Here is a 288,358-nt window from a genome sequence, read left to right on the forward strand (position 1 = left end):
ATGATCGGCCCTTGCCATGCGCCACAAACACCACACCCCGCAAGCACCATGCCCCCCAAACACCGCGCCCGCAGGTGCCACATCCCACAAACACAGCGCCCCGCAAAACGCTGTACCACACGCTAACCCTAATAACCCTAAGCTTAAACCTAACCCTGAGTGTTTTAATAGAGGCCATGTCACAAATGTGGGTACCAAATTTTGTTTATCTATGACAAATAAAACATTAGTTTTCCATACAAATTTTCTAGGGGGCGCTTTTGCACCCATTTTTCTTAGATCAATCTGTTCAGGGTCGGGGTGTGAACCCACAATTAAAATTTGAGTGAAATTGGCCAAAGTTTGTGCGACTGGGTGATTTTACCATTGGAATAACATGGAGATTTTATGTCATCGCTATGGCAACACCGTAAAAAATATGGCATGGGTGTCATTGACTTTTTGGATTAGGATGCCAAAACAAAATTTTGTCAAAAATTTCAGAAATTTTTGAAAAACTAAATTTTTTTCTCTCATATTAAATTTAGTTTCAATCTATAGGGGGCGCTAATGTACCAAATTCATTTTTTTTACATTAAGTAGCTTTAGGGCAGAGAGTTTAACAATTGTTTAAAATTTCATTGAAATCGGAGTTCGTTTGAGCAAATGGGAGCAATTTGTAAATCTCCAAAAATCTCCAATATTTTGTGCATTTTTTGTCAAATTTCATGATTGTATGTGCAATTTTTTTGTGTGTGTGTCATTCGTATTCCCTAATGCATTTTTGAGTTGTTTGGGGGCACTGACGAGCCATTTTATTTATTTTTGGAAAATGGAAATAGCCAAAATTTAGAGAAGTGCAAGTTTTAACAGATTGCAAAATTTCAAGACTTTCCGTCATTGTTCAGTGGGTGAAAAATGGGTGAGTTGGTTGGGAAAAAAAATAATAAGAAGAAGAAGGAGAAGAAGAAGAAGAAGAAAGAATAATATTCTGATATGAGAACAATGCTTTTTTTTTGGCCGACAAACTATACATTTTCGGAAACCTCTGGCACATTGCTATGTCATGGCGAGGGTCCCTGGTCACTACGGGCGAGTCACGTCACGCCATTTCATTTTCCGGCCACTAGGAGCATCGCTTTGTGATACTAATAGGCACTTCGCCAGCCTCTGGTGCTCGGGCCTAAAAATAAAATAAGAGCAAAATCATAGAATAGCAATAAATAAATAAAGCCAATAAAATACATTAAAACCAGGGACCACACAACTCAAGAGAATAAAAGTTGCTCTTAAAATGAGACTTAAAACACTCCACTGTGGGGGCTGTTCAGATGTGGGGGGGCAGAGCGTTCCAGAGCTTAGGGCTGACCACAGAGGTGCCCTGTCCCTCCTGGTTTTAAGTCTCTTTAAGTCTTTTATCATTGTGGTATCAGTATCTATATTTCCATATTTTAAAACTACTTAGAGTAATATTGTAGTTTAAACACATATCCTGAATCCTGTGGTGGTGTTTTGAAAGTCCAGGCGCTCTCAAAGTACGCTTCTATAAATACTGAAGATCATGTAGCAGAGTTTATAAGCAGAACATGTCTCCGCCGAGTTGGGACTGACGTCAGAGAATGCAACCGGTTTCTTCCATGTGCTCCAAATGATACGCTTAAACCGCAAAGGACAAAAACATCAATTACAAGTATGATGAATGAGGCCTGTCTGTTTGTATGTGCTTGTTGTCTTAACACAACTCAACACAGCTCACTTCAAATGCAAATGAGTGAAACATGTTGTGGTAAAAGTAGATGGGTTTAGAGTTTGACTGACAGGGCAGGACAGACTGTATATGACCACAAATGTAAGTCTATTCGTTTGATAGTTGTTGAAATCTAAGCTGTGTTGTCATTGGATTTGAGCGCCGCTGCTGCCCCCATCTGACGTAAAAGGGGTATGGCAACAAGAGTCCAGGAATATTTGGCAAATCCACTTTCCAGATTCCAAATGAAACCTTTAAAATATTTCATAGCACTGCGATCTAAAGAGTGTATAAGACAAGGTTATAGGTTTTCCATAGAAGACAATAATGGCAATAATACAATTTAGCTGTTTTTACATCACAGGGAAAATAGGATTACATTTTTTGCCTGTTCATTTTTAAAACAAATTAAAGGGATAGTCTGGAATTTTGGACATAGGACCTCATTTCCTATTTAGCCAGAGTTTTGGAGACATGGGGGACACTTTTTTTTTTTTTCCATCCAGTCTATCTCTTTAAATCTAAATATTATAATAAATTAATGTGCGGTGATGCTCATTTCACTCACACACATTAAAGATACACTGTGTAACTTTTCTGCTGCGGGTTCTATGCTATCAAAACAGTATGGCATTAAAGAAACTGTATATAGCCTGTGCTCTAAATGTTTTCAACTTCATTTAACAGGAATAGTGTAAAATGTAAACTATTTACAGTATATACATTATTATTCATCAATGTTCAGTGTTCAGAGCCTTAACCTGGTGATGCACTCCAAAAAAACAAAATCTAGTCAAGTTAAGGTGACTTGAATTAAGAAAATTTCGATTTGAGTAAATTTCACTTGTCAAGTAAAATTATCTGCCAATGGAACAAGAGTTTTTGTACTTAAAATATGAAAATACATCTTGCTACACTTAAAATATGAAAACTAAATCTAATGTTGCTTAAATTAATAAAAACACACTTATTCCTTTGGTAGAACATTTGACTTGTCAAGTTGAATCGACTCAAATAAAGTAAAATGTTCTTAATTTAAGTAATTTTAACTTACCTAGATACTGTTTTTTTTTTTTTTTTTTTTTTTGTTTTTTTTTGTCTCATTCTCACTTTATGGACAGACTCATGTGAAAGATTAGAACCTTCAGAATTCACTCACTGAGCTGCAGAGGCTGCACTAGCACTGACTCACTGTAGGTTCTGGGGTTTATGTAGTGACTATTCAGATCAGAGAGAAGTATTTTAGGTTTAAACCAACAGGATTTCAGCTTTGAAACTGGAAACGCAAATGAGAGACTCATGTGAGGCTCATTCTGCTTTCTGACTGGAGAATCGCTGTGAACCAAAACACAAAATTATATCCTGTTGGTGCATCACTCGTGGTCAAACTTGGTGTCTTATTTATTTATGTTCTGTGGTGGATGTTTGTGTGGTGCTTTTGTTGTTGTGTTGTCCTGTCTTTGCGATAAAGCATGTGGTCCCCTAGTCTGTTTCATCAGCTGGTTTCACTTCGTAGAAACCGTCTGACCTCGCAGCATAAGGATTCATTCGCTCGACGGTAGGCAAGTACTTTTTTATTTAACCAATCGCTGCTATTTGGTCGTGACGTCTATAATGCATCGCTAACGGGATAAATTGGTATATAAAGCTTTTCCCAAATCCCGTAGAAAGAAGGGCAATAACGTCTTTCCCCTTGATAAAATTTCTTTTACCTTTTCTTTGTTCCGGCTTTAAATCCTCGATCTCGAACTCGCACTTCCGGGGTTTTTACAAACCCTCTGGTGTATTCCGATTCCTGACCTAGTCGCTGGAGAGAATGGGAGACAATAAAGGATTATGTCTTATCTAAAACTAGAAAAGCACTCAGAGAGCGCAGACCTCCGCCAAAGACTACAGTCCCCCTCATATTAATTGTGTTTTCCATAAATATTTGTCTCGTATCTTTCAATTTGGAATATGAAAGAGGATCCCATTGTCCATCCCTGAGTCAAATTTCATGGGGTTTGGTCAATAATTAACCGAGATATTGAGAAACAAAATTTTTGGCCCCATTTACCACAATGTTAACTAAAATACATTCAAAGTGATCCAGAATCCAGGATTTCTTCCGGATCACCCCCAAAATGAAATCAGTTCTTCCTTTTCACATTTCCAACAAATCCTGAAAATTTCATCAAAATCGGTCCATAACTTTTTGAGTTATGTTGCTAACAGACAAACAGACAAACAAACAAACAAACAGACAAACGCCGGCAAAAACATAACCTCCTTGGTGGAGGTAATAAGTAGTAAAAAAGAGCAAGAGACAAGTGTCAAATAAGGCATAACTACGTAAATGTATATGTACAAGTCGAAATAAAATAGAAAAATAAGTAATAAAATATAAAATCTCAGATATATACAAGAGGTTATAGGAAGAAAGTGCCACTAAATTACATTCTTTTTATTCCAAGTGTTTAAAAAAATAAAAAATAAAAACACCTCTTGTCTCCAAGGACATAAACAAGTTGATTACCACTGTAGAAAAGTTATATAGTGCACCAAAACATAAACTATTAGATCATAGTTGAATGCGGGACTGTCACTAACACTCAGAACACATCATTATTCCATACTATTTCCATATATTTCAACTATATCTAATGGTATTGTAGTTTAAATGTTTATCTTGAATACTGTGGTGGTGTTTTGATGGCCCAGGGGCTCAAAGTACGCAGCTATAAATACTGGAGATCATGTAGCAGAGTATAAGCAGCCCATGTCTCCGCTGAGTTGGGACTGACGTCAAAGAATGCCGTCGCTTCCTTCCTTGTGATCCAAATTATATGTTTAAACTGCAAACGTCACATATAATTACAAGTATATCTGATGAATGGGGCATGTATGTGTTATATAGAAGGGTACATGTTGTCTTTGTACCTAATATGCAAATGATTCAAACTGTTGGGCAGTAAAGGTATGTGAGTTTATAGTTTGAGTGACAGGGGTATATGAACACAAATATACGTGTGTGTGTGTGTGTGTTCACCTCACAGTTATGGAAATGTTGAGCACTGCTGCTGCCCCCATCTGACACGTTTGGGGTATGACAGTCCAGAAATATTTGACAACACGACTTCAAAACGAGTTCTTTATTTGAGCTGATTTGAAAGAATAAAAAATCTAACTTGATTTTTAAAATAAATATCATAGTATTGCGGTCGTGTTAACAGTGTACAAGACTTTTAAAATCCTACATCGTCAGGGTGTTCAAAATTCTGAAATAGACGCAAAGTGAAGCTGACAACAGATAACAGATATAAATGCTAATGGTTTTACATTATTAGAAAAAAAATAAACAATTATTTTGACTTTCCAAGGTACATATTATTAGTTAATTTGCTTCTCTATTAAGAAGGATGGAAAAAATAAATTTTTCTAACCTCGAAATTCAGTTTAAGCTTCACAAAAGTACAATTTATGATGAAATGTGTAATATTTCTGTAGACCAGATATGTCAAACTCAGGTACAGTATAATTATATTTGACCCGCGAGATTATATCAAATATGTCTTTGAGCTGGCCCGCCGATTACAGATTACAGATATAGAGACTTTATTTATTTAAAAATTTTGTTATTATTTTATATTATGCTTGTTCTGGGTTCAATGTTTAAGCAAAACTATTATTAAACATGTATTTTAATAAGAAAAGGTTTAACATTACATATCTCGAAAGAAGAGAAAACATGCAAATGTTGATGAAATTTTTCAATAAATATTTAGCTTGGCCCATGACTTAGTCCCAGTTTTAAATTTCGGCCCTCTGTGAATTTGAGTTTGACACCCCTGCTGTAGATGAAGTGAGAAACTGTAGTGGGTTCAACTTTTCAGTAAGAATTTGTTCAGTAAAACCTCAAAATCTTTGTCAAAAATGCTTGGTGTTTATCGTAATCGCTTCTTAATTTAACAAATAACATAAAAGACAATTGTAAATGTTTTTAAAAGTAGTCTCTAATGTCACTCACATGTACCCGGGTGATTTTCATTTGCGAAATTTCCCTTGATTTTTCTGATTTTGTGATTTTAGTCTGAAGTGAATTCCAGTTTTCCCATTGAAATCACATTATGTTAAATTTTTCCTCCAGTTGCCTCCATCATTGCATAATATTTTTGAACTATAAAAGCACCTGTGATTGAATAAATGTAAAGTCGAGCTGTTTAATGTCACACTGTGTCAGCTCTATGGTTCTGACAATGCTTGAGTGACACATGATTAAACCGATTATAGTTATGGTTCAGATGATAGATGCATGTTTCCGCAGGTGCAGGTGTGTTATGTAAGAGCGATGAGATAATTCAGGCATCAAGAACAATTACTTGTACTTGTCTGTCCACAGCAGAGGAGAACACAAAGTACTTCTGTCAGTAACTATTCACGGCCTATTGGGTTGTATAACAAGACACTGGCCCTATCCCGCAATGTGTGCAGGTCAACACTTGGAACGTGCAAGATGATAGTGGTGGAGGTAGTAGTGGTAGTGGTAGTAATAGTAGTGGTAGTAATGATGGTAGTGGTTAGAGTGGTAGTGGTAGTAGTAGTAGTAGTAGTGGTGGAGGAGATATTAGTAGTGGTAGTAATGGTGGTATTAATAACGGTCGTACTAGTAGTGATAGTAGTAGTAGTAATGGTGGTAGTAGTAGTAGTACTAGTAGTAGTAATGGTGGTAGTAGTAGTAGTAGTACTAGTAGTAGTAATGGTGGTAGTAGTAGTAGTAATGGTAGTGGTAGTAGTGGTAATGGTGGTGGTAGTAGTAGTGATAATAGTAGTAGGAATAGTAATGGTAGTAGTAGTAATGCTGGTAGTAGTAGTAGTAGTAGTAAGTAGTAGTAGTAGTAGTAGTAGTAGTAAGTAGTAAGTAGTAGTAGTAGTAGTAGTAGTAGTAGTAGTAGTAGTAGTAGTAGTAGTAGTAGTAGTAATAATAGTAGTAGTAATGGTAGTAATAGTAGTAGTAGTAGTAGTAGTAGTAGTAGTAGTAGTAGTAGTAGTAGTAGTAGTAGTAGTAGTAGTAGTAAGTAGTAGTAGTAGTAGTAGTAGTAGTAGTAGTAGTAGTAGTAGTAGTAGTAGTGTAGTAGTAGTAGTAGTAGTAGTAGTAGTAGTAGTAGTAGTAGTAGTGGTAGTGGTAGTAGTAGTAATGGTAGTAGTGGTAGTAGTAGTAGTAGTAGTAGTAGTAGTAGTAGTAGTAGTAGTAGTAGTGGTAGTAGTAGTGGTAGTAGTGGTAGTAGTAGTAGTAATAGTGGTAGTATGTAGTAGAAGTAGTAATGGTAGTAGCAGTAGTAGTAGTAGTAGTAGTAGTAGTAGTGGTGGTGGTAGTATGTAGTAGAAGTTGTAATGGTAGTAGTAGTAGTAGTAGTACTGGTAGTGGTAGTAGTGGTAATGGTGGTAGTAGTCGTAGTAGTAGTAAAGGTAATAGTAGTAGTAATGGTAGTAGTAATAGTAGTAGTAGTAGTAATGGTAGTAGTAGTAGTAGTGGTAGTAACAGTAGTAGTAGTAGTAGTAGTGGTGGTGGTGGTGGTAGTAGTAGTAATGGTAGTAATGGTAGTCTTAGTAGTAGTAATAGCAATAGTAGTAGTAGTAGTAGTAGTAGTAGTAGTAGTAGTAGTAGTAGTAGTAGTAGTAGTAGTAGTAGTAGTAATGGTAGTAATGGTAGTCTTAGTAGTAGTAATAGTAGTAATAGCAGTAGTAGTAGTAGTAGTAGTAGTAGTAGTAGTAGTGATAGTGATAGTAGTAGTATAGTAGTAGTAGTAGTAGTAGTAGTAGTAGTAGTAGTAGTAGTAGTAGTAGTAGTAGTAGTAGTAGTAGTAGTAGTAGTAGTAGTAGTAGTAGTAGTAGTAGTAGTAGTAGTAGTAGTAGTAGTAGTAGTAGTAGTAGTAGTAGTAGTAGTAGTAGTAGTAGTAATAAATAGTAGTAGCTCAATCCCTCCTGTTATCATTCTAAATGTTATACTCAGTCTCTTTGTGTTTATACTGACATCATGTGGCAGATGTTTATATGTTTTGTCCAAGCATGGTGAAGTTTATTTAAAATATACAGACCTGCCCTAAAAATATCAAAACTATACACAACCAAACCAAACCAAAGTATACTTTTACTTCCACGGTATAAAATAATTTTATAGACTATTGTGTAGAAGTACACTATGGACCAATGAAAAACAGTTCATTATAAACAGTGTGTAAAATGTAAATAAACCTATATAATAATGATAACAATACATTTTATTTATATAGCACTTTTCAGGAGCACATATCAATATATTCAACAGAGCAATAAACAAATAATACAAGATATAAACAGTGAATCATGTGTTGTGTTTCCCGCAGGAGCCCGAGCGAGGGCCTCCAGAGCCAATGGGTCAAACGGCGTGTCCCGGAGCCCACCCAGGCGAGCGGACCCCAACGCGGCCCCCACCCTGCGCTCGCGGGTCCTCGGGCTGCTGCAGACCCTGCGCCTCTCTGTGGAGCTCGTGGTGGCCCTGGCTGCCCTGCTCTGCTGGATCACTGTGGGAGTGGTCATGTTCGACTTTGTAGAATACAAAACTGTACCTGGTGAGTACGACTGAAATACAAACAAATACTTCTGTTTATTAAGGACAGGATACTAATCAGCTCCAGTACTGATATGCGCCGATGTATATACATATTTTAAATCATTATTCACAGAGATGAGTTAATAAGCGCGTTTCACAACTTTCAGAGACTAGAGTGTAGTTTTGCCATAACGGTAATGCTAACAACAACTAGCATTCTAACCCTGCACTTTCTGATTTTCTGATGATAAAATATTTTAAAATTAGATGAAGAGAGCACACAGCTTGTTATGTCATTTTAACCTTAAGAGCTGCTTGTACAATATATATCTATTTATACTGGGACAAAACACATGGGAAATATTTGATACATTCATCCATCTGGGGGATGGGGGCGGCAGTCCCAGACTTCCTTCACCCCGGACACTTCCTCCAGCTCCACCGGGGGGACCCCAAAACATTCCCAGGCCAGCCCAGAGACATAGTCCCTCCAGAGTCTTCTGGGTTTTCCCTGAAGAAAGGGCCTGGGCGCCTCTCTTGGTTTTCCCAAGAGAGGCACCCAGGAGGCATCCGGAACAGATGCCCAAGCCACCTCAGCTGCTTCTCTCGACGTGGAGGAGCAGCGGCTCTACTCCAAGCTCATACCGTGTGACTGAGCTCCTCACCCTATCTCTAAGGGAGCGCCCAGCCACCCTGTGGAGGAAACTCATTCCGCTTGTATCCACGATCTTGTCCTTTCGGTCATTACCCAGAGCTCATGACCATCGGTGATAAATATGAGATGGTGAATGCAGCAAACGCCAGAATAATGTTTTCACTGATTTAATTGTTTATTTCACTCTTTTTTTTAGACATTCAGCAAATTGTCAGTGACCCTGTCCAAGCAGTAACCGACGCTGTGGACGAAGTAACAAGTCTAATTAATAAATTCCAAGGTAAGTTCCTGTTATGGTTTTATATGATTACACACAAAAAACATTGCAGTGAATATTTAAATAACTGAATGTTTGTATTTGTGTTTAGAATGTGCGCCTGACTTAAGTGACCCGATGGCAGCGGCCACTTATGCAGCCGAGGAAATAGCACACGCCAAAGATGGATTTGTACAATATTTCTCAGATGAGGAGGGTAAGATCAGGATTTTGTCTGTCTCTCTGTCCATCCATCAATAATATGTGGGCTGAAGATGTAAAGGGTGAATTATATAAACTTAATCAACGGAAATTCATAAAAAAAAAAAAACAGTCATTTCAAATTCAAAATCTGGTGAAGCAATGAGATGATCTTTCATTTTCAGGACTCTTTATGACAAACTTACACATCTGCGAACATTTTGACAAGCTCTAGTGTAATTTCAAGGCATTTAAGAAGAAAAAAAAATTCTTAGAGAGGGGATGTTACACGAAATCCATCTGTTCGTAAATTTTTGCTCACTAATAATATCATATTTATAAAAAGCTACTACCTAATTTTAGTTCTCTAATTGTTCTAAACTACTTCAAGATACACTATGACACTTTCCTGGTAGACGGTCCGTAACTTGCTTGTCTCCATGGAGAAGATATTGCTTTGCCTGAAATGTTCCACAGTATGGCGTTAAACTTACCTCAATAGACACAAGAGTAGGGTGACCAGACGTCCCTTTTTACCCGGGACAGTCCCGGTTTTCAGCCCTGTGTCACCTGTCCCAGCAGATTTCATCCAAAGCCACTGATATGTCCCAATTTTATACAAAAAATGTCCCAAGTGTCCCTATTTTTGACAAATTTGATCCCTGCCAACAGAAAAGAGAACCAGACATTGTCATTTGTTGAGGTAAAATACAGAAAAGCTGCTTAAAAACGACCAAAACACAAAGAAAATGTGACAATATACTGACTCACATTAGTGCCGACTGCGTAACAATTTTCCTTAATTACCACTCGTTTCACAATTTTATTATTATTTTTGAAAATCTGGTCACCCTAGACAAGCAGGAGATACTCAGAGAACAATATAAATTTCCTTCTAACTTAAAATTTGTGGCTGTTTTATCAGTTAAGTGGCTGGTGAAAGAACAAAGTATAAGTGGTAGTAGAATAGTAGTAGTAGTAGTATGAATATTCTTGTTTATATTTCCTGTTTTACCCTCAGGAGTCTTCTATCTGAGTTACGTGGACCCTGTGGTGATTGGGCGTCGAGCGTTCCACACCGCAGATGAGTTCATGAGTGAGGTGGGGGACACTGTCCAGGAGAGACTGTGTGCTGTGGCGGACTACGTAGCGGACACAGTACTGGACATACACAAAGGTCAGTCTCAAGAACCGTCTGCGGTCTTTAAAAGGGAAGGGTCCGCTCGCCGTAAATTGAGAGCGAGCCATAAATACTTGGACACTGATACTTTGCGGCTGGTGGCATCAACATTTCCAGAGGTGGGGTGAAGCTAACTAAAGCTGTCTGAAGTTCTGTGACTGAATTTAGACGTTATTTTAGCTTTGTAAACACAATCTTACCAGAAAGTACAGACTTAAATAGAACTATAACAGGTGAGCTGATTTGTGCTTCTAAATAATGAACGTTCGTATTGATCACACTGCAAATTTCTCTGATTTGACCAAGATTTTAAAACTTATATCATCAATATATTCATCTTGTTTTCAGATTTATTATCTACTTACTAGACCAGAGACTGATTAATTCTAGTCTAGAAGTCATTTATTTTAAGATAACTTGTCAAGTAAAATTATCTTGCGGCATGGACAGATCATTTCAATACTTTCAAGTCATTTTCTGATAGATTTAAGAGTTTATATCTTCAGTTCTGGTGCTGTTAACATCCAATTTGTATTTTTCCATGAGTTTTCAGGTCATTTAGAAAAATATTAGACTTTACACTGTGTCACCATGGTAATGCTGCTGAACATTCTTCTATAGAACTACATGCTATATCTTCCCCCCAGCAAAATGTCACTGAAAAGTATCAATGATATAATATATTGTACCATGATGTGGTTGTTACAATAAATAGGCTACCGTAGCACTAAACCCCATAGGCCTACTGCTGTAACTGTAAAAAATAAATTACATTATAGTGCAGTTTTTCTGAAGTTAAATGTTTAAAATGTCATCCCTCTTGTAGGAAAACTGGACATAAGTTATTTAGACCCGGTGGTGATAGGCCGAGGAGCCTTCACTGCGACTAATGACTTCATATCTGGTGTCATGGCCAACATCCAGGGGGCGCTCTGTTCCATCGTAGACTCTCTTCTGGACGTGGTCAAAGGTACAACTGGATTTCAATTTCTTTTGTACTTGATTAGGGGGACCAGACGTTCTTATTTGCCCGGGACAGTCCCAGTGTGGAGTCCTGTGTCCTCGTCCCAGCAGATTTGTCCCAGTTTTATACAAGAAATGTCCCAAATGTCCCTATTTTTGACCAATTTGATCCAAACCAGGACTAAACTAAGACTAAACCAGGACTACATCAAGTCTAAACCAGGACTATAACAATTTTTGACTGATCTGATCCCTGCCAACAGTAAAGATGAGCATACATTGTCATTTGTTTTGCCAAAATCCACGTTTGCAAGACCATAAACAAAAAAACACAACGTCAGAAGTCTCTCAAATTATGACTGACGTGAGAATGCGCAATGTTACACACTTTTTTCACCCTATACTTGCTGGGGTTACTATATAAATAAGTGTTTTATTTGTTTTTGCAGGAACTACAGACGTTAGTTTTATAGACCCTGTGGTGATCGGGCGGAGTGCATTCACCGTTACCAATGACGCTGTGGATGGAGTGGTGGGTTACATTCAGGATAAGCTGTGTTTCATAGTAGACTGCATTCTGGACATCACTAAAGGTTGGTCTCAAATATATAATATAGCCTAAATAGCCCTTTCAAGTTTATTTATAAGAAAGAGTAAACCTCAGGTAAAAGCTCAGAACCTCCAGTACGATTGGCTGCAGGCGCTGGGTAAAAGTAAAAGTGACATTTTGAACATGTTTACCTTGTATTTTAGTCAAGTTTATCAAATTTAAAACCTTGCATACTGTTTCAGTTGTATCTTAAGCTACATGCCACGGTAAATGAAATGACTGAAATGTGTTTTTATTCACAGGAACCATCGACCTGAGCTTTATGGACCCTGTGGTCATTGGAAGAAGCGCCTTCACCGTCACCAATGAGTTTGTGAGCGGAATCACATCAAACATCCAGCGAGTCCTCTGCTCTGTCCTGGACATTATTCTGGACACTGTTGGAGGTGAGTGATGCTTTTGACATAGTTGTAGTACTTTTAGTGGTAGCAGAGGTAGTAATGGTAGTCATGGTAGTGGTAGTCTAATTAAGTAGTAGTCGCAGTAGTAGTGGTGGTTGATATAGTAAATTAAAAATAAGTTTCTTCTTTGGTGTCCAGGTGTGATGGAAGCTGTGGGATTCAGTCCCTTGTCAGTTCTGAGGACGACAGCCGACGTCACCAAAGAACAAATGAGCTCGCTCGGTGACTACATCTCCACGACCTTCATGGGTGAACAAGGTACAGTATGTTCAACTTCAATGATTTGGTTAATTATAACGCAAACTTGAAGCAAGATAAATAAACTTCAGTTCTAAAGTCAATGGAGAATGCCAGACATGTGACTAAAAAGTTACCTGTGGTCATGTTGTCCCTAATGTAAACAAAGGTTAGTCTCCAAAGGAAATATGCATAAACTGCCCAGATCTGCTGTGCTGTTGGGATTTTTAGAACAACATATGACATAATACAAGAACTGCTGCATTTGAAAACAAAAAAATGGCTTACTGTGTTTTTCTGACTATAAGTCACACTAGCCAAAAAATGCATAAAGAAGAAGAAAAAACATACATAAGTTGCACATTTTGAGAGAAATTTATTTGATAAAATCAGAGACCAGGAACTGACATTTTATCTTGAAAGGCAAGTTATAGTAATAATAATAGAACAGAGAACAACAGACTGTTAACATCACATATGAACAGTTCTTCAGATAAATATAACATAAACAACAGAACAAATTAAGTTGACCAAACCCTCCATCTCACTCCAAATCACTAAATCCACTGAATTCTTCATCCTCGCTGTCACTTCTGAGCCACTCCGTGACCTCTGGAGGTAAACGGAGTGCCACTTCCCCAGACTCAGCATCAGTTCCAGTTAGAATTATTCCGGCCTTTCTGAATCCTGACAGGATGGTTTTGGTTGTCACTGAAGTCCAGGCTTTGTCGATCCATCCAATGACTTCCAGGAAAGTTGCATGGCACAAACTCCCGGTTACCGTGAAGCTGTGTTCTCCATCCCCACTTTCTGCCAGTCACTCACAAGTTTCTCGCTCACTCCAAACTTTCTTTCTGCTGCTCAATTACTGTTATCGGCTGAATATTTCCTTACTTGCAGCAGGACACATGCAGGAGACATGTGTTGTAGGGCCCCAAGTGACAGTGGTACAGGAGTAATAGGAGCAGCAGATACTGACATACAAGTCTAGAGCCTCTCGCGGCTGTCAGTGTAAAGATTTTAATATATAAGTTGCACCAGAGTATAAGTCGGAGGAAACACCCAAACAATGAAAAAACTGTGTGAAAAATACGGTAATTGAAAAATAATTTATGCTTAAAATGCTCATCAATTATTTGCATTTGTGATTAGTATGCAAATATATAATGCGCTGACTGGCCTTGTCGAGTGCTTGCATTCATGTATTTGTGATTTCAGGGATCCTGCCTGACGTCTCTCTGGAGCCCATGAAGGTGGTGGAAGAGGCTGTGTTGGAAGCTTCAGAAACCAAAAACGCTTTCGTGGCTTATCTGTCCAGCATGTGTTGGCGAACAAGGTATTCACATTTATGCAAAGTCCAAAGGTTGAAACAGATTCCGTGAAATCCTTTTTCCAAAACTAAAATGATTCTTTTTGTTACACAGTGGAGGAAAAGAAGGAAGAACTGCCAGCAGACATAGTGGAAGCGCCTCAAGAAAAGCAAGAAGAAGTAACAACAACTGAAGAAGAAATAACTACCAAAGAGGAGGAGGAGGAGGAGGAGGAAGAGGAAATAACTACTAAAGAGGAGGAGGAGGAGAAGGAAGAGGAGGAAGAGGAGAAAATAACATCTGAGGAGGAGAAGGAAATTGAACCTGCCATCACTCCTGAAGAAATTGAGGAGGATGAAGCTGTTGTGAAAGCTGATACAGTAGAAACATCACCTGTGGAGGAAGAGGAGGAGGAAGAGGAGGCTGTAGCTGTAGAGGAGGAGGAAGAGGAGGTGGAGGCAGAGGCAGTAAAGGTTGACATTGTTGAACCATCACCAGTGGAAGAGGAGGAGGAAGAGGAAGAAGAGGCCGTGAAGGTTGAAACTGCAGAGCCACCAGCTGCTGAGGAGGAAGAGGAGGAGGAAGAGGGCGAGGAAGCAGAGCCATCACCTGTGGAAGTGGAGGAAAAGGAACTGGAGGAGGAGGCAGTGAGGGTTGAGGCAATGGAACCATTACTTGCTGAGGAGGAGGAGGAAGAGGAGGAGGCAGAAGCAGAGAAGCCTTTAGCTGTTGAAGAAGAGGAAGAGGAGGAGGAAGAAGAACCATCACTTGCAGAGGAGGAGGAGGAAGAAGATGAAGAGGCAGTTAAGGTTGACACTGTGACGCCACCACCTGCAGAAGAGGAGGAGAAAGAGGATGAGGAAGAGGGTGAAGAAGAGGCAGTAAAGGTTGACGCTGTGGAACCACCCTCTGCTGAGGAGGAGGAGGAACCATCTGCTGAACCTGCAGTGGAACATGTTTTAGCTGTAAAGCCCCAGAACATCAGCGAGGAAGCAGAGGAAGAGAAGGAGGAAGAGGCAGCTCCAGTCCTGGCAGCCGTGGAGCAGGAGGACTTCTCAGACACCGTGGACGACCACGACGAAAACAACAACAACAGCGAGAAGCTTAAGACCGAACCAGGGAGGAAAAGGAGGCTGCACATCCTCTCCCACAGGCGACGAAGAGACGCTCGCAAAGAAAGACCTGTGGAGGGGAAACCTGACAAAGGTACAGAGAATACTGACATCATTCTTAAGGCCCCATTTACACATACACGGGTATTTTTAAAAACGAGACATTTCCTTCATTTGTACACATCTTTTACATGCAAACAGCAAATTCGCCTCTAAAAACAAATCTTTCTAAAAACTCCGGCTAGAGTGGAGATTCTGGAAAACTACAGTTCGACGTTTACATTTAAAATTAGATAAACAGAGTTGACATACTAAAAGTGAGACCAGTGTTTCCCTTTTACTTTGATGATAATGGAGCATTCAGAGCAGCAGTCGCACACTTTTCATGTGTTTGCATTTGCACACACAGCTGATGTTTCATATCCACGACCAGAGAGAAATGAGGCTCGGAGATCAGCAACTTTGCCACTTCTTTAATAGATCTGTGGAGAGGCGAGCCCACTCACTAATGCACATTTTTCAAGATATTTTTGAGTGATCCTTACAACTGTAATGAAATGAATGCTGCCGGTTTGAATCTAATCCAGGTGCCCCCCAGAGGTTTGGTGTAGTTACGATGGAGCTCGATGGAGTATTTATGCGGGTTGATGTAAATTAAAACTTTTTTGAAAACAATGCTATGTGCATGATGTTATTTTGGAGAATGGAGGGAGGGAAATATTTGTTTCTCAACATACCCGGCTATGTCTTAACGAAGCCTAAGAAAGGTATAGGTTTGTTTTGGGACATGCAGATGACCCATGAACCTTTATATGCCGTTTTGTTTACATTCTATAATTGTACTGTTTTGTTCCAATTTATGATCCACAAACCTTATCATGACTTGTTTGGCTCCACAAACTTGCCATACTCATTTCATGGCTGAAAGTCCTTTCACCTTACTGAATAATGGCACCACTTTCTAAAACTATTGGGTTAAAATTATTTCATTTTTGTTGTTTGTGCTATGAGATAAGACTGTGAACTTTGTGCCATTTTTTGTTGCATGTGGATATGCCTAGTAATCACAGAAACATTATCCATAAACCACAAAAGAAAGCTGCAATCTGACAGTTAAATTTAGTTAAATTAAATTAAATTAAATCATGAAATTGACCATATTACAATGTTTCCCATTCTGTTTCAGATGAAGAGGTTTCCGAAAAAGAACCCGAATCTAAGAAATCTTTGAGGAAGAAAGAAGCTAAAGAAAAAGAGGCCATATCCCTTAAATTAGAAAAAGAAAAGAAACCATCCAAAAGGAAACTAGCCAAAAAGGAGAAGGAACATCTGAAGGAGACTCCCCCAACTCCTGAGGAACCCAAAGAAGAACCTACAAATAAAACCATAATTGAGAAAGCCCCAAAAGAAAAGCCAGTAAAGGAGGACAAGAGGCGTTCTAGAAAGATCAGCCTAATAAGGAAACTTTTGAAACATAAGGAACAGCCCAAAGAAGAGAAAGAAAAGAAGCCTTCAAAAACAAAGGAGGTGGAGAAAGAAGACCTCAAACTTCATAAAGAGGAAAAGCCAGAGAAAAGGGAACCAGCTGAAACAAAAGCAATTAAGAAAGAAGAGGCAGAAAAGGAAGAACCATCTCCACCCAAAACACCGGTAAAGGAACCCTCAAAGGACAAAAAGGAGAAGAAGAGGGATCTAAAAGAAGACAAATTAGTTACCAAAGAGAAAAAAGAAAAGGCTGACAAGATAAAATCCAAAGAAGAGGCGGAAGACAAAGTCAAGCTCAAAGAACCAAAAGAACCCAAGAGACTTCCAAAAGAAGACAAGAAAAAAGAAAAGGAACCTCCCAAAGATAAGAAACAACTCAAAGAAAGGAAGGCCAAAGCAGAGCCTCTCGTCAAAGAAAAGGAGGAGAAGAAACCTATTAAAAAAGAACCAAAAGAGGTTAAGAAATCCAAAGAGCCCAAACAAGAAGAAAAGGAACCAAAGAAGATTCCCAAAGAGTTCAAAAACATAACCACTCCTGCAGCAGAAGTGGTGGAAAAGAAAGCACCAGAAGTGAAGGAGGAAAAAATACCAAAGGAATCTCTCAAAGTGCCAAAGATGGAAAAGATGAAACCTAAAGAAAAGAAAGAAGCAAAGGAGCCTCTCAAGGTCAAGGAAAAGAAAGAGAAGGACATCAAACTCTCCAAAAAGAAGGTTGACGACAAGCTTCCTAAAACAAAAGAGCCTTCAATAGATGAGAAGAAGGTAACACCTGTCAAAGAGAAGAAAGAATCCAAGGAGCCTCCAAAAGAAATCCATCCTCCAACAAAAGAGATGAAGAAACCCAAAGAAAAGAAGGAAAAGGATATCAAAGTATCCAAAGAGGAAAAACCCAAAAAGAAGCCTGAAAAAGAGGCTACTGAAGAAGTAACGCCTCCTAAAGAGAAGGCCCCAAAAGAGAAGAAACCTTCTGTAGAAGAGGTGACACCATCCAAAGAAGAAGAAAAGAAACTCAAAGAAAAGAAAGACGTGAAGGAAGCTCCTAAGGTCAAAGAGGCCAAGAAGGAGAAAGCTTTTAAAGACATCAAGCCTCAGAAAATGAAACCTAAAGAGAAGAAAGAAACCAAAGAGCCCACAAAGAAACCCATGAGAGAGGTTGTGGTGGAACTTCCGAAAGACCTCAAACTAGACAAGAAGGTACCTGAAGAAAAGATCAAAGCAAAGGAAGAGGCTCCTAAAGATGTTTCCAAAGAACCAAAAGAAAAGAAACACGAAAAGGAGATACCCAAGGAGAAGAAAAAGGCAGAAGAACCTTCTAAAATTGAGAAAGAAGAAGTTCCAAAACCCAAAGAAAAAGGACTTCGCAGACATAAGAAGATAGCTGAGGAGAAACCCAAAGAGAAGAAAATTGAGGAACCTTCCAAAGTTCAAAAGGAACAGCCTCCTAAAAATGTCACAGAGGAAACAAAGAAGCCCCAAGAAAAGAAAGTCCTTATAAAAGAGAAGAAACTGGAAAAAGAGAAACCTAAGGAGGAGAAAAAAGTTGAGGAACCTTCTAAAGTTGTGAAAGAAGAAGTTCCAAAACCCAAAGAAAAGGGACTTCGCAGACACAAGAAGATAGCTGAGGAGAAACCCAAAGAGAAAAAAGTTGAAGAACTTCCTAAAGCTGAAAAGAAACAAACTCTTAAAAATGTTACAGAGGAAACAAAGAAACCCCAAGAAAAGAAAGTCCTTCTAAAAGAGAAGAAACTGGAAAAAGAGAAACCCAAGGAGGAGAAAAAAGTTGAGGAACCTCCTAAAATTGTGAAAGAAGAAGTTCCAAAACCCAAAGAAAAGGGACTTCGCAGACACAAGAAGATAGCTGAGGAGAAACCCAAAGAGAAAAAAGTTGAAGAACTTCCTAAAGCTGAAAAGAAACAACCTCTTAAAAATGTTACAGAGGAAACAAAGAAACCCCAAGAAAAGAAAGTCCTTATAAAAGAGAAGAAACTGGAAAAAGAGAAACCCAAGGAGGAGAAAAAAGTTGAGGAACCTCCTAAAATTGTGAAAGAAGAAGTTCCAAAACCCAAAGAAAAGGGACTTCGCAGACACAAGAAGATAGTTGAGGAGAAACCCAAAGAGAAAAAAGTTGAGGAACTTCCTAAAGCTGAGAAGAAACAACCTCTTAAAAATGTTACAGAGGAAACAACGAAACCTAAAGAAAAGAAAGTCCTTCTAAAAGAGAAGGAAAAGAAGATACCCAAAGAGGAGAGGGCAGCAAAGGAAGAGCCTCCAAAAGAAACCAAGGAGAAGAAGGAAAAACCTCTAAAAGTTGCAAAAGCAGAACCCTCTAAAGATGTCAAAGAAGAAATCAAGAAACCCAAAGAAAAGAAGGATAAAAAGGAGGAAAAGCCACTTCCAAAAGAGGACAAACCTGAGAAGAAACCAGTGGCAGATAAGGAGGTGAAGGTTTCTGAAGACAAAAAAGCCAAGGAGCCTTCCAAAGATATTAAAGAAGTTCCAAAACCCAAAGAAAAGGGACTTCGCAGACATAAGAAGATAGTTGATGAGAAACCCAAAGAGAAGAAAGCTGAGGAACCTTCCAAAGTTCAAAAAGAACAGCCTCTTAAAAATGTCACTGAGGAAATAAAGAAACCTCAAGAAAAGAAAGAGAAGAAATTGGAAAAAGAAAAACCCAAGGAAGAGAAAAAGAAAAAAGTGGAAGAACCTACAAAAGCTGATAAGAAACCTGTCAAAGAAGAGAAAGAAAAGAAACCAAAAGATGACAAAGAAGTAAAGAAGGTTCCAAAAGAAATTCCCAAAGACAAAAAAGTGGGAAAGAAGGAACCTACTAAAGAAAAGAAAGAGGACAAGAAACACAAAGAGAAAGAAGTCCCCAAAGAACCTTCCAAAGAGGAGAAGAAAAAAGTCAAGGAAATTGCACCTCCTAAAGATGAACCGAAGGAGGAAAAGGTGAAGAAATCCCCAAAAGAAAAGAAAGAAAAGGAACCAACCAAGGACAAAAAGGAAATCCCAGCAGAAATCAAAGAGGTGCCCAAAGAAAAGAAAGAGAAAAAAGAAATGAAGATCATCCCATCTGTGGAGCTAAAAGAGAAGAAGGTCTCCAAAGAAAAGGTAAAAGAACCAAAAGAAGAGAAACCACCCAAAGAAGAGAAAGAAGTGAAGAAACCTACCAAGGAAAAGGCGAAGGAAGACGAGAAGGAGCCCAAAAAGACTAAAGGTGGGCTGTAGGTTGAGATGTAGGCTAGTTTTGAAAGTACTCTTTAAAGTATTTTGGTTTCGTTTGTAGATGTTCCACGGCATAGGACAGTTCGTAGAATCCAGGTAGTCAAGAAGGAAGTTGCGTCCGTGGTGAAGAAGGAACATCTGAACGTCACAAAAACAGGTAAGTGCACAGTAATGGAATATTTAGAGTTTTTCTTAGCTTTTCAATTGTTTCAGACATAAAACTTGAATTTTCTTATCTTTAATAATTTCACTCTTTAGCTTCCAAAATGCCATATTTCTTATCACTCCTATCACTGTTGTTATCTCAGCTCCTCTGTGTTTTGAAAGTTCATGCACCATCAACTTTTTGTGCATTTCTTTCCTGATTTTAAATCTTCTAAATAAATACCTATTGTAAAGTCACGGTATGAAACTTTTCTGGTACAAGGGGCCCATCAGGTATACACGCCTGATCTGTGGAGAAGCAACATAAAATCTTAGCATAAATACAAGATATTTTTAAAGCCATACTGTGGAACATCATGATACGGAAGCCCCGAGCGGCAAGCAAAAAAAAAAAAAAAAAAGGCGTGTCATTTGGGCTCAATTTTCAAATTAATTTTTTATTTTTATTTTTTTCTTAAAAAAATAAATAAATAAATAAATAAATAAATCTAAATTTTTCATTTTTTTTTTCTTGCACCAACAACTTAAAAATGTTTTTCTCATCTTTTTTTTTCTTTGCAGCAACAGCATTTTTTTCCCCACCTATTGACGTGGCTGATAAAAAAAAAAAAAAAAAAAGCTAATGCTCCCTAAATTTTCTTGCATTAAAAATATTTGAGGGGGGCTCCTCATTCTACCTCAACTTACCTGAACTGTACAACTGTTTTCTGTTTCGTTGCAGAGGTCAAAGCTCCCAAAGACAAAGTAAAAGCCGCCCCTGTGAAGCCTGGTATGTTTTTAGGAATTCACAATTTTCCAAAACATTTCCTTCAATAATAATGTATTTTTAATGTGAAAATAATTGTTTTCAGAACCTGTTTCCAAAAAGACCAAAGTAGCCCCAGTAGTTAAAGGTGAGTTACACTAACAGCAATATGAACACAGCTGTATCATGATTAAAGCCACAGTACGCCACTTTTTAGCTCGAATTCAATTGATACCTTTTTTTTTTTTGCAGAAGCTGAAGCTCCTGCCAAAAACGAGTCTCTATTCAAAGAAAAAGTGAAGATACAGCCGATAAAGAAAGGTAAGTCTGACTGTTTTTTTTTTTTTGTTTTTTTTTAAGGTAATTAAACAACCAAAAAAACTGTTATTGTTACTTAGTGCTGGTGAGACCAAAAGAGAAAATCAGAGCGGTACTCAGACACAAAGGTAATTACTTAATAAATACTGCAATCTGGCAAGTATTGTGTAACGCTGCATAGGTTGTTAGTTAAAGGTGTTCTGTATCTCTTATCGTAGCACCTGTTTCCAAAGTCAAACGGCCATTAGCTGTTCACAAGAAAGGTACACAGTTCTCTGCAGTAGCCTATGCAGTACAGAACAATATGCAGAGAGCTCGCATATTGTTTAAAGGCCCATATGACGCTATTTTCTGATCTATGTTATAATGTTTCCTCATCACAAACAGACCTGGAGTTGTGTTTTGTTTCATTCATGTTTAAATCCTGCATATTTAGTCTGAGTTCTTTTCTCAAAACAATCTGAAGCCTCCAATGTGTTTTTAAACTCCGTACACCTTCACTAGAATCATTTGGATCATTTCGAACCTGGAATTGCCAAACTCTATTGAACCAAAGGTCAAAAAGTCGCTGTTAATTTGAAAATTAACTTCATTTTGAGCTATGGAGATATAGTCAGACTCACAATAACGGATTATTTAGACATATGTGAATGAAACAAAACACAACTTCTGGGGTGTTTTTGATGAGGTAGCAGCATTATAACAGGATTAAAGCTCACGATAATCCTTTTTGTGTAACGTAGGACATGTGTAGCATGTGAGAAACGTGTAATAGATAGTTTTTCCAATTCATCAACCATTCACAACCAGACATTGCCAGCTTTGCACTAATAAGAACTTTAGCTAATTCCAGACTGGCAGCTTACTGGACCTTGTAACCGTTCAACATATTCTCATATTTTCTGAATGTTATTTCTTCCTCAAAAACATACCATTTTATTTAGGCTAAATTCTTTTCTCAAACTGTTCCACACTCTGTTCCATATCATCACTAGAATCATTTGGATAATTTCAGATGTGGAATTGTCAGTCTCTTCTGAACTAAAGGTAAAATGTAGTTACTAACTGGAAAACTACAGCTTCATGACATCACAAGGTGGAACAGATCATTTTGGTGCTTTGGAAATGTAGATAGACTAATAAAGGGTTACTTAAACATGCGTGAATGAAACAAAATGCAAGTCTAGATATGTTTTTGAGGCAATAACAACATAAAAATATGGCTTAAAGCTCACAAGAGTCAATATTGTGTAATATACAGTACCAGTGAAAAGTTTTAGAACATCCTACTTTTTCTAGTTATTTATTGCAATTCAAGTCGTGCAAGTCCAATGAAGAGCTTGAAATGGTAAAAAGGTAAAAACTGAACAGTCAGAGGTTAAAAAAAGATTAAAAAATAAATAAATAAATAACAAAACACAAGTCCAAGCTCTGCCAAAACTACCTCAGGAAAAAAGAACAAGATGTTAAAATTGAAAACATGGAGTGTCCAGCAGCACAGTGTCCAGACTTAAACCCCATCGAGCTGGTTTGGGATGAACTGGACAGAAGAGTGAAGCAACCTACAAGTGCCACACATTTATGGAAACTTCTGCAACAGACTTGGGAAGAACTTTCTGAAGAATATTTGATTTCTATCGTAAAAAGAACAAGCCACGAGTGTGTTCAGCTGTTCTATCTGCCAAAGCTGGACACTTTCATGAATCAAAAGTTTAGAATATGTTTCGGTCAACAGTAAAAAGTTAAAAACTGGAAAACATGTGGTGTTCTAAAACTTTTGACCTGTAGCGTAGAACCTTTAAGACGTGTTTATGGCCCAAACACTAAAACATGAGCAGGTAAGTGTGTAATCAAGTCCATACTTTTAACATGTGGTTTTCTTTTACTATAGAAGCTGAAATCAAACCTTTGTCCATCAGAGAAGGTAAAGCATTGCACATACACACATACACTTGAATGTCCATATTTTGTGTATTATCGTGAGAAAAACTGATTAGATATAGTCAGTGTTGGGGAGTAACAGATTACATGTACCAGAGTTACGTAATCAGAGTACAAATTATAAGTAACTGTATTCGGTTACAGTTACTGTTTCCATGAGTGGTAATTGGATTACAGTTTCTCACATTTTGGGCTATATCCCTTTTTTTTTTTTGGTAATTCCACTCATTGCCGGACACTAAACCAGGACTAAAACCAAGTCTAAACCAGGACTAAATCAGGATTGAACCAGGACTGAACCCAGGTCTAAACCAGGACTAAAACCAGGTCTAAACTAGATCTAAACCAGGTCTAAACTAGATCTAAACCAGGTCTAAACCAGGACTAAATCAGGATTGAACCAGGACTGAACCCAGGTCTAAACCAGGACTAAAACCAGGTCTAAACTAGATCTAAACCAGGTCTAATCTAGATCTAAACCAGGGCTAAAACCAGGTGTAAACCAGGATTAAAACCAGGTCAAAACCAGAGCTAAAACCAGGTCTAAACCAGGACTAAAACCAGGTTCAAACCAGGACTAAACCAGGTCTAAACTAAATCTAAACTGGGGCCAAAACCAGGTCTAAACTAGATCTAAACCAGGTCTAAACTAGATCTAAACTGGGGCTAAAATCAGGTCTAAACTAGGTCTAAACCAGGTCCATTTTTAATATGTAAGTAAGTAAAGTAAAAAGTAAAGACTGGGCTTTTAATTGTCTTTTAGCAAACAAAACATCTTGTGTGAAGATTTCCTGATCTTTGCTTCTCTATAGAAAATCAAGTAATCCAAAGTATTCAGATTACGTTACTCACTTTAAGTAATTTAATGGATTATGTTACAAACTACATTTTGGGGTATGTAATCTGTAATCTGTAGGGGAATACATTTTAAAAGTAACCTTCCCAACACTGAATATAGTCCATATTTTCTTCTTATATTAACATTATAAACATGATCAAATGCCTTTCTCCCTGGTCACTGAACAGCGTTAAAGGGAGAGCCCAGGCCTGTCCGCATGAGGAAAGGTACCAAACTGTAAACCTAAACTTGTGTGCAGACGTACAGTAGATGAGCTTAAAGCTGCTTTTGGAATGGCTTTGACCACACCGCCAGCTCAGACCATCCACACTGTTTGAAAGAGAATACCATCTGGATAGAGTTTGCTCAGATAACTTTCATTTAAAGACCTGATTTTTCCCCATATTTGATCAAACTTTGTCCTGCTCTACAGTAGTACAGATGTATTGGCAAAGCAGCTCAAAATAAGTCCGCTGTGTGCTCTCTGCATTTAATTATGAAGCGCTTTTTTGTAGTAATTAGCATGCTAGTTGTTTTAACGCCACTCTGGTCCCTGAGAGTTTTGAAAAGTGCTTATAAACTCTTAAACTTATAAATAATTAGGATGCTCAGAATCCACAAGGTAAGTGAGGAATAATTTTGAACCACTGCGAACTGTAGTGTAGTGAACTAGTTTTGTTTTTCATGTTTTCAGTAAAAATCATATACAGCGCTTTTAAACTGTCACCTTCACTAACATCTTGCAGCTCATGTAACACGCCTGATGCAGCATAAATAAGTGAATATAATTTTTGTACTATGTCTGACTCTGTGTTTCTCTTACAGAAGTGGAGGATCTTAAAGAGAAGGAGAAAGCTCCAGTAAAGAAAGGTAGCCTACTCTAACTATCTCATATCAAATTTGAGCATTACAATAACTTAAAATAATTGTACTTAGCATTTGAAACATTGCAGTAACATCACATTGGGGGTGTTCTACCTGTGTCTCTAGGTTGCACAGAGTTCCTTTAAATAGCTGGTCAATCATTTATAAGGTACCATGTTTTATTAGCCTACAAGTCCTTATTGGAATACTGGTGAAGTATTATAAAAATATTTGTGTAAAAAAATATAAAGTAATTGAGGGTAGTAAACATTTATAACCTGTGTATCATTTGTTCATTCGTTTTTCAAAATAAAACCAAAAATAAGAAAATGAAAAAAAAATATATATATATACAGTATATATATTTTCTTCATTGTTTATCTCCAAAACCAAAATGAAAAAACGGATAACGGCCGTTTCCGAGACTTAAACTGCGATGCCGGACTAAACCAGCACTGAACCAGGACAAAACCAGGACTAAGACAGGACTAAGACATGACTAAGCCAGGACTAAAGCCAGGACTAAACCAGGACTACGCCAGGACTAAACCGGTCTTAGTCCCGATCTCAGGTTTGGTCTGGTCTCTGTCCCAGTCTCATTCCTGGTCCTGGTTCCTGTCTGGTCCCTGTCTCTATCCTGGTCTCAGTCCTTATCACCCAACAGTCTAAGCGGCCGCTGACAGTCAGTACTGGTTCAGTCCTGGTTTAGTCTTGGTTTAGATCTGGTTTAGTGCTCTTTTAGTCCTGTTTTAGTCCTGGTTCAGTCTGGTATCGCAGTTTATGTCATAGAAACGGGAAATGACGGTTATTTGTTTTTTTTCCATTACAGTATTTATTTAAACACAAAATCGAAAACTGAAAAAACGAATCGTTATCTATTTTTTTATTTTGGTTTTGGAGACAAATAAAGAGAAAACTGCTGTTTTTTCAATTTCTTATTTTTGGTTTTATATTGAAAAATGAATGATACATGGAATATTTATACTGACTCAGGTGACTGGACAGTCCCAGTTTTGAGCCCTGTGTCCCCTGTCTCAGTGGATTTATCCAGAACCTCTGATTTGTCCCAGTTTTATACAAGAAATGTCCCAGGTGTCCCTATTTTTGACCAATCTGATCCCTGCCAACAATAAAGAGAGGCATAAATTGTCACTTGTTGCTTAAAAATGCCCAAAACACAAAGTAAATGTGACTATACTGACTCACGTTAGTGCCGAGTGCAGAACAGTTTTCCTTAATTACACAATCGTTTCACAATTTTATTATTACCAACTACCTCAGACTGGGGGTGTCTCAGTTTTTGATTTTGAAAAGCTGATCACCCTGAAACTTTTCAGTGACACCGAGCTGGTGGTGTCCTACATGTATCTGTATGGTAGAATGTTCAACAGGAGACACAATGCACACTGTCATTAGCAAACACTCTTGAAAAAGTTTTAAGACAGTCAGAAAACTCAAGAAAAAATACAAAATGGATTTAATCAGCGCATTTTCAGGCGCCTGTGATCAAAACCAATCTCTATGGTCCTGTTTAAGTTTGATTTTCAGCAAAAAGGTGAGAGTGACTGACTGAAAAACTGTTTAGATTTTGTTAACACAAAGCTCAGATTAAGCAAATTAATTAATGTACCACACCACCAAGCTGTAAAGTATCAGTACCCCTCTATGTATTATTCAGGCTGCACCACATATCCAGATGGAGACAGAATAATCCAAACGTATCCACATGTAACCTACTTCTGTTTTGTTTGCACTGATCCTGTGAACAGCAGCTGCCGTGACTATTGTTCATTAATTAGGTCAGCTTTGTCACTCCGATGTCACTCCGAGGAAGAATGAACATTTGTGATTTGTGTCGTCCTTAATTGTTTTATTGTTCTATGGTTACATTATTTAGATCACGTGAAGCGTCTATTAGCTGATCTGAGAAGAGGTACAGCTTTCAATAACAGTAGGAGTGCACTGTAGCGCTTCCTAATGGCTAATGGTGGTACTGCAGTTACATGCTTCGTGCTAAATTTGCTTTAACCAAAAATGTCATGGCATTTTGTCTAGTAAAAAATCACAGAGCTTTGTGAGTAGTGGACGTGTTATGAATTACAATTCTGGCTGATAAATGTCTAATATGATTTGTTTTTTCTCCTTTTTCAGAAAAACTAATAGAGAAAAAGAAGTCCAAGGAGGAGAAAGGTAAGTTCAGTTAGTTATATGACTCTGAGGAAGGATCGCTTTTGTAGTAGTAGTTGTAGTACTTTTCCTCTACTCCTTGTCCGTCACGGCGATGTTATTGCTTTGCCTGGAATGTGCCATACAGGTGTTTTTATTTCTAAAAATACACTCTGACCTGTATCGTGTCCTTCGTGGGGACAAGCGCCACCGCACAGTTATGCAGTGCACCCGCCCATGGGTGAGTGACAGGGTGACACTGGGTCAAGTGGGAGAGTTGTCATCTAATAACCCAGATTCCCCTCTCGTCAGTTCATCCTGTCTTTCACTCTCCTGTGTGAATGTGCTGTGAGGGATCATCATCATTATTAGCGGGTCCCTGTCAGTCCCAGAGACGCTGTAATCTTCCACCACAGTCCAACACAGATAGATAGATAGATAGATAGATAGATAGATAGATAGATAGATAGATAGACGGAGAGATAGACGGAGAGATAGATGAATAGATGGATAGATAGATGAATAGATAGATAGATAGATAGATAGATAGATAGATAGATAGATAGATAGATAGATAGATAGATAGATAGATAGATAGATAGATAGATAGATAGATAGATAGATAGATAGACGGAGAGATAGATGAACATAGATGGATAGATAGATAGATAGATAGATAGATAGATAGATAGATAGATAGATAGATAGATAGATAGATAGATAGATAGATAGATAGATAGATAGATAGATAGATAGATAGATGGATGGATAGATGGATAGATGGATAGATAGATGGAAGAATGGATGATAGATGGATAGATGAATGGATGATGGATGGATGGATGGATAAAAAGAAGGATAGATGGATAGATGAATGGATGATAGATGGATAGATGGATGGATAAATAGAAGGATGGATAAATAGAAGGATGGGTGGATAGATGGATGTATGGATGTATGATAGATGGATGGATAAATAGAAGGATGGATAAATAGAAGGATGGATGGATAGATGGATGGATGGATGATAGATGGATAGATGGATGGATAAATAGAAGGATGGATAAATAGAAGGATGGATGGATAGATGGATGGATGGATGATAGATGGATAGATGGATGGATAAATAGAAGGATGGATGGATAGATGGATGGATGATAGATGGATGGATAAATAGAAGGATGGATGGATGGATGGATGGATGGATGGATGATAGATGGATAGATGGATGAATAAATAGAAGGATGGATGGATAGATGGATGGATAAATAGAAAGATGGATGGATAGATGGATGGATAAATAAAAGGATGGATAAATAGAAGGATGGATGGATAGATGGATGGATGATAGATGGATGGATAAATAGAAGGATGGATGGATGGATGGATGGATGATAGATGGATAGATGGATGAATAAATAGAAGGATGGATGGATAGATGGATGGATAAATAGAAAGATGGATGGATAGATGGATGGATAAATAAAAGGATGGATAAATAGAAGGATGGATGGATAGATGGATGGATGATAGATGGATGGATAAATAGAAGGATGGATGGATGGATGGATGGATGGATGGATGGATGATAGATGGATAGATGGATGAATAAATAGAAGGATGGATGGATAGATGGATGGATAAATAGAAAGATGAATGGATAGATGGATGGATACATAAAAGGATGGATAAATAGAAGGATGGATGGATAGATGGATGGATGAATGATAGATGGATAGATGGATGGATAAATAGAAGGATGGATGGATAGATGGATGGATGATAGATGGATAGATAAATGGATGATAGATGGATGGATGAATGATAGATGGATAGATGGATGGATAAATAGAAGGATGGATGGATAGATGGATGATGGATGGATAGATGGATGGATAAATAGAAGGATGGATGGATAGATGGATGGATGATAGATGGATAGATGGATGGATGATAGATGGATAGATGGATGGATGATAGATGGATGGATGATAAATGGATAGATGGATGGATAAATAGAAGGATGGATGGATAGGTGGATGATGGATGGATAGATGGATGGACAGATGGATAGATAGAAGGATGGGTAGATGCCTTCCATACTGTGGGACATTCTTTGCAATGCAATAACATCTCCATGGAGACAAGCAGGCGGACCTCCCATCAGAAAAGATACAAAGTGCAGCATTTGATGAAGACTTGTGCTTGATCCACAAGTGAAATTATTTGGACGCAGTAACTCACACATCACATTATATTACAATAACACAGAATAAAAAAAAAATGTTTAAAAATTTGAATAAACTTCTAAATAAGTAGCAATAAAAAATAGCAAGAGATTGGAATCAATAAAACACAAATTGAACAAATGTATGTACAGTAAGTAAAAAACAAATATTGTAATATAAATACAATATACACAGCAGTAGCAGTAGCTCCTTATAAAACTTTCTCTAAGAATAGGTAATTAAAGTACTTCCTGCATGTTTTGTTTCCTGATACTGATACTTGACTTAAATAATTTATCTTTGCAGAAGAGAAGGTTCTCAAAGAAAAAGCTGAGCCCGTAAAGAAAGCTCCTAAAGAAGAACCTAAAGGTACTGCAGAGTCCTACAGTACACACTCACTCTAACTCTGACATGTACTGCAGTATTACAGTACACACTCACTCTAACTCTGACATGTACTGCAGTATTACAGTACACACTCACACCAACTCTGACATGTACTGCAGTATTACAGTACACACTCACACCAACTCTGACATGTACTGCAGTATTACAGTACACACTCACTCTAACTCTGACATGTACTGCAGTATTACAGTACACACTCACACCAACTCTGACATGTACTGCAGTATTACAGTACACACTACACCTGACATGATGGAATACATGTTTTATTGTTTTTGTTTTGTGTCTCACAGCTTCAGCACCAGAGAGCATCACAGTGGAAGGTAAGTGCACATTCTCCCCTCCCTCTGTTGGTGGGTGGGGCTGTGGGGGTTGTGGGTGTCCGTGGGTGGAGCTGTGGGTGCCGGTGGAGGGTGTGTCTGATGTTTTGTGCTGTTTCCCCTGTGTCTCCAGAGGATCTGCCCTACTTCCAGTGCTTCTTTGTGGACGAGGACGAGGCCCAGTTCCCGTTCTACTCCTTCTCCCCGCTGGTGTTCTGAGCGACCCAGGGGACTTCCTGTCATGTGACTGGGGCAGAGGAGGGTCTGAGGGGCTAAGAGGCTGGAGCTCTGAGCTGCCTCACCTCTCCTGTTTGGTGGAGCTCTCTCACACATACAGATAGTGTTGTTCTCTCTGTTTAACTGTCTGTCTCAAATGAGGTGCTCTTATCTATATGGAACCAGTGCACTTTGTCACATTACAACATTATTGAAACAAGTGCTAGTGTGATGCACAGGACAGACTTGAGTATCTGATTACTACTTGAAAAGTACGTGTATACCACGTTTGTCTATTTCCATATCAGGGTTTTATTTTTTTTGTTGTTTTCAGCACTCATTTGTACCTGTTTGTTTCGAAGGGAACAGCCATGCCTTGTATTTGAGAGCTCCCAAACATACCTGACGAGTCTTATGCGTGTGCACCCTGTGGCCTCTGGGGCAGGCACAGAGCTGTGCTGTGGTGCTGTGGAGCTCAGCTCAAGCATTCACTACATGATGTTTTATTGAGTCACTTAGAAACATGTGGCAAACAGCCACTCTGCTCTGCATTCTAATGTGGCCCTTTGTGCAGCCGGACACTGACACAATGTGAGTCTGAGCTGTTACAAACAGTGAAAGCATAGAGCTGGATCACAGCACTATTGTTTATGAGAGTGCAAAAAGACATTTAGGAAATGATGAAACTATATGGACCAATATGAGCAGTATGAGCTAGCCCTCTGCTCGTCCAATAGTACAGAAGAAAACATGTAAACAAACTCTATAACTATTTATGAAACAAACTCAAACGCACTGTTCTCGTGCACTGGCCACTGTTGTGTTCACACAAACACATGATTGATTTAACAGTGCACTCATAGTGCATACTGTACATTTGATTTAATTTTTTTGTATTTGAAATGATTTGTATTTTCTCCATGAGTGTTGTGTTTAATATTTATTGAGGACCTATGTGCAATAGTCTGCTGCACACTTTATTTAAGCAGTTATTGCCAGTTCCATTTGTAAACATGAGTTTGTTGGAGATTGATCATCAAATACATAGGCCCTCCCTCCCATTGTCAGGAGCAGGAGTGACAGTATAGGGGTCTGGTATTTCACAGGACAGGACCAGTCTGAGACAGAGGCTCTGCTGCAGGTCAGAGCAGCACAGAGCCAGTACATCCCATAATACTCTCTATGGACCCTGACCTGAGGAAACCAGACTGCTATACTTTAGTCTATTAGATGATCTCTGCTGTTTCAGCAGCACAGTTTGGGGTGTGGTAGTAGTTAATTTTAGATTTATATTAGTATTAATGTGTAATTGGCCTCACATCTCGTATTTATAAGTGATTCAAGTGAACTCCTGATAACAGGAGTCAAACCAGGTCAAAGAGATCTCAATGTTAAATCCACAGTCTAACAGGGTATGTGCAGTCTATTGTATCAGAGCAGAGCACAGTATGTTTGAGTGCATGCATGAGTCTTTAAATATGTCACACAGTTCTGTCAGTATCAGACGCCTGCTCTAAATTGGCTCTTCTGTTCCATTCTAATCATTGATATCATGTTCAAATTCGATTAAAATCAGAAATGTGCATGTTTCATAAGTCTCTGCTGTTTCCTTTAATGCTCACATTAAGACACTTAATGATTTACTCTAATAACTGTAAATGTGTTTGGAGGAAAGCAAACACAGATAGGAGAGGTTACATGGAGTCATTCCCCTGACGCAGTCGGCTCTGCCTCTGCTCCTCAGACACAGAAGATACAGTGTAGTTACAGCCACGGTCAGCTTTCCTCCTCCTCGACATTTCAGCTGCACACACCAGCCTTTGAACGCAACTTTTCTATTGTGCAAAGTTGTGAGAAAACCAGACATTTTGGGCCCCGTCTAAAGAAGCCCAGATTTGATTAAAATGAATAGACTGGCCCGGATCCAGAGGGGTTGAGTCCAGTTAGCAGGGAGCTTTTGTTACTACGCTCATTCAGAGGTGCAAACTCTTGGCAGCGGCGAGCATAGCAGACAGAGCACTCCCAGACCGCTCACACTGACGCTCACACTGCCCAGATTCATGCTGCGCTGTGGGAATGATGAAGGCTGGACAAAGGAGCCAGAGAATTCCCAAAGAGCTAGGCAGGGCACATACACGCACACAAGTGGGTAGAGTAGCCGAAAATTGTTCTAAAGTACGGGAATTGTTACTTAATATTACTCAAATAGAAGAGCAAAGTTGTGGTTCAAGAATTGACTCAAGTAAGTGTGAAAAAGTATTTGGGAATAGTACTATCCAAGTAAGAGTGAAAACATCTGCTTTAAAATTTGTTGTGAAAGGTCAAAATATAAAATAATGCACAAAATCTGGTGTCAAGAGTACTGTTTCTTTAAACCAAATATCGCTAAAGTAGAAGTACAAGGGAGTGGACAAAGACAATACTCAAAGTATTTGGTAACTTAAATCATATCAGAAAGAGTTGTGCAAGAAACACAAATGTTCATATTGTCAACAACTTTTGTCACTTGTAGACTTACTTTTTAATACATAGAGAAAGATTTCCATAAGTAATAATAGAAAAAAACATAACTTTTGCTCAAGTAAGAGGACTGTTACTTCAAACTAAATATTACTCAAGTAGCTAGTAATAGTAGCTGTAGTTTTGGTAGCCCAAGTAATGATTCAAGTAAAAAGGCACTTGGGAAAAGTACTACACAAGAAATTGAAAGAGAAACTGTCAGGATGAAACATCTGGTTTAAAGTTTGCTGTGAATGTAATTGGAAGGACAAAATATTAAATAATGCACAAAATCTGGTACTTTAAACTAAATATTGCTAAAGTGGAAGTACAAGGTAGTGGTCCAAGAAATTACTCAAAGTATTTGGAAATTGCAGTACTCAACTAAGGATAACTTCATATCTGAAGGAGAAGTGCAAGAAACACAAATGTCCATACTGTCAATGTCCTTTTGTCATTTGTAGACTAACTTTTTTACATATAGCCAGAGATTTTAATACGTAATAATACAAAAAACACAACTTTTACTCAAGTAAGAAGACTGTTACTTCAAACTAAATATTACTGAAGTAACTAGTAGTAGTAGTAGTTGTAGTAGTCCAAGAAATTACTCAAGTAAAAAGGCACTTGGGAAAAGTATTACTCAAGTAATTGAAAGAGAAACTGTAAGGACTAAACATCTGATTTATAATTTACTGAAACACAGAGTGGGAAGAGTAACCCAAACTTTTACTCAAGTAAGAGTACTGTTACCTTAAACTAAATATTGCTGAAGTTGAAGTACAAGGTAGTGGCCCAAGAAATTATTCAAAGTATTTATAAATAGTATTACTCCAGTAAAGGTAACTTAAGTCATATCTGAAGGAGCAGTGCAAGAAACACAACAACTCTGGTCAATAGTAGACTTACTTTTTATAAGTATATAGAGAGATTTTAAGTATGTAATAAGTAATAATACAAAAACACAGTTTTTACTGAAGTAGGCACATGAGAAAAGTACTACTCAAAAAATTAAAAAAGAAACTGATTTATAATTTACTGAAACACACAGTGGGAAGAGTAATCCAAACATTTACTCAAGTAAGAGCATTATTACTTCAAACTAAATATTACTCAAGTAGGAGTAAAAGTATGGTTAAAAAGGTTATTCAAGTAAATGTAACTGAGTACTATACACCACTACACACACAGGGAGGGGTACTTTTCTGGCCCACATACAAAGCTTTATTGACACACTATTTATAGTGCGGTGTACTACGGCACCGAGGGTGAGATAGTGACCTGTTTTTGCGCCCGGGGACTCACTCACGGTTGGTTGGTTCACACAATCGAATGATGCCTCTACGTAATGACACCACAAGTTAAAGCGGATTAGCCAGAGTGATGTCAGCGAAGACGAAGAAGAGGAGGAGGAGGACGGCGAGGAGGAGGAGGAGGGGGAGAAGGACGAGGGGTCACTACAGGTCATCCCTGGAGCTGCCCCGACCCGAGCCTGCAGCTGTCACCTGGGCCGGAGCGTACAGCCAGGCTCTGTTCCCACACTCGCCGTCACATAGACTAAAGAAATTCTGGGTTCACTAAAGACACGTCCTGCAGATCGGTCAGTCAAATAAAAAAGGAGGCGTGGCAAAAGCTCTCAAAACTTTTACATGTCTGTGTATCTACCCCCAAACAAGTATTTATGCAGAGAAAAGTACCAGAACTTTATATAAAGAATGATTTAACTTGTAAATCATGAGTTCAATCTGCCTAAATTCCAAAAATTAGGGATGCAACAATCAATTTTTTCAGTTCCGATAACAATACTTTGATTTTAAGTACCTGCTGATACTTGAAAAAAAACTGTGATTTACTATACATTATTATTATTACTAGGGATGTAAAAATAACCGAAATATTGTGACATCGTATTGTCAAAAGTCTCACAATAATATCGAATTACAAGTTCCTTTGCTTAAATACATGGTTTAATAGTAGCAACAACTAGTAGACATCAGGAACTACAAATCCCATGATTCATTTCAATGCAGACAACATGAAGAAATATGTTTTTAACTTGAATTTTTAGGATTCTGCCAGTAATAATTCACACCAGAATCTTGTCAATGTATTTCAAAAGCAAAAAAGTGTCCTATCTACAATAATATTAGTCTCTCCAAAGTATCGCAATAAATATCGTACCATGAAAATATTGTATCGAGAGATTTGGATATCATTACATCCCTAATTATTCCTGCTACAAGATATAATTGTGTTATGTAACAGCGATTTATCCTTAAAATAACTTCAGAACAGCTTTGTATGAATAAATGTTCAAACATTATGAGACGTTCTAGGCCAAAATTTGCCTGTAAATAGCTTTATTACATCCAATTAATGAATCGTTATCATGGAACTGATACCAAATCTAGCAATTTTTTCAGTATTGGCGCCGATATTTTATACCAGTATCGGTATCAGTGCATCCCTATAAAGAGAAAACTCTGCAAAGTCATTTGCTTCTCCTTTCTACTGTTGTCCACATAAATCCTTAATAGTAACAATCGAAAATAAAACAATTAGTTGACTAAGACTCCATCGACTACAGCCCTGACAGACTCAAAAGAGAGCAGAGAGTAAAAGTTTGGAAAAATGTGACTTTTATTAGCTGTTCTTTTGAGACAACAATGCGAACATTCAAACTGTTTAATTGGGAATGGGTTAAAAAAAATTGTTTGCAAAAAGGTGTTCCAAAACGGTTTTAGATCAGACCTTACATTCCAAATCGGATGCAGGTGCAGATGGTTATGCTTTCTCGTACGTGCGCACCGCCTGGACCCCCTCGAAAGATACAGTCTGGAAAACAAGCACAGGAAATCACATTTACACATTAAATTTTAGTTTTGTGATTACATGCCTGAAGGGCTGCAACTATCAATTATTTTCATAGTGGACGAGCCAGCAAATCATTTTTACAATATTATATAATACGATATTATCAATTTCAAACTGGATTTCGATGATACTGATACTCGACACCAATTTTGACAACACAATGAGGCAAAAAAAAAAGTTAGACAATAGAATTTTGTCATTTTCAACACAAAATAATAGTGCTTTGTTTAAGTTATCATGTGGTTCTCTACTGGTGTTGATAAAGTTAATATAGATTCGCATTTTTTCAGTATCGATACGTGTTAAATTGAGTCGATACTGGCTTTAGCATCGATTAGTGTCTGATTTTTATGAATAAAATGTATTATTGATGAAATTATGAACTTTTGATTTCATAATAGTACTGTCTTTGTTATAAAAAAGTATTTCTTGTATATGTTTTAGTGTCTGTCTGGCTCTGTTTGAATTGAATAAACATAACTCACCATAACCATCTTGCCATCTTTGATTTCTCTGACAAATCTGGTCTCTTTGTTGTCCCACTTCTGGACCTGCACGAACTTGTCTCCTTCCAACGTGAAAGTAGACTAAAAAGATTCAAATAAAAAGTTGTTAAAACGTTATAAAAGTCTCGATATCTGTCTGAGGTCTTGTTGATGGACTGACTTTGACGTGGCGGTCGTCGGGGGTGGTCTCATCGAACTCCTCTCCCAGTTTGGCCGACAGCTCCGTGTTCCTGAAGGTGCTCAGGGTCTTCACCACCACCTTGTCTCCGTCCTGGCTGATCACCACCGTGGGCTTGGTCACATTGCCCACCTGCCTGGTCGCGAAGCCCACCCCTGCAGCAAAATCATTACAACAGTCTTCATTTGGCAAAAACATGTGATCAAACTTAAAAAGAGTTAAACCTCTGAAAGGATCTGAATTATTTTTTTAGTTTTTTTTTTACCTAAAACCTCTGCATAGATTTGAATTATTTATGTTTTTCTTTTTATAATTTTTTTATATTGAAAATCTCTACAGAGATATGATTTTTTTCTATTCTATTTGGATTTTTAAAATTTTAATATTTATGTAGATTGTGTTTTTATTTTTATTTATTTATTTATTTTTTAACAAATATGCAGTAAAATGCAGAAATAAGGCCAGGGATGGGTATACACTTCTATTTTAGACACATTTACACAGTGAATCGGTAAAAAAAGAAGTGTTGTTGGTGTTTAGTGACTCTTTAACACCTCGACATGGAATTTGAATTATTCTTTTAATATTCTATGCATTTATTTTTTTTATTTTAAACCTCTGCCTAGATGTTAATTGTTTATTTATTCATGTATTTTCTCTATTTATTTAATTTTTACATGAGAAATTTGTATTACATTTGATGAATTTAGCACTGAAGACGAAATAATGTATGCTAGTGTGCACATGCATGATAACAAGCAATGAATGGACAGTCTTGGGCTAATAGTTAAGATAATAAAAACAGTGTTATAAAGTTAAATCAAACTTACCCAGTGCCTTCATATATTCGTCAAAGTTTTGGCTGTCGATGAGTTTCCAGGTGGCGCAGAAAGCCTCCATTTTTGTGCGGGGAGAAGTGTTAGATTTGCGGGGTTTAGATGTGAGAGGTCGCGGTGCAGACGGAGCCGAGCAGAGCCGCGTCCAGCAGGATTATAATGACCAGGGGGCGGGATTACGGGCCCCACGCTGCACGCTCATTGGACAGTTCAGTCTCATGTCCGGCGCTGATTGGCTACTGAAAAATCAGACGCTCCGCTTTTGTGTATTTGTCAGGTTTTGTGAGGGAATTTATTTAGGCGAGTTAGTTAAGGACAGGGGTCTGCAGGTTCGAGCTCTGTCAGCTTTTTAAAGGCCTGTAGCAACCGATAAATAATGTTATAACGGCCAATAACGTAATCATTTGGCCAAGCTTAAATGCAATAAGCCTGTAATGTAATAACAGGCCAATAAAGTAAAAACTACTAACACGTTGCCATCAATTACTACATTATTGGACACAGTTATTACATTATCAGAGAAAATTTTCCTTGTCAGGCCAAATATGTCACCAGCCAATAATGTAATCACTTATTAGAGTGTGACAGTGTTTCTCAACTTGTGCCACTGGTGGTACACAGGCTCCTTGTGGTGAGTTTGCCTAATTTAGAGTTCATTTTATCCACTTTCTTGTCCTCCTTTGCAGAGGCGGTTAGCCTGATTCACCAGCCGGTTTCACTTCGTAGAAACCGTCTGACCTCGCAGCATTAGGATTCGTTCGCTCGAGGGTAGGAGGGTAATTTTTATCATTTAACCAATCGTTGCTATTTGGTCGTGATGTATGTAATGCACCACTAATGGGGCTAACTGTTGTATTAAGCTTTTCCATTAACTCGTAGGAAGAAGGGCAATAACATCTTTCTCCTGGATCAAATTCACCAAACACTCTCTTTGTTTCAGCTTTAAATCCTCAATCTTGGGAATCATTGACAACACAGAATATATGGCTTTTCGCTGATTGCCTGGTGCCTGAACTCGCACTTTTTGCAAACCGTCTAATGTATTCTGATTCCTGACCTAGTCGCTGGAGAGAAATTAAATTGAGTGGAGGCACTAGGTGGCACCAGCCTGGCTAAGAGGTGGTGGTACCATTAAGCAATAGTCGGGCAGCTGAACTTAGGGGCTCCCGATTAATTGCCTTTTAGGGCCACTAATGGTTTCAGACTCATTACATATTCATAATCATAATAAATTTGAGTACTTTACTTTTAAATAAGAAAACACTCTCACATTAACATCGTATTGTCAGAGCTGTAGCTATCCATCCAGACTCTGTGCCGGCAAAATTGAGGACCAGGACACGACTATCGTACAGCAAGCACTTATTGTTTATTGTCAAATCCATTCAGGTTAGAATGGATTAGTCCATGACAGTGCACTGAGTGGGAGGGGCCCTGCGTCCTTCCTTCCTTGCATCCTTGCTTCCCTGTGTCCTTCCCTCCTTCCCTCCATGCCTTGCTGTCCTTTTAATGCTGCCAGAATGAAATATGTGAAAGAGCTACATAGATAAATACTAAATACTAATAATATCCATCACCTCCCTTCTAACACCAGACACAGAGAATCTGGTGAACAAAGGATTTCTGGTAGATGAACTGGTGTGTGGGAAAGTCCATCATCCATCCTTCTTGTCCAGGCAGGCACAGATGCTCGAGGTGGATGTCCTTAGGTTCATTGCTCGGCCAAGGGTCCATGTGGAGAGGCTCAGGAGAACAAACTTTTTGTTTCCGTCATCCCTCTTTCCTTTTCCTGGAGTATAAATCAAACTTTTGCCGTTGTATGTCTCCTCACAAACTACCAGTATGAGCCACTGGTCAAAAAATTGGTGTTTTCCTAAAGGTTTGTAGGTTGGAATGTGTTAAAAGTCAACTGAAGTGTGTTTGAAGAGCAAAGCTGCAGGATTCAGGATATTTAGTTTAAACATTGGGGAGAGCAGGATGTAACAGCGCTGGTTTCAAGCTGTTACATGTTGCTCTCCCACAGGTTTAAACTAAATATCCTAAATTGCAAAATCTTCTTAGTTCCCAGATCTTCATCTCTTCAAATGCACTTTAATTGATTTTTAACACATTTTCTTACAATATTTCAGAGAAAACAAAGAAATGGTAATTTAATTGACTGTGTACTGTAAATCTCATGTTGTGAAATATATTTGATTAAAAGTATAAATGTAGTAGTTCATATTTTTGTCTTCTCTCAGATGTTTATGGCTGGTTGTGTGTTAATCAGATAAATCTTAACTATAATCAGCTAATAAGTTTTTTTTTAATATATATATATATATATATATATTTTAACTGTTTATAGTCCAATCACTTTATGAGGCAGTACTCCCAAACAGCATCTGCCTCCAGCTCCAAGCCTCTCTTCATCTCTTCTTCGTCTGGTGTGTATCCTTTAGGATGCATCCAGCAAGAAACTCTTCAGAGGCCTCTCCCACGTAACACACTTCTCTAAAATGTGAAGCTGTTACCCATGGTCTTTGAAGGTTGTGCCATTAAGGTTCCTGAGTTTGCCATTTCCAGGGTTGTCTCCAGACTGTGTAGATGAAGCTGCTGTTTCCTAGAGCGCACAAACGTGTAATCTGACTGTTGAGGTCTGTAGTTCTGGAGGAGAAGAAGCACCATGGAAAGTTTGAGCTTTCCTGTTTGCTGGCTACTGATAGGAGAGCAGACTTCCTAATTGCACCTTGCCAAAAACTGAGTCCATCTGGGGCACATCACCATTGATTTCCATGCTGCAAATCATGGGACGGTCAACAGTAGAGAGGTTTTTGTACATTTCTGCGACGTCAGGGAGGTCCCCACAAACACCTTTGTACAATGTGCTCCTGGAGGTAATGAAAAAAAATTATACAAATTTAAATCAACAAGTAGTGAAAGCTTTATGTAGTGACTTAATTATTGTGACAACAGGACAAAATATTTCAGTCCATGAAAGAAAACCTTTGAGATGTTTCATAGAGATTATTTAAATCTGACGGATGCTGATATTAATGTTGCTTGTATCTTAAATTTACAGTCACTAACTACGTGACATCAGCTGCCCAGCCTGCTTTCTTTCTCCAAAATCCTGCCCTATCAGCATTTTTTAATCAAGATTGCAAGCACTTACCCTCTGTGGTCTTTCTGGTCGTAGGTTTTACAGAAGGCACTGCCATTTTATCCACAGGACCAGGCCTTACTCCTTATTATAATATGGTAACGAAGGATTGTTTAAAGGTTTTGCCATGAGGTAACAACACTCGGACATGACTAAAAACTCACAAAACAGAAATCATAGTGGTACTGCTCTTTAATATAATTGTATTTAAATTGATAAAATATTGTATGGATAACATGTATTACTTTTTACAGTCTGCAAACAGGAACATTTCTTGGCAGCATGTTACTGTCCATTATCCTTGTAGGCGCTTTTCACAACGTTTCAAACTCAAAATTCTTGGCACAGACTAAGGCCAGATCAAAATTTAACAAAATCTGCAATTAAAAAAGAAAAAAAAACAAAATGCAACTCTCAAACAAAATACACAACACATTACCGTTTAGGTTTACACAACGGATTAACAGTCACCTTTCGGATCATTTAAAGATGCAATACGTCACTTTTCAGGAGGGGAGTTTGCCAGGTGCGAAATGCTTTTGCTTTGTCTGGAATGTTCCAAAGTACGGCATTAAACAGATACACTTAAAACTTTATAATTGAATACTTTGTTATGTTGCTAAAAATAAATACTTGCATTCTTACTCCACAGATCTGACCTTGTCTCTGTGGAGTTTAATGTCAAACTGTGGAACATTAGAGACAAAGCAGCAACATCTCCACGGAGACAAGCAAGTGGTGGGCCTTCCTCCAGAAAAGTGACCCAGTGCGGCTTTAGAAGAAAAGAAAAGAGAGGGAGAAAGAGAGAGGTAGTGAGGACAGAGCTGCTCTCAGACTGCTCTGGTTAAGGCCATGTTCTCCCTTTAGTGCAGTGCTTCTCAATTAGTGGGGCGCGCCCCCCTGGGGGGGCGCGAGGCTCCGTCAAGGGGGGCGCGTTTGACCTCGGGGAGCATGCTTTTTTATTTTTTTATTTTGATTTTTTTTACTGTCTTAAGGGCCGTTCACACCAACGCGTCAAAAAACGCCTTGACGCCTCTATTTGGAGCATTTGCATTTGAGTTTAGACGCCCCCCGACGCGCATCTTTGACGCCGTGGACGAACGGGACAAAAATACTTGACGCGCGTCCGTTGCCCTGGAAACAAGAGCCCGGTCCCGCTCTTTTCCCGAAACAATGTCAGACCAGACTGAGAGAGTGTTTTTATGACATAAAACATCAACGGAGGAGATCGGGTCGACGACTGGGGCGTATATATATTTCTACTCCGCTAATGACACTGGATCAGTCCCGGTCTAGTCCTGGTCTAATACCGGTCTGGTCCCGGTCTAGTCCTGGTCTAATCACGGTCTAGTCCCGGTCTAGTCCTGGTCTAATCACGGTCTAGTCCCGGTCTGGTCCTGGTCTAATCACGGTCTAGTCCCGGTCTAGTCCTTGTTTAGTCTCGGTCTAGTCTCGGTCTAGTCCTGGTTTGGTCCTGGTCCGGTCCTGGTGTAGTCCTCGCGATCGGCTCGGTGATTGTGGCGTATATATTTATTCTCCGTTCATGTTTGTGGTTCTCGTTCTGGTTCTCGGGTCTTTCTTCCTGATAATAACGTCGCTGCGTCACTGGATACTCGTCCCTGATTGATTGACGCGGCTCGTCTGACGCGAAAAGTTCAGCATTTTCAACTTCTTGACGCTGACGCCTTGGACGCGCGTCTTGGCCGCTGACGCCAAAACGCTGAAGACGCGCCGCGCTGACGCCAGATTCGCGCCGCGCTGACGCCGTAAACGCGCTGGAAAAAACGCAGGACGCTCTAGTCGCGCGTCCACATAGACTTTACATAGAAAGTGGACGATTTGACGCTTTGGTCTGAACAGGCCTTTAGAATAAAGTGCAATTGCACTTCCACTACATTAGGGGCAGAGCGCTCTCATTGGCAGAGTGTGCGCAGGGAGCATTCGCTCGGTGGTGTAGGAGTTTTGTTTGCACTGAGCATGCGCGCTTTGCACACAGCACAGAGTTTGAGTATGAAGTATAGACACGAAGTGTAGCAGACCCTCAAGTGACACCATGAAAAAATATTTAACAGGGATGAGAAGACAGGCGGAGAGAGTCGGAGATAAAGAGACAAACTTTGTGACTGCTACTTCAGTAAACCAGCGAGCGTTGTTGGCGTCATATAAGGTGGCAGTGTTACGCACAGGTGTACTTATAACAATTTTATAGACAAATTATACTATCTATAGTCACGCGGGGTTGGGGGGGGGGGGGGGCGCGAGATGTTTTATTCGTCCTAGGGGGGGCATGACAGAAAATAATTGAGAAGCACTGCTTTAGTGGAACAATTAAACATATACTTTTTTAATCAAAGTGCACATGACAGGTAAGACTAATCAATTCAGTTAGTTAACGCAATATTTTTTAATGTTTTGGGTCATAACCTTACTTCCTGGTAGGACACAGGCAGCAAATATGGTAAAACAAAGGCCAAAACTTATGATTAGACCTGTATAAATAAATTACAACACCTTTATTTTGGTAAAAGAAGGTTTAAGGTTTCTTGTGCTTATACTGTCCCTGCATTTTGTTGATTTTGTTTTAGAAATCAGCCCTGCTTCGTGTATTTTTGTACTTTTCTTCTTAGTTAAGTGGCAGTTTCTGGGAGAAAAAAAAACACAAAACTGATGTAAAACTATAAATATTGACCACAGGTATTACCCCACCAAACTAAATCAAAATGAGAAAAACATGAAAACCTGTCATATGCGCTTTAAAAGATCTTATAATGGCCATCCTCATTTTCATTTATTATACTTATACTAAAAACAACAAAAACATGACATTAAAAAGCCATTAAACACCATCCTGAAGCTTTACTCCGTCCCTAAGCAAAATCTGAAAAATCCTCCAAAGTGGGTGATCGTGCTGGAGGACTGACAACTGACAACACGGCGTAGACCGGTGTGTTTCATACTTTGAAACAGAGCGAACATTTGTGCTTGGATCATGCCGTTTCCCTTTTGTCCCGACACGGCAGGACATCGCGGGGCTGAGAGGAGCTCCCCACGTCCCGCCCGTAGACACCGGTGGCAGTCCTTGTCACGCAATAACCTGCATCTGACTCACTGGCGCCCGTTAGTCCAAGGGGTGTGCAAAAAGATCAAAATATCAATATATCATATCGTTTAATGTGATGATACAGTATCAACATCATGGGCTGCTGTATCGATATATCGTATTTTTTGGCTTATTTTACCAATTATTTGTTACAGCGCTACAGTTTTGTTGCGGAAAGGAAACTCGTTTATGCGACACATTTAACATTTTCACTGTTTTCATGATTAAAATCGGTGAGTTTCATATTCACATTGCACAAGAAGTAGTTTAACAAAGACATTTAGTATCACAGCCATGATTTAGGTTTTATTTTGACTGAACCGTATCGAATCGATTTGAAATATATTCATATATATATATATATATATATATATATATATATATATATATATATATATATATATAATATATATATATATATATATATATATAATATATATATATATATATATATATATATATATATATATATATATATAATATATACGAACTGAAAGTGCGCTGTATCAAGATGCGTATCGTATCGTGGCTTATGAATCGAGGTATGTATTGTATCGGCAACTTCTTAATGATACTCAGTCCTAGTTAGTCCGACCCAAAAATTCAAATGTACTGGCCGTAGTTGATCCTAAAGAGACCGTTTACAGACACGACTTTGACCCAAAAGTCAGATTTTTTACAAATATGCACTAAAAATCCCAAAAAAGGCCAGGGGTAGGTGTACATTTCTATTTTAGACCCATTTACACAGATAATCATTAGGAAAAAAAAGTGACTTTGGTGTTTAGTGGCCCTTTAAAGTCTGATAATGGCAGCAGGTACAGGTACAAATTTGCCCCACCTGGCAACTTTTACAGTATTTGAATGAAAAAAAAAATTACCCCAAAATCTGAAGAACAAAAACCATAACAAAATTAAATCACAGTGTTTGGTAGAAACTTGTGTCTATAAATGTGTTCTTATAGTATACAAGGTTTTTGCAAAAGCCAAGATGTTACAAATAGAAATATTGCATAGAGGAGCCCATTATATACAAAATCGAGTTGGGGCTTCCCTCTCTTGTGACAGTATTGACTTCATATTGATGCTGTGTGGGTGCACTGGAGGCAGACTGCTATCTGAACTCCCCCACGCTGATCGACAGTCCCACTTCTGGCTTCCTGGCCTTGGGTGGTCCACCTTTCTTCTTTTGCTCAGTGCAGTTGAAGCCTGCAGCCTGGTCTCTGTAAGGACAAAAAAATACTATTTGATAGAGTCTATTGAAATTATTATTAAAGTGTCTGTATTATGTTTAACTGACTTTTTGATCTTTAAACGGTGGTGTACACTTGTTGTTTTTAGCAACAAGCATGAGTGAAACAAAACGTGTATGGTTAGTGATGCTGGAGCATTGTTTGTGTGGATCAATGCATCCCTATAAAACTCTTCATAACGAGTCTGCTCTGCGTACACAGGACACCATGTGCCTTTTTCTCGTCTCTCGCTGTTTCCTTTTGGTGTTAATAAGGTAAAGACTACAGGTCTTTGTGCAGGTAACACATGCAACTATCACTACGATGTGTGTCAGAAAGAACATGTTAATTATTACTGTCATACTCGTCCATGCCTAACTTAGGACCTCTATTTAGATTCAGTGGGGACATTCAAGGTACGTACAGTGAGTACAGGCATACTCCTGATATAACCTGCACTCTCACTGTTACTGTAATCACAAATGAGCCTGTGTTGCTAGAGCCTTAAACTGCAGATACAGGACACAACTAAGTTTGTCTCATTGCCAGTTTATGGACAGACCAGGCCTCATGTGAAAGGCCAGAACCTGCAGAATTCACTCACTGAGATGCTTTTTTTGTCTTATCTGGCAACCCAAATGAGAGATTTAATTGTGGTTCATTTTGCTTTTTGATTGGACAATCATTTTGAGAATGGAAACACCAAAAGGGGGCATCAAATCCCAATTATTTTGTAAATAAAGAATAAAGCAGCTGTACAATAGTTACAAGTATAATCGTATAAACTGTAACAAATAACCCTATGTCCTGTAAATCCTCATAATTTTTGCGCTGTCTTCCTTATGACCTCTTGTTTATATGTGAGATTTTTTTATTACCTATTTTTCTATTTTATTTTGATTTGTACATATATATTTATATAATTATGCCTTATTGGACACTTGTCTCTTACTATTTTTACTCTTTGTTATTATATTATATTGTGATTTGTGAGCTACTGTGTCCAAATAATTTCCCTTGTGGATCAATAAAGTTTGTCAAAGTCTTGGTCTAAGTTATAACTCTATTTTGGTAATTCGGTAACATTTGTGAAATTTTATGTACAAATTGTAAATACATTCCCTTTAACCCATTTAATAAAACTAATGTTAAGGTAAAGTGTCCAAAATGAAACACTTTTAAAACAATAGTTAATCTAAAGAAAGGAGGACTGACCCTTTGTTCATCTGTGCTTGTTCTCGGAGCCTCTGCTGACACAGTCTGTCCTCCACGGTGCAGAAGTCCCGGTTGTTGTCAATCAGCAGATTCTAGGAGGAAGAAGGTAGCACGGTTACATGGCCACATTATAGATCCAGTGTAAAAGTCCTATATCTCTGCAAATGGACACGTGGACCAGGAGTCGCTCTTTGGAATACCTTGACGCCGATGGTGTCTCCGTCCATCAGATGAAAAGGCCCTCCCAGTAAGGATTCAGTCCGCTTTTTCTTCTTCTTTTTGGAAACCTGCTGATTCTAAAACAAAGATCACAACGATTGAAATAAAAAGGACATAACAAATATTAACAACATAAGCAACTAATCAGATTAATCTCAACAAAACTATCATTGAAATAACAGGAATTACATCAAAATTAAACAAAAAACATTCTGTCAATTGATAAACTTAATCCAAATGACATTACTTAAAGCTTCCATCTGTAATTACAGTAGATTGGCCGGCCGCCCCTGTTGCATTCTCACACTTCACCACTAGATGCTCTCGATGGTATGGTATGTTTATTTGTACAGGGACAGTGCGCAATGATTTGGGATGTAACGATAACCGAAATATTGTGATATCGTATCATCAGAAGTCTCACAATAATATCGAGAGCTGCCACAATATATCAGTTTAAATGTTCCTTTGCTTAAATGCATTGTTCTTTAGTAGGAGCCGCTAATAATCATATGGAACTACATATCCCATGATTCATTTCAGCACAGACAGCATGAAGAAATATGTTTTTTACTTCAATTCTTGAGATTAACAAATAATAAGACCATAATAATTCACACCAAAATATTTTCAAGGTATTTTAAAAGCAGAAAAGTGTCCTATCTAGAAATATATTAGCCTCTCCAAAATATCGCAGTAAATATCGTACCGTGAGATTTGGATATTGTTACATCTCTAACAACAATACTTTTACCAAGACAGAAGTCAAAGGAAAGATGCTGGTGTCAGGTCATAGCACAGATGCTCATTTACACCTGTAGTCGCTGAGCAGGTTGAAGAAGAAAACACACACTTCAGCTGCTACCAGATTTGTGTCATCTCGGTTTGTCGTTACGCCACGGACACAAACATGATACACATTTTTTCACGTTTGTTCTATCGATAACTAAGCAGCAGCTGGAGAATTCTATCATCGCGCTTTATGTCTGTTGGCTGAGGAGGGGAAGGGAAGAGTATTGGAGAAGGGAGGAAGACAAACTGAGTCAACGGCCCACTCCCACATCCCGCTCGAAAATCCAAAGAGCAGTGGATGAAAGTCCGAAGCCAGGACTGGTGGAGCCAGATTGTCCGGATCGCATCAGAAGGGATTATTTTTAAGAAGAATAAACGTTTACATGATAGAGGAATAAATTAATTTGGCTTTAAAATTGGAATAAACCACCCACTTACTTCTGAAATAAGTTTAGTAAAATTTCATTAAGAATTAAGTGTTTACATGGTCTTTTTAAAGCTGAATAAATTTTTATTTAGAGTTAAATAATTTTTATTCAGAATTAAAGTTTTCATGTAAACGTGGCAAATATCTATCCGCATGAAACTGGCACAAAGTTCAATGTCTTTTTTGTCAGTATGAATAAACAAAAGTGAAATAATGGTTTCACAATAGTTTTAGAAAACTGAGCCATTTAAAATGACAACTCTGTGAAGCCAGTCCCAAACAAATAATGATACGGTTCAACATTTGTGAATCATTAGTTTGGATATTTCTTGCAGAAGCAGTGAATCGTTCATAGAGTTACTGTATATAACCACCTTATACAATTCTACAGCATGAACGCAACCAACATTTTATGATTTTGCAGAACAATGTGTCCAACTGACCCATGAAGAGATCTCCTCCCAGGTGTGTTTGTCGGGGTGAAACTTGGCGAGGAGCAGAGAGTCTGGGGACAGTCCGTAGTGCGAGGCCAGGCAGGAGCGCAGGGAGCGAGGGGACGGGTCTTTAGAAGCATCCCAGAGCAGCTCCTCTGAGGGGTAGTACCGGCCTTCACCAGGAACGCCCATCTTCACACTCAGGACCACCTCTTTGGGCCTATATCAACACCAACAATCACACATGAGCATGAGTTTTCAAAAGATAATTCTAACTTTATGATTTATGTGAGATCTTACCCAAGGTTTTCCTCTTTAAAGAGCTGTTGAATGCAGAGACTGGTCCCACCGGTTATCTTCAGCTTCCTAAAATAAAACCAAAAAAGAAAGCCATGTAGATTTTAAAAGGTAAAAGCTGGTTTAAACTTTTGGAGTTGGGTCCTTATCTCCATGAATATGTTGCTGCTTTGCCTGAATGTTTCACAATATGGCATTAAACTTCATTGCTCAGAGACTTTCAGAAACATGTGATTGTTGTTGCTTCTCCACAGATCTGACTCGCCCTATGGTGTCACTTGCTTGTCTCCATGGAAATAGATATTACACTGCGGAACAGGACTAACTACATAAGACTAATTAGTTCATTATTATATCGAAGAACTCACTGGGAACATTTGTTATGCGTACGAAAACTCCTACATTTCTAGACCTGCACCAGTCTAGCTTTTTCAAATCCAATACCAATTTTGACCATTTGACTTTAATTATCTGCAAAGACCCGTTAAACAGATACCACTGCAGATACTAACAATTATATTTATTTCCTTAAAGTGACAGTAGGAAACTATCTGGCAGTTTAAAGTCAGCTCCAAGCCAGCTCCTTCCAAGGAGATAGGAAGTTGAAACCAGACTTCAGAACATTCTTCAAGGAGATAAATAAGTGTTACGCCAGACTGTGGAATGTTAAAGCCAAAGGAACAATATTTCCAAAGAAACAGAAGTACATTATTGTGAAAACATCTAACATTGCTCAGAATGTAACACTCCTCATTTTTGTGCAAAAATGTAACATACTGTGGTAGGGTGGTTCAAAAATGTTTTTTTTTTTTACATTCCTCTAGACTACAACTCTGCATTTGGTTCCATATCTGGCTAAAATACTTGGGTCCAAATTTAATGCAAATTTGTTGATATTTAGAGGTTGCTTAAGACTTGAAAACTGCCCTATAGAGCCTGTACATAGAACCAAATAAATAAGGCTTATTTAAATAAGATGGCATTTTATTCTGCAAACACAAACTGAAACTTGCATAAAAGTTACTTAGACAGTCCAGCTCCACTGTGGCTTTGTTGGCGTCACAAAAGCTGTGTCTGCATTCTTTGACAACCTGCAGTAGATATTGTTTCTAATCTTCATTCTTTGTTCGGCTACAGTTAAAATCTTGAACAAGCTTCACTCCCTTTCAGCAACATCATGGACAACGTTCCTGGAATGCACAATTTTAGCTCCTTCTGAAAGTCTGCATCATCAACGCAGTGATGAGGGAATTGTTAAAAACTATTTTAGCAGATCAAGAGCATCGAAGAAACGCATTGTGCTGGTGGTGACAAAATCACTGATGTGCTTCTCTTCATAATCTGCTTGATTAAGGGCATCGTACTGCTTTGGTGGAACCTCTGAACCTTCCTTTTCCATAATATTGTGAACAGTCAGCTTCTTCTGTTCTTCTGTCACTCTGGAATCAAAGAATGCCAGGCCAAGCATTTCTTCACTCAAGTGTCGGCCTGAAGATGTAATGACTGCTTTCTTGACAACTGAATTTTCATACTGTGACAACTTCATGCAACTTGAGCAACCTCTAAAACATCCCATTTTTCTTCAAAATTTCTTCCTAAATCATCTTTTGGATGTTAAAACCTAATGCAGGGTTCTTATCAAGGTTATCTGACACTTTACTTTTTACCATGCTTCTGATAGACCACCCTAATACTGGGACTTAAAAACTAAAATAACACATGACAAAACTGATGCATAAATGTGTTGAGTAAAATTGAAATAGATTGAACAGAGCCGTATGGCATGTTAGAATAAAAATGTATGTGGTTGTTTAGATCTGGAGGTGCACCTGAGTGTGAGCTGTGGTCCCCTGAGTACCCGTGCCAGCTTCCTGCCCTCCAGCTGCCACACTCTGAGGAAGGCACAGGTGGGCACGCACAGGTCTGAGAGGGCGGGGAGGGTCAGAGCCTGGACAGAGGGCGGGGTTATAACAAAGGCATTGTGGTTAACGTGGAAAAGGAGGGATGGGTCACAGAAAGCACCTGTGTTTTGAGGTCGTCCAGCGAGGCCTCGTCTGAGATCTCCACCTGCCCCACGTCCCTGAGCTCTGGGGAACTACAGCTGCACAGAGGGACGTGGTCTCCTCCGTTCACTGTCGCCTCTGTAAAGCCATTGGCAGTGCAAGGTCTGCTCTCACCCACAAACAACCACACACACAGCTTCAGGAAACCCTACAAAAGACACACAAGTACAAAAAGTTAATCACAGAGGTGGAAAGTAGCCAATTACTTGAGTACTTGAGCAGCTTTGGGTAATTGTACCTTTTTGGGTATATTTATAAACCTGTAATTGTAATTAACTATAGTTCAAGTCTAATTTGCCCTAATGCATGCTTGTTTCTTTCTTTACCCACTAACACACATAACAGCATCGCCTGCTTTGATTGGCCAAAGCTCAGAGACAGTTCAAGTGGTGAAGTTTTAAAAGAATGATCCAAAATGCCTCTAAAATTATGCAAAAGTGACCTGTAGCTAATACTTTGAGTAGGATTTTTCTTGCGTACATTTTACTGAGTACATTTTGGCTGCAGTACTTGTATTTAAGTAAATTATTAGTCAAGTAAAGGTATTTTTACATGAACAAAATAATATACATTTTAATTTAGAGCACGAGTGTCAAACTCAAATTCACAGAAGGCCAAAATTTTAAACTCAGACAGTCATGGACCAAACTAAATATTTACTGAAAAATTGCAACAACATCTGCATGTTTTCTCTTCTTTCGAGATATGTAATGTTAAACCTTTTCTTATTAAAATAAATGTTTGATAATAGTTTGTTTAAACATTGAATCTAGAACAAACATAATATAAAATAATAACAATATTTTAAATAAATAATGTCTCTATATCTGTAATCTGTAGCCGGGGGGCAGCTCTAATACATATTTGATATGATCTTGTGGGCCAAATATAATTACATCGTGGGTCAAATTTGGCCCCCGGGCCTGAGTTTGACATATCTGGTTTAGAGTATGTGTTTTTCGAGGAGGACCTTTGGAGGCAGCTGTCCTTCTGCAATGATCAGAGTCTCTCCGTTGCTTATCTTCAGATCAGGCAGTGGTGCATCCTGGGAAAAAAATGCATTTATTATGATCATGATCATTTATTCAAAGCTATTTCCAAATCAAGCACAAATAATTATTACTTATTGTGGTTGGATTTTTACCTGATTTTATTTTCTTGAAGAAGACACACTATGTTTTATTGTTACTTTGTTTTACTACACATGGTGATGATCATCTAACATGTTGTACATTGTAAACAACACTAAACTGATGTAAAACTGTTTAAGAATAGAAGTGGGACATCCGGTTTAAAACTGTAGAACTGACAGGATGTTCCGCTTGGGCAATGACATGAGATGAATTATTTTCAACCCAGTGTTCATGATTTGGAACTTAATTGAAAAAAACACACAACTAAGTACAGAATTGTGGACGCCTTGACAACAGGACAATACAGAAAACTCAAGCATGCATGAATAACTCGAAATACAACTCTAAGTTAAAAACAAAATCTAAAATAAATTCATAATTCTTTATAAATCAGTATTTGAAATGTGATTTGACACTTCAGTTAGTAAAACACCAAACATGTCATAAATAGAAAAGGCCTCACTTCATCCATGAGTGGTTCTCCGACCTCCTCACACCAGTCGAGGCGTCTCAGGTGCCAGCCCGTGCCTGCGACAGACAAAGTTAAGCTTAGAAACAAACTCTTCAAAACAAATTCAAATCAGAAGGAAATCAGAAGCTTTACCCTCCAGACCAACAGTATCCAGCATTTGCTTCAAACACTGTCAAGAAAAATGATAGTTTGAAATGTCATTCCTTTTAGCAAATAAATCTTCTTTGTTTTTGTCCTTAATTACACACCTCCTTGACAGTGCAAGTCTTTTCCACAATGATGTCCATTTCCAAACCAGCAGAGGGCGCCGCACCCACAGAAAAGTTCAAGAAGAGCTGCAGAGAGGATCAGAACATCAATCACTTACTTAATGCTTACTTAATGGTTTAAACCTACAAAAAACTTTCTGATGTGATCTAAATGGTCACCATTTAAACCCCAGCATCTGAAAGCCAATCATGAATCAGTGCTCGTGCTCAGGGAGTAAATTCTGGAGGTTCTGAGCTTTCACATGAGGCCTGGTCTGTCCATACTGAGAATGATATATCCTCTAGCTGCAGGTTAAGGCTCTTGTTAACATAGGTTCAGTTGTGATTGTACAGGTGCACCATTTTCTAAAGTGCACAGGCCACGTACAGTTCCTTTAATGTCAGTTTCATAGTAGTTTTCCCTCTTAGCGTGTGTGTCTAAACGTTGTGTGGTGTGACTGTGCAGCTGTGAGTACAAAGGCTTGTTGAGGACATAAATCCCGAGCACCTGTGAGGCCTTGGGGGCCCGTCCGCGGCACAGAGTCAGTGTGGTCATGAGCCGGACGCCCGCTTCACGCACACTCAGCTCCTCACACACTGCAACACACAGGGACAGAGAGAGAGAGAAAAAGAGAGCGTCATAAAATTTGAGAGGAGGATCAGAGCCAGGGGAAGTACCAGAACGAGAGAAGAGGGGAGGAGGAAAAGAGGAGGGGAGGGAGGTTTGACATGGAACAAACGACATGATACCTGGAGGCAGGAGTTTCCCCGTGCAGTCCACCTGTCTGAGGCAGTACTCTGCACCTGCTCACAAAAACACACGCAGGTTAGTGACATTTAGATTTCCTGCCATAAACGGGTATTTTTTTTTTTTCCCCCAAGTAGTCATGGGTTTGAACTTTTGAATACTTTATTCCCCAGAGAAATATACTTCTTTTAAATAGGTTGCATAATAAGTTGGGCACAAGCCTCTGTAAGTTTATGGGAGATTCACCATTTAAGATTCACTGCCTCAAAAACCAGATTTGATCGAAAAATACGGTCATTGCACAGCCTTAGATTTTACTGGTAATTTCTGACTATAAGTCGCGCTTATACTCCGGTGCGACTTATATATTAAAATGTTCAGACTGACAGTCGTGAGAGGGCGCTCTAGGCTTGTGTGTCAGTATCTGCTACTCTTGTACCACTGTCACTTCGAACTCTACTGCGAATGCCTCCTGCAGAAAAAGCCGCTGTCCTGCTGCAAATAGTGAAATATTCAGCCAAAAACGTTAATCGAGCAGCAGAAAGAAAGTTTGGAGTGAATGAGAAACTTGTGAGGGACTGGCAGAAAGTAGGGATGGAGAACCCAGCTTCACAGCAACCGGGCGAGTGCACCGTGCAACTTTGCTGGAAGTCACTGGATGAATCGACAAAGCCTGAACTTCAATGACAACCGAAACCATCCTGTTGGGATTCAGAACGGTGGGAATAATTCTAATAGGAACTGATGCCGAGTCTGACGACAGCTACGCAGAAGAGGAAGCGGTGCGCTGTTTACATCATGGATCTATGATTTATCTCCGGAGGTTTTGCAGAAGTGAAACCGAGGACGAAGAACTCAATTTAGTGATTTGGAGTGAGATCGTGAGTTTGGTAATGTGGTAATGCTTATATTCTGTTGTTTATGCTATAATTATCTGAATAACTGTTAATATGTTACATTAACATATTAATGCCTATTAAGCCTGTTGTTATTCCTATATATGTTTTTTTCTTTTTCATTGCGCATTTTTTGGCTGGTGCGACTTATACTCCGGAGCGACCTATAGTCCGGAAAATACAGTAATCAAATTTTGATCGCGATTTCAATTTATGTGTCAAACGATCTCCAAATTCATATAATCGAGTTGAAATTATTTAAAACTTAACAAAGTTTATTTGGGGATTTTTAAAAATATAAATAAGTATATTTATTTTATTTTTTAAACATAACTATTGTAGAACAGCTGGATATATATTTTATTTTGGATACATTTATGTTTTTCTATGCCTTATTTCATGTTCAAAATATATTTTATTAATTTTATGTTTTATACATCGCAAAACTGCTCTAAGGAAAGGTCTAATTTGAAGCCTATATTTATTCTCAGTTTGAAAGTTTTGTGTAAATTCTCAATAACAAAGAGAGAGAAATGCTGAATAAACGCATCGTGTAACCAAAAAATAATCGTGATTTCAGTATTGACCAAAATAATCGTGATGATGATTTTTTCCATAATCAAGCAGCCCTAGTCAAATCTAAGGCGTCATTATCAGAAACAGAACTGGATGGAGGCACTGGCCAGTGGCATCCTTTTGAACTTGTTTCACTCTTTTGAAAGCACTGTGATTTGTTTGTCTTTACTTCAGATGCCTTCACGGAACAAGTGATTTTTGACTTGCCAATTTTGTTTGATGGATGACTCTACTGCCACAAAGCTGTCTGGTATTTCTAGCTGACAAAGTTCAAAGGCCTGTACGTGATTTTAATGCATTTTTGTTAATATAAATGCTCTTTACATCGTCCAAAAACATTGAGACTATAAAATATAATCTGTTCATTTTACACAACAGCTTCTGCATTCTTACCTGAGAAAATGTAACTATCAGGTGCGTTTTCAAGAGTGAGCAAAATATAAATAGTAGCTTGAGACTGAAGAATTATAAGGAAACAATTACATGATGGCACGATTCCAGGCAGCTGTTCCTGTGTCATGGTGCAATCTGATACGGGCAGGGTTAAAAGTTCAAACTAAAACATGACTCATGGTTTGAAATTATGTTAACAGCCATTTAAATAGCGGTGAATAGGCCCACTGTGCAACAATATCTGACTAATGCACTATATGTACAGTGCTACCTTCCAGTGGCTTCTGCTCCAGCTCTTGTATTTTCTCCAGCGCCCTCTGCTTGACCTCCATCAGCAGCTGTAAACAAAGACATGTGCATTTCTGTTTTGCTTCAGCTTTGTGATAGCTTCAAAGTTTCAAAGCTCACAGTATTTCCTGTAGCCAGCACTTTGACTCTGTTAGGCTCCTCCTCTTTCTGACCGTGCCGTATGTTGGGCTGATGATCGACCTGAAGCCAGCGGCAGTCAGACGGCGTCGTCACGGTTACCACGTCTCCATTTAGAGTGAAAACGCTGCAAAAAGAAAAGAAAATGTGATGAAACATACAGCTATATTTTATGGCAGGTGTGAGCAATTATTTTTTCCATGGGGGCCACATGAGAAACAGAAAATATTGTGGAGGGCCGGGTCAAAATTCTTAACTCAATTCTGTATAATATTAATTGTATTTCTTTATAAAAAGCAGTAAGCAGCATTGTTCTGACGAGCTGGTAAGACTGGTAAGAGTAAATGTTATGACTTACAAAAACATGTAATTTAAAAAACACTTCTAAAATAAGAGCAATGCAGCTTTAGTCCATGCATGAGGTAAAATGATAAAATATGTTTTTTGTAATTCCAAATTAGGTTAAAAGAGCCGGTCAACTAAAGGGATGTATGTGGCCCAGGAGCTGTACAACGCCCAGGTCTGTTCTATCGTGTCTCGACAGCGGGACAGGGGCATTTCAGGTTAAACAAATGAAATCTGTTATCATTTCTCACAAAGATTAAAGAAATACGATGAGACATTAATGCCAGGTTAAAGGGCTGATATTATGCCATTTTCTGATTGCTGTTATAAAAAACAGACCCGGAGTTGTGTTTTGTTTCATTCACACATGTTTCACACTCTTGAGTTCTTCTCTCAAAATGAAAACACAATGTTTCACCTTGTGATGTCACGTACACAGCATGTGCTCCACTGTGTTTTAAACCTTCACTAGGTTGAATTATTTCAGCCCTGGAATGGCCAATCTCTGTTGAACTAAAGGTAGCAGTAGCTGTTAAAAAGAAAAGTACCACTACACAAGCTCCTGAAATGCATTTGTTTGTTTTGTTTAAATCCATTTTGTATTTTTTTTCTTGAGCTGTCAGATGATTTTAAAACTCAATCGGCCGTGTTTGCTAATGTGTGCACTCTCCATGGTAACTGGTGAGTAGGGCTGGGTATCATTAAGAAGTTGCCGAAACAATACATACCTTTCGATTTGGTACGATATATTTCAAATATGGTTCAATAAAAAATAAAAGGCTAAATCATGGCTGTGATCTTTGTTAAGCCACTTCTTATGCAACGATAATATGAAACACATATTTTAATCATCAAAACAGTGAAAATGTCAAATGTGTCGCATAAACAAGTTTACTTCCTCTGAACAAGCAACAAAACTGTAGTGCTGTAACTGCGCTGTAAAATAATTTAGTACAATATATCAAAAAATACTCTTGGTGATATATTGATACAGCAGCCTGCGATATTGATACTGTATCATCACTTTAAACAATACGATATATTGATATTTCAACATTTTTGCACACTCCTGCTGGTGAACATTCTGCCAATGCACATACATGTAAAACACTCCCGTGGAATCATTGATAGGACCTACCTGCTGTCAAAGGACTGTGGCTCCAGCACCAGCAGAGCGTCCCCGTCCTTCAGAGACAGCTCCTTCAGGGTGCGCAGCATGTCGTCCGGGGGGAACACCCTCCAGCCGCTCGCCCCTCCGCCCTCGCCCGCTCCAGCCTCCACCTTGCCCCAAGCCTCCTGACACAGCACACTGTCCTTAGGCTCGCCCAGGGCCGCCCTCACCTCGCCCAGGGTCGCTCCGCCCGCGAACCCCCTGGCCTCCCTCCTGAGCCCGGGCGCCTGGCTCTCACTCAGGGTGTGGTCTTCGTCGCCACCGTCCTCCATGTTGTTTTCAGGGTCGAGGAAAGGGCGGACGACGGTGAGCAGCACGGGCTCCCACTCTGCTCCGGTCAGGACGGCAGCGCCACAAACCTGACAGGAAGTACAATGAGCACATTAACTGGGATAATTAAACACATTTTTATCAGTGAAATGTGTTTTCTTTACCTCTTTGCCGTTCCAAACAAACAGATCAGTGTTATTTGTAATTCCAGCGCTGTACAGGGACACACCATCATCTGTAAGAAAAGAGAAGATGAACCTTTATTTGACCCACTATGGGTAAATTACTTTTGTTTCCTATTTGTTAGACACGAGTTTAAATGTACACTGTTGCCATTTTGAAACTAGAGTACACAATCAAATATTCACAGACGAAATTCAGTACTGAGCATGGAAGGACTCTACGTTATGAATTTATTTATTTATTATTTATTTATTTATTTATTTGAGACAGGGACAGCGCACAATTTTCACATTAACCTTGACAGGAGAGATGCATTGTACATCAGGTTGTAGCATCAGTGCTAATTTCCACCTGTCGTCCCTGGACAGGTTCACTGATTGATTGTATTTAACTGACCTTGACTATCAACTGTTCTGGAGACCTGTAGCATGTTTTGGGTTGATGGGGGAAACCCATCCAGACACGGGGAGAAACATGCAAACTCCAAACAGAAAGGCCTCTGGGCGACCCGGGGGATCGAACCCAGAACCTTCTTGCTGTGAGGCGTGAGTGCTAGCCACTCAGCCACCATGCCGTGGTCACGATAACACATTTTTAAGTATGATATATTGCTTAAAAATTAATACAGGTGATAAACGATAATATTGAAACTAATCTATGCCACTGACACAACCCAAGAGCAGATTTAAACCACAGAAAATTCTAAATGTTGTTAAAAAAGCATGAGCTGCGATAAATAAATAGCAAAATTAAGCACCTCAGTACTTAGTTTGCATTTGTAATGAGTCATAAAACTTATTAATTCTACCTTTTGCTAATTAAATCTCATTATTTAGCCAGAAAATAACATAAAATTTCCCAGTACTGCAAAGAACAAAAACACAACAACAGAACCCCAAAATATATTGTTCCAGCTTTCATGTATCGTGACAGGCCTAATTATGAATCTGAGCTGTTCTTACCTGTGAGAGTGTTGTATAAGTGGAGCCCCGCTGGAAGACTCTTAGCCACGGTCAGAGCCATGTCTCCATCCCAAGGGTCTTGCATCTTTTTTAAAAACACAGAACATAAAAAAAGAGTCCGGATTATGCCATTTTCTGATCTATGTTGTAGTTGTTATCATGAGTCGCGTCTGCGTAATCGAGCATATTTGATTAAAGCCGATGTGAAGCCAAAAGTATTTAAAAGTTAATATCTTTGTCATTCCTGGATCTATCAACGTGAAATAAAAAGTGAAAGATAAAACCTTCCCCTTTTAGAATATTTCAGCTGGACGTCCCTATAGAGCCGCTTTCTTGCATCTGAGGGGGACGCTGCGATAACTGTTTTCCTTTTGGACCAAAATAAATGACAACACAGCACGCCTGGAAGGACAACTGCACATTGACCGAACACGTGCACTAAATCGTTACACCAGTATCGAATGATTTGGTACTATATCAAATATCGTCACATCCCTAGTAGTAAGACAGGAAGGGCTCAAATATGTTTTTTTAAATCCATACACATTTACTAACATCATTTGGGTACAGTCACTCCTTGAATTTCCAATCTCTACTAAACAAAAGGTGAAAGAAGCTGTTAAATTGAAAACTTTCACCTCATAACATCACAAGCTGGAACAGAGCATTTTAAGCTTTGGAGATGTACACAGACGAATAGCAAAGAGTTAATCAAACATGTGTGAATGAAATAAAACACAACCCCAGGTCTGTTTTTGATGACGTAATTATATTTTAACATGGCTTGAAGCTCACAAGAGTCAATTTTGAGTAACATAGCACATTTAAATACGTTCCCATTATTTATCCTTTTAGTGTTGAGATTTGAGTCTGTACCTGATAGATGCTTAGGCGCAGGTCTCCCACAGTTTTCCTGCGGTCAAAGCTCAGAGTGGTGGTCCCGGGCTGTTGCTCGCAGATCGGTTGCAAGGCTCCGTTTTCTAGTTTATACAACGGGGCTAAGTGCAGGTGCAGATCTATAGTGTTGTTAGTGGCTTCGAACTCCTCACTGCAATGATAAGTATGAAAATGAATAAAGTTTAAAGATGAAATATTAAAGAAGAACACTGGAAATACATACCGGAGCTGCTGTAGTTTAGTGTTCTCCTCCTGAGCCATCTTGATGAGTTGAAGAGGTACTTTGTATTGAGGATTGTTCAGTGCTGTAATGAGAAAAATGTGTGGATTCTTGTGAGCTTTAAGCCTTGTTATAATGTTGTTACCCTGAGTTATGTTTGTTTCATTCACACATGTTTTAGTAATCCTGGTTTATTAATGATGAAGTGGTAGTTTTTCCAAGTTTTTTTTCAATTTTAAAGTTAACAGCTACTTTTATCTTAAAGTAAAGATCGGCAATTCCAGGGCTGAAGTTATCCAATGAGTCTAGCGAAGGTGCATGGAGTTTAAAAACACAATGGAGAACTTCTTGTATTGCCACATGACATCGCAAGGTGGACCATAGTGTTTTCCGTTTGAGAGAAGAACTCAGCCTAAATATGCAGGGTCTGTCTGTTAAACATGTGTGAATGAAACAAAACACAACTCCAGGTCTGTTTGTGATGAGGAAACAACAACACAGATCAGAAAATAGTGTGATATGGGCCCTTTAAATTCTAGATATAGTCTGAGTTATGTGTGTACCTTGTGGGGGCCGCTGCAGCTGTGTTTTCCTGTAGAACAGCATGTAGGCGCTCTCTTTGCCTTGGAACTGCTTCTCGATATCTGCCTCTCTGATGGAGGTCACCGTGGAGTCGTTCAGGTCGAACCAGTGGCTGCCCTGCAAACACCAAACACACAGTTTCCCAGGACATCAATAGTGAGGATAAAGCAACTTCTATGACTGGATTAAGATACATAAAGCCCATAGGAATTAAGAAGTTCTGATAATCGTCAAATTTCTTATATGTATTGTGTGCATTTTAGTTTAATTAATTTTTTATTTATTCAAAAATACATAACATTTCGTAATTTCATTTTTTTTTTTTTAAAGGGGCTGTAGCTTTTATTTTCATGTAATAAATGAAAATGTACACATATGTTGTCAAATTTAACTCTCTAGAGCATTTCATTTTTACTGCGAAACTGGAAGTGTGCCATTAGCATGCTATTGTTCATTAGTTTTACCACGATGGTAAACTTCACTGGCCTTTGAAAGTTGTGAAAAGCACGCTGAAAAAAGCAGCTCACTCCTTGTGCGCTGATGCGATCAGTTTCTGTCGAATTTACTCCGCGAGGCTCCTGACTACGATAGCTGTAATGCTCCGACAATCCATCAAATGGTGCGGCTTAGTACTTTACCAAAGTCATGTAAAAACATTTTGACAGATTTTTGAGCGCCGTGTACCACATAAAATGAGTTTGAGGTCAGTAACCACGACCAGAATTAATACATATACATACGGATTATAAGGCACACTGACGATTTTTGAGAAAATTAAAGGATTTTAATTGCGCCTTATAGTATGAGAAATACGGTATTAAGAAGATGCTGTACCTCTGGCTCATCCTCCACCTCCTGGTCTCCTCCAGCCTGTGCGTCAGTGGTTGTTTCTCCAGAGTCGGTGCTCTGCTGTGGGCCTGGGACCTCTGTCAGGGGACTGGGGGGGTTGGCCTTCAGCGTTACTCGAGAACCATTAGACACCAGCATGAAGATGTCACTGTGGGACTGCAGGAACTACACAAAAAAAGAACACAGGATTTAAAAATGTTATGTCAGTGAAATGTTCAAAAGTACATGGCAGAGGTGACTAGAGGATCTAAATATTAATGGTTTTAAGGGTTTCTAACAAAAAATGAGCAACAATTTAAGATTTCCAGGGTATAAGTGTCAGTTTTTTCACACATTTATAGCCAGAACACAAAAATATACTCATTTGAGATGTTACTGATATTAAAAAAAAACCATTCATAGGACAGAAATTAACCCTTGGACTACTATGGAGAGTGTATTTTATTATATAGTGGTATCGGAAATTGGTATCTATTTCCAGTAAATCACATTATGCTCCACTTCACTTCCATTCTTGAATTTTTAAAGGCTCAACTATAGACAACTGTTAAGTATAAAAGCTCAATAAATACAGATAAACGTACCTTTCCTATGGCTCCATATTGCTTTTTAAATTTTTTATTCCATGAGAAACAGAACTTATCCAGGAGTTTTTGGCCAAGTTGGTCCACTAAAACAGTCTTGGAAGGCTCCTGGTAAAATAGGAAATCCAAATAGCATTGAGCGTAGATTACAAAACCATTCTGTAACATATGAACACATACTTAATTCATTAATAATACCTGTGCGATGATGGCAGTGAGGATGGACAGTGGATCGTCCTCCTGTGGCTTTGGTGCACACACTTTACTCTCACTAGATTTCTTCTTTGTCTTGGGTTTAGAGTCCTCTTCCTGGTAAAAAAAAAATAAAAAAAGACAGAATTGTGCCAAGTTATAGACGGTGAAATTGGTTCTGTAATGTGCTCATATGTAGATTACTCACTGGAGGCTCCCATCGGCCAAGCTGGTCAATGTCCTTAATGTAAACGTGGTAATGGCCGCCATAGCAGCCGCCCTTGTGGATGATGACTGAGAACAGCTCGTAGGAATAATCCGAGTCATCTCCCTTTGTCTGTAAAGTACAGAAGCATTACTATTATGTAATAGTGTACAAAGTGTAGTTAGAATGAGAGTGGAGCACAGACAGACCTGTTCACAGAAGGGCCGCAGGTTGATGCGGAGAGGAAAGCTGTAGCGGCCGGTCTCTTTGTATCGCTCACATTTGGTGAAGTCAAAACTGAATCTCAGCAGAGACATGGTCATGAAGGGAGGGAGCTTCCTCATCTTTGCCGACTACACACGGTGCACAACATGTGTCATCTACATGTTTATACAAGTACAAGTGCACATTCACATAAACTGACCTTGACCGCTGTCACAAGCTTGTTGCACTGAGCACAGCGATACAGATTATTGCCCTCAAAGACTTCCTCTTCCACAAACATGCTCCATAGCGCCTCCTCCAGGCTGGACACTCCAGATACACACGCCGTCAGGTCCAGGAAGTCCTCCTGAAATAAAAAACTGAGATGTTTCTCTGGAGCTGAAGACGTTACATAGAACAAATGTGTTATGGACGCACCTGTCTCTGGCTCACATTGCCACACTCTTTACACACAATGATGCTGTTGACTATGGTGCCGTGGTACAAGCTGTTTATAAAGGAGCTTCCACTGGTGCCCACCAGGGAGTGCTCAAGAGCACTGAACAGAATCCTGTTGAGCTCCTGCACATCGTGCTGGTTTGTCCCCTGCACATAGAACCAGTGTGAGGATTTACACTTGGAATATGAACAAAAAGTCTCCTCCACAGAGGTTCATTCCAATGTAACACCGCACCCCATCATAAAAGAAGGCAGATAAAGACAGACCTCAGTGGTGTTCCAGCCGAAGCTGTCAGTGAGCTCGGCTGTGGACGCGCTTTGCTGGTCCACCAACAGGAGGCGAGCAAACAGCCTCTGCAGCTGCAGGGGAATCACCCTCACCTGTACACAGACAGCACACTGATATTACACTCATGAGAGACACACTCCTCACTATATGTTTGTGTGACACTTTCTTTGGCTCCAGGTGTGTCTTTGTCTTCCAGACATCCCAGCTCCTCTGGGCCCAGGTTGAACAGCTCCTCTGGAACAGAAACACAGTGTGAGGGCAGAATATTTCACATGTGTACAATGGTTTTATGGTCTCTATAGATCAGGGGCTTATTCTTCTAAACTGCAGAGCTGCTCCCCTGACCTCTCACCTCTGAACTCCGGGGTGAAGAGCAGGGTCTGCAGCAGAGAGTTGAGGTAGCAGGTGCCTCCCTGGTTCTTGATGCCGCACAGATTGCTTCTTCCTCGGGGTGGAGGGGGCTCCTCGGGCCCCTTCAGGACTCTGCCCTTGGAGGACATGGAAGAGGAGCCCTCTTCGTCGTCCTCCTCAAACAGATTTCCAAACATGGTGTGTGTGTGTGTTTGCCGTCCGCGCTGCCCTCTCGCTATCTCATCTTGGTCTTCCCCAGTTCTGTGTTAATAATGGCAGGACTGACTCTGAAGAAAGAAGACTTGATGGGGCTGAACATAGCGGATCTTCCAGTGTGAGAGATGGGACAGCTCTATGCTCTATGCTAGCAAAGGGCTGGACAAAGGCAAACTCGAAACTGATACCAGCGTTGACAGCTCAGCGAAATGAAGCAGCCGAGTGAGAGGAAAGAGACGAAAGAGACATACGGAGGCGCAGATTTGCGTAACGTCGCTCACGTTCTCCACAGACACCGATATTAAACTGTAATGTTTCTTCAGAGAGACGCGTTTGTCCCGTGTCTCTTTAGAAAGCTCAAAAATGACACCACATGAAACGTAAATAAAAATGCCGTCGGTGAACAGTAGGCAGCCATGTTGGTTTCTGCAGAGGATGCAGCGTTGCATTATGGTACTTGTAGTATGTTCTATGAAACGCTCAACAACTCAACGATTTTATTATCTAATTTTTAAGAATTATTATTATATAACATCAAGTGTTTGCAACAAATTGAAAAAAACACTGTTTTAAAAAATAATATTACAACAATTTGTCCATCTCATGTCTTGAGGAATTAGTTATACTGTTGTGTGATGGCTTTTATTGACTTTTAAGTTGCCAACCTCACAACAGTATCTTCCTAAAATAATCACACATACTACTACTACAACAACTACTACTAGTACTACTACTACTACTACTACTACTATTACTATTACTTTTACTACTACTGCTACTACTATTACTATTACTATTACTATTACTACTACTACTACTATTACTACTAGTACTACTATTACTACTACTACTACTACTACTACTACTACTACTATTACTACTACTAATAATAATAATATTAATAATAATAATAATAATAATAATAATAATAATAATAATAATAATAATAATAATAATAATAATAATCACACATTTGTTATTATTTTATTTATTTGTACATTTATACATTTTTAAAGACAGTGACTATAGATCAAATGAGCCTGCAGCAGTGCCCAACATGAACACCTGTCAGTCCAGCGCAATGCTGATGTTTGAATAAATCTATGGCAAGTTCGGGCAAATCTATTAATTAGTTTTGGACGGACTTAAAAAAAATAAAAATAAAACAAAATAAAGAAAGGCAACCACAAACATACACCCATTCAATTTCAAATATTGCACTTCAAGTCTCAAACAAGGTAACAGTGTTCTTATGATCAGTAGAGTGTCTCTTAATACGTCTTGAGCTTAAAAACCTTGGATAGAGGAGCTTTCGCACTGGAGTACATCAGATAGGACTCGCCCTTCCAGGTGAAAAACTCCCAGTCACTGCACCCAATAGTGGGGAGGAAGTGGACAGGAACAAAGCCTTCATAACCCTGCCACCTACAGCAGAAGAAAACAGATCATGAGATGCACTGAGATTTTAACATTTCTTTATATCAAGAGAAGAATGCTGCAGATTATCAGGTTTTAAAGGGGGAATGCTATGTGTAATTCTGGCTTTTTGGGAGGGGGTAGATGTTTTTGCAGCAGTTGTTCTTTGACATTCCATCTGAATGCTTAAACTGCAGGTAACAATGAGAGCTATGCATTTTGAAAAGACAAAATAGAAGCATAGGTACTGTCAAAAGGAAGTTAACAGACAGATAGTGAAGGCAATTTAAGCATTAAAACTCATATTATTCATTCTAACATCTTTAATTCTCTTTAAAACCTGCTTTTGTTCACCTTAGAATTAGTATTTCACATTTTCTAACTTAAAATAATGTCTGAATTTGGACAAAAAACTTTTCCATTGAGGCATTGAGGCATTAGAGCTCCCTCTGCTGTCAGCAATGAGAATGAACAATGGGAAAATAAATAATGCTCTTATGTAATGCAGTTTATTATGCCAATAGAGTCATTTGACTGCAGAATGAGTCTGATCATGACTAATGGCCAGTGGGCTTAAAAACTGCGTAGGAGAAGTCTTGATTTTTGAGTGTGACGTAACAATCCTGACAAAAATGAAAACAGAACAATTTTTAGTGCTAAGAGAAGACAACTTGTATTGATGAAACAAGAGTGAATTAAGCAAAAATACAACTCTAAGCATGTTTTTGATGAGAGGATAACAGTGTAACATGATTAAAAGCTCTTAAACAGGGGTGTCAAACTCAAACATTCACAAAGGGCCGAAAATAAAAACTGGGATTAAGTGGTGGGCGAAACAAAATATTTACTGAAAAATTTCAACAGCGTCTGCATGTTTTCTCTTCTTTCGAGATATGCAATGTTAAACCTTTTCTTATTAAAATAAATGTTTAATAATAGTTTTGCTTAAACATTGAATCCAGAACAAGCATAATATAAAATAATAACAACATTTTAAATAAATAATGTCTATATAGCCTGTATCTGTAGCAGGCGGGCCAGATCTAATACATATTTGATATGATCGTGGGCCAAATTTAGCTCCCGGGTCTGAGTTTGACATGTCTGCTCTAAAAAGTCAGTTTCATTCTTTGCATGTCAGGTCTGTTGAAATAAATCCTGCCTACATTGCACTGCCAGTCAAAAATGCCATTAAAGGACCCATGTTACACTATTTTCTGATCTATTATAATGTTGTTTCCTTATCACAAACAGACCTGGGGTTGTGTTTTGTTTCATTCACACATGTTTAACACACAAACCCTGCAGATTTGGGTTGAGTTCTTCTCCCAAACAGAAAAATGTTCCACCTTGTGCTACTACAGGAAGTGCCCCACTGTGTTTTTAAACTGCATACACCTTCACAAGAATCATTTTGATAATTTCAGCCCTGGAATAGCCAATCTGTACTAAACTAAACACTACACACTTTTTGAGCTTTGGATATGCAGACAGACTAATCATGCAGGATTACTTAAACATGTGCAAATGAAACAAAACACAACTCCAGGTATGTTTTTGTTGACATAACAACATTCTAACACAACTAAAAGCTCACCAGAGTCAATTTGGCGTTATATGGGTCCTTTAATCAACATTACAAGCAGTCATATAATGCTCACGTACAAAGACAGAGCACCCTTCCCTCCAGCTGTGATTGATTTTACAAGCTGACACCGATGAGTACCTGTACAGAACGCTGTTGAGAGAGTAGGTTTCTCCGCTGAAAGAATTGGCCACAACCAAAAAGTATTGTTCCCCCAGGCTGAAGAACTCCCAGTCCACCGCGCTGTAGACAGAAGAAGAGTTATGTGGTGAGTGACGATAACTGGGTACACCTAGTATCTGTTCCTCTTGTACCTGTAGGTGGTAATATCTTGGAAGCGAACAAACATGCGTGCGTGGAGGTCCAGTTCGTAGATAGTGGAGTTGATGGCATAGCGGCCCTGTCCACTCCCAACCAGTCTGTGCCCGTTGGCTACGACGAGGAAGACTCTCCCTCCGATTTGGAACATTTCCCAGTCTGTAGCGCAGTATGTCTGAGAAAAAAATAAGGTCATATACAATTTGATGATGTACTAATTTGAGACGGAAAGCAGTAGTCATTGTAACTTTCTTTCATTCTTCACTGAGATATCCAACTTTGATCTACAAATGCTGGCCTTTATCGTTATAGACCCCACAAACTCTAGCCTGATTCATCAGATGGTTTCACTTCATAGAAACCGTCTGACCTCACAGTGTTAGAATTCATTTGCTCGATGATAGTTGGGTACTTTCTTCTTTAACCAATTGCTGCTATTTGGTCATGATGTATGCACCACTAATGGGGCTAACTGGTATATTAAGCTTTTCCCAGATCCCGTAGGAAGAAGGGCAATAACATCTTTCCCCTTGATAAAATTCACCAAACATTGTCTTTTCTGGTTTTAAATACTTGATCTCAGGGATTGTTGCCAACACAGAATATAACTCACATTCCGTGGTTCTTGCAAACTGTCTAGTGTATTCCTATTCCTGATCTAGTCGCTGGAGAGAAATTTAATTGAGCAGAGACACTAGGTGGCACCAGCTTGGCTACACAAACCTGACAACAGCGAAATAATAATATCACTCACAAATAGTGCAATAAAATATCAGTCCAATATGTGGAGACACTGGTAAGACTGGTCTTTTAAAACTTTTTTTTTTTAAACTGACCATGAGTCCAGAATAAAGATGAATTGAACTGAACTGAACAATTTCTTGAATAGGAATGCACTGATTCAGCTTTTTCAGATCCCATCCTGATTCCCATATCCACAACACAACAGACTCCAGGCACTCCAGAGAAGTAAAAATCGTACCAAATTCGCACCAGTTCCCACACTACTGCTTTAAATATCTGCCGATCTCCAATATCATCTGATACCAATGAACAGACTGAAAATGGTATTTATTTCCTTAAAATTAAAATAACATAAGACAAAACTGATCCAAATCTGTTATATAGCTGTTATTTATCTCTCCAGTAACTACAGAACAGTTTTGTACAAATAAAAATTCTGAGAAAATTCTGAGACTATGACCAGTAAAGTCTTAATAGGATAACAGCTGAACCAATATCTGGAAGCTTATATCTGAAAATATTTCAGGATCGGCACAGATATCCAATACCAGTATTGGATCTATGCATCCCTGGTTTTTAGGTTTGAATATGGCACCACCTTCTAAATCTATTGTTTATTTACCTGCACCCATAATGTGGACTGCGGAGTGTCTGGAGAGAGTCTGTTGTTCTGGAGTGAATGAATTGAATGATGATTTTGATAAAGGATGATGATTTTAAGATGCTGAGAGAACTGGATGTGAATGAGGATACAGAGTTGTTATGATGCTCTGGACATTATAAAGACATTCTGTTTGTATGTTTGATTTTAGGAACTATAACATCAACCTGCCCAGGAACTACAGGTGGAAATTAGCTCTAGTGCTACGACCTGGCACAGTGCAGCTCTCCTGTTAAGGTTAATGTAAATTGTGCACTGTTCCTGTCTCATTAAATAAATAAACTAAATTAATTTATACTGACAGGGAAGACACTGAACCTTGTGAATGTTGTGCCAGTTTTGGTTTCATGTGGATAAGCCCAGTAATTACAGAGATATTCATCACAAAAACAGATCAACAAATCTACAATCTGACCGTAAACAGCAATTTACACCACAGAATTACGACCTGTCCTTCAGATCAGTTTTTATAATAAACCTTTAATTTTTGGTTAGGAATTAGATTAAAAAATTTACCATATTAATTTTGCAATTTTGAGTTTTTTTCAATTGAATAGCACTTTTTAAAGCTATAAAAATATTTAACCTTCACTCATTTGTGCAAACAGAACAGAGGCAGCGCTACCATTAGGCAAAAGTAGGCAGCTGCCGAGGGTCCCCAAACCTGGAGGGGCCCCCAACCAATTGCCCTCAGTGCCACTAATCTCCGAGGCCTCAGAGCAATTTGATTTTCTCTCAATGACATTACATGAGAATAGTTTACTTTTAAACAATAATCATAAGAAAAATAATAATAATCATATGTAATGGATGTAAACAAAAATGTATGCATGTATAAATGTATGCAAAAAAAATAATACTACTTCTAGTTCTGGTTATCTAGGCGACTGAACTAAGACTACATTTACACTGAAATGAATCACCGTATCACTGTGTCACCGTATCTGCATCCAGACACGTAATTTCTGTGTCCACAAGCCTTCCCTATCCACACAGCTTTGAGCATATGTGTTTATGTCATACAGAAACAAAACTTAAAACCACATGGCTAATTTGCATAAACGAAGCAATCAAAAGACAGCTCCCTATTGTGCGCTGATGCAGTTCAGCTTCTGTCGGACTAAAGGACACGACTCAGTGGAATATATGTATTCTTTCTGCGACAGAGGGATGTTTTGCTGATGGTGAGTCTATTCTGTGTATTATATTAAACTTTTCAGAGATTATACGTCTGCAGGTCGTACACATAGGCCGTATATGTGAATGAACATATATTCTAGCCTCTTAGCGTTTTGGCGGTGAATTACTTTGTGGAGCATAGACCTACATCTGCATATCAGTGTTTTCAGGCGTCCACACAGTGCCAGATCAGATCCGTAGTCAGATGAATTCATGGAAGCTGGCGGCACCAGCTCGTTCCTTCTCTGGAGTTGTTTTCCATCGGATTAGTGTGGACGAACACTGCATCCACAACAAAAATGACTCGAATAGGTATTAGTGTGGATGGGGCCTAATAAGGCAAGTTTCCAGTCCACCCTAATTCAAATAAAAAGAGATGTGCATGTCTCAAGAACAATGGGGAAAAATGACAATAAATAGATTAAAAAAAACAAAAAAACGGTGCATAATAGTGAGGGCCCCAAACTCAAATTCGCCTAGGGCCCTCCAAACTGCTAACTCCACCACTGAAACAGAATATATATTATTAGTCTATACAGTATTATTATATTATGGGTTTCAGTTTCATGTAAATAGGCCAAGAAATTGGAGTTCATTTGAGGTTAAATAGCAGCTGCTAACCTTAAACTACCACTAAATTACATCACAAGGTGGAACAGAGCCTTTTGAGCTTTGGGGATGCAGACAGACTAATCCAGGATTACTCAAACAGGTGTGAATGAAACAAAACACAATTCCAGGTATGTTGTTGATGAGGCGTTCTAAAATGGCTTAAAGGTGCATTGTGTAACATTTCTTGCTTTGTTTGGGATGTTTCACAGTGTGTTTTTATTTTCATGGAGACCAAACCAGACCAAGTTACCAGTCAGATCTTACTCACAGTCAGAATACATGTTTGTTTTTCTGGGTATTTCTGAGCTCTTAAATCACCTGTAATTGAATAAATGTAAAATAAAGCTGTTTAAAGCTGTGATACTGTAGAACATCTCCATAGAAACAGGCAACCAAAACGTTACGTAGTGCACGTTCAAAGCTCACGTGAGTCAGAGTTTTGCGTAATACAGGCCCTGTAAACTATCAGCTCTTGTTTAGATGTGCAAAGTCAACCCATCACAACCCGTCATGTCTCGACTCGACCTGTGATAAAACCTAAACACCTAAATGAGCCCAAAGTGTAAACAAAGCCAGACTAACTATGTGTTTTAATGCTTGTGTTGGATAAATTAGCAGCGGCCTGGAGCTACACTTGTAAGATTCATGTCTGGTGGAGTTCCCCTAAAATCATACAGCGTCTTATGGTTTGTGCACAACCATCAATGCGTCACCACTTGTGCTTTAAATGTGGCCAGCGTGCTCATTATCCACTATGTCAAAGCGCGGCTGTATATCAAATACTGTTTAGAAGCTGGGCTATCAAACGCACGTACTCTTTTGCTGTCTTTTAGGTGGGCAGTACTCAAATACACATACTCAGATACACTTACTTTAGGTGGGTAGTACTCGAATACACTTACTTTGGGTGGGTAGCACTCAAATACTTTAGTTGGGTAATACTCAAATACACTTATTCAAATACACTTTCTTGAGGTGGACAGTACTCAAATACACTTACTTTAGGTGGATAATACTAGTACTCAAATAGATTTACTTTAGGTGGGTAGTACTCAAATACACGTACTTTAGGTGGGTAGTATTCAAATACTTTAGGTGGGAAATACTCAAATATACTTTCTTTAGGTGAGCAGTACTCAAATACATGTATTCAAATATGCATACATTAGGTGGGTAGTACTCAAATACTTTAAGTTGGTAGTACTCTAATACTTTAGGTGGGTAGTACTCTAATACACTTACTTTAGATGGGCAGTACTCAAATACTTTAGGTGGGTAGTACTTATATACTTTAATGGGTAGTACTCAAATAAAGGTATTTCAGGTAGGTAGTACTCAAATACAGTTACTTTAGGTGAGTACTAGTACTCAAATGCACTTACTTTTGATGGGTAGTACTCAAATACAGTTACTTTACATGGGTAGTACTCAAATACATTTATTTTAGGTGGGTAGTACTGGAATACTTTAGGTAGGAAGTACACAAATACATGTACTTTAGGTGGGTAATACTCAAATACACTTCTTTTAAGTGGGTAGTACTCAAAGACACTTTCTTTAGGTGAGTAGTACTCAAATACACTTAGTTTAGGTGGGCAATACTCAGATACACTCACATACTTTTACTTATTCTTGAATAATATATTTTATATACTAACAGTGTTCATTCCTCTCTGACTACTTTCCCAGACATCATACTTTTACTTGTACTTGAGTAATATATATCTGATAGTGTAATAGTACTTTAGCTTGACTACAGTGAGAAAAAGTGTTACATTAACAATATTAAATGATTTGAACGTTTGTGTTTCTTGCACTACTCCCTGCAGATGTGGTAGTACTTTTACTCAAGTGCACTTACTTGAGCAACGTTTTAATAAAATTGTAATCATACTTGTACTTCAACTTGAGTAATATATTGGAGAGTGTAACAGTACTTACACTTGAATAAAAGTCACAGTTTCTTAAAATCTCCATCAGCTGCTGAAATATAGTAGTAGTTATTCTTCTTGGGGTCTCAGGTACTCAGTTACTTTTACTCATTTATTTGAGTAACTTTTGAATAAAATTGTACTTCTCAGAGTACTTTTAGACATACTTGATTAATATATTGGACAGTGTAACAATACTTATACTTGAGTAAAAGTGACAGTTTATTAAGACTTTAGTTAGTTGCTTAACTATAGTAGTAGCTATTTTCTCATGTACTCACTTACTTTTACTCATTTATTTAAGTAACTTTTGAATAAAATTGAACTTCTCTGAGGACGTCACAGACATCAGTACTCCTACCTGATTAAAAAAATGTTACTGTGAGTAAGTCTACAAGTGACAAAATTACTGCTGATTCACTGATGATTAAGTTTTTCCCAAATTTTTGTGGTTTATCCTTTGAAAACACCTGATTTTGTACCCTATTTTCTTTGGTTTTGTTTTAATGTATTGCATTTTAATTTTATTTGCCCTTCTAATTACAAACCTCTGAACTCTTACTTAATAGTAGCATCTTGAATCACTTCTTTGTACTTCTATTTTAGTACAATTTTGGGTGACTTTGCCCTTTTGCTGTTCTGATTTGATCTCATCCCAGGTGTGTAGCTCGCTCTCTGTGTTACCTACATCCATTTTCATACCGATCGTCTAACATCACAATCTGCACAAATCAAATAACAGCTTTCTTCTTTTTTCTATAGACCTATAAAGCAAATATACGACCCTATAACAGGGCTTTTGTGAGGTTACGGCGGTAAAGAGTTCAAGATCAAATGGGGTTTAATGACGACGCACACACACATGCACATGCACACACACACACACACACCTTAATAGTCTGGAACACCTGGAAAGCTTCATTGACCCAAACATAGATGACAGAGTCCACAGACGTCGTGACCCCATCAAAGGCGTTGGCAACCACCAGAAAGTGGTAGGGCCCCACGCTGAAGAACTCCCAGTCGTAGGCTCCTGATGTGGGCAGGCGCTGGTGAAGCTCAAAGGCCTTGGCTAACCTGTTCCACTTGTAGATCAGGCTGTCTATGGTGTGGTTATTTCCTGTAAGACAAAAGTCAGCGTTAGTGAATGTACACACACTGTTTAGTCAGGCCACTGTGTAAAGAGAAAGTAAAACATACACACATGTTGTATTGTAAATGAGAAGACATATGGGCATATGGAGAAAATAAATAAGGTTGTTTGAGTTTAATAGCAGCATTAAAGGGCAAAAAGTACGCTATTTCCTGATCTTATGAGGTTATAATGTTGTTTCTTCATCAAAAACATACCTGGAGTTGTGTTTTGTTTCATTCACACATGTTTAACGCACACACCCTGCATATTTAGGCTGAGTTCTTCTCTCAAATTGAAAACACTCCATTCACCTTCATTAGAAACTTTCAATTATTTCAGCCCTGGAATTGTTGATCTCTACTGAACTAAAGGTAAAAGATTAAATCTACTGCTTCATGAGTACTCGAATACTTAAACATATGAGAATTAAACAAAACACAACTCCAGGTATCTCACAAGAGTTACTTTTGTGTAATATGGGACCTTTAAGACATTGGCAAGCAAGACAAATGTTCAAATCCTTTAACACTGACAACATAAAGGATTTGTCACTTGTAGAGTTACTGGGAAAAGTAACCAAACTTTTTACTCAAGTAAGAGTACTGCTACGCTGTCAAATATATTACTCAAGTAGAAATGAAAGCATGGTGTCAGAAAACTTCTCAGATAAGTAACTTTGTATTAAAGGAACTGGAACTGGAAGATTTGGATTTTAAATTTCATAAACTTAGCCTGTGATCTATGTTCACAGATATGAGCTAGACATGTTCAAATCAAATATAGATTTTACTGATAGCAATGGAATTCAAAAACATTGGACATGATGAAAAATGTATTTTTGTTATCATTTTGTGTTTTAGTTCTAGAGGAAATTATCCAGTCAGAAAGCAGAATGAGAATTGCACGAGTCTCTCATTTGTGTTGCCAGTTTCAAAGCTGAAATCCAGTTGGTTAAACTTAAAATGCATCTCTCTGATCTGAATGGTCACTACCTAAACCCCAGCATCTGCAGCCAGTTATTAATTAGTGCTATAGTGCAGACTCTGCAGCTCAGTGAGTGAATTCTGAAGCTTCTGAGCTTTCACATGATGTTCAGAATGGAACAAACTAGGACGTGTCTCTATCTGCAGGTTAATGCTCAAGCAACCCAGATTCAGCTGTAATTTTAGTAACAGTGAGAGCACAAGCCTGATACAGTTCCTTTAAAAGTAAAACACCTGTTTAGAACAACTTTTCATCAAATGAAATGACATATTATGTTTCAGTAGAGCATGTGTTTAGTTGAGTTTGTACCTATCCTGTGATTGGCCACAGCGAGGTAGTGTTGCTGGTTGATGGTGAAGGCCTCCCAGTCTCGTGCACAGTGTGTCTGCAGCGTCTGTAAACGCACAAACCTCCTCCTCTTCCTGCTCCATTTGTAAATGACCGAGAAGTCTATCTCAGGTTCTAAGTCTGATCTGTCTCCTCCTCCTGCTCCGAAGTTGGACACCACCAGGTAGGACTGAGGACCACAGCAAACACAGGAAATCATTTTTTCTATTATTGCAATTATGACTGCATTTTCTGTACAACTACTAGTTACGTTTTAATTTGGGCTTTTTTAAAATCTGAGCTATACTAACATTTTGTTATGGTACACTTATTGCCCGGAAAAGTAGCATTTGACCATCCTTCAGTGGCACTGGGAAACCTATCTGGAACTCCAGGTCCAGGTTTGGTTTGTAATTCTAACATGGAGGATTGGCCTATTGTGTAAGTTTGAAAAAAGATCAGGGAAACTGGGGTACAGAGAGAAAAGGCCACCAACCCAGGCACAGAGAGAACATGCAAACCCCACAGTCCACATAAAAAGGCCCCACCCAGGAATCAAACCCAGAACCTTCTTGCTGGCCACACGCCTTTGGTCAGCATTATGTGGGGGAGTTTTGGTCTAACACATCCTTGAGAATATACTGCACTCACTGAGCTGATCAATATTTTAAAGTACAGTGTGTTTTCTTTTCAGTTCCTATTGCTAATCATTACATTTGTGGACAGTCAGAGCAGTCAGATATGTGTCAGCTGCTGATCTCACTGGAGATTATTGCTGCTTAGCTCTGAATGTTCCCCAGTAAAGCATTAAACTCTACTGGAAGAACCATGCGACACAACCGGCCACGTTGCAGGTCGAATCTTCTGTCTTATTCTACATAAAAACTGTTAATACTGTAGTTTAGATCTGTAAAAACATATTCCAAAACGTGATTATTGTATTAGTTTGTCAGTTCATATTTCGGTGTTTTTCAATTTCTCTGGACCACAACCACATTTAGATATTTTTCCCAAATCACTCAGCCCTGGTCCCTCTCCTCCTCTCCTCCTCTCCTGTTACTTGTACCTTCTTGCCTATCTTGAAGTGTCTCCAGGCCAGAGCTCCATGCGTGCTAATATTCTGGTAGATCTGGAATCCTTCTCGTGTCCACAGGTACACAGTCGACCCGGGGGCTGAGGAGCGGTGAGCTAGGGCAGCCATCACGCCCATACCCGCCACTTGGAACACCTGCGGGACGAAACAGCAGGTCACCACACAATAGCATGAGGTATTCCGGAGAGTATATGATAGTATTGTTTGCAGACGTCATGGCCCTGTTATTTTCTCGCATTGCTTTACACGACACGAGATGTTGACGTTTGTGATTCAAAACAGAGGGCCAGGTGGAGTTCACGGGGTCTGCGGAGTTAGTGATACCTCGATATCGTTTGTCTCGGAGGTGGTGGTGAGGATTTGGTGTTCCAGGATGTAGTCCAGTCTGTGGTGATCTGGAAGGTAGAGGTGTGGATTAGGAAAAGTAATAGTAGAACAGTAGGGAAATTGGTAAAAGGTATGAATTAGTTTTATTTATTTTTTTAAATAAAGGACCTATATTACACAAAACTGACTCTTGTGAGCTTTATGTCAAGTTGTAATGTTACTAAGGGTGTGCATTGCCTTGAGTCTGATGATACAATACATTTGATATTCGATATATCCCGATACTAAAACATAGAACGATACATTGCGATTTATCAATAATTACTTCTATTAATACAATCAACAAGCCAAGCTGGCGCCACCTAGTGCCTCCACTCAATTTCATTTCGACTAGATCAGGAATCGGAATACACTAGACGGTCTGCAAGAACCCTGGAAGTTGTAGACCGTGCACCGGCCAATCACTGAAGAGCTGTGAAGCCATGAAGTCAAACTCAAGCGCCTGTGTGTGTGCCTTTTGTGGTACAGTACAACAGTAAACAAAATGATCGAGATGGATGTAGACGAAGACAGACATTCTGTGTTGGCAACGATTCCCGAGATTGAGGATTTAAAGCCGGAACAAAGAGAATGTTTGGCAAATTTTATCAAGGGGAAAGACGTAATTGCCCTTCTTCCTATAGGATTTGGCACATTACATACGTCACGACCAAATAGCAGCAATTGGTTAAATAAAAGTACCCGCCTACTGTTGAGCGAACGAATCATCAACTGCACCTTCACGAGAACACAATTGTATGAAATATGATTTATAAAAATGTTTAAATCATCAAAACAGTGAACATAAATCATGAATTTTTGAGAAAAATATTATTTAAAAAATCATTTCGGATGCATTTTCAAGAATTGTGCAATGAAGTATCGCGATATATCACTGAATAAATTTTTTCTTACACCCCTAGTTGTTACCTCATCAAAAACAAACCTGGAGTATGTTTTGTTTCATTCACACTTGTTTGAGTAACTATTTATTATCAGTCTATCACTCCAAAGCTCAAAATGCTCTGTTCCAACTTGTGATGTCATGAAGCTGCAGTTTTTACATTTAGTTCAGTATAGATTCCAGGGTCCATGGCAATTCCAGGGTTGAAATCATCCAATTGATCCTAGTGAAAGTGTATGGAGTTTAAAAACACAGCAGAGCACTTCCTGTATCACCGCATGACATCACAAGGTGGAACAGAGTGTTTTCTGTGTGAGAGAATTCAGTCTATGTATGCAGATGTGTGCGTTAAACATGTGTGAATGAAACAAAACACAACTCCAGATCAGTTTGTGATGAGGAAACAACATTACAACATACTGTAGATCAGAAATTAGCGTCATAAGAGCCCTTTAAGAAACACTTAACTACACCTTAATTAGCCTTAATAAATCATGAATAAAGCATGAGTAGTAAAAATGAAAGACTACTATTAATGCAAACGATCCTAACCTTAATTAAAGCCACAGTATAGAACTTTTTAGCCAAAAATAGACTACAATATTTTAATTTGGGACTATAAATACTGTCTGCGTTACTTCTGCTTCTCTCCATGTGTCTAATTTCAATGTGGAATCTATATGCATAAAGTATAATCCAAGCGTTACTGTGAGCAGGCTTGCATCTCCACAAACCTGACTCTTCTCTTGCTTGTTTCCATCGGAATGTCGTTACTTTGACTGTAATATTCCAGAGAGTTTCAGGTATTTACTAAGCCTGAATCTTAATAAAGCTTGTCATTATGAATTCAGTCGTGTTCATTCTTTATTAGGGTTAATTGGGGCTGGTTATTACAAAGTGGCACCTTGAACATATTATTATTTCACTTGGCTGCTCATTAAATTGTTTTTTTTTTTGTCTTTATTTTTCGTAAAGGGTGGGGTTTTGGGGAGTGCGTGGGATGGAATCTTTGTAAAACATACGTGACGTTCATACCTTGTGTGATGTGACTTTATGATCACAGAAGTCATAACCAGAGAATCCACATTAAATTAATCTAGAACAAAGAAAATAAAAGCTTTAGTTACCCTGCAGCATCGTGACCCAGTGGGAGCCGTCACACAGGTACAGAGCTTTCTTCAGAGGGTTGAACCAGAGCTGGCCCTGTGTGTGCTCCGAGCAGGGACGGTCCAGGCCCACAGAGATACCAGACTCTGAGGAGGACAGTTAAACAATGGAGATTCAAACAGCAGCACATTTAACATTTAACATATAATAAATGTTATACTATGTTCAGGGTTCCCAATCTTTTTCACTGACAAAATTTCAAAACTTTTCCATAACTTTTTCATGACCTAAAGTGAATTTTAAATGACTTTACAACACCTACATGTGTAGAATTGATCAGACTTTTAGGGCTAAATATGAAATGTTAACCCTTTCCACTCACCTGCTGGTTTGATATTATAGTTTTTTAACATTCAAAATACTGTCAGTGCATTTATTGTCGTCCTTTTTAAACAAAAGTTGTAGATGTTCAGAAATAATCATAATAACCTAATGAGAACTTAACAAAATGCTGGAGTTGCGTGAAAGAGGTACAAAAATTCCATGATTTTTCCAAAACTTTCATCGAATTTAGAAAAATTCCAGGACTTTTTCCGTGACATTTTCAATTTCCATGACTTTTCCAGGTTTTCCATGGTTGTGGGAACCCTGTATGTTATATATTCAGAAATATAGTCAGAATGCAGTCAGTGTAATTGCTTAAACTTGGTGAGTATCTTTGTGTGTCCAGAAAGCAATGTAAAGGGGTAGACTGACGGAAGCAAACAATCTCTGACCCCACTGACACGCACACACCCCTTTGATACAAGTACTACCTAGTGCCTCAACTATCGATTAAATTTCTCTCTAGCAACTAGGTCAGGAATCGGAAAACACTAGACGGTTAGCAAGAACCTCGGAAGTGAGAGTTCGGGCATCGGCCAATCAGCGAATAGCCATACATTCTGTGTTGGCAACGATTCCTGAGATCAAGGATTTAAAGTCGGAACAAAGAGAATGTTTGGTGAATTTTATCAAGGGTAAAGACGTTATTGTCCTTCTTCCTGTGGGATTTGGGCATTACATACGTCGCGACCAAATAGCAGTGATTAGTTAAATAAAAAAGTACCCTCCTACCGTTGAGCGAACGAATCCTAATGCTGCGAGGTCAGTCTGATAAATCAGACTAGAAATGTCATGCCTAAGGAGTCAACTACAAAACACAACTACACAAAAGCCACTGCTGCCCCACTGTGGCCCCTGATATTTCCAGTGGTCATCCATCAATGTACTAACTAGGCCCAGCTCCGGGATCACAATGAGATTGGGATCAGATGTTACAGCCATGAAACACAAAATCAAAATCACACATTTGGAAGGGAGAATTTGACAGTCATAAAAACATCTAGATTTTGATATTATTATAATATTTTGTGTATTATAATAACAAATCAATTTACTGTGGTCATGTACCATGCCTCGTCCCTGTTTCCTCCCCCTCTCTCCCCGTGTTGGGCAGGTCGAGCAGAGTCGGGGGCACAGACAGGGCCGTGAGCTGGGGCTCGGGCGAGGGGCACATGTGGGCAGCACCATCACGACCAGGGACCAACACCAACTGTCTCAGCAAACCCTGAAAACACCAAACAACACCACAGGATTATCACATGATGGATAGAGAGAGAGATCGGAAAATAGAGAGAGAGAGAGAGAAAGAAAGAGACAGCTGGACCGATAGAGAGAGGAAGAGAGATGGATAGAAAGACCAACAGAGAGATAGATAGATAGACCGACAGAGAGAGCAGAAGAGAGACTGAAGATAGATAGAGAGACACAGACAGCGACAGACTGACAGAAAGATAGACAGAAAGGAGAGAGACAGAGAGAGAGAGAGAGAGATGGACAGATTGAAAGATAGATAGAGAGATAAAGAAACACAGACAGATAGAAAGATATACAGAAAGAGAGAGATGGACAGATTCAAAGATAGATAGAGTGACAGATAGAGAGAGACAGACAGACTGACAGAAAGATAGACAGAGGGAGAGAGAGAGTGAGAGAGATGAACAGATTGAAAGATAGATCAAGAGATAAAGAGACACAGACAAATAGACAGACAGATAGAAAGATACGTAGAAAGAGAGAGATGCCAGACATAGACGAAAAGGTAGATAAATAAAATAAAATCAGTCTTACTGAGAAAAGACCTTTCCATCGTCCCCGACTTCCAACGTAGAATCTGGATTCGTGGATGTTGAGCTCTGACGGGAAAGGCTCAGAGGGAACACTGTTTGGAATAAATATAAAAGTTATAATTAATTATTTATATAAAGTTTGTTGTAATAAGGAAACCAAGTACAATGCCCTTCACTAATATTACCAGTACTTATGAAACAATCCTTATGTGTCCCCAGAAATTTGTCTTGTCGTTATTTGTATTCTGTGTGTTTTTTTTTTTTTTTTTATTTACCATTTTTTATCATGTGAGGGCTGCAGTTTCAGACAGGGGGAGTTTGGAAAATCTGGGAAAGGCTTTGAGGAAAACCGGGAATCACTATCAGAACCACTATAGTTGGGTATACATTTGTTTAACTTTGTGTTTAAGTTTTGAAGGAGCACACATCACAGACATTATAGTAGATTTAGATAAGATAAAGACTTGTTTTACTCAAAAGCGTGTGATAGTAACATGGTAATAGCATTGTAACTAAACGTATAATAATGGTAATAGCATAGTAATTAGTTGTGATATTCTAAAACAGTATAAAAGTCAATTGCCAAGATGTTTTTTTTTTTTTTTTTCCATTATAATTTAAAATAGTAACAATGATATTTTATAATTTTTTGGTCTAACAGTGAGCATTTGCATTGATTGTAAAATATGCTGCATTCATTGTACATATTGAAAGTCTAGTTGCTGGTATTCCCTCTTTTAAGCAGCCAGAGGGAGTTTCCGCTCACACTATCTATCACGCACTGTCAGGTCACTGTGATGTGGCTGTAGGCTCAGAGCCACTTTGGAGCACAGCCATTGTATTGTGTCGACAGATCTGCTTTACCTCAAGGGATTTTCAAACTGGAGAGAGGGACACAGAAAGGAGAACTTATCAGCTTACGTTTAGGGGTGGGCAACACTGACAAAAATAACTTAGTATTTCTATTTCTTCTTCTCAATGACAACGTGCGGACGATGTTATGATAGAAATGTGCTAAAATATGCCTGTAAATGTCATGGTTTGAAGTTCAAGAATCATAAAAGTTGTCATCAAGGTTAAAAAAATGTTTTAAAAGGTTCACTGGGTAATTTTTCAGGTTGGGAATCCACTACCATGGAGATAATACTTTGCCTGTCAAAAAAATATTCAAAAAAGATGCATTTATTCAATTATGGGGTTTTTTATAGCTCAAAAATACCTTTTAAAGCAAAACTGGCCTGGTGGTAGTCCTGCTTGTTTTTATATGGAGATTGAAAAGTTTAATGCCATACTTTGGAACATTGTAGATAAAGCAATGACAAGCAACTGGTGGGCCACAGTGCACCTTTAAAGAACTCATATATGCTTGCAGTTATTATATATTTATAATCTAGGACATCCCTGGATCATTATGTTACAATTGGGATATTTTAAATTGCAATATTTATCTAAAACGACTTAATAAAAGAAACAAATTTGCTGACTTCCACTTTAGAAAACTGTGGGGGCAATGTTAGCTGATGTAACTAAGGCTGGGTATCATTAAGAAGTTGCATATGATTCATACCTCGATACATAGGCCACGATACGATATATATCTTGATACAATGCACTTTCGATCCGATACAATATATTTCAAAATGATTCGATACGGTTGAATAAAATATAAAGGCTAAATCATGGTTGTGATACTTAAAGTCTTTGTTAAACCACTTCTTGTGCAAAGTTATTACTAAACACAAACGTTTTACTCATCAAAACAGTGAAAATGTCAAATTTGTTGCATAAACAAGTCTCTTTCCTCTAAAGAATCAACAAAACTATAGCGCTGTAACAAAATATTCTAAGTAAGTAAATAAGTTTTTATGTATGTAGCGCTTTTCACAGACATATATCACAAAGACACTTTACAGAGCATTATTCAGTCACTCCACACTCAGTGGTAAGCTGCTATTGTAGACACAGCTGCCCTGACTGACTGAAATGTGACTGCCAATCGGTCCCTCTGACCACAACCATTATTCATGCACACAACACTTTCACACTAGGCAATGTGGGGGAAGTGCCTTGCCTAAGGACACAGCAGCAGTTTTTACCACTGGCACCCCACTGTGGCACCTGATTTTCCCAGATCTCCCATCCAAGAACTAACCAGGCCCGGTCCTGCTGAGCTTCTGACATCTGATGGAATTTAGTAAAATATACCAAAAATACTGTTGGCGATATATATCAGTACAACAGCCCATCATATCGATACTGTATCATGACATTAAACAATATGATATATTGATATTTCACTATTTTTGCACACCCCTAGAGGTCACTGTAAACATCATTACAACAGTCAGCTCTTCTTATGAATAGCTGCACATCACACTATCGAGTTATGGATTTATTTTATTTTATTTTTTTCATTTGGACTAAAATTATGTTGCTGAATCCTCGATTAAGAAAATAAAATTGGAGAGCAAAGTAATTACAGAGCAGTGGACGTGTACCAGTGGCAGTGAAAATGGGAGTCTACTCAAACATGCACGAATCACTCCAAATACAAGTTCAAGACGGTAAATGAGAAAAGGAAAACAACAAAACAACAACAAAAGTCGATTTTGTGGAATAGCTCCACTTTAAAGGTCGCAGACTGTCACTGTAGTTCTAGGCAAAGCAATAACATCTCCGAGGCGACAAGCAGTTCACATAAAAAGTTACATAGTGCACCTCTAAAATAGATTGTATATTGGAATTTTACATCTCTTCAAAACAACAATTGTAGTATTATAATTTTATCCATATCTCCCACCTCTACTCACATTTCCACTGGAAGGTTGCAGTCCACAGTCAGCGTCACTGAACTGCTTTTGACGTTTAGTACAAAAGTGTGCCAGTGATTGTCGGCTAGTCCGGCTGTTCTGAACACCAGCCTCTTCACCTGTCCGTGTGGCTCTCTGTAGAGGAAGTGGAGGCGTCTTCGGGAGTACCTCAGGCCCAGCAGGAGGGGCCCCCGGTCGAGCGAGGGTACCTGTCTCTCTTGGGTGTCTTTGGTGGTCGTCTGGGAAGTTTTAAAAATATTGCTCTTCTGCTTCTTGATTCTGGCTCTGTCTGAACTGTTGGTGTCCATCAAAGAGAAGATGTAGTCGTTTCTCTGCAGAACAAAGGGAAATAGTTTGACTGTTAATGGTCTGATATTACACAAAACTGACTCGTGTGAGCTTTACGCCATGTTAGAACAGTGTTAACTCATCAAAAACAAACCTGGAGTTGTCTTTTTTTTCATTCACACACTTTTGAGTAACCCTTTATTATTAGTCTGTACATCCCCAAAGCTCAAAATGGTCTGTTCCACCTTGTGAGGTCATGAAGAGGAAGTGTTATCAGCTACCGTTTACCTTAAGTTTTGTACAGATTGGCAATTCCTGGTCTGAAACTATCCAAATGATTCTAGTGAAGGTGTATAGAGTTTAAAAACACAGTGAAGCACTTCCTGTATTACCACATGGCATCACAATGTGGAAAAGTTTTCAGTTTGAAAGAAAAACTCAGCCTAAATATATTAGATAGGCTGGCCCAACCTAGTGCCTCTGCTCAATTTCATTTCTCTCTAGCAACTAGGTCAGGAATCGGAATACACTAGACCACATGTGTCAAACATAAGGCCCGAGGGCCAGATCTGGCCCTCCAAGACCTTTAATCTGGCCCTCGGCTGATTTTCTACTAAAATGTTTTAATTATATTTTCTATTTAAATATTGGTAATTTGGTCTCCAGCGTCTCTGTGCGTGGCCCCTCCCACCAGAGCAGCACAAATGAAGACTTGTCTCTTTCCAAACGCTCTTAAAGGACGATCGTTTTGACTGTTGACCGTGACACCCTCATCAGAAAAATGTCCAACATGAGAAAAGTGGACGCAGAGTGAAAAATTTACTTATACCTATTTTCATATGAGTTAATGTTAAAACATTGTGTTGAAATTGTATTTTTCTTAAAGTTTCAGGTTGTTCATAATATTATAACATTTTGTAAAATAAAGAGTTCATCAATTAAAAAAGATTTTTGTAATAGATTTACGTTTCTCTGCACAAATATTTTAACTTATTGTTATTTTTGGGGTTTATATGACATGAGTTTTCTGATCCGGCCCCTTTGGGATCAAAATCGGTTGGATACGGCCCCCGGACCAAAATGAGTTTTACACCCCTGCACTAGACGGTTTACAAGAACCTCAGAAGTTGTAGACCACACACCGGCCAATCAGCAAAGAGCTGTGAAGCCATGAAGTCAAACTCAAGCACCTGTCTGTGTCCTTTTGTGGTACAGCACAACAGTAAAAAAAAGCGGTCGAGATGAATGTAGATGAAGGCATACATTCTGTGTTGGCAACAATTCCTGAGACTGAGGATTTAAAGCCGGAATAAAGAGAATGTTTGGTGAATTTTATCAAGGGGAAATATGTTATTGCCCTTCTTCCTACAGGATTTGGTGCATTACATACGTCACGACCAAACAGCAGTGATTGGTTAAATAAAAAAAGTACCCACCTACCGTCAAACAAACAAATCCTAATGCTGCGAGGTCAGATGGTTTCCACAAAGTGAAACAATGAATCAGGCTATAAATATGCAGGGTTTGTGAGTTAAACATGTGTGAATGAAACAAAACACAACTCCTGGTCTGTTTTTGATAAGGAAACATTATAAGGTGGATCAGAAAAGACAGTGATATTGGTACTTTAAAACTGAAATGTGAGGCTAGGGGCACTACTGCTAAAAGAAATGACAACATGGGAAAAACATGATTAACAGTACAGTAAATATCTTCTCGCTTACATCCTCATCTGACTCTGCTCTGTTACCTGTGGGTCCTTGTGAGAGATGGACAGTGTGACCACAATGGAGAACTCATGTGGGAAGAGGTGACAGTCGGGGAGCAGCTCAGAGGAGGGGAAGGACATGGAGCGATGTGGACTGGAGAACCTGAGCCCCCTCACAGCCTGAGCCTGCTCTATGTGCACACCAGGAACCAGGCTGGAAGGATCCCTCTCCAGCACCAAGGACAGCAGGTCCAGAGGAACCCCCCCTGCACACACACACACATAGAACAGATATTTTACATTGTGGGGTTATGTCAGGCGTGTCCAAACTTTTTTCATCAAGGGCCACATCTCAAAACAGAGATGAAGCAGAGGGCCGATCGAGGGCTGTAGACTGGAGCTCAATACAGTGAATAATTGAAATTTGTGCATGTTTAACACATGATAATGAGCCATCAGTCTTTATTCATGCTAAGATCCTTAAAACCACACACTAAATATTAAATATTTGCTTTATCAAGGTAGATTTTCAAAAAACTTGCAGTAAAATGCTCATTTTTAACTGATACAAGGTAATTTGGGTTCGTGGGGCCGCATTTGGCCCCCGGGCCATAGTTTGGACATGCCTGGGTTATGTTAAGGATTGGGGTTATGGTTTGAATTTAGTTGATTTCAAAATCCATAGTAAGCCCACAAATTATTGTAACGTTCACAAATGAACCTTGTGTTTAATTTGCCATAAATGCAAATCACAACTGAACCTGTGTTGCCAGTGCCTCCCTGCAGTTAGAGAACATATACACGTTTTGCCAACTGGTAATAGTGGTAATGTAGGTCAAATACGTCACCACTCCATTATTAAATGAAATGAATGAATGAATAAAGTAAAGGTTCTAAAGTCATTCACGTATATTGTAAGCTGTACAAAAGATGCACTGTCATGCCCTTGCTATTCTTGTCTGTGGAAACCCTGTAATAGAGCTTAATAGGACTTAATAGGGCCGTGAACTGGCCTGATTGACATAGTTAGCATTTTTACAACATGATGCATAGATAATGATCGGGAGGAGCTGCTGTAAACTAATCAATTCATTGACGCTTATGCATCATGAAGCCTGCAGTGCGAGAACAAGCCAAGAGTGGAGACTACATACAGCTGCAAAATAAACAAAAACTAAAATTATTTTCCAAGAACTGCTTAACTAATACAAAACTTCCACACAATTCAGAACTAAACTAGGAATTTATGGATTTTAACTTCCTGTTTATCCATGGGTTTGAGAATGATGAAAAATTAGGACCGTTGCCATAGCGATTAACCATTTAAAGGTAAATATTACATGTTTGCAGAAGTCTAAACTACAGGAATTTGTAGATTTTAACTCAGAACAATCCCCACAGCAATTAACAATTTCATCTGAACTACAGGAATTCATGGATTGTAAACTTCTAATTCATCCATGGGTTTGAGAATGATGAAAAATTAGAACTGTTACCATAGCGATTAACAATATAAAACTAAATATTACATGTTTGTAGAAGTCTAAACTACACAAATTGATTGATTTGAACTTCTTGTTTAACCATGGGCTTCAGAATGATGAAAAATTTGGACCATTCCCATAGCGATTAACCATCTAAAGCCAATATTACATGTTTGCACAGATCAAAACTACAGGAAATTATGGATTTTAACTTCTTGTGTATCCATGGGTTTCAGAATGATGAAAATTTTGAACCGTTCCCATAGGGATTAACCATTTAAAGCCAAATATTACATGTTTGTAGTGATCTAAACTACAAAGATTGATGGTTTTGAACTTTAACCATGGGCTTCTGAATGATGAAAAATTAGGACCTTTGCCAAAGCGATTAACAGTATAACAGTAAATATTACATGTTTGTGAGGTCTAAAGTACAGGAATTTATGGATTTCAACTTCTTGTGTGTCCACGGGTTTCAGAATGATGAAAAATTTGGACCGTTGCCATAGCGATTAACCATTTAAAGCCAATATTACATGTTTGCAGAGGTCTAAAGTACAAGAATTTATGGATTTTAACTTCTCGTGTGTCCATGGGTTTCAGAATGATGAAAAATCTGGACAATTACTATAGCGATTAACCATTTAAAGCCAATATTACATGATTGTAGAGGTTTTAACTACAGGAATTTATGCATTTTAACTTCTTGTGTATCCATGGGTTTTAGAATGATGAAAAATTTGGACTGTTCCCATAGCGATTAACCATTTAAAGCCAATATTACACGACTGAAGTGGTCTAAACTACACAAATTGATTGATATAAACTTCAGAATGATGAAACATGTAGAGAGCTGCCATAGCGATTAACCATTTAAACAAAACATTACATCTTTTAAATGGTAAAAACTCCTCAGAACGTTGCATAATATGACAGGCAATATTTTTTAGAGCATTTATTTCAAATTGTTAATCGCTATGGCAACCGTCCACATTTTTCACCATTATGAAACGCATGAAAACCAGCTTTTGTCGTAAGAAAATCACAACTTTTAAAAAAATTTTCATTGTATTTGGAGAATTTTTAAACTGCGATTCAAATCCTCTTGCAATAAATTATGCAGCCCCGGAGCCAATTTCCAGACTTCCCACCGGTTTAACCTGACGACACCCGAACCCCATACGCAATCCTAACTTTACATACGTATAATTCATAAATGTAATAATATTCAAACATGCACTTAGCAGCAGCGCTCCCATTCCACAGACAGCCCGGTACGCTCACACAGTTGGAATGAGCCAAAAGAATGTGTGCTGCAGGGCTTTCCCAGTCTCCGCCAAACACTGATAATCATTAAGTTCTTAAGCGCTACAGGAGCAGACAGCAAGCAGACAAAGTAGTAGTAGTAGTAGTAGTAAATGTAGGAGTAGTAGTAGTAGTAGTAGTAGTAGGACTAACCTTCACACTGCTTCCATGGTGTTGTGCTGCTGTGTGCAAGTCCAACTCCTACAAGAAACAGCGGCATAAAAATAAGCACAGACATGGTTCAGTTGCTTGTGTAATTATCCATATTATCTACAAATTAGTTTTTCGTATAGATCTAAACGCATTATATAGCTCGTGTCCAGCTCGTCTATAGAATGAAAGCGCAGTGGGGAGGTAGAATGACATGAGGATGCAGATCAGGGAGGAGACGCTCGTGTGTGTTTGTGTGTGTGTGTGTGTGTGTGTGTGTGTGAGGACTGCCCTACACCTGCAGAGACTTTAAATACCAGAGCCATGCAAATCAGAGCCACTACAGCCTCCAGCCTCCAGACGCAACCACCGTGACTACTGCTGCCGCTGGAGGAGGAGGGTGGAGGGTGGAGGAGGAGGAGGAGGAGGAGGGGGGGGTCCTGTTACACATTCAAAACACGGTGAAGCAGATGTCAGATTTCAGCGCACTTTGAGTTAGTGTTAGGATGTTAAATGGTCCGTGTTAAGCTGTTTTCTGATCTTTGCCTCATCAAAAACATACCTGGAGTTGTGTTTTGTTTCATTCACACATGTTTAACACACAAATCCTGCATATTTACACTGAGCTCTTCTCTCAAACTGACTGATTGACTGACTAACTGTGGTGATTCAAGAGGTGCTCCACTGTGTTGTTAAACTTCATACACCTTCACTTAGAATCATTTAGGGTAATTTCAACCCTTAAGTTGCCGCTCTCTGCTGAACAAAAGGTAAAAGGGGGCTGTGTGAAAAATCTCTCAGTCATCCAAGGTAGAAGCTGGGCTAGCGCCACCTAATGCCTCCGCTCAATTTCATTTCTCTTCAGCGACTAGGTCAGGAATCGGAATACACTAACCTACACCCTAACAGTTTACAAGAACCCCAGAAGTGCGAGTTCAATTACCAGCCAATCAGCAAAGAGATATACATTCTGTGTTGGCAACGATTCCGGAGATCATGAATTTATAGCTGGAACAAAGAGAATGTTTGGTGAATTTTATCAAGGAGAAAGATGTTATTGCCCTTCTTCCTATGGGATTTGGGAAAAGCTCAATATACGAGTTAGTCCTGTTAGTGGCGCATTACATATGTCACAACCAAACAGCAGCGATTGGTTAAGTGAAAAAAGTACCCACCTACTGTTGAGCAAATGAATCCTAATGCTGTGAAGTCAGACAGTTTCCACAAAGTGAAACCGGCTGATGAATCAGGCAAGGTACAATCCAATGCAAAGGAGAAATTCAGTTTGTCGACTGGACTAAAGTTTATTTGGTCGAACAAATCGATCAAATTTCCTTTATTTTTCTGGCTTGGTAAACATGTTTTCATAGGCATCTGTCAAAATAAACACATGTTAAAGTTGCGCTAAGTAACTTCTACTGGAGGGTCTGCCACCTACTCGTCTCCAAAAAAAGGTTATTTATTTGCTTGGAATGTTTATTTTGACCAAATAAACCTTTGTCCAGTGACAAACTGAATTTCTCCTGTGCCATGTAAAAGGTCGTTGTTAACTTGGACAGTACTGGTTCATGACATCACAAGGTGGAACAGAGCATTTTTAGCTTTGGAGATGCAGACAGATTAATAATAAAGAGTCAAACATGAAACGAAACACAACTCTAGGTCTGTTTTTGAAGAGTTAACAACATTATAACATGGCTTAAAGCTCACGAGAGTCATTTTCTGTGTAATAAAGAACCTAAGAATTCAGTATTAAAAGCTTAATAAGCATAGTAATAATAATAATAGTAATAAATAACACTTCAATAGCAACAGATAAACAGAAGATGCAGCATATGTGATTTCTTTTTGTTGCTTTTGTGCGTCTGCCACTGCACCTGTGTATAATGTCTACTGCTCATCCTGTCTCATTGTGTTGAGTTATGTTGTTGTGCATAAGTCTTTGTGCTTTTGCAGGACGCTGTGACATGTTTCACCCAGTAATCTGCTTTTATGTGGCTTACTGGCTTTTTACTAATCTTAATGTACATAATGTATATTTTGTCTTTTGTATATTGCTAATGTAGTATAGCCCTAGACTACAAAAAAAGTGGACTAAGTGGGTGTGAGCGTTCAACTCCAGTCAAATGAGGTTGCAGTTATAGGAACAAATTTGGAGACAAGTTCCACATTAGGAATAAAAACGTATTTACAGACAAAATAGCGAAATAAAAACACCAGGATTATGTAGAGGGTTAATATTTATGTTGAAAGACCAAAATGAGAGGCCTGAGAGCAGCAATTACAGAAAGAGGGGTGACGTTTTCTCAATAGAATGTGAACTGAAGTGAGTCGATGGAGCCTGAAGCGCGCCCATGCACATTTCTGATTTGGAATGGTCTCCTGGAATGTTACAATTCCTGGCATTAGAATGATCTTTGTGGCATTTTTATTCCTGAAATGCCTTGAAAACGAGCGTTCTTACTGTGAGTGGGCTCCCCTCTTCACCGAACTGATCACCTGTCTGTCATGGGGAGATTTAATGCCATACAGTGGAACATTCTAAGCAATTAAATAACTTAATAATCTTCTTGGAGATGACCAGGTGGCAGGCCCTCCACTAGAAGTTATTTAGCTCGATTTTTAAACTGTGTTTATTTTGAGAGATGTCTATCAAAACAAAGGAAAAGCAAAGTAAATTCTTGCTAATGTAATGTTTAAATCTTGTAGTGTGTTTTTGGAATAAAAGCATTTCAAATACAAAAAAACCCCGTAGATAAAGTGAGATAAAACTTAGAGATCAGGTCATAAATTGCTCACAGTTCAGTTCCAGGCTCTTGGTGCTGCCATGCCTATGTATGCCAGGCTTTTAGAAGAATATGCAAATATTTTAGTGATCTCAAGAATTATTATGTAAGAATGTCTGGTCTGTTTTTCATAAGAGTATTTAATTTGTATTTCACAAGGCAAATGCCATGGGCTAATTTTTCATAACATTCAAGATCTGCCAGTTTAAATGTCTCTGTTATAACCTGGTCAAGTCCTTGGTGCCAACTTATTTTACGATGCACTTTTATAGCTTTGGCTTTAGTCCAAATTTAGATAATGTGGCACCTTTAAAGGTCCTATATTGCGCAAAATTGAAGCTTGCCAGACTTTAGTCACGTTATAATGCTGATATTGATGAGTAACCCTTTATTATTAGTCTGTTTACATCATCCAAAGCTCAAAATGATCTGCTCAATCTTGTCATGAAGCGGTAGTTTTCAAGTTAACAGCTCCTTTTACCTTAAATTTAGTAGAGATTGTAAATTCCAGGGCTAAAAATATTCCAAATGATTCTATTGGAGGTTTGTGGAGTTTAAAAACACACTGGAGCACCTCCTGTATTACCATATGCCATCGCAATGTGAAACAGAGTGTTTTCAGTTTGAGAGAAGAACTCCTCAGAAAGCCCAAATACACAGGATTTCTGTTAAACATGTGTAAAAGAAACAAAACAAAGCCCCCGGTATGTTTTTGATGAGAAAACAACATCATAACAGATCAGAAAATGGTGTAATAATGGACCGTTTAATGAATTTAAGCAGTTTGAACATGCATTTATTCATGCTTCTAAAGAAATACAAGGTTAATTCCAGCTTATATCTAGCATGTGAGTGTCATGAATGATGGATGGTGATTGTAAATGCCACTGGTACAGATTGATGGCCATGTTTCTGTTAACCCGAGGGCATCTGTGGCTGTAAGAGTGTAACACTTGTTTGACCTTTTCAGTAATTCTTAAAAAATGCAGCCGTGTCTAGTCTTATTTAAGCATTTTCTAGTGTGTTTCATATGTACAAATACACACAAACGCACCTTGTTTTATTATTGGTGAACGATGTAACTTTTCTCATTGTCCTTGGCTAGAACATTCCACAGTATGACACCAAATTATTATTATTTTTTTTATTTGGTATTTATTCAGCGCTTTTTTTTTTTTTTCCTCCACATAAGTCAGAGTATATATGCAGTTTTTTTTCCCACAAATGAGGGGCTTGCCACCAGCCTAAGTTACAGGTCAGCTCTGTGGACAGGCAATTCTGCTCACAGTAAGAATGCACCTTTTTCCAAGGTTTTTTCAGCAATTAAACCATCTGTATTTGACTAAAGAGATACACAAGTTTAATGCCATAGTGTGGGATGTTCCAGACTAACCAAAATTATAGATCAAACTCAAATTCACAGAGGCCAAAATTAAAAACTGAGACTGAGTCGTGGGCCAATGTAAATATTTATTGAAAAATTTCAGCAACATCTGCATGTTTTCCCTTCTTTCGAGATATGTAATATGAAACCTTTTCTTATTAAAATAAATGTTTAATAATAGTTTTGCTTAAACTTTGAATCTAGAACAAGCAAAATATAACATAATAATGCTGAGTTTGACATGTCTGATCTACATGGTGACACGGACAAAAGAGTAACATAATGCAGCTTTAAACAAGTGTGGTCACGATACTAAAATTTCTAACTTGATTCCAATACCAAAATTATAATAAAAACACTTTCTTTGGACAACAGAATGTGAGTTTCAACATTAAATCTAAGTACTTTCTGTCATATTCCCATGTGGTTTTATATCTGGGTAATCCCTCAGTGGTCCATGGGCGTTTACCGGTACTACTCTACGTGCTCTTATACTTGTTCTGATCATTTTAAAGCAGACCTGAGCATTGTACAGCTTCCCAGCCACATACTGCCCTTTGGTTGTCTCTGACCGACCCATTTAGGCTAATTTGGAATTACAAAATTAACATATTTTATCATTTTACCTCATGCAGGGACTGAAGCTGCATTGCTTTTATTTTAGAGGTGTTTTAATGACATTTTTTGTAAGGAAACCTCATGTTTTCATTGCTTATTCATAACATAAACTCTTACCAGCTCGACAAAACAATGCCATTTACTGCTTTTTATAAAGAAATCAAATATCATGCAGAATTGAGTTTAACATTTTGTTTCTCTTATGTGGCCTCATGGAAAAAATAATTGCCCACTCTTGCTCTACAGCTATTAAGGAAAGATTAATTTCTGTCCTGTGAAGGTGACTTTTTTAGTATCAATATCTGCTCAAATGAGTACCCAGTTTCAATACTATTTTTAGCTTTGATGTGTCTGATTTTCAAAACTATTTTCAAATCCCACTTGAAACAGTGGCTAAAGGAAAATCAGGTTTGTGGACACTTTTAGTTTTAGTTTGTGGTGTCACCTGCCTAGGGACTACTGATGGAAATAAGCATTTTTGCTATAATCTGGCATATTTACACTGCTGTATTGTAGATGTTCATTAATATGCACTGTCCCTATTAAATAAAACAATAAAAACTTTTGAGAACCAAGCTATCCAGATTGGATCTCTATTTTTGCCCCATTTCTTCTTCCTACCAGTCATCTAAAACACAAAATCGTCCGTATTTTGTGCATGAGTGTACTACTTTACCTAGTTAACCCTTTGCACATTCTGAACAATGGACCAGTGGCGCCACCTAGCTCTCACCCAACAGTAAAGCTGCAAGAAACCGTCAACACTGAGATTAAAGAAAGCGTCAGTGACACAGATCTGAGTACCAAACTATATTTATTGTATACAGTAGTAAAAGACCACAAATAATGTACAAATCAGTAGAGAAACATAACATGACAAAACACGGGCCCACTTCTTCGTATGAACCATTGACTCTTATATCCATTAATGTGCTTATGTTTATGAAAAATTCTTAACACACTTTCGCGGGACTATACAGATTTCTAAAAGATTGGGGCTATGGCTATTCAACGTTGCCTAAATCTTCGCCTAATTCACACACATACACAACATTGCACATGCACGTTTGAAAGAAATAAGTCAAATTATTAAAAAAAAAAAAACATCACAAAATTGACTCTTGTGAGCTTGAAGCCATGTTGGAATCTTGTTAGCTCATCAGAAACATGCCTGAAGTCGTGTTTTGTTTCATTCACACGTGTTTGGTTCGTTATTAGTCAGGTCAAATGCTCTGTTCCACCTTGTGATGTCATGAAACGGGAGCTTTCAAATTAGCAGCTACTTTTAAGTTTTAGTTCAGTAGAGGTTGACAATTACGCGACTGAAATTATCCAAATGATTCTAGTGACATCGCAAGGTGGAATTCAGCCTAAATATGCAAGGTTTGTGTGTTAAACATGTGCGAATGAAACAAAACACACACAAATACAAGTAGTTTTTCGATGAGGAAACATAACAGATCAGAAAATAGCTTAATATGGGCCCTTTAACTGCCAAACGCGCTACATACAAAGAAATGGGCCCTTTATGTAGATTGGTTTGTTCACCGCGCTCTCCCTGCCTACCGAATATTGTGCAGCCTTGTTGTTTACGCTCTGCAATACCGGAGACGCCGGCACGACATCTTTTTAGTTTTCACACTCTGTTGTAAAGGGTGTTCAAATGAATGGCCTGCACTTTCTTCCTGTACAAACAAGTAAAGTAAAAAAAAAATAATTTAAAATGGGACAGCAGACAACACAAGACGCACATTTCTCGCTGCTGAAAGCCGGGAACGACACACTGGCTTTCAGTAGCGTAACTGCAATGTTCAACAAACCCGAATTCACTTGAGAATATGACGTGAGCTGGACTTGTTCAAAAAGTTACACCAAAGAACTTTTCTACTTGAGGATCTCCCACCTGTTTTTCACTGTTGAGCTGTGATTTCTTTCCCAATATCCCACAGTATGGCATTACACTGAATATTCTCCATAGCTGCATTGAAAAAAATTTATTCTGACAGAGAATGGGATTACTTCGGGTTATAATTTGGACATTTTAAAGATCAATATTAATCTAAAAAGGATTGATTTCAGTGTTAGAAAATTCAGGAGCCCAATGGGAGTTGACGTCAGCGTAAAGAATTTGTACTTCCGATGGATAGCTGCACATTTCACCGCAGGTTTTTCTTCATTTGTACCAAAATTACAACGCGGCACTGCTGTATCACCAATTAAGAATATAAAATTGGAGGACGTAAAAAGTACAGAGCAGTGGGCGTGTCCCGGGAGTGGTGAAAATGGGAGTTCATTTGTAATTTGGCATGAAAATGAGTGAAGACCGCCATGCACAAGCCACTTCAAATCCAACTTTCGAGTGGTTAAATGAGGAGAATTAACTATAACACGGTTAAAACTCTTGAGAAGTCGAGTTTGCAAAGTAGCTCTGCTTTAATGCCATACTGGGGAACATCAAACATGAAGAATTCGTATCAAAATAGACAAAAGCAGGTGGCGGGCCCTCCTCCAAAAAGTTACACAATTCACCATTAAGCTATGGTTTAGAAAGTTGCACTCAAAATGAATGTTCTGCTCAGCCACAATTTATTTACTCCCACTCGTTTTGTCTTGTTGGTGTGTTAAAATGGCTATATCGAATGACAGTACAGCTGCAGCCAAGTTCCGAGACAGTGGTCGAACAAAAGCCACTGAAGTAGAGTGAATTTACAAGCCGACAAACCCATGAACGTATTCGCACAAAAATGAACTCCCTAAAATGCCATAAAAATGCAGATACCATTAAAATATATATTGACATGAGAGCAAGAGTCGAGACAATACAAGAATGTGAAATGAAAGTGAGCGGTGCCAAAATGGCTGACCGTGGGACAAGCGGAACCTACAAAATACTAGACCAGAGACAGCCCTGACACTGCCGGTCCCAACGCGGTTTAGACACACTTTTAAGTCCCGGTTTGCACTCAAAGACAAGAGGACCACAGTTCAGTCCAGCCGGGGACAGTATATACACGAAGACACGCCCCCCACACCTGATGGAGAGCGCCATGGCGACGACAAACTGAGGTCATTATAAGAAAAGGGGGAAGAGGGAGGAACGGTGGAGGCGGAGAGGGGGTCATGGTGGCGTGGAGGGGTTTAGCAGCGGCCCCCTGTCTGCTGTTGGAACACGTCTATGGTGTCTTCGTCCTCCATCTCCAGCTGCGAGACAAAACACAGAAAATACGTCATTAAACAAAATTATCTAAAAAACAAAACAAAAAACAATTGGATAAGGAATAGAGTCAGACCTGTGCTGGGGTGTCCGTCTCATTTATAGGCTGCCCGTCAAACCTGAATCTGATCTGCCTTATTGAAAGACCCTGTAAATACATGAATTTATAGTTAATATTAGTGGTACTGGATGAGACACAGGATTATGATGTTTTTTCCCCCAAGGTTTATTTATTTATTCACAGGTGTTTATCATTTTTAAGTTTTTCTTCTTCGAACCCCACCCTCAACTTATAAACATGACAACATGAGATAGACATGTCCAAGAAGTAAACACTAATGAAATGAATCAATAAATATTAACAAAAGAAAACCTAGTAGAAAAATAAATACAAATAAATGATATAAATAAAGTATGCAGTAAAAAAATAAATACATAAAAATAAAATTTTAAAAATAATAACAATATTGCATGAGTGAGTAAATAAATAAAGAGAATAAAATAATAATAAAAAATAAATTAAACTACATTTTTACAATTTCTCTTGCTTCCATGGTTTGGAAATAAGACAAAAATGGTTGAGTTTGTAGAGGTTTGTGGAGAAAAGTAGTGCCAGACAGGTACACGAAGTAAACACGAAATGAATCGATAATGACAAAAGAAAACAAACTTGGTACAAAAATAAATACAAATAAATTATATAAAGTATGCAGTAAAAAAATTAAAATTAAATAAATAATAGTACTACTACTACTACTACTAATAAAATTTAACAAAAAAAAAATATATATATATATTTAAAAAGGATTAAAAAGCGAGAAAAGGAATTCCAGTTGTTGAATTTCAGTGAATTGGCCGCAGTGTGTAAATGTAGTGCGGCCTAGTGGTGTTTATGTTGCACTACCATATTGTATCTCTTTTTTAATTTTAATATTCATGATTATTTATGTTTTGATTTGTTTTTATTATGATTTTAATGTATTTCTTATTCTGTAAAGCACTTTGAATTACTTTGTGTACGAATTGTGCGATACAAATAAACTTGCCTTACCTTGCCTACTTTTGTTTAATTTGGGCAGATTTGTGTTAGTGTCTGTGGTCAGGGGAAAATGGGGCTTTTTTTTGTTTGTTGTTGTTGTTTTTGTTGTTGTTTTGTATTTGTTGTGGGTGTTATGCTGATTATGGAAATTGTTAAATGTTGATTGTTGTATTTTTTTTTAAGTTATATTCTGTTGTCCTTAATTTAAAAAAAAAATAAAAAATTTATCAAACTACATTTATACAATTTTTCTTTCTTCCGTGGTTTGTTAATAAGACAAAAACAGATTCCAGATATTTATTTAATTTTTTTAACTGAGCATTTGGTTGTGTATGCAATTTTCTCCAGCTGAGTGTAGCTGTTTGCGGAGGTTTTGCGTAGGGTTTGGTGGAGAGTTTGGTGGAGAGTTTGGTGGAGAGTTTGGTGGAGAGTTTGGTGGAGAGTTTGTGGAGAGTTTGGTGGAGAGTTTGTGGAGAGTTTGTGAGAGTTTGTGGAGAGTTTGTGGAGAGTTTGTGTCTAAAAGTGGAGGTTTGCAGAGGTTTTGTGGAAGTTTGCAGAGGTTTTGTGGAAGTTTGCAGAGGTTTTGTGGAAGTTTGCAGAGGTTTTGCAGAGGTTTTGTGGAGGTTTTGTGGAGTTTTGTGGAGGTTTTGTGGAGATTTTGTGGAGATTTTGTGGAGGTTTGTGTCTAAAAGTGGAGGTTTGTGGAGGTTTTGAGGAGATTTGTGGAGATTTCTGGAGGTTGGTGGAGGGTTGTGTCTAAAAGTGGAGGTTTGTGGAGGTTTGGAGGAGGTTTTGTGGAGATTTTGTGGAGGTTTTGTGTCTAAAAGTACTCCCTGACCTGTCTCTCGCAGTACGCCTTCATGAGTTTGCTGAGCGGTGTGTGCCGTTTGATTTTGAACTGGACCACGGAGCCGTCCTGTCCCGCCACTTTCAGGTTGATGTGGTCGTTCTCGGTTTTGACTCCCTCCTGAAAAACACACACACAACGTAACACGAGTTAAAACGAGGAAAAGAAAGTGAAACATCCCCCACACAGAAGCAACAAGATACAGAGGCAGACAAGAGAGCCGCAGATAAAGAGCCGCAGATCTGTCCGAGGCTCCGCGCGGCTCTCGGGGCTAAAACCGTTAGCATTAGCATTAGCTCCAGGCTCGTCCCACACGCGAGCTCCACTGTCACAACCCGAGCCGGCTAAAGCTAAAGCTAATGCTAAAGCTAAACCACTTTACTACGGCTTATACTTCACAAATCTGCAGGGCAAACAAACACCACAGCCCGAAAACAGATGCTTTTAGCGCGCTGCGGCTGCCCCGTTTTACCGCTACATTTTTGCGCTGCTGCAGTTGCGGCATTTGAGACATTGCGGACTTAACGCGATCCGCTCTGACAAAGAAAACAAATCCGCTATTAATATAAAGATTAGAACTGACAAACGCAGTCCCATTCGAGCCTACGGCAGACACGCATCTAAACGAAAACATTTCACACGCAAATGCACACCAATGCGAGCGGATTGCAATCTCAAGGTAATAAAAGGACGGGTTAGCGGCTGCTCATTCATTTGCGGAGAAAACACTGCGCCGTTTCGGAAACGTGCAAACAACAAGAGCGTGTTCTCGTGTACATCCGAGCGCCTGCAGACCCCGTAGCGGCCTGTCTCCCCCGGGCACACAGTCTTACCTTGGGCTTCTCCTCTGACATGGTTGGGCCGGTCCGGGGGCTCTGGAGCTGTGGATTATTCGGGTTTTGTGAGTGTTTGTGCCGCTTCTTTCCTCCTCTCTGTCCTCCTCTCTGTCCTCCTCCTGCTCAGACCCCGGGAGCGCGCTTCAGACCGCTGCCGGTGCGCGCGATTGGCCCACGCGCTCCCACGTGACTCCAGGCATCGGGAGCGCGGACACGGGAGCGCGCACCTCAGCAAATACTCGATCACGATGCCCACACAAGCATGAAGAAATCAGCTGTACAATTTATCACCCAACATATTTTATAGGTTCGATAAATTACACATTATTCAAATTCAATGTTTTTTTTGGCACGAGCCTCCACCGAAAGAGGCTCAGGTCCAGGGGTCCAACAGGGGCCAGAGCACAAAAGGGTCCAGCCAAATAAGATGAGCCTCAGTGGGTTCTTTTAACAAGTCTAATCAATAATAGACGAACCTGTTATGAGTAGAGAGGAAACTGTAAAATAATAACCTTTTCTCACTGGCTTTTAATAAGTGACATGAACATTTCTTGTTGAGTATCTTACTGTTTTCTATGTTTTTTAGTAGTTGTATTCAGTGTTGGGAAGGTTACTTTTAAAATGTTTTCCCCAACAGATTACAGATTACATAGCCCAAAATGTAGTTTGTATCGTAATCCATTAAATTAAAGTGAGTAACGTAATCTGAATATTTTGGATTACCTGATATTGTCTTGCTTTTTAAAACTACATGAATGTAGCAACCACATCCTGAAAATTCTTGTTTGTTCTTTTCATATTGGCTGTTGAGCCCAAGTCTCCATGAACAGACATTTGTTTGCTGTAGAGAAGCAAAAACTAGAATCTCTCATAAAATGTTTTGTTTTGTCTGCTGAAAGAAGAAAAAAAAAGACCAGTCTTTCCTTAACCAAATTGAAAATATTATTGATAGAGAAATTATTTTTATATGAGATCACTGCTGCCTTAAAGTATGTCCACCCTACTGTTAGGTGTCATGTTGTTTAGACCTGGTTTTAGTCCTAATTTAGAACTGGTATAGTCCTGGTTTAGTCCTGGTTTAGACATGATGAAAACAGGAAAATACCACCATGTAATCCATTTATTTCATCAAAGTAACTGTAATCCAATTACCACTCATGGAAACAGTAACTCTAACTGAATAAAGTTACTCATAATTTGTACTCTGATTACGTAATGCCGATACATGTAATCTGTTACTCCCCAACACTGCTTGTACTGTGTATATGTACAGCACTTTGGCCTGATGTAAAGTTTTTAAAGTGCTTTATAAATAAAATTGGTACGGTATGGTAATTGCATATTGTGTTTTGTAAATTGTTGCTGTGCATATGACTGAAATAATTTATGTAATTAATGTCTCTCTCTCTTTTTATTTTATTATGATTTTTTATGTTTTGATTTGTTTTTATTGTGATTTTAATGTATTTCTTATTCTGTAAAGAACTTTGAATTACTTTGTGTACGAATTCTGCTATACAAATAAACTTGCCTTACTTTTAATTAGCCTTATACATTTATTGTATTCTTAAATGTTAAAGTTTTAATAAAACTTTGATGCTACTGTATTTACCACCAGCACTTTCAGAATGCTTGAAGATATGTAGTTGAATCAGTTTTGACTCCGCCCTCACTTTCTTATGATGTTTATCTGTTAGAAGCCATATCCATATGTGGTCCCCCCAGGGTTAGCAGTAGAAAAAAACAAATGTAACACACATCTTGTCATCTTTCATATTTCATCGGTAATACTACAAACTGTAAACTAAAGGTAACCAAAATGTGTCAAAAATGTAAATATAGTATAGGCCCATGTACATGCAGGATTTGGCTGAGGTCAAATTGAACAAGAATTCTAATCTGACATCAGCCCAAAATTATTAATGCAAAGAAAATACTCTTAACGTCATGGAAGGGGCCGTCAGTACCAAGCTCTAAAATGTGGCCTGTGAGACCTGCTAATATTTTACATCTAGAGAAAAAAATATATTTGTTAAAGGATAAACTAATATAATTTAAGACAGTGTGGCAACCTCTTATTTTTTATAATCTGTAACTACGTGAGAAACATCTCCAAATTTCACTTCAGATATAATCAGTGTTGGGGAGTAACAGATTACATGTACCGGAGTTACGTAATCAGAGTACAAATTATGAGTAACTGTATTCATTTACAGTTACTGTTTCAGTGAATGGTAATTGGATTACAGTTACTTTGTTGAAATAAATGGATTACACGGCGGTATTTTCCTGTTTTCACATTTTGGGCTATTCACTTTTTCCCCCTTTTTATTTTTTTGGTAAATTCCACTCATTGCCGGACACTATACCAGGTCTAAACGCAGGTCTAAAACCAGGTGGAAAACCCAGGTCCAAACCAGGTTTAAACCTGGTCTAAACCAGGTCTAAAACCAGGTCTAAACCAGGACTAAACCAGGTCTAAACTAGGACTAAACCAAGACTAAACCAGGTCTAAAACAGGATTTAACAGGACTAAACCATGCTGCGTGGACGTGTCTCCTACTCTTCTATCAATAACATTTTTAATACGGTTCAGTAAAGTCTGGGCTTTTTATTTTCTTTTATCAGACAAAACTTATGTTACGATATCCTGGTCTTTGCTTTTCTACAGCAAACCAAGTAATCCAAAGTATTCAGATTACTTTAAGTAATTTAATGGATTACGTTACGAACTACATTTTGGTGTATGTAATCTGTAGGGGAATACATGTTAAAAGTAACCTTCCCAACACTGGATATAATTATGTACCTCTGCAGGCTGTTATGTTTGTTCTCAGTTTTGTGTGATTTATTTTTATTTTAACTTTTATATACCAAAAAGCATTGAGCGCTATTGATCCTGTCCGATTTGAGTTGTAAACCGTTTTTAGTTCGATAAAAATGTTATGACTAAATTTAACACAAATCCAAACAAAGGAACAGGCAGGTTTTTTTTTTTTCCCCAAATAATTTATTCCTACTAAAATACACGTGGCAGAGATATTTAAAACAATAAGATACACATTAGAAAAATCAAAGCATGAAAAAGGATCGTGATTTCTTAAAGGTAAGCAGCAGTATTCACAGCAGTAAAACGTACTGTGTTATGTAGGCCTTTTATTTACAATCTGAAAGACACATGTTACTGGTGCACACGCCTCTGATCAGAACAGAACGTGAACTCTGTCTAATGACCAAAGGGCTTCTTGTTCTAATTGTTCAGCTAAAATGTATTCATTTACACAGGTCCACATCCAGAGGGGCAGCGGGCGTCTCAGGCAAACTTGGAGTAGGGGTTCTGTCCACTCAGACCTGAAGGGAGAAGACAAGAGGATGTTATTAGAATCCCAAAAATAATGTAAGCTACAATAAAGAAATCTTAATCCACTCCACGAACAAGCATAATGGTTTTCTAATTATAGAAATATGCTCAAAATTAAAGTTATTTTGATATCACCTAGGAGAATTTCTGCATGAGACCATCTATGTGCACATGATTATTTCTGTCATGCTGTTAAAGATGTTCTGGATTAAACCATTTGGGAAATGATTGAGCTGTATTATCTAACTTTTGAGGTGCAGAGTCCATCACCTGCTCATCTCCTGAAATGTTATTGCTTCGCCATAATTGTGTGCGCTATAAACCTGTATAATCTTGTATTTATTTAACTACAGACATTTTCATTGTCAGGCCTCCGTGGAGAGAAGGTCTTGGACCCCCCCACACCTTAAAATACACAGTAAATATTTTCAGTAGTAAAGTTTGTGAGTTTGAATGTAATCTGTGTAGGACTAATAATATAAATTATAATAATATACCAATATACTACTACTAATAATATAAAAATTGTGGCCATACCAGCCTGATCCGTCAGATTTCAGAAGCTAAGCAGGGCCAGGCCTGGTTAGTATTTGGATGGGAGACACTGGGAATTCCAGGTGCCACAGTGGGGCGCCAGGGGCTAAAACTGTCGTTGTGTCCTTAGGCAAGACACTTCACCTACATTGCCTAGTATGAAAGAGGTGTGAGCATGAGTGATGGTGGTGGTCAGAAAGGCCGATTGCGCAGATTGGCAGCCTCGCTTCCGTCAGTCTGCCCCAGGGCAGCTGTGGCTGAGTGCTGAATGAATGAGCAATGAACTGTAAAGCACTTTGGGTATCTTGAAAGGTGCTATATAAATGCAATGATTAATTAATGTGGGAACTGTAGTCCTCTCATGGGGGGGGAAATAAATAACTAAATCAGGTCCAGTTAAATAAATCTTTCCATATTAGCTCATGGTTTTAAAGTCAAAATGTGTGTTAGGATTAAGGTTGGCTAAGTAGTAGGTCAAGATCAGTCTCCAAAAAATGTATATGTGCCAAAATGGTCTACCACATGCCAGGTCAATGAAGACCGGTCATTCTTTTTGGGGACGTAACATTTCCATGACCTAAAATTACAATTAAAATTAAATACAGAGTGCCCTTACCATATTTCTTCCTGATTTCGTCGTGTCTCTCCTTCATCTCCGCCTTCCTGTGAAAACAAATATTGCCTTATGAGAAACATTGTGACTAATTATAAGTGAGTGCAGGCTAAACACAGCCACAGACCTGATAAACCTGTTTGGGCAGATGGGTCTGTGTGTGACGCGAGCGTCTGACCCGCTCACTGTTCCTCTGTGATATGGATCATACACACAACTATGTACAGGTGTCTGCTGGGTCATGTGTTACATGTTTAATGGCATTCGGTTTGTTTTCAAATGGTTGTCACGATATGAAGATTTAACACTTGAATTTGCTCCGTAATACAAATTTGGATACCACAATGTCAATAACAGTTTTTTATACAAACTACAGCAATTTACAAAACAGATCTTTAAAGGGACTGCATTATGCCATTTTATGAACAATGTTGTAATGTTGTTTCCTCATCAATCGTTGTTTCATTCACACATGTTTAACGCAAAAATCCTGCATATTTAGGCTGAGCTCTTTTCTCAAACGGGAAATACTATGTTCCACATTGTGATGTCATGTGGTAATACAGGAAATGCTCCACTGCGTTTTTAATCTCCACACACCTTCACTAGAATCATTTGGATGACTTCAGTATGGAATTACCAGAGGTGGGACCAAGTCGTTGTTTTGCAAGTCTCAAGTCTCAAGTCTTTGACCTCAATTCTCAGTCAAGTCCCAAGTCATCTGATTTGAGCTTCAAGTCATTTCAAGTCTTTAAACCAAAAAAGTACCAAATACAGTTTAGATTTTTGCAATTTATAAGACTTTTAAACTAAATTGTACTTTAAAAGTCATGGTGTATTTATATATGAGTATTTATGTAAGAGTTGTAGAAATGCTAATTTATTTTTCCTTTTTAAATGTCTTGACAAGATTTTAGTGTGAATCATTACGGTCAGCACAGACAGCTTTGTGTTGCTTTTTTTTATATGAAAAGTGCTCTATAAATAAAGTTTGATTGACTGATTTAATGCTTAAGTGCTTAATAACAGTTATTTTGTCATGTAGTCTGCACTAAAATGGAAGGATGTTGTTCTGATCTGTTTTACTGTATTGTACTGTATATTACTGCATATTACTATAGTACATTTGAGTATCACAGTACTTCAGTTACAACCAAAGTACCAAACAGAAGTGGGAGGGACATGTTTCAGTTTATTCCTGTAAAATATGGTGCCGCATTTATCAACTGTAAAGAGAAAAGTATTTTTAAAAAACATATATATATTTTTTTAGGAGAAGCATCAAGTCTCCTCAAGTCACAGGCCTCAAGTCAGAGTCAAGTCCCAAGTCATCGACCTTCAAGCCCAAGATGAGCCCCAAGTTTTAGTCTATTTTATCAAGTCAAGTCTCAAGTCCTAAAAATAGTGACTCAAGTCTGACTCGAGTCCAAGTCACAATTTACAAGTCCCCACCTCTGGGAATTACCAAACTCTACTGAACAAAAGGTTAAAAGAAGTTGCTCACCTGAAAACTACAGCTTTGTGACATCACAAGGTGGAACCGATATTACATAGGGGTGCGACAACATCCAACTCTCACGATACGATGCCGTCATGGTTCGATATTTATTGCGATATTTTGTGGAGACTTACAAAGTAGTGAATATGCGACTTTTCCCTCTTAAAATGCCTTTACAAGACTTAATCCAAATAACTAGATCTTAAACGTGCTTAGAACTGTTATTTCTTCTTGTAGTCTGCACTGAAATGGAGCAAAGAATCATGGTCTATGTAGTTCCCTCTGTTCTTTTAGCTATTTCTACATCATAACTCTTAATTTAAGCAAAGACTCTTGTGATTCGATATATTGTGATGGTCCATGATATTACTGAGACCTTTGACGATACGATATCACAATATTGCGGTTATTGCTACACCCCTCAACAAATTAAAGTCCATTTTGTGTAATATAGGATTTTTAATATTACCTTGTGTTCTGTTATGATCAAGATGTTTTTTGTTCAAAGAGATACTAGTTTTAGTATCAATTACTGTGTATTTGGGTGTCAAGATATAATTAAATTCAGATGAACTACAAAAATCTATAAAGAATTATGGGAATGCAACATGCTGTCATCATCTCCCTGCTTTAATACTATCTGGATTTATACAAGTCACAGATAAAAAACATAAAAACATGAATTTACCTCTCTTCTTGTTTGGTCCTCAGCTTGTTGGCTTGTCTTGCCATCTTTGCGTCAAATCTCGCTGACCTGGAAAACATGAAATCAACCACACTTTTGTAACATTGTCTTGAATGTCATTTAATCGGCCTAAATTACGTTACACAATCGCATTTCGCACAAGATGGCCGACCGGGGTGGACATACAAAGCAGCAGAGAGCTCCACTTTGTTAAGCAAATGGGTGGATCTGAGTCATTGTTCTCCGAGAATTTAAACAATGAGCATTCAACTACGTTCATATACAACTCTGTGCTTTTATTTAGAGAATAAGTCACCGTTTATGTGAGCAACAACCACACGCTAAATATGATAAGTGGATTAAGAAAGCTGTATTGTGCAGAAGGGAGGGAGGGATAAACAAAAGGAGGATGAGAGGATGAGATTACAGATGAGAGGTGTGATATTTGGTAAACACATGACGATGGGAGGAGCCGTGCTGGAGGAAAGCGCGGATAATCAACATAATCTCTACATATTTCTGTCTGCATAGTTTGGCCAGTTTAACCCATTTCTTCTTCCTGAAACTAAGTGTTTAACATGCAAGAAAATGAATCATGAAAATATACAAAGCTTGGGCTGTTTTTGAGGCAGTTTAAAGTGCCTATGACATTTTACAAAACACTTTACAATTTTTTAAAGGTTTCAAATTTTACTCCTTGGTTGGAAATCATGACGTCACGCTAGGGAATTCCCCAACTGTTACCAAAAGGCCAAAACTTCTCTTATGTGGACAGGAATTATTATTTGATAAATAAAAATATAAGAAAACCTTAGGGAAGAGACACAGTTTCTATGAGGCGAGATGTGTCATGAGATTTGGTCCACGAGAACGAGATAACAAGACATTTTAACATGATTTCTCAAGAATAATGTGTACAATTTTAGTTCACAATTTCGTCTTAAAAATTATTCATTTAATTTGATAGTTTTGCCCTCATTATAACACAATTTTTTGGAACTACATTACTCAATACAAAGTTAACCTTTTTTATTGGAGGCAAATGTAAAAATATGAGGAAAGAAGATCTTTTTTATTCTTGTGGTTTTATTTTGTGGTAATCTAATCTCACGAGATCTTGTGGAATGAAATTTTGTCCCATCCCTAAAAAACATTTTTATTTTGTTGAAGCAATGTTTAAACTATTGGAAAAAATGTTTGTCCCCTGAGGATGCCAGAGGCTGAAACGCATCAGGACTTTGTAAGTTGTCCATTAAGACATGCTGTAAATTAATAAAGGCATTTTATTTTAACCAGTGATTGCCTTTACATCGACTTCCCTTCCCAAAGAGCACCACTGAGTTCCATCTACTGTGTATTATCCTCTGGAGGTTCAAGAAGCGCTCCTTTTGAAAAAATTGTTATTGGAAAAAAATGTGTTTCTTGCGTGTAAATTACGCTGAACTTTTGGATAAGAATTCTCCCTAGTGTGATGTTATCAACATGGAACCATCTACTTCCTATCATTTTCAACATATTTTTCAACTTTCCTTCACAAATTAATTCTGGATTGGCCTAAAACTATAATTTATATTCACAACAGGTTTTAAATTTTCAGATTAAGTCAAAATCAGAGAATCATCAGAACCTCTCATACACACTTCTGTAAAATAAGTCCATACTAATGATTTTACACAGTGGCTTGTATCTTTTATATTTCTGGGCAGGGCTGGGCAATGTTGATAAAAACTGAATTGCGATCTCATTCCTGTGACGTACGCCGTTTTAGTAATACTGATACATACTCAAATATTGTCTTGGCTGCAGCTCTGTCCTCAATCTTTTACACTTTTCCAACCACACCTCCAATTAGTCATCAGCATTCATTCTCAGTAAGGTGGATTTAAAGAAAACATTGTGCTTGTGTTTGCTCTATAGTTATAATCCATCACACGACACCTCTGGATGTTATAATTAGAACATTTTAAATCGCAATGTTGATTTAAGAGCCGCACATCACGAGTTGGGAGATTTTTTTTTCATTTGTTTTAAAATGGCTACCTGATGCTGCCAAATCCTACATGCATGACTGATTAAGAAAATAAAACTGAAGAATGAAGTAAGTCCAGAGTGGGCGTGTTGATCTGCAATAGGCTCTATTCACGTTCACGTCACAAAACCAGAAGACGTTTGGAAACATGCGGATGACGACTTCATTTAGGCTCTGACAAAATTTGAGAAAACTGAGAAAATGACCCAATTTTCTTCATCTAGATGTATTCTCTTATTAATTTGTGTTCTATAATTTGTTTAACTTTTTCCAAACATCTTACAGTAAAATCCATTGTAATGTGTATGTATGAAAAAAGAAACTAAGTTGTTGTGCATAAAAATTAAGATTTCTGTTTCCAATTGATTTGATGATTGTGACTGAGCTGAAACGTACTGATCTGAAATGTTTTAAAGTGACTATCAGTGTCGATGTTTTGTCTTGAAAAGGGAAAATGGGGCAGATAACATAAGATAACGCTTCTTTCTGCTCCTTTTCGTTCATTTTTTGTATGTTTGATGATGTTGTGACACTGTTGATGTCGTTTTATACTTTATGAATGAAAAATAAAGTCAATTTGGAGTCTTGAATCTGTTGAAATCTGTCGAAATTGCGTGTCCCCTAAATGCAAGTTAAATACTGTGTTCAAATACAACACAGTTCTTGCTGGTAACAATTGTGATGTTAATTTGGTCTTAATTACCAAAACAATGGACATGTTGTTTACGCTAGTTTGGTGTCACGGTTTTCAAGACGATTATCCAATCAGAAAGAGCAGCACGAGCCTCACACCTAAAATGGTAACAACATTCTAAAGCTCACAAGTCAAGGGAAGGAGTCAATTTTCTGTAATATAGGACATTTAAATGAAATGAAATAAAAAATTAAGCTGGTACAGAAACGTGATTCATCAGCCGGTTTCACTTTGTGGAAACCGTCTGACCTCGCAGCATTAGGATTCGTTCACTCGACGGCCGGCAGGTACTTTTTTATTTAACCAATCGCTGCTATTTGGTCGTGATGTATGTAATGTGCCAAATCCCGTAGGAAGAAGGGCAATAACGTCTTTCCCCTTGATAAAATTTACTGAACATTCTCTTTGTTCCGGCTTTAAATTCTCGATCTCGGGAATCGTTGCCAACACAGAATGTATGGCTTCGTCTACATCCATCTTGACCGCTTTGTTTACTGTTGTGCTGTACCACAAAAAGGACCCAGACAGGCGCTTGAGTTTGAGACATCATGGCTTCACAGCTCTTCACTGATTGGCCAGTGCACAGTCTACAATTTCCGGAGTTCTTGCAAATCATCTAGTGTACTCCGATTCCTGATTTGGTCGCAAGGCAAACATTCTCAATCTCAAACATGAAATGAGAAGAAAACAGCACGACGCTTCTGTGAGACGAGTTTCCGGGTAATGTTCTGTAATAGTTCGATGACGCCAGAGCAAACCACAGAGAAATGTCAACAATGAACTGGAGGTGTCCTTGCTAAGACAGGGGCAGTGGATGGAAAAGTGTGTGGACTTACCCGATGTTCTCACACTTGCAGCAGCAGAACATGCAGATGACGAATGCGATGATGATGACTCCTCCCACGACGGAGAGGGTGATGATCAGGATCTGGAAGTTCACTGCAAACGCAAAACAGAACAGCTCTATCAATTATCAAGGCTCCAGATACTCAATCACTGTCGCTCTGTTTTTGAGAATGTCCGATAGAGAGTTGTACTGCAATTCTGATTGGGCTGGACGATTTGAGGAAAAATATCCACTTGCGATTTTTGTGTTTTTATAATAGGATTTGGTTCAAAGTTCACATTTTAAACAAGCCCAGAAGAATTGGCAAAATTGACAATGAATAAAAACCCCATGAGGACACAGAAACAGGGCATAAGGACACTATGGAACATGTTTGTACAGATCCAGGGGTGGACTGGGACCGAAAAACGGCCCTGGACTTTTCCCCCACCAATTCGGCCCACATTAAAACTTGAGGACCAGTGCAGCCCCCATTCAGATGTCTGTTCTGGACTTTTCCAGAACGTACAGATCACGAGTCCACTCCTGTACAGATCTAAACTAGAGACAGGCCGATATAACGAACCAGTGTTTGCACTTTTTCACATATCGGCTTTGGGTCTCTCCAGCACATTATATTTTGTTTTGGCTGATCTGCTGCTACCACACAAAGCTTTAATCGCTCAACACTTTAATGCAAATAGCTATAGAGTCACATTTTGAGCAGTTATCTCAGATTTTTTTGTTAAAAAGGGACTGCAGAGGATAGGGTTGTGCAAAAATATTGAATTATCGATAAACCGTATCATTTATTATGATGATACAGTAGTGATATTGTGGGCTGCTGTATCGATATATCGCCAAGAGTATTTTTTGGTATATTTTACCAAATTATTTTGTTACAGCGCTACAGTAAACTTGTTTATGCGACACATTTGACATTTTCGCTGTTTTGATGATTAAAATGTGTGTGTTTCATATTAACTTTGCACAAGAAGTGGTTTAACAAAGACTTAATATCACAGCCATGATTTAGCCATATTGAATCGATCTGAAATATATCGTAACGAATCGTATCAAATCGAAAGCTCACTGTATATGCTAGCTCACTGAAATATGTATTGTATCGAGGTACATATCATATCGGCGGCTTCATTATACCCAGCCATAGCAGAGGAGTTTATGGCAAACTAAAAATAGAAAATATCTGAGTTTATCACCCATCAGTTGCTCTGGATTCGCCATCGACCATGAAAAAACCCATATTGGTCGATCTCTAACTACAGGTTTAGCTGTTGTTGCGCAGAATAAACCAGAATATTTTGTGGTTTGTGGAGGAATTGATGGTACTTCAAAAATTGCTGCCTTTGATTTGCTAATTACGCCCATTCAAATTGTGATCTCGATTTGGCTGATTAGTCTCGCCGTCCTGAATTCTAGTCTAGTTCACTTTTGATAGGCCTTTTATGGTTGAGGAGTGGCCGAGCATCAGTGTAATGTTTGTGTTGTGACAATTGTGATGGAAAACATTGCAATTATACAGTTACCACAATGACTGACACCTGTGCCTTTATTCTGTCCTACTTTCACCGTGTTTATTCCTATCTCTGTGCAACAGGAATGATAAAAGGTACATTATATCTTTTCAGCCGCTCGTCTCCATGGAGATGTTATTGCTTGGCCTGGAATGTTCCCCAGTGTGGCATTAAACAGCTCCAAGTAAACAACTTTGTAAATAATGAATACCCGTGATATTTGTTTAAATGTAATACCAAAGTACTTGTACTACCCAGCAGTGGCACCAAGTCTTTGTTTTGCAGGTCTCAAGTCTTTGACCTCAAGTCCAAGTCAAGTCCCAAGTCAAACACAGGCAAGTACAATCCAGTCTCGAGTCACTGGCCCATAAATCCAAGTCAAGTCCAAGTCGTCTGGTTTAAAGACTTGAAATGATTTGAAGCTCAAATCAAAGTACCAAATATAGCTTTGATTTTTTAAATTTATATGAATTTTAAACTAAATTGTGCTTAAAAAAAATCATAGTATATGAGAGTATATTTATAGACTATATAAAAGTTGTAGAAATTAATTTAGTTTTGACAGGATCTAAGTGTGAATCATTACAGTCAGAATAGAAAGAATTCAGTCAAGTCACAGGCCTCAAATCCAAGTCAAGTCCCAAGCTAAACACAGGCAAGTCCAAGTCGTCTGCTTTGAACTTCAAGTTATTTCAAGTCTTTAAACCAAAGTACCAAATATTTAGATTTAGATTTTTGCAATTTATATGAATTTTAAACTAAACTGTACTGAAAAAGTCACGGTATATTTATATATGAGTATTTATAGAGTATACAAAAGTTAGATCAATTAATTTAGTTATTTTTTTTCTTTTTACATGTCTTGACAGGATCTTATTGTGGTCTTCATTATGATCACAATAGAAAGAATTCAGATTTAAAAGTGCTTCTCAAGTTTTCCAAAGTCACAGGCCTCAAGTCCGAGCCAAGTCCCAAGTCTAAGTACATTTTATCAAGTCTGCCTCGAGTCCAAATCACAACTTGCAAGTTCCCACCTCTGGTACTACATATCGATAGGAATTCTATAGACTACAGACTGCCGTGTGTTTCAGATGAGCGATAACACAGAAAAGTACACCTAGTTCCTACAGCCTGTCCGTGGGTTTCAGTTTACTACAGTTTTATATGGAACATTTGTAAATCACTATGGCAACGATCCTAGATTTCCAACAATCTGAAGCCCACATATCCTGTAAATTGTAACTTAAAAAATAACATTCACTTTAAAAGAAATAATATGCTTGCGTGTCATGTTTGTTTTTGTAGTTTTGTTGTTACATGAGTTAATGGAGGAGGCCAATTAAGTGAGTAAACACAGCAGACGTTCAAAAAATGTCCCACCCAATTTGAATATGGAGTTGATCATTTGTGGTAATAAATGCTGCAAAAAAAGAGCGGATTTAAAATTAAAACTGGTAAAAAAAATAAATTAAAAAAAAGATGTAGTTCCCTTCCAAATAAGGATATAAAAAGACACTCCTGACAGTTCGTGTGAGTAATTTTACAGTAATTTTCACATTTGGATGTTACTTAAAGGTTGTATGGAGGATTTTTTTTTGTTTTTTTTGTTTCAAGTTGTCAATGATAGCATTATAGAGGTGCAGTAGCCTTGTAATTATGATGACCAAAAAAAGAGAATAAAAATTCATCAACTCTGGACGTGGTGGGGCCAGCTAAACATTTGCCAATAGATAACGACACGGCCTCGTTATCTGTTAGCTGACAGCTATCAATCAAACTCCCTACGTTTCTAGCGTAACTGACCTGCCTGCGCGCCGCCGGTACGTGGTTTACGTACGCCTGTCACGCAGTCCACAGACGCAAGACGCACAGACGCTGTTTACTCCACCAATGCAACAGTTCTTTAGCGGCTTTTTTTGACCTATATCTTCCTCGCAGTTAGCACAAAGTTTGTTGCAATGGCAGACAAGAATCCAGGAGCAGTTAGCCGCAAAAGAAAGTCCGTTTTTGAGGTCGCTGAAAGAAGAAGACAAGGGGAAAAGCAGCGAAGCCAAACTAAGGTGATTCTTGTAGATTCATTCCAGCGATGGCGCGACTGAAGCAGACGCAGGGTCTAAAGACTGACGCATTGGTCGCCAAATTACTCCTGGACAGGTAACTTCTGCTTATTATGAAAACGTACTTTATTTTCAAGAGCTAGTCAAACGTTTTTCAGGACACGAAAGCGATATCCTATGTCTGAAAACGTAATTTTCAAGGCAAAGAAAGAGTCCGCTTGCTGCTGCGTGTTGTAGCTAGTTCATTCGCACTGAATCTCCGCGCAACCTTCTCTGCTCCCCTTTCCTACTCCTGTCCCCGCTGCCCGTTCCGCTCTTCCCCCTTCTCCTCACTTCTACGGGCACGGAATCTCCGCGCACCGCTCCCCTCTCCTCTCTCCTCTCTCCTCTCTCCCTGCTCCGCTCTTCTCCCTGCTCCTCACTTCTCGTCCGCGAACGAAATGTCCGACCCGCTCCCCCCGCTCCTCACTTCTCCGCCTTGCCTAACCAACACTGTAGTTAGTTGTTTACAAGTCATGTGCAGCTCACCGGCTGTAAACAAACCTGTTTCTGGCGTAGTGAGGAGGCGGGAGAAGGCGTTTCTACGTAGGGAGCTGTAGGGGAGGGGGGGTGGTTTCACGCATGCGCAACATTTGAAAAAGGACAAACAGTCGCTGGATTTCTCGTTCCTTGAAAATCCTCTATACCTTAATCCTCAAGTAATACAAAGTAGTCAAAAAACGTCCTTTTTGTCTTCTTTTTTATACTGTATATTAACTTTCTGGGTTGTTTTAAAGACAATACAGTAGGAGATATGTTTACTTTGTGGACATGTTTCGGCTGTTAGCTGCGGGCCATCCTCAAAACTGTCACCGAAACACATCAACAAAGTAAATACAACCCAGAAAGTTAATACAGAGTAGTAGTTAAGTCGCATCGCAGCCAAAAAAGATTTCAGCCAAAAACAAAAAGAAAAAAGAAACAAAAGCATATTTATTTACAGATATATCAATCTATATATATTAGTTTTTGTCAATGTCATCCACCCTCTACCCACTTCTACTTTCTAGGGATGTAACAATATCCAAATCTCTGTACGATATTTATTGCGATGTTTTGGAGATGTAATTGTAGATAGGACGCTTTTTTGCTTTTAAAATACCCTGACAAGATTTTGGTGTGAATTATTTCCATCATAATCCCAAGAATTCAAGTAAAAAACATATTTCTTCATGTTGTCTGCGCTAAAATGAATCATGGGATATGTAGTTTCTAATGTTTATAAGCTGTTGCCACTATAAAACCATGCATTTAAGCAAAGGAACTTGTAATTCGATAAATTGTGATGGTCCATGATATTGTTGTGAAACTTTTGACGATACGATATCACAATATTTTGGTTATTGTTACATCCCTACTACTTTCCATGAAAAATACTGTATTTCTTAAGAGAATCTGGGTGAGGGGTGTAACAGCATTTACAGTCATTTGAATAATTTTGATCTCCGAAGATTGACTAATAATAGTTTTAAATGTAATGTGCATGAGTTAAAAATGCCCTATATTACACAAAATGGATTCTTGTGAGTTTTAAAACAGACCCAGACCTGGAGTTGTGTTTTGTTTCATTCGCACATTTGAGTAATCCTTTTAAATGTTCTGTTTCATTTTGTGATGTCATGAAGCAATAGTTTTCAAGTTAAGATTGTCAATTCTAGGGCTGAAATCATCTAAATTATTCTAGTGAAGGTGTATGGAGTTTAAAAACACAGTGGAGCACTTCCTGTATTACCACATGACCGAGATAAGAAGCCTAAATATGCAAGGTTTGCGTGTTAAACATATTAAACACAACTCTAGGTGTGTTTGTGATGAGGAAACAACATTATAACATAGTGTCCTAGAAAGAAAAACTGTACTGTACTAAACTGGGTACTTTGTCACCAAATAAAACCAGTGTTATGAAGGTTTTTTTTGGTACTAATTCAATCTTGACAAAGTTTTATGGCTCAACTCTGTCTTGTTTTTGAGAAATCTTGATATGAAATGTGCAGCAACTAAGTAAATCAAAGGAAACATTTAACTTTTAACTGCAGAGCCCAACTTAAACACAGACACAGACACTTCACTTCACTTTTCTGTGGTTTTACTGGAGAGTTTTTACACAACTCTCGGATACTGCAACACGTTTTGTTCTCTAATTCTGAAATGAGTGAAAATACAGACTTGACACTTTCACTATTTCTTATTCAAGACTTAAACTAGAAAATACTGAATGTTTCTGATGGCAACACCAACACTAGGGATGTAACAATAACCGAAATTTCGTGATATCGTATCGTCACAATATATCGAATCACAAGTTCCTTTGCTTTGCTCTGTGCATCTGCCCCAAACTACTATTTATGAAGAGAAAAGTACTAGAACTTTATATAAAGACTAATTTAACTTGTGAATCATGAGTTTAATCTACCTTTTTGCAGATAAATACCAAAAATTAGGGATGCAACAATCCATCTTTTCAGTTCCGATACCAATAACTTTGACTTTAAGTACCTGCTGAAACTGTGATTCATTACACAACATTATTATTATTATTAGGGATGTAACAATAACTGAAATATCGTGATATCGTATCGTCAGAAGTGTCACAATAATACCGTGGGCTGTCACAACATATCGAATCACAAGTTCCTTTGCTTAAATGCATGTTTTTATAGTAGTAACAGCTTATGAAAATCAAAAACTACATATCCCATGATTCATTTCAGCGCAGAAAACATGAAGAGATGCGTTTTTTACTTGAATTCTTGGGATTATGACAGAAATAATTCACACCAAAATCTTGTCAAGGTATTTTAAAAGCAAAAACGTGTCCCATCTACAACTAGATTATCAAAATATCACAATAAATACTGTACCGTGAGATGCATATCGTGATAATATCGATCATTAATGCAGCTCTGAGGAACAACATCAAAACTTTGAAGCCATTTTTCTCAGTTTTTGCTTTGTAGGGCAGCACAGATCAGAAAATAGCATAATCTGGGTCATGAGGTGCGAATACTCACTCCAGCAGAGCCCCCAGCGAGCTTCGTTCAGCGGGCAGACGGCGTGAGGCGGGAGGATGGTCCTGACAGGGTACGTGATACAGGACTTGGTCGGGATGCACCAGAGACACTGCCAAAATACATACGTAACATTATTATTACATCTTATTGTTATTGTTATGAAAACAGAGAAAGGATTCAGGCCACAGAAAGAGAGAAAACAAAGAGAAAGAGATAGGAGAAAGGGAGAAAAGAGAAAAGGCGAGAGGGAAAGGGGGTGGCGGATCAGGTAGTCTCCAAACCAGAAGAACAGGTGCAGGATGGAGGAGGAGGAGGAGCTAGAGGCCTGCTTTTTTTTCACCAACTTGAGCAACTTGTACTTTTCCGTGAACACAAATGCATAAAAAGTACGTTAAAATGTACTCACAGAGACATTTTTAAGGCATTCATCGCAGCTGGTTCCGTTTTTAGACTCACAGGCTGAAAAAACATCAACATTATTAGTCAAATAGTTAAGCAAATCTTGAAATCAACTTGAAAAATCACATTTGAAGAGAACATTTCTGGTTCAATAATGATGAAAAGAAGGGGTTAATTTGACGTTGTGGCCTCGTTGCTGGGATTTTGGTGTTACTAATGCAACTTTTAATCCTTCTGGGAGGTTTTTCCATAGAGATCGCTCTCAGGGAAAGTAAACAAAAGTCTCTTTCTTTAAGTCCTATTATTATCAGCATGTTTAACCTCTTATCAGAAAGCTCGGTTTGACAAACAGTTAAATGTGTGAGCTGAAAGAGAATTACAAATGTCGTTTGAAAAATGTGTGAAAGAAAATAGCTGAGATCAGACGCAACGACTTCCTCATTATTAGATCATTATACGAATTTTAAGTACTTTCTCTTAAAATTTGCAATATATTTTAACCATTTTATATCAGAACAACAACTTTTACGAACATAGACTTGACTATTAATCACAGATGTACAAGGAAGCCAAAAAACAAGAAAAAATTTAATCGTTTTCATTTCAGTTTGGTCAGATTTTTAAATTTGATTCAAACTTTTTCAAATTGCTATGTTATTCTGATTATTTAAACACGAATACTTGACAAAAAGACAAATTAGTAGTCAATTACAGTATGACGTGCACGTTCTCCTCGCATTACTTACTTTGTGCCTGGGCCAGACCAAAACCGAGGATTAAAAGGAGGGCAGGGAGTAAAATCCGCAAATCCTTCATGGTGTAATTATTTCTAAACAACTACTTCGACGTGTTGTTGTTTCAAATCAAGAAAATAAAGTGAAAAACGTCCCTGCGTCTTCCTCCAATCTCGTCCTCCCTCGAAATGAGCGGAACAGCCCCGCAGTTCGCCAAAAGTCTTTACGCACACCTGTTACGCACGGGATCAGACAGCGGGGCGTGGCGTGCGCTCATTATCAAAGCCATTCCAGTAAATTACACGCACACAAAGAGTTTGGCTTTCAATAATTTATTAAAGCATATATTTGTAAAGCCATGTATAAATAAAAACAACACGCACATATCTCTCTCTTTCTCTGAGAAGGAGCACGATGTTGGACAGAGTGGAAGATGAACGAGGGCCCACTCCGCCGCCTGCGGCTCGTCAAGAACCCAACACTTGGAAATTGCTTTAGGTAACACTTTTTTTTTTAACGTTTACTGGTTACATTAAAGGTGCAACACTTAACTTTTCTAGTGGAGGACACGTGAACTGCTCGGATCTGAAGAGATGTTATTGCTTTATATGTTTCACAGTGTGGCATCAAACTCAAAAATGGGTAGTACTCGGTTGTTTTTACTCATTTACATTTACATTTTAGAATAAATAGTTATTTTCTAGCTGCATACTTTGTCATACTTGAGTCGTATTTCCATCTGAGATGCTACAGGCTTTAAGTAAACTGAAAAAAGTAAGCTAAAACAAAGTAAAAAAATTTTTTTAAAAAGAGTAAAATTTTTTAGGTATTGTTACAGAAATTGAAAGGGTCTGTTCCATTTTTTTACACGTGTTTTCTAAAATGTGTCTTGCCGATTTCTGCATGAGATTATAAAGCTCAGGAAGTGCATGTTAGCTTGCTAGTTGTTGTTAGTATTACCATGATGGCCGCTCTGGGCTTTGAAAGTTGTGAAAAGCGCTTATAACCTCAAAAATGGGCAGTACTCGGTTGTTTTTACTCATTTAAGTTTACATTTGAGAAGAAATTGTACTTTTCTAGCGGCATACTTTGCCATATTTTAGTCATGTTTTTATTGAAATACTCTTATCTGAATTGTGGTTACTCTTCATCACTTTTTTGCAAATGATAAGAACAGACTGGGTGGCTGTTTTTCTGACTCCCTGGCTCACACAGTTTTAGAAAGTTTTAGAAAGTTTTTGTTTTTTGAGCTCAGTTTTGGACATTTGAGTTGCTACAGGCTTTAAGTAAATTGAAAAAAGTAAGGTAAAACAAAGTTCTTTTTTTTTTTTTAAGTAAAATTTTTAGGTATTGTTACAGAAATTTAAAGGGTCTGTTCCAGTTTTTACACGTGTTTGCAAAAATGTGTCTCATCACAGTACAGATATATTGTAAAAGCAGCTCTTGAAGTCAGAATAAGTCAGCTGTGTCCGATTTCTGCATGGGATTATAAAGCTCAGGAAGTGCACATTAGCTTGCTAGTTGTTGTTAGTATTACCATGATGGCTGCTCTGGGTTTTGAAAGTTGTGAAAAGCGCTTGTAACCTCAAAAATGGGTTGTACTCAGTTGTATTTACTCATTTACATTTACATTTAAGAAGAAATTGTACTTTTCTAGCTGCATACTTTGTCATACTTGAGTCATATTTTTATTGAAGTACTCTTATCTGAGTTATAGTTACTCTTCTTTACTTTTTTTCACATAATAACAACAGAGTGGGCGGCTGCTTTTGTGGCTTTCTGACTCACACTCAGTTTTAGAAAGTTTTAGAAAGTTTTTTAGTTTTTTTGACCTCAGTTTTTAACATCATATCATGGGATTTTACCCGACTAAGAAGTTCAGCATGTGAAGTTTAAAGGACACAAGTCGCTAAGGAGCTGTTGGATTGTGTGAAATGAGATGGGTTTTTCCTGTAACCATGGAGACCGCGCAAAAGGCTGAGAAACTGTGGACATTTGAGATGCTACAGGCTTTTTTTACACCATATGGGGCAGCAAATGTGGCAGGAGATCTTCCAGAGAAAACACTTTGAAGGAATCTAACATTTCATCAAATACTGAAACACCAGAGCAGAGTAAGAACAGCAGACAGAGACAGCTCTCTTGCTTTTCGAGCAGGTCAAACATGGAATACAGTGCCTGCTCATATATGAGAATTTTCAGCACTTTTCTTAAGCTTTAAAACAGTGATTGTTCAGTGGCCAAATATATCACCATGTTTAACCAAATAACTTTTTTTTTATTGTGGGGTTGTTGGTTTAACTCTTAAACTCTTGACTTTGGACTTCAAATTAACTGTTTAAAATGTACTTTTGTGTTATTGTTGTACTTTTCTCTGTCCTGTAGATGATTTCACATCAACCTGCCGAGGGACTGAAGATGGAAATTAGCCACACTACTATAATCTTTACATATTTAAATTTTTACTGTTCATTAATATGTGCTGTCCCTTTACAAATAAATAAGAAACGAGGCCTTTCCTGTTGTGTTCACCTGGCGCCCCCTGGAGGCCGCTGTGATGCTGCAGGACACAGAGGAGAGAGACTTTTGGCTCTTCACAGGATCTGCTGACTCTCCCTGACCAGTCCTCCTGTTAAAACTGCTCTGGCACCTTTGACTGAGACACAAAGAACACAATTTTGCAGCTGATGTTGTAGCAAAACTTGGAATTTCCCTCAGGATCAATAAAGTATCTCTCAATAAAACTCTCTTCTCGCTGTAAGTCTACAAGTGACAAAAGCTTTACGTTGACAATATCACATTTGAGTTTCTTGCTCTTCTCTTTTAGATATGATTTAGTTTGTCTCATTTTTGTGTCTGGACATTGAAAATATTAGATTTTGTGAATTATTTTGTCCTTCCATTTACAGTAGGATTAGAAGACAGGCATGGGATTAAATAAGTTTTCTTTTCTTCCTTTTTGGACCAATTTTTTTTATTTTTTATTTATTTATTTTTTTTCTGCTATGATTTCATTAATGTTATATGTTCAGTTGTAAAAGAATGTAAAAATCATAAATCTAAAATCTAAAAATCTAACTTAGTAGTAGTTTTCCCAAATAGTTTTTTACTCTGTTATTTTTACTCGTAGTTTATTGGATCTCTAAATTGTACTTCTAGTTGAGTAATATTATGTCGACGTAATGTTTTCCAGCACCAATTGAACGTATCTACCACTAAGCCAAGTTTCAGGTCAGATCTGTACAGAGGCGAATCTACTTTTTTTCCTGAAGGCGTTTTTAAGCCGTAATAAAGCATGTAATAAGTAAATAAGCATGTAAAAAGCTAGATGTGACACTGTGAAACATGCCAGACAAAGCAATAACGTTTCCATGGAAACAGACCGTTCCAACCCATGTGAAAAGTTACCTAGTGCAGCTTTAATCCTCAAAAACAGAAGTAGATGAGACAGTTCTCCAGATACAGCCCCAAGAGAATGGCTATGGTTACTTGATCCGACTGTGCATGAAGTAAACAAAAGGCGGGCGGCTGTAAGTGGAGCAGGTCTCTTCTGCCTCCATCAGGGGTCTGTCCCAGTGGGCCCTGGGGTGGTTTAGCGTGGGAGCTCAGCAGACAGGTGGCACACAGGCCGACGATACCTGATCACTTTAAACACCTTATTTATTAATGGGATAAACCTTGGACGCTGCTGCAGTCCAATCAATTTTGCTTAGTTAATGAATTTGTGTTTTTTTTCCCCTAAGCTCAGTGGTGGAAAGTAACTAACAAAGTAAATTAAAAAAGTGAAAAAAAGTAAAACAAAGTAAATATGTTAAATTAACTAAAATAAAGTGTAAAAATAAAACACCTTTGTGTATTGTTTAGCTAAATCAAGAAAACCCTACAAACTGTTACCCATTTACTCTCAAAACATTAATATAACTTGATTTCAGGGTTAAACAGGAACTTTGGTCCAGTGTTAATTAACATTTCCAAAAATGTTAAATTAATTCTAGAACAGACTGGACTCATATAAACCCAGAGAAAATGTAAAAATTTATTCAGTGAGTCAATTTTAACACTCCACTTTTTGTTGTGTAGTTTGAGACCTCCTGAAATGTTTTTTTTTTTTTTTTTTAATCAATATTATGCAACATTCTGCCTAAAAGTTGTGAATCAAATTCTTGACTTAGAGCAAACAAGAATGAGAAAATAAAAATTGCTGGTATCTCTAAAATCAGAATCACCAAATCTGACACTTTAATGGTTTGCAAAAATCGCTGCAAAATACTTTTCCCTCAACACTTTTACTGAGTAGATTTTTTGCTGTGATCTTTCTTCCACCACTGCCTTCGCTGTGTGTGAGTGACAAAGATGGCCTCCTCCTGTCTGCGAGCTCGCCGCTGGTGAAATTACAACATGAGTTCAAAACAAGTACGTACAAAGTCAAAAATCCTGTTAGCGTTCCAGTTCTCTCATTAGTACCTCTCACAGACTCACTGCATCACATACACCATAATATGAAGAGATAAAACCCCCCCTTTCCCCTCTCCCTCCCCCCGCCCCGCCCCACAATTCCACTGACACCACAACAGCCCTCGTCCAAAACGTTAGTCATTAAATACATCTCATCTCCAATACAATAAACTTTTCTTTTACACTTCTCCCGTCACGTTTCTGTTCCGAGCATTTGAGTTACATGTGACACACGTACAGCAGCATTCCAGACACAACACTTGAGGGTTAGTGGGAAACACATATCGTAATAATATCGGTAATAAAAATGACATGTAGAAATCCTCCAAGTTAAAAGAATGGACAGAGTTCGTATGGCTCTGATGCTGTGGGCGGTGCGTGGAGCAGACAGTGAAGCATCAGCCTGGCTCAGAGTGGAGCTGTGCATGTCCAGAGTTCACATTATGGCCTAGTGCAGGACACACACACACACACACGGTCATCACACACACACACATATCAATTATTTCTGCACTTAAATTACACAAAGGTGTCACATTGTGTTGTAATATATTTAGACTGTACAGTGCAGAGTGCCAGTCGTTGAATACCAGTGTTAATATGTGATATACAGTAGAAAACAATACAAGTCGTTACTTCCTCTCTGTGAATATACAGTGACTTATGCATCAGTTAAATATGTGGATAACATGTCTTATATCTGTCTGTGGATATCTCTCTTCTCTTTATTTTCTTGTACCATTGCAGGGGACTGGTTTCCATGCACAGATTCTTTATAGGCAATATCAGTGGTATAAGAACACTACCTATTCTTCTTAAGAATATGTATTATAATATATGCTTTTAAAATGTTTTAAGCCCCTTCCATTGGCTGAGTTTACCTCTCGTGGCCACACGGTGGCACTGATGTGTGACTAATGGTTCACAGAGACTGAAGCAGCTTTAGCCCCGTAGAAAAACACTTTATCATAGAGTCCTCTCTCTTATTGACAACTACATATAAATGTAATACTGAACAGAAACACCAGAAAACCAGGCAATGTAATGAAACTTGATGCAGCGTGAAGACGAAGAGAAAGAGAGAGACGTTTAAAAAAAGAGTGACAGTGTTCGGAGGTGGGTTGGCTGGCTCCGGCAGTGCACTGGGAGGGCATCTGGGACACTGGGCCAGAGGGACTTTGTGCTTGGATGGATCACTCCTGTGGTGAAGACTGAGGTGTGAACATTTACATGCAGGACAACAACCAGCTGAAAATGGAACAGAAATAACACAGGGTCCTCCACACACTTTGTCTTCACTGACTTTAGATTAGATTACATTAGTCAGACATGAGCCCTATCCCAGTGAGAGCCCAGAGAGAGCCCAGCCTGAGGAGTGTGCGTTGGCTTCTTTGTCACCTCCATCTTGTTTTGCGTTTGATACTTGGCCTTAGTTCTTCTCCGGGGCCTGCTGGTCACTGCTCCAATAAAACCAGCTGACTGCTCCTGTGCTACGTTCAGCTGGTGCCACTGGATCAAGCTCCTGATGACGGTGGTGATCACCTGACCCAGGGACTGCTCACGCTGGTCACTGACATGATGCTGCAGCGTTTCTTCACCATCATGTTGATGTAAGCCCTCATGATCTTGTAGATCTCTCCCACCTAAAACGGAAACCAGGTGTTAAGTGTTTGATTGTTTCAACTGTCCAGTGTGAAGTGGCCACGGAAACTGGTGTAAGTGCCAGACTGGAACTGTACAAAACATGAAACTATTGAAATTGAACGCGTAATGAAAAACAGTTTGTATGACACTATAATAATCACTCAAATTTTCTAGTATTTCCAAATTGATATGCAAACAGGAATAGATGTTACTGTGGGTAATTAGAAAATGTGTATATGCCATATATTCTGACCATTGCCGTCTCAAAGTACATCTCCCTTTCGTCCACGATGATCTTGTAGGTGCAGAGTTGTGACGCTCCAAAGAAGGTGATGTGTTCGTAGGGGAAGGTCTCCAGAGGTTTGGGCTCTCCTCTCTTGTACACAGACACGTTATCTGCACTGACACCCAGCCACAGGTCGTGAGGGAAGCCACCCTCTTTACACTGCACAGAAAACAGAACACAGAGAGGTTATGTGTGCACAAACACAGGGGCTTCTAGAGGTACAAGAGTAAACAACAAGAGGCCAGTAAAAGGGAGAGAAGTGAAAAGCAGTTGAAAGGATACTAATTCCAATGTTCACATTTAGTTAAAAACAATATATGAGTTCATTATTATCATGCATCTTTCCACTCTCAGTAGTGGTACACTTCTTCTGTAGCCACAGATGCCCTTGGGTAGACTGATAGAAACCAATCTTTGACCACTACAATTCACACACACACACACACACACCTAACGTTCACACAAAAGTAAGGCATGACCTGGTTGGACCTGAAATTGTCATTTTTGGGCTTGGTGGGCAAATGTAACTGCTGCCACATCTATTGACCTAACCGAGGTCATTTGGTGATGCAGTTTTGGAACTTTAACTTCATTTAACTTCAATTTTTATAGCCCTCTTTGCTTTTATGTGTGTCAAGTGTGTCCATTTGAACAGAAAGCACAGCTGTCACCTCCACATCGAAGAGCGTAGATCCATATCCGGGCCACTCCTTGATGATGCTCATGTACTTGAGCATGGCCTGGTGCTGGGGCATGCCCTGGAGCCGGGTCCACTTCTCCAGGACGCTGGTGCGGGTGGCAGAGGTCTCCTCTTTTACCCACATCTCCAGCATCTGCTCCTCCTCCACCTGCACACACACAAACACACAAACACACTCATAAATGTGGCTGCTGTGTGGCTTTGGGACAGTACACTGACTTGCATTAATTTCCTGGAGACTAATCCTACACTCATTATACAAAATTAACTTCAGATTATGCAAAATTTTGAGCTTTTAACCTTGTTATACAGTTGTCCTCTCATCAAAAACATAGCTGGAATTATATTTAGCTTCATTTACACTTGTTTCTTCTCTGTGACTCTGTATTCTGTGACTTCTCCTGCTTAGTTTTAAGTCTTTAAACCATCAGAAGTCTCTCCAGTGAAAATGTGCTCACAACAAACACATGGCTCTCTTAAAATTCACATTGTAGTATAAGCCAATTTGCTAAAAGTGCAAATATCAGCCAACCAATATATCCCCACTAGCGGTCTATCCTGAGGAAGACCGCTAATGAGCAGTCGAAACTGTCAGGTATGAAACATAACTCTAGGTCTGAAAAAAGAACTTAATAACATAACCAATATATCAGTCTGTCCCTAATTACAAAGTCCTGTGTCTCCACTCACCTTCTGTTTCTTTAATGAACCTGTTTTGAAGCTCCTCCTCAGCGTCCCGTCCAGGAAGCTGGGGGTCTTCCTCTTCTCTGTCCCGACACTGACCCCTCCAGGCCCGGCTGTTCCCTTCCCCTCCCCGGCCCCTCCAGCAGCCCCTCCTGCCCCGGCCCCGGCCCCCACCCCGGGCTTGGTGGAGTGGAGGATGCGATTGCGTAGGCGCCCGATGGGGTAGACGGTGCCTAAGCTCCAGCCGGCCCGTCCCGCTCCGTCCCCGTGGAGGTACTGCAGGCGGAGGGAGGCCAGGTGCTGCAGGGTCTCCTCAGAGCCGGGGAAGTGACCACTGATCAGGGACTCGTGAGCCTGAGACACGAGAGAAGATGAGCAAGTTAAGTCACTCCCAACAATGTAAAAACAGTAAATTAGTAAAAAGTATACCTTGATATTCTGAATTAATTTGAGTGGTTTAAATGTATTTACAGGAAGGGTCTAAATGTAGTAGTAGTAGTTTATTCGGTCATTTTACAACTCAAACAAAACAAAACATAGACTACAATCCCCTAGATCATGACCGAAAGGGTTTAGGCTGAAGTAAAAAGTACTTATAATGCCAAACCCTATTAAACAATGACAAAATTTCAAGAAAAAAACTGCGTATGATCAGCAAGTTTACATTTACAATTTCACTTAGGACTTACTGTAGATATAAGGGACAAAATGTAAATGAAAACTAACTAAATTTAAAGTTAAGGTTAAAGGTTAAAGTAGACGGTTACCTGCTCAAACATAAATGCAAACTCCACCCCCTCCTTGGGCATGCTCTCCACGTCCAGGAAACAGTAGAGTTTAAAGTAAAGCTTCCACTCTCCTTCCTCCTCCTCTTCCTCGCTGCCAGCCAGTCTGCAACCACATCAGCCACAATCAATGTTCATTATAGGCAGCAATATTTCACAGCGCCTCGGGAATGGTTTAATGTAGAAATATCTTCAGAGATCAGTGCTTGTAGTAGTAGTAGTAAGTAGTAGCAGACGTCCGTGAAGTTGGCCCCTCATCAAACGCAAACCTACACAAAAACTATATTGATCGTTTGTGCTCCGTTTGTGTTGCAAAAAGTTTTGTGATGTTAACAGTTCTTTTATAGGTCAAATTAGTCAGCCTTAAAATGCTCTAAAACGGCCCAGAATGGTGTCAACCGTTAGTGTTTTCTTTGTGCTGTGCTAAAATGTTTCGTTTGTGTGATTATGGCTCTTAAGATATTAGCAGCTTTATTTTAGGCCGATGACGTCATCCAGCCCCTCAAAATGTTAAAATAGCCTCAAAACAGGCAGAAAATTATACGAAACGTTTGAATTTCGTTGGTGCTGTTTTGTGCTGTGACAATTTAGATTTGTGTAAGTATATTTCTAAAATTATGAATTATTATTTTTAGCAATACTCCACAAAACTAGTGAAGAGAAACGATCTCAGGCTGTGGAAAATTATGTATCAGTCTTGAGTAACTTGCTTTTTATTCATGTTTTATATAATAATACAGACTTTTTCACAACCTGAGATCGTTTATCTTCACTGGTTTTGTGGAGTTTTGCTAAAGTTACTGACGTCAGAAATAACATCATGTAATGTCCGCAAAAATAATAATTAATAATTTTAGAAATATTCTAACATAAATGAAAACTCAGCACAAACTCAGCACAAACGAATGACAAAATTTAGTTTTAGACATTTTTTAAGGCTGGTTGACCCTAATTTGACCTATAAAAGTATCGTTAATATCTCAAAAACTAAAGCAGCACAAACAAAGATTTTGCAGCACAAAACACCACAAACGATTGACACAGTTATTTTGTAGGTTTGCTTTTGGATGGGGGGCCAATTTCACGCAGGTTAGTAGCAGTAGTAGTTAATAGACAGTACCTTTCAAACTTGGCGAGCACGTCGGCCACGATGACTCTGCTCTCCAGAGCTCTGTCAGTGAAGGAGTTGTGTTCAAACAGAGAGAACAGGTTCTTACTCTCCTCCATGGCCAGGCCCCGGATCAACTTCTCCACCACCTGCAGCACACACGTTTATGGTTATGTTCCAAATCCAAATCTACTTTGTTTATGTAACACAAACAAAACAGTTTCCAAATATAACACAGATGCACATATAACAAAGATACCTGCTTTTCTATTTTTTAAAACTCAGGTTATTAATCTTGTTTTCAGATTTATTATGTACTTACTACTTCTGAGACTGCTTAATTCCAGTCAAGACATAGTTTATTTTAAGATAACTTCACTAATTTCACATAATTTCACAATTTTTAAGTCATTTTCTGATAGATTTAAGTGTTTATATCTCAAATTTTCCATGGAGATTATATTGTTTTGCCTCAAATCTTTCTCACAGTATGAAATTAAACTTAAAGAATGCATTTTTAACAGTCTATGTTTAGCAGTGAAAACTCCTGTAATAGATTGAATAAATGAAAGATAAATTAGTTTAATTCCATTCCGCTGAATCATCCTCCACCAGAAAAGTTACATAACGCATCTTCAACAAACTTTTACATAATTACTTTTTATATTACACTTACAAATATAAAAGAACTCAGAATAAATTCCTTAATAAAGCTACTCCTACAATTAAATTAGTTACATTATAAAAGAAATCGACTGCTTGCGTACCTCTCCGGCTGTGGTGTGCGAGTTGATGGAGATCTTGCAGGAGCCTCCTCCGTGGCAGTAGACCGTGGTGCTCATCTCCTGTCTCACCAGCAGGGCGGCGATCTCCTCTTGTGACGGAACAAACTCACGCGTCTTTGTCTTCTTCAAGGACTCCCCGATGAAAGTGGCGTAGCGCTCGATTTCTGTGTTCGGGTACCTCTCTCGGACCCTGAAAAGTTGACATCAGCACAGTTAGGGTTATACTTTTGAAGGTGCACTATTATTATTATAAATAGTGTGATAATTAATTGTTGACGCGCCTCTTGAGGTGAAAGCGGAGGTAGCGGAGGATGGCTCTGCTGGGTAAGAAGGTGCAGCTCATGCAGGTGAGCAGGTGCCAGTGCGCCCGGTTGGCTGGGCTGTTAGGCTGAGGCACGTGATTGGTCTGCTTGATCACCTGACAGTACACCTGGAAAAAGATAAAGAAGCAAATGGAAGTGAATTTAAAGGAGATGTTTTTATGACTTTTTATGGCTTCTGGAAACACTTTTGGACAATTTACATTTTCCTACTTCATAACTTTAAATGCATTTGATTGCATTTTCATTATTTTAATTTTTTTTATTTAGAGTGACCAGATTTGAAAAAAACAAACAAACTGGGAGATTCCTGGTTTGAGGTGGTTGGTAATAATAAAATTGTGAAACAAGTGCGAATTGTTCTGGAAATTGTTGAGGAAAATTGTTCTGCACTTGGTACTAAAGTGAGTCAATATAGTCATATTTTCTTTGTGTTTTGGTCATTTTTAAGCAGCTTTTCTGTATTATACCTAAAGAAATGACAATGTATACCTCTCTTTACTGTTGGTAGAGATCAGATTGGTCAAAAATATGGACACCTGGGACATTTCTTGTATAAAACTGGGACAAATCTGGTTTGGGATAAATCTGCTGTGACAGGGGACACAGGGCTCAAAACTGAGACTGTCCTGGGTAAATAGGGACATCTGGTCACTTTATTTTAATTATTATTTAGTTTAGTGGTAAATATTTATCATAGTTTTACAGTCCAGTGGCAGACGGTGGAGAAAAAGTGAGAAGAAAAGTACAAAATAAGAGGAAGTAGAGTTCTGATATGGAATACCTTTACCTAATTCATCAACACAGAACATTCCAGCAGTTTAAAGCTTTGCAAACCTTAATATAACAAAATAAATGTCTTGCCATATATTTTTTGTTGTAAAATCATAATGATTGTATAATTAAGACACAACTGACCTTTGTTTAATATGGTTGTTAGGTAACTAGGTAGGCAATTGAAACACTAAGCAATTATTAGAATGAGACAAATTAAAGTGACACTTGATTTCAGCTGCTTGCATAGAAACTGAATCTGAAAATATAGTTTGATTAGGAAACATGACATGTTTAAAAGCTTAAAAAGTGCATAATATCCAGATTGTAGTATGTAGTGTGTAGTAGTGTGGCTAAAGTACCTCGTCCCTGAGCGGGCGCAGGTCCTGGCAGGTCTGCAGTATCCCCTGTATAATGGGCACAGTGTCGGCCAATGTCTCCATCTCCTGCAGAGAGTTAAAGACCCGCACAGCCTCGTCCTGCAGACTGGCATAGCCCTGCTGCCGGTGCACTACAACACACAACACAACAGGCGTAAGATTAATAAACAACAAGAGATGGATAAAAAGAGGTAAAAAAAAATGTATTAATCCATGTGTCACCTGAGAAGGTGCCCATAAAGACTGTAATTATTAACATGAGACTCAACACTTGAACTCCTCCCACAATCACAGTTTAAAAAGAACTTCTAACTTGGGCCGCACCTGGAGGACTAAATGGGAGATGTGGCAAAAAGGGGCAGAGTCTGGACAAATATATAAGACCATTGCTTTAGACTAATGCATTATTATTAGTTGTTGTATTTCTATTTGCTAAAATCATAATAATTACAATCATATTATAAATATATAGAGTTAAGTAATGGATACTATAATGATAATGGATCAGTTTTATATAGTTTTTCAGAGCAGAGCATTATTCATTCACTCCAGTGGTGGTAGCCACTCTTGCAGCCACAGCTGCCCTGGGGCAGACTGACGGAAGCGAGGCAATATGGGTGAAGTGCCTTGCCTAAAGACACAACAACAGTTTTTTTCACTGACTCCCCCTCGTGGCACCTGATTTTCCCAACAGTCTTCCATCCAAGTACTAACCAGGCCCTGCCCTGCTTAGCTTCTGAGATCTGATAAGGTCTGATAGTACTAGTATCTTATAGTACACTGATAGTAGTAGTATCTTATAGTCGTCTTATAGTACTGGTATGTTGACTCACGGCTGATGACCTCTCCGTAGGGCAGGGGCAGGAGGGGCGAGTGCAGGGGGTGCTGTGTGTATCTGAGGATGGGGTTCCTTCTGTACATCTGATCCACGATCTCCGGGTTCACACTGTTCTCCTGGAGGAACAAAAAACATTTAACACAAATACAGTCTCTTTGGTTTCACACACATTCCTGGCGCTCTAATCTGCATGTACCTTGATGTCCCTGATAAGCTGCAGTGTGGGGGTCTCGATGGGCGTCTTGCTGTCGATGACTGACTGAATGGCAGCGGCCCACCTCATGGCTTCGTTCAACATTTTGGTGTATAGACGATATGAATGCTTTCTTCCATACACAATGATATTCCAGTATCCTGTTGAAGAACAAATGTTACGTTAGCTAAATTTTCTCACTCCTCATAGTTTTTAGGAAATAATTTTAGAAGATATATAACTTACAGTCATGGAGGAACTTAAATTTTTTGTTGCATTATCAGAGTAATAATATTCTAAAACAGTAGAATTTTTGTTCTTTGTTCCAGTGCTCCTGACTGTTTGTAGCATTTGTTCTTCCAGAAGAACATTTTCAGTTAAGAAAAAGTTTTGTGAATGCCAAAAATGTTCAAAAGAAGGTCTTAAGTAAAAAATTGTTCATGAATGAGGCCCTTTGTCTTTCTTTAAGTATATTATCCTATGATGCTGATATTTGAAAAATGTTATTCAATAAAAACATATATATCTGAGAACTACTTAATCTACAAACTGCTTAACCCATGTTGCAAAAAATCTCCCTTGTCTAATCCCTCATGTCACTGTTCATCTCTGCGCCTCCTCACCTGTTTCCCGGTGAACCCGTTCATCCGGCTGAATGACAGAGCACAGTGAGTTGAGGACCAGGGTGCCCATCTTGGAGGAGTTCTTCTCTGAGCTTTTGTAATAATCCAGAGAGCCACTGGTCAGTACGAACCAGCGCTTCTTCAGCTTCAGAGACGTGCTCTTGGCGTTGGTCTTCATCTCCTTCTGCAGCCAGCCTACAACAAGGAAAAGGAGATGAGTACATTCTATATACAGTCTGTTGATAAAGTTGTAGTAAATCAATGGAGATTTTAAGAAGCGAAACACTGGATTTTACATTCACGACACTAACAACCTAAAACATGCACAACAGGTAAAATCCTCCAGTGAAGGAAGTGCTGACCAAGACTAGCTCATGATCTGGAGATGAAAGACGGATCAAATGCAGATGGCAAATTTCCCGATGGGGACAATAAAGGCAAATCTTAACCTTAACTATAAAGAAACTGGTTTGTTACACAAACCAACTGGGTTATTTTCCTGTTATGGCTAATAATATCTATTTGGACAAACATTATCATGTTTGATCCTTAAATCTGTATTGTTGTTTTGTGATTTGTAGAATATGCTGACGTCCTTCTTCTGACTGTGCTGACTGTGATCTGTTTAAAAATGGGATCAGCTGGATTTGGGTAAATGTTTGTGACAAAAATACTATTTATTCCCTCTGTAAATCATTTTGATATACATGATATGCATGAAAAGTGCTTTATAAATAAAGTTTGATTGATTACTTCCCTCAGAATGGGGCAGGTGCCAGTATCAGCAAACAGCATTTTCATTAGAAAGATTAAAATGACCAAATTGAAAATATAGATGCTGAATCTGATCATGTATGTAATTGATGCTTTATTTTATTGATTACATCACATGTACCACACTTACCATACTAGAACTGTTCATTAAACTATTATCTGTTCTCATGTAAATAAACACTATGTCAACAATTTACCTTATCTCATCTATATATAAACATATAAATTAATACATCGTCGAATGGCTTTAAGGGAAACAGTGAATAATTTAAAATGTCAGACAGTGAAAACAGGAGCCATACCTCTGACTAGGAACTCCTGTCCGTCGATGCGAGCGTCTCCTTTGGGCTTCTGCAGCAGGCTAATCCAGTGGTGCATCTCCTCTGGGGTGTCACTATTACAGTGGATCACACGGTTGGCTGTGATGATCACAAATGAGTTGGGCCTGCACATGGACACACAGGTCAGCAGAGGGAACATCACCGGACTCAAAGCATGACTGTGTTTGTTTTCTTTTGTCCAATCAGAAAGACTTTTATAGTCGTGAACATAAGCAGTTTATTTTTGTAATTTCCTGAAAACCTTGAAAACTTGGAACACTTATGCAATTATGGTGTGAAACAAAATGTATATATTTATGGAAAATCTGGCCTAGCAAATCTATCCTTTAAGTGCTCACAAACTGCTTTTTGCCCCCTCAAATCTAGAAAGTGCCATGATTTTAAATAAAATTTCATTTCTGATAAAAAAACAGAACTCTTACCGATCAGGATTGTCTGAAGCACACACTGAGTCGATCAACCCCACATCAAGAGTTCCCTGCACAAACCATCAAATATTAATATCAATAATAATATGATAAGTGAAATACTATATGTACTTGACGGTTATATACTGACCACAGCGTTCTTTGGGTTGGCCTGTTCATGCCCCATGTCCAGCAACTGATCTGGTGTACACACTCGCACCTTCGTCAGGACGTTGAACCAGCCACTGCAAAAAGATAAAATTACATCATCGTATTCACTCTATCTTCATTTTGCAGATAGTACAATCCTAATCTGCTACCTTTGCTTTTCAACCAATCATCTCAAGACACAAGATTTTATTTTGTCCAGACCTTGCATCCTCTGGAGACTCTGCAAACACTTGGTAGGTCCTCTCATCCGTCACGATGTTGAGTGCATTCTCCTTCTCATGGTTGTCCACTATCTCCCTGTAATCAAAGGATACATATTTGAGAGTTGAAATAATGTTTATTTTATAATTATTATGTTGAGAGGGTCTTACTTAGCAGCTCGGATGTCTATGGTCCCTTTCAGTTTCTCTTCACTGTCGTTCTCATAGTACATCAGCTTTCCGTCTCTCAGGACAAACCAGCGCATCTTCCAGTTTCTGCAAGAAGAAATACATTACACAGGGCCTTTTTTGCTGCTGACACTTAGTCCATTGTGTTTTGTAATTAAAGAGCCCATATTACACTGTTTTCTCATCTATGTTATAATATTTCCACATCAAAAACATGCCGGGAGTTGTGTTTTGTTTCATTCACATATGTTTAACACACAAACCCTGTGTATTTAAGCTGAGCTCTAAACAGAAAACACTGAAATTGCCAATCTCTACTGAACTAAAAGTAAAAGGCAGTTTTTAAATTGTGAACTATTGCTTCCTGACATCACAAGGTGGACCAGAGCATTTTGAGCTTTGGAGATGTAAACAGACTGATAATAGAAGGTTCCTAGATAGATGGATAGTCTGTGACGGGTACAACAACCTCCGGGACAGGGTGGACAGGCCTCCTCCTTTCTTGTAGAGCCAGCCCGACTTGAGTGAGTCCTGTTTGGAGCGGAACCACATGAACGTCTCATCCTTCAGCACACACCAGCGCCTCCTCCAGGGGATCATAAGACCAGCTGCAAAACAACAACATGTTAGACACAATACAGACACATGTGCAGTATATCCATGGGTTTCAGAATGATTTTCAAACTAAATATTATTAGATTATATTATTCTTGAATATAATAGAATTATAATTATAGAATATTATATTATTCTGAGGAAGCTACTACTTCAGTAATAGTTTTGCCAGATACAGGTACAGTATATAACATGTGTAATGTCTGATAACCTTCCAAAATATAGTAAGCACATTTCAGAGTTAATGTCTAGAAATAAGCACCTAAAAATACCCAATAAGCCAAACAAATCAGAAATTTAAATTACAAGTAGAACAAATCCAATAATTACCTTTATTTGTTGTAAATACAAGATACATATGGACAACCATGTAGTTAATCATGATTTAGATTTTTAATTAATCATAAGTATAGCTCAAAAGCACACAAAACAATTGAGCTACAAAATAAATACATCTTAACTTGTCAAAACTGAAATGAAGATGAATAATCTGAATTGAAGTCAAACACTGAATTTTTTGTCGTTGTGCTCTGATAGTTGGTGAACATGTTTTTATAATTGGTAAAAGCTTTTAATATTTCCAAACCAAGAGAGTGTCTTGGTTTGTCATTGTTTAGTCTTCTGTAGATTTTGCTGATTGGTCTTCAGTAGATTTTTGAAAAGTTACCCTACCCTATTAGTATTTATCAAGTTGAAAAGAAACCCTCCAAAAAGCACCTGTCTATATGTTGGATGATGCTTGTACCTGCAGCATTCTCGTACTTGTATCTTGTGCTATTGTTTATAGAAATGTTCCAGTTTGTACCTTTCATGTAGAGGTAGCCATGGAAATACGGAGGTCCGTTTCCGTTCAGAATAGTGACCCTGCCTGTGGTCAGGTCTTCCTCCGTGTCCATCATGCCGTCATGCTCATCGTCACTGTCAGCATACTAGAAATACACAGAACGACACTGTCAAACACACCAAATCGTATCAGGCGTAACTACTTTTAACATTAGTCAGATCAGTTTCACAAAGAAAGATTTAGAGGGTCTTTAAGAATAAAGAAAAAATAATAATTGTATACTAACCTAATATAAGTTCCAAATAAACAAAATATTAAAATTTTTAAAAGGAATTCACAGTTAGTATAATATTATATTTTTATTTCTTTTATTTAAGGAGTCAGAATTCTAAAGTTCTGACTAAAGTATTGTTAGTAGTATGTTAAATTTATATACAAGTTATACACCACTACTTTACTGCACATTAAAGTTCTGGAGGTGGCATGTCACCTGCATGGGTCCATGAAAATAGAAATGTCATACTGAGGAATAATATAGCCAGAGCAGGAATATTTCCATGGAAACAAGCAGAAGGAAGTCCTGCTCCAAGCCAAGTAAGAGTCAAGCTGGTGGAGAAGCAAACCCAGACTCGTTTTACAGAGTAAGAAACATAAACAAAATGAAAATACACAACTTTATTTTAGGCTACTTGCCTTTTTTCACTACATACTTACTTAACTTAGCTTATACATCCCAACTGTGGGAATATTACTGACTTCTTACCAGAAATATGGCAAAGAATTAACCCATAAAGTTAGTTTATTTTGTTGGGAAACCTACTGTAAATACATGAGATTGTCAGATTTATGGCAAATACTGTTAAAGCCCAAATTAGATTTTTTTTTAAACTGTACAAAAATGAACAACTCAGAGCCAGTCTAAATCTTCCTTGTGAAACTGTTCCCTAGTCACATCATCTACAGCACTAGCAAAAATTACAGATAATTCAAATAGATTGCGTGTCGCTGCTCATACATGTCTGCGTGCTCGCGTGAAAGGATGCGTGTAAGTGTGTGCCCTCACAGAGTCCGAGCTGCCTCTGTAGGACTCTATGCTGGCGTTGGTGCACGTGGACTTGCGAGGATGCTCGTCGTCTCCCACCGCCGCGCTGCCACGGTTGCTCCCGGATACGGAGCTGCTGTCGTCACCCGCGTTAACAGACCCCTCCTCCTCCTCCTGGTCGTAGTCCGACTCGGTGTCGGCGGGCATGGAGTAAATGGGCTCGTCCCCATCGGGTAAACTCTCCACCAGGCTGACCTACGGAGACATAACAGTAGCTACGTTCACATCTACACCAAAAATTATTCCAAAATTATACCAAAAATTTTGATCTGATTTCTAGAGTCGTCGGATTATTCAAATGTCGTGTAAAGAGTTAGCCTACATCTGATGTGAATAATCTGATTTATTTCTGATTGGCAAAGGAGAAATTCAATTTGTCAACTGGACAAACATTTATTTAGGTCGAAAACACAGCTCATCCAAGCTGCTTCTTCAGTTAAGATGAGCTGCGTTTTCGACCTAAATAAACATTTGTCCAGTTGACAAACTGAATTTCTCCTTTGTGATGGATTCCACCTGGATGACTGAGGGATTCCACACACTTCTTTCTGATTGTTTACATCTATGCAAGTTTAACAAATAAAATTATTTTTAAAAAGACACAATATTTGGACCATAAAATGAGATTTAGACAGAAATAAACACATACATTTCCTTTTATTTTGCACTGATCTTGAATTTTTGTCCCATCCCTACTTATTATAATTTAATCAAACGAGCACAAGACTACATACACACTTGACTTAAGGGTGATTGAAATGTTCTGACCAAAGCCTGAGCTGGAAACAACCTAATTTTAAGGCATTTTCTATGACGCTCCTATGGTGTAGATCAGATAGTAATCAATATTAAAACTGGTATAGAAAAGTAGATGCTCATTAGAGCAGGTATCAATACTGAATCTTGAGTTTTATCAGAACTAGTGTAAGACCACATGCTATAATAAACAAATGCTATTATTTAGTATCACAACTTTTAAAATGATCATTACTCAAAATATGAAATGTTGAGTATGTTTTGTAACGAAATCAAGTTAAAAATGTTTGAGAATACTGCTATGGTGACTTCTTAAACCACCATTATATGTAGAATAATAATAATTGTAACATCTCCACAGACCTTCCTGTCCGGACCGGGCTTGGGCTCCTCTGTGGGGGGCAGGGGCGGAGGGGGTGGGGGCTGTGGAGCTCCGGTGACGTCCGGCGGCGGGAGGGGCGGAGGGGGAGGAGGGCCACCGTTGGCGGGTAAGGGGGGTGGAGGAGGGGGGGCAGGTGGCACCGTGCCCTCGGCGAAGGCGGGCGGAGGAGGCGGTAGGTTGGCGAAGATGTCCTGGTCCACAGGGGCGTTGCTCTCTGCCGGAGGGGGGAAGTCCGGCAGAGGGATGCACTCCTCCTCCGCGTGGAAGCCCTCATCCACTTCTTCATCCTTAGAGGCGCCTGGGGAAAAAGAAATTATATCTTTGAATTGCTTAATGTTATATTTTGATTTTATTCAAACGACCACACAGTAACCCCCTCAGCTCAGATCAGAAACCTTGGATTCATCTTCGATTCACCCTTCGCCTTCAGACCACACATCCGCCACATCACCAAGACTGCCCTCTCCCACCTTCGAAACATCGCCCGCCTTCACCCCTCCCTCTACCCCTCCGCTGCCGAAACTGATCATCACTGCCTTCATCACCTCCAGACTCGATTATTGCAGCAGTCTCCTCTACAGATTTCCCTACACTGACCTTCAAAAACTTCAATAAAGTTTATTTGCATAGCACAATTTGTACACAAATTAATTCAAAGAGCTCTACAGTATAAGAAATACATTAAAATCACAATAAAAACAAATCAAAACATAAATAATCATTATAAAATTAAAAAGAGACAGAGACATTAAATTAGCAAGAACAGTGCGAAATGAAAAATGAAAACCTTTCAGTCGTACAGACAGCTAAACAGAACTGTTTTGAGCCTGGATATAAAGTAGAGACCCATCTCACATGTTCAGGAAGACTGTTTCAGGTTTTAGCTGCATGAATCTGAAACTCTAACTCCCCGTGTTTAGTCCTGACCCTGGGCAACAGCAGGAGGCCGGGCCCCGAGGTCCTCAGAGTGCAGGTGGTTCATATGGCACTAACATGTCAGAGATGTACTTTGGTGTCAGGCCATGGAGAGACTTGTACACAAACAGAGCCGCTTTAAAGTCTATTCTCTGGGGGGCCCAGGATCGACACCTGGGCCCCCTTTTGTTCAATCAATTTCAAAATACTTCCTGTCTACTAGATAGGACATGAACCAGTTTAGTGCAGTACCAGAGATGCCCACCAATCCTCTAGTCTCTGTAAGAGGATCCTATGATCGACAGTGTCAAAAGCAGCACTGAGATCTAACAGAATCAAGACTGAGACTTTGCCTGCATCAGTGTAAAGGCGAATGTCATTTGTCACCTTGATAAGAGCAGTCTCAGTGCTGTGGTGGGCTCTAAAACCTGACTGGAAAACATCAAAGGAGTTGTTCATTTGGAGAAAGTTAGTAAGCTGTTGGTAAATATGTTCAAAACTCTGTCGCCCGCCTGCAACAACTCTGCAGGCTCCCCATCAATTTCAAGATCCTCTTGATCAGATACAAAGCTCTCTCTAACTAGGCCCTCCATACCTCACAGACTTTGTCCAGCCCCACCATCCCTCCTGCTGCCTCTGATCAGCCTACTTTAACCTTCTCACTTCCACCGTCAAATCAAAGTATCGGACCTTGGGGGACCAAGCCTTTTTTATCATTTGACTAAACTTAATTTGATCCAGATAGCTCATTTTTCATAGAAGAGCACTATAATGTTAACACGACCCATTGCTTTTCCTCAGCCTTACCAGCAGGGGGACCTGAGGCTGTTTTGGGGGTCTTGGCCTTCTCCTCTGCAGGTTTGGGGGAGGCAGCGGCCAGGGCAGGGTCCACCCCGCTGAAGTTGAGCACGTCTATGAGACTGGTGGCTTTTCGAGACGCCTCTTTGTTCATGCGTTTGAGCTCCGCATCGCGCCGCAGCTGCAGCTCCTGTTTGGACGACTCGCACAGCTGAGACACCTCATCCTCTCGCTTCTTCTGCAGACGCTCGATCTCACGCTCCAGCTGCAAGATTTCTTCCATCTGCTTCGTCTCATCCTGGACAACAACATTTCCTTAGGAAGGAGACTAAAGAGTTTGGAAATAGTCAGTGGTGGATGAAGTACTCAATTTTGTTACTTAAGTAAAAGTACAGATTAGTATTTAAAGTATCTCGCGCAGATGTAGAGATCTAATAAAGCTACAAATGCAGTGATTTTGACAAAGATTTGTTTTGAATTTTGTTCAACAGAAACAATTGAATCAGTTGGGGGGTTTTTTCTTAGCTGTTTTTATGTTTAAAATTTTGTTGGCTCAAACTATGAAGGTGTTAAATAAGTCCCTCGGGCTTTTCAATAGGTCTCAAACTATAATAAAAAATACTTTTACTTTTCAGTCCTGTTCAAAAATGTAGTGGAGTAGAAAGTATAGATGCCTGCTCTCAAATGTAGTGAAGTGAAGTAAAAGTAAAAAGTATCTACTTGAAAATGTACTCGCAAATGTACTAGCAAAGTACTCCAGATACCTTCAGTATCTACAGTACAGTATTTTACTACTTTGACTTTGTTAGGTTCAATCACTGGAAATATAATATAACAATATAATCTACTGAGAATATAAAGCGTTACTCAAAAACCTACAGGGCTCAAATTTAGAGGATTACGGGACCAACATCAATACATATGAAATTCTGATTGTTTATGACATGTTATTCAATATTTATTTTCATTTATTTAATATTTATTATTTTCATGTATTTATTTTCAAGAGCTCAGAGTAGATCCGCTGCTCTTCCACGTCTAGAGGAGCCAGCTGAGATGGCTCGGGCATCTGTTTCAGATGCCTCCTGGACGCCTCCCTCGGGAGGTGTTCTGGGCATGTCCCACCAGGAGGAGGCCCCGGGGAAAACCCAGGACACACTGGAGGGACTATGTCTCTCGGATAAGCGAAAGAAAATGGATGGATATTTTCAATAAACCTCACTGGTTGCACGGCACTCATGTAAAACAAAACATTTTATATTTCCAGTGCATAACCCATCTAAAATGAGCCAAACCCACTGCATTACACAAACAGCAGAAAAAAACTGATGATAAACCGGAAGTACTTTAGTGTTTATGCAAGCTATTAGCCACATCTCAGAGCGCCACAAACTTTAAATTATTAAACAACTTTTTGTGAATGGCTGAGATCTGAGTGTGATGGAAAAGGTGCTATAGAAAAGTAAACTCACTGCGCTGCCACTTGCCTTCTTCTCAACCGACTCATCCTTCTTTCCATCTCCCTCCTCTACTCCATCCTTCTTCTTCTCCTCCTCCTCTTTCTTCCTCTGCTCCTCCTCTTTCTTCTTCTTCTCCTCTCGCAGTTTTCGGACCCGGGTCCTGGCGACCTGCCCCCTGCGGTGTCTCTGCAGCACCAGCACTGCCTTCCTCTGTTTCACGAATCGCTTTCTCAAAATGTGTCTCCTCAAATGCTTCTGGAGGGTGATGACGCTGGCACGGGCACGCTTGAAGAACTTCCTGTTACCAAAAGAAAATTCAGAACAGCTCAATATAAATGTATTGAAATTCTGAATGGTAAAAAGCGATAAAAGTGGCGGTACTTTGCGGAGAAGGCGAGGAGGTGAGCGCGGATTATCATGGCAGCCTGGCGTCGGATTTCGTCTCGATCTTTTTCCAAACGCTGCTCCAAAGATTCCTTCATGAAAACCTACAGAAAAAATATCTAAATTAAAAACAGCACTGAATAAATCAAGTTAAAAGTTGGTGATTGTGTGGTCGATTTAATAGTTTAAAACAATTAATAGTCTCATTGCTGATTTTTATTGTCTTCAAAATGTGAAAAAAAACCAAATAAATCAGTTTAAATGGTTTGTAGTGGTCCAAAGTTATTCCTCATTCATTCACAACTTTCAGAGGTCAGAGTTTTTCCATCACAGTAAAACTTATAACAACTAGCATGCTAACAGCACACTTTCAGATTCTCTGAGCATAAAACGCTTTAAAATTTTAGTTATTCAATATAATTACAGTACACTGTGAACTTATTTTGAGTGCTTATACAATATACTTATACAATACTATGATACTGTGGCTCAAATACATGAAAAAGTCACTAAAAAGTAAAAGTAGAGATGATTTGTCATACTTTTGTTTTGCCCAGCTGCCACTCTTTCTTGGTCTTGTCATATTTGAATAGAAGGTCTGTGCTGTTCTTCTTATCATCTCCGTTCTTTGGCGCTTTGTCCTTCAGAATAATTTTATATCTGTGAAACGAAAAAATATGTAACAATGACTAACACAAACTGATGCTGTAAAATTATTAAAGGTCCTATATTTCTCTTGTGAGATTTGAGCCATGGTAGAACGTTGTTACCTCCTCAAAAACAAATCTGGAGTTGTGTTTTGTTTCATTCACACATGTTAGAACACTTTATTATTAGTGAATGAAACAAAACACAACTCCAGGGATATTTTTCATGAAGATACAACATTATAACATAGATCAGACTAGAGCACAATATGGACCATTTACCGTAAAAAGAAGTCTTTGAAAGTCCTGCGCACTGGGAAACCAGCACGACGGATCTTCACTGTCTCCAACATGCCCGAGTATCTGAGCTGGTTCAGAACCACCTCTGGGTCAAACTTGTTTGGATTCTACACACAAATGGAAATAATAATCATCAGAATAAACCACCCACTTACTTCGGAATTAAATTTAATTCCAAATAATCATTTTCATTAGGAATTAAGTGTTTACGTGTTCTTTTTAAAGCAGAATACATTTTTTTTCAGAATTCAATTATTTTTATTTGGAATTACAGCTCTAAACGTGGCAAATGAGAGCAAAGATGTGAAAGAAATAGATATTATAGGATTGTGCCTGACCTTTTCCATGTTGGGTTTGATACAGCGGATGAAGAAGGGGTTGGAGACGCTCAGGGTGGCCATCAAAGCGTGGAGAGAGTCCTGGAATAACAGAAGAGGATCAACACCATCAACACCAGAGATCAACCCATCACCAACCAATATGCGTTTTGCTATCGCCGATGCTGATATCATTCTTTCAAACCCAGAGCAACTGATGGCCAAAAAGCTGATATTTTTGGGCCGATATGTTGGACGGATTTAGAAACTTATGTGATTTAAATTTACAAGAACTTACCCACAACCCTTTTTTTTTTTACCAGAAGGAGAGCTCTGTAGTTGTTTTTTGTTATCTTTTCATACTCAAATATTCACCTAAAGTTTTTATGTGTATTCTTCAGGCAGCAGGTCAACTCAAACAAAATGTAAGGCTAATACACTAAAAAGTAAATATATCGGTCTATCTCTAATAATTAGTTTCTGCTAATTTTATCACTGTGTATAAGGTGACCAGATTTTCAAAATAAAAAACTGGGTAATAATAAAATAGTTTAATAAGAAAAACTGTTCTGCACACAGCCCATTCAGGACTAACATGTGAAGCAGTATAGTCACATTTTCTTTGTGTTTTTTGTTCATTTTTGAGCAGCTTTTCTGTATTTTACCTCAACAAATAACAATTTAAGCCTCTCCTTACTGTTGGCAGGTGTCAAATTAGTCAAAAATAGGGATACCATGGATATTTATTGTGTAAAACTGGAACAAATCACTGGTTTTGGATAAATCTGCTGGGACAGGGAACACAGAGCTCAAAACTGGGACTGTCCCGGGTAAATAGGGACGTCTGGTCACCCTGAACGTCGTGTCTAAGCTTTTTACAACAGCATCTTGTAAAAAAGTATATTGTCTTTTCCACTTTCAAGGCCCTCAAAGCACTTTACATCAAGGAACCACTCACCCATTCAAATACACCCATTCAAATAGTACATAGATACGAGGGGCGAGGACGGATAAGTGTTTTGCCCAAGGACACAACAACAACAACAACTCACCCTGAATTGGGAGCTGACAGTGGGCTTGCGTCTGGCTGTGCCCATCTTCTCCTCGTTGTTCCTGCTGCCCACTTTCTCAAACAGGTCGTAGATGAAGTCCAGTCTGGGAGAAAGTGTAATATAAGTGTTGTTAATACTACGGTAGAATTTACTGTTTAACTGTCACATTGCAGATTTATTGACCTAGTTTATGATTAAAGTTGTGTCATTATTCAACACCAAAGACATGATTGTTGTCAGCTTAAAGGGCTTTAATTCTAAGGTGACCAGAATTTCAAAATAAAATAATTGGGACATCCTCGATTGGTGGTTGGTAATAATAAAATTGCAAAACAAGTGTGTAATTAAGGAAAATTGTTACGCAAAGAACATTCATGACTAACACGTGAGTCAGTATAGTCACATTTTCTTTGTGTTTTGACCATTTTTACGCAGGTTTTACCTAAACAAATTACAATGTATGCCTCTCTTTATTGTTTTTGGTAAAAAATAAGAACACCTGGGACATTTCTTGTATAAAACTGGGACAAATCAGTGGTTTTGTATAAATCTGCTGGGACAGGGGACACAGGGCTCAAAACTGGGACTGTCCCGGGTAAATAGGGATGTTTGGTCACCCTGTTTAAATCATAAAATTAATATGATAAGTTTTTGGAGCTGGTTCCAAAACAAATAATGGTAAGGATCAACATTTGTGGATCTGACGTTTGTAGATTTCTTTCAAAAACAGTAACTCTCCCATAGAGTTGTACAGACTCCTGCCCTCCATCTGAAATCATGACGTAATTTAAGTCTAGAGTGAGCAGGTTCATGGATGAACAGGATGGGAGGTGGGGCCTTCCTCCCTTCCTGGGTCTGAGAGGTCTTAAATCATAATGCCAGGAAAAATATAACTCCATTAGGTGAGTCGTTTATTGAATGTGACATAGTTCGTAAGACATACCTGCTGTCCTTGAGCATGTTCAAAATATCATCTCTGAATGTGTCCCTGTTCTTCTCCAGGATGCCCTTCACATCATAGAGTACCTAACAGACACAAGCAAAAGTCAAGTACTTTTAAGGAAGACATATCCTGCTTTTGTCTGCTATATAGTTATAATTTATGATACTCATGGATAATTGTGTTGTAATTTGCCATTTTAAATCGCAGTATTGATCTAAAATGACTTCATTAAAGAAACAAGTTTGCTTATTTCAGGCTGATTCCCACTTGTCCCTTTCAGCAACAACAGAGCCGTGTGCTGTTGGCTCCTTCTGTGGATAGCTTAGTGTTGTAGTCAAGATCGCACTAATCAAGACCAAGACCTGTCCGAGACCATAGAGTCCTAAGACTAGGACAAGACCAAGATCTTCAAGACCGAGACGAGACCGAGTCTAAGCACCTTCAAGACCAAGACAAGACCGAGTCCAAGCACCTTCAAGACTGAGACAAGACTGAGTCCAAGCTCCTTCAAGACTGAGTCCAAAAGTCTTTAAGACCGAGACAAGACTCAGTCCAAGCTCCTTCATGACTGAAACAAGGCCAAGTCCACAAGGCAGAGGCCAGTCTTGAAACAAAGACCAGTCTCAAGTACAATGACAATAGGATAGCTGCACACCACGCAGGCGAGCAGAGGATTTTACGCGGTACTGCTGAATTCTACATGTATAACAGATTAAAAAACTAAATTTGGAGAACAAGTGGGTGTGAATGGGAGCAGCGAAAAAAAGGGGTAGATTGAAGCAATTAAGTCAGGAGGAGTCAGGAATATAAAGATCACTCATGCTCAAACATGCTCAAATCACTTTAAATACACATTACACATTTTTTGAGACATCCAGGAATCTGATAATGTAATGTACCTAAAAAGTCAAGTTTTTTGTTTAAAGGTTGTATGGAGGATTTTTTTTTGTTTCAAATTGTCAATGATAGCATTATAGAGGTGCAGTAGCCTTGTAATTATGATGACCAAAAAAAAGAGAATAAAAATTCATCAACTCTGGACGTGGTGGGGCTAAACATTTGCCAATAGATAACGACACTGCCTCGTTATCTGTTAGCTGACAGGCTGTCAATCAAACTCCCTACGTTTCTAGCGTAACTGACTTGCCTGCGCGCTGCCGTTACATGGTTTACGTACGCCTGTCACGCAGTCCACAGACGCAAGCCGCACAGATGCTGTTTACTCCACCAACGCAACAGTTCTTAGCGGCTTTTTTTGACCTATATCTTCCTCGCAGTTCGCACAAAGTTTGTTGCAATGGCGACAAGAATCCAGGAGCAGTTAGCCGCAAAAGAAAGTCCGTTTTTGAGATTGCTGAAAGAAGAAGACAAGGGTAAAAGCAGCGAAGCCAAACTAAGGTGATTCTTGAAGATTCATTCCAGCGATGGCACAACTGAAGCAGACGCAGGGTCTAAAGACTGACGCATTGGTCGCCAAATTACTCCTGGACAGGTCAACTTCTGCTTATTATGAAAACGTACTTTATTTCCAAGAGCGAGACAAACGTTTTTCAGGACACGAAAGCGATATCCTATGTCTGAAAATGTAATTTTCAAGGCAAAGAAAGAGTCCGCTTGCAGCTGCGTGTTGTAGCTAGTTCATTCGCACTGAATCTCCGCGCACCCTTCTCTGCACCCTTTCCTGCTCCTGTCCCCGCTGCCCGTTCCGCTCTTCCCCCTGCTCCTCACTTCTCCGGGCACGGAATCTCCGCGCACCGCTCCTCTCTCCTCTCTCCTCTCCCTGCTCCGCTCTTCTCCCTGCTCCTCACTTCTCGTTCGCGCACGAAATGTCCGCACACCCGCTCCCCCCGCTCCTCACTTCTCCGCCTTGCCTAACCAACACTGTAGTTAGTTGTTTACAAGTCATGTGCAGCGCACCGGCTGTAAACAAACCTGTTTCTGGCGTAAGAAGGAGGCGGGAGGAGGCGTTTCTACGTAGGGAGCTGTAGGGGAGGGGGGGGGGTTTCACGCATGCGCAACATTTGAAAAAGGACAAACAGTCGCTGGATTTCTCGTTCCTTGGAAAATCCTCTATACAACCTTTAACTCACTTACATAAACTTTGAGAGGGTAAATGAGAAGGAGAACCGACTATATTACAGTTAAAAGCTCTGAAAAGTCGATTCTGCATTATATATCTCCTAAATGCGCCCTTCTCTCACCTCTCCAGCGTAGTGCTTGATTCCAAACTGGTGGTCTGCGAGCCTGGGCTTCACGTAGTACGGATTGGTCTGTGGTAAACAAATGGCACAGGTGAGATATCAGATAAAGAATATGTTTTATAACTCTTTTTCACGTGACTGACTGAATGTCGACTGTGCAGCTTCTCCAGCAGAGTGAAGTCTGTGCCTTTGGGGAAACGGCTTTCTTCATTCACCAGAGCCAACAAGCCCAGTTTCTGTGGAGAGAGGGTTCGTTAATGTCAATTACAGAATAAAAAACATGATACTCCAATATGACTTTGTTTTTTCATTCATTCAATCATTTTATTTACATTAAAGGTAAGCACACTGGACTCTCGTAAACATAAGCTGATTTTTTTTAAACACATGTAAAGAAAACAAACACAAGCTCTGATCTGTTTGACTGTTGTTGTTTTTTTATTTGCAGACTTTATTTGTTTATTGTGTCCTTTGCATATGACCTACATTTCCACCAGTGTATGTAACCAACTTTTTCATCTGCCACAATATTTGTATAAAGGTCAAATTTGCTTAGAAAACATGATCGTATATTTTCTCACAATGAAATCAAGACTTTTTTGTGTATACTGGCATTCAGCGTTGTAATATATTTGCACCTAAGTATCAGTGACCCTTAGCCCCCATTTCCAGATGTAAATTTCACATTTGTTTTCCCAACAAAAAATGTATATTAAAAATCCGAAAGCTTGCTCAGGGCCAATCAGCTCTGTGGTGACTAATGACCACAAGACCAACATTTTTATTTAAAATCTGTTTCTTAAACTTTACACACTGCTAAGTTATTAAATAATTTTGCTGAGTTTTGTATTTTAAATTAGCTTTTTGCACTTAAAACGACTGCATTATGGACATTACTTAGCACCTAGAACTCTATGAGAAAAACAAATGGGAGATTTACTTCTGAAACCAGAGTGGACCTCAAATTGGAAAGGACTGTCTAGCTCCATTCTGTCCTGACTCTCTGTCCATTTTAGATTGATAAAATGCACCCAAGGATCCAGTCGTTTTGGTCAAGAATACCTACTGTAGCTATCTTTGGAAATATAATGACATTTGCAAACTCCACACAAAAACAATCCACTCACTCTGGGAACCTAGACCCCTCTTGCTGTGAGGCATGAGTACTAGGAAATAAGTATTTGATCCTTTGCTGATTTTGTTGGTTTGCCCACTGACAAAGAAATGAACAGTGTATAATTTTAATGGTAGGTTTATTCTAACATTGAGAGATGGAATATCAAAAAGAAAATCCAGAAAATCACATCATAGAAAATATTTTAATTCATTTGCATTTCAAAATCAAAATCAGCAAAAGGGATCAAAGACTTATTTCCTCCACTGTAGATGCCACCAAGTATATGGTATATTCTTGAAAATACATGCTAATACAAATTAAAATTAAACAGAATTACATTATTTACAAATACAAAAATCCATAATCTTACTTTCTCAATTAGATCCAGACACTCAGCGTTGTCCATCCAGTCAATTGCATCCCACTGGACCCCCTCCCTGTGCAAAATAACGATCATTATTACACATTTTTTATTAGTTCAAGCTACACTAACTTGTCTTAGAGCGGTAACAATATGATTACATGGTTAAAAGCTTAGAAGAATACATTTTGTGTAATATAAGACATTTAAAAAAATAACCACTAGACCTGTTGTACTCCAGCTGCTCCAGAGAGAAGATATGTTTGTTGAAGTACTCCTGTAGCTTCTCATTGGCGTAGTTGATGTTAAACTGTTCAAAGCGATTCACCTAACACACACACACAATAATAAATATATGTGTAAAATAAAAGTTTAAGATTACAAAATTCTTAAAGTAAGTGAATATTGATCTGTAAAATTATACCTCAAAATTCTCAAAACCAAAAATATCCAAAATTCCGATGGACTTGAAATTTTCCTTCCCCTTGATTTTCTGGTTGATTTTGAGAATGATCCACGAGAAACACTGGGAGTACAGCGCCATGGCAACTGAGTCCCGGGAATCTACAGCCTGGAGGAAAGAAAAAAGTCAGAGCCAGTGATAAATTTGTTGAGATATACATGTATTTGTGTCATAATTTTTGTTGTATTTTTACTGACTCAAATTACAACTGATAGTAAATATATTAATTTACTAAAAGTTTTGTTATTTTTGTTTAATCTGAAATAAATATAACTGAATAAATGAAAGCAAGAGCAAAATATAGCCGCAAGCGGCAATGATCGGCCCTCGCGCGTGCTTACGCCGCGCCCCGCAAACACCGCACCTCACACTGACCCTAATAAGCCTAAGATTAAACCTTACCCTAATCATAATCCTAACCATAGCTCCACCCCTAGCCCTAAAAATCTTAATTTAACCCTGCAAATTTCAAAATTTGGCAAAAAAAATTATCCAAGATGGCGGTCTTCCGGTTTGTAATGGGGCGTGGTCACAATATACATTTCTGTTCTTATTGCCATGATGCATCTGGCTACCAAATTTGGTTTGGCTACGCCAATGTTTGTGTAAGGACGTCCCATTGGCAAGGATACAATTTTGGCTTGGCTGCCATGGCAACACAATGTAAACGGGATGTGAGCATCATTGAGTTTTTTAATCGAGACCATGTCACAAATGTGGATACCAAATTTTGTATATCTGTGACAAATAAAACCTTATTTTTACATACAAATTTTCTAGGGGGCGCTATTGCACCCATTTTTGTATTTTCTTACATCAGTCTGGTCGGGGTGTGAACCCACGATTAAAATTTGAGTGAAATCGGCCAAAGTTTGTGCAAATTATCAGTCGTTGAAGTTTGATGGTGAGCCCTAAAAACTAACCCGAAATTTGCACCGTTGCCACGGCAACACCGTGTGACCTTTTAAAAAGCTTTTAACAACTTTTAATGTCCCACTTGTCTAGATGATACAGAATGATTCTGTCTGGGTCAAACGCCCTAGGACGAGTTCGTTCAAGTACGAGGACAGGTCGCACGATCAATCCAATATGGCCGACTTCCTGTTGGTTGCCGAGCAACTGCGTAATATACTTTTTTGTTCCTATTCCCATGATGCATCATCAAATTTTTTTTTGTGTCATTCGTATTCCCTAATGCATTTTTGAGTCGTTTGGGGGCGCTGACAAGCCATTTTATTTCTGTTTGGAAAATGAAAATAGCCAAAACGTAGGGAAGCGCGAGTTTTACCAGATGGCAAAATTTCCAGGACTTTTTATTATTGTTTAGTGGGTGAAAAATGGGTGAGCTGGTTAGGAGAAAAATAATAAGAAAGAAGAAAGAAGAAAGAAAGAATAATATTCTGATGCGAGAACAATGTTCCGCTTTTTTTTGGCCGACAAACTATACATTTTCGGAAACCTCAGGCGCATTGCTACATCATGGCGAGGGTCCCTGGTCAGTACGGGCGAGTCACGTCGCGCCATTCCATTTTTCGGCCACTTGGAGCATCGCTTTGCGATACTAATAGGCCCTTCGCCAGCCTCTGGCGCTCGGGCCTAATGAAAGCAAGAGATCAATGTTAAATTTTTCAAACCCAGAGCCACAATTTAACATCCAAGGAACATGTCTTGTCTGATGGTGAAGCAATGCAATTGATATTTTATGGTTGGCTAAAATTATAAGTTTGCAGTTCAGTGGTTAGAGCAATGGTGTGTGTGTGTGTGTGTGTGTGTGTGTGTGTGTGTGTGTGTGTGTGTGTGTGTGTGTGTGTGTGTGTGTGTGTGCGTGCGTGTGTGTGTGTGTATGTGTGTATGTGTGTGTGTGTGTTGGTGTGTGTCAGAGGGACTAATGATGTGGGGATTGGCACTCAGTTCTGTCAGTTTGCCCCAGGGCAGCTCTGGCTACAGTAGTTGCTCATGACTAATGGATGTGAAGTGAATGAACAATGACTGCAGTGTAGTAGTGTAGGCTTTGGTAAACCTATAAAGTGTAAGGGATTATTATAAGAAAAAAATAGGGGTGGGACTTTACTAGTTAATAGTTAATTACTATTAATTAATTTGAAAGAAAATAATGCATTAAAAATATCAATGCATTTTACTGAAGTTTGCCTAACAACCTGGAACATTTGTCAGAGCACCATGTTGTGGTATGACAATTATACTGACGCACACAGTTCCAAACAATGGAGCATGAAAGCGTTCTGAGTTTGCTGGACGGTAAATTTCTATTCAAAACATTACCCGCCGGAAGTATTGACAAACGCGTTGTTTATTGCAAACTGTGCAGAGAAGAGTTTGCATATCACAGAAGCACCTCAACCCTACAATACCATTTAAATACAAAACATGTCACAGCAAGCACAGAAGCATTACGTTCAGAAGGTAATAACTTTTAGTCTCTTCAGTTTTGGACAAGGACCTTACCTTTGTCTACTATTTTGAAATCAAATGCAAGACATTTTTCCAGACATTAAAAGAGGTTCAGTTTAAAAGTCATGTCTGGGCATATTATTTGAGAAATCGTCCACTAAAATTCATTTACATAAAATAAATGTTGCTTTTGGGGCATATATTGTTACGCTATTAATTGAGATTAATTAATTACAAAGCCTGTAATTAATCAGATAATTTTTTTAATGAAGTCCCACCCCTAATAAAAATCTCTTTAGAAACAAAACATAATAAAAATGTCTTGTCCAAAATGAGCACTGGTTTAGTTGTGTTGTAGTGTCCATGTTGCGCTGAAGAGGAGCCTGACCTGCTCGATGGTGAGTGGGGAGCAGATCTCTTCTCCTCTGAGGATGATAGAACGTTGGGTCAGCACTTCAGACAGTTGGAAGGCGTCCAGGCCCAAGAGCTCGCTGACGTTTGTGACCACTGGAAGTACGTACAGTAAAGGGGCGTTAGACGTATATGTATACACAGAGCTTTACATGCATTACAAGTTAATCATTTGCAACTAAATGATCAACAAATGTAGAAATCAAAACAAAATATGTCATGTGCTCTCTGTCTCAAGTGGTATCTCTTAAATATCTCTTTTCTGGTGGGGGGTCTGCTACCTTCTTGTCTCTATGGAGATGTTATTGCTTTTCCTGGAATGGTATGACATTAAACATATCCATCTACGCTTTATTCATTATTGATTACAGGTGTTCCTCAGAAATACTATAATTCCTTTTGTGAATAGGGGCGACTCTCCACTGATGTAAATTGTAATCTAACATAGTCGCTGTCTCCCTTGTGATAGATAGGTTTAATCTGTACTGTGGAACATTCTAGACAAAGCAATAACATTTTCATGACAAGCACGTAGTGGACCTTCCACCAGAAAAGTTGTACAGAGCACATTTAAGCTTCATCTGGGTCAAATGCACTAAAATATCATATTCATAGGGCTTTTACAATCTAAACAACTTGTGGAATAATCAAAAGAATAACTAATTCTTTTCATTCATAATAAATCATTGTTAGTTGCAGCACAAACATACATAATGTTCCCGTTTTCCTTCACAAATATTGACTCAGTTTGGAATGTGTTAGTGTTGTAAAGTTAAATATGCAAGATCTAAATAGATAGAAAATAAAACAAAATAGATAGCTTTATTTGACCTTTATTTATCCTAATGAGATGAAGAATCAGAATTCTCTTTTTCCACCCAGAAGAAACCTACGCAGGCACATCCAAACTCCACACAGAATGGCTCCAGACTGCCCCAGAATCGAACCCAGGACAGTCTTGCTGTGTTTATTTTGTTAATTTATTTAATCAATATTTTACCAGGTAAGTCAATTAAGAAATTTTTTTTAAACTCCATACACCTTCACTAGAATCATTTGGATAATTTCAGCCCTGGAATTTCTGATCCCTTCTCAAAAAAGGTAAAAGGAGCTGTTAACTTAAAAACTTCATGACATTTTGAGTTTTGGAGATGTACACAGATTAATAATGCAGAGTTACTCAAGCACGTGTGAATGAAACTAACCACAACTCCAAGTATGTTTTTGATGAGGTAACAATATTATAACATGACTTAAAGCTCACAAAAGTCAATTATGTGTAATATAGGACCTTTAAATATGAGAAGAAAGAAGATATTTTGTCATTTTAACATATTTTTAAATCCCCAAATTTTACTCCTTCAATTTTAAGATTTATAAGTAATTTCTTTCCAAACTCATGAGCAGCAACTATTATAATGCATTTAAAGTAAACAGGATAATTTTATAATTTTCTGCTTCTATCAAGAAAAGGTCACGTCAGGAAAAGACCCAAACACCTCCAAAACACCTCAAATACTTAAAGCAAAAACTGACCTACATCGAAATAGTTTTAGCCGTAGTCAGGTCAGGTCAAGATAAAAACACAGTTACCTTGCTTGGTGGTGATCTGAGCGCCCCCTGCAGTCATGAACTCGATGTTGCCCAGCTGTAGGACTCCAGACAGCAGCTTGAACATGTCTCGGATCTCCTCCTCACTAAACTGCAGCACCTTCAGCGCTTCCTATACGCACACACACAACGCAAATCAATACTGAGAGGCTACCAGAGGCTTAACAGGCTGCTCTAGCTATAAGGCTCTGCGGCTCTGTGTAAATACTGACAATGAGTGTGTGCGCGCCTAATGGAAGACGGTAAACAAAAGCAAAAAAGGACATGACGTCACATTATAGAACTGAAAAATTTGCAGAAGGTTTAGTAAAATTGTCAAGATTTGCAAGCTTGACTAAAAACATGACAAGACGTTACACTTAACTGCTGTTTTAATATAAAAAAAAAAAAAAAACTATATTATTTGCTGACAGGGCACCATAAGAAGCATCAATGACTACACTAGGATCTAACTTAGAACTAAACCAGGAGCTAACATCAAAACTAAACCAGGACTAAACCAAGTCCATATAACCAAGAGGGGATTGGAACGCATGCAAGACTTCTTTTTATTGACTTTTCATCTGCGTTCAACACAATCCAACCTCATATTCTTTGTAAAAGACTTTTAGAAAATTTTAGCCTTGATTTTAATATTGTGGGGTGGATTCTTGATTTTTTAACACAGAGAACACAAAGAGTAAGAGTGAATGGTGTTCTCTCTGACCAGATGGTGTCATCAACCGGATCACCGCAGGGATGTGTTCTTTCATCCCTGTTGTTCATACTGTACACCAACAAGTGTCAGAGCACCTATGAGAATAGAACAATAATAAAATATGCGGATGATTCTGTCATTGTGAGCTCGCTTCACAAAAATGAAAACCAATTGGGCCATGGGCCAATTGTTGAAGACTTTGTAAAATGGTGTGAAGAGTCAAATCTACACCTAAATGTATCCAAAACGAAGGATATGATTATCGACTTTCGAAAACAAGCGCCTCAGTGTGATGTCACAGAGATAAAGGGGCAATCAGTTGAGTGTGTGGACTCATATAAATATCTTGGAACACTCATTGATTCAAAATTGAGTTTTGACGATAATTGTTCTGGTGTGTGTAAAAGAGGCCACCAGCGCCTTCACTGTCTGAGAAAGTTTTCCTTTTACCGTGTAGACAGAACCATGATGACACTGTTTTATAAAACATTTATGGAATCAGTTTTAACGTTTTCATTGGTCTCGTGGTTTGGGAGTATTTCTGCTAAAAACAAGAACTCCCTGAATCAGTTGGTTAAATGGGCGAGTAAGGTGATTGGCCATCCTCAGAGCCGCCTGGACTCACTGTATTCGAGACACTTACAGCGGATGTCCCAGAGTATTTTGGGAGACGTGCAACATCCACTAAACTCAGAGTTTCAGCTGCTTCCCTCTGGTCAGAGGTTTTTAGTCCCAAGATCTAGAACGAATCGTTTTAAGAGGAGCTTCGTTCCGGCTGCTATCATACTTATGAATAAATTGTAATCTATTTATCTAAGATTGTGTGTTTTTAACATATCTAAGATTTATTTATTGTGATTTTAGACAAGCGTGTTGGATGTTTTTAATTGGTTGTTTATGGAACAAGCCATTCTGCACTGGAGCGCTGTAACACTTTATTGTAACACTTTATTGTGTTTTTATGTGTGTTTTGTGGATGAATGAAATGTGAAATGTGGAACCTGTCTCTTAAATCTGCAAAGCAAATTTACCTACGGGTACGAATAAAGCGACCTAACCTAACCTAACCTAAGTCTACACTGGAGCAAGGGCGTAGGTTTGGTCTCAGCTTTTAATAGATTAATTATATAATGTTGTTTACTTTTTGTACGATGCACACTGCAAAAAACAAACAGCACATCTTTATAAGAAAGGGTAAAATGGAATAAGAAGTTACGTATATGTTTTATGAATTCTTTCCAAAACACAGAGTTTGGGCAGGTCCAAAATAAGTGAGAGGTGATTTAATTTTTTACTTCCCAAAATGTACAGTTTGTGTCCATTGTCTTTCTAAGATGATTCTTTAGCGGATAACAGCAATGTAGAAGTTTGTAGCAGATTTCCGTTTGCTTGTTGGTGATGAGATATTTGTGAGGTTATGTCCAAACATTTTTCCATGGAATATTGTCACTAGAGTCGGGCTGCTAACAGTGCACAAGTAGGGCTCCGTTTGGAAGGTGCACTTGTGGTGATAGTCGCTCTTTTTCCGCGGCAACTCATTATAAGTCAAGTTTAATTGAAGATGAAGCCAAGTAAGTTCCTTTTGAAGAGTTTTTCAAAGTTTGGTGCACATAGTCTTCACTCACGCCTGCTCAAGCCGACATCTTCAGGTGCGCCCCTGTCCTGCCACTTCCCCAGTTTAGACTCCTGGCTCCACTAATGACATCACTCTGTTGCAGCCAATGAAACAGCGCCAGGAGAAACCCTGTCGTCATATCACTGAATACATCTTAGAATGTCTAATAAAAAAAAGCGAACTAAAACTTGTTAAATTAATACTACTGAGTTTGGGAAAATATCAGAATAAATGTATATTTTTGTTTCTTAATATAAAATGTCAAATATTGGTAGGGACTATTTTGTCTTCCCCAAATATTGGTTGTGACATGTCCCCACCGTCCCTGTGCAAACCTACACCCTTGCATTGGAGTTGAACCTGTATTGTAAAGCCAGGTGAGAATAAAAGAAGTGTGCCACTGTCTTTCAAAACTTTATAAACCTTTATTTGGATCATTTCAGCCCAGGAATTGTCAATCTCTATTGAAATAAAAGGTTAAAGCTAGCTATAAACTTGAAAGCTACACGGTGGAACAGAGCATTTTGAGCTTTGGAGATCTACTAATAACAGACTAATAATAAAGGATTACTCAAACATGCATGAATGAAACAAAACACAACGCCAGGTATGTTTTTGACTTTGTGTAATATCAGAACTTTAAGGCTTTCATAAAATCGGAAATGTAAATTGAATGTATTATGTCTCCATTTCTATAATTGTTTTCTGTTTCTCACCATGACGCTGTTGAAGAGCTCCTTGTCGTTCAGGCTCTTGTCTTTACAACATCCCGCCTGACTGAGGTAGTGAAAAGACTCGGCTCCTTCTTCCATAAAGTACTGGCCTGAAAAAGCATTAATAATCATAGAGATGTAATAGATGCAATTATGCGATGAAAACACCATAAGGTTCTATTCATTCATTGTTGATAATGTATTGGTTGGCTCACTTCGATGCTCCTTTGTAGCTCCTGCCAATAGTGCGTAGAAGATATGGTAGTTTCTCTCCCCCGGGTTTTGTCGTACAACGCGATTCTACAGCAAAATCAATACAACAAAAGACTCAACGTTTGATTCAGATGTACAGTAAAGACATATAGTATTTAATAACACTGGTCTGGAGAAGTGCAGCACATGTCCTCAGGCAGGTTACCTTTTCCAGTAGATCTATGAAGCAGAGTCAAGGACATAACTTATAGATAAATTGTCGTATTTATTGTTTGTCCCATGAAGTAAATGTTACCCCAGGCTCAGACTGCACAAGGAGCAGCTCTGGTGCAGAGACCACAAGAATTCCAAATAATTAAACAAACTGAGAGGAGCTCAGTCTGGACTTGGAGCAAAACAGAGTTGCCTGCGGAGGTGCCATGGCATTCTGGATTATCGTGTCACAGCACAACTAAACCGCACCAACACAGGAGTCACAGCCAGTCCTGCACCGGGTACAGGCAAATAATTGTTGAAACAAACGGGTTTTAACGTTCTGGAATTTATGGGCGGGTAGTGATTACAGACGGGCAGGTCAGGACTAAATCAGGACTAAACCAGAACTACACCAGGACTAATCTTGGACTTAAGAGAGAGAGACAGAACCCTGAGCCAGTGGAGCAGGATGTCCGCAAAGCACAATCGGGCGACGGCTGCAATTACCTCCGTGTGGCACAAAGCTCTGCACTGGTCCTTTCACCTGCAGTCACTCGACTGACTACGCGGGCACACCTCTGGACCTGTCCTGGTTCAGTTCTGACTTAGTCCTGGTTTAGTCCAGATTTAGTTCTGGTTTAGTCCTGGTTCAGTCCGTGGCGTGTGCAGCACAAAAGTCTGGCATCTCGATCAGTGTTTCTTCTGCTAATATCTGTGAAGTGATGACAGTGAAGTCGTATTTGTACTAAAGAAAGCATAACCGTTTCATTTCATTTCGTGATCGTAATTCTTGAAGTCGTAACTTTTCAATTTGTATTCTGATGGATGCTTCAGTTAGCATGCTTGTAAATTGTGTGTGATTTATCACGGGCAGGGACGGGTAACAGGTGGAGTGTTAAAGGGTCCGGCTGGGTGTGGGTTTAACTTTGATATAATCACGGGTTAACGGGCGGGTGCGGAGCTGTACTGTGCAGATGCAGGTGGGTGCGGGTCTCCAAAAATGGACCCGTGCAGGACTCTGGTCACAGCTGCACCAGTCCAGTCTGAGTGTCTGAGTGAGTGTGAAACATCCATTTGAGTGAAGGATACAGTCGATGACACAGCCTCCCTGGATGTTGCCGCACTCAGAGAAGTGCAGCTGGATGAACTTCCCAAAGCGACTGGAGTTGTTGTTGTAAACAGTCTTTGCGTTTCCAAAGGCTTCCATTATGGGGCTGTACAGACACACAGAGAGAGGATTTTAGTATTTATCAGTGCTATTTATTCCCCCGTGATGCACTGTTGTTATTGTTGTTGTTACTGAAATGTAGTGTAGAAAGTTCTGTCGGTGCAAATGTGTTAGGACATTGCTGAATTGTGTGATACTGATGAATACCTGCTCTGTACAATGGCCTGCTCCACCCGTGTGGTCTTCTCTGAGGCAGGAGTCCCAGCTGAGTTCTGACTCATCACAGACAGGAACTGGAGCAACAGTTTGGTGCTCTCTGTTTTTCCTGCTCCTGACTCTCCACTGAGAACACACAAAGACAGAGAGAGGGAGAGAAAAAGAGAGAAAGAGGGAGGAAATAGACACAGTGAGAGAGAAAGAGTATGAGAGAGAGTGTGAGGGAGAGGGAAGGAGTGAGAGAGAGGATGGGTGTGAGAGAGTTGGAGTGCGGGAGAGAGTGAGAGAAAAGAGTGAGAGTTAGAGAGAAATAATGAGGAAATAAGAGAAAATGGTACAGAAAGAGCATGACAGAGAGGGAGGGAGTGAGAGAGAAAGGGTAAAAGAGAGACAGTGTGTGTGTGAGACAGAATGAGCATGAGAGTTGGAGAAAAGAGTGAGAGTTGGGGATAAAGGGTGGGGAAATAGAGTGAGAAAGAAAGAATAAAAGAGAGACAGAGTAAGTGTGAGAGAGTGAAAACAGTGAGAACGAGAGTGTGAGAAAGACATGAGTTGGAGAGGGGAAGAGGGTGATAGAAAAGAGTGAGAGTTAGAGAGAAAGAGTGAAAGAGAGAGTGTGATAGAGTGAAAATATTGAGAGAGCGTGAGAGAGAGAGTATGAGAGAGAATTAATGAGTTGGAGAGGAGGAAAGAGTGATAGAAAAGAGTGAGAGAGAGAAAGAGTGAAAGAGAGTGCAAGAGAGAGTGAAAAGAATGAGAGAGCGCGACAGAGAGAGAATTAATGAGTTGGAGAGGGAGAAAGAGTGAGAGAAAAGAGTGAGAGTTAGAGAGAAAAAGCGAAAGAGAGAAAGAGAGTGTGAAGGAGTGAAAAGAAAGAGAGTGAGAGAAAAGAGTGAGAGAGAGTGTAAACAATGAGAGAAAGCGAGTGAGAGTATGTGAGAGAGAATTCATGAGTTAGAGAGGATGAAAGAGAAATAGAAAGAAGTGATTGTTAGAGAGAAAGAGTGAAAAAAGAGGGAGAAAGAGAGAGAGAGAATGCGAGACAAGGAAAAAAAGAGAAAGAAAGCAATTGACAGTTAATCTGATGAACAAGACGTGACCTTCTGTGACCTTCACGTATCTCATTTAGTGTGTTTAATGCATGAGCTGAGGTTTGATATCTGCAGCAGTCGTCCCTCCCACTCGATCAGCCAGTGACTAAGCAGAGTGTAACAGGAACGAATAATACAAAGAAAACACGAGACAAAGCTGCTGAATAATGTGTCAAGTCATAAGTCACCAATAACTGTCTCTATGGTAAAACTTAAAGGTCCTATATTGTGCAAAATTTACTCTTTTGAGCTTTAGGCCATGTTATAATCTTGTTACTGCATCATAAATATAACCGGAGTTTTGTTTTGTTTCATTCACACATTTTGAGAGAAAAACTCTGACTCTGTGGATGACACAAAACGTTGACGAGGAAACAACATTATAACATAGATCAGAAAATATGCGCCTTTTAATAATCGTATCTATAAATGTAATAGATGTAATTCTCTGTAAAAGGAGGTAGAATAGTAATCAGTAGATTGCAGATAGTAGTAGTAGTAGAAGTAGTAGTAGTAGTCGTACTTGCAATTCAGTAATAGTAGTTCCCGTTATAAATACAGAGTAAATAAAGTCATTTTTTTATTCTGCAATTTAAAAATCACATACTAATTAAGTCTGCGTACCATTTGTTCTTTTGAATGTCAATTAAGAATAAAAAACAATAAAATGGTAAAACGGTTTGTTATTTCATTATTCCAGTTTAGTGTCAAACAGATTTCGACCTCTACTCTCAATATTTAATTTAAAGTTTATTTTAAAACATCAATCAAAAAACAGTCTCTGTTTTAATTTTGATATTTTAGTCTCTCTGGTTTATTTGCCCTGGAAGTTCTGTTTCTAGAAAGACTTTCCTGAAAAATCATTGCAGTTTTGTGGACAAACATGTCCTCTTCTTCCTATAGTGATGTGTTTAGTTTTGCATAATTGTTGAACTCCATGACGAGAAACAGAAAGCAACGATAAACTCTCCTTTGTTCATTTGACACCATAGAACTATAATAAAAATTGTTTTTATTATAGATCCGTGGTTGACACTGAATTCACACATGGAGCGCTAAACAGAAGAACTTCCAGAACATATAAAAAAGAGAAAATAAAATACCAAAACTGAAATGGGAAATGTTTTCTGATTGGTGTTATTTGAAAGAAATTTTAAATTAAATATTGTACTTTTTTTTTTTTTTTTTTTTTTTGACACTAAAATGTAATGATGAAATAAGAAACTTTTCCCCCTTTTTATTGTTTTTCATTCTTAATTGAAATTCCAAACAACAAATGGTACACCTAATTAAGATGTAACTTCTTCATGGCAATTACTATTATTATTACTATTACTATTATTATTACATTGCCTGAAATTTTATCTATCTTCCATTGTGTGCTTTTGGCCTGGCCCTCCACTCCACAGAGCTGACCAGCAACTTGTGGTGTAACTCCATCAGAAAAGTTACATAATGCACCTTTGATTTGCAATCTATCATATTTATTTCCTGGAGTCAAAGAACCGCACACTGTCCTTTTCATGACCCAAAATCAATCTGCCTGAACAGCTCCTTTCCCATAACCTTGGATTTTATGAGGCCCGCATACACAATCAAGCACAATCCATCAGGCATTTTAATTATCTTATTTGTATTGTAGCCAAGAGACCAGTGTGTGCAGCAGCTTATGAAATTCTGCCCACCTGATGAGGACACACTGGCTGTCATGGCGCTTCCAGATGCAGCGGTAGCATTCGTTAGCCACGGCGAAGATGTGAGGGGGGAGCTCTCCAAACTGGTGCCTGGAGTACTGGTGCACCCGCTCCAGGTCATACATGCCTGAGATCTGCTTGTACGGGTTCACCGCCGCCAAGATGCTGCCGATGTTGGTCTGGAAAAACACAACCAAAACACTTATCATTATAATCATCTTTCTGGAGACTCTGCCACACAAAAACCATGGGCCTCATTCATGAAGTAGAATGAACAAATTCGTACTTAAGGCTTTCTTACCAGCATTTTCGGCATTCACTAAATGTATTTTTTTGCTCAAAATGTTCAGGAGCACTTGTAAGAATATTATTACTCAAATAATGCAACCAAAATGTCTAATTCTTGCATGATTGTAAGTCATATAGTTTCACAATATTATTCTTATTAAGCAGTGCTATGTTGATGTTTATGCCTTATTTGACACCTCTCTCTTGCTGTCTTTTTTGCTACTTACTTAGAATGTATTATTACCATTTATTTGTAATTATATTATGTTGTGATATGTGAGCTACTGTGTTCAAATAAATTCCCTTGTGGATCAAAAAAGTTTGTGTAAGTCTGTTCCAGCCCCAGTGCTCTCCATGTGGATCACTGTTCCAGCCCTGTGCCTCGTCACCACACTGGACTCAGCATTCCCATCACACTCCATTGTCTCCATACAATTATCCTTCTACATATCAGAGTATTTTTCCAGTACAGTTACAATATACATACAAACAACAACAACAAAAACAGGTTCAGTAACACTTCACTACACTGGGATGGGAATACATCAGTGCAGAACTAAACAAGACATGAATTATTGCTTAGTACAATATAACTTCATGTTCAAATCTCAAATGAAGGGCATGTACCTAACATATTCCGTGGATCTATAACAAAAAAACGGCATTCCCCCTCTGTCCCAGCTTGAGACCAACTAGTGGCCGCTCCAGGTACTGCGGCTCCCCGGGAGTTTGGGCCCAAAAATAATTCTCCTGTAAAGTGCGATGCATTTTTAGGGAATTCAAACTGTCCGCATTCAGCTAATAGGACATCGACAACTTTCACAAAGGTCAGATTTTGTAGGGATTTTTTTCTATTTGTTTTAAAAATTTAAATGCTAAAAGCGCCTAAAAGTTAGTTTTGAAAGCCTTAGCCCCAGTAGCTCCACTCTAATAGCTCTCGCTTTGATTGGTCATAATGCTCCACGCTGTGCACGTTACAGACGTCACACGGGTGGGAGGAGCTCGCCCGTATTCAGGAAGAAAATGTGGAAGAGAAAATGATTTCTGGGTCCATGCACCAATGAGCACAGACCACTGAAAACAATACAAAGCAATCTTGGTGTCACCTTCAGATTTTATTATAGTTTTATGGCACATCCTTAGTTGAAGAGATACTATACAACAGAATAGGGAGAAAAAAAATGATTGTCTGAACATAAAGTTGTATGCAGCAGTAATTCACGTATTGTTTCTTATTGTACTGATGCATTTCCTCATTCATCCAATAGTGTTTGTAGTAACTCACAGGTTTCAAAGGCATTCGCCCAAATGACTTCCTACCTTTGCTCGATATTATTATTTAGTATGACAGCAGCTACTCTTTATATAGTCAATAAAACACAACATATTACACTCAAACAATATATATCACCATTTCAAACATTGTAGATTGTGAAAGGGGAAGATAGAAACCCTGCGGTCATCGTCTGTGTGAATCTGATCTGATATACAGTGTACTTAAAGCGAATCAATGAACCTATAAAATATGCCTGGCTTAGTTCCAAATAGCATTTAATGTGTCAGCTAATGGAAGTCTGAGGAAAGCTGGACAAAAACAATAATGCTCCACTGTGTTAAGTCAGCACTAAATGTTACACAGTCTCCTTATAAATAAAAAAAATAAAAAAATACTGCCTCTAGTGGTCATTTGAAATATTGGTCACCATCAATATTAAATAATCCATGTATACACTTTTACTAAATAAAAACATGAAAATACTTCTTATATTAATCAGTAAATCCATTTCTGTCCAGTGCAGTCCAGTCTATGCTTTAGTTGTAGGGAGTATTATACCTCTGATGATGTAGGCCAGTACATGAATGCGTGTTGTGTCCTTGGGCAAGTCACTTCACCCATGTTGCCTATTTATGATTTTGTCTAAAGGTCGCCACACAATACATGATTTTTTTTGTCTTAAATGATTTTTAAATTAAAAAGCGCACACCACAGACACGAGGAGAATCTTATGAAACTGAAAATCTCTGATCGCACAGACTGCAGCGGGATATATCTGCGTCAGTTGTTTCCTGTCTTCAGTAAAACGACTCGCTTTGAGACTCTTAAGCGTTCAAAAGATCAGAACACACTGCACTTCTACTTTAGATACAAGTCAAAACTGTGTTATTATTATTTGTGAAATGTGGTGCAAAACATGATTTGTAAAGCATAAAAGATTGGCGATAAAGTCCACTGATTAAAAAAGTCACATTCACAGGACAAAAATGAACCTTTCCTGAATCAAAATAAGACTGATGGTATGTTTAAATCACACTCTATTGTCTAAAAACTGTTTTTGTTATTTTTTCTTTTTAATTATGAACGAGGTATTGGAATCAGTATCAAGTAAGGGTGTAACAATAACTGAAATATCGCAATATCGTATCGTCAAAGCTCTCACAATGATATCGTGGACCATCACAATATATTCAATTACAAGTCTCTTAAATTAAGTCTGCTTAAATTAAGAGTTATGGTGCAGCTAAATAGCTAAAAAAAAAGAGGGAACTACATAGACCATGATTCTTTGCTCCATTTCAGTGCAGACTACATAAAGAAATAACGGTGCTAAACACTTTTAAGTCTTATTCTTTGGATTAAGACTTGTCAAGGCATTTTAAAAGGAAAAAGTTTTGTTCACCTCCACAATAAACACAGTACTGTGAGGTTTATACTGTAACAATATCGTATCATGAGACTTGCATATCGTTACACCTCTAGTATCAAGTCTATTCCTTAGTGTCAGCACATGAATACACTGCTCCTGGTTCAAATGAGTCAAACTTCAAATGTCACCTGCAATTGCCATCTTTTACAAAATATCATAGAGCAGTCAGGGGCAGAGCGTGTTTTTAGAAATCGTTAAATGTTAGGTCAGCACCCTTCCACGGAGTCATATTCCCCTGTATTTGCACAAACTCCACAGTCGCCCACATGCATGACACAGAAAAATGACCTGCACTGTGAGTGAATTCTTATGATCAGCTTATGGGGAATCCTTGTATGGATAATATGTCATCATCTAGATTAGATCACATAAAGAGTCTCACTGCTGGACCATAATCCTCCGGGTTTGCTACTGTACAGGCTGCAGCTAGTGCGCCTGACAGCTCTATGTAAAAAAATAAAGAAAAAGAAAAGTACAGTCACAGAACCACATTCAGGCAGTTTGTGGTCAGTAGTGGAAATAAAGTATATGTAGTGATTGAGTTGAGTATGTAAAAATCACAAAATCGCACATTGTAATATAGTGATTAGTGAGTCTTTTAAAAATAATAATACTGGAATTATAACTGAATTGTATTTGGGTGTTAATTACAAATGAAATGTCATCTAAAGGTGCATTTTCATAGGCAAAGTGACAAATGGTTAATGAAGATTTCAATCAAATTTCTGAAAGGTCCTATATTGAGCTTTAAGTCATTTTAGAATGTTGTTACCTCACCAAAAACAGATCTGGAGTTGGGTTTTGATTCATTCACATGTTTGAGTAATCCTTATTAATAGCCTGTCTACATCTCCAAAGCTCAAAATGCCCTGTCATGGAAGAGATTGGCAATTCCAGGGCTCAAATTATCCAAAAAATTCTAGTGAAGATGTATGAATTTTTAGTCTCTTCAGTTTGAGAGAAGAAGCTAAATATGATGGGTTTGTGTGTTAAACATGTGTGAATGAAACAAAATGCAACTACTTTTATGTTTTTTATTGTAACATAGATGAGAAAAATGTGTAATGTGGGCCCTTTAAGAAACATAAAACTGTAACTTAAATTCCTGCACTTCTAGCTATCTATCTTATTATAAGGTGTGACATTGGAAACCAGGTTTGCCCACCAGCTGAAGAGTAACCAGTTCAAACCAAGACCACACAATGAGGCTGGTCTCCCAGTAAATATACTATGTGACTGGAAACAACAGAAAGGGCATCTGGCATGATAAACAGGGATACACCGACATCAGGTGCTAGTCCTTATCATAGTACTCACCAATGGGCTGCCGATACCAAGAGCCATTACCACTGTAACTGCTGTGTCTTATATTATACTCACAACTCGCCTCTGAGCACATTAAGCTCAGCTTTAATCACCAGTGACTGTCAAGTGAACTATAAAAATATTAAGGACTCTTAAAGGTTGTTATAGTTCACAAAGGATATCAGTGCAGGGCTTGTGTTTACGACTTGCTAAAGTCACTAAAGGGCTCTGGCGATGTGTTCAGAGCTTTTCCAAGATCTGGTTTTTGGTTTAGGTTTTTACCTCTATCAACTTTTAAAAACTCTATCCAGAGTATTTTACAGGATCATTGCACATGCTTTTAACACTTTTATATCTTTAATCTGCAATTGTTTCACTGTCTCATGTTTCTATTCACTGTTTCATGTTATGACATGACATGTGAGTGTTTTCTGTTTGTGCTGTTTTTTACTGCATCTTGGACAGGTCTTCGTTGCAAATGAGAAGGTGTTCTCAACTGACCTGGTAAAATATTGAATAAATAAATAACATAAAAAAGACATATAGCATGGTTGTAGCATGTCTATATTGGTCAAAGTGGGGCCATGGTTAAAGTAATGGAGGTAAAGTGGTAAATATTAAAGCCAGGTGATTATTTACGTAAAATATACTGGAATTAAATCTAACTATAGTAATTTCTGTAGATAAGGAGTTTTCAACCTGTAGCTCAGGAGCTACCAGTAGCTCTCCACCCCCTTCCAAGTAACTCGCCAAGGGATTTCTGAATTACACGTATTGTACTAAAACTGGATTGATTAAAATGCTATTACCATTGTACATGTATCATTTTGATGACTAACATTGTACACTAAATGTACGTATAAACATCTAACTGTGCTCCATCTAAGGCTGTGGCTCTTAAATTTACTCAAGTTCTTGTGACTGTTAAAATGAGGAGCTCTTTAGCATTTTCATTTTGTTAAAGTAGCTCATTGGAGGAAATAGGTTAGAGACTCCTGCTGTAGATATTATAACAGACTCTCAAATATGTACTAGTGAAAATTAAGTACACTTATGCATACTTGTTTTGGAAAAAGTGGTATGGGTGCATCCAAAATAAAAATAAAAAGTCTAGATTATACAGCTACTCATACAAGTTTTAACCTCCTATACAGAGAAAGCAACAAACCAGATTGAGCAGTGGGATTGTTAATAAAATATTATTTATAAATAAAGGAGCTAGCCGGGCATTTGACAGAGAGCTGAGGTAGCGGCTGCACTCACGTAAATGTTGTCCTTCTGGTAGCGCTGGTACAGGTTGTGCATGATGGCAGCCTCGTGGAGCTCAGCCAGGGCCGACATGTCCTCCACTCCATCAATACTAGACTGGTGCATGGCGTAGACCTTCTCCCTGGTGACCTCCGCTGTCTGAAGATACAGCACCTGCGCACACAAAAGCACGACATGTTTAATCAATAACTAATTGCAAAGTTCAGTTGAATATTTGCAGCATCTTGATACACTTTAATTAGGAATGTCTTTATGTTGAATTTACTAATTAATTAAAGAACCTGTACCCAGTATTTTCCCAATGTATTTGAGCAAAATGGGTCATGCCCCAGTGCAGATATACTGAATAAACAGCTCTTGAGGTCAAAATAAATCCGCTGTGTGTTTTATCTGCAGCTAATTAGAAAGGATTTATTGTCTCGTAATCAGGAACGCTGGAAAATTCTGCTGTGGTCTCTGAGAGTAGAGAAAAGTGCTTATAAACTCTTCATGGTGAATAATTAGGATGATTGGAATGCAAAAGTTAAGGGAGAAATAACCTTCGACTACTGCAAACTGTTTAATATTAACTATTTTCTTTTTAAGACAGTAAAAAATAAGTAGGTAAGTATTTTTATAGCATTTTCTAAGATATTTTTTGTTTTAATCATGTGGGCTCATCTGTACTCATTTTTTTTTTAACCAAAGGACTTTTTTTTCTTTTTCCACAAGATTTTCTTTCTAAAAAAAAAGTTTGACCAACCCGTGCAATTGTAAATGAAATCTATTTGGACATATTCCCCTGTACCTACACTTGACATAACCACACTTGGCAAAAATAGAGGAGAATTGGGTCATGCACAAAGAGAGTCAGAGTAACAGATCTAATGTGACACCTCACCCACAGGTAGGTCCTCAGGGTGCACCGGCCATTCTAACACCACACCTCACATCAGCAAACACAAGCTAATAGACTATGTTACTATTTTTTGTCATTTTTTACCACAAGCTAAAATTATGGCTCATAACATAACATTGTGTTACCAGGAATCTTGATAAAGTATTCAAAAAGCCTACATGTAAATAAAAATATAAAAATGTTTGCTTACTCCAACGGAATACCTGAAAGTAGGCTAAAATTTTGGCAATCATGTGAAAACCAGGCCATTAAAGTTGCAATTTTTCTCCCCAAACAAAGTTATGCTGCACAACAGATAGGCTGCTAAGCGAGCATTTTTGTCCATGTGATTATGAGCATGAAAATCAATAAAAAATTGAATACGATTAATAAATTTTTCTCAATCAGGTAAAGGTTATGATTATAATTAGGGTTAGATTTAGGAAGTGTTGAAAATTCTAAGATATTTTAGTTTATTTAGTCAGGCATTCAGAGGCAACTCAGGGGTCCTTGGGAACACCACGGTAACGCTGCTATTGGTAAATAATAAAAGATGAAGGTATGCACACACATCACTGGTGCAGGGCTACTACAGTGAACATGGACAGTGAGACAAACCTGCACACTTACTCTTAAACTGCTTCTAATGAATGACAATGATGAGTGGATCTTTGTCAGGACGACCTTTCACCAACTTAACACTCTAGCTCCTCATGGACTTGATGTGGACTTTAACCTTAGATGTTTTTTTTGTGATATGGTCAAACTATTTTTGTATTTAATAGAATGTTTTTTTATGTTGTTGTAGAGTGAGCTGATCTCACTGGGTGACCTCACTCTGGGACCTCTCATTCGTTGGAAGGGGATGTGAGCCCCTGGACTGCCAACCATTTTCTGTACTGTGGTCAAAAGCAAGAAAAACATCTGATGAAAGCTTTTTTGCCGAAACGTAATTTAAAAATAAAAAAGCTTTTGGACAGCGGCCATCTGAGTGTGCGATGCATTTTTTCACTTTTATAACACTGTTGTTGGTACCATGGTGACACTGTTGCTTCAGGCCTTAATGCTGTGGCTTCACTTTTGTCCTTTATCTAAGTCTGCGTCTGTGATAGAGGTCACCAGATGAAAGGACAGACTACCGGAAAGACAGAAGATAAAAAAAAGGACATTAAAGCTTCACCTCATTTACTCTGTGACCGGAGTATTGTTGGATGAAATGTCCCAGTACATAGTCTACAGTCCTAGGACACTAGGGTGACTAAACATCCGTTTTTCCCCGGTCATGTCCGTTTTTCACGTCCTGTCCTGGCCGTCTGGTTTTTTTTTTTTTTTTTTATGTCCGAGTTTTCATTATCTTTCACTGGCCTATTAAATTGACTGGCTCTTGTAGCAGACACAGACAGTCAGTCAGCTTACCACATGCCAAAGCACAATTGCGCATTTAACGATGACTTGTACAAGAAATTCCCGCTTTTCGTCCTGGTTGGGACAAGTGGGAGGCCATGTGCACAAGCAGGCACATATGTTTCGATGTCCAGTGGCGGTTCCAGGGACCTCAATGCTCACCAGGACAACGAAAAACATTAAAAAGCTTTGCCAGGTGAGAGTAGCTTAATGTCGAAGACGAGGCCCCACATTCAAGTTTAAAACATGATCACATTTTAGACTCTGAAAAGAAAAAAACTTAGAGATATTATTAATATATTTATTTTTTATGTTGATTAGCAATTATTAACAATTATTTTTGCTACTGCAACTTCCCTAGCCAAAATGTGGAATACTTCCTTGTTCCTTGTTAGCAGTGCTGGCTAAAAGTGCATTTGTTCTGAAACATTAGTAGCAGATGTTGTGTCTGTCTGCTGAGAGTGGCAGAAGGAAGAGCTGGAGGCGTTTCAACATCTTGCTCTTAAATAAATCTACTTCTCTCCACTTAAGAGCTCTTCATTGCTAGCTCTGTGCAGACAGATCTCGCGGCTATAACATCCATCCAACTGTGTGCAACTCAAAAGCTAAATGTGACCTACAAAACACAAACCTGAGTACTAGCAGCTTGAAAATATAGCAAGAGAAAAAATGGCTGACGGTCATATGTTCTTGTCCATATCCATCTTCTCTAATGCTGCATCAAAAATACGCTAAACACCTCTAACTGGACACCTCTTCATTTGAGGGCAGATGCTTAAAACTCGTTGATGTCTGGTGAAATTCACAGACAGTTCAGCCTAGCTATGTGCTCACCATAATATTTACATGTAAACCTCTGACTAAGCATAAAACTAAAGAACAATACTTTATTAAAACTGTATCAATCTGAAATGGACAATTCAGTTTGCAGGTCTCTGGTCAAGTCAATAAACCCTAAATAAAATCATGTAAAGACAACATGCAGCACACATTCAAACCTCTTAGTGCAACAGGGAACACTTCCAATACAGTCCTTTAGCAAAACAAATTAAATCTGCAGTTCTTGAATTTGAGCTTGCTTTGAGAATCTGAAATTATTCTCTCCAGATTTGTGAGTGAATCTTTCAGCAGTTGGTTCTCAGTAAAAATATTCTCCTTTGAGGTTACATGGAAATAATAATTCCTAATTGAGGTTTACAGGGAAAACACATTAAATCGTCATTATTTGGAGGTCAGGAAGGGTTCTGATTGGACAGGGACATGAACGTATTTACTTCTACCGGAAGAAAAAACACACTTCAGCTGCTACCGGCTTTTTTGTCATTTCGGTTTGTTGTCACGTTGTGGACACAAACATGATACAAACTTTTTTCACAGTTGTTTTGATGATAATTAAGCAACAGCTGGAGAATTTTATCATCACGCTTCACGTCTGTCAGCTGAGGAGGAAGAAAGAGTGTTGGAGAAGGAGGAAGAAGACAAGACGGCCGGATCGTCCGCATCGTGACAGAAGCACGACCCAACGAGCATGCACTGAACGACCGAATTATTTTTAAGAAGAATAAAAGTTTACATGATCGAAGAATAAATTTATTTGGCTTTAAAATCAGAATAAGCCACCCACTTACTTCGGAATTAAGTTTAATTCCAAATAATCGTTTTCATTAGGAAGTAAGTGTTGACATGGTCTTTTTAAAGCAGAATTAATTTCTATTCGGAATTAAAGCTCTCATGTAAACGTGGTAACTGTCAATGATTATATGGTCCTTAGACAGCAGCAGTCTCAGATGTTTGGGTGAGTGGCAGTTTGACACGTCGCATTACTTTCCATCGTAACAAGTGTGACCTCCATGCATCTGTTTTGCATATGTTTATGAGCCCACTCTGGTTTATTGACACGCTTCATTAACTGGTGACACGCATTCGACACTGCTTGTTAGTCATAGATGAAGCTGAAGAGGCTGTCCAGGCCACACACTTAGGGGAACATCACTAGACAGTAACAGATAGAGATATATTTGTGACCAGTGGTGGAATGTAATGAAGTACAAGTAGTGAAGTACAGTGCTTAAAAGTTCTATGTTACTCAAAACTCTTGTGAGCTTTAAACCATGTTACAATGTTGTTACCTCGTCAAAATCATACCTGGAGTTGGGTTTTGTTCCATTCTAAATGTTTGAGTGATCCTTTATTATTAGTCTGTCTACATTTCCAAAGCTTAAAATCCTCTGTTCCACCTTGTGATGTCATGAAGCAGTAGTTTTCAACAGCTACCTTTCACCTTTCTTCACAAAAATTACTTCCTTCACGCTATTTTAAACCAATTCTTTCTCTGCTTTAAGGTGCATTGTCTAACTTTTCTGGTGAAGTGTCGGTCCAATTCTTGTCTCGTTGGAGATATTATTGTTTTGTCTGGAAAGTTTCACAGTATGACCAAACCAGAGTAAGTTACAGGTCAGATCAGTGAAGAGGCAACCCCGCTCACAGTTAGAATGCCAGGTATCCTTTAGCTAAAAAAACAACAATGGTATAATTCAATAAATGTAAGATAGAGCTGTTTAATGTCGTACTGTGGAACACTGCAGGCGGAGCAATAACACAGAAACAAACAGATGATCCCCAATCAAAAAATTACATAGTGCACCTCCAAATCTGAACCTCACTGTCTTGAAATGAGCGGTTTGAGGCTACGTTTTTATGATGACAGTCTGAACAGAAGATGCAAAAAGTGGCATTGCATCTTCACTTTGTATTCCACATTTAGACGAGCATTTTCAGGAAGAAATCCAGGCGCAAACGGTGATGCAAAAGTGTGTGGAATTCAATTAGGTTTGCATGCCAAGGTTTCCGTGTAAACTGTATGTATGTGACGTAAACACATACACGACGTGAGCAGATCTGACCAGAGTTTTGCATCTTGTAGACAGTGTAGACGGAAACACTACGGTGAAGAGTATTCAACTTTTCCACCCACTCTGGAAGATGGTTTCAGATTTTTGCGTTTTTAAGCCCCAAAAACCTATCACCGTCTAAACGAAAGGCACTTCCGATAAAATATTTTGTTGTTTTTCCCCGCAAGCGTTCTCGTGTAAACAGACCCTGAGATGAAGCTGGACCGCCGACTGCAAACCTGTGTGTGTTTTCTGTATCGATATAGGACTGCAATGAAATTAAAGTTCAAAGTTAGCTTTAATATCAATTTCTTCACATGAACATAAACATGGACATACAAAGGAACTGACACTATGTAATCAAGCTAAAAACACTAGTGTACAGTACAGTAAAGTGCAGTTCAAGTCAGATCAAATAAAAAAATGTATAAAACACTATACTGCGGTGTTTTTCCTTTGATTCCTTCTTCGACCCACATCTCTACTGCCTTCATCTCCACCAGCACTATCCTCTGAACCCGCCCACACAGCACACCACAGAACACAGATCTCCAGTAAGACCCTCTCTCACTGAATCATGCAAAACAGCAGCAGAAATAAGAGAGGGCTGACCTATATACTGTATGAATGAGCTAGCACAGCACCAACTACGAGGGTAAATTAAATATTACTTAACAGAATTATATTTGGGTTTGATTTGTGACATAATCCTTTCTCTAAAAATACTAGTAATAGAGAGAATGTCAAAAATATACTTGGCTTGATAAGGGTAAGACTGGGTGAGTTCAGATTTAAACCATGAGTCTTGGGAAGCAGCTTATAGGGAAGTGGTGAGTGGCATTTGGTCTTAAGAAAAAAACCTTTGGAACCATTTTAATCTATTCACTGCACTTCATGAGTTGCCAGTGTTACTTCCAATTTTGTGGGCCATAAATCTATATCTGTATCAATGGAGACAAACAGGTGGCACTACATGACCAGGTTGTAGGTCAGATCTGTGTAGTGGTGACCCTGCTCACAGTATGAATGCATTTTTTGTGAGCCATAAAGACACCTGTGACTGATGAGAAAATTGAATATGGGTAAGTTTAATGCCATATATTAGAACACTCCTCATAAAGCAATAACATCTATGAAGACAAGCAGGTGGCACACACACCCTACACTAGAAAAGAAAAGTTAGTAACATATTGTTCAGACTCATGGTTTTGGGTGGTCCTGCGACTTGACATATGTTAAAATTTTCAGACTGACAACCACAAGAGGGCGCTCTGGGCTTGTGTGTCAGTTTTCTGCACATGTCTCCTGCAGAAAGGGCCTCTGTCCTGCTGCAAGTAGTGAAATATGCAGCTGAAAATGGTAATCGAGCAGCAGAAAGAAAGTTTGAAGTGAGCAAGAAACTTGTGAGGGACTGGTGAAAGGCGGGGATGGAGAACACAGCTTCACAGAAACCAGGAGGGAGCACCATGCAACTTTCCTGGAAGTCATTGGAAGAATCGACCAAAGATTCTGGAAACTGATGCTGAGTCTAACAACAGTGACGCAGAAGAGGAAGCGTCGCTCTGTTTACCTCCGGAGGTCGCGGAGTTGCTCAGAAGTGACACCGAGGATAAAGAATTCAATGGATTTACTGATTTGGAGTGAGATGGAGAGTTTGGTAAACTTGTTCTGTTCTGTTGTTTATGTTATAGTTATCTAAAGAACTGTTCATATTGTTCTCTGTTCTATTGTTATTACTGTAACTTGCCTTTCAAGATGAAATGTCTGTTCTTGGTCTCTGATTTTATAAAATAAATTTTCCACCAAAAGTGCGACTTATAGTCCGATGACTCTTATGTTATTTATGTTTTTTGTCTGGTGCGACTTATAGTCCAAAAAATACAGTACTTAAAAAGAGAACTCATTGCTTATTGATTTTTAAGTTGTTAATCTGAATTTACATTTACATTTTCAACTCTACTTGGTACATATTTAGTACATAAAATATTTACTTGACTACCAACTAACAGGTTCAAGTAAAGCTTTATCCATCACTTTGCACTTTGTCCATCACTAAGAAGCAGTTTCAATGATTGCATTTTCAAATGTTTTTATGCTATGGGTGAGTATGTATTCAGACTATTTTCACTAAATGTGTGTATTTCGAACATCGTACATCGTGACTTGTGTCTGTTTTATGTGTTCTGCTGATGTCAACACTTTGCCCAAGAAAAACTTCCCAAGTGAAAATTTGATTTGATTGACTTGAAGTATTATCAAAAACATACAAAAAACTGAATATAGGTCAGTAGCTGAGATGAGCTGGCCAGTCCAGTTTGACGTGCCTGTCCAGAGAGCAGAGCAGGGATTGGAGCTCTGTAGAAGGAGCTCATTTGGCACTTTGTCTGAGCATTTTAGTCCATCACATGAGCACCAAGATACTTCCCCACACCACCATCTCCCTCTGGCTACTCCTCTCTCTGCTCTCAAATCCAGGTCACACACAGAAAGAGGAGAAAGAGTAAAAACACGGCTCATTTTTGGCTACACTGTGCACATAAAACAAAAACAAAAAATTAGGTTATTTATTTAGCAATCAAAATTCAAATTATTTTATATTTTGGGTTCCAGGTGCATTGGCAATTTGTTCAGATATAAAGGGGTAAAATAAATAAATAAAACTGTTTCTCTGGTCTATTCACAGAAATTAGTATTAGTATTAGTATTCTTATTCAAAAACATTCATTTGGTCTTATGTACCGCAAAATACCAAATAATAGCGGGAGCATTCATTTGTTTCAATCACTTAACAAACCAGGCATTTATTTGAGACCAGGCGGCAATTTGGAGCAGGCGATTAATTCCTTCCTCACAAAAATCTGGCTCAGCAAAACTGGGAAAATATGGTACTCAAATTCAGTATGACTATAATTTACAGTTTTTATGGCATGCCTTGGAGGAAGTGTCGCCGTTATACGATGGCCTGGCGACTACTTTGCCTTCCTATTTGGCACATTTCCTGCCGCCTCATACTCTGCCTTTCCTCGCCTCTTTGCCACAACTTTCCTCTTACACCACAGCAGCTACGATGACAGTGCTGGTTTCCTCCGAATTGCCAAACTGAAATAATATCACCAAAACCCCTAAAAACTGCTTCTATTTTCTGCCTGCTATGTTGCGCCATCTTTCTTTGTCACTTCAAAATAAGGATTTCAGAGCAATGTCATTTGTTCGCCACTTTTTCAGTGAAGGTGAGGCTGAACTGATTTTTTTTTTAATACAATTAATTTGGCGTTTATTTAGAACTGGTGGTTACTTATAAAATACCTGCACTTGGAGTTTCAGGGGGACCCAGTGGTTAATTATGGTAACATTTGGAAATGATATATGCTATGTCAAAACAATTCATGGGTTTCAACTTATTATATGCAACAATGAATTTGATAATTGCTATGGCATCAGTTCTGAAACCCATGGATACTTGGATAGTTTTAGAATGAGTCCGGTAATTAATACCAAAACCCGAACACTTTCACTAAGTTACTAAGCATCAAGTTAGTATTATATAGTTGGTATTATAAAGTGTTGTTATTTTCTTACAGGTGCAATATGTAACATTTCTAGAAGAGGGACCGCCAGTTGAGATGTTATTGTTTTGTATGACACTAAGTATATTGTATAAATATGGCATTAAACTTATCAATCTCCTTAGAGACAAGTGGGAGACACCACCACGCTAATTTACAGGTGAGATCTATGAAGAGGTGACCCCACTCACAGTCAGAATGTGTGTTTTTAAAGGTATTTTGAGCAATAAAACCAACCATAATAGAATAAATGCATTTTATATAAGTTTACTATCATAGTCATAGCCATTTACAGTCAAAGCAATAGCATCTCCAGGAACCAGAAAAGTTACGCAGTGCACCTTTTACCGCATTTGTAACGTTTGTACTTTTCAAATCCTACATTATCGCTTCCTTTCCTCAGAGCTCCTGGTTTTGTAGCGTGCCATCAGTGAGCATAGTTTCACTGACCCACTTCTGATTCATCAAATCTATATCCTGTTTGATGTGATTGTATTTTACAGTAAGCCCTGTGCAGTTCAAAGTAATTCACTCAACCCACCACCAGATTATCCGTCATGGGGAAGTCTTATTTTGTCTTCACATGAAGGTTTGACATCAATACTATAGCCAAATACAAGTTAATTTACCTTACTTTTATTTATTTCCGCAATTAATTAACTCATTTTGTCTCTATATTTCAGCATCTACAACTGACTGACTAATAAAAGGAATCATAACCATATTTTGATCATCGTAGTCTTTATTTGGATGATACAATCTTGAAAAAAGTGTAATGTAGTTACATAGTAGTTGCATATATTTTTATCCTGGTTTAATCCTGGTCTAGTCCAGGTCTTTAGTTCTGGTTTAGTCATGGTCTAGTAGTTCCTGTTTAATTGTGGTCTAGTCCTTGTTTAATCCTGGTTTAGTTCTGGTCTAGTTCTATTTTTGGTCCAGTTCAGCCCTGGTCGAATCCTGGTTTAGTCCGGGTGTAGTTCTGGTGTAGTCCTGTTTAGTCCTGTTTTAGTCCTGGTCTAGTTATGGTCTCTAGTTCTGGTTTAGTCTTGGTCTAGTACTTGTTTAGTCCTGGTTTAGTCCTGGTCTAGTCCTGGTCTAGTTCTAGTTTAGTCTGGGTTTAGGCCTGGTTCAGCCCTGGTCAAATCCTGGTTTTGTCCTGGTCTATTTGGTTTAGTTCTGTTTAGTCGGATTTAGTCTTAGTCTAGTCTTGGTTTAGTCCTGGTTTAATCCTGGTCTAGTCCTGATTTAGTCCAGGTCTAGTCTTGACTTAGTCAGAGTCTAGTCATGGTCTAGTCCTGGTTTAGTCTGGGTTTAGTCCTACGTCATGATATTTCAACAATGTCCATGTCCATTCTAGTTGACTAATCGAAAAAATAATTGTTCACTTATTGATAACTTTAATTGTTCTTTGCAGCCCTAAGCTCCACTCTTAAATTCTTACACTCTAGTCTTAAATTACGACTAACTTTTGAGGAACACTGTAGTGGCCCATTGGCGTAACGCTTCTACTTCGATTACCCAGAACACTAATAGATGCTAAGTACTGCTCTCTCACTGTACAAGCGTAGGTTCCTCTGTTAAGTTAAGTACACTTGCAGTTCTGTTAGTGCACTGCTCTCTGGAGTAAAATGAAAAGCCTCATGAATGATGCAGCGCGGAGCCTCGTGCTGATGTGACACAAAGCTCTGTACACGCATTTATTTATTTAATCCTTTTTACAGCGGCGGGTCATATAATGCTGATTACGGGCGGCACGGGGAAGTGGGTCACAAGGATCGCCACTTTCCACGTCACAGCGACAAGAGTAAAAATAGTCAGTCGTGTTTTATTTATTGTGTGAAAATTATGACTTAAAGATAGAGTGGCCAGGCGTCCCTATTTCCCCGGGACAGTTACAGTTTTGAGCCCGGTGTCCCCTGCCTCAGCAGATTTATACAAAACCATTGATTTGTCCCAGTTTTATACAAGAAATGTCCTAGGTGTCGCTATTTTTGACAAATTTTATACCTGCCAACAGTAAAGAGAGGCATAAAGCGTCATTTGTTTCAGTAAAATACAGAAAAGCTGCTTAAAAACAACCAAAACACAAAGAAAATGCGACTATACTGACATGTTTATCATGAGTGCAGAACAGTGCAGTTTTCCTTAATTACGCACTCATTTTGCAATTTTATTATTACCAACCACCAATCCCAGTTTTTGATTTTGGAAATGTGGTCACCCTACTTAAAGATGCACTATGTAACTTTTCTGGTGTAAGATAGGGTTTGAAGCTACATTCAGTCTTAATGGGGCTATAACTGATTTTTACTGATTTAAAGGGCCCATATTATGCTAATTTGCTATTTTTTATTTTCTGTTATAATGTTGTTTCCTCATCACAAACCTGAGATTGTGTTTTGTTTCATTCACACATGTTTAACACAATAATCCTGCATATTTAGGCCAAGTTCTTCTCTCAAACTGAACACACTTTGTTTCATTTTAAGATGTCATCTGGTAATACAGAAGTGCTTCATTGCGTTTCTAAACTCCATGCAACTTCACTGGAATCATTTGGATCATTTCAGCTCTGGAACTGCCAGTCTCTACTGAACTAAAGGTAAAGGCCTATTCATATGATGTCACTTTGTTTGGCCAGCTCTTGTTCGGCAGTTCTTGTGGCTTGTTCTCGATACCTCAACTGAGCAGAACTTTGTTTGGCAGTTCGGCAGCGCTGTTCACCATCTTCACTCTGATTGATTATTTATGTGGTTTATCTGCTTCCTTGCCGATGCAGAGCAAGAAAAAAAAAGGGATGGTTTTGAGTCACAGCTGGTGGAAATCGTGAGAAAATACAATATAGGACACGACGCTTAGTGACTATAAAGATGCCAAACGGCAAGAAATTCATAGAGGGAGATCGCTGACATTCTAGGCTCAGATGAAAATCAGTGTAGGAAAGTCTGGCGTAATATCTGTGACAAGTTTGCGAAGGCCAAAAGGCGGGGTTACTAAAAAAAAGAAATAAATAAAAAATAGCGGTCAGGCTGGAGGACAAAAAGAAAGAACCTCGCTATAAACCTCCCTGCAGTGGCTGGACTTCTTCATCAACCACAGGGAAATGTCCACAATATGACTCCTGTTCCAAGTATGAAATGTCAGAGCCCAAACTAATTTTGTTCTTGTTCTTATCTCCTCAAGAACAAGAGTAAAGTTCTTATGTTCTTATGAAGTATGAATAGGCCTTAAAAGGTAGCTGTTTGCTTGAAAACTACCACTTCAGGACATGACGAACGAAGCAAAACACAATTCCACATATGTTTTTAATGAGGTAACAAGATTATAACATGTTTTAAAGCTCAGAAGAATTGATTTTGTGCACTGTACAACCTTTAAATTAAAATTCACAAAAACTACATAAACCTCAGCATGCCCACAGCTCCACCCGTTGGCCTAATCTGGCACCAAAGAGGTCCACAGCTGATTAGGGGACACTTGCACGGCCCATTTCTCTTCTCACTGTTTAACGCTCGGCTCCTGCAGAATCCCCATCAAATATTCACCAGCTCTTACTGCGCTAACATTTAAACACCTAACGCTAGCAGAGATGGAGCAGAGATGGAGCAGTCAGAGCAGCAGCAGCAGAAGCTATAGGTGGGGGTTGGGCTAGTTAAAACCGGACAAGCGTAATCCACTGCCATGCGAATCAAGACACCATTTCGGGCTATCCCTCCTGACTTCCTCCTTCTTTACGACTGCAACCTTAATGTATGAAGCTTTTGTAGAATGTTTTTTAGCTCGAGGCAAAGAATGCCACATTTAGAACCAAGCATACAAGGTGGTGAGTCTCCTTGGGGCCAAAATAATCTATTTTTAGCTTTGAAGCTAGCTGCAAAAAAATGTGCAAGTGGTTCAAGATGTTCAAAGGACTGTGAATGTCTATGTAAGATTGTGATTTTAAATTTGGGTTGCCAGTTCCAATGCAGAAATCCAGTCAGTTTGAACCTCAAAGGGCTCTCTCTGATCTGAGTCCTCACTACCTAAACTCCAGCACCAGCAGCCAGGTATTAACCAGTGCTAGTGCAGCCTCTGAGTGAATCAACTGTGCACATAAGTGAATCTTGGCACTTTCACACTGCTAGTTTGATTATTTGGCAATAAAACTGTAATTGTGTAGTATATAGACTTCAGTGTGGTCTGCTTTCACACCTGCAAACCAACCAAAATTGGTCCGATTGACGTCTATCCAAGGCTCCTGTGCACAGTGGGTTCGACTGCACGTGGCTCAGGGACGCTGAGGTTCTCCCACATGCCAGACCTCTCGGAAGCAGGGCTGAGATGCACCTTCTAACCCAGGGAGCCCGCGGGGTACGGACTGCACAGGCCAGTCTCTATCCCCCCTGCTCCCCAGGCCAAAGGAGCTCGGATTCGCAAACCTACAGATCACTGGTCCAGACTCAATCTGGGCTCCTGTCACACCTCTTAACTGGGGCACGCACTCTATTTGGGAAGGTGGAATTTGGGTTTCCGAGCCTGTCCTCCCATGATGCATTTGGAATAGTTCGCTTGGACCTACTGTCTATGGTTTAGCCCCGAGTTAGCGTTCTCACTAAGGGGACTGCACCAGAGTTTGGCATTTGGTGCAGAGTCAAGCGAACTGAGGCTACCTCTTTTTTGAGGTCTCCGTTCAAGGGATTTAGTGCGAATTAGAGTGCGATTGATGCTTTTACACCAACGAAAACAAACCAAACTAAGAGCTTTTTTTTTTTAAATGGAAAGATTGGTGGGATGTGTGAAAAAACCCTAAAAGTGTGTGACATCACCCATAGCGTTCTGCTCCAGCCAAATAAAGCTCACAGAGGCTGGCAGTTATGGGGTGAATTTGGAACCGAGTTTCAAATTAGGAACAGGAATTGATTTATGGACAAAATAGAGAAATAAAAACACCAGGATCATGTAGAGCAGGTCATTATGGACATTTTAAGACTAAAATGATGAGCCTGAAAGCAGCAGTTACAGAGAGAGGGGTGACGTTTTCTCAATAGAAAGTGGGTTGGAGACAGAGTTGATGGAGCCCAACCATGCTCATATCTTATTTGGAAGTCAGCAGCTACAGTCTATAGTAGGGATAAGTATCTTTTTTGTTTTAAATAGTTAAAGCTTGGGGTGTGATGAGAGACAGTTTTCACAAGACAAAACAAGACATGAGATTATGTCCACAAGATAAAACGAGAAATTTTAAAAATGTGTGATCCTGTTGGCAGTTTTGGTCTAACATTTTTTTTTGTTTTTTAATATTTTTATTGCAACTGTAGACCTGAAACCACAACTTCGTAAGAGATGTACAGTAATTTACAAACCCTTAAGTCTTTTTTGTCCAATCTAAATAGAAACTAAATGGAAAAAACTCTCGTGAGCAAATTTTTCTCATGTGCGCACAATCTTGTAGCAATTTTATCTCATGAGATCTTGTGAAACGAGATCTTGTCCCATCCCTCGGAAAAGCAGAGGCTATGTACAGTTCCTTTTAGAGCATAGACATCCAAAATCAAGGTCTAATCCAGATTATAATAAATACAATGTTGAGATTTGATTATCTTGGTGTTAAAGGGTTGAATTCGGGACATGTAGGTGTTAGAATAATGGTCGAACAAAACTGCACTGCTTTGGAGCTGGCTTCTCCTCAGGCTTCCCTCTGGATTGTAAAAGTGTGTCACAGATGAGATGAATATAGAATATGAATAAGGAGGAGGAGGAGAAAGACGGCATGTTGGAAATAGGACACGCAAGCGGCAATAGAGGGCCATAATTTAGGACTTTAGGCGTGTGTCATACCCATTTCATTTGTGAATTTCCAGCTTTATAATGCACCTAAAATTAATGACATACTTTGGGATAGTGTGAAAGTGCATTCATGGGAAACTAGACATGTGAAATTTTAAGATGGGATAAATGTAATAATCATAATGTAATGGCAGTGCAGCAGACTGAAATTGCGCCTAACAGTATAAATGGATAATGGTACAATTTCTACTGCTGAAACCTTATTACAAGTTGAGGATTAAAAGACAAGCAGAATTGACTAAGCAGTCACCAGATCAAAACTGGGGGACTGGGACTAAATCCAGAACTAAAACAGGACTATATCAAAAAACACATTAGGACTTAAAGCTACAATGTTACGCAAATCTAACTCTTTTGAGCTTTATGCTCTGTTAGAATGTTGTTATCTCATCAAAAATATACCTGGAGTTGTGTTTTGTTTCATTCACATGTTTCAGTGTGACTCTTTATCACAACAGATGTACGCGCAGGTCCGGACAGGAAGTAATTAAATAGTAAAGCAATTAGAAAGTTATTAAAAGTTCAAATCAATTATAAAGTCACTCAAATCAGTAGCACCCTGTCACACTGACCTTGGTGCGGTGCGGGTGCAGGTGCAGGTGTGGGTGTAGGTACGGCACGGACATGTGGACAATTTTTTTGCTGGATACCACAGCAGTCTCTGATGTCAAAATGCCAAAACCCCATGAACAAAACAGGAAATTCAGACACGCAGAACTGACAGATCCGGTGTATTTTCAGAATAAAATATCCCTGCATCCCTCCTGGTACTTCGCAAATGTACTTACCTATTGTAGACAGTATTAAAAAGCACGAGAAAGTGGTCGTAGTGTGAAATGCCACTGTTGTTTACCAACAAGGCTTCTTGTACATTCTAATCATGGATTTACTGATGCTAATCTATTGCTATCTATCGAAGTTCTGACCAAGGGGTGCAGTTTCCACACTCACAGCCCACCACGACCGCACAGCAGCAGAGATCACAGACTGGGGAAAACAAGTCGTAGTAAAAATCGCACCAAGTCCGAACTGCACAAGCAGTCACTGTACATCAATGTTGTTTGTTTGAGAGATGAACTGTGAATGAAATAAAACACAACTCCAGGTTTGTTTGTGATGAGGAAACGACGTAACATAGATCAGAAAATAACAGAATATGGGCCCTTTAAACTGGCTCTAAGCAGGACCAAAACCAAGGCAAATGTGAATGCACTCTTAAAAGCTGTGGTCCCAAACTTTTTTTTTCCCCATTAACTGTATCATACCGCTTGACTTCACCACCTGAAAAAGAAATTCTAAAGCTGTACTAGTGCTTGACAAATTCATGTTAAACCTAATGATGTGTGATGTTTGTGAGAGTTAGGATCAAATTAGGGATGTCACTTACAACTACCTTCTCTTCTCTTTCATGTAACAAAAACAGAGTAGCCCAGCTTTAAAGGCTTTGATCCTTACCTCTCCATAGTCTGTGGTGAGTACCAGGGTCCCATCCCCACAGGAGTTGACTGTGGCAGGAACCAGCTGCTCCTTCTCCCGCACCCACACACGGGCCCCCTGCACACACAACAAAGGACAGTTAAGCATTAGTGATTAGTATTTAGTATTTTAGGAGTTTTACAATCTACTATCCATCTTTGCCAATACATTTTAAGTGGCTGTTTCCATGTATTTGAAGAAAATGTGCCAGATATATTGTATAAGCAGCTCTCGAGGTCATAATAAGTCTGCTATGTGTACTGTCTGCATCTAATCATAAAGGATTTTATTGTCAAGTTTATAATAAGGAAGTTCAAAGACTCAGAAAGTTCAAAGTAAGCGTGGTAGTTGCTTGTTAAAATAGGGTGACTAGATTCACAAAATTCAAAACTGGGACACACCTGGGTTTGGATGGTTGGTATAAATAAAACTGTGAAAAGAGAGCATAACGTTGTCCATTTTCGCCTCACTTGTGGGTCAGTATATAATGTGAGGCACTTCTATTGGTGCATTTTTTTTTTGCCCTGTGGTCATTTTCAAGCACAGTTTTATGTATTTTAGCTTAATAACTTACAATATATTGCCCTTTTTACTATTTACTCATATCAGATTCATCAAAACAGGGACACCTGGGACATTTCTTTTGTAAAACTGGGACAAATCGCTGGTTTTGGATAAATCTGGGACTTTTGGGGGTAAATGGGACGTCGGGTCACCCTATGTTACCATGCTAGTTGTTGTTAGCATGTTAGTTGCTTGTTGTTGTTAGTTTTTTTATTTTTATTCAATATGTTCAAATACAGGAACAACAAAGTCACACAAAATCACTTAAATGTGCAGTCAATTACACAAGAGAGCAAAAAAACTAAACAAAAAACAAGACAAGACCATAAATCAAGTATACGTCACCAAATAAAATAAAAAAAAATTGTAGCATAAAATGTGGGGGAGATTGATACTGTTATAAGTATTTCCTATAGATATTGTATGTTAATAGCTTTTTTTGTTTTTGACCTGTTTATTGTTTGGAAATACTGTTGTATTTTGTTATTATAATGGTGAGGATCTGATTTATTTTGAGTCCATTTTGTTTTGTGTATATATTTGGCCAGCATGATCAGAGTTAGCATGCTAGTTGTTGTTAGCATGTCAGTTTCTTGTTTGTTTTTGTTTGTTTCAATAAGTTCAAATAAAGGGACATCAAAGACACATAAATAACACATATGGTACCTGGAGTAATGTGCAGTCAATTACACAAAAGAGCAAAAAAAAAAAAAAAAAAAAAAAAAGTGAAAAAGTGAAAAAAGAATGATACTGGTATGTTTTAATAGTCTTGTTGTTTTATTGTTTGGAAAGATTGTTGTATTTTGTTATTATAATGTAACCAATTTGGTTTATTTTGAGTCCATTTTGTTTTGTGTATATAATATTTGGGCAGCATGATCAGAGTTAGCATGCTAGTTGTTGTCAGCATGTTAATCGCTTGGGGTTTTTGTTTGTTTGTTTGTTTGTTTGTTTGTTTGTTTCAATAGGTTCAAATACAGGGACATCAAAGATACACAAAATCACATCAATAACACATATGGTACCTGGAGTAATGTGCAGTCAATTACACAAGAGAGCAAAAAAAAAAAAAAAAAAGGTGAAAAAAGAGTGATGCTGTTATGTTTTAATAGGTTTTGTTTTTGTTTTTGACCTGTTTTATTGTTTGGAAATATTGTTGTATTTCGTTATTATAATGGTGACCATTTGCTTTATTTTGAGTGTATTTTGAGTATTTTTTGTGTATGATATTTGGCCAGCATGGTAAGAATTAACATGCTAGTTGTTGTTAGTATATTAGTTGTTGTTCGCATTATTGTGACGGCAAAACTCTGCTCCAGCTGCGGAAAGTTACGGAAAGAGCCTGACTATGAATAATTAGGATGATTGAAATGCGTTCCACATTCTTCTTTTCCACTCTGTTTTTCCATAAAAAATTCTCCATCTTGACCAAGCAACTACAAGATGACTAAAGACAGTGATCTACGCATTGCAATATCTTCCACACTATCCAGTAAATTGATTATCTATGCTTTATTGATTCTCCGATATTTATGAGGTGAGTGAAAGCACCAGTCACACTTTAATTTAATAAACAACTGTAACATGTGTAACATCTGTGGCCTCCATCACTGTGTCCAGAGAGAGGAAATGTACTCTCCTCGGACCTCTCCATCCACACAAAGACTTCATTCACAAAGTCAGCGACCTCTGACCTCCAAACATCCCGAAAGAAGCAGAGCCGAACTGAAGGGCAGTAAGAGGACAGAAGAGAGGGAGCAAGGAGAGCTACTGTTTTTGGAGTACGGCCATTTTGATGACAATGTACAGAGCTAGAAATGAACCGATCTAGCATTTACTGTTCTGATACAGATTTTGATTCAGCTTTAAATTACAGTTTTAAATATTTCCATAAAGGTCCTAGAGTAAGCAAAATTTACTTTTGTGAGCTTTAAGTCATGTTAGTATGTTGTTACTTAATCAAAAACATACCTAGAGTTGTGTTTTGTTTCTTTCACACATGTTTGAGTAATCCTTTTTTATTGGTCTGTCTATATCTCCAAAGCTCAAAATGCTCTGTTCCACCTTGTGATGTCATGAAGCGGTAGTTTTCAAGTTACCTTTTACCTTTTAGTAAAGATTGTCAATTCCAGGGCTGGAATTATCCATATGTTTCTAGTGAAGGTGTATATAGTTTTTCTGTTTGAGAGAAGAACTCAGCCCACACTGGATATTTATGCAGTGTGTGCATTTGTTTGCTAAACGTGTAAATGAATGAATCACAACTTCAGGATTGTTTGTGATGAGGAAACAATATTGTAACAGAGATCAGAAAATACAGTAATATGTTTTTTTTTTAGACTAGATTAGATTCAACTTTATTGTCATTACGCATGTATAAATACAAGGTAACGAAATGTGGTTTGGTTGTGCAAGGAGAAGTGCAAGGAGCAGCAAGTGCGATATACACAGAATGTAGAGTATATAGAATATAGACAATATACATTATATTACAATATACAGTATATTACAGTGTAGATTGTAGTGAATATATACAAATAAATTTGGCACTATGAACACAAAACTAATCCAAATGTTATTAAAACACAAAACTAATCAAAATGTTTTATGTAGCTGATATTTATCCTTCAAGTGACTACAGAACTTTGTGTAAATAAAAGTTCAAACATTATGAGATTTTCTGGGCAAATTACCACCAGTCTTATTACATCAGTTTGTATGTCCAACCAGGATATTAGCTGAACCGATATTTGGAACCCGATACGATATCCAATATATCCAGTATCCGATAATGGGTCGATGCATCCCAAAGCCAAGGAAAAACCTCCAGCCAGTTACAATTTGGCAACGAAATGACACCCAAGGCAAAAAGGGTTAGTGCTAAAGAAATATTGCCTCAAGATTATTGGATTCAAAGCGTTCAGCAAACACCATACATAATAAATGACACATATGATGAATAATTTACCCATGATTGTCCAAAGTTGTGTTATGACAAAAGCATATTGGTAACTGTATTGGTTCAGTCAGAGCATGGAGCAAGGTTGGTGGTACAATTTTGAGTTACTGCTTGTGTTCTTGGGCAAGACACTTCATTGGACATCTCCAATTTTGAGTCCATTGTTGTCAGGAACAGTAAGCAACATTCTTCAAATCTGCACCACACTGAAAAAAGCTGTACTGTGCAAAGCAAGTTATGCTCAGAGAACTTTCTGAATGTAAATCCACTTTAATTATCACATTTTACAAACAAAACAGTTTCCCAAATGCTGCACAGAGAACATAAAATGAAGACAACAAAAAGGTAAAAATCAAAAAAAGACAAATCATGACCAATGACTTGACTTGACTTGTGCAACTTTTTAAATTTTACTACTCAAATTTGACTCTTGTTAGACTGTTCATTTAAAAACAAACCACAGTTGTGTTTTGTTTCGTTCACACATGTTTGAGTCTACATGCAGTCTTTGTCTACATACAAAATGCTCTGTTCCACCTTGTGATGTCATGAAGTGATAGTTTTCAAGATAACGACTCCTTTAGTTACTTTTAGTTCAGTAGAGATTTGCAATTCCAGGGCTGAAATTATCCAAATGATTGTAGTGAAAGTATATGGAGTTTAAAAACAGTGGAATGGAGCACTTCCTGTATTAGCAGGTGACATCACAAGGTGGAACAGAGTGTATTCTATTTGAGAGAAGGAATGGTGTATCAAACATGTATGAATGAAACACAACACAACTCTTGAATATGTTTTTGATAAAGAAACATTATAACAGATCATGGCATAAAAGAGTATGAACCCTTTAAATTTGCCATCCAGCTAAATTTAATATAGTATCTTACAAATATTTCCTTCAAGTGTTTGTCTATAGTAGCAAGCATGTTATGGAAGATAATTTGTTTCATCAGATTTTGAATTTTAAATGCTGTTGAATTTCTCACTTTGAATTTTTAAACTCTGAAAAAACATGTTTGAATTATTTTTATTATGAACTTTAGTTACTGAAAATTTAAGTGTACATTTTCAAAGTGTTTATTATTCAGCACAAATATTTTCAAGCCTTCAAATTCAACTGTCAAAATTCAGAGTGTAAAATTCGCAAAAAAATTCACAGGAAAGATCCAAGATGTTAAGGTCTAAGCAATCGATCCGATCTAACTTAGTAAGAAACAGGAAATGTTGCAGTGACGGTGATCTGATCAGTCAGAATTAGCCTCATCGAAACCTCATCTCTTTGATTTCTTAATGTAACCCCGCCCACAGATGAGAACAGCCAATAGGAAACAGCCTCTGTCCTTCTCACTCACACATGATTGATCGCTTCTGCCTTGGCATCTTGGATCTTTAATACCTAATTTTTCACTGCGAATTTTACACTCTGAATTTCGACTGTTGAATTTGAGGGCTTGAAAATATCTGTGGTGATTTTTTTATTTATTTTGAATTTAAAACATAGTACACACAAGTAAACTTCAGATTTCAGCAACTAAAATTCAGAATAAAAATAATTCAAACATCTTTCTTCAGAGTTGAAAATTTTTAAGTGAGAAATTAAGTGGTATTTAAAATTCAAAATCTGATGGAACTAATTATTTTCCATACATGTGCATTTTGTGTGCATGAGTTGAGTCACATTCTACTGCAACGCATTTATATTTACGACGATGGCACGACTTGACCCCGTGACCCAAAGACCCTACATCAACCGCATCCCGCTGTAAGCACTCATGCAGTAAAATCACTCTGTGCACTTTAAACCTGCGCATTCAAGTAGCACAAACCTCACTCCAAATAGGCTATTACAGTGCACTCTCTAATGTTTAATCGAACAGGCCTAGTCATAAACGTTATAGGAGACTAAAAGCGTATTAACGTATAGACTAATGTCATTTTTACTCACAGCGAGCTTTAGTAGTTGTAGTAGAAGCAGGTGTCAGCGTGTGTAGCTTGTGCTAATGTGGCTACATGCTAATATATACTAAAATTCCTCTGCAGCTAGCCAAGAGAAAACAAGTGTTATTTAGCTGAGAGAGTAAAAATCCACCAATACTAAAATTAAAGTCTAACAAGCTGCAAACACAAGATACAGAGAAAGAAAATGCTACTTTTCAACCCAAACCACTTTTGCCCTTAGCAGATGGCTACAAGCAACCAGACAAAAGTTAATCTATTTATTTTATTTATTTATTTATTTTCAATAGACAGAATAAAATTTCCCCAGGGGGCTGTAACCTTTTTCCTACCTTTACAAAACAAAGATGTCAGAGAGCTACTAGTTTTAGCAGTCACAAGAAATGGGGTATATTAAAGTGCCATGGTGAATGAGGTACATTTAGATGCCTATAAAATATAAACCATTAACCATTTATTAGTCCGGTATCAAAATAATACATGTGTAATCGTAAAAGGCATTTAATTAATCAAATTTTACTTATTCAGGACAATATGTGCAATTCAGCGATCCCTTGGTGAGCTACTTGGAAGGGGTTGGAACTACAGGCTGGAGACTCCTGGGCTATCCTATAGGCTACAAAACCAAACTAAGGTTTATCTGTAAGCCTATAGTGAGACATTCAATTAAAAATGAAGGCTTGTAGACATCCATCGCCACTTAAATGGACACAGCTAACCTGGGCGCATTTCCGTCTCCACTGAATTTGTCGCCCCTCTCTCTGTAACTGCTGCAGTGAGCCTCGACATTTTGGTCTTAAAATGTTTGTATTAACCTGATCTACATGATCTTGATGTTTTTATTTTGCTGTTTTGTCCGAAAATAAATTCCTATTCCTAATCTGGAACACCAAATTTGCCTCAATAACTGGTAGCCTCGATGAGCTTCATTTGACTGGAGCCAAACACTATGGACTATGGACTGGATCAGAAACAACACAGGAGTAAAACAGGTTCAAACCAAGTCTACCCTACACCAGGACTAGTGTTGTGATGATATAAAAAATTTAACTTAATATTTGTGATTTTCAAGACTTAAATAATCCTCTTAATGTTACTATGTGGTCTTGCTATAGTTCTAACTTCCAATGCAGCTTAAGATGATTCAAAAACTAGTCAGGAAAGATAAATTTGGTCTTCTTTATGTGATTTTTGTAGTATTGATACTTGCTCAAATGAGAATCAAATAGCTTCTGTATTGATTTCGTGGTCTATTTGATTTTCGACAACCAATCAAGAATAAACTAGGCTCAATTGGATCAAACCAGGCCTAGTCTGAACGCACCCTAAATATCGACTTTACACCCCCACAACATCACCAATTTTCTGGTCGTCTTACCCACCCCTTCCCCCAGACAGACTACTGGTGCTTCCTCTGTTTTAGCCCTCATGGTTTACAGATCGCCCCCTACACAGGTCCAGACACGCTGTTACGTCTACGGACCACCATCTTCACAAAGCAATCCGACCCAGAATGCACCGCTCCAGCCGCTAATCCATCACCAGCACCTATTAAGGATCACACACTTGAGCAGACACGTCAACCCTAATCGTGACCTCCGACCTCACGGCCAATTCTGAGACTGCAAGTGTGTGGCGAAGAAGAAATACACAAGAAGCCTAGTTGTTGCTAATGGAGCATACATGTCGACACTCCTTCACAAAACAGGTTTGAATTGATTGGTTAACAATTAGGGATGTAACTAAATCTCTCGGTACGATATTATCACGATATTTATTGCAATATTTTGGAGAGGCTAATATAATTGTAGATGGGACACTTTTTCGCTTTTAAAATACTTTGACAAGATTTTGGCGTGAATTATTACCATCGTAATCCCAAGAATTCAAGTAAAAAACATATTTCTTCATGTTGTTTACACTGAAATGAATCATGGGATATGTAGTTCCCAATGTTTATAAGCTGTTGCTATTATAAAACCATGCACTTAAGCAAAGGAACGTGTAATTTAATATATTGTGACAGCCTATGATATTTTTGTGAGACATTTGACGATGCAATATCACAATATTTTGGTTATTGTTACATCCCTATTAACTATCTAACTTATCTATCTATCTAACTAACTAACAATAATTAATATCTGTAACATGTTCGTTTGTACATTTTAGGTATCTGTGCTTTACTCAAGTACATTTTTAAGTGGATACTTTTTACATTTACTACATTTTAAAGCAGGTATCTTTACTTTCTGTCCCAAAAGTAAAAGTTAGTATTATTGAGAGTTTTATTATCGTGTGAGACCTGCTGAAAACACTGAGGGGATTAGTTTTAAGAAATTTGCATTCTGAGCAAACAAAAATATACATGGCAAGGAAAAAAACTATCGATTCAGTTGTTTCCGCTGAACAAAATTCAGCACAAATCTTTATCAAAATGACTACATTTCATAAACTTCAAAAGATGCGTAAAATACTTTAAGTACATATTTAAACAGATACTTTAATACCTTTACTCAAGTAGATTTTGTCATGTGATACTTTTACTTTTACTTGAGTATTTTTTGCTCCAATATCTGTACTTTTGCTTAAAGAATTTTATAACTTATCTGATGGAGGGTCTATCAAATGTTTTTCTCCATGGAGGTGTTATTGCTTTGTCTGAAATGTTTCCCAGTATGGCATTAAACCTTTCTATCTTCATGAAGACCAAACCATACCAAGTTACAGGTCGGATCTGTGGAGAGGCGTTCCTGCTCACAGTCACAATGTTTGTTTTTCTCAGTATTTTTGAGCTATAAAACCACCTATAATTGAATATATGTAAAGTAGAGCTGTTTCACATTATACGTTATACCTACACATAGGCTTAAGGAATGTGCAATAATTAAATCTGCACATAGGCTAAGGGAATGTGCAATAATTATAACTAAAACTGCACATAGGCTTAGGGAATGTGCAATCAAAACTGCACATAGGCTTAGGGAATGTGCAATCAAAACTGCACATAGGCTTAGGGAATGTGCAATCAAAACTGCACATAGGTTTAGGGAATGTGCAATCAAAACTGCACATAGGCTTAGGGAATGTGCAATAATTATAACTAAAACTGCACATAGGCTTAGGGAATGTGCAATAATTAATAGAACAGAAGAATGCAAGGGTTTGCCTGTTAAGGATAATTTAAGGGTCGTGTTGGTGCATCACTCGTGGTCACACTGGTCTCATATTTACTTTGTTTTATGGTGTTTGTTTATGTGCTGCTCTGTGTTGTGTTGTCCTGTTTTTTGATAAAACATGTTACCCCCTGTTCCAAGACAAATTTCTCCCATGGGAGACAATAAAGGATTATCTTATCTTATCTTATCTTATCTTATCTGTGGAACATTTCAGGCAGTGCAATGACATCTCAAACAAGTAAGTACAGAAACTCTACCAGAAAAGTTACAAAATACATCTTTAAATAATAAAACTGAATACTTTTTCCACCACTAGGCCTTGTACGGTAATACCACCTTCAGAGATGCTAGAGTTACTGCTAACCACCTTTCCACACACAGACCACAACATCTGCGCTCCCTCAAAAACCCCTTATGCATATTGTTATTGTGAAGGTTAACCAAATAACTGCACTGTGATGAATTGCTTTTTATAAGGGCTTTTTATTTATAGTGATGGTGATGGGGCTTGTGGGAACATTAGCGGGCGTGGGCAGTGATTCATCAGAGACTGGGGCTGTGCTCAAATCAAATGGCAGCTCTGGAACCAACTAATGCCAGAGAACTGAGACTCGAGGCTAAACCAGGCCCCAGAGAACCGTGTGTGTTCGGTTCACTGTATCACAGGGTCGACATTTATCTATAGACTGGCATTTTAGTGCGGTTAGTCAACTGAATTACAATGGATGTCACAATATGATACTTTAAAAGTACTTTTCAAACTCTATACACCTTCTCTATTGAACTTATCTTGAAAACTATATGACATTACAAGGTGGAACAGAACATTTTGACTTGGCTTGATAAAATGGACTAAGACTTGGGGCTCAACTTGGACTTGAAGGTCAATGACTTGAGACTTGGCTCGGACTTGAGGCCTGTGATCTGAGAAGACTTGATGCTTCTATTAAAAAAATATGGTTTTATAAAATACTTTTCTCTTTACAGTTGATAAATGTGGTGCTTAATTTTACACGAACAAACTGGAACATGTCCCTCCCACTTGTTACTTTGGATGTAAGTGAAGTACTGTGATAAAGTATCCTCAAATGTACTACAGAAATATAGATAGATAGATACAGAAATATATAGAGTACAATACAGTAAAACAGAGGGAACATGATCTTTTCATTTCAGTGCAGACTACATGACAAAATAACTGTTATTTAGCACTTTTAAATCTGAATTATTTCATTTCTGTCCATAATGAATTGCATGAAGATATTGTCAAGACATTTAAAAAGGATAAATTAGCATTTCTACAACTCTTATATAAATATATATAGTTATAAATATAGTTTAAAATTCATATAAATTGCAAAAATCTAAGCTATATTTGGTACTTTGGTTTAAAGAGTTGAAATGACTTAAAGCTCGACGACTCGAGACTAGACTTGGACTTGCCTGTATTTGACCTGGGACTTGACTCGGACTTGAGGTCAAAGACTTGAGACTTACATGAGACTTGCAGAACAACAAGCAGACTAATAATAAACGTGTGAATGAAACAAGACATAACTTCAGGTCTGTTTTTGAGAAGGTAACATTATAACATGGCTAAAAGCTCACAAGAGTCAATTTTGCATAATATGGGACCTTTAACAAACAGCTGCTGGAGTAAAGCTGGTTTTAAAGTGTTTAGTTTTGCACCATGGGACCAGGTTTCTTTGCTCAGAGTAAAGGAGCTGAAAGTCACTGTGCAAAGAGTGTGATGGTGTCTGGAGTACAAAGACTCTGAGTGCAGCTAGAGGTCTCCAATTACTTTACTGGTCCATTTGACAATTTGGGAAAGCAGATTGTTGTTTTTGAGAGAGAGAGACTGCCAAACCACAAGACCAGACAAAAAGATAAAACAGATGAAAGGTCCTATATTAGGCAAAATGGACTCTTGTGAGCTTTAAGTCATTTTAAATTTTTTTCAACTTAGCAGCTACCTTTTGCTTTTTGTTTAGTAGATGTTGGCAATTCCAGAAGCTGAAATCACCCAAACGATTCTAGTGAAGGTTAAAAACAGAGTAGAGCCCTTCCTGTATTGCCACATGACAGGTTTGAGAGAAAAACTCAGCCTAAATAAACAGGTTTGTGTGTTAAACATGTGTGAATGAAACAAAACACAACTCCAGGTCTGTTTGTGACGAGGAATCACCAGTATAAAAAGATCAGAAAAGAGCATAACACAAAACTCTCAAATACAGTGTAGGTTACTTATTCCTTACGTATTTCCTGCTGCGCCTAAATGTGACAGAGATGAATAAATAATATCAGGAAGAGCTGCGTGTTCTGGAGTTAATGGACACAGAGTAATGAGGCGCGTCAACAGGGGAGGCTCTCCGGGGACCAAGGGGGGCACAGGTCACGTACAGACACCTCCCTATAGGCATCTACTGTTTGTGCAGGCTCAGCTTTAATCAGCTACTCCACTGCCTGGACTACGCTACACACAATTCCATTTCTTTTTTATCATCATCGTATTTTTCCCCCATGTATTTGAGCAAAATGAGTCATGGCTCAGTACAGATATATTCAGGTATATTCAGCTCTTGAGGTCAGAATAAGGCTACATTCAGACTGCAGCCTGAAGTGACCCAAATACAATTTTTTCGCCCCTATGCGACCTGTATCTGATCTTTTAATGACAGTCTGAACGACACAGATCCGATTTTTTTTCAAATGCGACCCAGGCCACTTGAATATGTGCTCCTAAAACCGATACATATCCGATCTTTTGACATGCGACTTCAGGCTGAATGGTCAGGTCACATTCATCCCACCTACACCTCAAGCTTGGAGTCTAGTCAATGGAGGGAAAACGAGGTTAAAGAGTTTATTAATATTTGGGGGGATCCCTGTATTCAGGACAAATTCAAGAGATCTTATCTTTATCGGAACCAGGCGTTTTTTGAAATGATTGCCAAAGAAATGTCCGAGCGCAGCTACAGACGTCTTGGCTCCAATGTCAATGAAAAATAAAGAGCCTGTGAGTCAGATACAAGAAGGATAAAGACTTAAACAAATGAAGTGGCCGTGGACGTGTAACCTGTCCATTTTTTTGAAGAACTGGACCGTATTTTGAGAGACAAGCCAAGCGTTTAGGCTTCTTCCATAAACACTCAACACAGTCGCTGTTTGTGAGGTCGTTGTGTCCTCCCATATGATTACGGGACACTTTTGGGGCGTTTCAAGTTCACATTGGAGATCACATACAAGTCGCATTTAATTGGAAATATGAACGACCTCGCAGAAAAATCGGATTTCACAAAAGAATTTGAACTGAGCTTTAAGCCCTGCAGTCTGAACGTAACCTGAGTCAGCTGTGTTGTGTTTGCATCTCGTGTTTTCTTGTCTTGTTAGCATGCTATTTAGAGAATATAAGTGAGGAATAACTTTGGACCACTGCAAACTGCTTAAAATGAAGTAGTTCTGTTGTATTTGTCTGTGTTTTTAAGGCAGTAAAAATCAAATACACCTCCTGTAATTCTAATCTGATGAGTTGATGTGTTAAGTTATTGTTAGTTATGGCAAACAAAACACTATAATTATGACTTCCGCAATTCAATTCAGAAACTGCAATTATTTCACAGAATATCCTCTACAAAGAACTAAATATCACGCCTTTTATGGAAAATCTGTGTTGTAGCTGTAGTTTAGACCTCTGCAAACTGTTCTGTAATGGATGGGGTTTGTATTAGTTTCTCAGTTCATATTTCAGTCTTCTCTCAAGTGCTAACACTCCTGGAGTTGTTTACAATGTGCACTCTCAACAGAATCCTACTTTTTAAACATATATCGCAAATCTAACCGCAGTTATGATTCTTTTTATTTTGAAACTGTCCAGTCCCACTACAAAGAACTTAAATATTCTACAATACTCAGCATAGCCGGCAGCACTCATGTAGAATCTATATTTAGTGCGTTTAGTTGACCTATTTCCTCTTGTCTAACCCTCTTTCTAAGCCTACTACAGAGCTGGATGTGGACCACTGCTGGATCTGAAAGCTTCTACTGGAATTCAGCCAGTGTCAGAAGGACTCAATCTTGTATTAGAAGATTTAAGTTACAAATAATATATAGAAGTGTAGAAGACTGTGTGGTGGTGCAGAGCAAAACCAAAGCCTGTTATTACATCGTAGATATTACATCATTTATTAGCTGAAATGAATATGCTGAGAAGATTCCTGAGTGGTCACAACAAGGTGCATGGTTCCAAATTTTTCATCATTCTGAAACCCACAGATATGAGACTTGAAGCTACACTTTTCTGGTGGAGGGTCCGCCACCTGCTTGTCTCCATGGGGATGTTATTGCTTTCCCTGGAATGTTCCATGGTATGACTTTAAACATATCCATCTGCGTAGCATTTATTCATTACAGGTGTTTCTATTGCTCAAAAATACATACGCATCTTCTGGGGTGACTCTCCACAGATCTGAACTATAATGTAGCATAGTGCTGACGCTTGCTTGTTTCCCTTGTGAGATTCATTTCTATTCCAGACTAACAAAACAATAAACATTTATGTTTTTAAAAGATAGTGATACCCGTGTCTCCACATGTTGGACTGATCGTATTGAACTGAATCTCATATTTGTGACTGACATTATTATTTTACTGTATTGTCTATTTTGTTCAGTCTGCAGATTAAACTGTACATTAAAGTTCTTAGTACAGCTTGCAGAGTGTTCACTCATGCAGTTTAATCTATACTGTGGAGCATTCTAGATAAAGCAATAATATTTCCATGGAGATAAGCAGTTCCTCCACTAGAAATGTTTTCGAAATGCATGATCCCAAGAACACACAGGAGAAGCCGATATGGTCATAAATGTCCGCTGCATGTGTCCACTTGCATTAGGTACAAACAAGGAGATGCGTTCAACTGCACAGGGCAAGAAACACCTGGGAAAATATACTGGGGCAGCAGTAGCTCAGTTGGTAAGAGCGTTTGTCCACTGATCAGAAGACTGGCAGTTCAAATTCCATTCTCAACATTAAAAAAAGAAAAACATAATTGGTTGTGCAGTCAAATCCACACTATCCCACCTCCCACAAATGATTGATGTTGTTGTTGTTTCTTTGAGCAAGACACTTAACCCACCTCGCTCCTAGTGTCTGCATGGTTCCTTGATGTAAAGCACTTCGACAGCCTTGAAGGTGAAAAAGCGATGTATACCACTGATCATAAAAATGTACCAGTATTTGGACATGCACTCACTAATTTAAGAAGCTATAAGCACTATCGAAGACTATTTTATTTATTTTATTCGGGTCTACTATGTGAAAGTGAACGTAAAACCTACCTATTAGAGCTTCAGTGTTTATTTGTGCGACAGAGACCTAATACCTTGTGAGTAACACACTTTGTTTGTTTTGGTTCTGTACTTATCACTTAGCAATTAAAGCTGCAAAGTTTTAGTGCCAATGCTAAATTAATTTCTATTTGGTTCTTTGACCTGTGGTAGACTAGGGCGAGAGTGGTCTGACCTCACTTTAACAGTTTTTGAGGAATTGTTGGTGAAAAGAATTATAGAGATGACAACTTCCTGTATCCCAAAACAGAACGAGGTATTAGACAGCACTTTGAGAAGGTGACACGGTCTGACACCAGCTCTGCCCCCACACCACACCACAGAGCAGAGCAGAGCAGTGACAGAGCATTCACCGTCCGTACACTGTGACCTAAAGTGTGTCACTCGGATTCCATTAAAGGTGATAACGCCATGGGGACAGAGGCTTTCAGCAGATTACAACAGCTGGTGTGTGAGTGTGTGCGTGTGTGTGTGTGTCACCTCAGCTGTGGCAATGACATCCGGGCAAGAGAGATGTAAGTGCACAAAAAAAGGTGAAAAATAATGAAAATAAAAAATAAGTGGTAGGTATTGAAGGCAGCATGCTGTTGGAGCCATGATTTTGATTCTGTTTTTGTGCTCCTCCTCTGCCCTAGAAGGAATCTGCTCCAAGTTGTTGTGCGATAAAAAAAACAGTTTAAATCTGCACTAACTTTAGCTTAATCCAAGGGAGGGCATTATGCAAAATCGACTTGAGTGTTCTGCCATGTTATAACAGAGTTCCCTCATCAAAAACATGACTGAAGTGATCTCTCCCAGGCCTCACATGTCTATTTTCCATGAATATACAAAAACATAATTCAAAACTGTACACTACAACTTCACAAACCTGATGTAATGTTGGAGGGAGGGGAAACTCAGTAGCTAGGCTGGTGCCACCTAGTGCCACCGCTCAATTTCATTTCTCTCCAGCGACTAGGTCAGGAATCAGAATACACTAGACGGTTTGTAAGAACCCCGGAAGTTGTAGACCGCACACCAACCAATCAGTGAAGAACTCTGAAGCCATGACGTCAAACTCAAACGTCTGTATGGGTCCCTTTTGTGGTACAGCACAACAATAAACAAAGCGTCGAGATGGATGTAGACGAAGACAGACATTCTGTGTTGGCAACAATTCCCGAGATCCAGGATTTAAAGTTGGAACAAAGAGAATGTTTGGTGAATTTTATCAAGGGGAAAGACGTTATTGTTCTTCTTCCTATGGGATTTGGAGCATTACATATGTCACGACCAAATATCAGCGATTGGTTAAATAAAAAAAGTTCCAGCCTACTGTCAAGCAAATGAATCCTAATGCTGCGAGGTCAAACGGTTTCCACAAAATGAAACTGGCTGATGAATCAGGCTAGAAACTCAGAGCATCAAAAGCAAAAGTTTAATTTATTTAATACCTTGTTTTTGGCAAATAATGCATACAGTATAGCCTTTTCAAAACAATAAAATATACAGTAGATAGTTTTACACCAATTAAGAAGCAATAACAGGAAGCTGAGAGTTCTCTGTGGTCGAAGATCTTTCTAAAGCTATTCAGGAAAGGTTCATTTCTGTCCTGTGAATATGATTTTTTTTAGTATTGATACCTGCTCAAATGATTTTTGTTTCAATACTAGTTTTAGTATCAATTAGTATCTGATTTTCAATATTTTAACAACCCTATGGCATTAAACTAATCTACCTTCATGGAGACAAGAAGCTGATGTAGCCAGGCCAAATGACCAGTCAGATCTATGGAGAGGCAACTCTGTTCAGTGGAACTGCTATGCCTCCATATAGAAGGTTACTCAAAGTATCTTTAATATTGCTAAAATATGTTGTGTAAAGCTCATTTTGCCTTTAACTGTTGAGGTTTTTCATTGCAACATTTTGTGCATTGTTTTGCACAATAGATGCAAGGTTAGAGATGTCTAAAAATAACCCCCCAATAACACTTATCCTTGGCCTTCAAAACAAACACAGTGATTAAAATGGATCACCAGTAATTTAGGCTAAAACGTGAGACAGCTGCTAATGTCATGCGCCCACGTGTCGGCCATGTTGGTGCTGTACAAATCCTCTTTCACGCCGCACACAGGAGCATTGGGCTAATTATCGCCTTCTCTCTCATCTTGGATTAAAAACTACAGTCACACGCCGCCCCTCCCCCAACCAATGTCAACACCCTCCCCGGCAACAACACTCCACGGCAACAGTGGAAGCGGGGCGCCATGGTAACAGCCCCGTCTCTTCCTCAGAGCGATGGATGATGGGAGATGGAGTTCAAGAGTAAGGCTATGGGATGAGAGGCTCTGGTGGTGTGATTACTTCTTGCACTTTCCTGGAGCAATTCTAGTCCTGGTTTAGTCCTGGTCTAGTCTTAGTTGTGTCCAGGATGAGTTCTTATTTCTTAGTTCTAGTTTCAGAATTGATTTAGACCAGTATTTTTTTCTTATGTCTTAATTTTGTAATAGCTTTGGTCCTGGTCTAGGCTTCAGTTTTTTTCTTATTATGTCCATGGTTTAGTGCTGGTTTAGTCCCAGTGTTGGCTATGGTTTATTCCTAGATTTAGTCCTGATTAAGATTTAAGAAGACTTGACTTGGTTTGGTCCAAGGTTTAATCCAGGTTAACTCCAACATGTAGTCCTGGATTAGTCCAAACTTTAGTCCAAGATTCTGTCCTGGTTTGATAGATTTAGTCTTGACCAATGCCCTGATTTAGTCCTGGGATAGTCTAAGATTTAATCCTGGTTTAGTCCATGGTTTCTATCATGATTTAGTCCATGTATAGTTGAAGACTTAGTCCAGGTTAAAACCAAGATTTAGTCCTGGTTTAGTCTGTGATTTAGACCAAGATTTAGTCCTGGTTTAGTCTGTGATTAAAACCAAGATTTCCAACAATCAGTCAAAGATATAGTCCTGGTTTTGGTCATGATTTAGCACTGGTTTAGTCCAAAATTTAATCTTGTTTTAGGTCTTGTTTTAGGTCATGTTTAGTCCAAGGTATAATCCTGGTTTAATCCACAGTTTAGGTCATGTTTTACTCTATGTATAGTCCAAAACTTAGTAAATTTTAAATACAATTTTTAGTCCTGGATTAGTCCAAAATGCAATTATGATTTAGTCCTGGTATTGTTCAAGATTCAGTCCTATCTTCAGTTCAGCGTCTAGGCCGAAATCTGTTGTTTTCAATGCATTTCTTTTTCAAGAAAATGCCTGATAATAACTAATGATCAGTGAAATGTAACACACTGAAGAGGAAGAGGAGAGGAAAGAGGAAGACATGAGGCTGCAGTGTGAGAGGAGAGGAGAGGAAGAAGGAGAGGCTGCCAGGCGAGCGAGCATTACACACATAAGGAGAGAGAAAGGCAGAACCAATGTATGAATATAGGTCACACATCTCCACTGACGATACGCTGAAGGCTTCTGCAGAGATGTACTCCCAAACTGAAGGGGGCGCTGTGGGCAACAATAGATTTAATTTCATTACACACTGCTTTTCACTCTAACAAACAGCAGATTTTAATTTAGGCCTATGTGTTCGGAAAGAAAATATGCAAAAAGTACATCATACTCAACGCATGTTAGTATAGGGGGTAAATGAAAACTGAAATTTTCTGCACACTCAGTCCTCAAAAAACTGGACAATTACTCAAACCATGCATGAACTAATGAAAATACAACTCTGAGTCAGATAATAATGATGAGGGAACACTGGTATAACATGAAAAATTCTAGTACAGTACAGTCATTAAAAACTTTAGTGCAGTATGTGTTAAAAAATACTACAGTATGTCCCCTTTAAATGAATTTGAACCTCAACTATTTTGCTTATATTAGGAAAGAAAACCAAAATATCAATGTCCATATTGGGTTATTAGGTATCTAGCAAGTACTAATATATATGTATGTATGTATGGCTCTTGGTTAGGTCATATAAATGCTAATTTAATAGAGTTACAACTACAAGTCCCAGGAGAGTGAGACCCTCTGTATGTGCGGGACAAAAATCACAATGTACGTTTGCCTCAGTATCAATATGTCAGCTTGATGGAGAAGTCGGCGACCATTTTGAAGTATGGACCAGTTGTAGGGGGAAGAAAATCAGTACAGTAAAGTAAGTATTGAAATTTTGGATATGCTAATTATACTGGCTTACCTATACTATACTGGCTAGCCCAGTATTAATCAGTCATTGCTGTAAATGTGTGGACGTATTGTGCTTGTGTGGATCTTTATGTTATAATTAGCACATTTTAAATCACAATATTCATCAAAAACAACGTACTAAAAGAACAAAGTCTGCCAAGTTCCACGTTAGAAAACTGTGGTGCCCAATGACTTCACTGTAAACATCAAAACAACAACAAAGAGTGGTGCAGCTGTCGGCCCCTCCTGTGGATACCTGCACCATCACACTAAGGATGCACACACAATAATATAACACTAATAATAATATTTACAGTACGTGTGTATTGTAGGGCTGCTCAATTATGGAAAAAATCATTATCATGATTATTATTTTGGTCAATACTGAAATCACAGTTATTCAAATTATATTTTTTTAGTTACACAATGCATTTATTCAGCATTTCTCTCTCAAAAAAAACCTAAACTTTCAAACTGAAAATAAATATAGGCTACAAATATGAATCTTAGAGCAGTTTTGCGATGTATAAAACATAAAATGAATATAAAATATACTTTTAACATGAAATAAGGCAGAGAAAAACATAAAAATATACAAAATAAACTATATATCCAGCTGTTCTACAATCTCTACGTTTAAAAAATTAAATACATATACTTATTTATATAAAAATTACCCCAAAATAAACTTTTTAAGCTTAAATTTTTTCAACTTAATTATATGAGTTTGGAGAGCATTTCACATACAAATCGAAATCATGATCAAAATTTGATTAACTGCACAGCCTTAGCATATTGTGTACTTATCTGGATCCAAATATGTAAACATGACTTATATCATTTTATTCTCATCTGTAATGTCTCATATAAACTAAAACTACATCTTGTTCCTGTGACATTTGGTGGTTGGCTGCTCCTCTGCTCCTGCCTGCAGTTGAGGACATTTTCTTGACTCATTTCTCCTCAGACAGATCGTGGAGCAGGAGATGGGCAGGTCTGTGGTTCTGAAGTATGACTGATACACCGACATAGCGACGTACTGCAGTGATACAGAGAGACCATGACCCTGTTCACACAGACTGATGAAGAGGCAATGTTATCTTTGATTTAGTCCTTCGACCTCCATTTAGACCTGGTTTAGTCCTGGTTTAGACCTGTATAGTCTTGGTATAGACTTCTTTTAGTTCTGATATAGTTCTTTTAAATCCTCGTTTAAACTACAGTCTTAGTTAAGTCCCTAGGCTAAATATGAAAGTCGTTTAGTCCTAATTTAGTTCTAAGATTTAGTCTTGCTGTAGGCCTGGTTCAGTCCTGGTTTTAGACCGGGTTTAGTCCTGGTTCAGTCCTGGTTTAAACCTGGTTTAGTTCATGTTTAACCTGTTTTAGATTTGATTTGTTCCTGTCTATTTTTGGTGTAATCCTAGTGTAGGCCTTAATCCCTAGTTAGTTATACAACCTGGTTTAGTCCTGGTTTAGTCCTGGTTTAGACCTGACTTAGACCTGGTTTAGACCTGATTTAGACATGATTTAGACCTGATTTAGACATGGTTTAGACCTGTATAGTTTTGTTATAGACTTGTTTCCTTTTAAATCCTCGTTTAAACTACAGTCTTAGTTAAGTCCCCAGACCGAGTATGAAACTGGTTTAATCCTAATTTAGTTATGGCGTTTAGTCTTGTTGTAAACCTGGTTCAGTCCTGGTTTAGACCTTATTTAGTACATGTTTAGCCTGTTCTAGATTTGATTTGCTCCTGTCTATTTTTGGTGTAATCCTAGTGTAGTCCTTAATCCCTATTTTGTTATACAATTTGGTTTAGACCTGGTTTAGTCCTGGTTTATTCCTGGTTTAGTCTTGGTTTGGTCCTCGTTCAATCCTGATTTAGACCTGGTTTAGACCTCGTTTAGTCCTGGTTTAGTTCTGGTTTAGACCTTGTTTAGTACACGTTTAGCCTGTTTTAGGTTTGATTTGTTCCTGTCTATTTTTGGTGTAATCCTGGTGTCGTCCTTAATCCCACCCTGGTTTAGACGTGGTTTAGTCCTGGTTTAGTCCTGATTTGCCCCTGGTTTAGTCCTGCATTAGTAGTGCATTAGTCCTCCGTAACCATGAGCACAGCATGTCTGAAAAGCATTTTGGTGAGAGTGTCTGGCTTTGGGCTACAGACTGGTTATTATGGAGCTCTGAGAATCAATGCAACAATCAATATATCAAATGGACAGGACTGACAAGTGGAGCAGACAAAGACCGAGGCCTCTGACTGCTGCTATGTGCTTTTATCATCCAATGTGTTATTTAAAAGAAATTTTGTGTTATTTTAAAAGAAAATTGTGTGTTAATTAGCAGTTTTCTGTTTTAACTTAAGTGGCTTTTGATTGTATGAATTGATAAATGTACAATATTCTGAAACTGGGATATTGTACAAAATAAAGTGTAATTAGAGTTGGAATTTTGATTTTTTTAAATTACATACTGTGTGTAGAAATGAGTTAATGTGTTCAAATCAAATACAGCTTTTTATTTATTCTTAATTAGAAAAATACTGGACATGATAGACAAGTTGTGCATGTTATAATTTGGTGTTTTGTTTCTGAAATCCAGTTATGTCTGCAGGTTAAAGGTGCATTACTTAACTTTTTTGGTTGTGGATCATTCTTGTTTCTATGGAGATGTCATTACTCTGCCCATATGTTCCACAGTCTGACATTAAACAGCTCCACATTGCATTTATTTAATTACAGGTGGTTTTATAGCTCAAAAATACTTAGAAAAACAACATTCTGACTGTGAGCAGGATCGCCTCTCCACAGATCTGACCTGCAACTTGGTCTGGTTTAGTCTCCATGAAGATAGAAAGGTTTAATGCCATACTGTGAAACATTTCAGACAATGGAGCATACAAAGAGGAATGGATAAAAGGAGCCAGAAACATGATGAAACATTTTGATGGTATAACACAAGAGGAGTGAAACAAAACAGAACAAGTTTACCAAACTCTCCATCTCACTCCAAATCACTAAATCCATTGAATTCTTCATCCTCTGTGTCACTTTTGAGCAACTTCATGACCTCCAGAGGTAAACAGAGCGCTGCTTCCTCTTCTGTGTAGCTGTACTCAGACTCAGCATCAGTTCCAGTTAGAATTATTCCGGCCTTTCTGAATCCTGACAGGATGATTTTGGTTGTCATTAAAGTCCAGGCTTTTTTGATCCATCCAGTGACTTCCAGGAAAGTTTCATGGTGCACCCTCCCGGTGTCACAAGTTTCTCGCTCACTCCAAACTTTGTTTCTCCTGCTCGATTTCCGTTTTTGGTTGCATATTTCACTACTTGCAGCTTGTAATCTGCAGAATATGATTTTCTTTTTGGAGGCATTTGTGTTCAGTCTTCTCAGTTGTCTTTCAGTGTTATAGAAGTAATGGTGTGATCGACTGACATGATACAGACAGGACAGAGGCTCTTTCTGCAGGAGACGTGCGCAGTAGAGCCAAGTAAGAGTGGTACAGGAGTAACAGGAGCAGCAGATACTGACACACAAGCCTAGAGCACCCTCTCGAGGCTGTCAGTGTGAAAATTTCATTGCACCGGCATATAAATCACAGGACCACCCAAACCATGGAAAAAAATTTAAAAACTTATAGTCCAAAAAATACAGTATGATGTATAATGTATATTGTGTAACATATTTTGTTGTGTGGACATCTCCTATGGCTCACTTTTGGATTGGCTGACCCATCAGTGGGCAGAAGGTTTATATGGGAAGATGAACTTCACTAACTGAAACGCTGTCATTCATTAAAAGCAATTTGGGAGCAAGTGCACAGGCTTTGTCTCACTTCCTACCATTTATACAGTTTCTTTAAAGATGGGCATGGCACAAATAACTCTAAAAGTAAACATTTGAACCCTCGAGACATCAAAATTACAGTGATTGTGTCGAACGATTCATTCATATATTTTTACTACACAAATTGATGGAGGTTGCAGCCAATCCCAGACACTTCAGCCTCAGAACCGGCTCGTAATTGCAGGTTTAACGCTTAGCGCTTAGACGCAGCCCTGATAGACAACCAACCCTGACTCGTTCACTGTGGGAGCTCACGTTCACTCGTCTTAAATGCACGCTGTCTGAAGTGTGATGATAGCTGCTTTACATTAGACACATTAGCAAGCGAGCGGCAGAGTTGTTAGCAGTTTGCCTCACAACATCATGGTCCCATGTGTATTTTCTGAGCCCAACCCTTGTATAAAACCTATTTTTATTTCCTATTCTTGCTTTATTTTGCTTATAAATCCGTATATTTGTACTGTATCATGTATCACAAATGTTTTATATTTGGAACTTTAATTATTTTGGCTTTATCACTGTTTATTTTTGCTTTGATTCTGTGTGTAGTTCTGAGTATGACCGTTTCCCCATCTAACCTACAACATTTACAGTAAGATAATTTATCCAGCTATCTACTCTTGGCTGTGAACCTATAGCTCAAGATCTGCTCACCCTCGTACCTGAGCAGCCAACTCCTTCTACATTCTGTTAGACTCCAGAAAGAACTTGACTTGGACAACAGAGGGTGAAAAACCTCCATCCAAACTTGAGACAATCCCCGTCATTGTTGTCAATATAGTCCATTTAAGTCCTGATTTAAACTACAGCCTTAAATCGGACATAAACTGTGTGATTTTTGGCCCTTTTTGAGCCGATTTTTAACTCATGTGACTCTTTTTGGGTTCGGGATAACAAGAACTGATTAATACTTACAACCAGCTCCCGATCGGCAATTGTAAATTGCCAGAATATCAAACCTGTTTACAATCCAGTCGTGAGGGTTTTGCACTGTTGAAGTCGTTCATACAGTGTGAGAACATCAATCGTGAGCTGTGAACTTTTAAACCCTGCGATTTGGTTGTACGGTTTGAGCTGGGGCTGAGTGAAACTATCGAAAATCGTGTACGTCTGGCATTAGTCAAATACTCAGACTGAATATAGAACTGGTTTAGTCCTAGTTTAGTTCTGGGCTTTAGTCTTGTTTTAGACTTAGATGGTCTAAAATGGATCTGGTTAATACCTGGTTTAGTTCAGGTTTACTCCTGGTTTAGACCTAGATAATCTTGGTTTAGTTCTATTCAATGCTGTTTTTACCAAATCTGACCCTGTCCTGGTTTAGGTCCGATTTAAATCTGCTAGTTCACATTTAGTCCTGGTTTAGAACTGGTTTTGTCCTTGTTTATTTAAGTAAACAACTTGAGACAATTCCATCATTGTCACTAATTGCAAATAAGTAATAGCTTTGATTGTTGATTATGTAAAAATCCATGCCGTTTCTCACTCTTTTATTTCGATTTTTCTCCTTTTTTATGTGTGAATGGAGTCTGCGTCTCTCTGACTGGTTAATCCGCCTGTCAATCACAACTGCTGAAATCAGAGAGTCTTTGTCAAGTTTTTTCAAAGCATTTGGTTCTGGCTGGACAGGTACGTCACCCCTGTTGCACTGAAGGATGGGTCAAATACAGAAAACAATACCATTTGTCATAGACTGGGCAATAGGGTGATAAAAATCAAATGGTGATCTTGTTCTGCTATTTTAGTCAAAACATCAAATTATGATCCACAAAATTTTCCCTTGAATGCAGCTCTATGCTCAAACGCAGACCTTTTCCCACTTTAACCTACAGATACTTGCAGCTCAAGACATTAACATTCCCTGTGGATGTGGCATTAACTATAGGCACTGCTCTGTCTGAAGACTTTAACCTGAGCTTTGTTTTAACACAGTCTGATCATAAAAACGACGGGTGATCTGATTTGTGCTGTTGAACAATTCCCTCTCGAATAACATCAATCTGCATCAGCCAACAGTGACACGCTCCCCTTTTTGTTGAAAATTAAACTCCTACACATTAAATCTGTTTCGTATTTTGCAGATGATCTAAAAAGTTATTTGTCTGTGTCTGCTAATGGTAAATGCTGAACATTACGCCCTAGAAATACACGCAGTACTCCCCCAGCGTCATGTCACTGCGATGTATAAATTGGTCAGCCTCAAGTCATGCTCTGATTAAGTGACAGCTGGATTAGAGTAAATGCAAAAGTGTGAATTTTCAGAAGAAGTGGATGACGGATCAAACGTAGATGACTAAGCTCACATGAATCGTGATAAAATTGTGATCTGGCACCAACATTTTGCCTAAAAAATATCATGTAAAAGTTAAACCGAGCACTCATGCATGCCTGAATAAATTGAAATACAACTCTGATTAAGCTAATGATGAGGGAACACTGTTACAACATGATTAAACGCTCGTTAAATCAATTAGACACAATTTTATGTCTCCTTAAACAACTGAATCAGGCGAACAGCATTCACTTTTCATAACCAAAATGATCCTGATCTTCCAAAAACACAAATCACACAATGGACACTCAAAAAACAGCTTGACATCATTCAGTGAAGATACATTTAAAGGTCCTATATTACACAAAATTGACTCTTGTGAGCTTTAAGTCATGTTGTAATGTTAACTAGGGATGTAACAATAAGCAAAATACCATGATATCTTATCGTCAAAAGTCTCAAACTAATATTATGGATAGACAATATATCGAATTATAAGTTCCTTTGCTTAAATGCATGATTTTACAGTAGCAACAGCTTATGAACATCAGAAACTACATAGTCCATGATTCATTTCAAGTGCAGACAACATGAAGAAATATGTTTTTTACTTGAATTCTTCTGATTATGACAGATCCCAAAATGTTGTCAAGGTATTTTAAAAGCAAAAATTGTCCCATTTACAATTATATTAACCTCAAATTAATATCACAATAAATATCTTGCTGTGAGATGCATATTGTGATAATATCGTACCTGAGAGATTTGGATATTGTTACATCCCTAATGTTAACTCCACCAAAAAACATAACCAGAGTTCTGTTTTGTTTCATTCACACATGTTTGAGTAACCGTGGTTTATAGTCTGTCTACTAGCCTAATTCATCAGACGTTTTCACTTCGTGGAAACTGTCTGACCTCGCAGCATTAGGATTTGTTCACTTGACGGTAGGTGGGTACTTTTTTTATTTAGCCAATCGTTGCTATTTGGTCGTGACGTATGTAATGCACCAAATCCTGTAGGAAGAAGGAAAATTCACCAAACATTCTCTTTGTTCCTGCTCTAAATCTTCGATCTCGGGAATCGTTGCCAACACATAATGTCTGTCTTCGTCTACATCCATCTCGACCTCTTTGTTTACTGTTGTGCTGTATCACAAAAGGGACCCAGACAGGCGCTTAAGTTTGACGTCATGGCTTCACAGCTCTTCGCTGATTGGCCGGTGCACAGTCTACAACTTCCGGGGTTCTTGCAAACGGTCTAGTAGTGTATTCTGATTCCTGACCTAGTTGCTGGAGAGAAATGAAATTGAATGGAGGCATTAAGTCTGTCTACATCTCCAAAACTCAAAATGCTCTGTTCCATCTTGTGATGTTGCGCAGTTTTCAAGTTAACAGCTACCATTTACCTGTAATTCAGTAGAGATTGGCAATTTTTTTGAGGCTGAAGTGAAGGTGTATGTAGTTTGAAAACTGAAAAAAAAAAAAGTGCTTTCTGTTTGAGCTCATCTGATGAACTCAGCCTAAATATGCAAGGTTTTTGTGAATGAAACAAAACACAGCTCCAGGTATGTTTGTGATGAGAAAACAACATTACAACATACTGTAGATAAAGAAAACGATATACGATATACTGTAGATCCTTTGACATACAAGCTCTGAATTCGTACCAAAACACAAATCACACAACACACTCTAGCTCCGGCTGTTCAACACAAAATGGTCTGACATCATATAGCCCACTGCCCGTATATGAGAGACATTTAAAGCCATATCAGATTAACTGGGGGAGGGGGGTAAGGAGCTTGTGTGGAAGGGGCGGATACTGTGAACGAGAGGGGGGACCATGTGGACACAAATCAGCACTTAACAAAACTGGCAGATGGAATGGTGTCTTGCTAATATACAGCGCTATAGTGATTACATAGGCCTACGAGAACATGCGATGGCGAGTACGATTTGGTAAAAATGTCCAAATTGTGATTTTTTTTCAGACAAGCATGGAGATTGAGGTCAGATTTCCATTTTGTGCTGGGATTCTGTTCAAAGTTCACATTTTAAACACATTCAGATGAATTAGGAATAGTGTTTTGCAAAGGAGTCAGCTCTTTTGGATGGTTCCTTGAAGGTGCACTGCATAACTTTTCTGGTGGTGGGTCCCGTACCTGTTTGTCTCCATGGAGATGTTATTGATTTTCCTGGAATGTTCCACAGTATGACATTAAACAGCTCTATCTTAAATGTATGAAATCACAGGTGGTTTTACTGCTCGAAATACCTAGAAAAACATGTATTCTGACTGTGAGCGGGGTTGCCTCTCCACAGATCAGACCTATAAGTTGATCTTCATGAAGATAGAAAGGTTTAATGCCATACTGTGAAACATTCCAGACAATGAATGGTTGGAAACTGGTTTATTTTTAATCTTATTAAAAGAACCAGGTATTTTTCTTTCTTTTTTATGTATTTATGCAGGCACCACCTAATGCCTCCGGTCAGTTTCATTTCTTTCCAGCAACTAGGTCAGGAATTGGAATACACCAAATGGTTCACAAAAACCCCATAAGTGGGAGTCCAGTCACCAGCCAATCAGCGAAGAGCCATATATTCTGTGTTGGCAACGATTCCCGAGATCGAGGATTTAAAGTCAGAACAAAGAGAATGTTTGGTAAATTTTATCAAGAGGAAAGACATTATTGCCCTTCTTCCTACGGGATTTGGAAAAAGCTTAATATACCAGTTAGCCCCGTTAGAGGCAAATTACATACGTCACGACCAAATTAATAGCAGCGATTGGTTAAATTAAAAAAGTACCTGTCTAGCATCGAGCGAACGAATCCTAATGCTGCAAGGTCAGACGGTTTCCACAAAGTGAAACCAGCTGATGAATCAGGCTATGTTTTTACACTCATTAACACTAAACCAGCACAAGACTCAGCACAGAAGCAGAGTAAGCACCACCAATGAGTGCTTTATGCACAAAAAAACATATTTGGCCTCATAATAACAGTTTGTTTAAAAAAAAAAATGTTTTATGGTAGTGTCAATGGACACACTTCCACTCTCAGTTAGAACCATTTTCAACAAATCTAAGCCTCTGTCGTTTCTCTCTGCGATTAGTTTGTAAATAAAATGAGTTAGCACATTGGCTTCTGTTATAATGTAGACAGATTTTTGAAACGAACAGATCCCAAAGATTCGGACCCAATAAAGAAGCAGAAAGTCCCACCACTAGCAAAGAGCAAATAGCCCAAACTAGTAAAAGAATCACATTACAAACCTGAAATACAGGGATATCAGTCTTTATGCAGATTAAAACAAGATATTTAGTTGTTTATGGCTAAAAAAATGCTAATTGCGTTCATTCATATTGCGAATTCGATGCAATTGCGATTCATTTTGCAGCTCTAACACGCAATGGTAATAAATATAGCATTTTTCCAACCAGGCTAGCTAGACACCTCTTTACCAATATCATTTCTTGCTCCATTCTGTCAACGATCCAAGTCTACAGGCCCCTCTTCCTCCTCTTTAAGCCCCAAAACGAGCTCCACTCCCCGCGTAAAGCCTGGCCCATTCCCCTTATCCACTGTCTGGTTCCTCGCTGCGACCCACCTGCCCCATGATCCAATCCCACTCCCATGTAGCCACAAGAAACACCAGCATATTGTTAACAGATTGTGGTTAATCCAGCTGCACTGCCGCTGTCAGCTCTCGTTTGGCCAATTTACTTCGATTGCGTAGAATGCGTAAAGCCATTTCGCAATAAAACGTGAAATTTGCCGGATTTTGGGGGTGTGGGACGCGTGGTACTCGATGGAATTTTTAGACAACACCTGGGCCAGAGCCTGCGAGGTGACTAAGGAAATCAAACCGGCATCTGCAGCATCCAACCCCGCGTCGCTACCCATTTTTACGCGTGAGATGTGGAGCGATTGAAAACGTTTATTTGTGTCATAAATAAAGCTTACCTCCGTGAAAAATGACTCCATGTCGCAGGTTCACCCCGCTGTGTGCAAAAAGCAATCGCCTCTGCTCTTCGTCGTGGATGTAGCGGTCCGTCTGTGTCCCCTCCGCCGCCTTCCCATTCACCTCCTCCCCGGTCCGATCACGCTGTCCCGTCACACCCGGGTAACACAACGTCCCCACGCCGCGTTCATGGAAACTGTAGCATCCAAAAGCGTTTCGAGTGGAGAGACGGGGCGACAGAATGGATGGAGCAGTCGCTTTTACGCACCGGCTCGGTTCGCCTTCCTTCTCCTCCGCCAATAGACTACCTGCTCCACCGCGCTCCGCTCCTCTTGCAGGCTGCCAGGGCACACACCCACCCACACGCACGCACGCACGCACACGCACACAAACGCGCGGAGGAGAGGAGGAGAGGAGGAGAGGATGTAGGTCAGTGTGTTTTTGACGTTTTCGGTTCGGTTGTGTGTGGTTGGTTGGATTCAGGAGGGAGACATCTGCCCGGTTGTGCTGTGCTGTGGTGTAGTGTGCTGTGGCGTGCTGTGGTGTGGCGTGCTCCCTTCAGTCCAGGTGCTGTTGCTGATTGAACCCAGAGGAAATGGTGGAGGACAAGCGGATTAACGCGTAACGAAAGAAATGATGTGGTCTTATTTTAGCATTTGAAACAGGGACACTTGTGGTTTAGACTTTGGATGTTAAAGGTCCTGTGTTACGCAAGATTCAGTCTAAATGTGCAGGGTTTTGAATGTTAAAAAAATGGAAATCAACAAGGGACACTGTCAGGTCAAGTTAAAGGTCAGATCAGAGGAAAGAGGATCCACTCACTCTATACTGGCAAAGTATTTCTGAGTAATTAAAAAAATGTTATTCATTCATTCATTCATTTTCTTCTGCTTTATCCAGAGTCAGGTTCTGGAGGCAGCAGTCTGAGCAGGGAGGCACACACTTCCCTTTCCAAACACACTTCCTCCAGCTCCTCTGGGAGGATCCGAGGCATTCCCAGGTCAGCCAAGAGATATAGTTCCTCCAGAGTGTCCTGGGTCTTCCCTGGAGCTTCCTGTGGCTTGTGCCTGGATCAGGGGAGGGAGGCATCCAGCAGGCATCTTCGAACTCCTCCCGATTGATCCAGGCACAAGAGACATAGTCCCTCCAGCACGTCCTGGGTCTTACCCAGGGCGTCCTGTGTCTTGTGTCTGGAACACATCTGCAGGGAGACGTCCAGCAGGCATCAGTGAGCTCCTCCCAAATGACTGAGCCCCTCACCCTGTCTCTAAGGGAGCGCCAAGCCACCCTCACTCACCTAAGGTCATTACCCAGAACTCATGACCATAGGTAAGGGTCAGAATGTAGACTGAGCGGTAAATCAAGAGCTTTGCCTTTTGACTCAAACCACAACTGTCCAACTGAAAACAATTGAATAAATGAATTTATATGCCCAAATTTAGGCAGGTACTTTTTTTATTTAACCAATCGCTGCTATTTGGTCATGATGTATGTAATGCGCCAAATCTGGGAGGAAGAAGCGATAACGTCTTTCCCCTTGATAAAATCCACCATACAGTCTCTTTGTTCCAGGTTTAAATCCTCAATCTCGGAAATCATTGCCCACTTGATTTGGTGGCATCCCCTGCTAGTCTCCATGGAGGTATAGATACACTTAATGCCATACTGTGGAACATTCCAGGCAAAGCAATACCATCTCTGAAGACAAGTTTCATAGCGCACATTACATTTTCACTTGTGAAGTCTTCAAAAATAGGATTATTGCATGGTTCTTGCAGTGTAGTGGAGCATGGCTTTTCAAGAATAACATAAACGCTACAAGTACAATGACATAAAATAAATACACAAATTCTCTCTGCATAAACAAAGCTGGCAGAACCCACTCTGCCCACTGCACCAGGGACAATTACGGGGCATGTGGTGAGCCTCTCGTACTGTATAATTAGTGTAAATAACATGGACTGGGCCGAGGCAGGAAGTCAACCATTTTCTCCTCATGATGTCATTGTCACTTTAGTCACTCTGGTCAGATTGTGGTGTTGGAACAGTTGATGTTTTCTGAAGGTTGAAGGTTAAATCTCCTCTTCTGTTATTACACACTGTCACTGTGTCTTTGGGCAAGGCACATAAAGGCATCCATGTCTCTCTATCTCATCTTTGTGATAAATGTATAGAGTAAAATAGTTAGTAAAAGTTTGCTAATAAAGGTAGATTTTCGTGTTAAGTTAAGTTACGTAGATACTTGTTATTATACCGGATTCCTTTGAGATCTCTTGGTATGGACTACTTCCTGGAGTAACTAAAACCACTGCCACAGCCACAATGAAATCCCTTTTGAAAATAATCTGATCATTATTTTAGCCTCAGGGCTTGTGCTGTCAGCTGAACTCTCCATCCACACAAAGAAGACATGATCCTGGGCTGTAGCATTCCTATATGATCTCTGCTGGAGGGCCAAGGATAAAGATAAGTTACCACCATTTGAACTATGAGCTGAAAAATTATACAAATGAATCCAGAGCAGCAACACGAGTAGGATGTCAAGATTATTAGGTTAACTGATAATCATGACTAAGTCCAGACTGATGTACCTCTGCCCTCCATTTCATCTCAGGCCACAACGAAACATCATCGTCCAGTCAGATTTGTTTTTCAGTGATGCGTGTTAAACAATTTCTCACCTGTCATTTTTAACAAAATCACATTTCTCTGACCTCAGATTAACAGAGTTTAGTGCTTTGCTCATTGATTCTGTAGAAATCAAAAATTTTCAGTCCCTTGTGATATTTTTTTTCCTGGTAAGCAGTCATATTTGTTTTAATATGGACAGGCTGTGCATTTCACTGATGGGCTAATCCACCTGTCAATCATGCCTATCTCTGTAAAGTACTGAAGAAGTGTTCTTATACTCATACTTGATATCAGACTGTGAATAAAATTAAATTAATACTTTCATAGTTGTTTGGTCATGGTGTCAGTAATCGTTAATTATCGTTAAATCACAATAAATTTATTAATTAATTAAACTCTAATAGAATTCCCTGGTGATGTGAATATGTTTTTAGTGGGGTAAAGTGAATTGGGGTGCTGTGTTTTTTGAGTGAGTGGGATGCCAGGTGCAGTGGAGGAGTTCAGCTTTGTGCAGGGGTAGAGGGAGCAGTCTCTTGGGGAGAGGGCCTATTGTACAGAGCAGGCCTAGAGCTATAGAGGCCCTTGCTCCCATCTGTGGTGATAGTGGAGGTATTATAGAGCGCTGTGTTCCATCTTCATCACAGGGATGGGGAAAAAAACAGCCCCAAGCATGTACGATTGTTTTGTCTGTTACAGTTTTGAATTCATAGTTGGTATACCAGTAAATGTGTAAAGTATAGTATATTTATATATAGTATCTTAAAACTAAAGAACCAATCTGAATATCTGTTCTAGATGCTTTGCATTGTAACTATTAAGGTATTGCTCAATTGTCCATTTTCCATTAGTCCCTATTTAGTTATACATGACTTTTCCTGGTACAATTCAGTCAGGCATTCCCCTTTGGTGCCTCCTTCTCAGTCCTGGTACAGAACTGTATGTGGTGCTCTTCCCTTTAGTGTTTGAAGAGAGGTCCTGACCGAGGCCATTTGGAGATGGGTCCCTGGGTGCTCTAATGTAATTGCCCACTAGCCCTGCAGGTACATTTCTCTATGAAGACATCATTTATACCTTAACAAATACAGAACATATATGTTTTGTTTCCCAATAAAGGTTCTTTTAACAGAAAGTATGTTGTTTACACCTTCACATGTTTCAGATACTGTATCTTCTGTTTTGCACCTGATGTACACAGTCCCACTTCTCCAGGACAGCAGACCAGATCCTTGAAAGTTGATAGGCCAACTCATCCCTGTTTACTGTCCTGTGGGCGGATCTCAATAACCTCCTTAATCTAACGTTTGTCAGATCCACTATTTCCCTAATGCAGGCAGGAAAATGAGCCGAAATCTGTGTAAATCAGCCACAAGACACATCACTGTAACATCACGTGACCCATCTGAAGAAGGATGCACATGGCATCCAAAAGATGTCAAAGTATATGCAAACAACACACTGGTTTGTTAAAAAGAACTTTTATTTTGAAATAATATTAGAATACTGAAATGAACCTCTGAATGTTTGGTGCCCTAGGAAATGTCAGGGCAATGCACTGTTCAGTAACACAAGTGTTTGTGAGCAGCACACAGGAAGTCTTGGATCTGATGACTTCATTTGGGGGAATATCCCCAATATAAAAATATTCATAACATCTACAGAAAATATCATCTCAGTATTTGGAAGAAAGAATACTTAAGCAACAGATTTGAAGCCGCATGCATCTTCTGAAAGAAAAAAAAAAAAGAGCTGCACTGTATTGAGCACTGAGTTAGTGCCCAGACTGTCTGCAGGCTGTGAAGAAATGGGTTATGGGAACTGTGTGTGTGTGAGGATGGGTCTAATAACAAAGACAGGAAGTACAGTATCAGATGTGGAATTTTTAATAGGAATGTGGCTTTATGGATGATTATAAGGATGAGGGCACGGCTCCATCGCTCAACCCACTCTAAACTATAGATCAAGAGCATATCGCAAGTCTGAAGAATACAGTATGTTATGAATTACATCCAGGTCAATTTTGTTCAACCAACACTAATAAAGAGCAAATTAAAGGGCCCATACTATTTTATGATCGATGTTATAATGTTGTTTCCTCATCACAAACAGACGTGGAGTTGTGTTTTGTTTCATTCACACATGGTAACACATTCTAACATGGCTTAAAGCTCACAAGAGTCAATGTTGTGTGATCTTGGACCTTTAAAGAACAATAAATTACATGGAAAACTTGAATAAAAAATAAAATCATAATAATAATTTCACCAGTACAGCTGATGGACTTCCAGGATGCCATCTCTGCAGCCCACATGCATTAGTCTGTCCAGGCCAAACAAAGTCAATGGTGCAGACAGCTCACATGTGGACGGTCCCTGGGGGAGAAGCAGGGGGCGCTGTGGGGGCGGGGGGCTGCTGGTAATTACAGGACTAAAAGGCTTTGACCACAGAGGACTTCTCAACTAACACGGGGACTCACACATGCTTACACAAACACACACACACACAAATACACAAGAAATATTCACTTCACATTCCCATGAAAACTCAGGGTTCAAGGGCCTGTACATGCTTTTCTTGAGGTCAAAATAAGTCCACTGTGTGCTGCATCTAATTATTATAAAGCGCGTTAGTGTTTGAGTCTGAGTGAGTGTCTGAGGAAGTGCGCATTAGCATGCTAGTTGTTGTCAGCTACTGGTCACAAACGCCGCTCTGGAGAGTTGTGAAAAGTGCTTCTAAATTCATCTTGGTAAATAATTTGAATGTTAGGAATGCCTTAAGAAAGTGAGGAATAAATTAACTAGATCTGTTTTTTTAATTTTCAAGACAATGGACAATGGAATTTTAGGACCTGTTTACACAAGAACGCTTGCGGGTAAAAATGACAAAATATTTTATCGGATGTGCCTTTCGTTTAGACGGTGGGGGCGTTTTTGGGGCTTAAAAACACAAAAATGTGAAACCACCCTCCAGAGTGGAAAAGTTGAATACGCTCTGCTGTAGCGTTTCCGTCTACACTGCCCAAGACGCAAAACTCTGCTCAGATCTGTTCACGTCGCCGCGTACAGTACACACAGAAACCTGGCATGCATACTCAATCAAATTCCACACACTTTTGCGTCACCGTATGCACGCAGATTTCCTCCCGAAAACGCTCGTCTAAACGCAGAATAAAAAGTGAAGACGTGATGCCGTCTTCTGTTCAGACTGTCATCATATGAACGTAGTCTTAGTGCTGATCCTTTTCTGTTGTCTATCTATGTCATAATGTTGTTTCCTCATCACAAACAGACCTGGAGTTGTGTTTTGTTTCATTCACACATGTTTAACACACAAAGCCTCAAACAGAAAACACTTTGTTCCACCTTGTGATGTCATGTGGTAATACAGGAAGGGCTCCACTGTGTTTTCAAACTCCATCCACCTTCACTCGGATCAATATGATGATTTCAAATCTGCGTTAACATCACAAGGTGGAACAGAGCATTTTGAGCTTTGGAGATGTACAGACTAATAATAAAGAGTTACTCAAGCATGTGTGAATGAAACAAAACACAAATCCAGGTCTGCTTTTGAGGAGGTAAAATCATTATCTATTAACATGGCTAAAAGTTCACAAGAGTCAATTTTGCGTAATATAAGACCTTTACAAAATTTTATTTACGTTCCAGTCTTATGTTTTGGCTAATGGGACAAATTTACTGGAAATCTACCCAGAGAGAACTTGCAAACTCCACACAAACTGAGAATCAAACCTGGGACCTTATTACTGTGAGTTTAGAGTCTTATCTGCTCTGCTGAATGGCTGTTGTTTGTACAGGTAAAGTGGGTGAAGTGTCTTGCCCAAGGACACAACAGTATGCTTTGATTGCCTATAGCAAGGATTGAACTATGTCTGTCTTATGATTTATAGTGAAAAAATACACTCAGAGGTTGAGTTCACAGTCTAGAACTAAAATTAAGAACCAAACCAGAACTAGACCAGGACTAGACCAGAACCAGAGTCTACATCAGGACTACACCCAGCTCAAACCGGGATTAAACCGAGACAAATATGAACACACTCTTGAATAATTTGATATAGAACTGAAATGTTGTTACCTTTTAGAAGAAATACTTAAATATATGTTGTATTAAATAAAGAATATATACAAACCCTTAAATAGATAGCTGTCTTCCTTCTGTACTTGAGCCAATCCAATCCACTGGTGTGTGCACATCATCTGTTGCATTACTGATTCCCATCCGTCATAATGTCACACACTATCAGCTTTACGGGTGTGGTGAGGCCGTAAATCCGCCGTCTTTTATGACCCTCACAGTCCAGTCCTATTGTCCTTTATGCACACTACATGTTTAGGATGCTCTGAGAGGCACACTCCAGACTACAGACACCAGTAAAAGCAAAGCATGACAGAGAAAGTGTGGAAATCAGAGAGAGAAGATAAGAAGATGAAGAGGAATCATTTGTAAACATGTGCTTTTACTGAACACGAAGAAGGCATCCATATTGTAATTTAAAGGGACAGTTCAGCATTTTGGACATAGGACCTCATTTCCTCATTAGCCAGAATGTTGGAGACGTGTGGAGACACTTTTTTTAAATATTCCATTCAGTCGCTAGTGCTAGGCTAGTGCATGTCAATGGCCATAGTTATCCTGCTACTAAAAACAGTCTTACCCACTCTACAAAACACCCGAAGCAAATCTATTATTACACCAGACTGTCGATGTAAATGTCTGTGTTGGTAGAATAAAGTTTGAAATTAAATTAACCTTGCATCGCATGAATTGTGTTGAGGGACTATTTTCTCATATATCAGTCCGCCGCTGTCAAGCTTTCTATCAGGAAGTACAACTCACTGCTCCTGCTCAGACACAAATCCTTCAAATGCAAGGTTGGTTTTATTTCTGAAATTATTTTGTTGACACAGACATTTACATGGACAGTCTGGTGTAATAATAGTTTTGCTTCGGGTGTTTTATGGAGTGGGTAAGACTGTTTTTAGTGGCAGGATAATTATGGCCATTGACATGCACTAGTCTAGCACCAGCGACCTCTGCAAATACAAGGACTGGATGGAATATTTTAAAAAGTGTCTCAACACGTCTCCAACACTCTGGCTCACTAGGAAATGAGGTCCTATGTCTAAAATTCCGAACTGTCCCTTTAATGTCCAAATGAGTTTCCTCCATAGGATCGCTGTTTGAGGAGCTCAGTCATAAGGGAGGAGCTCGGAGTAGAGACGCTGCTCCTCCACGTTCCACCTTGTAATGTCATGTAGCTGTAGTTTTTTGTTAAGCAGAGATTGGCAGAGATCCAAGGCTAAAATCAACCAAATGATTCTAGTGAAGCTGTATGGAGTTTAAAGACACAAGAGATAAGAACTCGGTTTAAATATGCAGGGTTTGTGTGTTAAACATGTTTGAATGAAACAAAAAAACAACTCCAGGTCTGTTTTTGATGAGGAAACAACAGTATAACATAGATCAGAAAATACCATAATACAGGCTCTTTAAACCCAGCCTTGGATCAAGAAAATGATGGAGCCTGTTATTAAAGATGTATTAATGCAAATATAATGATGACACGCAGGTTACTTACAGGCCAGATCTGTGGCGAGGGGCCCACTTTCACCCTTAGACTGCTTTTTAAGGTAGATTTTTGAGTAATAAAAGACATGAGTAATGGAATAAATACATAATATATCATTTTAATGGCACACTGTTGAACTTTCCAGGCCAAGAATCAGGCAATATCTCAATGAAGACAAGCAAGCAGCTGATTTAATAGTCTTTATACTTCCATTGAACCCTTTATATTATAGAAGCTGGATCCTAAACCTAAAGAGCAAAATGACACAAAACCAATATTCCACCACTTTACACCCAAACAAATGTAATCTTGCATAGATATAACACTATACATTAACTCAATAATTGATTTTTTTGTTAATTGTTTTCTGTTTCCCAGAGGGGTTCGTCCAATTAAGAGCGTCTGGAGAGAGATGACTTCATTCGGATTTCGCCCCTAACATCCGAACCCCCTCCCTTCCCCCAACCAGACCCTCCACCCTGTAGTTCCAGCAACAGCGGCAGCAGCAGCAGCGTACGGTACAATAGCACCCAAAGGAGAGCCCCTTCCCTGCAGACATGAGGTCATCCGCGCAGCCAGGCACCCGCTTGAATGCTAAGTCACATATTATTATTACCCGTAAGAAATACTGAAATGAAAATGTGAGCACGTGTGTATTGTGTGTTGGAGGGACAGGCTTGTTCACTGGATTAAACCAAATGAAGCTAAGCCTATCAGAGGAGATTCCATTAGCCAGATCAGTAATAACACGATTATACACAATCCCTTTAAAGACCCCCGCCAAGACCCGCTCGCAATCTGTAAACAGTGTAAACCCATACAATAGAAGACCCACTCATCAAAATGTATATTGAAATGTTTTCCAAATGTTATTTCATATTAAATGTTGTACATTTCATAGACTATAGCATTGTTTCCCCAAAGACTGGGTCACAACCCTCAGGTGGGTCAGAAGAGATTTTTTGGGGGTTGCCTTGTCACAATCTAGCCTGATTCATCAGTCGGTTTCACTTCATAGAAACCGTCTGACCTCACAGCGTTAGAATTTGTTCGCTCAATGGTAGGCGGGTACTTTTTAAATTTAATTAACCAATAGCTGTTATTTGGTTGTGACTTATGTAATGCGCTCTAACAGGGCTAACTGGTATATTAAGCTTTTCCCAAATCCCGTAGGAAGAAGGGCAATAATGTCTTTCCCCTTGATAAAATTCACCAAACATTCTCTTTGTTCCGACTTTAAATTCTCGATCTCCCGAATCGTTGACAACACAGTACATGGCTCTTCGCACATTGGCTGGTGCCCAGACTTGCATTGCGAACCGTCTAGTGCAGGGGTCTCAAACTCAGATTACCTGGGGGCCACATTAGATAAAGTCTGAGTGAGGCTGGGCCGCATTGAGTATTCGATAAATAGCGGTTGCACGGGAAAAAAAGAGAGAGAAAGAACAACATGCAACACACTTTCTTAATCTTTAATAACAGTTCAGAATATGAAAATGTATTCAGAACGTAAGTTTAAACTAATACGTCTACTCTTCTTCTTTTGCCTACTCCTTGCTGGTTGAAACCTGGCTACGCTTCATCTTGTACAGCTGAGAGATATTTGGCTTGCAGGAGGAAGCATATGAGATCCTCAGGAGAGATTGAAGATGCTCATCAGTGAGCCTTGACCTGTATTAGGTGCTTTCACACCGACAGTATTTGGTGCGCACCAAACGGTCCATTCGAACCAGAAGTGGTTAGCTCGGTTCGTTTGTGTTGGTGTGAAAGCGTCAATCGGACTCTGACCCGGACCAACTCAAGCGGACCGAGACCTCAAAAAAGAGGTGGTCTCGGTTCGCTTGAATCCGCACCTCTGGTGTGAACGCGAAACCGAGTCCAAACCATAGACAGCAGGTCCAAACAAACTATTCGAAATGCATCATGGGAGAAACGCGTCTCCTATGCCTGTAATAATGCGCTGTACGACTCCAGCGCAGTAACAGGTTGTTGTCCAGATGCAGCCGCGATTCATTTTCGAATTATTTTACCGAAAATGGCCAATACAGAGAATGTAATACACGAAGATCAGAGCAAGAACGTGCGAACGTGTGGCTCCAGAGTGAGTCAAAAATGGGGGTGTGTACTTCTGTTCAGGACCTGCACGCACAGAGAGGTCCCGGTGTTCCCCGTGATCATGTAGGAAGCAGCATTTGTTATTTTAGGCTTTAATTAACCAAATAATTTTATTATTGATTCACCTTTAAAAAATGTCCTGCTTTTAGCCTAGTGTGAGAAATACAGTCGGACTAGATCCAAACCAGAGTCCCGAACCAGCAGGAGCAGCTCCGGGCTCAGATGACGTGGAGCGGGGAGTGAAAAGCGTTTTTCCCGGGAAGAACCAAATGCGGACACCAACTAAACTGGATTCACGCTTCTGTCCGGATGCTTTGCACCACCCCAGAACCAGCCGCGGTTCTTGAGCGCGGAGGACCGGAGCAGCCCGCACAGACCTGTAGGTATAGTCCACAGAACATTCTCACTTTCCCCGCACGGAACCAGCGTGCAGATGGCGGAACGTACCCGCTCAGACCCAGTCATTGCGCACTGGTCTTGCTCACCACCGTCTGGAACCAGCACATGGAGGACAGAGCCTCCGGACCATCTGACCAACGTGCTTGTAGGACGACAGAAGACCAAGGACCAGACCCCAGCCCCGTCCTGAGGAGCTGCGCGCTACTGTGAACTCTGGGCTGGTGCGGTGAGTTTGTAGAAAGTTCTACATGTTGCTGTTTTATGAGTTCATGGTGATAAGATGAGGACGGCCCGTGGCATTAACAGGGAACATTAGTACTGGTTACTGGAGGTATCGCTGCTCTACCGGGATACAGAGGCTCCTTAATCGGACCAGTTTTGGTTCGTTTGCAGGTGTGAAAGCGGACCACACTGGAGTGTATCTGTTTCTCGTATGTCAAACATGGATGGAAGACGCTTGTTTTTGGCTCGTACTTTTTGCTAACATGTCACCAAGCCTCTGGAATAGATCACTGCAGTTTTTTCATGCTTGCATATTGACAACTGTGTTTGCCGCTGAGTGCGTGTGGATTTCGGCGACACATATGTGGAGTTTGGTCATCGGGTTGCCAGCAAGTTACGCACTGAGTGTTGAGCAGGTAAACAGACTGTCAATGTCTTTTTATTTCTTATTACCTCCTCCAATAAAGGTCCCATACTTATGAACAGGGGAATTCTGTCAGCGCCTCCTCTGCTGCTCTGATACTGTGGTTGTGGGAGCGTAAAGTGAAGTGCGCACACGTGTACCACCATGTGTGGTTTGTTTTGGTTCTTCGGTGACGCCATATGTGCACGTGTACTCTATTAACAGATCCACTTAGACTCGTTGCTTCACAACTGCTGTAAATTGAGTTTTGGGATGTAAACTGCGTTAATAATCTGTTGTGAATCTGTATGGGCACCGATTGCAGCTTCATCTGTCAGTGCGGCCCGCGGTAGGGGGGTGGGATTGTGCATACATCTACCGCACTGACATTATTCTTTGGAATTAAGTGGAGGGAGAGAGTCTGAGACCCCTGGTCTAGTGTATTCTGATTCCTGACCTAGTTGCTGGAGAGAAATGAAGCTGAGCAGAGGCACCTGGCTTGTCACCATCTGCATGTACGTTGAAATTTTAAGACATGTTTTATATAATTTCTAATCTTTTTGCAATTATTTTAGTGACTGTTCTGTTCCAATATTGCTGGTTCAGTTGAATGTTGAAAAGAAAAAGAAATGGGCTACATTTAATGTTCAAATAGAAGACTTCTGGATCCTTTTATTGCTGCTTCAATTACTGTTTTTCATTGTTTAAAACTTGAGTAATACTAATTGTTCAGAGAGATATAATCACTCAGTCAATAATAAAATATCCTCAAAAATGGTCAATAATGGTCAAATCCACCTTTATTTTGTGATTTATGAATAATGTCTATTGACTTGTGTTGCAAAGAACTACAGTATGGTTTTTATAGCTCCAAATATGGTAATTATGGCTGCAGGAATCACAGGGTCTCTCACGATTTTATAAGATTTTTTTGCATTATTTTCTTTTCTGTTATAATGTTGTTTCCACATTGAAAACATACCTGGAGTTGTATTTTGTTTCATTCACACATGTTTAACACACATCCTCCATGTAGTCCAGATGGAAAACACTCTATGCCACTTTGTGATGTCATGTGGTAATACAGGAAGTGCTCAACTGCATTTGGCACAGACTTTTATTGTACCCAAGGGGAAAATGTATTTTCACGGCCACAGAGCTCGTTTGACATATACAGCCAGCAACAAGACAGCACAACAAAGACACATTACAACAGACATTACAGTACACTCAGTGGGGCCTGTTGTTCAAAAATGTGATGGCCGAGGGGATCAAACTTCTGCCAAAGCGGGCCCTCCTGCACCTGAGCACCCTGTAGCTCTGTCCTGAGGGCAGAGGGGTGAAGTGTTCCTGTAATGGATGACTGGTAATAAAGGGTTCAAACATGTGTGAATGAAACAAAACACAACTCCAGTTATGTTTTTGAGGAGGTAACAACATTATAACATGACTTAAAGCTCACCAGAGTCAATTTTGCGTAATATAGGACCTTTAAACTGTGTGTTGCAACATAGGAAGTTACTCATTATGGCACAATAAAGGTTGTCTTATCTTAAATGTATCTTTTTTTTTTTTTTTTTTTTTTAATAATGATTCATAATAATAATAAAAAACAAACTTAAAAATCTCCCATGTGCATGTAAATTTGTCCCCTTTAAGTTAGAGTGACCAGATTTTCAAAATCAGAAACTTGGATACCCCTGGTTTTGGTAATAATAAAATTGTGAAACGGGTGCGTAATCAAGGAAAATTTTTATGCACTCGGTTCATTCATGATTCAAATGTGAGTCAGTATATAGTGAGTCAGTCATATTTTCTTTGTGTTTTGGCCTTTTCAAAGCAGCTTTTCTGTATTTTACCTAAAAAAAAATACAATTTATGCCACTTTACTGTTGGCATGGATCAAATTGGTCAAAAATAGGGACACCTGGGGCATTTCTTGTATAAAACTGAGACAAATCATTGGTTTTGGATACATGTGATGGGACATGGGGCTCAAAACTGGGACTGTCCTGGGTAAATAGGGACGTCTGGTCACCCTGCTTTAAGTAATCATGGATAGCTCTCTGGGGATGACTCCACATTATAATCGACAGTGATTGTGCAGATTGTACTAAGTTTCACTCTTGTTTTGACTCAGCTTCTCTCGTTGCACTTCCCTAAGCGTCCAGCAGATGGCGCCAACGCCCCGCATCAGAGCGCGTCCTGTGAATCATCATGGCGTCTCCGGGGGGCGGGCTTTCTGGTCAAAACATTGCTTAAGCCCGCCTTCTCCGCGCTCCGATTGGCTGCTGTCCTTGAAGCCGCTTTCTGATTGGCCGTTTCCCGCGCCACTCCCACCACCGTGACGGACGCCACACGGTGAGGTGGGCTCAACCTAAACCTGCGTATCGAAACGGAAAGCGCTTGAAACGAAACGAAACACGAACCAAATATCTTCTCAGGCCAAATTTGAGTTATTTTAATCATCGTACACGTGGTCAGATTTTCTCAAATAGAGGGAGGTGATATGTGACATGTTTTGGGGAGAGGCCTCTGTGCTGCTGCTGACAAGCCGAGACAACAACACCTCAATCAGGTAGCTCTGCATTCCTCCTCGGTCTCCCATGTCCTTTCCAAACATCTACATTTACTTGGATTTATTTTATTTTCCAATGGACAGCCTGGTCTTCCTGTAAATTATATAAACAAATGTGTAATGCTCTCTTCCGTATTTTTAGCTGGAGATGTTGTAAACAGAAGGAGTGGATCAAGGGAAGGAGCTCACTGCAATGGAGGTACACTCTACTACTACTATTTCCTGAGACAATAATGTGCCTTTTAGGTGTTATGATACTGTAATTACATCATAACAGTTGTAAGCATTAACCTGTAATCCTAAATGATTCATAGTCACATGTGAAAACCGCACAGGCTTCTGGTGCTTTGTAGAAATAGACAGTAGTCTGACCTTTAAACTACTAGAATTGCTTTGTCTGTACTATCACCACTTCTAAACTGATTCTGAACTAACTTAACATTGTTATAGCAAATGTTATGTTTAATTTGAACATACTGTATTTAAGAATCCAATTCTACATACAGTTCTATTTAAATCAGTGTTAAATATTTCAGGCAAAAGCTTACGATGCTTTCACACTTCCACCATCACCTCATCTAGGACAGGATGTTCTTACTTTTTAACCACTGTGCTGATTTTGCATTGTTCACAGAGAAGTAAAACTGTATATTTAGTGTCACAAGTATCAGTACTAAATCAACACTAAAACTTCAAAGCTAGTTACTCATTTCAGGAAGTATTGATAGTAAAGAAGTCACAGAACAGAAATAAATCAATAATTTAATTATCTTTAGTGGTATCAGAACAAGTATAAAACTGCATAGACTACTATACCTATACATGACAATATGGTAATTACTACAATTTAATGTTGAAAACCAGATTCTGTTGTCGAAAGAAGGAACATTTTTAATTATCATTGTAGTATCTGGTCTATGTCTTAGTATTGAAATCAGGTTTGAAATGTTAGTATCAAGACACTAGCACCCTTTATACATTTTTTAACCCCCCCCCCTCCCTGTCCTTCTCCCTGTCCCAGTGTGTAGCAGAGCTGTGGGTCTGATGAGGCTGGAGCTGTGGTCACTATGGCTCACTTTGACACAGAGTACCAGCGCCTGGAGGCGTCCTACAGCGACTCTCCTCCTGGAGAGGAGAACCTGCTCATGCATGTGCCCGAAGGGGTCAAGTGTAAGTCGACTCATGTTATATACTGAACTCTGTCGAAGCTTATGTGGTAATTTTTTTTGAGCTGAAGCTAATTGTGTAGTTAGTAAGGATGCACCGATCCAATACTGGTATCAGATATTGGTGCCGAAATTGAAAAATTTGCTGGATTGAATATCAGCCTTCACATATTGTTTCAGCCGATATTCTGACTGGACATATAAATTGATGTAATAAGACTATCCACTGGTCTTAAAAGGCCCAGAAAGTCTCATAATGTTTGAACTTTTATTTCAAAGCTGTTCTGTGGTTGGTGGGGAGATAAATAACAGCTACATAACACATTTGGATCAGTTTTGTCTTTGTGTTGGTTTTTTTTGTACACTAGCATCGGATGATATGGAGTACCGGCAGATTCTTAAAGCCAGAGTATAGAAATCGGTATTGGAACTGAAAAAGCTGCATCGGTGCCTCCATAGTAGTAAGAATAAATGACGCATTATAGATACCAGAATTAACCCCTAATGTGTTGTGTTGATTGTGCCCTTTTATTTATTGCTGGTCACATTTATTACAATTCATTATTATCGTTTGTTGTATTACTTTTCTGGAGCAATATATCGTGCTTCAAAATCTGTTATCGTGACAGGCCTAAGTGAGTGTCACTATTACACAGCTTGGGTTTTAGTTGTTGTTTGTAGATGACTCTTCTTTTGTTTTGTATTCACAGCTCAATGGCACCACATCGAAAACCTGGACCTGTTTTTCCAGAGAATATCCTTCATAACTTTTGTGAAACACTGCTCCATATAAGAAAACACATAATATTTCTGCCATATCTATAAACTGATGTCTTCTTGTTTATATAATTGCACCAGTTGTTATGTTAATGTCTCTATATTGGATTAGCCGTTTAAATATTGTTGTTCTCCTTGACATTGTGCACGTCTATAAGCTACATCAGAAGAATGGTTTCACTTGCATGCTGCTGGGGGAGATCTTTGAGCTGGTGTAAGTTCCAAACATACATAATTTCTGATGTTAGAGCTGTAGGTCTTAAGTCATTTAGTTGATTAATCGGTCAATAGTGTCTTCGTCAACCAAAATTTGTATTAGTCGACTAATTATTTCTTTTAAATTGTAGGGATTTATATAGGACAACAGCAGGTGTAGTCCTGTAAATAGAGTTGGGAATCAAAGAGTCCCTCACGCTTCGTTACGATACACAATACATGGCTCACGATACAATAATATCACAATATGGCAATATATATATTCTAATATTTATTGCGCATGATATGACTAAACAAGTTTCCTTCCACTGAATAAGCAACAAAACTGCAGTGTGGTCACAAAAAGAGCCAAAAGATACCAAAAAATACTTTATATATTGATGCAGCAGCCCATGATAATCACACAAAATCACCACCAAATTTAGTATCATGATATATATCGATATTTCAATATTTTTGCACACACCTATTACTACTACAGTTTGCGTCAGATACATAGGGATACGTAATAGATTTGGGAGCTTTTGTCATTCCCCTTTTTGTCGACTAATCGATTGGCAGAAGATGTTTTTAGAAGACAGAGAATTTCTTTACCTATTTGATATCCACTGCTTCTTACATTTTCTTCTAATGTTTTTCTTTCAGTCAGTTGTTCTTTGTGGTCGGCTTCACCGTGTTTCTTGCCAACTGTGTGGACTATGACATTCTGTTTGCCAACAAGTTTGTAAATCACACGGACTCATCTAAAGTGACGCTGCCTGACGCTTTTATTCCAGTGGATGTCTGCACCGCTCGGTAAGCACATTTTGTAGTCTGCAAACTCTGTAAAAACTGTATTCATTTTAAATCTGTGTTAGTATTATCACGATACAAAAAGTTTTAACACAATTTTGATACTATGGAATAAACATACCACAAATATAAAAATAGCACTGCTTATTTAGACCGTAGAATGTCATTTTCAACATTAAGTTAGTGCTTACTTTTATATTACTATGTGGTCTTATATCTGTGTAATTCCTCAACGGTCCAGGTAGGTTTCATAGTTCCAAAGTCTGACACAGGGGTCTCCAACCTTTTTGTTCCAGCGAGCTACATTTACAAAAAGAAAATTCCAAACAGCTACTAATTTTAGAGGTCATAAGAAACTGTGCATAGGAAAGCAGTAGATTCTACTAAATCTTTGTCTCATTGTGACTATGTTTTTCCTTTGCAGAATAAGGGACAATGCTTTTGTAATATTTGTTCTCATAATCTGTGGAGTGTTTTGGTTGCATCGCCTGGTGAAGTTTATCTACAATGTGTGCTGCTACTGGGAGATCCGGTCTTTTTATAGAAACGCCCTTAAAATGAGCATGGTAAGACCTGTAATTAAATAAATTACTGATTATTTATTATGTACTTGATACTGATTCTGTTGTTATTGTTGCAGTCGGAACTTCCCTATGCAACATGGCAGGAGGTCCAAGCCAGAATAGTGGAAATACAAAAGGAACATCAGATTTGCATCCATAAGAAAGAATTATCAGAGCTGGATGTTTATCACCGCATTCTACGATTTAAAAATTATATGGTTCGTACCGCCACACAATGTAGTTATGAAGTAATTAATTAATAGAAGTCGTTTCAGTCTTCTTTTGTCGGTTTTCAGGTTGCCATGGTGAACAAGTCGCTTCTACCAGTGAAATTTCAGCTCCCTGTCCTCGGGGAGTATGTGTTTTACACCAGAGGACTCAAGTATAACTTTGAGCTCATCTTCTTTTGGGGGCCAGGTTTGTGTCAGAAAATGCACAGCTAAACTAAAAATGTACTGTATGTTTTTAAAGTTGCATTATGTAACTTTTCTGGTGAGAGATCTAACACTAGCTTCAGTCACCATGGAGATCTTGTTGCTTTATGTAGAATATTACACAGTATGACATTCAGCTGGCACCATCAGGTCATGTTACAGGTCAGAGCTGTGGACTGACAACCCTTTAAACCAGGGGTCTTCAGCGTTTTTAAGGCCAGGGACCCCTACTATATATGGCATACAATTGTGTTTTATATTAATTTGTGCCTAGTGTCGTGTATAAACAGCTTCTCTGTTATTTTACATTCAATACTGGGGGGCATTCCATCAAATTCGCTTAACAAGTCCAGGCTTATCCTGAAATCCTGAGCTGAAACTAGCTCCATCTCCAGTTTAAGCCTCAAGTCATTCCATGAGAGTAATAAACCTGAGCCTGACCAAAGCTAATTCAGGCCTGGAGTTTAACCTGTGCTTTGTGTGCGGTCGCGGTGACTCTGAGAAGGCCAGAGCAATGGAGCAATGACATCATGGAAAATGGGCTCAAATTGTGATTTTTTTATGATCTGACTAAACGAGAGAGGAGCCACAGCATGCATGGACAAGAATTTGATATGGGCCACGGAACTTTTCTGGTCACTCTGATCTGAGGAGCGAGAGGAAAGACAAGACTCTCCGTCCTCTCCTGGTCGCTCCGCAGATAGAGATGCTGGCTGTGTAATGTGGAGCCTGGTTAATACACCTGGGGAATGAAGTTGCCTGACTTTTTCCTGATGCGTGGTAGTATGTGTGGAGCTTAAGTTCCGTTGTGCATAAAAATAAAGCTGTAATGGACCTTTTCACATGTTCCATAACAAGAAATGATAAAATCCGGGCAAAGGGGTTTAAAGTTTGACAAGGAGAGAGAGACGAGGGAATGAAGAGAGAGAGGCAGACGTGATGAAGGAGCGAACACCCAGAATAAAAAATAAATAAATTAAAAAGTCATGACCCCCCTGTTGAAGATCTCTGCTTTAAACTGCAAGAATTAAGGTATTTTAGATTGGTTAAACACTTACCAATTAAAAAAGAATGCTATACCATGGAATATTCCAGGCAAAGCCATAACCTACCTGAAAAGTTACAAAATGCACCTTTAATCATTTTATACATTTCAATTTTGGATTTATATACTCCTCCTATACTCCTTTATATAAATTGTGCATCTACTCTATGTTGTGTAGGTTCTCTATTTGAAAATGAGTGGAGCTTGAAGCCTGAGTATAAGAGAGGAGGAAACAGGCATGACCTAGCGGAAAAGCTGGCATCTCGTATTCTGTGGATCGGCATCGCCAATTTATTACTCTGCCCTGTCATCCTGGTTTGGCAGATTCTTTATGCCTTCTTTAGCTACACAGAGGTGAGCACTAATGAATACTAAACGCTCGATAAAGGACACATATTATGCAAAATGGACTTGAGTTTTAACCACATTATATTGTTCCCTCATCAAAAACATACCTAGAGTTGCATTTTGTTTCAGTCAGGCTTGTTTCATTAGTCCATCAATCCAGAGTTGATTTCTCTGAGCCTTAAAATGCTCAGTTCTTCAGTTGTTAAGCCACAGGTAAAACTCTGGACTTCCCCTGTGCAATTTTTAAGTCTATAAACCATCACAGACTTGTTCTGTGGTCAGCTTGTGTTCACAACAAACAAGGGGAAACTGATGTGTAGACTATAAAGTGTATTTTGTGTATTATGTAGACATTGTTTGAAGTTAGAAAATGTGAAATACTTATCCCAAGGTGACCACAAAAATGCCTGAAATGGAATTAAAGCCACAAGAATCCACAACATGTGTTTTTAAGGGTTGTATTTTTGTGTTGAGGTGATCAAACGAGAGCCGGGGTCTCTGGGGGCCCGCTGCTGGTCTCTGTATGGGGAATGTTATCTGCGACACTTCAATGAGCTGGACCACGAGCTCATGTCACGCCTCAGCAAAGGATACAAGGTCAGTACTAAATATTTCCAGTTTCTCTGCTACATACCATATTTTTGTCAATTATCCAAACACATAAACCCAAATAATTTCCTACGTCAAATTAAGCTGAATTTACCTTAGCATTTAGACGTTTTCTGCATTGTTTGGTCATTTTAACTACGACACTGTGTTTTTAATCTCTATTTAAGTTAACTTTATAGAGTCAGTGTGTTCATAATATTAAAAATCTTCTGAAAAAATGCCTTCTTTATGTTTTTTTTCTGTAATAAAGGCATCATACAAATCAATGCTTTATACTAGTAGACCCCAGCCTTTTTTGCACCACGGACAGGTTAAATGTTTGATAGTATTTGCGGCGGCGCTCTTCGGGACGATATTTTCACGGACCGGCGGTGTAGAGGAGGAAGTGGTTAAATCCTGTTTTAGTCCTGGTTTAGTGCTGGTTTAGACCTGCTTTAGACCTGGTTTAGTCCTGGTTTTATTTCTCGTTTAGTTCTGGTTTATTCCTGGTTTTATTCTGGTTCAGACCTGTTTTAGTCATGGTTTTAGTTCTGGTTTTGTCGTGGTTTAGTCCTGATTTAGACCTGGTTTAGTCCTGGTTTAAACCTGGTTTAGTCCTAGTTTAGACCTGGTTTATTACCTGGGTTATTTCAGAATAATACTTTATACGAATTAAATACTTAAATTGATCCTTCTTATCTAATATGTGTATAAGCATTGTGTAATTTTTCTGGAGCAGGGTCAAGTTCTTTTCTCCTTGGAGATGTTATTGCTTTGTCTCGAATGTTACACCGTATGGTATTAAACCTCTCTGTCATCATAGAGACTGAACCAGACCACGTTACAGGTTTTTCTAGGTGTTTTTGAGCTGTAAAATTACCTGTGATGTAATAAATGTAAAGTAGAGCAGTTTAATGTCATACTGTGGAACGTTCCATGCAGAGCAATGACATCTCCATAGAAATATTCTCAGATTCTTTTTTCTTTTTATCTATCAGGCTGCTTCCAAGTACATGAACTGTTTCCTGTCACCATTACTGACCGTCTTGGCCAAAAATGTGGCATTTTTTGCCGGCTCTCTCCTGGCTGTGCTCATCGCCCTGACTATCTATGACGAAGACGTTCTAGCGGTGGAACATGTCCTCTCCTCCATCACCCTGCTCGGGGTGTGCATCACCATCTGCAGGTAACCACAATCTGGAACCCTAACAGAGTCAACAATAGCAACATTTTGGGGTGATAATAATTTTCTTTCTTTTTTTTTTGTCCAGGTCGTTCATTCCAGATAAGCACATGGTGTTTTGTCCGGAGCAGCTGCTAAAGGTGATACTGGCTCATATTCACTACATGCCCGATCACTGGCAGGGCAATGCTCACCGCTCGGAAACCCGGGACCAGTTCTCACAGCTCTTCCAGTACAAAGCAGTAAGGATCGGTCAAGATTATATAAGCGTATTATTATTTATTGAATCTCCGTGTGGTAAATGTCTCTGAGTGATAGTTCTTTGACTTGAAACGTATCTACTTTATCTGGTTAAGTTAATTACAGTAAGAACATTGAATCACGCTACCTAAGCCCTGAAGGTCAGCAGTTCCCTCCCTCCTTAAAGAGCTATTAAACACACTCCCGAAGTTTTACTCCACCCCTTAGCAAAATCTGGAGCGATGATTGACAGTCGACTGACAGCCACAACAATCCAACATGGCGCGAACTGGTGCGCTCCGGACTTTGAAACTGAGCGGACATTTGTGCTCGGATGACGTCGTTTCACGCTTTTCTCCAGACACGGTGGGACATCGCGGTGCCCAGCGGTGCCAGTTAGGGGGCGGGGCTGGGAGGGGCTCCTCACGCACTGCCTGTAGACGCCAGTGTCTGCGCTTGTCACGTAATAACCTGCATCTGACTCATTGGCGGCCATTTGTCCAACCAAAAAATTCAAATGTCCTGGCTGTAGTTGATCCTAAAGAGGCTGTTACAGACACAAAAACTCAGATTTTTACAAATAAGGCCAGAGATAAGTATACACATTTCTATTTTAGACACATTTACACAGCTAATTAGTAGAAAAAAGTGATTTTGGTGTTTAATGGCCCTTTAATCTGCATTTGCTACAGTGTCTGGGTGAATGGATCTTGAATGGATATGAATTTCTTTTCAGTGTCCAATGGCGGTACACAAGCCCTATACAAATATGACAATTGAAATTTCTTTTGTAATGTAAATAATGTTTCTTCTGCAGAGGTTTGTCTTGTCTAAAAACAACAAATCAGGTTTTCATGATCTGTTATAATTGACCTTTAAAGGGCCTATTTTATGCTATAATTGTGAGCTTCGAGCCGTGTTATCATGTTGTTACCTCATCAGAAACATTCCTGGAGTTGTGTTTCGTTTCATGCACACGTAATCATTTATTATTAGTCTGTCTACACCTCGAAAGTGCTCTTCCACCTTGTCATGTCATGTAGCGGTAGCTTTAAACTGGTAAAAACAACTATCTTTTACCTTAAGCTCAGCAGTGATTGGCAAAATTACAGGACTGAAATGACCCAAATGATTCTAATGAAGGTGCTTGGATCTTAAAAACACAATGGAGCACTTCCTGTATCACCACATGACATCGCAAGGTTGAATAGAGTGTTTAAGAGAAGAATTCAGCCTAAATATGCAGGATTTGTGTTTTAAACATGTGTGAATGAAACAAAACACAAGTCCAGGTCTGTTTTTGATGAAGAAACATTACAGCAGAGATTAGAATAGTGTAATATGGGCCTTTTAAATAGCAAACTCAAGCACAATATCTCTTCTTTGATAAAACATTCTTGCTTGATAACCAACTTTATAAATTTGGCAGTTTGATTAATTAAAATTTTTGTCTCTTCTGTGCAGGTCCTGATCCTCGAGGAGCTGCTGAGCCCTGTGGTGACCCCCATCATCCTGATCTTCTGCCTGAGGAGGAAGTCCCTGGAGATCATCGACTTCTTCAGGAACTTCACCGTGGAGGTGGTGGGAGTGGGGGACACCTGCTCGTTCGCTCAGATGGACATCAGACAGCATGGACACCCAGCAGTAAGAGGCTAATGCCATAATGGGAATACATTTAATTGCTTTTTTATGAAGTTCGATTTATTGACTGAACAAAGGAAGAGAGCTGGTGTACTCTCTGTGTGCAAGAGCCCGTCCTAATGGATGACTGACGTAATATTCCCAATGTATACTTTCTACAGCTCATATGTATTACTTCTTAAACTTTTTTCTAATAATCCTGCCTAGTTCTTCCTACTTTTTACAATTTTGGTGACGTTTATAATTTTACTTTCTGACATACATAGTAGAAGATCCATCTGTAACCTAACAATCATACAGTAAACAAAAGTCAAAACTTATCTAATTTAAACAATAGTTATTTCACTCTTTTATTGTCTTAAATTAATGTTTAAATTGCCGAAGAATATGTGTTCCTTGTGCGTAAATTATCCCTGCATTCTGGTGTAATCCAATCCACTTTATTTATATAGCACATTTCATAAACAAAATTGTTTCCAAAGTGCTGCTATAAATAAAACATATCCAGTAGAAGTTTTAACTCAATCTTTACTTAACTCTGCTAGTCCTTGTTAAGACAATAACACAAGTAAAATCAAATAAGAGGGAGAATACAATATAAATAACAAAAAGGTAAAAAACATAAAAATAAAATAAAAGACACAGAGGACCACACGACTCACGCGGTGTTAAAAGCCGAAGAATAAAAATGGGTCTTAAGACAGACTTTGTAAAACTATGATAAAGATTTAATACAAGTACCATCCCATCAAACGAAGTAATAATTTGAAAGACATGAACTGCCATCTGCACTTTACAGGGTTCCCATGGTCAGGGAAATCCTGGAAAAGTTATAGAAAATGAAATGTCATTTTCCAGGCCTGATCTCTTTCATGCAACTACAGCGTTCTGTTAATTTATCATTAGGCTATTATGATTATTTCTAAACGTGTGCACCTTTTGTTTAAAAGAGATGACAATAAATGCACTGACAGTATTTTGAATGTTAAAAAACTATAATCCCAAACCATAAGGTGAGTGGAAAGAGTTAACATTTCATATTTAGCCCTAAAAGTCTGATCAATTCTAAACATACTAAACATGTAGGTGCTGTAAATGCTCATGGAAAATTCACTTTAAGTCATGAAAAAGTCATAGAAACGTTTTGAAATTTTGTTAGTGAAAAAGAATGGGAACCTTTACTTTAATATCTTCTGGAATTATTTTTCCTGATATCAATTTTATGAACATATAATATCTAATAAGAGACTAACATACTTGTCTATTCCAACAAAATGGCCATAGAAAAGACCAGTACACAGCATGAGTTAACAGGCTCTCTCCTCTTTCTCAGTGGATGTCTGAGGGGAAAACTGAAGCCTCCATCTACCAGCAGGCGGAGGATGGGAAGACGGAGCTCTCTCTCATGCACTTTGCCATCACCAATCCTCAGTGGCAACCTCCACAGGAAACCACTCACTTCCTCAGCCAGCTCAAAGAACGTGTGCACCGAGAAGTGACGGGACACGCCGGGGACACACACCAGTACTCACTGTCCGAGTCTGAGGTACCAACTCTTTGTTTCAGTAATCTTAATAAAACATGTACAAAGAAGTATTTATACTGAACACATAGTTTATTATGAATGATTCAGCCTTGTTAACTACTTAATTTAGAGTTAGGATTTAGGGTTATAGAGTTTTAATCATGGACTGTATTTAAAAGTGGACTGAGGGAGTGTGGTGGCATCATGTTCGGTTGTGACCAAATTAGAAAGTTATTAAAGTATAAAGTGCTTCAGGTTCTTTTCTTTTTTCTTTTAATTTTTTTTAGTTGACAGATTCTGATTCAGATTTTTTCCTTGCAATTAAATGAAATTAAACCTGTAATATATATTTTGATATTAAACAATGAAGACCAACTAGCAGGATGCATTTAGAATAGTCAAAACTACAAATTCTGAATTCAATCCATTTTAACTTGTACACAGAATTTGCTGTGCTATTTCTATCTCCTTTTGTCTCTTTTTCCCAGCCGAGGAGCCTGATTGCTAACCTGCTGACCGGACCGTCCACTCTGGGCTCGGTTCACTTTGCCCGGGATGCCTCTTTAGCCAACCACGCTGCAGCCGCCATCAACGACTCTGCCTCGGCCCTGCGGTCCCTCTCCCCTGTCAGCGGCAGTCTGAGCGCAGTCCAGAGAGGCCACGCTTCCACCGTCAGCAAGGCAATGGCTGGCTCTGGGTAGGAAAAAATATCACTGGATTTTTTATGTTAAATGCACTATACCTGATTTTTACTGTCTTAAAAAATAAAAACTTGTTTATTTGAAATACTTACCTTATGCATTTTAAGTATCCTCCTTATTCACAACAATAAGCCCTTTTCGTCAGAGTAGAGTTTTGCCATCTCGGCAGGGGTGTAGTGGGCATGGTACGCGGGGGTACGTCGTCCACCCACTTCTCCCAACGTGAGATATAAAAAAATAACAAATATAAAACAGCTACAACTTAAATGTCAAACCAGAGCGATTGGCAGTGGTGAAAACAAACATGATATCTGCAGGACTGTCCTATAGTGATCTGAGACATGAGGGACCAGGACTGATCCCAGGACTGAACCAGGACTGAACCAGGATTAAACCGGGTCTAAACCAGGTCTAAACCAGGACTGAGTGTTGGGTGACCGCAGGAGAAAGGACCAGCTCAGAGCTCCACACCCCACGGGGCTAAGTGCAGCCGTCGCCAGATCGCGCTTTGCGGACACCTTGCTCGACAGGCTTGGGTGTGTCTCTCTCACTCTCAAGTTCAAGATTAGTCCTGATTTAGTCCTGGTTCAGTCCAGGGTTAGACCTGGTTTAGACTTAGTTTAGCCCTGGTTTAGCCCTGGTTTAGACCTGGTTCAGTCCTGGTTTCATCCTGGCTTAGACCAGGTTCAGTCCTGGTTTAGTCCCGGTTTAGACCTGGTTTAGTCCTAGTTCAGTCATAGTTCAGTTCTGGTTCAGTTCTCGTTTAGTCCCAGTTTAGTCCTGGTTCAGTCCTGGTTCAGTCTTGGTTCAGTTCTGGTTTAGTCCTGTTTTAGTCCTGGTTCAGTCCTGGTTCTGTCCTGTTTCTGTCCTGGTTCTGTTCTCTTTCATGTGTTGTAGCCATGTGTTGATTTATGTTCTGTAGTTGATTATGAACAGTGTTAATGTTAATAACATAATTCTCCATCATTCTGAGCAAAAAAAAATCCCCACTTAAAAAATCCTCACCACTCCAATGCATCTTGGTAAAACTAACAAGTGTTTGAACTGTTGGAGAGAAGAACTCAGCCTAGACATCCAGAGATTGTGTGTTAAACGTGTGTGAATAAAACAAAACACAAATTCAAGTATGTTGTTTGAAACAACATTATAACAGATCAGAAAACAGAGCAATATGATCCCTTTTGCATTATATCTGGAACAAGACAAATGTTGTTCAAATACATGACAGATACAGGAAATCAGGTACAGACTTGTATTTTTTTCTATCTGACTGAATATTTGTTTTATGTTTTGTTTTGCAGAACCGATGCCCGCACTGTGAGCTCAGGCAGCAGTGCATGGGAGGGGCAGCTCACCAGTTTGGTCTTATCAGAGTACGCCTCGACAGAGATGAGCCTCCATGCCCTTTACATGCATGAGGTAACTAAATAAAGCTCAATCAAAACATGAAGATTCAGTGAAATAGTATGTGACTCGACCAGTCTGAAGCCATCTGAAGCCATTCTGTGTTTATTCAGCAAAAAATTTATATTAATGGTATTCCCAGTCCAATATCTCTTTGAGCACTAAAGGCGTAATATTGTGATATCAACAAAAATTAAAGCCTCAGTATGTAACTTTTAGCATTAGTGAGACATGCACACTGGTATTTCCATGTTATGCTACATTATTACTACATTATTTACGTATTTGATGCATACACTTTTGAAAGGCAATTGCTAGGGGTGTGCAAAAATATCAAAATATCAATATATCGTATCGTTTAATGTGATAATACAGTATCAATATCTGGGACTGCTGTATCGATATATCACCAAGAGTATTTTTTGGTATATTTTACTACATTATTTTGTTACAGAGCTACAGTTTTGTTGCTTGTGTTAGAGGAAGGGGAAGGAAACTTATTTTTTGCAACACATTTGATACTTTCACTGTTTTGATGAGTGAAATGTTTGTGTTTCATATTCACTTTGCGCAAGAAGTGGTTTAACAAAGACTTTTAGTAGCACAGCAATGATCCAGTCTTTATTTTTTTATTGAACCACATTGAATCGATTTGAAATATATTGTATCGAATCGAAAGCGCATTGTATAGAAATATGTTATGTGTATCATATCATGGCCTATGTATTGGGGTTTGTATTATATCAGCAATTTCATGATACCTCGCTCTAGTTATTTCCTCTTGCTTGATGAACAGGAGTGTAGTGGGCGTGGTACATGGGGGTTCGCTGTCCATCCACTTCTACCGACATGAGATATAAAAAAATAACAAATATAAAATAGCTACAACTTAAATGTCAAACTATTTAAGTTGACAAAAAACCTGCATAGGCTGCGGTTCTTAGGCTGCAAAGGAAAGGTCCTGGTTCAGTCCTGGTTCAGTCCTGGTTTAGTCGTGGTTTAGTCCTCCTGGTTCATTCAGGAATCGCATACTACCCCCACTTAAAAAATCTTCACTACACCACTGTTGATGAATAAGGAACAAAAACAAAGCTAGAAATCAGCTCTGAAGTTTCTGGTTGGACCCGGAAGTGACATCATGACTTAACAACTCGATATCAGTTTTTCTTTTCCATCTTCTCGTAGTTCCACAAGCAGCAGTCGCGTGGAGAACTGCCGCGTCACACTTGGCACAGACAGGACAGTGACGAGAGCAGCGACAGCATCCCAGACGAGGTGAGGAGCGAGCCCCCGCGTCGCTCCAGGAACCTGCCCCGCTCGCACACCTTCCCCGCCGCAGCCCCCAGCCCCAGCGAAATCCCCAAGTCTGCCTCCGATACCAGCACTAACACCAGAGGCCAGGAGGGGGCGCCGCCTTCTGCTGACAGACAACCAGGTATATGGGAAAAGCATAGACTGTATATATAAATGAACATAGCTAACCAATCACTTTGTATTGAGAAAATGTCGCACCTTTCTCCTGTTCCTAATATCTAATTGTCTCCAAATTCACTCCTATAACCGCTACCCTTGATGAGTTTCATTTGACTGGAGCCGTATGCTGTGAGTGACATAAAAAGAAGAAGTAAAAGTCTTCTGAAATTTATGTGAATTATGTTTAGTAAAATCTTCATTGTCATTTAGAAAGTACTCTACTAATATTTTCAAAAATTAATTATTAAAAACATAAATTAAAGAAAGAAACAAGTAAAAACAACTTAGAAACAACATCTAAATTCTACTTTTCAATCCAAGAATGTGCATGTCCCTTAAAACAATGCAATATTATTTATCATAGTTTTAAAAAATATGGTTGACTAAAACTGAATTTAGTCATGAACTGGAATGAAAGAAAACAAATAAAACCTGCCTCTTCCTTTAATTTGGTATTGGATTTATACACAGCTAAGAAAATACTGATGTTTTTGTAAAAAAATAAATGTGTTTCGCATAGATTTTGTTAAGCCTATGGTGGAAAAATAAATTTTATTTGAATAATTTAATCTCATTCAATGCAGTATAATTGTAATTTAATCTACATTTACTACCACTCATTTTTGACCAGTGTAGTCTTTTTTATATAAGTTTATGATAATGCAATAAGCAACAAAGTCTAGTGATATTCCAGTGTATAGTCCAGGTTGTTTTAAAATTATAGAGGACAATTTTAGACTATAGTGGCCACCATAGTCTCCTGTATTGATGGGAAACACTGTATGATGTTATGAAACTGACAGTTAAGTAAGTAAGTAAGTGAGTAAGTAATTATTATTTATTTATATAGTGCCTTTCACAGATAGAAAAATCACAAAGTGCCTTACGGAGTGCAATAAACAACATATACAAGAACAGAGGAATTACACTGTTACACATTTTGCTTAGATGATTATTTTGTTCAGATTCTTTAGGTGCTGGGACAAAGTTTGTGAGGACTGCTCGTGTGCCCATGGGAGGATGGGCAGACGACAATCAGGCTTCGCCCAGATTCCCTGAGCCCCTTCCAGAGGAGAGCTCCGACGATGACATGCCCCCTCACATACACAAGGTTTGTCCAACCAGAGATTTACCCGTTTTTACTTTTACTCTCTTTAACGAATATTTAATCTAATTTTCGTCTTTCAATTTTAGGTGACGTAACCACGGTTCTTGGCATCAGTGCTGACTGTTTACACTTTAAATCTGTCTTCAGCTTCCATCTGCCGCTTCAGATGAGCAAGATGAATTCTTTTGAACTCACAAATGTATAGTTATGTAAATCTAGACTTTACTGTATCACATATTGTTTATTGGTATCAACCACTGTAGATTACATCTTCTTACTGATCCTCATCGCAGTCATTTCTCTTGCCTGATCCAATTTAACGTGGACTATTAATTAATGAGATAATAATCATATTTGTATTCTATGAAAATTATAATGCCTTTTATGGTAAATGTTTTTTTGGTTTTTTTTTTGTTTTCTGTCACTGTCATATTTTAACAATTCCTGGTTAGATTATAAAGCTCTTGAGCATTAATTAATTGCCAAACAGAAGCCCAAAGCACAATAGCATGTTTTCCTTTATGCATAATGAGACAGAAGAACTATTAACTTAAGCATAGCATTGTTTTTTCTGGGTTGAATATTTTTCATACGCACATATTTTTGCACTTTACAGATGGTGTCATACGGTTAGTGTATTTGTTTGTACTTTTATGTTTTATTTATCAAAACAGGGAAGTGCCATGGAAAAAATAAAGATTGATGTACGATGTTTTATTTTGTTCATTTTAATTGTTACTAATAATTAAATTAATTAATAGTTTAATTTGCGTGTTGTAGTGTTTATCAATCAATTTGGTTTGCATTAATGCAAAAATGTCCCAGGTGTACCTATTTTTGACCAATCTGATCCCTGCCAACAGTAAAGAGAAGCCTAAATTATCACTTGTTTGGGTAAAATACAGAAAAGCTGCTTAAAAATAATCACAACACAAAGAAAATGTGACTGCACTGACTCATATTAGTGCAGAGTGCATTACAATTTTCCATAATTACGCACTCCTTTCACAATTTTATTACCAACCAACCCAAACAAGGGATGTCACAATTATTTTTTTTTTTTTTGTTTTATTTTGAAAATCTTATCACCCTAAAATACAAATAAGAGATGTTAAAGAATACACATTATTATATATTTAAAAAAAACAACATTACTTTAAAATGTATTTATTAAAATATCACTGAAACATGTAGTTTTCATTTCCATAGAAACTCATAACAGATACCTAAACAGCGTACAAACAAGCGGCTCTTTTTTTGGCCTCTCATTGGATAATCTCGTTGTCACTCAAGCGTCTCCGTTCTGACCCACTAACCCGATTGGCTCCTGGCGCTGCACCTCGCTTGAACTTTGGCCATGCGTGAATAAATTAAAGTGACGCAAACCCCGACGTCGCCTCCTATTGGCTGAGAGAGCTGAACCCACGCATTCCATTGGCCCGTTTATTCAAGAAGGCTCCTTAAGGGCGGGGCTAAGGAAACTTGGCGGCCATACTCAACACTGCGCTCTGTTGACAGTTGACCAAAGGAAGATCAAACATTTACGGCAAACTTATGTGATAAAGACATGCCTTTGGTGTCTTTTTGACCCGCAGGCGCATTTTTAAACCCGCTGCAGCCGAGCGATGGATGAGAATGAACGGCAACGGAAACTAGAAGCTGGAAGAGCCAAGGTTTGTTGCTTTTCCCACGCTATTGGTTGTTAGCACTTGAGCTAACTCTTTTGTGGACGTCCGCTGCAGTCTACGCCTATGTTTACATTCACGCAGACTCCGTGGGTTTGATTTAACGAGGCCAGATTTGAGACAGCAGTAAGATTTGTAAATATCATAAGATAAACCGCGTTCCAAGGGGCGTAGGTGAGCTATTGGTGCAGAGCTTTGCCAGATCACGTAGCGTTAATAGGATAAATACCTGCGCACACGTTTACCAAGATGCAGTTTCAGACGAGTCTATGGATTAGAGCTGGGGTCTCCAACCTGTAGCTCTCCACCTCCTTCAAAGTTATTTCTGAATTCTAAGTATTGTAGATAATAAGTAAAATTTGATTAACGTCCTTTGTAAAAATGTCGTTTTGATTGGAGTCACCAGACGTCCCTGTTTACCCTGGACAATCCCAGTTTTGAGCTCTGTGTCCCTTGTCCAAGCAGATTTATCCAAAACTAGTGATTTGTCTCAGTTTTATACAAGCAATGTCTCTGGTGTCCCTATTTTTGTCAAATCTGATCCCTGCCAATAGTAAAGAGAGGCATAAATTGTCATTCGTTTCGGTAAAATACAGAAAAGCTGCTTAAAAATGACCAAAACACAAAGAAAATATGACTATATTGAGTCACGTGTTGGTCATGAATGGTCTCTGCATAAAAATGTTACTTAAATACACGCTCCTTTCACAATTTTATTATTACAAACCACCAAAAAACAGAGATATCCCAGTTTTTTTATTTTAATTTTGAAATTCTGGTCACCCTATGCAAATATAATGTCAGATCGAGTAGTGATAAAGCTGTAAATATTGATGTTTGTCTCGTATCGTCTTCCAGTCAATTCTCCACATTGTTGCCCTTGCCACTACTGTATTGGGAAAAACAATAGACCATGTGTATAGAATAGGGTGACCAGATGTTCCTATTTACCCGAGACGGTTCCAGTGTTGATCCATGTGGTCCCTGTCCCAGCAGATTTATCCAAAACTACAGATTTGTCCCAATTTTCTACAAAAAATCTCCAATATGTCCCTACTTTTGACCAATTTCATCCCTACCAACAGTAAGGAGAGGCATAAACTCTCATTTGGTTTGGTAAAATACAGAAAAGCTGCTTAAAAATGACCAAAACACAAACAAAATGTGACTATACTGACTCACATGTTAGTCATGGATAGGCAGAGTGCAGAACAGTTTTTCTTAATAATTACGCACTCTTTCCGTTTTATTACTATCAATCACCACAAACCTGGGGTGTCCCAGTTTATGATTTTGATGCCTAACTTGGTGCACCGATAAATGGATAATGGTTTGTTTTAGAAGCATCTAACTTTTCCCCATCTAAGGCTGTGGCTCTTATATTTACGCAGTTTCTTTGCAACTGCTGAAATTGGTTGCTCTCTGGCATTTTCGTTTTGTAAAGGTAACTCACTGGAGAAAAGAGTTTAGAGACCCCTTGATTAGGGTGACCATATTTTCCAAATCAAAAACTGTGACTCCCCCGGTTTGTGGTGGTTAATAATAATAGCATTTTGAAACAAGTGCGTAATTAAGGAAATTTGTCATGCACTTGGCCCACCGTTTTGGTGATTTTTAAGCAGCTTTTCTGTAGTTTACCTCAGTAAATGACAGTTTATGCCTCTCTTTACTGTTGGCAGGGATCACATTGGTCAAAAATAGGGACACCTGGGACATTTCTTGTATGAAACTGGGGCAAATCAATGGTTTTGTATAAATCTGCTGGGACAGGGGACACAGAACTCCAAACTGGGACTGTCCCGGGTAAATAGGGACATCTGGTCACCCTACTATGGATTTTATTATTTATTAAACTCACAGTGCTATACTTTGACCTAGTTAGATCAATAACCTCAGTATTTTCTTGGGTTAATTTGCATATCTGGGGCACGCAGACATTTCTAGCTAACTGCCCCCCTCCAGGCCAAATCGTAGGTCCCATGACTACAAACAGATTGTTAGTTTTGACATTTAAGCACTGTGTAACTTTGCTGGTGGATGTCTGTGTCTCCTGCTTGTCTCCATGGAGATGTTTCTGTTTTTATCTGGACTTTTTTTAACTGGAAGACAAAGCAGGTGTTGCCACTTGACCAAGTTACATGTCAGATCTGCAGAGGGGCAACCCCAATTTTTAAGCAATAAACACATCTGTAATTTAATTTACAGTAATAAATACACATTAGACTTGGACTTAGACAAACTTTATTGATCCACAAGGTACGTTATTTGGACACAGTAGCTCACACATCACAATATATAATAATAAGTAAAGCAATATCTAAATAAGTAGCAATATAATAGCAAGAGACTGGTGTCAAATACAGCATAATTATATAAATGTATATGTACAAGTAAAAATTTAATTTAAAAAAAAAATCTCAGCTATACATATTTGCTGAGATTTGATTTTAACAAATTTAATTTCATACAATCGAACATTCCAGACAAAGCATTTAAGATCTTGATGGAGACATAACACCAACAAAAATGACATAGTGCAGCTTTAAAGAAAATGATTCTGCTAAAAGAGACCACACTTTTCGGAGTCTGTTGTTCACTGTGATGCATTTTGACTGACATTCTAATATTCCTGGTGCACAGAATTCGTCCAAGTCTTCTCCCCAGTCGGTGAGTATGGAGCGGTGCAGGTGCATTTGGGTTTGGCAGGCGTCTGTGTGTGGTGTTGATTTCACGGGCAATCACGTTAAATCCACTTCTTTCCACTGTAACGATATATTTTTTTGTGATTCTCATACATTATCGCAAAGCTCTTCTGTCCAACATTCCTGCAACTGTGTCGAGGACCATCAGGTGGTGCAATAAGCCTGAGCTCTGGCCTGGCCGCGCTCACTCTGCTCACGTTACATTACAGTTAGTGACGGTTAGTGTTGCCATGGTAATTTCCCACTTAGTATTGTGTTTGGTGCATCAGCGCTTGCAATGTGATATTATAAAGCACGATGGGATGTAACCTGTTGAGTACATTTGTATTAAACACGGAGCACAGTTGCAGTTGTAAGTTGGCCAAGGGGCTCTGTCCAGCTGCTCGGCTCTGCTCAGACGTGAGGCAGCAGCAGCTCCGGGTCAAACGTGGCTCATCTGACGGAACTGACCAATGATGTGAGGATGTGAGTGCCTTGGGGAGGAGATGGAAGGGAAAAGTGAAGGAAATTGTTAAATCGAATAAAAAAACAAGAAATGGAAGCACTGAAATTTGATGTAATGCTAGTTGTCTCTTTTTGAGTTCGAATAAGAAAAAAAATAGTTGGGCTAGTGCAAGATCTCATGCCACAATATCGTGCACACGGAAAAAAATGATCTTGTGAGTTTTTTCCCCTCTGAATTTAACTTGGATTGCACAAAAAAAAATTAAGAGCTGGTGAGTTATATAATTTGAGAAGCTGTAGTTCGACAAAAGCAGAACTACAATGACAGCTAAAGTATTGCATAAAATAAATAAAAATAGTGAAGTCACAACTGAAATAAATGTATTATAAATGATGCCAAAATCTCCTCTTTTCTCGTTCTCGTGTGTCTCATCTCAGGAAAATTGTGTCTCGTCCCACCCCTAAAAACAGACATGTACCAAATAAAGAAATATACCAATAGAGATACCAATATTTTAGGCTAGTAGTTTTTCCTGTATCATTGTTCATATTTAAATTTATCAAGCACTATGTTTAGAGATAAGTAGGCCTGTCAAGATACTATACTATGTCAACGTACAAAAGTATATTTTGACCTCTGTTTTTATCACGTGTACAATTTAGTTTCAATAGTGCGGCAGAGTTTTGCCATTTTATGTATTAACGTTAAATTTGAGCTGTAGAGGGTCGAGTAAATTAATTATATCGATAATTATTAGGTCATTCTGTTGTTTATTTGTTGTAGCTCAGGCATTTTTATTGACACTATATTTAAAAATCTGTTTACCTGGATTTTCCTGCTTTATGTTGGCAAGGCAAGTTTATTTGTATAGCATAATTCGTACACAAAGTAATTCAAAGTGCTTTGCAGAATAAGAAATATATTAAAATCACAATAGCAGCAAGAAGTAGTTCCGATGTTATTGTTTATCGCAGTATTTCTCAGTAGCGATATATCGTGCTTCAAACTTTATCATGTCACGTCTAGAGACAGGCCTATAGGTTACATCATAACTGTTCTTTAAGAGTAAAAGTAGCTTTCAATTTAGTTAAAAGTTTAGCCTCTACTCAGACTTTTTGCCAGTCGTTTAAACTGTCTGCTTCTCCGGTTGTGCTTGTCCACGTGCATGTGGTCACTCAAAGAAACAAGCATGATTTGAACTGAGCGTGACCTGCTGCTACTGCCCACTGCCCGCTGCCCCCTCCTCTCCGTGGGTACACCCCCCCGTCCCCACCCTTTTTTTTCTCTTTAGTTTAGAACCAGGCCGCGCTCAATCTGGACTCCTCATCATTCTCCGTCAGTCGAAAAAGGGGACAGTATAGCTCGCCGCATCCCGGAGGAGCTATGCCATGACAAGCAGCTGGGCGGTGGGCACACGGGCACGCAGGCCGGCCGGGCTCACAGGAGGAGAGGGACTGGCACGAGATTGATGTGACAGTTCTATATTGGAGTGGTGCGGCGGCTCGTTCTGACTCTGTAATCTGCTTAAGCTTCTTATGGAGGAGACGGCGAGAGCGCTTTGAGGGATTTCTATCAAATCGATACAGCAGGACAAAAAGACACTACTCAATATTTCTGGATATTTTTTTTATTTCTTTTTTTGACTTTTTAATGTGTTTAATTTGTGGTTCTCTGCACTGAAAGTTTCACTGGCGGGTGTCACCATGTGGATTCTTCTTATTTCAATTCTGTGATTAATCTGGGAATTAATTAGGACTGTTTTGTGCAATTAATCCAATTTTAATCAAGCTTGAGATCCAGTCGTCTCTAATGATCAATAATCAGCTTGGGTCTTTTTTAATGGAGATGTCTACAGCCAATCATCTGTCAGTAAAAGTGTGTGGTTTGGAGCAGAGTTCAGACTTTGGAGGAAGAAGTTTGACAATTTTGCTGTGTGAAATTGCAATTCTTACAAGATAATATAGAGAATTAGTATTGAAACATTTTTTTTAATTAGAGAAATGAAATCGAATTGAAACCTTGATCAATCAGTATGAGAAAAAATACATCCCAGCCCTAAAATTAAGTTTGTAGTTTAGAAATTGTTGGATAGTTTTTACTTTTTTGCGCAGAATGGTGTACTACCAATTCAACAGAGCGAATATAACTAAAAAAATGTCATGATTTTTAATGTATTTTTTCTTTATAGTTGCAAATTCAGTTTGGCAGTTTCGACTTTGCACCTCCTCCACTCTCCATTTTATCATTAGCTGTCATTCACACCTGGCTATTGGCACCTTCTCAACAATACTAAATCAAAAACAGTCCCACCTGTGAAAATCTACTGTATTTTTTTTGCACTTCACTCCTTTTGGGCGACGCCTACGCACTTCCTCCCTTCCTCCCTTTGACCTGTCCATCAAACTGACCCATGCTGCTGGTGTGGTGGTGTTCGGCGGTGCTGACCTACGTGTCCGTGTACCTGTCACTGTCTTTTCTGCGCAGCTTGCTAGCTACCGACAGAAGCGGGCGAAAGGCAGCGGTACGGGGCCGGCGAAAAAGGCGGCGAAGGGGAAGAGCCAGGATGTCCCGCCGCAGAATGACCGCGCAACGCAAGACCCCCACGTAGACGCCGCCCCTCCCTCCGCCAACGGACAGGAGCGGAACAGCAAGGCCAAAACTGAGGTACACTAAACACTAAATCACTGGACATTAAGTGAATGATCCCTAAAATTGGATTTACCAATGACTTTAAGATCACTTTAGAACAGTGTTTCCCAAACATTTTTTTCTGGGGACCCATATTTTAAAAGTCACAAACCTTCGCGACCCAAGTCAATAAACGTTATTCATACATTACTCGTAAAAGTAAAGGTGGATTTGACCATTATTGAACATTGCTGAGGATGTTTTATTGTGGTTGTGTCTCTGAAAAATTAGTATGACTCAAGTTTTAAACGATGAAAAGCAGTCATTGAACCAGAAATAAAAGGATCTATAAGTCGCCTATTTGGACATTAACTCTAGCCCTGTATATTACTAGCCTGATTCATCAGTTGGTTTCACTTCGTAGAAACCATCTGCCCTCACAGTATTAGGATTTGTTTGCTCGATGGTATGCGGGTACTTTTTTATTTAACCAATCACTGCTATTTGGTCATGACGTATGTCATGTGCCAAATCTCGTAGGAAGAAGGGCAATAACATTTTTCCCCTTGATAAAATTCACCAAACATTCTCTTTGTTCCGTGTATAAATCCTCGATTTCGGGAATTGTTGCCAACTCAGAACGTATGGCTCTTCGCTGATTGGCTGGTGCCAAACTCGCACTTTCACAGTTTTTGCGAACTGTCTAGTGTATTCTGATTCCTAATCTAGTCGCTGGAGAGTGGAGGCACTAGGTGGTGTCAGCCTGGCTAGTTTATTGCAGACCTACATGCAGATCGTGATAAGGCGACCCCAAAAAAATCTCTTCCAACCCACCTGAGGGTGGCAACCCAGTCTTTGGGAAACACTGCTTTAGACCCTTGTTTTTTGAGATTACACTTTACGCAAAGATGTTTCTTTCTTTTCTTTAATGTAATTTAAATAATTTTTATTACAGACCAGTATACTGGATATTCTAATTTTGCATATCTGTAAAAACAACAATTGTGATATAAACCTATTTATATCTCTCTACAAGTGTAATATCAAAGCCTCTCAACATTTTTGATAACACTGAAATATTCCCTGAGAAACTTGCACGGATGTCTAAACCCCAGCTGTGCCATTTAATCAAATTTTAATCACAGTTACAAGTTTTGCTTCACTAAATCACAAAACTTACCCAATTAAAGTTTTAATTACAATTGTCCTGCCCCTTGGCACCTGTGCGGAGAACAGCCACTCATATAACCTACAGGTTTTTTTTTTGTTTTTTTTTTACAGGATTCACAAAACATGACTAATGATTAATTACGGGGGGACTACATGCATTATTAATCAGCCTCACTGTGTAATCCAAAATTAGCTGGTTTGGGGAAACTGATTTAGAGTTGATGAGGACATTTTATTGGCCAGAAGTACAATTATATGATGTATAAGTTTTAAGAGGCTGGTTTCCAAATGTACAGAACAGAAGGTGACAGTGGTATTAGTAACATTACACAGACTAGAATTAGATTAGGTTTCCACATCAGCAGCAAGAAGGGCAGTCCAGACCGTGACACAAATGTTAACAGAGATTAATTAAGTCCAAAGAGAGCTATAATTTAAGAGTAAAACACTAAAACAGGCAGATCATTAAAGACAGAACACTGGTTTGTAATTATTCCTTCAGCCCTGTTCGACGTAACACATTTTCCGCACTTGTCTGCTTTAGTTTGGTCACATTATGCTAACAAGTGGCGTGTGCCCCCACTCCGTAAACCTACAGAGAGAAATGGGTCACTAAACATCTCGGCGCCTGTAGGGCCTGTTGTCATGACGACCCGGACTGGATTAACTGTGGTAATGTTTACTCCACTTTTGTGCCAGTCAAACCTCAAAATGCGTTTCCCCTCCTAAAGCGTTGCGTTCAGGAGATGATTGTCTTTTTTTTATGTTCTGGATGACTTTTTACTATTATTTCAGCATATAACATATTCTGTTTTTGTTTTCAGTACACACATTGACACTTTTTTGTATGAAGTTGCTCTGTTTCAGTAATCTATAATTGAATACTTTTTTTTAACCTAATACTTTTTTTGTTTAAGGTTGTTAACAGATTTTGGTAATACTTTTAGGGTACACTGATTAACATCTAACTACTTGCTAATCAGCATAGTTGTATATGGTTAATTTGTCATTAATTAGTATTTATTCAGCCCTTATTAATGTCTAATTCCCCATAAGCTTACTCTGCTATTAGTTAGACATTTACAAACACTTTCCTATTTATATACTCTTTATTACTACTTATTAGTATGATACTAAGCCATTTTTGCATCCTAATTATTCACCACAATGAGTTTATAAGCACTTTGCACAACTTTCAAACACCAAAGCTGAGTTTTGCAAGTCACAGAAATGTTACAACTAGCATGCTAATGGATACTTCTTGATTATCAGACAATAAAGTGTCATAATTAGAGCAGCAGCATATTTTAACTTCAAGAGTGGCTTATACAATATACAATATATCTTCTGAGCAAGACTAATTTTGCTCAAATAAATGGAGAAAAAAAATTGGATATAATGCCTGTTTGTAAGGTTTCGTGTAGTAACGTTGCATTATATGTGCTATTTAAATGTTCACATCTATTCTCATAAGACTGTGTCCACCCTTTTAGGTTGATGAACAGCCTAAGAAGATTAAAGTCACGCAGAGGAAAGAAGTCGAGTCGTCTCCCTCCTCGGACCGAAGCCTTAGCCCCGTGGAGCAGCTGAAAGATGAGGACCTGGCAGCGCTCACAGGCAAAGAGCAGCTCAAGGTGGGCTGTCCTTTTACTCTATTTAATTATCTTACTGAAGAATGTATTGAAGCACTTGTAGAGTACATGTGTGCTGAAAGCGAGCTCTATTCTGCTATTTTTATCGCCGCTCCCCACTTCTAGCCTCTGGGGCCAGTGTGTCATCTTTTTGCATGGACGCCCAAACGCTCCAATTAAGCATAAAGCATAAATAAATGGGATTTTACTTGTCTATCTTGCAGAAAGGGACCAATCAGTGACTCTTCGTTTACTATATAATGCCTCCTTGGTCTTGATCTAGCTACATGAGCTGTGTTGCGTTATTAATCCAAGTACCATCAGAACAAAATCTGGACTATATTAGGCACAAGGATTGGCTAAAATGAGATAAAACCATGGATGTGGGAGCTGTAAATAATGTTCTTACTTATTGATATGTCTCCAAATAAAACACATTTACACTGTAGAGAAACCGGACCACCCCGAGCTGTACATGAAACACTGATCTGAAGCTATGACTTATTATACAGAGAATAAAATGCAATTAAATGGGCTTTTTTGTTCAGCTCTTGCAGCAGGCTGTGGAGAAGCGCAACGAGATCATTGCCAAACTCAGTGCCAATCTGCAGGAGGCGCTGTCCAGCAGAGACCAGGTTCAAATGGAGGCCCAGACATTAACGGGACAGATCCAAGCTCTCCAAAAGCAGCTTCAACAGGTAGGTACCAAAAACCCCGTCTAGATTTATTGTGGCCAAAGTTATAAAAAAATACTTCTTTTTGCTTTCAGACCAGCATGGATTTCGCACGCATTAAAACTTTACATGGGCATTCCTCGGATTCAGATTCCAGTAATAAGGACGCGCCGCCTGAATGTAAAAACCAAGGTTCCAACACGGACAGCGATGAGGAGACGACAAACGCCCTTCTGAAAAAACTCAAACTCGAGCTGGAAAACGAAAAGGAGAAGAGTCAGAACTTTCTTGCCGAACTCCAAAAAGAAAGAGATGCGGTTTTGTTACTGGAGGAAGAGAAGAGGGAGTGGGAGGAGGAGCTAAAACGCAATCTCATGCAGCTTCAGGACCTACAGTCACAGTGTCTGGAGATGCAGCAGTACAAAAAGGAGAAGGAGAGACTCAACACGGAGGTTTTGGAGCTGAGGCAGAGGCTACAAGAGGAGGGGGACGTGGAGAAGAGGTTTGGTGAGGAGGCAGCTAGCTCAGCACGTCTAGTACAGAGCCTGGAGGAGGAACTGGAGATTGTCAAGAAGCAGCTGGAGGACAGGGAGAAGGAGCTGAGGTTCAGAGAGGAGGAAGTACAAGGGCTAAAGGCGTCCAAGAATAGACAGAACCAGGCCAGAGCGGGTTTCCCTTGTAATGAGGCTAACCCAGGGGACAGTGGAGATGGCAGCGAGGAGCTCAAGTCAAGTGAGGACAGTCTGAACGTGTCTCTCACAGGGGATGAGCTGATGGAGAGATATCTGTCCTCCCAGCCTCCCGCCTGCTCCCAGTCCTCACTCGGCCAAGAGGGTTTCCAGAACTGCAGCCAGCTGGAAATGTCTGGAGACTGCAGGTTTGTTCTAACACTGTTGGAACATATTGAAAAAATTATTGATGATTTGGTTTGCCCACAACTAAGGCTGCAGAGATTAATCACAGTTGTGGCTAGTCAACTGTTAAAATTGTATTTGCTTTTTGATAATGCTTATAATGGTTATCATTATCTGGACCATACAGACACAAAAAAACACATGCCAAAAGACCTTTTTATGTCAAAATGTGAACAGGAATTTGTGATTTTAATTAATAATAGAACCAATTTAAACTCAATATTTCAACCTTTTGCATTTGGTTAAATAAAATATATATATTTTTTATCTCAATTATACAATAGAAATAAGTTTAACTAGTAGACTGATTGAAAACATAATCACTGCCCAGTGGGCTGCTAAATTGTAATTAAGGAATAGCATACCATACATGGCCTAAAAAGATGGATTGACTCATTTCTACCAACTTGTAATAGATAATTTAATTTGAGATGCCGATGTGCTTTGTGGTTTGGCTCATTACATACATTATAATAATTCATACCATTAAAAGAGACCGATATAATGATTAAACATGATTTGTGTTTATTGCCCTGAGTTTTCAAAAATACTTACTTCCTTTCCTCTTCTCAGCTTTGAACTGAACAGTGAAATCCTGGGAGACCATGCCTTATTGTCCATCTCTAACCGCCTTGAAGAAGTCCACGAGGATGATTATGATGACTTCAACGCAGCAGAGAACGACAAACTAGACCTGAGTAACACCTCAGCTCAGTCTGGAGACACTCACCTGGAGAAGGACCTCCTGTACCAGCAGTGCAGGGAGCTGCAGGAGGAGCTGGCACAGAAGGAACGGGACCTGGAGGTGCTGACTGAGGAGGTTTCCAAGAGCGCAGAAGAGCTGGAGGAAGCAAGGAGCAGGTAAGTCAACCCAGTGACCCCACTCATTGCCCACGCCAAGCCTTTCTAACAAGATTCAACATTCCAAACCAAATACAGAGTCAGTCCCAGCTTCTTTGGAATCTCAGTTACATTAAATAATATGTGCAGCTGTGTAATTCTTCAGTCCTTAAGGCAGGTTCCATGGTGGTCCATGGGTGTATACTACTATACGTATACTAGACTATGTGCTCTTATACTTGTTTTGATACAGCTCAAGATCATTTTAAAGCTATTCAGGAAAAGTTTATTTTATGTGGCTTTTTTAAACATTGATACTAAAACTAGTAGGGAAACAATATACTTATTTGAGTATTAAGTATCTAATTTTTGATAACGCTAGTCCAGAGCTAAAAGATTAATCAGCACATTTTGCAATTTCAGTTCAACTACTAATATTAACATAGTGTTAACATTAGTGCAAGTGTTATTTTTAATTTATGTTGGCATTGTGAAGCTTTATAAATTTCGATTTGAAATTTTTATACGTGAGGTTCTGTGCTTTTGTTTTTCCTTTTTAGGTGGGCTCAAGTGACTGAGGAGCTGAGGGAAGCCCAGCTGGAGCTGGAGGAGGAAAAGGAGAAGAGGATCCAGCTGGAGGAGGAGATGCTCCAGAAAAGCCCAGAACAAGAGGAGCTGCAGAACAAACCTGGTGCCTTACAGGAGAAAAGAGAAACTGAAGTGACGGAGGAGGAGGAATGTCCTTTACCTGAACCTGTGGACCTGCTTGTGTTCTCCCCAGAGCAGAGTAAAGGGAACTACTCACCCAAACAGAGCCCAGAGACTGGAGAGGGCCAGCTGCAAACACTTCAGGTATTCATGGCTTTTTAAAATATATGTTTGCGCTACATTACGTGCTAACACATTCTCTTTGACATTTGCAATGCTGTGTTTTCAAGTATAAGTAATGTTTTATCTGTAAATTGAGATTGAATAGAAGAACTCATGAGCACCACCTCTTTATTGTGGCATTTAACTGTAACAAGCAACAGATATTATGTATGTTTCTATAGCTGAAAAACGGCTATGTGACTATTTTGAATTTAGATTTTTTTTTTAAAGTTGGATAATCACAAGTAATTACAGAGAAGTGGTAGGAGATATTGGGTAAGTGGGGGTGGGTATTACTCAAACATGAATGAATCAACTGAAATGCATCTGATTAAGTTGATGATGAGAGAACACAGTTAGAGCAGCATTAAGTTTCTTTTTTATTCCATAGTGTGTGCTCCTTAACAATGTGTAGGTCCTCAAATATTTCTAAATAAGTGTGAAGACTGCGTAATAAACCTCATATGAATGCTGTGCTTCTGCTCTTTCAAGGACCTCTCTGAAAGCCTGAAATCTGACCTTGAAGACACTAAAAGGGAAGTTGAAACGAGCACAAAGCTGCTGAACCAAAGGACTCTGGAGCTGGAGAAGGCTCTGAAGGATCTCCAAAGCTCCCAGACACAGCTGCTAAACATTCAGAACCAAATGGACCAACTTCAGCTCGAACTGGACCAGAGCAAGGCCAGTCTGGACCTAGCCGAGAAGGAGAAGAGCGACCTGGAATCGCGCATGGTCTGCCTGAGCCAAAATGTTGCCAACTTGGAGGAGACCCAAGTCAAAGCGCTGCAGGAGAAGGAGGAGCACAGGAGGAGAGCAGAGGAGATGAACGAACGCATCAACAAAATGGAGCAGGTCCTGGAAGAGGAGCTGGATCAGTTTGAAAGCTTACTAAAAACTAAAGACGCTGAGGTGAGAATTTTTTAATTAGATCTTTTTTTCCACAGCATTTTGACATCATAAATAAAATAAAAAAGCCTTTATTCACTCACATTACAACATTACATTTTAAATCTGATATTAATACTTTAAAGTTGCTATATTTGACTTACGGTTGCAGTCACAATAATGCTAATAGTGCACTTCCTGGTATGGGGAGGACTTATAATTTGATGTGATTCTAAGAGATACTTTTACAATCTACTGCGGCGTAACAAATTTGATTTTTAATACATGAAAAAATGGGTACAGCCCCTTTTTTTAAATCTAAAATTATCTTTCTAAAATGTTTACACACATTAATGCGATCAAATTCACAACACTAAAGTCACAATGTCTTCTCCAGCTGGTTGAAGAAAAGGAGAAATGGGAGGAGGAGAGACAGGAGAAGGAAAAGGAGCTCTCAGATGTTAGGAGTCTCCTGGAAGAACATCAGCGGAAAAGTGAGAAGGAGCTAAAGGAGCTGATGGAGAAACAGGAGCAAGCTGTGGAGCAGGCTACAGAGATGATCAAGAAGTCCCACCAACAAGAGATCTCTGAGCTGAAAAAGAAACATCAACAAGAGGTACTATAAGAATTAATTAGCGACGGGCTGGAAAGTTGTTTTTAAGATACACAGTAGAAAATTTGCGATCAATTATTCACAGGATTTTTCATTTTAGTATCATTTGTAATTGTAATATACCATGATATTGTAATCTGCAGTAAAACATTTTCCAATACCACCCAGTCCTTTTATTATAAAGAAAATGTGTTTTTTCTGTCTAGACTTCCGAGTTGAAGTCTCAGTTTGAAAACAGACTTGTGGAGCTTCAGTTCACTTTAGAAGAGGAACAAAAGCGGCAGATCAACCTCATCAAACAGGTACAACGTGTTTGAGGCATTTCAGTGTGTTCATAAAACCACACGGATTGTTTTTTATTTTATTTTTCATGATGTATTTTTGACACTACCAGGTAACAGAGCGGGAGCACGAGAGGATGATGACAGAGCTGACCAGCAGACATGCAGACGAGCTGGATCAACTGAAGACTGAGGTGACCCTGGAGCTGAGAGAGAGCATGGAGGCAGCACACCAAGCAGAGATGCAGCAGGTTCAGGTAGGCACAGAAATAATATTGTATAATTGATTGATTTAAAGTTCTGATTTTAGTTAAATGAAAGCCAAGACAAAATATTGCTAAATTGTATATATATTAAAGGCACACTTTCTGGAGCTGGCAAGTCACGTGGATGATTCCATGGAAATGTAAAGTTAAAACCACACTTTCAAACATTCTCCATGGAGATAGAAAAGTTGTATGCCATAATGTGCAATTATATAACCAAAGGATTTTCAGGGAGACAAGCAGGAGGAGGCCGTCATCCAGGTCAAATAAGTGATATTTGTGAGGAAGCCTATTCAGAAAAATATGCATCCTTATTATTTCACTACAATAAACACAAGCAAATTAAAATAAAAGCATGTTTGTTTCTTTTTTTCCAGTCTATGTTTTGGCAAAATGCTATATGATGTGGTTTTTAAGATTTTGTTGCAGTTTTAAATTTGATATTGTGCAGCCTTTCTTTTATATTGCTCAAAACACAATTAATTGTTGGAACTAAACGATAAAATATGACCAGACTAAATCTCGCCTCTCCTCTTAGGCCCAAAAGATGCTGGAGCTGGAAGCCTTGCGCCTCAGCTTGACCAACGTCCACCAGTCCCACTTGGAGGTGTCTCAGGATGCGGTGGTGGGCAAGATCCAGGCCTCCATGAAAGAAACGTTCACCCAGGAGAGGGCTCTGATCCAGGCCAAACATCAGATGGAACTGGACCAAATCAGACGACACCACCAAGAGGAGCAGGAGAGAAGGCAGCAGCTGCATCAAAGTCACATGGGTAAGAGTGTTCAGCAGGTTTCCAAGTGATTTCCCCAATTACTATTTTAGATTATACATTTTCACATGGTAATGCAAACGTTGTCTGACTCTGCATCTCTACATTTTAAACATGACTTGGCGTTATATCGCATGTCATATCAGGACACAGATTTCACATAATGATTTTCGGTTTTTGTTTATACAGATAAGTTAAAGCAGCAGCTGGATGAAGACTTTGCAAAGGAGAGGACATCCCTGGAAGAGAAGGCCACAAAGGAGATCCAGGTTGGACATAGCAACAAGGATTTGGATTTTAAAGTGCCTATGACTCATTTTCATGTTTGTCTAATCATGACTTGCTCTTTTTAGTCTCTGAAGTCCCAGTTGGAGAAGGCTTCTACCGCTGAGTCTAATCTCCAGGCAGCATTATCAGACATGGAGGAGAGGCTGAACAGGACTCAGGCAGAACTGGACCAGACCAACAAGGACCTCACTGAAGCCCAGGCTGCTTTGTCCCAGGCCAGACTTGAGATCCAAGAGACTCAGGCGAAACTGGAGGATTACCACACATCCAGCCAAGAACAGGACCAGAAATTGTCTGAAGAACTCAAACACTCCTTGTCTGAAAGAGATGCTGCTACTCGTAAGTATAAACCAAAATCACATTGTTTTATATTGGGGATGTAACAATAACCGAAATATCGTGATATCGTATCGTCAAACGTCTTGCAATAGTATCGTGGTGGCGTCACAATATATCGAATTACAAGTTCCTTTGCTTAAATGCATTGTTTTACAGCTGCAGTAGCTATTAAACATCGGGAACTACATATCTCATGATTCGTTTCATCACAGACAACATGAAGAAATATGTTTTTACTTGAATTCTTGGCATTATGACGGTAATAATTCACACCAAAATCTTGTCAGGATACTTTTTTGCTTTTAAAATACCCTATCTACAATTATATCAGCCTCTCCAAAATATCACAATAAATATCGTACCGTAAGACGCATATCGTGATAATATCGTACCGATATTTGGATATTGTTACATCCCTATTTTGTATGCATGTTTATTTAGATGGTTATTCAAAGTGCGCATGACAGGTTAGACTCGTTTCACCAACATTTACCTAGCAGCCATAATTAACAAAGAGCAAAATGTGTCTAGATTACACAGTGGTTATGATTTGACTAATAAAAATAAATGACTAAAGCTTCATTTAAAAAAAAAAAGATTGTGTAAACTGTCTGCTTCCTTTCAGATAAATTGTCCCTGCATTATTGTACCATTCTTTTCAACAATTTTTCCCCACAAACTGTGTCATAACTCATATAGAAATCTTTTTACCTCAGCTACTATCCAGCCAAACATTCAACATATGCACTTTGACCTTTCTTGTGTGTTTTAGGTTTGCTGGAGGAGTTGGTTTCCAGTCATAAAGCGGAGCTACAAGAAAAGGAACAGCAAGTGCTCCTCCTACAGGACAAGGAGGGTGAACTGCAGCAACAGGTAAAACACACCGGTAGTCAAAGTTTTATAATCAGCGTAAAATGACTTAACTATGCTTTTGTTGTAGATTTCGAAATTACAAAAGGAAAAGAGCTTACTGAAACAAAACTCGCAGGAGGAAGTGGGTCAACTGTGGTCTCAGCTGGAGAGCATGAGATCAAACCGTCAGGAGCTCGGAGGTGGGTTCAAGGCATCATGAACACTGTACAATGATCTCAGTGTAACTCAGTTGTTAAGTTAAAGTGCTCATGACAGGTGTTCAAGTTGTGTTTTTTAAATTCGGACTTAGTTTAGTGTGATGGTACGTGTCATGTGGGTAATATTTATCACACTATACTAATACTACAGTAATCGTGAAAAGAGCATGATTTTTAAACAGTTTAAACCCATTTGATGAAATAGTGGGATGTGAAATAATAATGAAATAAATTGTAATTACTCTAGGGCTGAACGATTTGGGGAAATAATCCAATTGCGATTTTTCTGACAAGCGTTGTATTAGCAATTTTAGACTTGTGATGAATGTTGTAATAGGATTTTTTTCAAAGTTCATATTTTACATAACTTGACCTTTCCAGAAGAATTGACAAAATGACTGAAAGTTTGTTAGTTCATATTTCAGTAATTTTGTCAATTCTTCTGGATACGTTAAGTTATGTTAAATGTGAACTTTGAACAAAATCCTAACACAAATCACATTTCAGAGCATGTTTATGCAGACCTAAAGGGCAGGGTTAGAAGTTTTTTATGCTGAATAAAACAGGATATTTTGTTGTTAATGGAGAAAATTAGGGTACTTAAAAATTGGAGCCTTCTCGATTTAGCAGTTGCAATTTAAATTCTATTTCAATTAATACTTGCAGCCCTAAATTACAGACCTCTGCCCTTATTTATAATTTGGTTAATGGGTAAATCATGGAATTACCACTGGAATTACCTTCTAACTTGTCTTATGCATTTTAAATGATTATAACAAATAATGAAATAAATAAATAAATACATTTGAGATAAAAAGGTTGGTATTGATATGTAGGTACATTTGGCCTTGTGTTTCAGAACTAAAAGAACAGCTGCGTGCCCGCTCTGCTCACGTTGAGGACATAGAACGCTTAAAGGTGGATTTTAATGAACAGAAACGTGAAATCAAACAGCAGAATGAAGCAGAGCTGGAGAGCCTCAGGAGGTAAGAAAAAGATCTGTCATATTTTGTATACAGCACATGAGCAAACAGTTAATAGCACCCAATTTTTTTAGATATTTTGAGCAGAGGCTGCAAGCCGCAGAGGAGGGCTATCGAGAGGAAATTGCACTGTTACAGCTGAGGATGGTAGAAGGAGCACTAGAAGATTCTGTGCTGAAGACCGCAAATGACAGGTACATTAAAAGTGCTGCAGTTGAAGAGTGTTTTGCATCCATCTCAAGTCTAATTTTTTCTATCTTACTGTGTTTAGTGTATATTCTCCCACTGAGGGAATTGATAATGATGGAAAACAAGAGGTGAGAATTGAGCTTAGTCTAAAGTAGTTTTTCAAAAGTAATTGAGTTATTAAAATGTTTTCAATCTATAAGGAAATGCTTAATCAGCTGGAGGAGAAGCACACCCTGGAGCTGGCTGAGCTCAGGTCTTCTCTGTCTGAGACCTTCAAAGAAGAATTACGGCAGGTTTGAAACATTATTACAGCGCATTCCTTTTCATTTACTGTCAATTTTATATTTTCATCTGGTATTGACTGTTTTTGCAAAATGTTTTCTTTGATATTTCCTTTATAGGTGCGCTCAGACCTCACAGATCAGTATTACAAGGAACTTATGGATATAAAGTCTCGCCATGCTTTAGAAATGGAACAACTCAAAGCCAAACTTTCTGAAAGCCACCTAAGAGGTACTACAGTAGTACATGGTTGTATTAGACCTACATTAAAGCATATTTATACCTATTCTCATGTGTTGTTTCAGAGCTCAGCAGACTCCAGCTGGAGGCAGCCAGGCAAGCAGAGGTACTTTCACCCCAATACCTTTACCTCTTATGTTTGTTCATACTGGAGTATCACAATTTATTTTTTCACTCCTAGGTGGAGGTTGAGCAGAGGCTGTGGTGTCTCACAGAAGAGCAGAGGAACAGTGCCAGTATTATCCATGCTCTGGAGAGCAGACTGTCTGCACTGAGTAACCAGCACAAAGCTGATGAACAGAGCACACTGAAGGTACACGCTTCCTCTTGTTTATTATTAACGGTCTCATTGACAGTGCAGTTTTATGCACACTGTGACTATTGTACCCCCTGCAGCTGAAAGAGGACTTTGCCGCTGAGCTTGCTCACCTGGAGGATGCCCTGCAGAAGGAGAGGGAAGAGATGCAAGAGAGGCTGAGCACACTGAAAAAAGAGCTCCAACACAAGCATGAGTCTGAGCTGTGTGCTCTGAGGGAGGAGTTTAGGAGAGACAGGGAGCACCTTGAAAAAGCCCTTCAAGAAGAAAACAACAGGCTGAAGTCTCTGCAAGCTGCAGTAGACAGTGATAACAGTAAGAATTTAATGCATTCCTCAATTCATTTAGGAGCAGTTCCTCATTCTAACATGCCACAATGTGTGTCAGGCCCACAGCTCCTGAAAGAGCGGCAGAGACTGGAGGCGCACTTTGAAAATGAACTACAAAAGACCAAGAAGAGCATGGAAGAAGAGCTCAAAAACAAGTTACAACAAGCTCAAGAAAGGTACGCTTTTTTTCGCTCATCTTATTGTTCATACTTTTCAGTGGCTCTTAACACCTTTTTAAAAATATGTATACTGTAAGGATTCATTAATTTATTATAATTTTGACTATTATTGCTATAGGTCATTTTTGTTTTACATATTTTCTATTGAATGACATTTTGCTGATTGCTTTTTAATATTAACCTCAGTAGTATTCAACAGCCCCAATGCTCCATACCTGTAATATATACTTTGTTTTTAGGTTTAAGGAAGAAAAGGCTGCATTAGAGCAAAATTTGTCCCAGAAATATGAATCATCTTTGTCCAACATAAAGGAAAAGCTTAAATCTGAACTGGCCCAGGAGAAGGCCAAGGCACTGACCAAACACTCTCAAGAGATGGATGCCCTCACTGCCCGATACACAGGGCAGCTGGACGCCCTCAGTACCAGTCACAGAGATCAGCTGGCAGCCATGACCACGCAGCTCCAGAACAAGCACAACGCCGAGCTTGTTGCCTTGGAAGCGGCCCTTCATTCACAACGAAAGCTCGACCTCGCCAGCTTAGAGGCCGCCTTTCAGGAAACCAGTCAGGCTGAGCTCCAAGCCCAAGAGGCGCAACTGGAACGCAAGCACCAAGAAGACAAGGACGAGCTGGAGAGGAGAATGCTGGGAAACATGGACACTCTGGAGGCCACCTATCTCAAAGAAGTACAGGTAAGAGAGCAAGGGCTTGTTTGGTTTGAAGAGCTTGGGTTGTGTTAGGGGAGTGTTTTACGTTTAATATTAGTTAAAGGTGTCACAAATATAATTGTAATGTGTAGTCATGAGTCATTGGTTAAAAGTGTAACACAATAACTGTTGCTGTAAATCTGCTTTACTCTTAAAAAATGCTAGAGTAGTCAAACAAATCAAATAATGCAAAACATTAACTTTTTTGGTGGAGGGTCTGCCATTTGCTTATCACTTCACCTAGAATGTTGCATGACAGTGTGGCATTAAACTTATCTGTCTAGCATTCATCCAGTGACCAGTGTAATTATTGCTCCAAATGTCTTGAATATGCAATCTTACGAGGGCTGGGCAGTTTAATCAACTGAATTTGATTAATTTGTGATTTTAATGAATGGGATTTAGCGGATTATTGTGCAGTTAAACAATTTACATTGTTAAAAAAACATCCAAAATGTCAAAAGATTTAAACTATGTGACAAATAAAAAGCACTTACCCTGTTTGAAAGACCAGCAGTTCCTGTAATTATCCTGTGGTTGCAAAAAATTGTAGATCTTGCCATATCGCCCAGCCCTAATTCTGACTGTGAGTGGGGGCACCTATCCACAGATCTGACATGTAACTTAGCTTGGGGGTATGACCTGCTTGTCTCCATGGGCATAATGAATCCTTGAATGCCTCACTGTGGAACATTCCAGGCAAAGTATAGTTGTATAGTTTTATCATCTTTGAGACAGAATTGATGTGATTTAATTGAGGTCACAGAGTTCAGACACAGTTATTCTTCTCATTTGAATTTGTTGTTGTGTATTTTCCATTTCTCAGACCCTGCAGGATGAAATGATGCACCTGGAGCAAAGGCGCTGTAGAGAACTACTGGAGCAGAAAAGTGAACATGAGCAGATCTTGGAGCGCACCGTGAGCGAGCAGCAGCGGCTCAGGGAGGAGCTGAGTAAGACGCTCACAGACCGCATCGCTGCCATGGCTGCAGAACTCAAACAGGCGCACAAGGTAATCAAGAATCTATTTTATTTACCAGTAATTGAAAACAGAAACAAATGAAAGCACTGACCTGATTTTTACCATCTTAAAAACATAAAAAAACAAGCTAGTTAATTTTTTATGTTTTACTATAGTCCAATTAATTCCTCACATACTTTATCGGAATGCGTGTGTTTATAAGCTTTTTACAACCAGAGCAGAGTTTTGCCATCAATATAATGCTAATAACAATTACAAGAGCTGCCTGTACAATATATCTGTACTAAGGCAAGAGATATTTTGCTCAAATGCATGAAAAAATTGGTGTTAGGCCTTACAAACCAATAAAGATGATGTAGTTGTGTCTATTTTTGTAAGGTAGAGCTAAATTAAGTCTCCCACTTTGCAAATTTTTTCTTTTTAGGTGGAACTTTCTACCCAAAAAGAAGTCTTGGATACTGAACATTGTCAAGCACTGGAAGCACTGAAGAGACAAGTCAGTTTGTGTATGGGTAATTCTACCAGTTCAAAGTGATTTGGTTTGGCTAAATATGCCTTCTGTAATAGGTTTTGGAGCTTGAGCAACAGCACAGCGCGGCTCTTCAAGAACTTACAAGCACTTGCGCTGCAGAGATCCAACAGCTCACTGAACAGCACCAAGAGCAGCTACAGGTCAGCTACTCCTGTGTTCTTTTGTGTATTTGTTTGTTTTAGGTTCCTGGTAACGAGCCATAGATTCTAAAGTGTCCCATGATGATAAAAGAAAACATGAAACAGGATTAAGTTAAGGTTGTGCAGTTAAGCTAAAGCAATATTACATATTTTTGCGGTACTTCAGCTGCGTGACTCCATAAAAATAAAGTTCAAACCACACTTTAGTACAGGTAGAGATGGATGTTTTATTTTCGTGGCAACAAGGCTCTCCTCCAGTAGCCAGGCTGGCACCACCTAGTGCCTCCACTAAATTTCATTTCTCTCCAGTGACTAGGTCAGGAATCAGAATACAAAAAATCCAGAAGTGCGAGTTTACACTAGACGGTTCACAAAAATTTATGAATTTTTATACAAAGACATTTTGCCCTGTTAGTGGCGCATTACATACGTCACAACCAAATAATAGCGATTGGTTAAATGAAAAAAGTACCCGCCTACCGTTGAGCGAACAAATTCTAATGCTGCGAGGTCAGACAGTTTCTACGAAGTGAAACAGACTGATGAATCAGGCCTCCAGACCATGTTTGAGTCAGGTTTGTGGAGATGCAAACCTGCTCACAGTACAAATGCATGTTTTTAAAGTTGTTTTTTGTGAATAAGTGATGAATCTTTATTGATTTAGTCTATCTTTTGGCTGAAAAGTTACAAAATGGGGCAAATTTCAATCAAGAGTCTGTCATTTGTAATTGCCAGTGATCTGCTTGGGTCTTTTTAATAGAGTTCCAAAGTAGTTCTTTCAGTAAAAGTGTGTATTTTAGACCAGATAGACCATTTGAAGACAAAATAAAAAATATAAAATATGGATGGATCAATATGAGGATTTCAGGATTGTCTCATATCGTCCAGACTTTGTAATCCTAGTTCATGTGGTGAGCTCCCATGTTTTTGTTTCTATTGCTTACCACCCCATTAGAAAAGGATTACATGGCTATTGTTTATCCTTTTACGGCCTGTCTGCACACGGGGCATTTACACACATTTTAATAGGGACACAGCGAGCATCTGGCTGGCCCTGGTATTAAACAAATCCCTGACATGTGTCCTCTCAGGAGCTGAAGAACATCTCTGCCCGCGAGCTCGAAGCATGTCGCCGCGAGCTGGAGGAGTCGTCGTCACGGCAACGGCAACACTTCACAGAGGAAGTGGAGCTCCTCAAGGCCCAATCCGAGGACCGGCTCCAGGAGAGGGTTCAGCAGATCAAGGTAAAGATGACATCAGGTTTTCTACTCGTATTTTTAGTAAACGGATAAATTTGCTTGTTTGCGTGATTATATAATGTTGGATTATGTGGTTCTGAGGAGGGGTGTGGGGCATTGCTCTCTCTAAGCCCCAGCTGGACCACTTCATGTGTAGAGTTCTTTCCCTTTTGGGTTTGAATAAAAGCTCCAAATTCCACTTAATCCCCTCCTCAAAGTTGTATCGCCCCTTCGACCATTCTGGAAATTCTTTTTTGAGTTGCCAGTGTCTGGAGGGAGTGAAAATGAACTGTGGATACTTGGCGTTTTAATCCTGATCCCTGTTTTCTGGAAGACGGAGTTTGAAGAGCAGAAGGAGGCGGAGCTTGAGGAGCTGAGGCGGAGTCACACTTCAGAGCAGGAGGAGAAAGAGAGCAGCTACACCAGCAAAATGAGCCAGCTGACCGCTCAGCTCCAACAGCTCGATGCTGTGGTGGCCCAGGTACAGTGTCTACGGTTATTACACAGGAAAACAGTTTTATTCACAGCAACATTTTAAATAGTGTTTAGAGGATTGTGGGTAGAATAAATTGGATTATTGGATTTACAGCCTAGACATTATTAGGACTAGTGACTTTTCTCACATTTTACTTTGAAAGAACAATAACATTTCAGTCAGATTTAGAACATTGTGTAGTTGCAATATATTTATTTACACTTAGGCAAACTTTCTTGATCCACAAGGGAAATGACTTGGACGCAGTAGCTCACTCCTCACAATATCCAAATCCACTTTATTTCTATAGTACATTTTACAAACAAACTTTCCAATGTGCTGCACAGACGTCATAAAATTAAGACAACAAAAAGGAAAAGTGCTAAAATTTTGTCAATATATTACAATAACGAAGAGCATAAAATATATAAATGGTAATAAATTCTAAATAAGTTGGAAAAATAGCAAGAGTCTGGTGTTAAATAAATGTTCAACTAAAAATAAAATAGAAATAAATTATAAAAATACAAGAGGTTGTAAGGAAAACAGTGCAAAGATGTGAGTATTTTCTTATTATGATATTAATATGAATTGTCTTGGCCGATTTTACAATATCAATATTTGTGCAGTAATATAAATTTTTACGATGATTTACGATGATGGTTTACCGTTCTCACCCAGTAACCCAAAATAAGCCGAAAATATTTGTTTGTTGCCCTTAGAGCTGTAGGACTTTAGTCGTTTTGGCCAATTGTGTCTCGAGTAATACAAATTTTGGTCGACCATTTTCTGTAGTTAGTAATATTTTAGATTAGAAAGATTTATATGGGACAGCAGCAGAAAGGCGAAGTTGGTTAGTAACTTAGCTGAAGATTTTCTGGGTCTTTTGTCGATAAAGAATCTCTTCAGCTACAGCCAGAGTTGCCATTCAATTTAGGGATATTACACTGAACTGACGAGGAGTTAAGTTTAAAAAGAAACCTCCAGTCACTTGGTATTTAGCTGTCAATCATTAATCATCCCTCTCTGTTGATGTACTGTTTCTATTGAGCTGCTTTATGTTGCCGTTATACATAAGATGTTACTGCCTCTTGTGGTTTGGATTTAACAGTTGAGAGGTGGGAGGGGGCTGTTGTCACGGCAACCCCATTGTTTTGTTGAAGCAGGTGTCTTTAGGAGAGGTGTTTGATAGGGCAGGGCAAAGAAGAGAGGGAAAAAGAGAGGGAAAGATTCAAGTGTAGCTGACTGTCCTCCTGCTCTGATCAGGACTGCGTTTAACAGTGCTTTTCTATGGTGCTCTATGATCAGGTGATATGCTCCCTTTTTAATATGTCATCTATTAGGATTTATTGACTTTTTTTTACCTGCTGTATTTGTTCCAGCTCCGAGAAGAGGTTGGCTGTCTGCAGGGAGAGCTGGAGGGTAAGCGCTCGGAGATGGAGACCCTAGACACCCTGCTCCAACGCAGAGAAAGGGAGAGCCAGGAGGGCGGCAACCTGCTCAAAATGCTCACTGACGACCTCCAGGCTGCTAAAGAGGAAAAGTAGGTCCTACGCTGATGTAGCGTTGAATAAAGCAGTCTTTGAAATGCCATTTTAATGTAATCATGTGTCATAGGACTTCTTTAATCACTGCTAACGAGAAGCTGAGGAGGGTTGTTGTGGAGATGGTGCGGAGTACAATTGCAACAGAGGAGCTGATTGGACAGAAAGTAAGATCACATGACACAAGCTCAGCTGGAGCTAAACGTAGAAGAAGTTCTACTGGGAACAAAGATGCACATGAAGCAGGTTGGGATATTTTTATTTCAAGCACTGATGCACCTTTTTGCAGACAATGGCACTTTTAATTATAGTAATGATTGTTGGTTCTCCAGTGGCGGACTTGTCTTCAGAGGACTTGGAGCTGACCCACACTCTCTGTGAAAGCCTGTTAGTGTCTGATACAAACCTGACTCCCGAGGGAGAGGAAGCTGCACTCTCAGCCAATGGACGGCTTCATCACGCTGTGGGGACACTACTGGACCTGCTCAATCAGGCCAACACACAGGTACTTTTGAAGTTTAAGTAGTTTTAACTCTTTAAATAAAAAATTAAAAAATTAAAGATGTTATGGCTGACTGAATTTAAATTAAAAATGACAGATGTGGAATTTGTCAAACCAAAGAACCTTAGTTTTCCCGTTAGTGGTCTGGCTCATTTGATCAATGGCATGGATTACTGTACTTTTTACAGAAGAGACAATATAAATGTAAAAATAAAACAGTGGGGTTAGTACTTGAGAGGTCCATATATTCCTTTTTTGAGCTTGGCCAGCTTCTTGATGTTGTATACTCCTGACATTGCGTTGCCTTTTGACTCCAACATTTCTATGTCATATTATTACTCATCCTCAGAAAAAACTGTGTGTTCTATTTTTAGCTGGAAGAGACCCATAATGTGCATCTGTCTCTGGAGCAGAAGTTCACTCGGGGCAGGGATGACTCGGCTCAGTTGGTCGAGCAGCACAAGCTCCTGATAGAGCAGCTAAATGAGGAGGCCAAGCAGAAGAGCCAACTCCAGCTGGAGCTACACAAAACCGAGGGTAACTCTCTCTCGTCTCTCCATCCAACCAGACGCGCTGTAGCCTTTCTGACGCTCTTATCCCTTTAGGGCTCCTGCAAGGCTTTGTGGCAGAGAAGGCGATTTTGGAGGAGGCTTTGCAGCAGAAGGAGACGCAGGAGGAGAGGCTGGCTGAGGAACTGGAGGGGTTAAAGGTCAAACTCCACCAGATGCAAAACCTCAGCAAAGACATCGAGATGCTGCGATGCAAGAACCAGGAGCTGAGCGAGGAGCATGCCATCCTGCTGAGGCAGAAGGAGCACCTGTCTGCAGACCTGGGGGAGAGGGAGAAAGGTAAAAGCAAATCTATTCACTTCAATGTGGATACTCGATGTTGGTTTTTAGTGACCATGTGTTTGTGTAATGTCTGTGCTCAGATGCGTCGAGTCTCCGTAGACTTTTGGCACAGGTTTGTGGGTCAGAGTGACGTGTTGTGCTGGAGGGGGGAGGAGGGGATTTGCAGTGGTTGAGTTTGGCTTTAATACGCAGTTTGGATACTATATATGTGTTTCATTGTAGATCATAAGGTGTTTTTTATATTTATTTGAGCTTAAACATTTTACATTATACTTTTGTTACAGATCAGAACGTTTTTGTGTTTATAAAGCTGCTAATACTAATGCTAACCAGATTATAGACCAGGGTCAAATAGCTGAAATGGTCATTTAGCCACAATCTGTTCAAACATTCTAGATATGAATTGAAAAATACACTGAATCAGCTTCTGCCTTAAGCATTATTGACATCCTGCCATTTTTGATATTGCCGTTTTTGCAGTGTTGCAGTGACAATGATAGTGATGGGCAAATTGATACTAAAATAATGACGTCTATACTAGTGTTGTCACAATTTTAAACTCTATTTCAATCTCTTTATTTAGACCAGGAGTCTCCAACCTGTAGCTTCCAAGTAGCTCACCAAGGGATATCAGAATTATGTCATTGTGCTAAATAACAAAAACTGGTTAATTACATGGCTATGAACTTTGTAAACGTATAATTTTGAAGCCTAACTTTGTGCACTAATAAATGGTCAATGGTCTGGTTTATAGGCATTATATTGTTTCCAAAGGCTTCACCTCTTTCTTATAATCGTCTACATTTTTTGTGGCCGCTAAAATGAGTAGCGCTCTGGCATTTTTGTGTTCACACATTAAAGTCCAGGTGTATGTGATCTTTTACCAGTTCTGTTACAGCTCAAGATCATTCTAAAGCTGTTCAGTATCAATACTTGTTCAAATGAGTATTTAGTTTTGATACTAATTAATACTATTGAAGTATTTTTTGAGGTATAAACATTTCTTTAAAAAAAAAAGTTAATCTGTGTATATATTTTTTAGATCCAAAAGTTCATAATCAGTGTTTTAAATACTTGTTGATATTACAGTGTCATAGTATTTCTTGTAATTGGATCAAAACAAAAATCCCTGGTATCGCACATTGCTAGAAAATCATAATTTCTTATCTTTTTGAAATTGAAAAAGCGTAATCCTTTTTCATTTCTGTACAGCTTTACTGACAGAGGTGGAGCATTTGGCAGCAGACAGACTGGACCTGCAGCGTCAGGCAGAGAAGGACCACAGCTCCCTCTCCCAGCGTATCCGAGCCCTGGAGAGAGAGCTGGAGGAGCAGGAAACCAAGAGCCTGGAGACAGAGCAGCACCACAAGACCCAGACGGAGGACCTGCAGCAGAGAGTCCAATCTCTGGAGAAGCAGGTCAAGCACGACAGGCAGTTCATAGAGGTAAGTGCCAGGGCTGAAGCATTTTTGGAAAAATATATAGTTTCATTTTTTTTCCTGATATGCATTGCGATTATGGTTTGAGATTTATGTTTTAATAATAGGATTCTGTTTAAACTTTAAACACACACATTTTAAACATGTCCAGAAGAATTGACAAAGAGAATATAAACTGTCAAACTAATACAAGAATCACTTTTCAGATCATGTTTGTACAGATTTAAACTACAGGGATTTTATGCGGAATAACACAGGACATTTGTTTATGGAGTGGGGTTGTCAAAAGTGTAGAAAATCAAATACTAATCACCACTAAAACTAGTATCGAAACTAGGTACTTATTTGAGCACATATGAACACTAAAAAAGTCACATTGACAGGACAGAAATGAAATTAACTTTCCTGAAAAGTTTTAGAATGATCTTGAGCTGAATCAGTCGACATCGACATAGTTGGACCACTATGGAACGGTACAACTGAGGGATTAAATAGACATAAGGCCACATGGTAATAATATATAAACATAGAAAGTATTATGATTTAATGTTGAAAATCACATTCTGTTGTTTTTTTAATTATCATCATGGATAATGGAATCTGTATTGAGTATAAAGTGTATTCCTTATTATCGAAAGCAAGTTTGAAATTTTAGTATCATGACATCACTATTGTGGAGGAAATTACAGTGTTTCAAAAATCACAGCCTTTTGCATCCATTCAAATTGCAGTTTAATGTTGCATACGTAGTAAGTGCAACATTGAATTTTAGGACTATATAGTTTTGCTCAAATACTTTGGATTTTTTGTAGGAGCAAGCTGTGGAGCGGGAGCATGAAAGAGATGAGTTCCAACAAGAAATCAAAAAACTGGAAAATCAGCTTAGACAAACTTCTGGTACTGATAATAAAGGACTCAAGGTGAGATTTTATTTTCTATTATTTCTAATTGTGGGTAATATGCATTTTAACAAGAAAAAACTTGATTGAATAGAATCAAAATGACAACATAGAGACATAAGATTAATGTGTACCTGTTTCCTAATCACTGACTTTTTTTATTCCTGTGTTGAACGGATTGCTGTAGTTTGAAGACATGATTTTCCAGGTATGGCGACTAACTGTAGTTTACATCTGCTAGTTTATCTGCCTGGTGCATGCTGTGTCCCTCTTACCTCTAATGATCATCATCATTCATCATCTTCTGCTTGTTGCTCATTCATAGTCTCGCTTGGAGTAGCTGTAGTTGATAATCAGTGGCTGCAAATATAGCATGGCTTGGTGACCTAAGATCACAAAATTTTTGGTATTGTAACACTTTTCTTCTGTGTTGTTTTTGCAGGTGGAAAATCTCCAAGCTATAATCAAAGACAAAACTGAGGACCATGCCTCCCTGCTTGCAACCAACCAGCAATTTCAGCGTGATCTCGCAGAACGCAACGAAGAGATTGACAAACTGGCCGGTAGAATCAGGGAGCTGGAGCAGGCTTTGCTCAGTAGTGCAGAGACCAGCAGAACTGTGAACCAACTGGAACAAGAGCTCCACAGGGCCATGCTGAGAGAACAGGAGCTCACACAAGTAGGAGAATAAACCTCACACACATTGACATAATCAGAAAAATGGTTGTCATGTTGAATTTCCTCTCCCTGTGCCCTCTCACAGGATAAACAGGCCCTGGAGCAGCAGCAGCTGTCTCACAGACTCCAGATCTCTGCGCTGCAGTCCAAACTGGACGAGACCCGGCACAGTTACCTAAAGAACAACCACGAGCCCACACAGGAGCTGCGGGAGGCTCTGGACACAGCCCAGCAGAACCTCCACAGCAAGGAAGAAGAGGTCTGAACCAATTGCAAAACTTTAATTTTAGCATTTTATTTTATTTACTGTTTTATTTTATTTATTTAGTATTTTAGCAATTGTACAGCTTGGTGCATTTTCCAGCATGGGGAGACTAAAGTATTACCTTAACCTTAGGTGGAAATGCTGCTTGGCCAACTAGAGACTGTGCAGACGGACCTGGGCATCAAAGAGGTGGAGCTAAAGCACCTGACACTGCAGCTGGAGCTGATCACGACTCAGAACACGGCTCATGTTAACGAACTGCAAGAACAGATTACAGTTCTCAAGGTATTTTTTTCTATGTCAAGGTGGCCTTTTATTTTTAAAGCAATAGCATATATGTTAGACATGTTAAAACGATTTCAGAATGCTTGTGTGCATATAGCTAATTGCTTAAAAACTTTACTTTGCATGTCTTGTAGGAAAATGTGTCTGCACTCACTATACTCCAAGAGGAGAGGGAGGAAGAACCCAAGGACAAGGAGGCAGAGGAGGACACATTTCCCTCCGCTCTGCTCCTGGAGAAGAACTTGGAGATCGACCAGCTGCAAAATGAGATCCATAGACTGGAGCAGGAGCTGGAGCACAGTACTGAAAACAAGGTGACACAATATTATGGTGAAAGACGACATAATTAGCTACTATAGTGATTTAAAAAGTGTCAACTGCTGATGCTAAATGCCCATCTCCTTCGACTGTTAGGATTTGGAGTTGGAACAGCTTCACTCTCAAGTTGAAGACTTGCGCTCTCAAGTGGAACACCTCCAGTCCGAATCCCTCCGAATCCGCCACGACAAGCAGGAGGAAGTGGAACGCCTGCATGAAGTCATCAGCACCCTGCAGGCTGAGCTCGCTACGCTGGGCCCCAACCGCCATGAAGTCAGCGACTCTCAGGATGGAGACAGCATCAACCCCTCGCCCGCTCCCAGCCCCGAGCCACAGCACTACACCATCCAAGAACCAAAGACCAGACCCAGCAACCTCAAACAAGAGCTGGGAGTTAGCTATCCGGCATCGACGCGCTCTCTCCGATCTCGCCTCAAAACTCTCCAGAGTCAATTGGAAACGGCAGCAGCGGAGAAGGAAGGATTGGAGAGATTATTGCACACCCAAGAACAGGAGTACAGAGGGCACGGGGAGGAGTTTGCAAAGAGGTTGAAATCGCAGATGGAGAAGGTTGAGGAGCTTCAGAGCGAGTTAATTGGTAAAAACTGTGAATTGGAGCGACTTCAAATCCAACTGGAAGAGCAAGGAGAGAGGTTGAAAGCAATTGAAGATGAAATTGATGGTTATAAAACTCAAGATCAAACTGTCGATGTGCTTCGTAAAGAAATCGACCAGTTACATTGTTCCATTACAGAACTCCGAAGCAAAGATAAGGAGCGATTAGAAGAGATCGATAACCTAAGAGCAAAAGAAGAAGGGATGAAATTAGAAATGGGTGATATAAAAGAAAGCAGGATCACATTGGAGAGGAAGATTGAGGAGATGAAGGATGAACTAGTGCGTATGGAGGCTCTGGTCGCCGAGGAAAGGAGCAAAGTGGAATCGCTGGAAACCGCGACGGAAGAGCTCACGACGCAACGAGACTCACTGAGGAGCAGGGAGGCGGAGCTTCAGCAGGAGATCAAAAGGCTGAAACAAGAAGTGGCGGCGTTGAGAGGGCGTGTCCAGGAGTTGACGGATGAGTTCAGGCAGAAGGAGAGGAACCAGGAGGAGGAGCAGAAGGAGGTGCTGGTGAGTTTTTCTGTTTTTGCTTTACATTTTTAAATAAAGTTTGAAGCACTTACACAGCAATACTCAATACTACTTATTTTTTTTGTTATGACCTTAGCAAGTTTGCATGACACTGCCCCCTTTCCCCAATCTACAAGTTTTGAGTTATTTTATTAGTTAATAGTAGGGATAAACGATTTGAGAAAAATTTCTAAATTGTCACTTCATAGGTTTCATTCAGTTTTTCTTGCAAACTAATACCAGAATCACATTTCAGAACATCTAAACTAAATTAGGATTAGCTGTTTTTATGCTGAAATACACTAAATATTTTGTTGTTTGGTGGGGGAAAATTAAACTTACTTCAAAAATTGCAGCCTTTGCAATTTGAATGGATTCGAGTAGCAAATTGCAATTTCGATTCAATTGCGAATCATGTTATAGCCCTACTTAAGATTAGACAAGAATATAAGAATGTCAAAGCAAACTGAGGCATAGAAAGAAACTTGTTATTTATAGTATCCTTAATAATGTAGCATACCTTTCAAAAAATGTTTAATCCCATAGCTAGTATTTCAGGCTTATGAGTTTTAATCAAAGATAAAGGGGATTTTTTGTAAAGCGTTATGTTTTGAAAGCTATAGAGCTCTGGAATGATTTAACTATGCTTTCAGTTTTGTTGGTTTTAGTTTATATTTTGTCTATTTATACAGTAAGTCACAAGTGAAATTGTAAATGCAAACTTGCTGTGCATACGCCACTTTTCTTTTTTGGAATACTGTCATTGTTTAAAAGGGTTTGTCATCAGAAAATAGCATCATTTTACTTCTTCCTAAACACTTTCGGTCATGGTATATGGGTTTTTTTCTGTTTTGTTTTGTAGTGCTGTAAAATTACCAAATAAACTACTGCTACTATTATTACTACTAAACATGTTATTCTACTGTCTATTAATATCAAATTGCACATGTAAAGTATCCAACATGTATGGGGTACCAGCAAGGCCCTGGTCTGCCCTGCAAGTGGGCGGGATCACATCTGGATGTAGTTACAGCTGTACCACGTCATCGCTGCTGTTGCCTTTTAAACAGAACACTTACAAAGGAAGTGGTTTCAAAATGAGGAAGGAGAGCAAGGGGGTAGCGGATTTTTGTGTTTTTAGCCAGCCTCTCGACTTAGTGGGAATCTTTTGACTTTCTTGTGTGGGAGTGCAGGGTAAGCAGGAGATTAACGGTTTGCATAGCTCCGTGCGATGTAACTGCTGTTGTCGTTATGCAGATTAATGATCGAGTAGTGTTTAACTTTGCGTGTCTTACTAATGGACCTGTCTGTGTGGCTTCTTTCTTCCAGAGTCACGCTGAGCAGACTTTGGCCAAGGCAGATGCTGTGGTGAAAGAGAAGGAGGTGGAGCATCATGCGTTGTCCGAGGAGCTAAACACTGTGAAACAAAACCTCGAAGAATCCACAGAAAGAGCCGAAAATCTCCAAAGAGAGGCACAGGTGGCGATATATCAATACATTTTTTGATTGTTAAAGGGTCTGTACCTGATTTACATGAGTCGCGATTATGTTTAAGTTTGGGTGTTTAACTTTTCTGCCACTGGAATATCGCACCAAGACTCAGAAACAACTGTTTATATAGTGTCAGACAGTCGGTTCCTTTTATAGTTCTCCAATCTCTGTTATTATTTGCTTTTTGTTACTCGTGACAATGAACCATTACAGAGAATCAAGCATTTACGATAGTGTCAGGCAGTTGCATTTGTGCCGATTGGACAAACAAAGGTGTCCCTGTCAATAGATTCTGTATAAGTTATGTTAAGAAAATGCTATTTATAATGAATAGATTATTTTACTTTCTAATTTTTTTGCATAAGTAGCTGCATTTTCCAAACAATGCATGGTGTAAAGAGCATTTATCTTGACAATAATACATCAAAGCTGCATCATGTAACTTTTGTGGTGCAGGGTCTGTCAAATGCTTTTCTCTATGGTGATGCTATTGCTTTGTCTGGAATATTTCGCCTTATGGTATTAAACCTTCTTTCTATCTTCATGGAGACCAAACCAGACCAAGTTACATGTCAGATCTGTGGAGAGAAGACCCCGCTCATAGTCAAAATGCAATTTTTCTAGGTATTTTTGAGCAATAAAACTAGCTGTAATTGAGTAAATGTAAGGTAGAACTGTTTAATGTCATACTGTGGAACATTCCAGGCAGAGCAATGACGTATCCATAGAAACAAGCAGGTGACAGACCCTCAACCAAAAAGTTGCATACCGTTATTCACCTTTAAATTCGGGTACAGGCTCTTTACATAGTTTACATGAAGACTGAAGTGTTGAACTGGATTCTGTTGTTTTGTTAGCGTAAGGAGCAGGCTTTTGCTGACCTGGAGACCCATAACCAGCAGCTAAAGGCAGAGCTCCAGAGTCTGCAGGAGGATCTGGCTGCACAGGAAGAAGAACTAAATCTCCACCGCAGAGAACTCCAAACACTCCGACTGCGTTATCAGCATGACGTACCACCACATCAGCAATCACAAGGGTAGGAATGTGCTCTGGAATCACCACTTAAGGTGGTCAGTTCTGTTTTGGTTTTGTATAAACTGGATAAATGGCTTCCACAGTTTTAATAGAAGGATTTATTTGTGTAAATTGTTTAAGTGTGGCTACATCAGAGCTGTGCAGTCTTAAAAGCTAACTGCATAGTTTTGAAGTGTTCTAAACCAATCGAGTAGACACCACAGCCATTATCCAAACATTTTAATGTAAATTTTTTTGTCATTCATTTAGTGATCGTCAGATATGGAATTTTTTCAGTCAATACCTATATTTTTCTTGCTGTTGTGGCAGATAACTGATATGTGCTAATATAGATATTGTTCTTTTAAAATCATACCAAGGACAAAATGTCCTCAGTCTGTTCAAAAAAACAAATCTTATATGTGATAAATTTTCAATATCAGACTGATGCTGATATCTGGGGAAATCCTATGTTATCAGATAACTAATAAACCATCCGTAAATTGAGCGACTTCCACTTTTGTATACTGTACCTGTGAAATAGGAAGAGGGCGACAGGTAGCTCAGTTATTAGCATTTGTCCTCTGATCTCAAGGTTGGCAGTTCATATCCCTCTTTTGACATAAATATCACTTGTTGAGCAGTCAGATCCACTGACCTACAGGTTGGCGCCGCAATTCCATCTCACACAGATGAATACTTTTTTTTGTCAATAGGCAAGACACTTAACCCACCTCGCCCTCAGTGTCTGCGTACAGAAATGAGACCATGGTTGACCAAATTTAGATTTAAGTTTGATGTTTTTTTATTTTAGAAATCAAGAGTAAAAAAAACACCACTCAACTTTTAGTATCAAATCACTTGAAAGTACTAAATTTAGAATCTCATCTCTCCAGATTCTTCCCACACTCTCTTTGAGGAGGTGATCTCGTCCTCTCACGGCGATGCGTCCCTGAGCTCTCCTGAGGTTCTGAGGAGGCTGGAGTGTTCTTCAGAGAGGTTCCCCAAGCAGCTCCACTCCTCAGTGCTCGAGTCCCGTCTGTCCGAGCTAAGCGCCCTCAACACCTCCGCTCTGGACCTGCCCCCGGCCAAAGCCTCCCCCATGATCCTCATGGAGCCAGCACACTCCAGGACCATCACCCCTGAGCCAGTGTCTCGCAGCAGCCACTCTCCAGTCTCAGGCTCCAACTACTCCACTATGGACTCTCTGGACACGGACAAGGTACCCACATCATGAGTATTTTGTTATGGGTATTAAATTAGACCAGTGTTTCTCTAACTGTGGTATGCAAGCTTCTTCAGGTGGTACAGATCTTCAGTATGTGGGTTTGGCCAATTTAGCGTTCAATTAATCTACTTTAAGACCTGATTCAGACCTAGATTAGACCTGGAATAGTCCTGTCCTGCACTTGATTTAGCTCTCGTGGTACTCAGACAGCCAAATATTTTCTTTGGTTGTACTTGGTGTGAAATGTTTGAGAGCCAGTGCTTTAGACGATTTGAAGGTCCTATATTATATAAAATGGATTCTTATCAGCTATAATCCATCTTTTAATGTTGTTATCTCATCAAGTTTGGAGATGTAGAAACACTAATAACAGGATTACTCAAACCTCAATGCTCTTTTCCCCCCTGTGGTGTGTCATAGTGGTAGTTTTCAATCTAATGTCTATGTTTTACCTTTGGATAATTTCAGCCCTGGAATTGCTTCTACAGAACCAAATGATTTAAGTGGCAGCGTTTGGGGTTTTCTGTTTGAGAGAAGAATTAAGCCTAAAAAAGCAGGGTTTGTGTGTTAAACATGTGTGAATGAAACAAAACAAAACTCCAGGTACGTTTTTGATGAAGAAACAGCATAACGTAAATCAGAAAATGGTGTAATATTAGGCCCTTTAAATAAGTACACTAGCCGACTTTAAAAACTATCAGTAAAGTATAGTTTGTATGGATCTTTAAGTCTGATCTTCTAATGCTGATAGATTGATCTGTTTGAATGAATTATAAACAGAAATCCTTTTAAAGTCTTGCTGCTGCATATTGTGACATTTACAATGATATCACCATTATATTGAATTTGACACTGTGATTGACATTGTGGCTGTTGTTTTCACATCAGTATCTTTGCTGTGTCACTGATTCATGTGTAAAATTAATTGGGGAAATATTTTTTATTCTTTGAAGTTGCCCAAAATCAGTTCCCCTGAAACCTTGTTTTATGAAATGTTTTTCTTCTCCCAGGTGCAAGAGTTAGAAGAACTAGATGCCACAACAGCATCCTCTCCATTGGGTTCCACCTCTTCCCTGTCTGCTCCAGAGTGGGCCAGCGATGGATATGGAAGCAGTGAGTATACCACAGTTTGAGTTTAAATGGATGTATTTGTATTGTCATGAATAAATTTATGGTAGCTGACAAAAAGGTTTTCTTCAATTAATCCAAAACACATTTTCTTCTGAAGAAAATGTGTTAATGTTTATAAACCATTGGATCAGCACTTTAGGTGTATTTAGTACAACAATCAGGGCGCTTACATGTTGTTGTGTCCTCAGACGTGAGCTCAGATCTGGGGGCTCGTCTCAGAGCAGAGCTGGAGCATACAGAGAGGCTGGACGCTCAGTTTGTGGAGTATCTCCGCTGCAGAGGCATCAACCCCACAGCCAACACAGACAGTGCAGCCGGGAGCATGAGCTTCAGTGAGGAGCTGCTGTCTCCAGAATTACAAGTAAGATACACGTTTACTAATTAGATAAAGTAATAGCACAGATACAGTGACAAACCTTTGTAAAAATAGAAGTGTCCTCTGTTGAATAATATAATTTCATTGACATCCACACACAGCCCACTGTCTGATCTGTCAGGATTTATTGATTTTAGTGTGACTCTGCAAAAACCTCAGATTACATTAGAGCAGAAATAGTCATGCAGACGGTTTCAGGCGGAACTAGCTTTTTATGCCTGATTCAATCATTTATTGTGATTATCAAAAGTTAGGAGATTATAAGAGCTCAGAACTGATTATGTCAAATATCAGAATACTAAAATAATTCTTTTAACTTTATTAAATTTTATTTTTTTTCTCTAGGCACTGTTGAGGAAGGTGTACCAGGAGAGCTGTAGAATCCTCACTCTGTCCCAGCGCCGTGTCCCTGCTCGTCCTCCTGGTTCAGAGGTGAAGTCCCTGTCCCCCGGCCCCCCACAGCAGCGCTCTGTGGATGGCTCCTCTCACCACGATGAGCCCCTCCCTCCCATGAGCTGGCAGCAAGAGAAGAGGGCCCTGCAGGAAACGGTCATCGCTCTGAGGGAGCTGCTCTGTCGAATGGCCCAAAAGCACAATGTGAGTGTACAGCTGGTCATATTTCATTACAATAATATTTTTGTCTTCTATTGTGTACTAAGATGTGTAATAATAAATGTTTGTTGGTGTAGGCTGACGGAGGTCCACTCCCAGATGGACACATGGAGCTCCAGTTGAGAGCAGAGCTGGAGGAGAGGCAGAAGGAAGTTCATCGAGCCCACAACATCCAGCAGGAGCAGAAGAACAAGATACAGACTCTCAGGTAACTCAGGATCCAAATTGGTCTGCACTTTTGAAGTTTTTTATAATGATATCTTGTAGTGGTTTAATGAAAAAGCATAAAAACTTCAATGCCAAGTTTTAATAGAACAATTTAAACCAGGTGGGATATTTATTATTATGCCCTCTGGTGGTGCAGAAATGTATTACAAGTAGTGATGGGAGATTCAGTCAAAAATGTTGATTTCTTTGACCATTTTTGAGGAGGATATTCAAAAGACATTATGGCACTCCTGTTGGAAATGTGCTAAAATGTGCATAAATGTATCCGGTGTAAGTATATGGGCTCTGTAATCACTGTACAAACTCGCATTCCAACTGGATGACAAAAATGGTGCAAGTTTTTTAGGTTAAGTTCGTGCACCCAAGATGTTAAAAACCACTACATAAATAAGATACATACATTTCAGACAAGATTTACATGCAGACTAAAATCTGATTATTATTTTCTGATTTCTGGGCTTTTAAGATGATTTAAATGATGTGCAAACTGTAAAATCTGATGTGAGTAACCAGAGGGACCATGATCAGAAATAAATCAAATGATTTTGCTGTGAGAATTTTGAGTGCAAATGTGGGGGAAAACACCCCACAAAAAAACAAGAAGTACCAGTTTATTTTCTTCAGTCATGACTCATGTACTTAATAGACTGTTACAAACATTTCACGTAAAACTAAGACTAAAGGGGTTTAAACTGAAGTGAATCAATGGGATCAATCTAAATCCCTTTGACCTAACTTGGCCTATACTAATCCAGCAGTGTTAATCTACTCTATCCTGCTTCGATGTATAAATAAGTTTGTCTTTTCTTTTTAGGAGCACCATTGAAGAAAGTGAGGATGCCTTACGAAGGGAAAGAAGCAAAGTCCAAATGCTTCAACAGGAGCTGGAGCAGGAGAGAACACGCAGCCTCCGCAAAGACATCGAGGAAGGGGAGAGGAGAGAGGTGAGGAAACGCAGCCTACGCCTTATATCAGTTTCATAGGCTAATGGATCGAGAATGTAAACAACGTCAACTTGATACGATCGTGTCTTTAAAAAAAAAAAAAACTTGCGTCATCCCCACAGGCTGAACATGTATCGTCTGAACAGCAGAGGGCAGAGGTCATGGCCCTGCGAGGTCAAGTGGAGCAGGAGAGCGTGGCCTGCAGTAACCTTAGACGTGAACTTCAGATCGAACAGTCCCGCAGCCTGGTACTGGAGAAGCACCTCGAGGACCTCCAACGTGAACTGGAGAAAGCCCACCAGCAGTCTGCGCACCTGCAAGATGTTTCCTCACAAAAGAACCAGCTAGAACAGCTCCTGAACCAAGCCGAAACGCGCTTAGCTGAAAGTCACGGCAAATTCGACGAAGAGAGGAGCCGCTTTTCAAAACAGGTGGAAGAACTCAACCAGAGACATGAAACGGATGCGGCGCGTGACCGGAAGTTCATGTCTGATCTCCGCGCGCAACTGGAGCAGGAGAGGCGGAGGAGCGAGGAGCTGGCGTCGACGGCGGAGCGGCTCCGAGCGGAACTTCTGCAGAGTCGGAGGAGATGGGAGGAGGAGGAGAGGAGCATCAGGGAGGAGATGCACAGGGATCGGGAGGCGCTGGTCAGGCAGAAGGTTGCATTGGAGAGCCTGAAGGAGCAGAAGCAGGACGCGTGCAGAGAGCTGGAGGCCGAGAAGAGCCTGTCCAAGCGTCAGGGTGCGGAGATAGCGGAGATGAAGGAGAAGATGCAACTGATGAAGAGCAAGGAGAGGGAAAGGGAGGAGCAGTGGGAGAAGGAGAGGAGGAGGGGCAGGCAGGAGCAGGCCGAGAGAGAGAAGAGACAACAGAGCACCTACAGTAAACTGGTAAGTCTGGCATATTTGAATTGTACTGGAAGAAAATATATCTTCATCAGAGAAAGATTCATGGATTCAGAATGTCATCCCTCATTTATTTAGTTCTGTTTCATTGAAAAATTTATTCTATCAAGTGGCAAAACTAGTTTACTTTTATTCAGTTGACAGAAACGTTCCTTTAAATTTTCCTTTTCAGTGAATTCAGAATATTACTTTGAATTTTTAGTTATCTACATAGTGCAAAATGATTTCTTTATTCTTCTGAGGGGGTTTGTCACCTGCCCTGTCTCATGGAAATATTTGCTTTTATTGCTTTGCCTGAAATGTTCCGCAGTATGACATTAAACCTAACCTATTTCCATGGACACGAGGTTCAGGAGTCAGGCTGGGAATCATTAAGAACTAGGGATGTAACAATAACTGAAATATCGTGATGTCGTATCGCCAGTGTTCTCACAATTATATCGTGGACCATCACAATATATTGAATTACAAGTCTCTTTGCTTAAGTTAAGAGTTATGGTGCAGCAGTAGCTAAAAAAGACAGAAGAAACTACATAGACCATGATCCTTTGCTCCATTTCAGTGTAGACTACAAGAAGAAATAATCCAAAGAACTAAGACTTAAAAGTGCTTACAACTGTTAAGTCTTGTCAAGGCATTTTAAGAGGAAAAAGAAGCATATTAACAGTTTTGTAGCCTCCACAAAATATCGCAATATCATACCGTGAGATGTATATCATGACTAAACTTGTCAGAACTACCCAAATCAAGATAACATTCTGAATTCAAGTACTTCTCACTAATATGAACATTATTTATGCCTGTGGACACGATGTATCTTTTGGCGGATTTCTCTCAAAATCATATTCTCCATTTCAGTGTGAGTTGGAGTCGTTGAGGCAGCAGGACCAGCAGCGTCTGAAGGAGTTACAGCACACTTTAGCCGAGCTGGAGCGTGAGGAGAGGGAGATGGTCCGACAGAGGCTGAGTGGACGGCAACACAAAGTCCACATCGACGGCCCCAAGTTACCCGCCCATGCCCAACACAACCAGCAGGTAGGACTGTGTGTGGGGTCAACAATCTATGGACTATGGTTTAGTTTAATCTTGAGGTGGAGAACAGCCAGGAATTCTATGACTTAAAATCTCTGTCTTAAGATTCTACCAGACTTACCCTGGTCTAATACCTATTACTTGACCTTTCCAATAAAGACTCACACAAAAATAATTTTCTCTGTCAACACAAAATTTACTTTTAAATGTTCAGATTTAACTGCCTCGAAACAAAAACAAAAGAATCAGTTTAAATATTTGAAATGGATAGTCACACCTGAGTTGAAATTTCAATATTATCAATCATCTAGTGGAGGGGTATTCAACATTTTTCAGGCCAGGGACCCCCAAACTGATGGAGAGCTCGAGCAGGGACCCCCTACTATATATATATCTATCTCTCTCTCTCTCTCTCTCACACTCTCTCACTCTCTCACTCTCTCTACTCTATATTTCTCTTTATATATATTATATATATATGGCATTAAATTGGGCCTAGTATCACATATAAACATAGCTACTCTGTTAATGTACATTCAATACTAGGGGGGTATTCCATCAAAGTGGTTTACCTAGTCCAGGCTTATCCTAAAATCCTGAGCTGAAACCAGCTCCATGTCCAGTTTAAGCCTCAACTTATTCCATGACAGAAATGAGCCAGGCTCTGTACCTAATTTTGGTTCAGTTTTCAACTACGAGGTTATTGCAGTGGTCCAAAGTTATTCCACATCTTTCGAGTGAGCATTCTAATTATTCACCACGAAATGGAGTAAAGTGTAGTTTTCCCATCATTGTAATTCTAACAACTAAACAACTAGCATGCTAACAGTGCATGTCCTAGGAGAATAAAACACTTTGGAATTCAATACGAGGACATGCACACAGCAGTCACATCTGACTGAAAGAGCTGATTTTACAATATGTCTTTAGTGGGGCAAGAGAAATGTTTATAACTCTGGTGCAGCCCCTTTTAATTTGACCCATTTTCTTTTGTTCAAGGTGTCCCCGGGTCTGTCTTTGTCCCACACGGAGAAGCTGTCTAAAGAGAACAGTGAGCTGAAGGAGCAGCTCACAGTGCAGAGTCAGGAGAGAGCGTCCCTCAAACAGAAGATCAGCTCTTTGAGTCAGCAGCTGCGACGCACAGAGACTGAGCTCCAGCAGGCCACGTCCGAAACTGAGAACAGATCTGCCCATGACAGCACCACGCACTACAAGGTCAGGATCGGACACAAGATTCTACTGAAATACTTTTTTTTTAATTCAAATGTTTATTGAGTTTTCTTTGTAATTACTGAATTTTCTTATATTAAACAACCAACAAACAGAATTAATATAAACACACTATGCACATTACACTCATTTGCAGACATGTACAAACAAAAACTCTCCTATTGCTTAGTCACTTCAAGACTGGCAAATATATACTACATAATTAATAGTGTATTACTAAATTATACTTGAGGTGACTGTGAGACCATGGGACAAAAGAGCATTATTTAATTATAGATATTATATGACTTATTAAATATTCAAATCTGCTGTTCCGGTTGTGCTTTGCCTTATTAAAAAACTCTGTGTATATGACAGAAGAAGAATTATAACAATAACATTTCCCTTCATATTATAGAGTCACTTTTTATGATTTTTTTCATATTATAACAAATAAATATGGCTTTTAGTTTTAATTTTAGGAGTATAAAAGATTAGTGATCAGTGTCATTTAACACAAAAAAATCCTTCCTATTAAACTATCCCAAGCATTTCTTTTACAGCTCAAAATCCCGAACTCTACTGCATCAAACTTACATTATTTACGTAGCCCTGAATGTGAGAACTGCACTAATCATGTTTAGTTGTCGAGTTGTCTAGTTGTTCCATCGCCCTTGAACTCAAATCAAATATTTTAGTGACCAATTCTGTTCCATTCTCACTTGTGTGTCCTGTTCTTCCTCCAGCTGCAGCGTCTGTACGAGCGTTACCTGCGTGCAGAGAGCTTCAGAAAAGCCCTGGTGTATCAGAAGCGTTACCTGCTGCTGCTCATCGGAGGTTTTCAGCAGTGTGAGCAGGCCACGCTGTCTCTCATCGCCACCATGGGAGTGAGACCCTCGCCCTTCCCCGCCCGCCCTCAGCGCGGGAAGGCCCGCTTCAGAGTGGTCGTAGGGGTGGTCATCGCCATCTCGAGGTAACAAATACAGACCATTCCAGTAACTATATATCAGTGACTTGCACAGATTTAAGAAATGTTTCATTTTATGTTTTTGTATAAAAATAAGGCAATTAAGGCTCATATTTAGGACACATTCATCTGAAAAATGGATAGTTCGGTTTAAATTCCTTGGTCAATTTAGGGTGGCCAAAAGTCTCTTGTGTTAACATGCAACTTTTCTCTGCTCCAGAATGAAGTTTTTGACTAGAAAATGGCAGAAAGCGATTCGAAGGGTCTCTCTTTCTGGGTCCATCCACATCCACGGTCCGGCTTCAGGTGAGTGTTCAGTATTCATTGCTGTACTCTTTTCTGAATATGTTAAACTTGACTATGGTGCTCTTTTCTGAACATGTGCTCATTTCCTTCATCTTCCAGGTTCTAAAACTGAGGTCCTCAGACCACAACAGCCAAATTTTGAATCTACTCCATTTCAACAAAATGTAACTTCCTTTGTTTCGTCCAACAAAGCGTCCTTTAGGCTCCACAGCAGGTTTGCACACTTCACATAATCTGTCTGAAATTTGAAACCACAAAATGTGTTTTATGCATTTATAAATATTTTGTTTACACTTCTGTAGGTCGCAGTCCAGTTCTACCCTGGCGTCTGTGCAGACTGGAGCTACGTCCCAGGACCCAGAGAGATCTCTCACAGAATATATCCAACATTTGGAGAAGGTCCAGCACCGGTTGGCAGGAGTCAGGCAAGGTGGGTAATACAATACAAAGATTTTCCTTTTTGTCATCTAGTAAATAACAAGAGTTGTAAATGTTTGAACACTTTTATTAAAAAAATAAACTCAAGTAGATGGATTTTAGTACTCATCTCTGTTCATAGTGTAATTTTCTTTTTTAAATGTGTTTCGTGAACTGCATGTTCTTTTTTGTTTTTTTATAGAAGGATTAGAGTGTATTCAAAATTGAATAATTTGAAATTAGTCCACTCTTGTACCAGGCTTTACACCAAACTACACTGTTATTTTGATGCAACCATTTACATGTTATTTTGTCCAAGTTTTCTGCCATCACTAACCTTTAAACTCTTGTCTCGTCAGGTTCTCCTGGCCTCCAGCCAGACCCAAAGAAGTCCGAGCGCTAAAACATGAATGTCTTTTGTCTGCACAATTTTAAACGTCCATGCCTTAAACTGAAGTATATTGAAGATATGTTTTTATAAGCACATAATTTATTTTTAAATACTGTGTTTTTATACCGTCTAAACTTCAGTATTATCTGCAAATATTGTTTTTAAAGGTACTGTTTGACGTTTTTATAACTTTTTTTATACTACTGAAATGACATGTGCACTAATCCCCTCTGGACATTATGCCTTATGTCTGTTCAATGAAGGGACATTATCACAATATTTACTCCATATGTTTTTGTAATACACTTGTATATTTGTGTATAATATGTTTTAATAAATATACATGATAATGCTGTGTGTAATGTATCATTGGACAAATTCGCCAGCTGTTTTCCTGTTAAAAAGTGGACGTTAGCTCATTGGTTTGTTAATTTGTGCCCTTAATGGTTTGCTGCAGCATAAGTGAATAGTACTAAGTTACATTTATTCACTTGCATTTACTTGATTAACTTGTATGGTGTCCAAAAATACTAATAATAATTTGGAACAGTACTTTTCTTTGATTACTCTTCCCACTCAAGCCTACAAGTGACAAAAACTTTGTTGACAATATGAAATAATTTGAACATTTGTATCTTCAGATATGATTTAGTATTTCATTTATTTTTTTCTGTCAATCTTTTAAAACGACCAGATTTTCCAATTACTTTTATTGTTATTAATTAATGTTACGTCTTGACAGTTACTTTTAATTACTACTTGTAGTTTCCCCAAGTACATATATATATATTTTTACTCTTGAGTAATTTCTTGGACCACTACTTTGTACTTATGTAATATTCTGAAGCAGCATTACTCTTGCTTAAGCAGTTTGTGGCTACTCTATCCATCTTTGCTGATCAAATGTCCCATTCGACTACTGTCTCAACTTAAAAGAGAGCTGAGGGCTTCTGGGGTGAAGGATGAAATGTGAACCTCCCATAACTGAAGGCACTCAAAAGAAAATATGTTGTGGCTTCCAAAATGTGGGTCACAGGCAGTTAAGTTATGTAGAGATTTAAATAACGGCTTTTAAAATGCAAAATATACTTACACTATTTGAGCAAACATGTACAGAACTGATACAACACCATGTGTAATAATTACTCTGGTGAATTAGATTAGGGTAATTCATTTTTGTGGATGAGTGGTTTGAGTGTTAGGATGGTAAAAAGTGGCCAGTTCAAACCTTAAAACACCTGTACACTCTGATGTTGTGTCCCTGGGCAAGACACTTCAGCTACTTGGTCAATATTTTAGCCACAATGTCAGTTTTCAGACTCTGATTGCTGTGATAATTACATGTAATACACATCTATTGATTTGGATCTATTTGGTATTGGAGGGGGGAAAAAATTAAGTTTCATGTTTGTATACCACACTACACACACGATTTAAAACCATAAATAAACAAATTAAATCACACATCACTTACTGTTTAACAACTTGATCTCAGGCAAACAAAACCAACCTAAAACTCACAGAATCACTATACAAACAGACAAGAAAGATATTAGACAAAAAACACTGCAATATTTTAAAAAAGCACAACTTGTTAAGCTGGAAAAACCTCATCTCGTTTACAAAATCATCCATGGCCAGTCATTTACAGAAATGTTAATTAATGTACACTGTCCCTGCTAAATAAACCAACTAAAATACATTTTAAAAAATTAAAAATAAATAAATAAATCCCTGCCAAGAGCAAAGAAAGGCATAAAATGTGATCTGTTCAGGTAAAATACAGAAAAGCTGCTTAAAAACGACCAAAACACAAAGAAAATGTGACTGTACTGGCTCACATATTTGTCAACAATTTATTTCTCATTTACAAAATCATCCATGGCCAGTTATTTACAGAAATGTTGATTCAGGTACACTGTCCCTGCTAAATAAACTAAATAAAACACATTAAATAAATAAATAAATCCCTGCCGAGAGCAAACAAAGGCATAAAATGTGATCTGTTTAGGTAAAATACAGAAAAGCTGCTTAAAAACGACCAAAACAATGTGAAAACAAATAAAAATTAAAATAAAATAAAATAAATGTGACTGTACTGGCTCACATGTTTCTCATGAATGGTCTCTGTATAACAATTTATTTCTCATTTACAAAATCATTCATGGCCAGTTATTTACAGAAATGTTGATTAATGTACACTGTCCCTGCTAAATAAAACAAAAAACAAAACAAAAAACACATTAAATAAATAAATAAATGGCAGAGATGCACACGAAATGTATTAAAATAACGCATCAATTGTATTTATAATATTTAATGTGCTTTGGTGAGCTTACGCTGCTTTATTTACACCTATATTTACTTTTCACGTTATATAACCGACGCTGCAAAATAACTGTCCCTGTGGCGCCCTTTAACCTGTCTGCTGTGCGTTTGTTTTCCTCACCTACACAACGCTTCTCTTTAACCCCAACGTATTTACCACGACGCCGCACAAGCCTAATACGCCAAAACAAGCGCTCCTCTACCCCATGACGCACAAGCACGTCAGTCCGGAGGCTAATGCTAAGCTAACGCGCCACTGACAGTACGTGTCGCAGCTCGCGTTTCTTCCCGAATTTGTCGTCCTGGCCCGCGTCCACCCGCTTGATCCCGTGTTCTGGTTCTTGTCTGGGATGTATGGATGGATAGTTGACGGCATCTCATCGCTGTTTGAGCCCCTCGCTGGGCAGAAGTTGACCGAGTGTCCGGCGGAGGAGAGCGGCCGGAGCGGGAGCAGCGTGCGCGGGGGGAGCAGCGGCAGAGCGGCTAAACGGAGCTACCACAGGTTTGAATCACGCTCCTGACAATAAACTCACATATTCTTAGATTTTTGGGGTTATGTGGGGTGACCACACGTCCCTATTTACCCGGGACGGTCCCAGTTTTGATCCATGTGATCCCTGTCCCATCAGATTGATCCAAAACTACAGATTTGTCCCAGTTTTATACAAAAAATCTCTCACGTGTCCCTATTTTAGACCAATTTTATACCTGTAAACAATAAAGAAAGGCATACATTGTCATCTGTTTGGGTAAAATACAGAAAATCAGCTTGAAAACGACCAAAACACAAAGAAAATGTGATTATACAGACTCACGTGTTCGTCATGAATGGTCTCTGCAGAACGATTTTACTACAATTTTATTATTATAAACCACCAAAAAACAGGGATATCTCAGTTTTTGTTTTTTTATTTTGAAATTCTGGTCACCCTATGCAAATATAATGTCAGATCGAGTAGTGAGAAAGCTGTGAATATTGATGTTTGTCTCGTATCGTCTTCCAGTCAATTCTCCACGTTGTTGTCATTACCACTATTGGGAAATACAATAGATCATGTGTATAGAATAGGGTAACCAGACGTCCCTATTTACCCTGGACAGTCTCAGTTTTGAGCCCTGTGTCCCCTGTCCCAGCAGATTTATCCAAAACTACGAATTTGTCCCAGTTTTATACAAGAAATCTCCAACGTGTCCCTATTTTTGACCAATCTGATCCCTGCCAACAGCAAAGAAAGGCATAAATTGTCATCTGTTTAAGTAAAATACAGAGAAACTGCTTAAAAACGACCAAAACACAAAGAAAATGTGACTATACAGACTCACGTGTTCGTCATGAATGGTCTCTGCATAACAATTTTACTTAAATACGCTCTCGTTTCACAATTTTATTATTACAAACCACCAAAAAGATCAATAGATCATGTGTATAGAATAGGGTGACTGGACGTCCCTATTTACCTGGGACAGTCCCAGTTTTGAGCCCTGTGTCCCCTGTCCCAGCAGATTTATCCAAAACCAGCCATTTTTCACAATTTGTATACAAGAAATGTCAAGAAATGCCTCAAGAAATGTCCCACGTGTCCCTATTTGACCTATTTAACCAATTTGATCTAAACCAGGACTAAACTAAGATTAAACCAAGACTACATCAAGTCTAAACCAGGACTAAAACAGGACAATCACCATTTTTGACTCATCTGATCCCTGCCAACTCCCTTGTTTAGCCAAAAAACAGAAATCCATTGTTTATGACAATAAAGCAAAAAATGCAACATTCAAAAAAATTCTAAACTGCGACACACCCGATGGTTGAGGTGGTTGGTATAAATAAATTGTAAATAAATTGTGAAAAGAGTGTGTAACATTGTGCATTCTTGTGTCGGTCATAATCTGGGGGAGTTGTTCTGTTGCTGCATTTTTTTGCTTCTTTGTCATAACAAACACGGTTTTCTGTATTTGGGTTAAACAAGTTACAATCTATGCTCCTGTTTACTGTTGGCAGGGATCAGATTAGTCAAAAAATGTGATTGTTCTTTTTTTTTTTTTTTTTTTTTTTTTTGTCCTTGAGTTGATTTAGTCCTGGTTTAGCCTTCGTTTAATTGTAGTTTAGACCTGGTTTAGATCAAATTGGTCAAAAATTGGGACACTTCTTGTATAAGACTGAGACAAATCACTGGTTCTGTGTAAATCTGCAGGGATGGGAGACACTGGGCTCAAAATCGGGACTGTCCTGGGTAAATAACAGGGTTCCCACGGTCATGGAAATCCTGGAAAAGTCATGGAATTTTAGTATCTCTTTTACACAACTACAGCGTTCTGTTAAGTTCTCATTAGACTGTTATGATTATTTCCAAACGTATGTGCCTTTTGTTTAAAAGAGATGACAATAAATGCACTGACAGTATTTTGAATGTTAAATAACTTTAAAACCAAACCATAGTGAATGGAAGAGGTTAACATTTCATATTTAACCCTAAAAGTATGATAAGTTATACACATGTAGTGCTGTAAAATCATGGAAAACTCACTTTAGGTCATGAAAAAGTCATGTAAATGTTTTGAAATTTTGTCAGTGAAAAAGAATGGGAACTGTGAATAGGGACGCCTGGTCACTCTAAACGAGCTTAAATGGACAATGACCATGACCTATTGACCATGAAAATCTTTGGGAAATGTAGCTCCTGATCTCTCCTATTTTGGAAGTTTATCCCTGAAATAGTCCTGATCTAGAATAGTTTTTAGTTTTGGTACCTGAGTTAGATTCTGGATTTTCCCCAGTTTAAACTTGGTTTAGTTTATAGAGATGATTCTTGTAAAGATAATTACGGGAATGTAACCTCTATCCAATTGCACAGCATTTCTCACCATTAATTAGGAGCACTCTGTAACTTTTCTGGTGAAGGGTCCATCACCTGCTTGTCTGAGATGTTACGGCCTCACCTGAAATGTTCCACACTATGGCATTACACTTTTTAAACTAGCACTGATTTAAATAAGTTGTTTTTTATTGTTAAAAAACTAAATTCTTGCTGTGAGTGGTGTCGCCTCCGCACAGATCTGCTTTGTAAAGACGCCTACTTGTATGCCACCTACTTGTCTCCATGGAGATTGATCAGTTTAATGCCATACTGTGGAACTTCTAGACAAAACTATGACATCTCACTAAAGACAATCAGGCGGCTCTTCCTTCACATGAAAAGTTTTGTAGACCAGTGTCACCATCTATAATAAATAATAACATGCACATCTGATTTTCTGTCTACAGCATCGACATAAATGAAAGCGTTTACAAAAGTGAGGTGGAGGTCAAGCGACGGAAGCGAGGTAACTTCTGGTTGTTTATGTCTAATAATTGTCTCTCTGGTTTCTGTAACTGTTCCATAAAACATTTTGCTCTATGCGTTTCTTTTCCAGATGTAGTCCTCAGCTTCGTCAAGAAGACCGTAGCTGGAGTAGCAGGTCTCCTTAGGTTACGGAGACCAGTAAAGAGTGACTACCAACACTCCCATTATGAAGACACTCAGGTAGGCTTCTCCAAAATGTACTTGTACTTGGTTTTGTGCTTTTATTTTTTTATAGTAAATGCCCATCTGCTGCCTCCATGGAGATTGTATTGCTTTGCTGGGAATGTAGATCCCTTGGCATTATCCACCTTGCATCTGATCAAGTAACAGTCTGTATGAACATGCCTCATGTGAAAGCTCAGAACCTCCAGAATTCCGTCCCTGAGCTACAGAGGCTGCACTAGCACTGATTCATGACCGGCTGCAGGTGCTGGGCTTTAGGTAGAGACTATTCAGCTCAGAGAATACAACTGTATTTCAGCTTTAAAACCATAGAAATATAATAAAATCTGCAGGTGAACCCAAGATGGCATCGTATTGTTGTCAGCGGCCTGTGCTCATTGGCGCATGGGCCCAAAAAGATTTTTCTTTTGCATTTACTTCCTGAGTACGGGCATTTTGACCATCCTGTCCCAATGTTTTTGTAATTAAATTGCCATTGGCAGGTTTGACTTTTAATTTGACTAAAACACACCTAAGATCATTATATTTAAGACTTTGCTGTTTTGCAAGCA

At 38.9% G+C, this 288,358-nt stretch overlaps 10 protein-coding genes across 11 annotated transcripts in view; 4 read left to right on the forward strand and 6 right to left on the reverse strand.

Annotated features, from left to right (window-relative positions):
• Nucleotides 1–5,219: 5,219 nt before the first annotated feature.
• si:ch211-266g18.10 (titin) lies at nt 5,220–31,721 on the forward strand. The gene is made up of 26 exons (XM_055160783.1): nt 5,220–5,232; nt 8,089–8,313; nt 9,146–9,229; nt 9,318–9,422; nt 10,428–10,583; nt 11,413–11,556; nt 11,999–12,142; nt 12,402–12,545; nt 12,699–12,818; nt 14,016–14,120; nt 14,222–15,313; nt 16,406–19,921; nt 19,991–20,086; nt 20,816–20,863; nt 20,946–20,987; nt 21,092–21,160; nt 21,238–21,285; nt 21,376–21,420; nt 23,049–23,081; nt 24,125–24,163; nt 24,762–24,806; nt 26,698–26,733; nt 26,952–26,990; nt 29,501–29,563; nt 29,896–29,925; nt 30,056–31,721. The coding sequence occupies exons 1-26, from the start codon at nt 5,220–5,222 to the stop codon at nt 30,139–30,141; spliced, it is 6,567 nt and encodes a 2,188-aa protein (XP_055016758.1). The 3' UTR covers nt 30,142–31,721.
• A 3,559-nt stretch (nt 31,722–35,280) lies between these two features.
• Nucleotides 35,281–37,147, reverse strand: fabp7a (fatty acid binding protein 7, brain, a). Its single transcript, XM_020917573.2, has 4 exons — nt 37,026–37,147; nt 36,178–36,350; nt 35,997–36,098; nt 35,281–35,472 (listed from the first exon to the last, which is right to left on the reverse strand). Exons 1-4 carry the CDS (start codon nt 37,093–37,095, stop codon nt 35,422–35,424), a joined length of 396 nt encoding a protein of 131 aa, XP_020773232.1. The 5' UTR covers nt 37,096–37,147; the 3' UTR covers nt 35,281–35,421.
• Nucleotides 37,148–43,744: 6,597 nt separating this feature from the next.
• Nucleotides 43,745–63,240, reverse strand: usp40 (ubiquitin specific peptidase 40). Its single transcript, XM_055159528.1, has 31 exons — nt 62,609–63,240; nt 62,422–62,490; nt 62,235–62,347; nt 61,947–62,114; nt 61,729–61,875; nt 61,514–61,657; nt 61,308–61,436; nt 61,106–61,216; nt 60,908–61,015; nt 60,309–60,488; nt 59,456–59,591; nt 58,896–58,977; nt 58,652–58,823; nt 57,776–57,860; nt 56,795–56,865; nt 56,328–56,719; nt 54,827–54,971; nt 54,690–54,756; nt 52,556–52,609; nt 52,314–52,402; nt 51,806–51,892; nt 51,690–51,726; nt 51,549–51,613; nt 50,923–50,997; nt 49,912–50,100; nt 49,719–49,837; nt 47,893–47,958; nt 47,602–47,812; nt 45,921–46,016; nt 45,721–45,812; nt 43,745–44,496 (listed from the first exon to the last, which is right to left on the reverse strand). The coding sequence occupies exons 1-31, from the start codon at nt 62,802–62,804 to the stop codon at nt 44,388–44,390; spliced, it is 3,804 nt and encodes a 1,267-aa protein (XP_055015503.1). The 5' UTR covers nt 62,805–63,240; the 3' UTR covers nt 43,745–44,387.
• Nucleotides 63,241–64,094: 854 nt separating this feature from the next.
• LOC110153650 (thrombospondin-type laminin G domain and EAR repeat-containing protein-like) lies at nt 64,095–84,318 on the reverse strand. Its single transcript, XM_055159677.1, has 12 exons — nt 84,205–84,318; nt 82,167–82,498; nt 79,358–79,448; nt 78,638–78,794; nt 77,206–77,331; nt 75,133–75,203; nt 74,782–74,943; nt 73,698–73,905; nt 72,160–72,389; nt 66,139–66,317; nt 65,966–66,067; nt 64,095–64,248 (listed from the first exon to the last, which is right to left on the reverse strand). Exons 1-12 carry the CDS (start codon nt 84,301–84,303, stop codon nt 64,095–64,097), a joined length of 1,911 nt encoding a protein of 636 aa, XP_055015652.1. The 5' UTR covers nt 84,304–84,318.
• Nucleotides 84,319–92,686: 8,368 nt separating this feature from the next.
• sumo3a (small ubiquitin like modifier 3a) lies at nt 92,687–97,968 on the reverse strand. The gene is made up of 4 exons (XM_020917574.2): nt 97,823–97,968; nt 96,981–97,109; nt 95,180–95,251; nt 92,687–95,090 (listed from the first exon to the last, which is right to left on the reverse strand). Exons 1-4 carry the CDS (start codon nt 97,841–97,843, stop codon nt 95,028–95,030), a joined length of 285 nt encoding a protein of 94 aa, XP_020773233.1. The 5' UTR covers nt 97,844–97,968; the 3' UTR covers nt 92,687–95,027.
• A 2,850-nt stretch (nt 97,969–100,818) lies between these two features.
• On the reverse strand, nt 100,819–116,048 carry pttg1ipa (PTTG1 interacting protein a). Its single transcript, XM_020917572.2, has 7 exons — nt 115,853–116,048; nt 115,114–115,166; nt 114,708–114,816; nt 108,076–108,178; nt 104,520–104,585; nt 102,337–102,383; nt 100,819–101,176 (listed from the first exon to the last, which is right to left on the reverse strand). The coding sequence occupies exons 1-7, from the start codon at nt 115,920–115,922 to the stop codon at nt 101,139–101,141; spliced, it is 486 nt and encodes a 161-aa protein (XP_020773231.1). The 5' UTR covers nt 115,923–116,048; the 3' UTR covers nt 100,819–101,138.
• Nucleotides 116,049–121,779: 5,731 nt separating this feature from the next.
• On the reverse strand, nt 121,780–207,925 carry myo10l1 (myosin X, like 1). Its single transcript, XM_055160787.1, has 45 exons — nt 207,746–207,925; nt 179,717–179,815; nt 163,692–163,850; nt 158,122–158,309; nt 155,337–155,471; nt 155,051–155,175; nt 153,972–153,985; nt 153,769–153,853; nt 153,557–153,663; nt 150,511–150,640; nt 148,895–149,013; nt 146,056–146,202; nt 145,859–145,959; nt 145,641–145,707; nt 144,297–144,389; nt 144,154–144,222; nt 141,953–142,035; nt 141,010–141,112; nt 139,979–140,059; nt 139,623–139,747; nt 139,236–139,353; nt 138,691–138,797; nt 138,322–138,607; nt 136,859–137,147; nt 135,118–135,434; nt 133,960–134,193; nt 132,918–133,041; nt 131,964–132,105; nt 131,480–131,584; nt 131,310–131,405; nt 131,089–131,182; nt 130,953–131,008; nt 130,492–130,634; nt 129,416–129,610; nt 128,796–128,953; nt 128,595–128,715; nt 127,744–127,892; nt 126,569–126,717; nt 126,270–126,477; nt 125,515–125,651; nt 124,377–124,500; nt 123,616–123,963; nt 122,897–123,073; nt 122,193–122,384; nt 121,780–121,938 (listed from the first exon to the last, which is right to left on the reverse strand). The coding sequence occupies exons 1-45, from the start codon at nt 207,923–207,925 to the stop codon at nt 121,834–121,836; spliced, it is 6,384 nt and encodes a 2,127-aa protein (XP_055016762.1). The 3' UTR covers nt 121,780–121,833.
• Nucleotides 207,926–221,698: 13,773 nt separating this feature from the next.
• atg9a (ATG9 autophagy related 9 homolog A (S. cerevisiae)) lies at nt 221,699–237,891 on the forward strand. The gene is made up of 20 exons (XM_020917569.2): nt 221,699–221,921; nt 222,064–222,120; nt 222,943–223,091; nt 223,798–223,841; nt 224,014–224,078; nt 224,726–224,875; nt 225,297–225,438; nt 225,513–225,653; nt 225,732–225,852; nt 227,093–227,268; nt 227,737–227,859; nt 228,849–229,036; nt 229,122–229,275; nt 230,738–230,917; nt 232,248–232,460; nt 232,928–233,136; nt 234,442–234,559; nt 235,730–235,979; nt 236,983–237,128; nt 237,212–237,891. Exons 3-20 carry the CDS (start codon nt 222,989–222,991, stop codon nt 237,218–237,220), a joined length of 2,532 nt encoding a protein of 843 aa, XP_020773228.2. The 5' UTR covers nt 221,699–221,921; nt 222,064–222,120; nt 222,943–222,988; the 3' UTR covers nt 237,221–237,891.
• A 717-nt stretch (nt 237,892–238,608) lies between these two features.
• Nucleotides 238,609–282,307, forward strand: pcnt (pericentrin). The gene is given in 61 exon segments (XM_055161020.1): nt 238,609–238,798; nt 241,451–241,477; nt 244,442–244,621; nt 247,249–247,389; nt 247,935–248,084; nt 248,156–248,937; nt 249,548–249,835; nt 250,375–250,666; nt 251,177–251,593; nt 251,967–252,185; nt 252,389–252,484; nt 252,577–252,720; nt 253,268–253,502; nt 253,689–253,768; nt 253,853–254,126; nt 254,899–254,999; nt 255,067–255,178; nt 256,056–256,182; nt 256,254–256,373; nt 256,451–256,496; nt 256,569–256,661; nt 256,770–256,881; nt 256,956–256,996; nt 257,072–257,203; nt 257,287–257,521; nt 257,594–257,711; nt 257,954–258,407; nt 259,249–259,434; nt 259,829–259,900; nt 259,972–260,076; nt 261,168–261,320; nt 261,649–261,795; nt 263,172–263,332; nt 263,407–263,579; nt 263,666–263,838; nt 264,210–264,372; nt 264,441–264,683; nt 265,899–266,131; nt 266,938–267,045; nt 267,212–267,232; nt 267,467–267,703; nt 267,788–267,961; nt 268,100–268,252; nt 268,387–268,566; nt 268,667–269,701; nt 271,031–271,180; nt 272,050–272,236; nt 273,103–273,428; nt 274,445–274,547; nt 274,754–274,926; nt 275,287–275,538; nt 275,631–275,761; nt 276,596–276,725; nt 276,848–277,615; nt 278,489–278,665; nt 279,662–279,877; nt 280,618–280,844; nt 281,059–281,144; nt 281,244–281,358; nt 281,447–281,574; nt 281,921–282,307. Coding segments are annotated over 61 exon segments (11,994 nt in total). The 5' UTR covers nt 238,609–238,750; the 3' UTR covers nt 281,965–282,307.
• Nucleotides 282,308–284,492: 2,185 nt separating this feature from the next.
• Nucleotides 284,493–288,358, forward strand: part of senp2 (SUMO specific peptidase 2) — a 17,800-nt gene continuing 13,934 nt past the window's right edge. For both annotated transcript variants that reach the window (XM_020917556.2, XM_020917557.2), the window contains exons 1-3: nt 284,493–284,782; nt 287,546–287,604; nt 287,695–287,804. In XM_020917556.2, coding sequence (XP_020773215.2) covers nt 284,631–284,782; nt 287,546–287,604; nt 287,695–287,804 — 321 coding nt within the window. In that variant the 5' untranslated portion in view covers nt 284,493–284,630. The remainder of the gene's footprint in view (nt 284,783–287,545; nt 287,605–287,694; nt 287,805–288,358) is intronic.

Source organism: Boleophthalmus pectinirostris, unplaced genomic scaffold (genome assembly GCF_026225935.1).
Source record: "Boleophthalmus pectinirostris isolate CB_2022bp ecotype Guang Dong unplaced genomic scaffold, ASM2622593v1 HiC_scaffold_10, whole genome shotgun sequence".
Taxonomy (NCBI): domain Eukaryota; kingdom Metazoa; phylum Chordata; class Actinopteri; order Gobiiformes; family Gobiidae; genus Boleophthalmus; species Boleophthalmus pectinirostris.

What these genes read in the sequence shown, in the direction of transcription:
- fabp7a (XM_020917573.2), bottom strand. Translation starts at nt 37,095, where the DNA reads ATGGAGGCTTTCTGCGCCACCTGGAAACTCATCGACAGCCAAAACTTT. An exon ending in CGAATATATGAAGGCACTGG is followed by an intron (nt 36,351 to 37,025) that starts GTAAGTTTGATT and finishes ATTTTGCTGCAG; the next exon opens with GGGTGGGCTTCGCGACCAGG. An exon ending in AAGATGGCAAGATGGTTATG is followed by an intron (nt 35,473 to 35,996) that starts GTGAGTTATGTT and finishes CTTGTTTTCCAG; the next exon opens with ACTGTATCTTTCGAGGGGGT.
- sumo3a (XM_020917574.2), bottom strand. Translation starts at nt 97,843, where the DNA reads ATGTCAGAGGAGAAGCCCAAG. An exon ending in AGGCGTACTGCGAGAGACAG is followed by an intron (nt 95,252 to 96,980) that starts GTCAGGGAGTAC and finishes ATGTATTTACAG; the next exon opens with GGTCTTTCAATAAGGCAGAT. An exon ending in AGACGGACACCCCAGCACAG is followed by an intron (nt 95,091 to 95,179) that starts GTCTGACTCTAT and finishes TTTGTCTCGCAG; the next exon opens with CTGGAGATGGAGGACGAAGA.
- atg9a (XM_020917569.2), top strand. Translation starts at nt 222,989, where the DNA reads ATGGCTCACTTTGACACAGAGTACCAGCGCCTGGAGGCGTCCTACAGC. An exon ending in ACTCACTGTCCGAGTCTGAG is followed by an intron (nt 232,461 to 232,927) that starts GTACCAACTCTT and finishes TCTTTTTCCCAG; the next exon opens with CCGAGGAGCCTGATTGCTAA. An exon ending in AAGGCAATGGCTGGCTCTGG is followed by an intron (nt 233,137 to 234,441) that starts GTAGGAAAAAAT and finishes TTTGTTTTGCAG; the next exon opens with AACCGATGCCCGCACTGTGA.
- LOC110153650 (XM_055159677.1), bottom strand. Translation starts at nt 84,303, where the DNA reads ATGTCCTTCCCCTCCTCTGAGCTGCTCCCCGACTGTCACCTCTTCCCA. An exon ending in TGCAACCTTCCAGTGGAAAT is followed by an intron (nt 79,449 to 82,166) that starts GTGAGTAGAGGT and finishes TATTCCAAACAG; the next exon opens with TGTTCCCTCTGAGCCTTTCC. An exon ending in GGAAACAGGGACGAGGCATG is followed by an intron (nt 77,332 to 78,637) that starts GTACATGACCAC and finishes TGTCCTCCTCAG; the next exon opens with AGTCTGGTATCTCTGTGGGC.
- usp40 (XM_055159528.1), bottom strand. Translation starts at nt 62,804, where the DNA reads ATGTTTGGAAATCTGTTTGAGGAGGACGACGAAGAGGGCTCCTCTTCC. An exon ending in GCTGCAGCGGCCCCCACAAG is followed by an intron (nt 58,978 to 59,455) that starts GTACACACATAA and finishes TTCTCATTACAG; the next exon opens with CACTGAACAATCCTCAATAC. An exon ending in GGAGCAGAAGCCACTGGAAG is followed by an intron (nt 52,610 to 54,689) that starts GTAGCACTGTAC and finishes TTTTGTGAGCAG; the next exon opens with GTGCAGAGTACTGCCTCAGA.
- pttg1ipa (XM_020917572.2), bottom strand. Translation starts at nt 115,922, where the DNA reads ATGAAGGATTTGCGGATTTTACTCCCTGCCCTCCTTTTAATCCTCGGT. An exon ending in TGGTCTGGCCCAGGCACAAA is followed by an intron (nt 115,167 to 115,852) that starts GTAAGTAATGCG and finishes ATGTTTTTTCAG; the next exon opens with CCTGTGAGTCTAAAAACGGA. An exon ending in TGCAAGTGTGAGAACATCGG is followed by an intron (nt 104,586 to 108,075) that starts GTAAGTCCACAC and finishes CATGTTTTCCAG; the next exon opens with GTCAGCGAGATTTGACGCAA.
- myo10l1 (XM_055160787.1), bottom strand. Translation starts at nt 207,925, where the DNA reads ATGGGTAGCGACGCGGGGTTGGATGCTGCAGATGCCGGTTTGATTTCC. An exon ending in AGAAGGCAAGTGGCAGCGCA is followed by an intron (nt 137,148 to 138,321) that starts GTGAGTTTACTT and finishes GTTGTTGTCCAG; the next exon opens with GATGAGACGAAGCAGATGGA. An exon ending in CTACGGAGAGGTCATCAGCC is followed by an intron (nt 127,893 to 128,594) that starts GTGAGTCAACAT and finishes TGTGTGTTGTAG; the next exon opens with TGCACCGGCAGCAGGGCTAT.
- si:ch211-266g18.10 (XM_055160783.1), top strand. An exon ending in AGCCGCCCCTGTGAAGCCTG is followed by an intron (nt 20,864 to 20,945) that starts GTATGTTTTTAG and finishes AATTGTTTTCAG; the next exon opens with AACCTGTTTCCAAAAAGACC. An exon ending in GCCTGTCCGCATGAGGAAAG is followed by an intron (nt 24,164 to 24,761) that starts GTACCAAACTGT and finishes TTTCTCTTACAG; the next exon opens with AAGTGGAGGATCTTAAAGAG.